Source organism: Myotis daubentonii, chromosome 8 (assembly GCF_963259705.1).
Source record: "Myotis daubentonii chromosome 8, mMyoDau2.1, whole genome shotgun sequence".
NCBI classification, from domain to species: Eukaryota; Metazoa; Chordata; class Mammalia; order Chiroptera; family Vespertilionidae; genus Myotis; species Myotis daubentonii.
The window spans coordinates 46,129,914-46,418,271 of record NC_081847.1 but is presented as its reverse complement, the minus strand read 5'-3'; the positions used below and the strand labels follow the sequence as shown (position 1 = coordinate 46,418,271).

Below are 288,358 nucleotides of genomic sequence, written 5' to 3'. Positions count from 1 at the left end.
AAAGGCTCCTGGGTTTCTTCCTGTTGAAAATCACCTATGCTAACTTGCTTCTCCCCTCCCTCTCGCACCCTGACAGCAAGCAGCAGCGTTTGTGCCGAGGCGAGCTTCGGAAACGTCCAAGCAATTAGAGGCTGTTGGGGCAGTTAGTCTGGTGGAGAACCTAAACGTCGTAAATTCCAGCTCCCAAGTGTTGGGATTATTTTAACTTCAACATCTCTCCAATGGAAAACACGAGCGCCAACCCCGGTGTTGAGAAGACTGAGTCCCAAGAACCGTATCATCTCCTATTTGAATCAGGCTCTCAATTGCATGTGATTTGTCAGCATGAACTAAACATGTTCCAACTTGAACACAAATACTACCTCTACTTTACACAGGAAGTAATCCGCACACACTGTAGTTCTAACTTAGAGAAAAAACGGCCATCATCTTCCAACTGTTTTCAATAAATGAAAAATCTGAATCTAGTGGAAAGTTTTCTGTCCTTTTCACCCTGTAGGGATGTCTGTAGTAGCAAAATGTGGCACTTGTTTTAGGCCAGCCAACAAGCATGTGCTCACACTTACCATGTGTCAGGCATTACAATATCAAATACTTCATTGATAACCTCCAGAGGCACAGAGCGTCCTCTAATTCAGCACACTGCACAACCCGTGGTGTCAGAGTTGAGTCAGTGGACTTGAACCCTATTTTTCCCTGGCTCTCCCTGTATCTCTCTTCCTCAGCATGAAATTTAATATTGAGCCATACATAAATTATATCCTCATCTTACATGGTGACACCCTCTTAGCTTGGGGCAAGTTGCTCTCATAGCTGCTTCAAGTCTCCATTTTCTTATCTTTGAAATGAGGTTAATAACACCTACTTCTTGGGGAGATGGGTGAAATAATTACCCCTGAAATGCTTTGAAGATGAAAATGCCCCATTACTTTTTATGTTCATTGTCTGGCAAAACATGCCAAATTTCCCATTTGCCTTCACCTGTTCTTCAGGAAAACCAAAGATGAAACTTACTAAGAGAGTTTGTATGGTTAATTCTTAGCAAATGAGCCAACATAGTCTATAGTTGCAATCTTCTCCTCTCATAACCAACTTACTGTTTTGAAAATGAATGTCAAGGGGAAAGAAGCCAACATTAATTGTACTCTTTTCCTATGAAAATCTCAGATAACCAAATAGTTCATAACAGTTTTCTCTGTATAGATGTATTCTGGCTAATAAGCAAAGAAATGATGGGACTAGAACATCATTTTACAACCCCTAATAAATGAACTCATCTGGGCTCTGATCATCAATGGCTGATACCATCACAAAAAGAGACACAATTGTGTACATTGTGTACTTTTTTGATGGAAGTTTTACAGCATCACCTTTGATGTAGTCTAACCAAAAAAAAAAAACCAGACCTGAATATAATAAAGCTTGGAGATTTAATTACAAATTTCAGGAAGAATAAGGAATAAGAGAACTTTAAATTATACCATAGAGATTTGATCAGCAAAAATCTCTGGAATACAGAAACCTCTACAGGCATATGACCTATTTTCTTCAACAATTAACCTGCAGAAACCAAAAGAGTTCCAGGGAGAATCTATAAATTCAATGACATTTATGAGATATCAAATGATTCCAATTATAGGGATCATGCTTCACACACATTATAAATAAAAATAATGATGACAAAATCAAGGAGATTTGAACACTAAATTTTGATGATATTAAGAAACTAATGTAATTTTTTCAGGTGTGATTTTAATATCAGGGTTACAATTTTTTAAATCCTCCTCAATCAGAGATATCTACTAATATTTTTACAGATAAAATGAGTGTTTATTATATTTCCTCTACTTCTGAGTATACTGGAAATATATAAAAGTTTAAAAAGAGAGATAACTTAAAAATTTTAAAGAGGAGGAAGCATATAATCTTTTGATACAAGAAGACAGGGAGGCTGCTAGATATAATGAATTAATTTTGAAGACAGACCATATACAGTATTTGACCCCCTATACCTTTTTCTATCTCCCTCCACCCACCCCCCCTTCCCCTCTGGTAATTATCATATTGTCCAGCTTGGGTTTAAAGACTAGCTTCACACTTCTTAGATATGTGAGCTTGGGCCAATTGCTTAGCCTCTCAATGCCTCGGTTTTCTCATCTGTAAGATAGGAATGATAGTACCTATCTCAGGGCTGTTGCAAAAATGAAATGAATTAATACAAGTAAAGTGCTCAAACTTAGCTTATCATATTGTATATGCATGATGAAAGTTGTCATCATTATTTACAGGTTTCAAAAGCAAATCATCCTTGGCCAGTTGCTCAGTGGTTAGAGTATTGGACCTCGACCTGAAGGTTCCCAGGTGCAATTCCCAGTCAAGGGCATGTTCCTAGGCTGCAGGTTTGATCCTTGGCCCCACTCGGGGATCATGCAGGAGGCAACCAATCAATGTGTCTCTCTCACATCTCTCTCTCTCTCTCTCTCTCTCTCTCTCATTCCCTCCCACCACTCCTCCCTTCCTCCCACTCTCTCTAAAGAGCAATAGAAAAAATATCCTCAGGTGAGGATTTAAAAAAAAAAAAGCAAATCAGTTGATGTTCAACATCATTGATTATCAAATATAAATCTATAGGATTTCTAAACTTAAAACAACTGGGCACATTAATGTTGACCAGAATGTAGAGGAACTGACCCTCTCAGACATTGCTCATGGGAAGTAAAATGGAATAGTTACTTTGGAAAGCAATTTGGCCATTTCTTATAAAGAAAAATATACACTCAGCATGTGATCCAGAAATTGTACCCAAGAGAAATGAAAACATATATCCACACAAAGGTTTGTACAAAAATCTTCATAATAGCTTTGTTTATAATAGCAAAAAATAAAAGGAAACAACCCAAATGTCCAGCAACAGATAAGTAAACAAATTTTAGAATATCCATGCAAAGGAATACTACTAGCAATTTATTGTTTTATTATTATTTATCTTTATTATTACAGATGTTAAGCAACTTTTTAGTGGACAATGAAAATGTGCAGCAACATGGATGAAACTCAAAACATACTGAGCTATATACAAAGGTGTGCATATTGCAGTGTTTCATTTGCACAAAACTACGCAAAAGATAAATCAAATCTATAATGACAGAGATCAAGGGTTGCCTGGAACCAAGAGTTGGGGATTGACTAGGAAGAAGCAAAGGGAGCCTTTTGGGGTGATGGAAATATTCCATATATTTATTGAATACATGAGAGTGTGCATTTGTCAAAACTTATACAATTAAAGCTTAAAACTTCACTTAGAGTAAATTTTATTATATGTACACTAGAGGCCTGATGCATGACATTCGTGCACTTAGGAGGGGGGATCCTTCAGCCCAGCCTGTGCCCATTAGCAGTCCGGGAGCCCTCAGGAAATGTCCAACTGATGGCTTAGTCCCGCTCCCGGTGAGCCACAGCCAGACATCCTTAACACTCCCGCCGCTGCGCTCGCCAGCCATCAGCCCAGCTTCTGGCTGAACAGCACTCCCCCTATGGGAGCGCACTGACCACCAGGGGGCAGCTTCTGCATTAAGCGTCTGCCCCCGGTGGTAAGTGCGTGTCATAGCTACTGGTCATTCCTCCATTCAGTCAATTTGCATATTACCCTTTTATTATATAGGACTAGAGGCCCGGTGCACAAAAATTTGTGCACTCAGGGGGGAGGGGGGGGTCTCTCAGCCCGGCCTGTGCCCTCTTGCAGTCTGGGACCCCTCGGGAGATAATGACCTGCTGGCTTAGGCCTGCTCCTGGGTGGCAGAGGGGAGGCCCAATCCCTAGGTACAGCCCCTGGTCGGGCTCAGAGCAGGGCCGATTGGGGAGTTGGGGCACCGCCCCCTGTCATGCACAGAGCAGGGAGATTGGGAGGTTGTGATGCCACCCTCAGTCACGATCAGGGTAGGGCCGATTGGGGGGTTGGGGCACCGTCCCTGTCCCCTGTCACACTCAAGGCAGGGTCAATGGGGAGGTTGCGGAGCCACCCTCGGTCACACACAGAGCAGGGCCAATCAGGGGGTTGGGGCACCGCCCTCTATCACCCACAGAGCAGGGCCGATCAGGGGGTTGGGGCGCCGCCACTCTCACACTCAGGGCAGGGCCGATGGGGAGGTTATGGCTCTACCCCGTCACACACAGAGCAGGGCCCGTGGTGGGGAGGGGTTGGGGAGCTCCCCCCTATCAGGCACAGAGCAGGGCTGATCAGGGGGTTGGGGCGCCTTCCCCTGTCATGAACAGAGCAGGGCGGATAGGGAGGTTGTGGCCCTGCCCCCTATCACACACAGAGCCGCAGGGCAATCAGGGGGTTTGGGCGCTGCCCCCTGTCACGCTTATCCCGGTGCCGGGAGGCCTCATGGCTCCGCTGATCCTGGTGCTGGGAGGCATATTACCCTTTTACTATATAGAATAGAGGCCTGGTGCACGGTTGGGTGCCAGCTGGTTTGCCCTGAAGGGTGTCCTGGATCAGGGTGGGGGTCCCCACTGGGGTGCCTGGCCAGTCTGGGTGAGGGGCTGAGGGCTGTTTTCAGGCTGTGTGTGACTGAAGCTCCCAACTGCTCCTTTTTTTCTTTTTCTTTTTTTTATTCTAGGCCAGCTTTAGCTTGAGGCTTGGCTCCAGCTCTTAGGCCTCCCTGGCTGAAAGTAGGTTTCTGGCCTTTGCTTACAATGTTGCGAATCTGCTGGCTGAAGTCTGGCGGTATTTGTTACAGAGTTTCTTAAACTGCCCGCTCAGAGGCCTGCAGCCGCAGGCGGGGAACGTTGGTTTCCTCCGTCACTGAGGCAAGCAAGCCTCATGTTAGTTGCAAGCTGCCTGGCTGCCGGCCGCCATCTTGGCTGACAGTTAATTTGCATATCTCGCTGATTAGCCAATGAAAAGGGTAGCGGTCGTACACCAATTACCATGTTTCTCTTTTATTAGTGTAGATTATACTTCAATTAAGTGAATTTATAAAAATTCAATCAGCTAACTCAATGGATGTGTGATTCTGTATTGATCCTGAACCAGAAAAAAAGAAGGGGTGAAGGAAGGAAGGAAGGAAGGAAGGAAGGAAGGAAGGAAGGAAGGAAGGAAGGAAGGAAAGGAAGGAAGAAAGGAAGGAAAACAATTTTCTTCTTTAGCTCTATCAGACATTATTAAGTCATTGGGACAACTGGAAAAAATTAAAAAGAGGTCTGTGGATTCAATAACAGTATTATAACAGTGGTAATTCCATGATTTTTATATTTGTACTATGAATATGTAAGAAAATGCCCTTGTTTTGAGAAAATGCATGTTGAAATATTGAGAGATAATGAGGCAGCATGTCTGTAATTATTCTGAAGTGGTAGAGAGAAAGAGAGAGAGCAATCAGATAAAATGGTAACATTTGGAGAATTTGGATAAAGAATACAATGGAATTATTTGTCTTATTATTATAATTTTTATGTAAGTCTGAAAAGTTAAGAAAAAACAACCAACTTGAGCAACTTTAGAGTAGGTAGAATTTTAAAACTTTAGTTGTGACCAGTAATGCAGTTGTATTGGGAACATCAAATCAAATGTGTTAAACCTGAGAATATAGAATATCCAAACCTGATAATATAAAATTTAAATATAGAATAGTCAAATAAGCAGAACTCCATAATTTCTAGAAAGAATTAAGAGGTTCCACCTAGGCAAGAAAAAACCAGGAAGGTCTAGTGATCAGAGTCTGAAGAACTTCAGTGAACAAAAGTGAGGCGTGGCAAACTCAGAGGTTGGTCATTTCCATTCAAATTCTACCTCTGAAGGAATCCAGCTTCCTTCTCCAACCTCCCATCTCTGCTCTTCTTACCCCACAGAAATGTCGAAGGGGAGCTCTGGAGCCTGGCTGTGATTATACAGACGACAGTAACCAAAGCATTGTAATTTTAGGCAGGTCAAGATATCCACTCTTTATAGACTATTTCTGTTTTCTCTTCATTTTCTTATATTTCCAAATGTACTTCAATTAACATATATAGTTTTATAATTTTTAAGACCCCATTGTACAAGTGACAGGAAGGGAAACCAATACTTTTGCCTTTCAAGAGCTATTCTAGATAAAAACTTCTGTATTATAATAATTAATTATGATTTTGATAAAAATAATATCTAAATGTGTTATGAAAAATTTTTAAATCATGTAAAGCTAGAACACAGGCCTACAGTAATCATTTTATGCAGTTGGAAATAAGTTTTTTCAGAATTCTCTGAGACAAATACAAATGATTCTATATTGAATTAGACGCAAAAGTGAAACAAAATCTAGGTCTCGTCTTTTACAGTGCTATGGTTAGAATGTCAAACAGATGTGAAACAATGATGTCATAAATCAATTTTAAGCACATGTAAGAGAGGAGTAGGCAGCTGTAGGTGATTACTCGAAGATCTCAGTATCTCTTCTGATCTAGAACATGTTTGGCAACATCCAAAAATCTCCTTTGTGTAAGCTGTGATTTTAACCTAAGGGGTGTGGTGCCTTTGGATAATCTTAACTATAGCCAAAATGTACAGCAATTTTTAGTGCTAGAAAATATTCAAGTGTGAAAGAAAATCCTAGAATGATGAAGAACACTGTACATTTCAGAATGTCACACAGAAAACTTTGAGTTAACCAGTTGCTATGGGCTGAATATAAATGTCCCCTTCCCCAACGTGTATGTTGCCCAATGGGATGCTATTAGGAGTTGGGGGCTTTGGGAGGTGCTTAGGTCATGAGTGTGGAGCCCTCATGAATAGAATGACTGCTTTATAAAAGAGATCCCACAGAACTCCCTAGCCCCTTCCACCATGTGAAGACACAGTGAAAAGACAGCCATTTATTTATAAACCAGAAAGCAGGCCCTCACCAGACACTGAATCTGCAGGTGCCTTGATCTTGAACTTCCAGACTCCAGAACAGTGAAAATTAACTTTTTGTTATTTATAAGCCTTAAAATCTGATGAAAGTCACCTTACTAGATATTGAACTTGTTTGGAACCCATCACCTTTTCTTCTTTCCTTTTTCTTCCTTTTGGAATGAGAATGTCTATCCTATGCTTATTCATTATATTTTGGAAAGCACATAACTCATCTTATTTCACAGACACAGCTGGAGATAAATTTTATCTCAGGATGAATCATACCTTAAATCTCAGCATATCTGCTTTAGAAGATTATTTATTTATTTATTTATTTATTTATTTATTTATTTATTTATTTTAAAATATATTGTTTTTATTTTTAAATATATTTTTATTGATTTCAGAGAGAAAGGAAGAGGGAGAGAGCGACAGAAACATCATTTATGAGAGAGAACCATTGAATGGCTGCCTCCTGCAAGACTGGGGATCAAGCGTGCAACCCAGGCATATGCCCTGACCGGGAATCCAACCATGACCTCCTGGTTCATAGGTTGATGCTCAACCACTGAGTCACCTCTGTTGGGCTGTTTTAGGTAATATTTAGATGGAACTTTGGACTTTAGAGTTGAGGCTAGAACAAGTTAAGATTTTGGGAGCGATGGGGATGGAATGAATGTAATTTGCATGCATGAATAACATGAATTTTGAGGGACTAGGAGAAGAATAACATGGACTAAATGTTTGTTATTCCCCCAAATTCATATGTGAAAGCTCTCTCTCTCTCTTTTTTCTCTCTCTCTCTTTTTCAGACACAGCAAAAAGGCATCTGCCTAAAAGCCAGGAAGAGAACTTTTACCAGGAACCAAATTGATTACCACCTTATCTTAGATTTTCCAGCCTCCAGAACTGTGAGATACACATTTCTATTGCTTAAATCACCCACTCTATAATAATTTGTTATAGCAGCCCAAGCCAACTAATACAGGTACTAAGACAATTCAGTGGAAGGAAAAAAAATGGTGTTGGGAAAGCTAAATATCCACATGCAAAAGAATAAACTTGAACCCCTACCTCACACCATATACAAAAATTAACTCAAGATGACTCATTGACCTATATATTAGAGTATTAAACTCTTAGGAGAAAACATAGGAGTAAGTCTTTGTGACCTTGGATTAAACAATGGTTTCTTAGAAATGAAGTTAAAACGGCCCTGGTGAGGTCGAGACGGCCTGGTGAGGTTGAAACGGCCCCGGTGAAGCCGAAAGGGCCCCAGTGAGGTCGAGACAGCCCTGGTGAGGCCGAAACGGCCCCGGTGAGGTCGGGACGGCCCCGGTGAGGTTGAAACGGCCCCAGTGAGGTTGGGACAGCCCCGGTGAGGTAGGGATGACCCTAGTGAGGTCGGGAAGGCCCTGGTGAGGTCAAGACAGCCCTGGTGAGAACGAAACGGCGCCGGTGAGATTGGGATGGCTCCAGTGAGGTTGGGACACATAATGGGGACCAGTATAGACTGATGAACAGGGGTAGATGCAGAGGCAGAGCAGCATTGAACAGACTGTCAAACTACAGTGGGAAGCCTGGGAGGGTTTGGGGGGAGGGGGGGTTAAGCGATCAACCGAAGGACTAATATGAATGCATATAAGAATAACCAATGGACACAAGACACTAGGGGGTAGGGGAGGCCGGGGGAATGTCAAGGGGGGGAAAAAGGAGACATATGTAATACTCTTTGTAATACTTCAAGAAATAAAAATTATTTTAAGAAAAAAAAAGAAATGAAGTCAAAGCACAAGCAACAACAACAATAAAAAAATAGATAAATTAGACTTAATCACAATTAAAACTTTTATGATGCAAAAGACAAGAAAGTGAAAAGACAAAAATATGTATATTTACTCCACAGAATGAGAGTAAACATTTGTGAATCAAAAAAAGGACTTGGATCCAAAATATATAAAGAATTCTTCTCTCTCAACAATAAAAATCAAATGATCCATTTTAAATGGGTTAAGGATTTGAATAGATGTCTTTCCAAGGAAGGTATACTAACAGTCAATAAACATATGGAAAAATGCTCAACATAATTAGGGAAATGCAAATAAAAACCACCAGATCCTACTTCACACCCACTAAGATGGAAGTAATTTAAAAAGACAGACAATAACAAGTGTTGAAGATGTAGAGAAATCAGAACCCTTGTGCATTTCTGGTTGGAATGTAAAATGCTACAGCTGCTTTGGAAAACAGTCTGGCAGTTCTTCAAAATGATAAACACATGACCCAGTAATTTTACCCCTCAGCATATGTCCTCCAAAATGAAAACATATGTGTACATAAATGTCCATGGCAGCATTATTCATAATAGCAAAAAATGAAAACAACTCAAATGTCTATTAGTTGATGAATAGATGAATAAAAATGCAGTATAGTCATACCATGGATATTATTGATCCATAAAAGGAAATACAGTACTGATACATGCCACAAAATGGATGAACCTTGAAAACATTATGCTCAGTGAAAGAAGCCAGACACAAAGGATCACATATTGTATGATTCTATGTATATGAATGCCCAGAAAAAGCAAATCTGTAGAGGCAGAATACAGATTAGTGGTTTCCTGGGAAGGGGAGAGGGGAGTTTATGGGGAGTGACAGTTAATAGGTACAGGGTTTATTTTAGGGGTAATGAAAGTGTCTAAAATTGTGTTACTGGACATACTAAAGGGGTCCGTGTAAACACCTTGGGGGATGATTTGTTTTGCAATTACACATTAAATAAGACTTCTCAGTAGCATTTTAGTTATCATTCCTGAATACTCCTAAAAAAAATCTAAAACCTAGAATATTAGTCCCTCTTTTAGACTCAAAGTCTACCTTCAAAATCAAAGTTTTTGTGTTGAGCACTTCCCATTAAAATACCAACGGCATACTTCAGAGATCTAGAACGAACTCTCCAAAAATTCATCTGGAATAAAAAAAGACCCCGAATAGCTGCAGCAATCCTGAAAAAGAACAAACTAGGTGGGATCTCAATACCAGATATCAAGTTGTATTACAAAGCCACTGTTCTCAAAACTGCCTGGTACTGGCACAAGAATAGGCATATAGATCAATGGAATAGAATAGAGACCCCAGAAATCGGCCCGAACCAATATGCTCAATTAATATTTGACAAAGGAGGCAAGAACATACAATGGAGCCAAGATAGTCTCTTCAATAAATGGTGCTGGGAAAATTGGACAGATATATGCAAGAAAATGAAACTAGACCACCAACTTACACCATACACAAAAATAAACTCAAAATGGATAAAGGACTTAAATGTACGACGGGAAACCATAAAAATTCTAGAAGAATCCAAAAGCAACAAAATCTCAGACATATGCCGAAGCAATTTCTTCACTGATACAGCTCCTAGGGCACTTGAAACTAAAGAAAAAATGAACAAATGGGACTACATCAAAATAAAAAGCTTCTGCACAGCAAAAGAAACCATCAACAAAACAACGAGAAAACCCACTGTGTGGGAAAACATATTTGCCAATGACATATCTGATAAGGGCCTAATCTCCAAAATTTATAGGGAACTCATACAACTTAACAAAAGAAAGATAAACAATCCAATCAAAAAATGGGCAAAGGACCTAAATAGACACCTTTCAAAAGAGGACATCCAGAAAGCCAAGAGACATATGAAAACATGCTCAAAGTCACTAATCATCCGAGAGATGCAAATCAAAACAGCAATGAGGTACCATCTCACACCTGTCAGACTGGCTATCATCAACAAATCAACAAACGACAAGTGCTGGAGAGGATGTGGAGAAAAAGGAACACTTGTGCACTGCTGGTGGGAATGCAGACTGGTGCAGCCACTATGGAAGACAGTATGGAGTTTCCTTAAAAAACTGAAAATGGAACTCCCATTTGACCCTGTGATCCCACTTCTAGGAATATATCCCAAGAAACCAGAAACACCAATCAGAAAGGATATATGCACCCCTATGTTCATAGCAGCACAATTCACCATAGCTAAGATCTGGAAACAGCCTAAGTGCCCATCAGTAGATGAATGGATTAGAAAACTGTGGTACATCTACACGATGGAATACTATGCTGCTGTAAAAAGGAAGGAACTCTTACCATTTGCAACGGCATGGATGGAACTGGAGAGCATTATGCTAAGTGAAATAAGCCAGTCAATAAAGGAAAAATACCACATGATCTCACTCATTCATGGACAATAGAGACCATTATAAACTTTTGAACAATAATAGATACAGAGGCAGAGCTGCCTCAAACAGATTGTCAAACTGCAGCGGGAAGGCCGGGGAGGGTTGGGGGGCAGGAGGTAGGGGGGTAAGAGATCAACTAAAGGACTTGTATGCATGCATATAAGCATAACCAATGGACATAAGACACTGGGGGATAGGGGAGGCTAGGGGACTGTCTAGGGCGGGGGGATAAAATGGATACATATGTAATACCCTTTGTAATACTTTAAGCAATAAAAAAAAAAATAAAATAAATAAAAAAGTTTTTGTGTTGAGAAAAATGCACCTAATCAAACCTTATGGATGCAGAAAATCTATGGGATTCCTATATTTAGTTGAAGAGAGCCCCTCCCTTAACACATGAGTTAATAGAGGAATGGGTGGAGCAGCTAATGGCAGTGTCCAAACAGCCCCAGGCTACTGGGAGCTCTCTCCTGGTGAGTTAGCAAGAATCTGCCAAAGTCTAGGCCACGCCCATTAGTCTGGCAGCCTGTGACCTCACAGGGAGGTAGAGAAGACAGATCACTGCTGTGGCCACGCCCCTCCATCAGCCACATTTTGTCTCAGGATGAATCATATCCTAAATCTCACCAAATCTGTTTTAGAGATATTTATTTATTTATTGTGTCAGATCAGACGTGAAACATTGCAAATGAAGGGATGAGAGATTAAGTATTCTCTTTCCATTTTTATATGTGAATTAATGGTCCACTCAGATTCAAAACAACTATTAAACTGAGAGGAACAAGAGACAGCCCTGTTTGGGAGGAACTAATCAACTTTTGTGGAAGGGGTCTACAGTCATAGTAAGTGGAATCACTGGTATATATGAGGTAAATGAGACTTCATTCTTTTTCTCATGACCAAGACTCCTGTAAGTCAGAAACTGACAAGGTTATGTTCGATTGGCTCAGCCTTCATCCCATTACCTGCATATGACCTATCTAAGCTTATAAAATATTAAAAATGCCTTATATAAAAACATTCTAATCATCAGTTCATTTGAATTCCAAAATTGAATCCAAGTTGTTTTTATTTTTTCCATAGCAATTATCTGTGGAAGGAGACAGCAAGATATATTAGGTCTTTGGCCCCAGAATCTAATGCTGGTTCCACCATTCATAAAACATATGTCCTCAGATTAATTGTACAACTTTTCTGAGCCTCAGTTTCTTAATCTATAAAATGGGGATAATTATACCAAACTCATAGAACTGGTGTGAGGCTTAAATGAACACCTTAAATTGTAAGTAAACCCCACTGCCCGTGTGTGCAACCAAATGCCAACTTCGCCCTAGACAGTCAATTGTCTACTAAGGATTCTCCTCGCTCAAGCTACATGTCACAGTTGCCTGGGAGCAGTTAACAAAGACAGTTCCCAAGCTCTACCCTCAGAAATTCAATTGTAATGGATCTGGGGTGGGGCCCAGGCATCAGTATTTTTTAAATGCTCCAGGGCAATTCTACATAGCAACCAGGGTTGAGAATCACTGCGTAGGTGTGTTCTCCAATTGTGATCTAGGAATCAGTTTCAACAGAATCACCAATGTTGATTGTAAAATGAGAATTCTAGGGCAGGGCCTCACCCTATTCCTATTGGGCCAGAATTTCTGGGAGGAGTCCCAGAATCTCCATTTTTTAACACCTTTCCCAGATAATTAGAATCTAAAATTCAAGACCAAGAGAGGGGGGTGTAACTAATGCTTCCTGAATCTGGTTGAAAAGACAGTTATCTGAGCCCCACCTCCAGAAAAGATTATCTTTTTTTATATTTCTTTGAGAGTCTGAAGTTTGCAGCTCACTCATCTAGACTTCCACCAAGTCTATCATTCAGATGTAAATGTATGATAGATGATCCAAAATTTGTATTTAGGATGACATTCCTAAACCAATTTAACTATCACATTTCAACATGAAAGATTATGTAGGAGTCACAGATAGCTATTCAATTAGGAAGGAATGTGAGTTAGTAATATGTTGGGATTCCCCACCTTTCCTCATCTCTTTTGAACTTCTTCCAATCTCTAGTTCAAGGAGAGAAAAGACCTAAATATGTTATATTTATGCAAGAATAATATATTCATTAATATAGCCATTAAAAGTATATCTATATATATAAAAAGCCAGTGTCCCTGACGACCAGGATGGCCAAACAACCAGTCACCATAAGGTGCATTGAGCACCTCTGGGTCCCTCCCCCCACCCACTCCATTCCCCGCCCCCGGGGCAGCTCACTTGGAATATTTCATTTCCCCTCTCTTCACCAGTGAGGTAATGCCAATAAGTATTATTAGATCAGGCAAGTTCTTTTGGTAGCAAGTGACAGAAAAGCAAATTTGCCTAAAACTAAATGAAAAACGGGACAGTATAAGCCCATTTAACGAAGTGGTGGGCAGGGCTGGAATGGACTAGGATTTAAGCCCTTCAGAACTTTTACTCATGAAGCTCATCTCTGCTCTCACTGCCTGTTGGCCTCACCTCCTGCTGCAGGTGGGCTTTCTCCAGGCAGAGGGGACACAGGCCCCAGCTGCTTCAGCCACATGTACTAATATGTCATCACCAGAGAACACAGGCTCTTTCCTGCCAACTCCACTCAGGAAACCCCTAGGGAAGTGTCCTGGCTGTCCTGGCCCAGGGAACAAGTTCATCTCCAGACCAAACTCAGTCTGATATCAACAGAATATATCCTGACCGATCTTTGAATCCAAGTAGTTCATTGCAAAGGGGAACACCCTTCAAATGACCTCTTAGAGACCTTAGAGCAGTTCTCATTTTAATGATTAAGCAATAATTACTTTAATATCAGCAATAAGTCCAATATCTCCAATGATTTTTTTTAATTAATCCTCACCCGGGGATATTTTTCCCATTGTTTTTCAGAGAGAGTGGAAGGAAGGGAGGAAGAGAGGAGGGAGGGAGAGAGAGAGAGGGAAAGAGAGAGAGAGAGAGAGAGAGAGAGAGAGAGAGAGAACCAATCTTTACATTGATTGGTTGACCCTACCCTCCTCTCCTCCAGGGCCAGGGATCAAACCTGCAAGCCAGGTACATGCCCTTGATTGGTAATCAAACCCTCAATCCTTCAGTGGGGAGCTAATGCTCTAACCATTGAGCTTGCCAGCCAGGGATTCATTGATTTTGACTTCATTAATTTGAAATGCATTCTCATGCATACATACTACTGTGATTTTTATTTGCTTAAAAGTTCAAAATAACAGTTTTTATATATATCTACAATAATAAAAGCATAATATGCAAATCAACCGAACGGCTGAACAGCAGCACAACCGTCCAGACAACCTTCCGGGCAAAGCCAGGGCTGCGAAGGCCTACTCTTGTATGAATTACTTGCATTGGGCCTCTAGTTAATATATAATATAGAACTAAAAATCATACCTTTCAAATAATTGACTAATAACCATAAGCATTTTAGTTTATTATATATAACTAGAGGTCCGATGCATGAAATTCATGCAAGGGGCTAGGCCCTCACAGCCCCAGCTGCCTTGGCCCTTGCAGCCCCGGCTTCATCCAGAAGGTCATCCAGAAGGTGGTCTGAACGGTCATTCCGCTGTTCGGCCATTTGGTCGATTTGCATATTACACTTTTATTATTATAGATATTTTAAAAATAATACATTATGTTTCAAGTATTCCATAATTCAGAATTTTTCCTATACAAATTCAAATTTTTCCTAATATTAAACCATTCTCAAATATCCAGAGTCTACTCTTCTCTTGTCCATGCCTTCCTTCCTCTCTCTCACTTCTGTTAAACCTACCCCTCTACTGCTCCCATAGAACGTCTAGCAGAACTCATTTCCTCAGAAGAAAAGATATGTGGCTTTAGGATGTGAATGTGATTGGGTAGGTTCTCTGCCCAAGATCTGGGCACAGTTCCAGGGGGTTTGTTCCAGCAGAGGAACGCCCGAACAGGCCCCTACAAGACAGTCACCAGATTCCAGTTTCTAGAAATGAATGTATTTCTGTTACACACTCAAAAAGAACGCTTCATCAGGGTGTGGGGCAAGCCCTGTCTTTACCAAATCTTGGCTCAACACAGTGAACTCACTTTGAGGAAGGTCAGGGAAGGAATTTTGGGGAACAGTTAAAAAAAAATCACATTTTAGGCTCTCAGTCACCCAGGAATGGGCTCCTGAACTGAAATTTTGAGAAATGAATGCTGAGTACACCACCCCATCACATTCCCTCAGCCTTAGGGGTGGATTTTTATGTGTGATAGGAAATCACACACCTATGTATCTGAAGAAACCAGAAACAGCAAACTGCTTCCATGGGGACCTGTTCTAACTTCCTGTCATCCCTCTGGAGTTTACTGCCAAAGAGTGCCATCGTCACTGCCTCACTCAGACAGCACATTTTTAAAAAATATTTTATTGATTTTTTACAGAGAGGAAGGGAGAGGGATAGAGAGTTAGAAACATCGAAGAGAAAGAAACATCGATCAGCTGCCTCCTGCACATCTCCTACTGGGAATGTGCCCGCAACCAAGGTACATGCCCTTGACCGGAATCGAACCTGGGACCCTTCAGTCCACAGGCCGATGCTCTATCCACTGAGCCAAACCAGTTAGGGCTCAGACAGTACATTTTGAAAAGACACTCAACTTGGCCCACTCAGACACCCTGGGTGTGTTGGGAGGAGGGAGGAGAGTAATATTTATACAAGCTATCACATGCTTTTAATTTATTGCATTTTCAAATGTCTAGGCATTTACTCAAGGTCAAAAAATATGTTTTAATGCCTAAGAAATAAAATAAGCAATCTTATTTCCAATCAAAACAAATAAATTAAAAAGATAATATGAGGTTTTTTTATAACCATGGTATGAATGTAGGTTAAGGTCTGCCTCCTCTGAATTCCTCCCTTCTGCTCCCATGACACTCCCCTGACTCAATTCCAATACCCACCTTCACTCATTCCTGGTGCAAACCTGTGATCCTACTTCCTTCCAGGCCCACTTCTCTGCCCTGATGAGGTTATGTGCCCCTGATTCCCACATCACCTTCATCCACCATCATCCACACCTGGTCACTTTAGACCCTGTTCTCTTGGGAACATAGAGGGTGTCCTATGAGATGTTGCAGGTGACTCCCACCCTCCATATATTTCCCTCATTAACACTTCCTACCAGCCCCAGCATGACCAGAATTAGTGAACAAACATGTTGAAGAGTAAAGCAGAAAGACTGAGAAAGGAGGAGTGTTCGCGCAGACCTGGCTCCCCTAGTCCCACTCCCACTCCAGTGAAATAACAGACCCTCTCCTTTGGGATGGAAAGGAAGTGGGAGCCACACAATCTGCCTGTCCCTTGGCACATCTGGGAGGAGGTGAAATGAGAAGTAAGAGCACATGATAAAGCCACCTTATAAGTTTCCAAATTCAAAATCAGTCAGGGCCTGAGCCTCAAGTTTGGAGGAGACTCAGGAAGACAGCAAGGCCCACACACAGGTTCTCCCCAGGGTTACCAGGTTGGGGCAACCCTACAGGGGGAATAGCAATCTGAGAACATGTAGGCACTGGGACGGGGGAGAGGAGGGCGCCAGAACGTGCTGCCACCACCTCCTCCCAGGGGACTCATGTGGCAGGGATGCAAAACCATCACCTCCTAACATCTCTCCTGGGAAAGGAATAGTGCCCAGAATAATAACCCTGAACATGACTGAGTTTGTTCTGAGTGTGACTAAGTTTTAAATTAGTTACACCCTTCCAGATTACTGAACATGGCTGAGTTGACTTAGAAATAACCAGACTGTTTGCTTTCTCCATATTAATACTAAACTCAGTTAACAAAAGAGACACATTTTGAATGTCCGATTTTTAAAAGTTTGTCACATGGCATGCCTGATTTGCCCTATATCGTCCAACATTTCCTTGTATGCCTGTTCAATCTCCATACATTTCATTTGATCTTTTTCCCCCCAATGACACCACACGCCTTCCAATCTTCTCCAGTGGAAGGTGAGTTCAGTCAGTTCTCCCTCGTGGAAGACTGCTAGGACCAGCCCATTCCTGTCCCAAACATTCCCTCAGACTACTTATTGTACTTAAAATTGCTTATAATTATCTATTTTACTATTTAATTACTTTTATTATTCAGTATTGTGATTATCTCACCAACTGGACTATACAATCCATCTCTCTCTTTTTATTTTTAATTGACTTTGAGAGAGAGAGGAATGCAGAGAAAGAAACTGACGTGAGAGCAAGACATCAATCGGCTGCCTCTTGCACACCCCCCACCAGGGATTGAGTCCACAACCCGACTAGGAATCAAACCAATAATCTTTCAGTGCATGGGAAGACATCCAATCAACTGAGCCACACCGGCCAGGGCGATCCATCCTTTTACTGCATCCATCCTCAGGTGCCTGTCCTATAGTAGGCATTCAATAGAATCTGTAGATACTCTACAGGCAAACTTGCACCTCACAAACTTCACAGATATATACGAGCCTCTCTGGAAGGCAAGGCTGAATCAAATCTAATCACTAACAATATCATGATCTAATCTTCATTGCGAATATAGTTATTTATAGCTGAAGTACATGGGTGGCCCATTCCACTCTATCTCACAGGGCTTCCACTTGGGTGGGACATGCTCCTGCAAAGAAACCCCATCTCCATCTGTTGATGTCTTACCTGACCTTCAAAGTCCAATTTAAAACTTGCAAAATTTTATATCTTATTCATAAAAAAAACTCAGTTCCAGCCTTAGCCGGTTTGGGTCAGTGGATAGTGCATCGGCCTGTGGACCAAAGGGTCCCAGGTTCAATTCCAGTCAAGGGCACATAACTTGGTTGCAGGCTCCTCCCCGGCCCAGGCCCTGTTAGGGGCATGTGCAAGAGGCAACCAATCAATGTGTTTCTCTCACATCAATGTTTCTGTCTTTCCCTCTCCCACTCTCTCTAAAAGATCAATGGAAAAATATTCTCAGGTGAGGATTAACAAAACAAACAAACAAACAAACAAAAATAAAACTCAGTTCCACTTGGGCTAGTTCCACGAGAACTTGAAATTTTTATTTTAGTTTTCCCCATCCTGGCCAGACTTGGACACAAAGTTGACCAATATAGGGAGGGAGAAATTAAGAGTTTCATCAAGATGGAAGCGAAGTCTTGGGAGGGTGGGTGGGATGCTGGTTAAGGTATGGTAACAGGTATGAAGAAATGGAAATCTCTTGCTTAATGAATGCCTTGCAGGGTGGCTTTAATTGCCACTGGTGTTCCATACCCTTCTTACAGCAGCAGCCTATCGACTGCCATTTGACAGGTTTAATTATATCTTTCTCAAACATTGTTTGGAATGTATCACACACCCAAGCCACAGAGTAGAAAGGCATAGACCATATCCTTTGGATTCCTGGTTAAGTGATGAAGCAAGTACCAGTAAGTGAATGACTACAATCCAAAGGGGGGCCAATCACAGGTGGAGCAGTGCTTGGGGTAAACTGAGACCAATGACCTGGTCCGAGGAGCACAGGACATTCTCCAAGTGGAAGAAGGGCTGGGAAGGGAAGGGTGGGCATTAGGGTGGACGGGAAAGAGAAGCGCTAAGACCTCACCTTTCAGAGTGAAAAGACAGTAGATAATGACTAAAGCTAAGAAACTCAAAAGTAGAAATACATCCGTGCTCTTTGGAGAATTTGGAAGTCAATTCTAAAACGACTGGTTCAAAAGAGGGGGCCTCTGGGAAGAGGAAAAATGGAAGGAAAGGGGGGATGATGCTTCCCATAACAAACCATGTAAAACTCTTGGGTTTCTTTGACAAAACCAAAAACTGAAAATAAAAAGGAGAAATATTCATTGAGACCTTACCTCAAAAGTTGCGTGATAAAAAAAAAGAATATCTGCGTGATAGCCATCCTACGGAGATGTCATATTGCTGCGCAATTTCCTATTGTTGAATGTTTAAGTTGTTTCTATTTTTCCCAAATAAAATAGCCACATTGAGCAGCTCCATCCATGGATCTTGGTCTGCATCTCTTGAGGGTAGGTTTCCATTCTGGGGCAGAAGCCAGTGGACTCTGTTAGAAGGGCCATTCCCTTCCATCATAATCCATGACTCCTTCTAATGAGACCCAACTAAAACGCCCTGGACGACAAAGACCTTCAAAATCAATAATAAATGTAATTCGTTTAATTTTATACTTATTTTATTTAGTTAAATTATACATGTTCATTCATTAGTTTAATTTTATATGTGTGTCTTTTGTTTAACCAGCCAACCCTGGCCTCAGACCCCACAAGAAGGGGAAGGAAAGCCAGCCAAGTATATGACCACCAGCGTCAAGGTGTGTCAGCTATTCCTGGGCCCAGGACAAAGCAGCCACCCATCACCTCTGGCCGGAGCCATGGGCCTTGGGTTTGGCTCCTCAGCTGAGGGCTGCAGCCATTCTAAGAGCAGACAGAGACTTGCCAGAACTGGGTGGAGAGACAAAAGGCCATTATCAACTGTCCAACAGGAGCTTGGCATCCAAGCCAGACTTGTGCTTAGATTTTCCTGCTACCATTCCCATAAGTGTAACTCTGGTCCAGAAGGTCTGAGGTTTGAAAGCTCTGGGTACCGAACACCAAACCATTTTCCAAAAGCCCGTACAAAGTTATGCTCCATCAACAATGATTCCAAAAAAAACCATGAACCTCTAGGCTCCTGCAAGCCAACTTATTCATGTTTAATGGTCCTTTTCCAAATGGATTTTATACCATTGTGAGATGGTATGAATTGTAAATTACGAAACAACTAATGACATGTCCCTTGTGTCCCTGTCCTCGCTGTTGGAGTTTCTCTAGTCCCACTCTTTTTAATTAACTCCCACTTGCACCGAGAGGTCATTGAGCACCTGAAATGTTACTGGTTGAATTGGGAGGTGCTACAAGTAGAAAGTACACCCTGGATTTCAAAGGCTTGGTGCAAGAAAGGAATGTAAAATAGCTCACTAATGTTTTTATTGTGATTTAATGTTGAAGTGATATGTCGGATATATTGAGTTAAAGATCCATACTTAAAATAATTTTGCTTGTTTTGTTTTATTTGTTTTAATGTGGCCACTGGGGAATTTGAAATTACATCTGTGGCTCAAACTTGTGCCTTGCATTATTTTTTACTATTATTATTAAGTTGAGAGAAAGAGAGAGAGAGAGAGAGAGAGAGAGAGAGAGAAACATGGATCAGGATCGAACCCACAACCTTTTGATGATGCTCCAACAAACTGAGCCATTCAGCCAGGGCATATTATTATTATTATTACATTATTCTATAGAGAATCATTTTTCTATGAAGAGCTTTATTCTAGAAAGCTGTAGGCCAATATTTACTTCACAGCTGGTTTCCTAATCTGTGTCTCATCTTGCTCCTGCCCTGAGGTTATTACTGCCTCTGACAATTTTCAAGGGGGTGGGGGAAGGACCAAAGATTAACTGCTTGTTTGCCAATCCCAGGGCGGCAGCTGCATTGGTAAAGAACTATAGTTTCTATGATTAGCCAGTAGAGGGTGCCCTTACCACACTTAGGACTGAAAAATACTTCATACTGTGGAATATAGGTTCTTTGTAACATTAATTGATTAACTGGTAGATTGAATGAACTGAGAAAATTAATTACTTCATATTGAGTGGAATAATTTCCTTAAAATTAGCAGATGGACCTGCTTTACTAGCCAAAAAATATTTAAAAGGGAAATAATATTTGAAGTCCTCTTTTAAATTTTTTCCCTATAACTCTTTTAATTAAAATTTAAAAAAATAATTTGAATTCCCCTTTTGTACCATTAGACACTAAAGAATAAAATTTCAAACATTTCTTGATGTAACTAACTACTTTATTTATAAAGGAGCCTTATCTTTTGATATTTAAAATATTTATAACAGCCCTACCTGGTTTGGCTCTGTGGATGGAGCGTCGGCCTGTGGACTAAAGGGTCCTAGGTTCCGTTCCAGTCAAGAGCACATGCCAGGGTTGTGGTCTTGATCCCCAGTAGGAGGTGTGCAGGAAGCAGCCCATCAATGATTCTCTCTCACATTGATGTTTCTATCTCTCTTTTCCTCTCCCTTCCTCTCTGAAATCAATAAAAATATATTAAAAATAAATAAAATAAGATATTTACAACAAAAGGGTGACTTGATAGTCAATATTTAGTGTTCTGTCATAATTAATGTCCTTAATGGCAATTACTCTTCTGAAGCTAATGGTCCCAGGTTCTGCTGCTCTTTGGAAACTTCTAGTAATATGTGTATAACAAATTAGTTTAATTTGATATTGGCATTATTCAGAGTTTTTGCTTGCAAACAGGAAAACCTGACTTTGTCTAATTTAAACCAAGGAGAGGGAATTAATTGAAAGGATGTTAGGACAATGATAGAACTGAAGGGAAGGCCAGAGAATCAAGTTCAGGAATCAAGCAGGAACCAAAGGAGGGCAGAAATCTCCCTCACTCAGCCACCCATATGTCCCTGCCACTCATAGGGCCAGGTTATGGGGTCCAACCAGGCTCTCCCTAAAACTTTGGGCCACTTGCTGAGGATCCAAAAGCTCAGACAAGAACACCCGAGCTGAGGCTGTGAGTTCATGCTCTGTGCTCAGGAGACGCTGCCCACCCCAGCCTCCACACGGAGGGTCCTGCCTCCCTCCTGTACTTGGGCAATCTGGGTGCTGTGGTTGAAGCGTGCCCTCCCAAAATAGACATGTTCAAGTCCTAACCGCCAGTGCTCGTGAATGGGACCTTATTTGGAAATAGGGTCTTTGCAAATGTAACTGAATCAAGATGAGGTCTACAAGAAAAAAAAAATTGTAACTGTGTGTGGTGATGTATGCTAATTATTCTTACTGTGGTGATCATTCCACAGCATATACACAGAGCGAATTATTGTGTTGCACACCTGAAGCTAATATCATGTTATGTGTCAATTATATCTCGAAGAAAATAAAATTAAGATGAAATTCTACTGGATTTGGGTGGGCCCTGAAGCCAAGATGGCTGGTATCCATATAAGAACAGGGAAAATTGTGCCCACAGACTCAGACACAAGAACACAATGTGACAACAGAGATGGAAACTGGAGACATCTGTCTACAGACCCAGGAATGCCAGGATTACAGCAACCAGCAGAAGTGAGGAGAGGCGAGAAAGGATCCCCCTAGAGCAGTGGTTCTCAACCTGTGGGTCGCGACCCCTTTGGGGGTCGAATGACCCTTTCACAGGGGTCGCCTAAGGCCATTGGAAAACACATATATAATTACATATTGTCTTTGTGATTATTCACTATGCTTTAATTATGTTCAATTTGTAACAATGAAAATACATCCTGCATATCAGATATTTACATTACAATTCATAACAGTAGCAAAATTACAGTTATGAGGTAGCAACGAAAATAATTTCATGGTTGGGGGTCACCACAACATGAGGAACTGTATTAAAGGGTCGCGGCATTAGGAAGGCTGAGAACCACTGCCCTAGAGCCTTCAGAGGGAGCGTGGGCCTGCCAGCACCAACTGGGGACATCCAGCCTCCAGACTCTGGGGCTTGACAAGTTTGTGAGGCTTTCACAGCAGCCGCAGGAAACAGAAACACCCGGTCCCCTAAACAAGAAAGGGGGGTTGGGGAGCTAGACCACCAGACACCCCAGACACAATCTTGTGCTATTTGTGTTGATACATTTGACAAGATTTATTTAAAAATATCTTTTTCCAGTCTTTAAATCCATCATGGAAATACTTCAGAAATAACAAAGAATTAGGAAATATACATCTCTACGACATTTGGTCTTAATCACCAAAGTGTGTGAATAAATTCTTATGTAAAATCAATAAACTGTAAAGATAAATATGATACCATCCCATCTGCCATATATACACTTTAACAGCTGATAGCTCAATTGATATTTCTTTCTTTTCAGATTTAACCCATTGGAATTAATAATTATTCAAAGTGTATATACATTTTGGGGGGACACCCTGCATATATACAGAACAGATGGAGAGGTGGTATTCCACATTTCTCAAGGGGCTGCTCCCTCCTAATAACATGGGTTCCCATTGTCACAGTAACCCTTGAAATTAATGTGGTCTAGCCAAGTTCATGCATTCAGTTCAAGACGCCCACTTTTCTTCCCTATGTAAGCCTATGAAAGATGTCCACAGCAGAGGTAAGCTTATGAACTGACTGGGAAATAAGAATGGTCCGTGAAACTTCTCCACAGAAGAATCTGCACAAAGCACAAGGTGGGCAGCGCCCTGCCCCTCGCCTGCCCCCGCCTCCCTCCTGCCACCTCCGCAGTCCTTCCTCTCAGTAACCAGCCCGGCCCAGCCCACAGCAATGTCTTTTTCCTGCAGCACACCCAGCTCACACTGTCTCCCAGGACAGCCACTGATCCTCTCTGCTCCTCTCTAGGCATAGGAATGGATTATACACTCTTTGAGATCAGGGCTCATGCCTTATTCAGGCAGCTACCAGCCAAACCGACAAAGCATTTTTTGGCTTAAAGCAGCAAGAAATTTTGGAGATGACCTACCTCATCCCCTTCCCTGGACAAGAGAACGAAAGACAAGAGCAGCTAATGACCTTCGTAGGATCAAAAAAACAAGGAAACCACTGCATGGCCAGTGTAGAACTGGGGCATTCTGATTAAATCACACAGCGTTTCATCTGAGCCCCTCTCTTAACTCTCTAAGAAGGACCACGAAGCTGGACACACTGCAGATCAATGCTCACTTGTGGACACCAATAGGAAGTCTCAGGTCCAAGAACAGTGAATGGGATAAACTGGTTAATTTGAAGTGGAGTCCAGAATCAAGCATTATAGTGTATAATTTAAAGGGTTTCTAACTTTGCCCCTTATGGTGGTCCCTGTTGGTGCAAATGATGAAGGGAAGGAAGTGGCCGAGGCTGGCAGAAACCTGCATGCTGGTCTGGGTTTGCCTGAGAAAAAGAGGAACCACCCAAGAGTATCCAGATGTGGCAAAAATGCAGAAGTGGGGGGCAGTGGGGATGCCACATGCCAGGGATGGTGCTGAAAAGACGGTAACTGGAAGTAATTGTGGACATGTGATCTAGCCAAGTTCATGCATCCAGTACAAGACACCCGCTTTTCTTCCCTATGTAAGGCTCTGAAGGATGTCCACAGCAGAGACCAACTTATGAACTGATTGGAAAATAAGAATGGAGCCTAAAAAGAACGGGTGAGGACAATGCCACGCTGAAAAGCGACTTCGTCCAGTCCATATTTCTGCCCCTCCAGTTGACATGGGGTCTGCAGAGCTGCCCTGACCACCTTCACAAACCATAGGCATTAAGTGTCAGAGTTAACTGTAAGATCGGAGTAGCAGGCATTGCAAAGGTAACACCCAATACCCTCGGAGAGTCCATTAGTAAGTTTTCCTAAAATTTCAGACCTGATCGCCATCTGCATTACAAAAGATGGCATTATGCTGTGTCTGCCACAGCGATGCCTTAGAAACTGTAGATTGTTATGAAGCCTCTTTTATTTTCCCCGAGGAATAATGCTACACCTTGGCATCAAGTGGTTCATAGGGGTAAAAATAAAAAGCTCCACCCTTTATTGAATGTCCACTATGGGCCAGACATCGTAGTTCACTATCTCTCATCTTTACAGTAACCTTGTAAAGCAGGAATTATTCATCCAGTTTTAAAGATAAAAGTGTTTCAGAGAAGGTAAGTGCCTGTTCTTGGGTCTCATTTCTACATCTCTAATGCTTTCTGCTCTACAGTATTGCCTCGACAATCTGGCATAAAAACAGAAGTTGAAATATACATATCTACTGCATTTGGTACTTAAGCGTCCACAGTAAATTCAAGAAATGTAATTATGCTTTTCTGCAAGGCATTGGTTTAAAGCAGCAAGAGATTTCAGAGGTGCCTTAGCTCATCCCCTGCCCAGATAAGCAAACTAGAGACAAAAGCAGCTAATGACCTTCCTAAGATCCAAAAGCAAGGCAGCTGCACAGCTGGAGGCTAGAACTGGGGTCTTCTGATTAAGTCACACAGCATTTTATCTAAACTCTTCTCTGAACTCTATAAGAAGGGCCATGAAACTGTTGAGTGGGAGAGTCAGGATTAGAACCTGGGACGTCAAGACTCCAAGCCCAGAGAAAGCTCTTCCCACCACATCACAACATGCAGACACAGAGAGTAAGATTACAACATCCCTGTTGGCACTTCTAAAATATATTTGTGTTGTAATGCCCTTTAGTTAGACAATGAATGCACAATGCTGGCCTTTTTCATTCGGGGAAATTTAGAAGGAGCTTGGAAGGTTAGATGCCTTTCACATAATAGTCAACTCAATTTAGATTTGTTAATTGACACATTGTCCACTTGGATCAATTACACGATACTTTACAGTCTGGGGTCTTTGAAGAAAGCCAACTTCTAAATAAGTTAATGTCTCCATCTCTCTCTCGAAGGTATATATTTCCCTTGACCTAAATCTACCCCTTAGGGGCTTTTATAATATCCCTTTCCTGGAATTTCTCACTCGCACAATAAAACCACTTTCTTTGGGGTATTCCTTGCCTTGATGGGGTTAGTATACTTTCTTTCTCTTTTTTTCTTTTTTTTTTTAACAGGGAACTTGAATCTTTTACTTCTACAAAGTTCTACCATTTTAAAAATAGGCCCTAAAATATGAAGAATGAAAGCTGAGCATTTCAGTCTTTTCATGTCTTTATTTATAATTTCCCCAAGCATGATGACAGCTCTTGTTATAGTGTTTTCACTACCTGTGAACACCTGATCATAATGATAGGTGGTGTCCTTAACACCACAATTTGCTGCCTTCTCCATGTGACTTTGATAGACTCAGGTTGGCTCTTGATAAAATTTATTACAAGATTGCTTTTGAGACTGCTGCTAGTTGTCGTTCACACGTTACCAGGCATCTTTTTACATGATAAATGTTTGGGCCAATGCTTTGTTGCACTAGGTTAGGTAAGCCAGGGAGCTCTCCAAGACTATCAGGGTTGGAGGATGGAATTTTCCAATGAAAAATGCAGCTATTTTGCAACTTCAAAAATATAATTGGCCAGAATTTTCCCTTGAGAGTAGTTGCCCTGGCAGTGAATATCCTCTTTTCCCAGCATGACCTTAGGATACAACTTGGTGATGAGATCATTTGGCAACCTTGAGCTTTAATACAGTGAAATTAAATCACTGAATTGGCTGTGGTTTTTAGCCTATCCTTCGTCTTCAAAGGTGTACTTTGGGCCAAGGTTATGAATACACACTTCAGCTTTCAAGACTTCCATTTTGTAATTATAATTTGAATAATATGCACAAAGTAGCACAGAGTGTCTTTACATGAACACATGGGAGTTCCTTCACTGTATCTGAAGTTTCCTCTCTAGATACAAAGCAGCCCCAACCTTTTCCACATAGCCAACATTTCACACCAACTGTTTTTAACCCAAAAGGCATACAGTGGATTTATCATTCATGTTTACAGTGAAAACTGCTTTCTGTTTGTAACTGCTTGATTTTTCCAACTATATTAGAAGTTCTTGGAGGGAATGTGTTTGATTTCTCATTTGGCTACATATAAACTTCAGAGTTAGGGGCTACCTACCTCACAGGAGCTCAATCAGCACCAGTTGGTTACAGGATGGAAAAGCATAACAGGCAAGTTTCAGAGATATTGCAGGTTCAGTTCTAGACCACTGCAATGGAGTGTTGCAATAATGTAAGATGTAATCTTTTTTTTTTGCAGGTGGAAGGTCTTGTTTTCAGTCTGTAAAAAAGACAACTGTGAAATACAATAAAATGAGGTATGCCACCCTGGCTGATTGCTCAGTGGTTAGAGCACCACCCTGCAGACTGAAAGGTCCCAGGTTCAATTTCGGCCAAGGGTACATGCCCGGGTTGTGGGCTCAATCCCCAGTAGAGGGCATTAGGAGGCAGCCAACCAATGATTCTCTCTCATCATTGATGTTCCTATCTCTCCCTTTCCTTTCCTCTTTGAAATCAATAAAAATATATTTAAAAAACAAAAAAAATAAAAACAAGGTATGCTTGTATTGATTAGTTCAAGTATAAGTGTGTCATCAATTCTATTGTGTCTTCTTGGAGTCCCAGAGTTTACATCTATTTACACATATAAATAAAAATTCCATTTCACAGTGGCTGCACCAGTCTGCATTCCTACCAGCAGTGCAGGAGGGTTCCTTTTTCTCCACATCCTTACCAGCACTTGTCATTTGTTGGTTTGTTGATGATAGCCATCCCGACAGCTGTGAGATGGTATCTCCTTGTTGTTTTGAGTTGCATCTCTCGGATGATTAGTGACTTTGAGCATGTCTTCATATGTCTCTTGGCCTTCTGAATGTCCTCTTTTGAAAAGTGTCTACTTAGGTCCTTTGCCCATTTTTTGATTGGGTTGTTTATCTTCCTTTTGTTAAGTTGTATGAGTTCTCTGTCAATTTTGGAGATTAAACCCTTATCTGAAATAGCACTGGCAAATATGTTCTCTCATGCAGTGAGTTTTCTTGTTGTTTTGTTGATGGTTTCTTTTGCTGTGCAGAAGCTTTTCATTTTGATGTAGTCCCATTTGTATGGCGTTTCCTCAAAAAGTGAAAAATGGAACTCCCATTTGACCCAGTAATCCCCATTTGACTCAGTAATCCCAAGAAACCAGAAACACCCATCAGAAAAGATATATGCACCCCTATGTTCATAGGAGCACAATTTACAATAGCTAAGATTTGGAAACAATCTAAGTGCCCATCAGCAGAGGAGTGGATTAAAAAACTGTGGTACATCTACACAATGAATACTACGCCACTATTAAAAATAAGGAACTTTTACCATTTGCAACAGCATGGATGGAACTGGAGGGCATTATGCTAAGTGAAATAAGCCAATTGGAGAAAGATAAATATCACATGATCTCACTCATATGTGGGATATAATGATCAACATAAACTGATGAACAAAAATAGATCCAGAGACAAATGGCAGGGGAGGTGCGGGGAGGGGGGCTGGTTAGAGAGCAACCAAAGGACTTGCATGCATGCTTATTAGTATAACCAATGGACACAGACACTTGGTGGTGGGTGCTTGCCAAGGGTAGGAATGGCTGGGGGGGGGGGGGTCAATTGGGGAAAAAGGAGACATATGTAAAACTTTAGACAATAAAAACAAAATTCCATTCCACGTGCCTTGATTACAAAGTCCAACAAATAGAGTAGGACTGGGAGTATTAAATGTCTTTTCTAGTTAAAAGATTGACCTTCAGTGGCATTGAAACAGCAGATTCCCATGAAACATTTTTTAGGTTCAGCAATTTTTGGTTTTTCATTTCACCATCAAAATATATCATTTTCAATTCTGTTTTTAAATACTAAATAGGGAAACTGATATGTCAAAAGAAGAAAGTTGCCAGCTGATATCCAATCTTAAGGTGGACAGATTGACCTTTTACTCAGGCTCCCAGGTCCTGTCCCCACAACCCTCTCTCCCAGATTCTTAGCCTCATTCGTTACTCAGAAATGTGCTATTGTACCATTCATTAGACATGCAGCTAGTAATTAAATGATGCGTACTACACAAAACTACTACCAACTTTTTTTTTTCTGACACAATAACTTTTTGAAAATGTTTGCAGATGTAAGTCTATGCACCTAAAAGGAAAATATTTGGTTTGAGCAGGAGTGGGGAAAGGTGTTTAAAATTGACTTTTGTAAGTGCATTATCATGTTTCTGGTATCCACAGTCTGGGGGACCATGGGGTTAGGCTGAGGGCAGAGTGCTCATCTTTTTCTTCCATGCTAATGATGTATGTCACATTTGCCTGGAGGTCAACAACAGAAACAGGATGGCTACTTCGGTCAACACACCTTCCATCACATGGCTGGCTGATGGGTCAATTCTCAAATCCCCTTATCAGTCCGGAAGCTCTCAGTAGCTTCAAAGGACTAAAACAAACAGCAATCAGGGAGAAAGGGTTGGCCTCCAGGATTGCTGAGCATGTTCAGAAAGGTATGCTACCGCATATGAAGAACAGGTTTCCTGCTGAGAACAACCTGAGTCATGTCTTTCACATGACCAGCACTGTCAGTGTCGCCTTCCTCATGGTTGTGTTCCAGGTCAGAGCTAGTGATTCAACAAGTGTGTTCCAGGTCAGAGCTAGTGATTCAACAGCCCTTCATATTATGCATTTCCTTCAAGATGGTCTGAGTGAGATGGATTTGGTCCTAGAAGGGCTGGATAGGAGACCCTGTTGCAAACTAAACCCACAAATGCACCTATCAGCCTACTGATTCTTTTCATTATCTGTTAGGGGGTGCATGATATCAGTATGACTTATTATTGCTGATAAAAAATGAGTTTTTTTTATTGTTTTGTTCATTTTCGGCATTTACAACAGCCTGGCACGTGGAGACACTCAATATTTCAATGAACTCTCTATTTACTAGTATGTGTCAGTGTCTTTCACTAAATTGTAAACTCATAAATAGCACCTCAATTATCGTCATAGTTTTTTTGTTTTGTTTTTTGATAACCCTTACCCAAGGACATTTTTTTCCATTGATTTTTTAAAGAGAATGTAAGGGAGGAGAGACAGAGAGAAATACTGATGTGAGAGAGACACATCGACTGGTTGCCTCCCACACACGCCTGGACTGGGGATCGAATCAAGACCTTACAGTTCACAAGCCAACACTCCAATGACTGAGCCAAATTGGTCAGGGCCATTTTCATAGTTTTAATAATGCCTAGTAGACTTGTGTCTAGAGCAGGGGTGGGCAAACTTTTTGACTCGAGGGCCACAATGGGTTCTTAAACTGGACCGGAGGGCCGGAACAAAAGCATGGATGGAGTGTTTGTGTGAACTAATATAAATTCAAAGTAAACATCATTGCATAAAAGGGTACGGTCTTTTTTTTTTTTTAGTTTTATTCATTTCAAACGGGCCAAATCCGGCCCGCAGGCCGTAGTTTGCTCATGGCTGGTCTAGAGGGTATTCTGTGAATGTTTAGGGATTGAATTGAAAGATAAATTGGAACCATGGCTGGTTTGGCTCAGAGATTAGAGCATCACCCATGGACCAAAGGGTCTGGTTCAATTCTTAATCAAGAGCATGTCCCTGGGTTGCAGGTTCGACTCCCAGCCCCAGTTGGGGCATGTGTGGGAGGCAACCAATCAATGTATCTCTCTCACATCAATGTTTCTCTCTCCCCCACCCCTCTCTCTCTGTCTCTCTTCCTACCTGCCTTCCACTCTCTAAAAAAGAAAAAAAAACAATGAAAAAAATACTCAGATGAGGATTAACAAGAAAAAAAGAAGAAAAAGAAAAGTAAATTGGAGTCTGCATCTCCAGGCAAAATCAAGTTTATTTCATAGTCAGTAAGAAAACAAAAACTTATTTTAAGCAACTCAGTTAAATGGTTTAATATTTATTAAGTGTCTATCATACATTAATGCTCTAAAGCAGCGGTTCTCAACCTGTGGGTCCCAATCCCTTTGGGGGTTGAACGACCCTTTCATAGGGGTCGCCTAAGATCATCGGAAAACACATAATTACATATTGTTTTTGTGATTAATCACTATGCTTTAATTATGTTCAATTTGTAACAATGAAATTGGGGGTCACCACAACATGAGGAACTGTATTAAAGGTTCGCGGCATTAGGAAGGTTGAGAACCACTGTTCTAAAGGCTGGAGTCGGTATTTTATCTGTTATTGAAAGGGGACTAAGGGGTGAAAAGCAGCACTGGTGGATAGAGACAAAGAGAGAGGGCTTTGAGCTTTGATGGAAATTTAGTGAAATCATTCTGATGAGAAACCAGAGAAAAAAGTTTTGGGGTGGAAGGAAATTTAATTTGCTTGAAATTTTGGGGAAAACCCCATGGTTTTTTGGAGATCGTTGGAGTTAGTAGTAAAGGCGGGGCATAGGACAGGATGGGCACAGAGATCAAGTTTTGAAGCCATTTCTATGCTGTTGATACTTAAAGCCCAGGAAGAGGATAAGGTAGCAGAGATACAGTAGTAAGGGAGAAGACACATCAGACTTGAGGAAATTCTGCAGGTAGAGAGGATTACGAAAGGGAGACAGTGAAGGAGATAGAAAAGGAATATGGAACATTATACAAGTGTGATTTCTAAAATTGGGTAGTATGACATTATCAAATATTAAGGGGGAGGAAGTGCTTTAATTACTTAGGAGATGGCAGGTGATTGGAAAGAATTGGGAAGTGGGAAATAAAATGAAGTAATTAGACATCTATTTCCTTTCCTTTGAGCTTATGTGGGGGAGGAAGAAAATTTCCTCTGCCCTCAAGGTTCTTCTGACTGGTCTAATAACCAAATAGATATGAGGCCTATTAGCAAGAGAAAATAACCAAATTTAATACATTCATATGTATGGGAACCCTGCATAAATGAGAGAATCAGAGACAACCCCCCCCCCCCCCCAAGTTCAGAGATAGAAAGGGAACATGGATATAGGTGACATTCAGAGCTAGGCGCTTCAGTGGGTAAGAACAGCAGATATTTAGTAGTTTTCCCTGCCTCATAGATAGGTCAAAAGATGTTATTCCTAATAGTTGCTTATTATGGGCCAGGCCCCTAATTCAGCTTCTTCCAGATAGTTAAGGGAAAGACACAGGTTTTTCTTGAGCCTGCGACTAAAGTTGCCTTTAGCTCAATCTTCACACACCAGACACACATCTTGGGGTGGCTTGTTCTGAACCCCCACACTTAACTATGAAAGAGAGAAGAAAAAGAGGATTAGGACTGCCAACAATAGCCCCTCACTTACGTGATCGCATACAAAGCACTTAACTCTCAAGCTATTAAACTTGGTACGTAAACACACCTGAGCTTAATGCAGGCTCCTGAGGGCAGTGGCCATACCTACACTAATACCTCCTGGCCTCTGGAGCCATGGCACTAACCATCTGAAAAATGCCTGCTGGACGATGTGAAGTGTGAGCAATAAATAACACGCACTCGGATCCTAATGCTCGCCAGGCACTGCGCTCTGCGCCGGACCGAGCGCGATAGCATCCTTCGCAACCCCGAGGGGGGCACTACAATCAGCCCATTTACCCAGGAGGCGACAGACTAAGTGAGGCAGGTAAGGGGCCCAAAGTCCACAACCGGGGGGTCTCGGGGCAGGAGGGCATTTCCCAACTCAAAAGCTGCAGAGAGACAGAGCATGCTCCGTGACGTGGCGTGAAAGGAGCCAGAGCCAGTAACCCATCTTAAACTACAAGACTTCCGGAAAAGAAGAAAAGGGAATTAATTGTTCCTGCCAGGTCCCAGGGCCGGAGCCGCAGTGCGCCCGCCCCTAGCTTGACTTCCGCCAAACCTCGGCGGGTTCCCGGGGTGCCTCTGCTAGTCTCGCGATGCCCCAGGCTAAGGCGAGACCTGGGTGACTGAGAAATGGGCCGTGCGCGAGCTGATGACGAAAGCGGAAGTGCTGGGGCCAGAGGCCGGACAAGAGCCCGGAGGGGCCCGGGATTGCGGAAGTTTTGTGAGGAGGGTAAGGGGCTCTCGGGGCTCCGTGTGGTTTCGGAACAAATTCCGGAAGGGAGGCCGCTGCTAGGGGATCCGAGGGTCCCCAACCTGTGCTCGTTTGGGGCTACTCCAGGCGCCACTCGACGTCGCCACTCTTGGTCCCGTGCCCGCGTTCCTCCCCAGGGAACCGCCTCGGGTCTCCGCCATGGCGTCCACCTCGACCAACCTCCAGGTAGGACTTTTCCCACCCGCCCTGGAGGGCTGGAGGCGCGGGGCGGGGGGCGGAGGGCGGGGAAGAGGGAGGAGGAGGGCGGCGCCCAGCCGCCGGTCGGGGCGGCCGGTGCTTTCCGCTCGCTTCCGGGGTCTCCCTCTGGCTTTCGGAGACTCCTGACTGATGCTGAGACTTTCCTTTTCCCTTAACCAGCCGCCTTTGAAGCGAACTGGGCAGCGCTGTGAGCAGACGCTTCAGTCTGTGTCAGAGAGAGTGGGAAGCACGGAGTGTGTGCAAAGCTCTGCGCTGGACCAGTGGAGAGGGGGGCGGTCCTCGTTGGCGCTTGGTTCCTCGGGCTGGTACCGCAGAGCTCTTCCCTTCGAGCTGTCAAATGAATGGAGACGGGGGAACAGACTTGGACTCGGAAGAGTCCGTAGGTTCATTGAGAATATGCGTTTGTGTGCACTCCTCTGTGGCTCCCAGAGTGTAGTGTGTAAGATCAGGGGATGGTTTTGAATTACCTTGTGGCTCCACCTCCCCGCCCCACCGCAGTGAGCATGGTATTTTGTGCACCAATCAAGGAGCCCTAAAATGTTAGACTTCATCGTTAGGCCTCTGTGGAGCGGACATTGAGAACTTTCTGGAAGTGTCTCCCATCCTCAGAATGGATCTGGGGCTTCGGAATGTGACTTGGGCTTGCGGTAGGAATCGATGGGTGCCCTGCGCTGGCTGCTGCGGGGTGGCAAGTGTGGAAGCAGGCTGACCACCGAGGAGACTGGGCACTAGTACTGACAAATGTGATCGTGGGTTTAACCAGGGCCGGAGCTAGGAAGGTGGTCAGATTGTATCCTAAAAGAATTACTAGCACTCCCAAACCACGCAAGACACAGTTAACTTCATTCCGAATTAAAAATGCTAACAGACACAAGGGTGAAGTGGGGCATTCAGCAGGGAAAATCAACATCCTTGATTAAAGGCTTAACATGTGTTGTCAGTACAGTAGCAACATGTGGCTGTTTAAATTTTGCTTAAAGGAAATTTAAAACTCCTCAGTCACACTAACCACAAGTGCACAGACGTGGCTTCTTGTGGTTCCTGTATTGGACGGTGTAGATGCCTGTCCATGAGAGAAGGGTTGGTTTAAAGTCAGGGTACTGTATTTGGAGATAGATTAGTAGATACTGGTTCTAAGCATTTTACTTTAACCAAGGTCAGTGTAGTGCCTAAACGAGGGCTGACCTCGAATGAGGAGACTGCGCCCGTGGTGAGTGGCACAGTGAGTAAAAATGATAGGAGAAGATAATTACAGCCAGAATAAGAAAGAACTTATTTCTGCACATGGCTTAGCCACTGAGCCTTCCTGATACATTTTTATATGACCAGGCACATAACCCACCAGGTGACCACATGCTACAACTCTGAGACCTTTATATTTTGCCTAGTTTACCAAACTTTTGAAAATTTAGCTTTAAGTTCAGGCTAATTGAGCTGTGAAACAGGTAACTTCTACTTTTGTCAATTTGAAAGCATATGACATCTGTTCTTCCTTGCTGCTACAAAACAGGGTGCGTGTGCCCCAATGACGGCCTCTTCTCCCATTTACAGCTTTCATTCTTTCTCTGCAATCTGCTTCAAAATATAATATTCTTACATGTGATTGGTTTGGGGGTTGTTTGAATAATTTTTTCTTATCTGAGTTATATGCTTACTTTTAATATAGTAGAATAATGACCATTTTTTCCCCTTACAGGCTCTTATTTCTGTTGCATACAGTTTTACGACCTAAATTAATCCAGTTGGAATATTTAAATAAACCATGCTTGTTTTTTACGTGTATGTATATTTTTAAAAATTAAAGATAGTTTTTTAATGAAAATTTTACTTTGATATAATTATAGATTCACACTCAGTTGTGAAGAAATAATTCAGAGATCCTGTGTACTCCCTATCCCGTTGCCTCACATGGTAGCATCTTGTAAAATTGTAGTACAGTATCAGAACCAGATGGGCACACCAAGCCATTCCACCAATCGTGTTCAGATTTCCCCATTTTCACTTGTACTAGTGTGTATATGAGTGTGTGTAGAGTTCTGTCAGGTGTAGGTTCAGTTATCCATCACTGCCATCATGATATAGAATAGTTCTATGTATAGGGATCCCTCCTGACCTTTTATAACCACAGCCACCTAACGTCCCCTGTAAACCACCCCCCCCCCTTTCCCTACCATCTCTGTATCAGTAATTCCTTTTTGGCACTGAGTAATACTCCGTGGTAGGGATGTTCCACAGTTTACCATGCAATCATTGACGGATATCTGATACATTCATGTACAAGTTTGTGCATGAACATAGGTCTTCGCTTCTATGGAATAAATGCCCAGTAGTGCAGTTGCTGGTTCATATGGTAGTTGCAAGTTTAGATTTGTTCGAACAAACCAGTTTCCCAGAGTGGTTGTATCATTTTACATCCTACCTGTAGTATATGAGCGGTCAATTTTTCTGTATCCTCGCCACTATTTGATATTATCACTGGTTTTTATCTTAGCCATTCTGATAGATGTGTAGTGACATCTCATTGTGGTTTTAATTTGCATTTCCCTAATGGCTAATGATGTTGAACATCTTTTCTTGTGCTTATATTTGTATATCCTCTTTGGTGAAATGTCTCTTCAGGTCTTGAGCCCATTTTCTCCTTAGATTCTTTTTATAACTGTTGAGTTTTGCGAGTTCTTTATATATTCCACCTCCTGTTTCATAGGTCGATGCTCAACCACTGAGCCACGCTGGTTGGGCCCAAATACTACTCTTTTGCTGGGCATGTGGTTTGCAAATATCTCTCCCAGCCTGTAGCTTGTCCTTTTAACAATCTTTTACAGACCAAAAGGTTTTAAATTTGATGAAAAAAACTTTTTTTTCTTTTATATATTGTGCTTTTGGTGTCAAGTCTAAGAACTAAGATTTTATAGTTTTATATTTTACTAGGGGCCCGGTGCACGAAATTCGTGCACTGGGGGGGGGGGGTGTCCCTCAGCCCAGCCTGCCCCCTCTCACATACTGGGAGCCCTCAGGAATTGACCCCCATCACCCTCCAATCGCAGGATCGGCCCCTTGCCCAGGCCTGACGCCTCTGACAGAGGTGTCAGGCCTGGGCAGGGGGCCCTCATTTCCCCCCATCACTGGTTCTGCCCCCAGCCCAGGCCTGATGCCTCTGGCCCAGGCATCAGGCCTGGACAGGGGACCCCCAGACCCCTCCGATTGCTGGCTCTGACCCTTGCCCAGGCCTGATGCCTCAGCCAGAGGCGTAGACCCCCATCACCCTCCGATCACCTGATCGGCCCCTTGCCCAGGCCTGACGCCTCCGCCAGAGGTGTCAGGCTTGGACAGGGGACCCCCATCTCCCCCCGATCACTGGCTCTGGCCCCCGCCCAGGCCTGAGGCCTCTGGCCCAGGAATCATGCCTGGGCAGGGGACCCCCATCTCCCTCTGATGGCTTGCTCCACCCCCCGCCCAAGCCTGACGCCTCTGACCCAGGCTTCAGGCCTGGGTAAGGGGACCATCATATTCCCCCAATCCCCGGCTCAGCCCCCCGCCCAGGCCTGATGCCTCGGCCAGAGGAGTTGACCCTCATCACCCTCCGATCACCAATCACTGGATCGGCCCCTTGACCAGGCCTGAGGCCTCCGGCAGAGGTGTCAGGCCTGGGCAGGGGACCCCCAGCTCCCCGCGGTTGCAGGCTCCGCCCCTGTCCAGGCCTAACACCTCTGGCTGAGGCGTCCGGCTCGGGCAGCGGGGACCTGCAGCTTCAGCGGCCCCGCGATCGTGGGCTCCGCTTTAGGCCCAGGCAAGGGACCCCTAGCTCCCGGGACTACCAGCTTCGACCGTGCCCAGCTCCCATCGCTGGCTCCACCCCTACTTCCTGCTATCACTGGCCAGGGCGGCAAAGGCGCCTGATTCTCCTATCATGGCTGGGGGGCAGGGCAAAGGCCGCCCCAGGGCCGCCTTTGTCCTGCCCCCCAGCTCTTAGCTCCCCCCTGGGTTTCCGATCACTGTCAGTGGCAGGGGGCTTCTTCCTGCTTTCCCTTTCACCTCCCTGCATTGTGCCTACATATGCAAATTAACCGCCATCTTGTTGGCAGTTAACTGCCAATCATAGTTGGCAGTTAATTTGCATATAGCCCTGATTAGCCAATGAAAAGGGTATCGTCGTATGCCAATTACCATTTTTCTCTTTTATTAGTGTAGATATTTAAGTCCATAATCCATTTTGAGTTAATTTGTATATAAAGTGTGGGGTTTAGGTTGAAGTTTAAGTTCTCTCTCTTTTTGCTTATGGATATTCAGTTGCTCTTATACCATTTATTGAAAATTCTATTTTACTGCCATTTACTTGCTTTTGCATTGTCATTCAGTTGGATGTATTCGTATGAATTTATTTCGGGGAATTTTTTTTAACAAAAAATACTTCAAAAGTAGTCTATGTGCATTATGGACATTTTTAGAAGATGCGGAAGTAGAAAATGAAAAAATTAAAGTCTTATTAGATAAGTTCAGTTAAATTTCCTCCCTATCTTTTCCTGTGCCTTTTTTTCCCTGTTGTTTCAAACAGTTGAACTTGTACTACATGTAAAAATTGTTTCTTTCCAAAAACTTTAATTATAAATATAGTTCATGTTACTAATGTTTCAGGCCTAAGCCGGCAGTCAGACATCCCTCTCGCATTCCAGGGCTCTCACAGTCCCGGACCCCTCGCTCCTTACCACCCACCTGCAGTGGAGGCAGGAGAGGCTCCTGCCACCTTCTCTGTGCTCACCATGAGCCTCGCTTCTGACTGAGTGGTGCTCCCCCTGTGGGAACACACTGACCACCAGAGGGCAGCTCCTCTGTTGACCCTCTGCCCCCTGGTGGTCAATGCTTGTCATAGCGACTTATCGTTCTGCCAGTCATTCTGCTGTTTGGTCAATTTGTATATTAGGGTTTTATTATATAGGATGCTATTGTGATTTAGAAAAAAGATGGATTTGTTTTAAGGTTGTATTTTTTTAAAACAACTTTCCATATGATTATTTACTTCAAACTTACACTCATGCTTTGATTTTGATGGTTTGATTTCAGTGGTGTGATTTTGATGGTATGATTTTGCTTCTCCTCAAACAGAAAGCAATAGATCTTGCTAGCAAAGCAGCCCAGGAAGACAAGGCTGGGAACTATGAGGAAGCCCTTCAACTCTATCAACATGCTGTCCAGTATTTTCTCCACGTAGTTAAATGTAAGGTCATAGTTTGTTTCTTTATTTAAAAACACCAAAAGAACATTTAATCTATTTCATTTATGAACATTACAATACAATGCCAGAAAATTCTAAACTATCAATTTGCAAATATATATACTATAAATACAATATTATATATTTATAAGTATACATGAAATATATAAAATATAATATTAGTTTGCAAATATAAATAAATCCTACTAGTTTTCTAGCATCTAGACAGGTTTTGGGTACTCAGCTAGTAAATCTGCACAACTATTATAGTTGTTACTTTGCATACCTGAACATGTCATATAGTCAGTAGAAATGTTTTTATTTTATTATACCCAATTTGTATAATCTGAACTTCCTCATCTTCTAAGCATCTCTTTGAAAATACTGTTTTTAAAAAGGTTGGGAACCTTTTTTCTTTTCCATGTATTTTTTGAATATTGGGCGTTTCGTATGTGTCAGGCACTGTTCCAGGCATGGGGATCCAGCAGTAATGGAAAAATGGGGAATATCTCCTGCCTTCATGTATCTTAAGTCTAATGCTGAACAAAGGTGAAATAAGATGTTAGAAAAGACATCTTTCTGGTAAAATTCAAGTTATTTCTAAATAAAAAATTTTAGCAATTGGATAATTCAGCATTTTCTTTTGAGTTTCCTATTTAAGTTTTGAGATTTTTCTGTCAAATTAAAGTAAAACTAAAAATGAATTATAACATGCAAAATGTGGGGCCAATCCCATGCACTGCGTATATTGCTGAAGTCTACTTTTCAGGTAGCTCTCACAGAGGCCTGCCCATATGTAGTAAATTACTATGTTGTTGGTACACATAATATAGGGGATTTCTATCACTGTTTATACTCTGAAATAAAGCTTATGTAGACATTAATGGAAATTGTTAATGTTGCTTTATTTCTGTTTGTGTTACTGGTTTTATATGAGACTAGAGGCCCAGTGCACGAAATTCGTGCATGGCGGGGTGGGGGTCCCTCAGCCCAGCCTGCATCCTCTCCCATCTGGGGCTTCTGGCTCCTAACCCACTCACCTGCCTGCCTCCCTGATCGCCCCTAACCACTCTGCATGCCAGCGTGATCGCCCCTTAACTGCCCTCCCCTGCCGGCCTGATCGCCCCTGACAGCCTGTTTGCCCCTAACTGCGCTTCCCTGCCCCCGCCACCGTGGCTTTGTCCGGAAGATGTCTGATCTAATTAGCATATTACTCTTATTAGTATAGATAAGCAGCTTTCAACTATCTATATAAAATGTAAGGGAAGAGAATAGAATATTAAATAATTTCTTACTATCCAATATTAACTTAAAATATTCTAGTGCCTTGCTCAGATCTATTTCTGACTCAAACCCACTGTTGGCCTCTGAACTTGCTGAGAAGGAATAATAAAGATTGACAATCCTTGGTTAGGATGAGCTAAATATAATCTTCCTCCCCCAAAATGGATTTTCATTGTTTAAAAGTATATCTAAGGCCCTGAAAAGTGTTGCAGTGGTTAGAGCATTGGCCCATGGACCAAAGGGTCTCAGATTTTATTCCCAGTCAAGGGCATGTAACTGGGTTGCAGGTTCGGGGCACGTGTGGGAGGCAACCACTCAATGTATCTCACCTAGATGTTAGTCTCTTCTTCTCTCTCTCCCTCCCACTCCCTCCTTCTCTTTCTTCCACTCTCTTGTGTGGCATCTCCCTTGAAAAATTCAGTGGAAAAAATATTCTCGGGTGAGGATTAACCAACATAAAAAAAGTATATCTAAGAGCTTAAAAATATCTGGATGGAACACTAATGGAAAAATCTCTCTCATTTTCCTTTAATAGATGAAGCACAGGGTGATAAAGCCAAGCAAAGTATCAGGGCAAAGTGTACAGAATATCTTGATAGAGCAGAAAAACTAAAGGAATACCTGAAAAAGAAAGAGAAAAAACCACAGAAGCCAGTGAAAGAAGGACAACCGAGCCCAGCTGATGAGAAGGGGTATGCATTTTTTTTTCATTTTCTTTTATTATTTTTTGTACACCCCAGTGACCAGACATTACATAACTTAATATGTGATCATCCCAATAAATCCTGCACCCATCCAGCACCATGCCTAGTTATTACAAATTACTGACTATATTCCCTATGCTGTACTTTACATCCTCATGACTATTCTGTAACAACCAATTTGTACTTCTTAAGCCCTTCACCTTTTTTCAACTAACCCACCTCCCATCTGGCAACCAACAAAAAGTTCTCTGTATCTATGTGTTTTCTGTTCTGCTTGTTCATTTTGTTTGTAGATTCAATTGTTGATAGATATCTACTTTTTGCCATTTTATTGTTTATATTTTTTATCTTCTTTTCTTCTTAAATAAGACCCTTTAACATTTCACATAATACTGGTTTGGTAGTGATGAACTCCTTTAGCTTTTTTTTTTTTTTTTTAATATATTTTATTGATTTTTTACAGAGAGGAAGGGAGAGGGATAGAGAGTTAGAAACATCAATGGGAGAGAAACATTGATCAGCTGCCTCTTGCACACCTCCTACTGGGGATGTGCCCACAACCAAGGTACATGCCCTTGGCCGGAATTGAACCTGGGACCTTTCAGTCCGCAGGCTGATGCTCTATCCACTGAGCAAAACTGGTTAGGGCTAGCTTTTTCTTGTCTAGAAAGCTCTCTCTCTTTCTATTTTAAATGATAGCTTTGTGGGGTAGAGTTATCTTGGTTGTAGGTCATTGCTTTTTACTGTTTTGAATATTTCTTGCAACTTCCTTCTGGCCTGCAAAATTTCTGTTGAGAAATCTACTGACAGTCTTATGGGATCTCCGATGTAGGTAACTAATTGGTTTTCTCTTGTTGCTTTTAAGATTCTCTGTCTTTAACCTTTTGCATTTTAATTACAATGTGTATTAGTGTGGGCCTCTTTGAGTTCATCTTGTTTGGGACTCTCTGCACTTCCTGGACTTGTATATCTGTTTTGAGAAGGGGTGTGTATTCTAGAGTGTTAGATTTTATTCTGTCAATTAACAAGATAAAATTAAATTGTATTTGTGAAATAAATTTCTTTCATTTAAGCTAGGTATGGCAAACAATGGCTTATGGGCCAAGTCTGACCTGCAGCCTGTTTTTATAAATAAAGATTTATTGGAACAGAGCCTTACCCATTCATTTACCTATTGGCTATGGCTGTTTTTGTGCTGTACCAACAAGGTTGAATAATTGCAACAGAAACTTTATGACCATACAAAACCTAAAATATTTACTGTCTGGTCCTTTATAGAGGAAGTTTCCCAACCCCTACTTTACCAAGCTTAGGGACAAGATACCTCAACTGACCCTCCATGACCATTTGGTAGTAAGTAGTAGGAAAAAACATTTGTAAGAATGGTACTCAGTTCTTTACCCTCTGGCCATTATATAACATTGAAGTTTGAAATTATAGGAATGATATGTGAATTAAATTTTTGATTAATAGTATTGACTCTTAGTCTGTACTAACCACATGGACAAAAAGAAAAATGACTCCAATAATGTGAATAATTTTTTGGATATCTTATGTAAAGTTTTTTTTTATATGAATTTGCTTTATATTTGCTTTTATTTTGTCATTGTGAAGAAATCAACACAGCATTATTTATAAACATCTAAATCAGTGGCACACGCCCCACAGAGGGGCAATTTGATTTTTAAGGGGGACATTTCAAGAATGAGTTACTAACAATGAATTTTTTGCATTTTTTTTATGGTTCTAGGGCCTCATATACAGTATATAAATATATATTGTGACATATTTATGCATTTTAGTTTTCTATTAAAGTTTTGAAACTTTATTTGCTATTTTTTCATATCACTTCATATTATTTAATAATTCTTTCCTCAGTACTTCAACTGTTCTTTTCTTCTTTTATGTTTCTCTTTCATGGATGCCATGTTCTTTGGAAGCTTGTTTAGACAAGTTAATGGCCTTTTAGGCTTCCTCCACGTGAATAGGAATTCACTTTTTGAATAAGAATTATATGTCACAGAGTAGGCATCAGGATTTTAGAGATGCTTAGGTGGGGCATGGCCAAAAAATGGTTAGGAACCACTTATCTAAACTCAATTTTGGAATGTCTTCCCAGATGGGAGATGTATCACTAACAGATGTAAAGTTCATTATTCAGTATGTTCGGTGCTGAGCAGTGGGAACATACTCTACCTACATCCTCTGACCGTTCTGTTAATTGGTGCCAGAAGTGGTTCTAGATGACAGCACACTCTTAAGAAGATGAGATTCTGGGGAGGGGTTATTTGCGTTTGAAGGCAGAGGTTCTGGTTAGCTTTAGAGGATATAATACTCGTGGTTCATGGTATGCAGTGGCACAAGCTACTTAGCCAATCCCCTGTGGTCACCAGGAATGGAGAGCCTTGAAGGCAGTGTTTTAGGAGATTGGGGCTACTGCCGTAGGCCAGTTTGAAGGATATGAGCAATATGAGAACTATAGTTAACTAGCTGCTTCAAACTACATGGGAGAGCTTGGACAAAATTATAAGCTCAAGGTGTTCTATTTTCTGTTCAAGACATGGTCAGGGAACCAGGGATTTTTTGTGACACCGAAGAATATTTTACCTTCTGCAGCTAATAGCATTCACATAAAAAATCAGACTCCAACTGATCTTGTGGATTATTGAATGCCAACAGACATTCAATTTCATCAGTTTTCTTATATAAAAGTGGGACATTTATTGGAAGACTGAGTCTCCAAACTTGAAGTGAAACTATTGTGAAGAATTCAGTTAACTTTGAGAGCCTGGACCCCCAACTCTTCTTGAAACTCCCTTGCCAGCAGAAATGCCCTTTCCTCCCTGAGAGTTGAAGCTCTTCTGGTCTTTCTTGAAGATGCTGTAATGTGCTCTGCTGAGATGGCTACCTAGCAAAGGGATGCCAGTTCTGAATTGAACTGCAGGACCTACTTTGGCTAATTTAAGTAAAGGGGATTTAGTATAGTGTATTACCTTACAGAGCCTGGGGGCCAGAGAATCCAGCTTGGGTTCCATACTGCTAGAAGAAATGCCCAGCTCCACCAGGTTCATTCTGACAGAGACCCACTGCTGCCAACTCCCCTGTCAAGCACTTACAGTGCCAGGGAGTGGGGTGTAGCTCCCTCAGCAAAGCCAGTGCTTTCACCCACAGGCGTGCCCTTGCATGCAGACCCCATCTCAGTTGCTTGCTTGCTTGCTTCTTGGAGAAACTTTGGTCTTATGTGGAGCCCTAGCTGCAAGGGAGCCTAGGAAGGGCAGTGCTATCAGTGTAGCCTTTATTGTACCAAGAATGCATGGTAGAAGGAGGTTGGCCTGAGTGTCAAGTGAATCACTTTGCAGTTTCTACCTTGCTCATAGACCCACCATCCTGGGAAAACGAAGGCATTCCTATTTTGGAATAAAACCTGTCAGGTGTTTTATCTGCCTTTATATCTTATATTTGAAAAATGATGTAATATTCTATATTTTGCTTTATTTTTCACTCAACCTTTCAGTAAACCATTTCTGCATTTTTATCAGGATTGCAGTGTATTGTATAATATGCTAATCCCTGTAACTAATTGAACAGACATTATTCTGTTTTCCCTGTTGTGAACAGTGTGGGCATGATTAGCCTTGTAGTCAAATCCTTTAACTCATCTTAAGTTATTTCCTCAGAATAAATTCTTAGTTATGAAATATCTGGGTTGATCTGCTTATTCTTTGGGCTCAGTTCATTTTCATCAGAAGCTTCCTTTATCCTTTGGAAGCCCTAGACTAAGGATTATAGACCTTTGTGCCTTAAATAATGAATAATGATTTTATTTCCTCCTAGTTATGGCTTCTTGTTCTAATGTATAGTTTGCCTGGTTCTGGGTTTTTATTGTTGTTTACAGTTCTTCTGTAATTCATCTTAAATCTTTTGTGGGATGAGGTGTGGGGTATGCATTTATGAATTAGCACATACATAGGTGTGTCATGGGAATTTGGAGCTAGTTCCTGATTTCATTCTGGTCTTTTTGCCCCTTTCCTGTTCATGATTCCATATTGATGGATAATATGCCTGCTTAATAATTTACTTAATATATTCTTAAAAGTAATAAAATAAGCATAAATTTTCATGTGAATGTCTCATTTTGCCACTTATAATATTTCAAGTTAATCTTTTCTTCATTTTTGCCTTATTTTGATAGCAAGCAGTGATCATTTGAATATATTAAATTCTTTTTATTAGGAATGACAGTGATGGGGAAGGAGAATCAGATGATCCTGAAGCAAAGAAACTACAGAATCAACTTCAAGGTTGCTTTAAATTTCATTTTTAAATTTACTGTGTTATTTTTTAAAAACTCAATAGTGAATTGTCTATTTGAATTGCTTCCCCACCCCCCACCCCCACCTTGTATTTAAATAGGTTCAAGAATTGGCTTTGGTTTCTAGTGGTCACATCCTGGTTTTCGTAGGATTTTCTCCTTAAGGTCTCTAATGGGTTGGTGTTTTTTCCATGAAGTAAAAATATTGTTTGGGGTGTTTTTTTTTGCCTGCCTTAAAAAGCCTGTCAGATTTTTTATTTTGTCTTGTTTTTCCCCTGTTAGAGAAGGTAGCATTTAGACTAATAACAGACTACCAAATCTGAGGGTATCAAAATATCCTGTCAGGAACAGAATGAATTAGTACTTACACTTCGCTTTTATTGTTATTGCTGTAGCTTATTTATTGATGATTTATTTCATGTTTCCTACCTGCTCTTCCTCATCTGCCTTTTTTATTCTATTTTAGCACTGCCCTTTATATTTCTTTCTGTCTACTTTTTACCTTCCACACAGAAGAAAACCCTTTCATTCTCCTCAACTATAGTGGCATGATGGAGGGAGCATAGATTTTGGCTCCATTCAGATTTGAATTCCATCCCAGGTCAGCCACTTAAATCTAGAGCAAGTTCCCTAACATCTCAGAGTCTGAGCCCCAGCTCTAAAATAGAAATTAATATTTTTGTTTTAGGGCTAGTAAAAGATTTCTGACAATGTAAAAACTGCCTAATATTATAGTTAACAAGTTCTACGAACTCAGTAAGTGGTAGCTAGCTCTGTGTATAGTCATCTATTTAATTGCTCGCTTCTTTAGTTACTGAGATTGGATTGTTTTTTAATATGTTAATGATGCTTTTTCAGGTTGAATTTTATGTATTTTGTTCATTTGAATCTTGCCAAATAGAATGCATAACTGGGACAGATTTCCATTATATAGGCTCAGTTTGGTTCGTGAATGATGAATAGTCTCTTCATTTTGTAATATTATATCTGTCTCGTCTTGCCAACTCCACTGGGATGTATAGGAGGATACTATAAGGGCAGTACCTTAAAAACACTACAGTTAGTGAGGATATTTTATATGCCTAGAACTTCAATGGTGGATTTAGTCCAAGGACAGAACAAAGTTTCCACTGCCCAGGGCAATGGGGAACACACAGTTCGTACTCAGTAAGTTTGGTTGAGCAACCCAGTGGTCCTGTGCCGAGTGGCCTTATTTCAGTTGTAAGGCAAAAAGCTTTCTTCTATCTGTTCGTGCAGTAAAAATTAAACAACTAATTTTATAATAAGTAGTACAATGAAAAACTGGGTAAATTTATATTATTGGAAACAGTCAAATTATTTGACCTTTTTTTTAATTCTCACCTGAGGCTATTTTTCCATTGATTTTTAGAGAGAATGGAAGAGAGAGGGAAAGACGGAGAGAAATACTGATGTGAAAGACACACATCAATTGGTTGCCTCCTGCACAAGCCCCGACCAGGGCCTAAGTCGAGAAGGAGCCTGCAACCAAGGTACTTGCCCTTGACTGGAATCAAACCCAGGACCCTTTGGTCTATAGGCCGACACTCTATCCACTGAGCCAAACTGGGTATGGCTGACCTTTATTTTCTAATAATCCTTTCCTCTTTTTAATTTTACAAACCATTAAGCAGTGTCTAATAATTAATATTACTTTTATTTAAGTAATCTTTTATCACTAAACATTCCAAAGTCCCCTTTAAACTTTAAGAAAAAATGTATTAGTTAGATGAGAAGATTGAGTACAGCATATTTAGAAAATTCATAGCAAAAACTTTAGTTGACTAATTTTGCTTGCTTACAAAGTAAATTTACTTTTGTTAACTAACATAAATCCTATCTGATGATGTAAATTATTTCCTTATATAGAGTTACTAAACTGAATGGAACATAGAAACGAAAAAGTGAATTGGCTTTCTCAATTCATATTTAGTCTCAACTTTTAGAATGCAAAGAGTGTTTATGGTTTTATTTAATTTTAATCTATAGCTAATGATTTTCATAATTTAGGAAAGTTTCAGAGAATAACTACTCTTAGAATAATAGGTGATATTTTCTAATGAGAAGAAATAACCCATAAAACTAATTTCATAGGTAGCAGTACATTATGTAAGTGGTAGTGTTCTATCATACAATTACACATCACCTTGGAACAAACTGCTTAGTGGTTTGTAGTTGAGCAATTTCTATATACTGGAAAATTGGAAAAGCTTTTGATGAAAGATAAACTAGAAAGTTTTGCCAATAGTTATATTAAAAGATTCTTTTGAATATATGGTTTTTTAATTGTTTGGCTTTTGTTTAGCAAATCTCGGGATACTATTGCAAATCTACAAGAGTACATTTTCTCTCTTGCCTCCATTATACCCTTCCCATCCCTTCTATCCATCTGTCCATCTATCTGTCTGTCTTCAGTTAAATTTGTTAAGTGTATTTTCTTTCTGTGGTTAAAGGAGAGTATTAGATCATCATTTTTTGGGGGTGTTTGGTTAAGAGGAGAAATAGTAAATCAACTCCCATTGAATGAGCACTTTCAGTACTCCTGAATTTGTGCTGTAATGTAATGTTTGGTGCTTTTCCAAGTACTCTAATATTTATTATGTCATTTGACTCTAACACTAACATGTTTGAGTACCTTGGGCGGATGTAGTATTTTTACTTCACAATGAGGAAGCAGTCATAGGAAAGTGAATTATCCCAGGTTGACTGCTCCCTACTCCCAACTGCTTCCTCATCACACTCTTTCAAAAGGTTTTTAATACATCAGTTTTTTCCAGACAATTTTATAATACATTTATTTAACATTGTTATTTCATGTTGTCATCTACATTTGATGAAATAGTCCTCCTTAATTTAAAGATGACATAATTTTTTGTAGGTGCCATTATTATGGAGCGACCTAATGTGAAATGGAGTGATGTTGCTGGTCTTGAAGGAGCCAAAGAAGCACTTAAGGAGGCTGTGATATTGCCTATTAAATTTCCTCATCTTTTTACGGGTGAGATGGCTTTTCAATAATTTTTTTGGATGGTTTTTCAAAACCACATTGATGATTGAAGTAGAGCATAGTGAATTATTGTCACCATGTTATGATTTGTTACCTTAAATAAATTCTAGGGCGGTGTTATACTTTTATACAAAGATATTTATTTCACATACATACACATATGTTTAATATACATACTTTAAAAACAATCGAAATGCCAGCCAGTAGGGCACAGTGTAAGTCGCCAGCACGCAGTGGAATGCTGCACACTCATCAAATAGAGTGAACATCAATATCTAATGAATGTGGGAAGATGTCCACGCATATTAAAAAGATCAAAAGCTAGTTATAAAATATGTGTAGGATGATTCCATGTTTGTTAAATAAATGCATGTGCTAAGAAGTAGGTATAGATGGAGTGATAGATTAAGATGGATGATTTTTACTGTTTTTTGCTTTTTTTTACTTTCATCTGAAATTGTTTGTAATGGACATGTACTAGTTTTATAGGAATATTTCCATTTTTTAAAAAGAGAAGTAAGAAATACTTACCATTTTCAGATGAAGTGTGTATCCCCTAGTGGCAGAGGAGAATGTTGCTAACCCGCCACCTGGGTAAAGTTGAAGTTACAGCTGCAGCAGTGATTGATTTGTCTGTGCCAGACCATTCCTTCTCCTTTTCATGACTGCTAGCCTATGTTTGTGATTTGGCTATACCCATCGTCTGACAGTGACACAGAGGTTTTTTTTTTCTTTTAAAAACAAGCTGGTTTATGTAGAGAGCAAATCTGTGGTGTTGGCCTCAAACTGAATAGGTCTGGACAGTGATGTCGTATAGAGCAGTGATGAAGAGCAAAGAACACCTGTCCACCTGTTGTCCACCTAGCTCGAGGTATGACTTACTACCTAACTTCAGGAATATGAAACTAACAGTATAAAAGTTGGCATCATAATCCTATAAAGGTACAAGTACAGTTGAGTTGACATCATTTTATATTACTTATACCAGTGTTTCTCAAACATGAGTCATTTATGGGGTCATCTTCATGAATTTTTTCATGCACATGTGTCATTAGGTAAAAAATATTTTTCTTTAAATCGCTCACTTTTAGAGCAGATCTTTATTTAAACACAGCATAAATATACGGAGACATGCAGAAACCCGTAAGTGTTCAGCTTCATAAATTTATCACAGAGTAAATACGCCTGCATAATCATCAACTGGATCAAAGAGTACCACCGGTAACCTGGAAGTCCCTCTGCCTCTTTCCTCCCCATTGATAATCACTCTCAACTCTGAACACCATAGATTGTTTTGCCCATTTTTGAACTTTCAAATCATCTCACTTATTTTACTTAGTAACTTTATTTTAAAAGACTGCTTTGTGTTTACTACAAATGGAAAAATTAGTGTTTGTCTAATACACATTAAAAAGATAATCATTTAGCCTGGCCAATGTGGCTCAGTGGTTGAGTGTTCACCCATGAACCAAGAGGTCACTGGTTCGATTCCCAGATAGGGCACATGCCTGGGTTGCAGGCTCGATCCCCAGCAGAGGGCATGCAGGAGGCAACTGATTGATATTCCTCTCTCATTGATTTTTCTATCTCTCTATCCCTCTCCCTTCCTCCCTCTCTAAAATAATAAAAACATTTAAAAAAAATTTTAAGATAATCATTTAAGTAAAAAGTATTTATATATCACCTAAAATCATTTTAAATGCTACCAGTGGTATTTGTACCACACTTAAGGAACACTGACTTATAATTGCAGACATTTAAAATAGGAAAATAGAATTTAAGTAACAGTTGAGGCTTTTGAAAACAATAAACATAACAATATTTAGTTTTTCCAATGGTCATCTGTATATCATTCTTTTGCAAACACTTTGTACCCATCCACAATTTGCTCTTAGCAGTTTTATAATGTATATTTGATATTTTATTTCCAGGTGTATTCTAGCCTGATTTAAGCATCATTGTAATTTCTCATTAGCAAAATTGAGATACAAAGAATTGATTTGTTCACGTTTTATTTTAGGAAAACTAGGGTTTAAGGTAGTGTCCCTTATCATTGCCCAATTATTTGAACAAGGATATGTAACCTGTAATAATAACCTGTGCTTCCTGGTGGGATCAGGGATTGGGCAAAATTTCACAAGGGGTCAACCAAATGTGTTAAGTTTTATTCCTCCAAAGGTCCTAAGTGTTTAAAAGAAAATATTTCCAGCTACTTTTCCCCTGTGGATATAGTTTCTCCAACAATATTTTATTTTATTTAATTGATTGATTTGAGAGAGAAAGAGACATCAATTTGTTGTCCACTTATTTATGCATTCATTGATTCTTGTATGTCCCCTGACCTGGAATCAAACTCACAGACTTGGTGTGTGGGGACAGTGTTCTAACCAAGTGAACTACTTGGCCAGGGCTCTCTGACAATATTCTGATATCAAGCAGTGCATACAGTATTTGTCAGAAATGCCTTTTAACTTAGCTCTTTTTCCACACTAGACTGTGAGCCCGTGGAGGGCAAAGATCCTTTTGCGTTCATAGTTCTCTATCTGCACATTGTGGTTTCTATACATAGTGGTTGAATGAATGAGTGAGCAAGGAAATGAACTTCCTGTTAGAAGGATCGTATTCATGTAAACTCACTTTTGACAAAGTGGTCTCTAAAAAGAGCAAATAAAAAATATTTAAGATTTATCTATGATTTATTTTTTAAAAATTTTATTCTACTGATAGCTTTAGAGTGAAAACTTCCTCACAGCATGGATGGATGTTTCTGGTAACTGAAATCAACAGTCTTGAAATTCTCATGTTATATTTCTTACACAAATTTTAGGCAAGAGAACACCTTGGAGGGGAATCCTCTTATTTGGGCCACCTGGAACAGGAAAGTCCTATTTAGCCAAAGCCGTAGCCACAGAAGCAAACAACTCAACATTCTTTTCAGTACATTCCTCCCACCTTGTTTCCAAGTGGTTAGGTGAAAGTGAAAAGTAAGTAATAAATTGATTTTTAAAAATTTCTTCTTTACCTACTAGTCACTATTTCACTCTATAAAATAATAAATTCTTACATCATTAATAGACATTCAGAGAATTGACATCATATAGGTATTCTTTTCTCTGTCAAACCAGTCCCTACTTTGGAATTTATTTCACAGGAGAAAGAGAACATATATGTATAGTTTAGTAAATTGTAAAGTGGATTATCCAAATGTAGCATTCTTATTTTCTGGACCAAAACATGACTAAGCTTTTTCATTTATAGAGTTCCTATAATATTGTATATTGTTTTGTTTTCCTCTTTTCATTAAGCCATATGTTGTATACTATTTTCCAGAAACTGAAAGCTTTTATTTATTTTTAGGCTAGTTAAGAACTTATTCCAACTTGCCAGAGAGAATAAACCTTCCATTATCTTCATTGATGAAATTGATTCTCTGTGTGGTTCAAGAAGTGAAAATGAAAGCGAGGCTGCACGTAGAATTAAGACGGAGTTCCTAGTTCAAATGCAAGGTGGTGTCACTGATTTCTAAAATAGTTTCTATTTATTCTACAATCATTATTAAAACAGTAATGTAAAACTCAAGCAGAATTTGTTCATTCTAACAGGCTGTTTCATTATGCCGTGTTTCATTCTGTCTTCCATCCAGTTGTAGTCATCTGGTGGGACTTGCTGGTATAAATAATAAAGAGATCTATATATTCCCTTATACCAGAAGCAGTATCAGTAAAAGGAATATGTAGACTTCAAATGAAATCTCTCAAGAAATATTTTGAAAAGAATATTAATAGTATTTGTCCAAAGTCTAGGAGATTTGAGTCTTGGGGATATTTGCATCATATTTTAGTAATTTGATATTTGATTCAATATAGTTTTTTTTCAGAGAGAGACTCTCAGAATGAGGTACTTTGATGTTAATGCATCACATTGTTAACTGGACAGAGACAAGGTTTAACGAACACTAAAACAACAAATTATTAAAAATATTGCCTATTTTGATGCAGGTGTTGGTGTGGACAATGAGGGAATTTTGGTTCTGGGAGCTACAAATATACCCTGGGTTCTGGATTCTGCCATTAGGCGAAGGTATGATGTGACAGTAAATATCTTATATCTAACCAAAGATGTAACAAGTGAGTAAGAATTCCCATTCTGTCCAGTGAGGAATCATTCTGATAGGTTTGCAGAATGTTTTTTAATGTTCTCTAGCCCTGTTGCCTTGGGGAAGGGAGACAGGCATCTGTTTGTTTGCTTTATTTGTTTGCTATATTGAAGATACGAGATTTTCACACACTGGAATCTTTCACATTGGGAAAGATAATACCTAATATTTACCTTTAGTTTTGATTAAGGCACTGATGCTTCAAAAATTTATAAATATAGTTTGATATTCCAGTGAAGAACCGTCATGTAAAACTTTAGCAAAATGACAATAATACAAGTTGAAGAATTATAACTCAGATATATTTTCAGTTAAAAAATATGTCTGTAACTTTTAAATTGCATATGAAACTTGAGCTGCAGGTAAGATATCCACTCTGACAATATTTTACTGCTTCACAATTCCCTGTTTCATTCATTTACTTTTACATGGTAAAAATTATCATTTTAGTTTTTGCCACTCTTATTCCATCCACTTGATGGTTTCCCAGGATGCTAGATTACCACCCTATACCAAGAAAGGAAACGTGCTTGTTATTTTTTTTTTAATATCTTTTGTTGTTGTTAATCCTCATCCAAGGATATTTTTCCATTAACTTTTAGGAAAAGTGAGAGAGAGAGAGGAAAAGGAATTCATGACCTGAAACGTCAATGTGAGAGAAACACATCAACTGGTTGCCTCCTGCATGAGTCCCGACCAGGGCCCAGGCCAAGGAGGTGGGGTGGGGGGGCGGAGGAGAGAGAGAGAGATGTGGGGGGGTGTAACCCTTTGGTCTGCAGGCCAACACTCTATCCACTAAGCCAACTTATTTTTTTTAAAAAATATATTTTATTGATTTTTTACAGAGAGGAAGGGAGAGAGATAGAGAGTTAGAAACATCGATGAGAGAGAAACATCGATCAGCTGCCTCCTGCACATCTCCTACTGGGGATATGCCCGCAACCCAGGTACATGCCCTTGACCGGAATCGAACCTGGGACCTTTCAGTCCGCAGGCCGACGCTCTATCCACTGAGCCAAACCGGTTTCAGCCAACTTGTTATTTTTTAAGATGGCTTAATTCTGGTCCCATCTCTGGAGATAATGACAACTTTTTAGATTCTTTTCATTGCCACAGAACATTATCTAAAGAAAAGAAAAAAACATCTTCACAGACCACTTAAATCTTTCCCCATTGCTTTCTTCCCATCTCCAAATACTGAAATTCTAAGAAGGCCAGCAAAATTATTGTTACTAAAACCTGGTGCTTAATTATGATACAGTAGAATTATTTGTTCTGGATACCCATTATAATAAAGTGGACATTTTGTATAATAAATATGTCTATTCTAAAATATTTTGAGTACGTTTCCAATTTTGAATTTAGAGAATTATTTTGTCATCTCTTGTTTCATGTTGTTAATTATATTAATCTTTTGATCAGCTCAGAGTATAATTCTGTGGGAAACTATAATCTTGGAGGACATGTCATGTCATGAATTCCAGGCATATAAACTCTATGGGCAAGATAACACAAAAATTGTGTGAGAAAGACTAACCAATTCCAGTTGGTTCCCTGGCTATTCTGGTTTTATTTGTTTTGTGTTGCAGGCATTTTACGTTCGTTTAACTTAAATACATGTTTAACTCTAACATATATGGGCCCATTTAACTTATTCAGCTTAACTTTGTACAAATGAGAATATCTAAATATCTTGTTTCTTGAAAATATCCTAATTTTCAATTGAAATGAAATATATATAGTAATACCCTTCATGTAATGTTTTTCATTTTAAGATTTGAGAAACGAATTTATATTCCTCTGCCTGAGGCCCATGCCCGAGCTGCAATGTTTAAACTGCACTTGGGGACCACTCAGAACAGTCTAACAGAAACAGACTTCCGAGATCTCGGGAAGAAAACCGAGGGTTACTCAGGGGCAGACATAAGTGTCATTGTGCGTGACGCACTTATGCAGCCTATTAGAAAAGTACAGTCGGCCACTCATTTTAAAAAGGTAAGGAATTTTTATCTGTCCTTCATATGGTTTTAATTGTGTGTGTGTGTGTGTGTGTGCACTCGTGTGTGTGTACATGTGCATGTTTTTTTATCTTATTTCCTCCCAGTGATCATTGTAAGAAATTTCAAAATACAGAAAAGCATCAAGAAAAAAATAAAATCAAGCAAGATTTATCCCATCACCCAGAGATAATCAATTTTTGTTGTATATTATTCTATTTCATGTTTAATGAAACATGAAATAATAGTATATTTTCAAATTTTCTGATAATGACCTAAATCTAATATTTATTTAATTTATCCAAATAAATATTCTCAATTACTCTTTATTCCAGGTTCGAGGACCTTCCCGAGCTGATCCTGATACCATAGTGGATGATCTCTTAATGCCCTGTTCTCCTGGGGACCCTGGTGCCATTGAGATGACGTGGGTGGACGTCCCTGGGGATAAACTTTTGGAGCCGATTGTTTCCATGGTTTGACATTTTGTTTCATTTTTGGCAAAATCATAAACATTATACTTTGTAATTTGTCAGCTATAAAAATTTTCAGTTATGTAAGATTAGCTAGAAAATGTTAGCATAATCAGGTATGTTTATTTAATACAATCTACTCACTTAAAAAGTTGTAAAAAGTAACTTAAAAGAAGAAATAATCATCTTTAAAATGTTTTCTTAGGCTTTGAGAAAAACCTTAATTATCAATGAATGAGTTATTTTTTAAAAAAACACAGGCTTCTGACCTTACAGGTCTTAGAGTTGGGATATTATTACCAAAATGCTCATATATTGTGTAAATTATTGTCAAGCCTTAACTGAAAAGTAGGGCTGGTGAAAAATTCCCCCCCTGAATCTCACATTTGGTAAAATATCCATAAACCGTAATGTAGGTATCATAATATTCATAGTAGTGTTTTTCTATTTCATTTCTCAAGGCTTTATAGAGAGTTTAAATAATGCAGTGCTAAAAAGAATTCTGAAATAATTTTATTTAAAAAATTACAATTCTATTTATATTGAAGGAGTTAAAATAATTCATAAAGCTTGATTTTATAAGGCATATCATTTCTTAGGGAACTTACTATGATTGAAAAGGTTCATTTGTATGTTTTTTTCTTAATAAACACTCAGTTTTTTTAAATCTTCTGCTTCTGTCACAGATATTCAAAGAGCTTTATGGTAGAATGAACAGTAACTTCCAGGAGAGAAACTTTTACATGATATGTAGACATAAAGATATATGTGAACATATGTATATATATATGTATATAAATATGTGTGTGTACACACACACATATTTGTGTTAATCATAATGTTTATCTGAGAAGTTATTCAGAAACCCTTTTATTGTTTCAGTCCTGGATTTATTTATTAGTCCTGGTTCTTTTCATCATTTTCATACTATTTTACAAGACCCAAAGTGATAGCCTAGAACTTAATTTTTTAACAAATCCCTAATATTAGCCTATTTTTTTACCATTTTAATTTTAAGTAATAGTTAATTCTGTTTTATTGATTTTGATCACATAGTATTCTGTTTCACATAAGTATAAGTGACTGAGACTGCTTTTTTGAGGTTGCACTTGGAAAACCCCCCTCTTGTTAAAGGAAAAAAAAAAAAACAGGGCTGGAAGAGAGATGGGGGCATGTTTTGGAGGGTCCTGATCCTCAGGCTCAGAGGACTGACTACTTCTGGTGGGTAATGAGGATCTATTGAAGGTTGTGATTAGGATAAGGCAAGCAATTGAAAGTGTCTATGCAAAGGAATAACATGGTCAAAGCTGTCCTTTAGAAGAATAAGAGTTTATTGTCAGTAGTTTATGGTATTCAGGTTTGACCTTAGTTGAAAGTCAGTAATTGTGATGACAAAGCATTGATTAAATCTATTACTCACACTCCCCTCTCCTTTCCCTGACAGGGTGATATGTTACGATCACTGTCTAGCACAAAGCCGACAGTCAATGAACATGACTTGCTGAAATTAAAGAAGTTTTCTGAAGACTTTGGCCAAGAAGGCTAAACCAAAGACATGAGGAAGATGTTTACCGTGTGTTCTTTCTGTGGAGGGATTTTTGCCTTTCTTGGATGGCATTCAGGTTAATTCCAGTAAAACACTTTTACCACAGGGAAACAAAGATCTCACTTTGCGTTCCTCTACGTTTTATATGTATTTTTGCTCTGTTACCAATTAAATGCTTTTATTAACAAAAATTATAAAATGATGGGCTTTGAAGAAATGAGTGCTACATGAATGGCAAAATAATAGAAATTACCCAGTAAAAAGAGAATTACAATTGCTTGAGATACAAATTTTTAAAATTGTTATGAATGGTGGTCTTTGTAAGAAAACATTTATCTTTCTTTTTTACTAAAATGAAATAGGGCTTATATCATATTTTTTAAAAATTCTTAAACATCTTTTTCACATTGTAAATTTATTTACCTTATTAAAAATGATAGAATCTTTACTCTCAGGGATGGGTAATAAAACAGCAAAGAGACTGATTGGTCTTGAAAGATTTTGAATTGTGTTCTAGCCAAGGCTCATTAATTTTTTTTTTGATAGGTTGACATTTTTCTTTGTGTAGATTTAAATAATTTCTTTTAAATCTGCAAGCTTTTTAAAAAGTATATATATGTGTTTTTATTGATTTCAGAGAGAGGAAGGGAGGGGTGAGAGAGGAATATCAATGATGAGAATCATCTATTGGCTGCCTCCAGCACACTGCCTACTGGGGATTGAGCCCGCAACTCGGGCATGTGCCCTGACTGGGAATCGAACCATGACCTTCAGGTTCATGGGTCAATGCTCAACCACTGCACCACACTGGCAGGGCAAGCAAACTTTTATATTTAACTAAATAATACCTTTCACTGTGTAATCTCAAGAGAAAGACTTTCTAAATTAGGCATTGTCTTTATCGTGAAGGAGAAAATTGTCTATTTCAATTGTGTCTTTTTGTAGCAAGATTGACCCAAACCAGTAGTAAATAAATATATCCTTTTTAAATAATTCTGCCATAAAATACTGTTATGGGAACCAGTGCTAAAAGGAATTGCCTTCATTTGGATTATGGGAAGTGTCTTAGGTGTGATGTTGGTGTGTCTGTACATACATATATATATAATTTTTAATATAGAGTAGCACGGTTCTTTTACATTTTTTAAGTTCAGGGAACAGTGTGTCCTGGTCCCACATATGTTGTCAGTGTGTGATGCTTCGTGAAGCTTTAGAAATGAGTTGATGTCTCATTCAATAATAAAATACAAATGTGATACTATGTTATTTTAATATTTTCAAATAAAAAATCTGAGGGTGTGTATTACACACTTTAGCATCAACACTAAGTTGTGCCTTGTACATTTGCATTGGCTATACATGCAAAGGATTATTAAGTTAGCTAAAATGAGGTAGATACCTTTATTACTATAAAGCTCTACCTTGCAAATACTATAGAATGACTTGTGTCTTAAAGTATATTTGCACATTTACATATTATGCTAAATGGTTGCCTTAGAATTTTCTGTACAGATTGTTTATGTTGACATTAAATGGAAATCATAGGCCTGAAACATGTTCTTACATGAAGTAAATTGATATAACCTAGTATTGTCTGTATTCTGTGTATGCTTCTTTATTTTGGGGTCTTCTGTATAGGAAGAAATATTATCCACAATGATTAGATACAAAACATAATTTAAAATGACTACATCTGTTTTGAGTCTCTGCTTTCCATTCTTTTGAATCTACACCTAGGAGAACTGCTGGATCATGTGGTAATTCTGTGTTGAACTTTTTGAGGATCCACCAAATTTTTTTCCAAGTGACGGCACCAATTTACATCCCTACCAGGAAACACAAGGGTTCTAATTTCTCCACATACCCACCAACTCTTGTTATTGCTCATTTTTGTTTCATTTTGTTTGTTTGTTTTTTATATTAGCCACCTTAATGGGTGTGATGTATATTTGTCATTTTTTAAATTAGGAAAAAATGTAATCACAATTTATGTAGACCAACAATGAGGGTAATAGCAGTAGGGATGTAACCCCATTACCAACTTCTGCTATTCATTCAGTCATATTAAGAAAGCCTTTTACAATTTTGATGTTTTTCTCATCATGGATTTTTTTTTTGCATTAATTTTAATTTTTTGAAAATATTTTTTATCTTAATTACTGAATTGTTTGGCCTATCCTTAAACTTTGTGCCTGAGTAAGTGCCTCAATCCCTTCACCCTCGTCTCATCCTGCAGTATTTATAGATGAAAGCACAGTTGGAGTTACAAGAAATAAGGTCCCATTTACTTAGCTAAGGCTCTCTTTTTCTAAACCTATCAAATTAGTCACCACACGTTATTTTACTCTCCAGCCTTTGAGCAAAGAGCTTCTGCTGATGGGCAGGGCAGGACTGGTTAGCACAAGTAGCAACAAAGTCATCATCAGGGGTATCCTAAATGATTCTTGACTTACACCGAAAGTAAGCTTTTTTGTAGTTGGGCCTAAAATCTAACCAGGTTTATTTTACCTTTTATGTAAATAAAATGTGAAGAATTTGAGGAAAGTACAAACTACATCTGGATTTTATAATACCTAAGAAGGGAAATTGTCAGGAATGTGTTGGGCAATATGTGTTGTTACAAGTTGGATTCTCCAGGAGCCAACAAAGGTGGAGTCTGGGGTCAGGATGTTCACTACAGATCAACACCTGTGAACAGAAAGGGGAGGGAACAACTGGGCAGAAGAGGAAGTTAATGTAGAGCCTTCCTGTGTAATTTTTACAAGCTTTCCCTAATGTTAACATTTATATAACCATGGTATAATCAAACCAAGAAATTAACGTTAGCACAATCCCATCAACCACACTACTGCTTTATTTTGATTTTAACAATTTTCCCACTAATGTCCTTTTTCTGTTTCAGGAACCAACCCAGGATGGCATTTAGTCATATCTCCTAGTCTCTACTCAGTGATGTTGCCTCAGTCTTTCCTCTCAGGAACTTGAGACACTTTTTTAGTGTTTTATTTATTTTATTTATTTTTGAACGTGAGACACTGGAAGAGTTTTAGCCAGATATTTTGAAGAATGCCCCTCAATTTGGGTTTGTTTGATGTCTTCTCTAATTAGACTAAGGTTGGGAATTTGGGAGAATAACACCATATAAGTGATGTGCCCTACTAGCATATCAAATCAGGGGGACATGATATCAACTTTTTTTTAAAATATATTTTATTGATTTTTTACAGAGAGGAAGGGAGAGAGATAGTTAGAAACATCGATGTGAGAGAAACATCGATCAGCTGCCTCCTGCACATCTCCTGGAGATGTGCCTGCAACCAAGGCACATGCCCTTGACCGGAATCGAACCTGGGACCTTTCAGTCCGCAGGCTGATGCTCTATCCACTGAGCCAAACCGGTTTCGGCAATATCAACATCTTATTCTCAGTGATGTTAATTACCTTCGCTCGTGATTAATAAGGTGTCGCGGGGGGCTGGCTTTCCACAGAAAATTACTATTTTTCCTTTTACACACTGTCCTTCAGAAGCTAGTTGCCAAGGTTTTTTGTTTGTTTGTTTGTTTGTTTTTATATATATATTTTATTGATTTTTTACAGAGAGGAAGGGAGAGAGATAGAGAGTTAGAAACATCGATGAGAGAGAATCATCGATCAGCTGCCTCCTGCACATCTCCCACTGGGGATGTGCCCGCAACCCAGGTACATGCCCTTGACTGGAATCGAACCTGGGACCTCTCAGTCCGCAGGCCAACGCTCTATCCACTGAGCCAAACCGGTTTCGGCAGCCAAGTTTTGCCTTCATGGAAGGAAAAGGAAATTAAGCCTCCCTCCTGGAGGGAGAGAAATGAAGAATTGTGGGTATATGTTAAAATTACACAGTATTTGGTAACTATTTGGGGGAAGATCCACTGAGAGTATGCATTATTCTGTTTCTCCATAATTTTTTACCCACTCACTGTCGTTCTTGCTTATAGCAGCAATTATTATTTGGTGTTCTATGGTGATTTTCAGTTTCTCTCATTCCTTACATTAATAAATGTTACATTTATTAATTTAAATTCTATAAGTAAGAGTTGCCCTTTCCCAGTTGCAAGCCTGTTTTGTTTCGTTTGTGGGTTTTTTTTTTTAACTGAGTTTTACATTATAAGCTAATCTGCGTAAGTAAAGTCTACATTATTATTTTTAATCTTTTTAAACTGTTTTTCATTAATATGTGTGTGAGAGAGAGAGAAAGATGGAGAAACATTGATATGAGAGAAACATCGATTGATTGCCTCCCTTACTCACCCCAACAGGGATCAAACCCACAACCTGGGTATGTTCCCAGACTAGGAATTGAACCAGTGACCCCTTGGTGTATGGGATGGTGCTCAACTGAGCCACATCAGCCAGGGAAATTTTTAATCTTAACTTATGAGATAATACTAATTCAACTGAACTTTTTTGTGTAACACAAAACACTATCCTGAATGTGGCAAATGGTACCTAAGGATGATGATGGATTGATTATGAAAAAATGAACACCAAAATACTTGTACTCATTTTATTTGAAATACGAGTAGTTACCTTGATAGGGAGTTTGTGCCCGACTGTCAATCAATGCATTGCTTCCTCCTTGCATTTTGGTGAAAAATAGGTTTAGTGAAGTAGTAATGTGTGTGGATTCTGCAACGTTTATGACAAATTTGAAATTATTTAATGGCATGATCTTAGCTAGGGCCACTGTGACAAAACACCATAGACTGGGTGACTTGCACAACAGACATTTCTTACAGTTCTGGAGGCTGGAAGTCCACGATCCAGGTGCCAGCAGATTCAGTTTCTGCTGAGAGCTCTGTTTCTGGCTTTCAGAAACTTCCTTCTTGCTACATCTCCACATCTGCCAGTATCTTGATTTTGGACTTTCCAGCCTCCAAAACTGAGAAATTTCTATTGTTTATAAGCCACCCCGTCTATGGTGTTCTGTTACAGCAGCCCAAATGGACTAAGACAATAGCCTTAATACTTCCCTCAAGAAGCGCTCATGGGAAAAACATTTCCTTAATTATTCCATGTTCAATGGGTGAAATACAGATCAGCTGGATATAAAACCTGCTTGGCTCACCATTCTTTCCTTGAGACTCTTATAGATGTATTATTGTTCTCTCACGTTGAATGTTACTGTGGAGAAATCTGAAACTAGCTTTTTGTGAATAAGTGACCTGGTTTTTATTTTGTCCCCCGGACTGACCAAAGTCTTCATGCTTTTAAAATCCAATGTGTTTTTTTTAAAGGTTTCATAGTTTTGCATTTAAGCCCAGGATCCCTCCTCTATTAGGCAGAGTTCCCCAGAGAGACAGAACCAGTTGGAGATACATCATCTTTGGTGATGTTAGAGAAACACTCTAATGGGGAAGGCAGTGCCCAAAAGAGTTTCATAATAAAATGGAACCGGTTTTGCAGGAACATGCTACCAGGAAATGGAAAGAGGTGAACTGTGTTCACAGTAGATAGACTCCAGGGCTGACTTTGGAGCCCCCTGAGGAATTGCTGGGCCTGTAGCGACTTTGGCCACTTGGGCTGTGTCCTATGCATAGCTCTCTATCAAACAAAAGAAGAGCTGTGTGGTTTATGGATGTCAGGTTCAAGGTGAATGAGTGGACAGCACCCAATTTGGAAGGCTGCCACTCTGAAGAAGGTAAAAACAAACCAGCTTAGTTGGCTGGATTACATACTGTTAGTCCCTATGTTTGGGTTTTGAAACAACTGGGCACGAGCTAATGGCCTGGCCATATGGTTAGGTAAAAGGGCGATGAGAAACGGATGCCTGTAGGGGACGTGGCTGTATGGAAATCACTATGGAAACTCAAGGGGTACATTAAAGTAGGGCCTGTTGCTGGTCATCAGAACCTCGTAAAGACTGCAAGGCGATCGGAACCAGCAAGTGGATAGTCTGGTGTGCTCACTTGAGGTGGCCACCTGGGTCATGAAATGAACGGATGTGGGGCTATGGCAATTCAGAGATGGGATGAATCTAGACATAGTCCTCTTGTTCCCTCTGGGTCACCAAATATCAGTAACTTTCCTGTGCCAACAAAAATGGCTCAGAGGCTGAGTGTCAACCTATGAACCAGAAGGTCATGGTTCGATTCCTGGTCAAGGCACATGCCTGGATTGCGGGCTTGATCCCCAGTGTGGGGCCTGCAATAGGCAACCAGTCAATGATTCTCTCTCATCATTGATGTTTCTCTCCCTCCCTCTCCCAAATCAATAAAAATATTATTTTTAAATGACAGAGGCTGCCGATGACTATGGGCAAGATTCCCCAGAGGGAAGGTGTGACACAGAGTTGGCGGCAGACGGATGCTTTTAGCCCTGGAAGGTTACAAGTAGATCTTGACCTGAGTAGACAGATTGGACTGGGTTTTGCATGCCCAGAGGTAGATGCAATGCTCAAAATGCTATAAAAGGCCTGAGCCAGAAGATATTATACCGATTCCGACTGAATTATGTTTCTTCGGACCTAGAAGCACATTTTATAGCCCATAGAGTCCGACAGTGGTCAGAGAGGTAGTAAGCACATGTAATGGACATATGTTGCACATCATCCTCAGAGTAAAGGTCTAATAGAGAATTGAAACAGGCAGTTGAACCGAGGAAGGGAAGATAAACGTCATAGAGCTGACTTACAGGTCTTGTTGAACGTGCACTCACACTCAGCAGGAGGGTCCCCACTAGATTCCTCCACTTTTTGTGGGGAGCTGGAGGAGGAGTAGGGGCGGATCCTAGCATGACTAGTTCTTGTGACTACACTTTCTCCTATCACCTCAACTGTCCTTTTTTTCTACTGTCTTAGATTACAGTGCTGTTATTCATGGTCAAATCCTTAGGGAAATTGAGTTAAGAGCCTCCTACTCCACACTGTCTCCTCCAGATATTAGGCATGTGTTTATTTGTAGGAGAGCTTTGAACAAAGACCAGGCGGTGGCCTGTGTGGTAAAGAATTGGCCTTGCCCAAAGCCAAGGTCCGGCCTTTGTCTTTGGCTTCTGGGAAGTGATGTATGTCCTACCTGATAGAAGTGTCTTTGTTTAGATGAGGGCTAGCCAAACTGGATTTTAAGGTAGGGGCTGGCCATGCCAGAAAGATCGACCATGTCATAAGCTTTGTATCATGCAATATCATTTGACCTGGAGACTGAGTTTAGCCATATGGGCAATCAATCACTCCTACATAAGGAAGCCTCAATAAAAATCTCTCGACACCAGAGGAGTTTGATGCAAATTGTCACACACTAGTGTTGAGAGGGTCACACGTCCTGACTCCGTGGGAGAGGACAACAAAAGCTGTGCAGTTAGAGCCTTCCATACTTTGCCCCATGCACATTTTTCCTTAGCTGACTTTGTCGTAAACCGTTGATCACCATGAATATTACAGTTCTCAGTGAGTTCTGTGAACCCTTCTAGGGACATATCAAAACAGAAGGTGGTTTAGGAATTGCCCAAACTTACAGTTGGTGTCAGAAGTCATCGGGCCTATGCCCTCAATCCCTGTAATTTGGCTAATCCAGGGTAATAAGTGAATAAAGAAGAAAAACTCAGATCCTTTGCTCCTGAGCTCCTTAGTATTCCTAAAAATAACAACAAAAAAGAAAGGCAAGCAATCAAACAAAAATGAGTGCCTTATGCAAGTCAAAATCACAATGAAATGTCACTTCACACCCACTAGGAAGGCTATAATTAAAAAGATGGTAAGTGTTGCTGAGGATATAGGGAAATTGGAATCCTCATACACTGTTGGTGGGAATGTAAAATGGTTCAGCTGCTTTGGCAGTCTGGCAGTTCTGGTGAAACAGTTATAAGACTGTCGATGTGAAAATGGTCAAACGTGTAGACAGTTTTTATAAAAATTCATTTGAGCCAAACAGAGGACAAGCCTGGAAGCCAGATCCCAACACACCAAGATAAATGCTTCCAAGAAATGACAGTCTACAGCTTCTGTGCATTTAGAATTAAAGAAGTAAGCAAGATTATCTGAAGGTGGGAGAAAGCAAGGTGGGGGATTGGGTTACAGCATAGTTAAGGAGATTATGTGTTCTCTTGAGGTCATGCTTTAGAAAGAGGGTCTAAAAATACCATTTCAAAGGTGTGTAAACCTAGGTGCACAGACAGGGCTTGCTTAAGGCAAAGGTAAGCCTTTTACTAAAGAAGTTCTTGGGAGTGACTACCCACCATGACCTGCCCACTTTGGGATTTATGACCAGATCACCCTGTGAGGTTACTTTATGTAGAACCCCTTTTCCGTTCACAAGAGCCAGCAATTACACTTCTAGGTCTATACCCCAGATAAAGGAAAACATGTGTCCTCACAAAAACTTGGTTGTTAAAGTTCACAGCAGCATTATTCACAAAAGCCCCAAAGTGTAGCTTAGCAGTTGAGCATGGAACCAAGAGGTCACAGGTTGGATTCCAGGTCAGGGCACATGCCCTGATGCAGGCTCACCCCCCTGTGGGAAGCGTGGAGGAGGCGGCCTATTGATGATGTTTCTCTTTCTCTCATGGATGTTTCCATCTCTCTATCCTTTTCCCTTCCTCTCTCCCTAAAAATCAATAAAAATATATATTTAAAAACAACAACAACCCCCCCCCCCCAAAAAAAAAAACAACAACAAAACCCTAAAGTAGAAGCAACCTGAATGCCCATCAATTGACTGGATAAATGAAATGTGGTCTGTCCACACAATGGAATACAATTTGTTGATAAAAAACAAAATACTGATACATGATACAACATGGATGGACCTTGAAAACATGCCAAGTGAAAGAAGCTGGACACAACAGGCTACCTGGTGTATGATTCCATTTGTTTATCTGGAATAAGCAGTCCTATGGACACAAAAACTGGTGATTGTCTAACGGGCATTGACTGCTGATGGGAACAGGATATTTTGGGGGTGAGGGAGGTGTAATGAAATGTCCTAAAATTGTGGAGAGGTTGTATAGCTCTGGGTACAGTAAATACATTTATTTTACACTTTAAATCGGGATGTGAATTAGATCACAACCTTTTTATGTAAGTATGTATGTATGTATGTATTTTTAATTTAAACCTTGCTTTGGTAAAAAAAAGATGAACTCAGCTCAACGAAATGGAACCATCTGAGTGACTTCGTAAATGCCATATTCAGATCTTCCCGTTCCTCTGAACAGGGACAATGGGCTGTGACCATTTTCTAGGACCTGCTAAATGGAGGCCGGGATTTCAGAGCTTGATGCCGGGCTTCCTGGCGCCGGCAGGGTCGGGCCCCACAGCCCGAGCCCGGGTGGCTCCTGCCAGGCGGGCCGCGGGGCTGGGCGACACTGGGCGACGTGCCGGAACCCACGCCTAGAGCGGCCCAGCGCCCGGCGCGACACCGGGAAGGTGGGGCACCGGCTCCCCGCGGTCCCAAGAGGCACCCGCCACCCAAACAGCGCGCTCACCGCGCCCGCGCAGAGGCGCTCAGGGGGCGCCGCGGGGACGGGGGAGCGGGGACCGGGGGAGGCTGCGGGCCGGCCTACGCCACGGGCGCCGCGCACCCGGTCCCGCGTCTCCGCTGGTGGCGCCGCCCCGCCGCGGTCGCGCCCTCTGCCGGCTCCGCCTCTTCCCCTCGGCCGCCGCCCGCCCGGGACCCAAACACAGGCGCCTGCAGCGCGGCCGCGCGTGATCCCGGCGCCGCCCGCCCCCGACCCGCCGGCCGAGCGATGATGCTGCTGCTGGTGGGCACCTGCCTCGTGGCGTTCGTGCTGCTGCTCTACATGCTGTCCCCGCTCATCAGCCCCAAGCCCCTCGCCCTGCCCGGCGCGCATGTGGTGGTGAGTGGCCTCCCGGGCTGCGCCGCCACCTCCCGGCCCGCGCGGCCGGCCCGGCCCGCCCCTTCTCCCCACCGCGGGTCCCCTGCCGCCGTGCACCTGGCCATGCACCTGGCGCCGGCCGCGCGGAGGCCCTCGGGGACCGGCCTCGCCGCAGCTGGCTCCTCCCGGTGCTCCGGGGGCTGGAGCCGCTCGGTGACCCCGGCGCATCCCCGGGATGGGGCTGTTTTTGTCCTCAGTTTTCCCGACGAGTCCGTCAACGGAGAGGCTGAGCAACTTTGTCAAGGACACCGTGTTCGGGGGCGGGGTGGGGGGTGGGGTGGGGGGAGAGGCGGGGAAGGGAGTCCCTGCCGCCTGGAGGGGCAGAGGCGCTGGGAGCTGGGAGCTGGCCTGTGCGAGAGGCGGACCGAGCGGTTGCCAAAGGCATCCAGGGGGTGACTCACTTGGGGGAAACTGGCCGAGCCCAGTGGGCCGGCAGCCCTGGCCGGAGGGAGGTGCCGGGACGCTTCTGCCCGGTCTACACTGCTGGTTTCTCTGGCAGCTCAGCCTGGGGTCGGCTGATGGCGGTTCCTGGGCGACCCGGTGCCAGCATCGGAGTCCGATGCACCTGGCGGCCATCTAGGAGTGAAAGGGCGGTGGATGGGTTTGGTTTGTTTCTTACTGGAAGCTCGTGCCTTCCAAGATTCCTCAGGTGTAGCACTTCTTTTAAACTGAGAATGCCACCTTCCCTGGGCCCAGCACCTCGCTTTTTGCGGCGGCTTTGAATTTCCCCACCCCGGGTGCACACTGAGGCGGGAGGTTATGGGTGGGACTAAGCTGGTGGCACAGATCCTCCTGGTGCCCGAGGTGACACACTCGAGCCTCCCCACTGAGCTGTGTGCCATAGGACAGGATGGTCATTTCTTGTCGTGGGCTTTAAATCCGGACCAGCTTCGTGGATGAGAAAAGGTGTTTTCTTTAAGTTCTCTTTTGTAAAACAGTTCGTGAATTTCCAACTCCTGTGCTTCCCTATGTGGAAGATAGATGAGTGTAAATTCTTTGAGAGAGAGCAAGAAAGAGAGAGGAGCAAAACTTTACAGTCATGCCAAATCCTGAAGGTGTCACATCCATCCCCGTGATAACTTCTGCCACCATCGCATGGCTTTAAAGGTTGGATTCTTTCAGAACTTATGCTTGCAGAGCATAACTTGGAAAAAGGGAAAGCCAAATGCATTGATGAAAAATTTGAGTCAGTGTCTCTAAGAGAGTTTCCCTTAACCTTGACTCTGCTCCTTCCGCCCCATGATGCTGCAGGCGGCTGGTGGGTAAGGTGACAGACAAGCCTGGGAGAGACCAAGAGGAATCTCTTACTTTCACTGTCTAGTTTTGATGTGAGGGTGACATGAATAATTCACATCTGTCACCATCTGTCCTCCTTAATGTTATAAGGAGAGCGAAAACATCATTATTTTTCTTGAGATTTGTTAGGACTAGACCAGGTGGTGTTAGGAGAGGGAGCTGGCGTTTGGCATGGTTGTTTATGTGGAAGCATGAACAGACTAGGTCATAATTATTTATTGTTTCTTTTTTTAGAACAATTCTTACATACTAGTGTTATCTCCCTAATTGCAGACATCTTACAGGGTATGTGCTCTTGTACATCAGCTGGTTTTTAAAAAGCTGTTTAATTGACTTGTGTACTGGAAAATCAAGTTTTCCCTTTTTTGGAGATGGCTGGGAGCAACTTTCCTTGTAACACCCTCCCCCCTCTTGCCTTCAATAAGAGGGGTGGGGTGTGACTAAAGTTAGTAACATTTAAATAGAATTTCCAATGAATAGTAAGAGGGAATGATAAAGAAAGGAAATTAAACTTTTATCTTTAGTGTCCCACATCTGGGCTCTGTTTACCAATTGTCAGGCCACTCAGTGCACAGTTACCATTTTTCTCAGCCATCTTGAAGATCTCTCATATTTGCTTATAACTTTCAGAATATTATAGCCTAGAAATGGCTTATTCTTAGGTACCGTCTAAGAATTAGCTGTCTTGCTTGGGGGTTTAGTTTCCCATGAAGCATGACCCAAAAGTTGAAGTCTTACTCTTGTTCTTATGGAAAAATCTTAGAAGTGATCAGGTTGAACAGTTCTTTGTTGTGCGGTAATTTCACACAGCTAGCTTACTTATTACAGTCTAGAAAAAGACAGCAATAATAACAACAGCTAATATCAACATGGCACTTTACAGCATATACATTTTCTCCATAACTTCCGTTCATTCATTGAATAACAAATAGGAAATCTTACTTAAAAGTGTTCTTGTCATTGTATCTTTCATAGGAATAGCACAATACACCATTCTGCAAATGAATGTAGGCAAGTGTTTATTTTGAAACTGCTTATGCTTTGCACTGTGCTAGGAATGAGGGAGGTAAATTGGAGTGGGTACTGGTCCTCAAGGGACTTACAGTCTGGCAGGGGGACTAAGACATGTACGTAAGTAACTGCACAAGATAGAAGTGACGGGTAAAGGATGGAACTGAGTGACAGGAAGAGCTGATTGGAGGAAGTGAAATTGGAGCTGGCCCCTGCAGGGTAGGCAGGATTAAACGTACTCTAATATCTCCCTGTATACCACATTAAGAGTAAAAACACTTTCAGAGTGCATGACTAATTTCCCTTGTGATGAAGTATTTACAACTTTAACTTTAACGTCACATGCTCTTCGAACTTGAGAGAAAGCACATATAACTGACCATGTCTGAAAACGGGTTCAGGTAGGAATATTCCTACTCTGTCTAGATTGGTGCCAGTGAGAGCTTTATATGTATTGCACATGCGCGAGTCAACGTTTATTTTTAAATTGCCACTGCACGTCATATATACCAGCTGGTCGGTCTGAGAGACGTTCGGTCAGAGGGACGTACAGTCGGAGGGACATACTGTTGGTCACTTAGCCGTTTATATATATAGATTAGTTTCAGCTATATAGCATAGTGGTTAGATATTTATATAATTTACCAAGTGATGCCCCAATAATCCTAGTACCCACTAGCACCATACATAGTTATTGCAACATTAGTGACTCTATTCCCTATTCTGTACTTTACATTCCCGTGACTGTTCTGTAACTACCAATCTGTACTTCGCAATTCCTAAACTCTTTTCACCCAGTCCCCCAACCCTCCTCCCAGCTGACAACCATGAGTTTGTTCTCTACATCTTCCAGTGTGTTTCTGTTTTGTTCATTTATATTATTTTATTTTTATATAATGCTCTTTCACATGGTATTTGTCTTTCTCTGTCTAACTTATTTCACTTAGCGACCATCCATGCTGTCACAAATGGGAAGATGTCATTCTTTTTTATGGCTGAGTAATATTCCATTGTATACATGTACCACATCTTTATCCACTCATCTATTGATGGGCACTTAGGGCTAATGTATTATTTATTAGCTAGATTTATAGGACACTTTCCCTCCAGTGAACTCAGGAAAGGGTATAGGTGTGCAGTGTATATATAGTTCAGTGCTGGGGACAATGACAGCAGGCCCTGCTGATGGTACAATCTTCCATGTTTGCACTCATAAAGTCTGGGATGAAGAAGCAACAGTAGCTAAAAATTTAGTTCTTCTGTTGGTTTTTAGAGCCCATCATAATTATTTTAGGTGAACTTTCAACAGAAGGGAAATGCCAGGTGCTAAGAAGACTTTTTTTACTTTTAGGTCACAGGAGGCTCCAGTGGCATTGGAAAGTGCATTGCTATTGAGTGCTACAAACAAGGCGCATTCATAACTCTGGTTGCACGAAATGAGGTAAGTCTTCTAGGTACGTTATTAATAACTCATTCAACTTTAAATTAATCAAAGAGGTTGTACCAAACGTCCTGGTGTCAACACTTGCGCTGGAAATCTCCAGTTTGAGGTACGCCTCCCGAACCACGGTTATTTCTCATATTCAGGGCAGTTTCTTGGTCAAAGCCAGACCAGCTCCACAAATATAGATTTAGTGCCATCAACGATTAGGCAACACCATGGACGCTGCTGATTTTGGGGTGGGAGAGGCCAAGAGGAAGTTAGGCAGTACACCTGGCCACAGGAAGCTTGGAGGGCCCTCTGCTCACTGGGGGTGCCGGCAGGAGCATTGGTGACACTGATAGGATATGTAGATGTTTCTCATTTGCTTATGACGTGATATACATCTCTAGTGAAACCAGACCGCACTGAGGAATCTCACTCCTCCCCAGCAATTGAGCAGAACACCTGTTTTTCTGTGTTCAGTTGATACAAGGTCTGTTGTTCCTGCCAAAGTTGCTCCCATGCCCTGTGAAGCAGTGCCACTCTGTTCACACAAACAGTGGGGGAGTCCCCCTTTCTCCGTGGGGTGGGGGAAGTGACCAGGGTTGTGTTGTCCGCTGCCATGGTTCTGTGCCCGGCACAGTTGGCTCACAGCGGGTGCTCAGACATCGTTGAGTGACGATGGGAAGGGGATGCTAGAGGGGATGGGAATGTCAGTGTGGCGTCGGTGCCTGGGCACTGGGATGCCCCTGTGCAAAGGGAGAGCAGGAGTACCGTGACTGCTCAGATGGGGGTGCACAGGTGAGCAGGCTGCAGTGGGAGTGGCCGGCCATAGGGGCTCTGGGGGACGTTTAAACGTGATGCAGAACTAGGCTTGGACATCCAGTTTCTTTTTAAGATCAAGAAGGGCAGGATAAACATAAGAGGTATACTGCTGACTTCTACAACAGTGCATTTGCTTTGGCATGGATGCACCTTACAGGAGTGGAAACACGACTTCAATAAAAAGGCATTTTGTGAGGTTTAAACATTGCCTGTATTTGACTCGAGGCAGATGGAAAGAGGCGCAGGGAGGCCCGCATTGCATTTTGGGTTCTCAGAAGCTCATTGTGTGGTCCTTGTGTGCCTGGAGGTGAACGAGGAGCAGACGGGCTTTCTGGCCTCCAGAAGTCCTTTATTTGCTGATGAAATATTTTATTCCGATTTTCGCAAAGTTGGGTTGTGCATATATTGATTCGCAGAACAGTATTATTTTATTACAGACACATTCATGTTTAGAAAACAGGTGTGTCTTTCCAAAGGATTGCCTTCCCTTTTGTGCTTTTCTGCTGTCAGGACGTATTTAACCCCTAGAGTGCCGGGGAGCGCGATCGCTCTCCTGTCTTTCGCCAAAAGTGCCAGGAGCCCTATCAAAGCTTTGAAATGGCATCCAGTTCTAAGTCTGCTTTTATTAGTGATGATGATATTGCTAAATATGTCAATGTAGTAAAGGTTTCCTTAAGTTTTTGAATATGTAACTTCATTTACTTGCGATTCATAATTTTTTTCCTAAACTGCTGTAAAATCAGCAAAAATGCCTTGACAATTTTAGCAATCCTAGTTCCTAGGATATTGGTTGGCACTCAAAGGGTTAAATTGCATCTTTTAGAGCAAAGGAAGACACTGTAGACCAGTATTTGTCTTCTTGAAAATGAGTGAAACAAGCAAAATGAGTTATTGGAAGAATTACTGTTCCATGGACAGCTTTGCTGGTCTAAAGAGTAATTGTGAGAGTAGCCAGGCATGGATTTACCTGGTCCATCTAAAAAGTGATTTTTCTATATTTGCTTTTATAGCAGAGGAGGGAAATGTTGGGCGATCTCTCGACATGGAATCACATGTACCCTAATTTCATATCCACATGGTTATTCTTGTTTATATCAAATGTCAGATCAAAACATTGATGAGAACTGATAGGGTGCCCATCAACAATTAATACTGTCTCTTGGGATTTTTGAAGTTCATTTATTTTTCTATTATCGTTCTATACAATGAATTTAAAAACGTGCTATTGCTTAGCCATAGCTTAGCGTATGCTGCAGCTTCTTTTTTTTTGTCGATGGTGGCCCATCCCTGCGCAACATAGGTGCTGTCTTTGTGTTTTCTAGAATTTAATGAGTACTTACACAAATAATTACTTTTTCTCTCCTTTTAAACAAACAAGCAGATGAGTAGACAGTCGCCAGAACTAATAGTTCTTTCTTGCTTTCAGGAGAGGCTGCTGCAGGCAAAGAAAGAAATTGAGAAGCACTGTATTAATGACAAACAGGTAAAACCACTGTCTGCCTGATGCCTTTCCTGTACGAATCAACACAGGTGCATAAAGGGAAAAAAGGGATTCTTCAGTTCTGAATAGTTTACTGGAAGATGTGAGAGTTTTCTAATTAAAATACATACTAGACTGTTGTGAAAAAGGTGAAACTGCTTGAATTGTCTGGAATTTCTGATTATGACAAAAACATATAGATTCTAGCCCTAGCCGGTTTGGCTCAGTGGATAGAGCGTCGGCCTGCGGACTGAAGGATCCCAGGTTCGATTCCAGTCAAGGGCATGTGCCTTGGTTGCAGGCACATCCCCAGTGGGGAGTGTGCAGGAGGCAGCTGAATCGATGTTTCTCTCTCATCGATGTTTCTGGCTCTCTATCCCTCTCCCTTCCTCTCTCTAAAAAATCAATAAAATATATTTAAAAAAACACACAAAAAACATAGACTCTAACACATATACACACACACAAACCATCAAAATAACAAAATGCTTTGCTGGAAAATGATTTTATTTAAATCAACTTGATACCAACACTTAAGGGGAAGGGGGCATTTAAAAATATTTTTGGGCCAAACCGGTTTGGTTCAGTGGATAGAGCGTCGGCCTGCGGACTGAAGGGTCCCAGGTTCGATTCTGGTCAAGGGCATGTACCTTGGTTGCGGGCACATCCCCAATGGGAGGTGTGCAGGAGGCAGCTGGTCGATGTTTCTCTCTCATCGATGTTTCTAACTCTCTATCCCTCTCCCTTCCTCTCTGTAAAAAATCAATAAAATATATTAAAAAAATAAAAAAATAAAAATATTTTTGGGTTATGGAATTGTTTGATAGATAAAATGGAGTATATATATATACACACATATATATATATTTATTAGTATGTATAACTTTTATTAACATTTAAAAAAATGTCACTTGTCTGTGGCATAGGTTTTATTTACTAGTATAGTAAATGATCCAATCCTGCATAAAAAAGCATGTTTAAAAATTAATTCCATGATTCCTGCTCCCTTTTTAAACAGTTGTTTTCTGTGTGATGGTACAGGGATAAAGTCCAGGGCAATCCCTTGAGTCTGGAATATGCCAGGGCACATTTTCGAAGGGGTGTTTCCTTTCCTTAGGAATTTATATCATTTGGATGGAATTTATATCATTCAAACTTTCTGCCTGAAAACCCTGCAGCCATTGGTCTCTTTATTCATCTCTTTGACTTCCCATGTCACAGCTTCATTTCTCACACATGGTTTCTTAGAGCTGGGAGAGATCTTGGTCATTGCGTGCCTGACACCCTTATTGCACAGGTGAGGTCACTGCAGCCTTCCCAGGTTCTGCTCGGAAGTTGATAAAGGGACAGGATTGGAACTCAGCCTTCCCCAGTGCATGCACGTTCTTTCTACCGCCTCGTACCCACACTACACGTGGGTGCATATCATTGATGTACTCACATGCCCACCCACACACATACTCTGTCTGCACCTCAGCATGATGGCCAGTGTCAACACGGGAGAATTCATGGAAAGACTGAGAAACCAAGGACACCTTCCTACTTCTCTCTGCTACCTCCCTGGGAACATAGAAGTTCCTATGTCAGTGACCTAAGCTCTGCTTTGGAAACATTACCCACAAAGGAAAATTAAACAAAAGCTCATTGTTTGTCCCTGTTAGTGTTCTTCATTTCTGTCTCATAAATTTCTATGCAAGTAAGCATGGAATATATGCCTTCTCCCCCTTTTCTCCCTCACTCTGTTCCTTTTCAAAGACTAAATGGACTTGTTTTCCAAAGTAAAGCACAGGCTGAGGCTTCCCGCCCTCCCTCTGGGCTGCGCACCCCCAGGCATGGCTGTTTATACCTGGTGGGCTCCGGGGCTGGGCTCAGTGGCCCCCTTGCTGAGAGAATCCGTTGAGTGGCCAGTCATCCCAGAGGCAGGGATCTCAAGCAAATCTCAGAAGGAACCAGATGTGACTTGGCTCCCTGCTCAGCTCCTGCAGGCCCAGACTGACCCTTGGTCTCCACGATAATGTCCTGTGTCCCGGCCTCCGAGCAGGAGCCCAGGCTGAGGTGGCTTCTGCTAGTAGATATTGTTTACTTATCTCTATTCCACCGGCTGGTATTCAGTCCCAACAGGGCAGTCACAGCTCTGATATTGCTCCAAGGGAAGTCATTCTTTAAACCTATTTGTTAGATTTATTGTTATTCTTTTTAGCAACTTAAGAGATTAACAACCTGAGATGTGATTTATGTATTCTTTAATGTATGTAGTCTTTTTAATAACAACTTGAGGTAGAATTTATGTGCAATAAACCACACCCATTTAAAGGTGTACACACATGTGAAACCACCACCAAGATGCAGAGACAGAACATTTCCAGCACCCCCCAGAGTTGGCCCTCACCCCTGTCTCCCCTCCTGACTGCAGGTGGTCAATGACCTGTTTCTGTTATTGTAGATGAGTAGTGGCATTTCAAGAGGAGCATTTTTTTTCTATTTCCAGCCACATTGAGGTATAATTGACAAATAAAAATTGTATGTATTTAAAGTGTACAACATGATGATTTAACATACGTTTACATTGTGAAATGATACCACGATCAATTAACACATCCAGATTTCACATAGTTATTTTGTGTGTGTGGTGAGAACATTTAAGATCTATTTTTTTAGCAAATGTCAAGTATAAAGTAGTTCAGTATTAATGACAGCCTTTACGTTCTACATTAGATCCACAGAACTTACTCATTTTATAGCTGAAAGTTTGTACCCTTTGACTAACATTTGCATTTGTTTAAAACAGTTGTCTACAGAAACTGCTAAGAAAATTAGACTCTGCTAATTGCGTTGTCAACAGATTTTGAGTTTGCTCGAAACAATTTTCTATAAAAACTGCTAAGAAAATTAGACTCTGCTAATTGCATTGCCAACAGATTTCAAACAGTGCAATTGGTACATCCAAAATTGGACTCCTTATCTTGTGGAAAGAATTGCCTTTAATTAAAAAACAAAACTAAACTAAAAAACCGCCTCCAAAACTTTTAAAAATAGTTTCAGATAACCTGCATAGCTTTAGTCATTACTTTCTCTTTCTAACAGGTGGTGCTTTGTATATCAGTTGACGTATCCCAAGACTATAGCCAAGTGGAGAATGTCATAAAACAAGTAAGAGGCTGAGCTAATTGGAATTAATTCATATGCCTTTTGTTTGGTTCTTACCATTTTGCTGGGTGGTTTGGAATTGGTAAACCTTCCTAAGAGGTCTAATAGTTTTATAGATTTTACTTATTGGCATTGAGTGACTCTTCTTTTGTCTTCCTTAATGTCTTCTCTGATGCATTTTTCCAGGCACAGGAGAAACTGGGCCCAGTGGACATGCTTGTAAACTGTGCAGGAATGTCAATTTCAGGAAAATTTGAAGATCTTGAAGTTAGTACTTTCGAAGTAAGTAAAAATTTGTTTTTTGATCATGGAGATAGCCCATACACTAAAAGCAGAGCAAGGCTGCCCTGGCTAGTTTGGCTCACTGGATAGAGTGTCGGCCTGGGGACTAAAGGGTCCCAGGTTCAATTCCAGTCAAGGGCATGCACCTTGGTTGCAGGCACATCCCCAGTGGGGGGTGTGCAGGAGGCAGTTGATCGATGCTTATCTCTCATCGATGTTTCTAGCTCTCTATCCCTCTCCCTTCCTCGCTGTGAAAAATCAATAAAATATATATATTTAAAGCAGAGCAAGGCTTTACAAATGAAATAGATGAAGTGTGTTCAGATTTCCTGGAAGCCTTGGGAGACTAGAGGGAGGCAACACAAGCTTTTGGTCCCAGTGCCACGACTGTCTAGCCTTAAGGATTCAGACAAGTCTCTCAACCTCGGTTTCCCCAGTTATAAAACAGGAATGGACCCTCCATTCCAACACATCACTGTGATGTATCCCTGAGGTGATAGAGAACCCCTTATAAACCGGGAGATTCTGGATTTTCATGTCAAGTGTTTGTATTTTTAACATAGAAAAAACAAAGAGTTGAGGAGCAAACTCTTTAAGAGTTTTCAAATCAGAATAAAGAGATCATGTGTCATATTTATGATTGCATTTTTAAAACGGGTTTGACATGCAGCCTCTCCTTGTCATTTATTTCAGCCCTAAAGAAATGGACATCAGATCTGAAATCTTTAAGTGGGAAACAGTTTTTTAGTTGACATTGCATCTGCCATCTTTTCTTAATGTTCTATCTAACTTCATCAAAGTCATGGGTTTTGAATGCCTTTGTCTGTGAAGTGAAGTTGCATCTGCTGTAGGAAAGGAGACTGTTGGAGCAGCAGTTTAGATATCTTGCTCCCAGGGGACTGTGGGAAAGCACCATGCACTCTGATTTAAAGTCAAGTTGGGAGAGTCCAGATGTAATATTTGCAGACTGGTGCCTTACCCGGGGCTGGACAGTCTTAAGGCTCTTTTATCAACTAGGTAATGATAGTTGACCATTACACCTTTATCTGTGGGTAATCAAAGGGGGGTTTTAAAGATTATTTCAATAGCAGTGTGAAGAATCAATTGGGGGGAATAGTTGTAATAGTGATCTTGGCATGAAATGATGAGGGAGTTCAGAGGTGGCCAGCACAAGAGGAATAGGGTGTGTGTGTGTGTGTGTGTGTGTGTGTGTGTGTGTGTGTGTAAGATGATATGGAGGGACAGTTAGTGGACTCTGCCTTGACAGTGTAGAGGGTACAGAGGACTGAGGTAGAATAGGTTGCAGGGTTATAATAAATGAAGGCACTGTTGTAAAGCTGGGACCTCAGGAAGCGGGTGTGCCTGCGTGGGGACAGGGGGAGTCAGGATGGTTACGTTTGTGTGTCTGATGGAAGAAGAAGATAACTGAGTGAATGTATTGTGGGGTATGTAACTGTGAGCAAGAGTAAAAGAAACTATGTACACTGCCAGGGGAATGCCTGTATTGGGTATCCATAGTAAGCAGACAGTGAAGCAGGTGAGATGAAGAGAGAAGGAAAATAACAATGCCGTAATATGGAGCTTGTGAAACATAAAAAAATGTACAATTCTAATCTTTTAAAAAAATTCACTTTGCTCTCAACCTTCAGTCTCCCATTCATACTGTTTTCCTCCCTCCCTCCCTCCCTCCCTCCCTCCCTCCCTCCCTCCCTCCCTCCCTTCCTTCCTTCCTTCCTTCCTTCCTTCCTTCCTTCCTTCCTTCCTTCCTTCCTTCTTCCTCTCACCCCTCTCTTTTGTTTGAAAAACAACCCAATCACAATTTGTTGCTTTGCCACACCTGCAGCATCTTTCCACGCTGGCAGCCACCGCATGACTTTGTTGCTCTTTGTCCCGCAGCAGGCACAGCAGAGAGAAAGGTGGACTTTGGCATCAGGCTGCACCAGTCCGAGGTACTGGGTCTGATGGGTTCTAGCCTGACCATTTGCCAGCTGTGTGATCTCAGGCAGATCAGTCTTTCTCTTCCAGTCACAGCTCCCATCTCCATGAAGTGGGTGGGCCGCTCCCTGAGCTGTGAGGACTGAGTAACCTAATCTGTGCGTGGCGCTTAGCCCGTGGTGGCTGCTTACAAATACTAATGTCCTTTCCCAGGTATTCATTCATTCAACCCACAAATGCTCGAGAGAAAGCCTCTCGTGCACCCAGCATTGTTCTGGGTCCTGGGGATGCGTGCTGAGCAAGAAGATAAAGTCTGGGTGAGGTAGCAAGACCCCACAGGAGCAAGCAGATAGCAGTGTGATTTCAGACTGGAGTATGTGCAGTGGGGAAAGGAACGGGCTGAGGGGCTCTGTGAGGTGGTGTGGATGGAGACCCAGCCTGGGGGCTGGGGTCGGAGACCTGGGGAACACGGATAGAGGGACCAGGAAAGAGCCAGTAGCTGCCAGGGCCCCAGGTGGGAGGAGCTTGGCAAACCCAAGGATGGACTGGCAGGCCTGTGTGGCTGGAGCATCCCCAGAGATGGGCAGAGTGGGGCATGGGCCAGGTCTGCTGGGGCCTTGAGGGTTTTAGTCTCAGTTGTCTCAAGAGTTTTAAGTTAGGCTAAGCAGTGGTGGGATCTGCATTTTTAAAGGGTCCCCCGTTGTACAGGGCAACTTTTAGGAGCTTTTGGGGTCACTAAGTGAAGAAATAGTGATGTTGGGAAGTGGATGGAGGTAGAGTACTGGGCAACCACGGAGTGTGGGCTAGCAGGAGGCGGCAACAATTCGGCACAAAGATTCAAGCGGCTGTTAGGGGATGTTGGATGTGAGAACTGGCCTTCTAAAAAGGAAGGACTGTCAACCCAAAACCTGGGGCCTCTATTCCAGTGATTGGGCCCCACACCAGGAGGCCCTCTCTGTCCATAGTCTCCCTACAAAAAGTCCCTTCCTCCCCTGCCTGCCCGGAATGGAGGCAGCAGGGGTCTGTCACCTCCCCAGGCTACTCTGCCCCTCCCATCGGGGGCTCAGTGACTTGCCTTGTTCTGGTCAAAGTAGGGGCTTACCATCAATGAGCCTGGTGAGAACACACACCACCACTTCTGATGCATTTTCTGAAGCTGAGAGTTCATTTTTATTCAAAATAAATTCTATCTCAGTTACTTCTTTTGTTTGGCTTCTTGTTGTTAGTTTAATTTTACTGATGTTCACACGCACATACGATGCCTGTGCACACTACTGCCTGTGTCGTCACAACTCATTGCCAGGGAGAGTGTGCACGCCCTTTGTGACTCCAGGCAGCGGCCGCCTGGAGACCTGCCCCTGGTGTCCTCTGAACTCTGCCCCGGCTGCCTTTTGCCCTTGCTGATTTTGCTTTGTGCCTGTCACTGTAATAAATCTTAGTTACGAGCACAACTCTGTGCAGAGTCACGCGAGGTCTGGTGATTCACAAAACTGGAGGTGGACCTGGGGACCTCCAGCTTACTTCTCTTCATTTTCCCTTTTAATGCCTCTCTTTGTGGTTTTTGGAGCTGTGTCTTGTTTTCTCTACCTGTGGATATTAATGAGAGTTATTTCACAGTTCTGATTAGGATTACATTGACCCCACAGATCCACTTGGGGAGAATTGACATCTTAATAATATTGTCTTTAACCCATGGACATAGTCTATAGATTTTCTTTAATTTCTTTCAGCAAGGTTTTGTAGTTTTCAGTGTTTGGGTCTCACACATCACTTTTCAGTATTTCATATTTTTTGATGTAGTATAAATACTATTTTTTAAAATTTCAGTTTCTGAGTGTTCATTGCTAATGTAGAAAAAGACAGTTGATTTTTTTGGATATTGATCTTACAATCTTGCTGAACTCAGTTAGGAATTCTAGTACTCATTGGATTTTCTACATCAAAGATCATATCATCTGCAACAGTTTTACTTCTAACATTGCCTTCTGGACACCCTTATTGCACTGGTTGGAACTTGTAGCACAGTGGTGAGAGCAGACATTCTTGTCTTGTCCTCAGTCTTAGGAGAAGACATTCAGTCTTGACCATTTAAGTATGATGTTAGCTGTAGTTTTGTTTTTGTGTTTTTGGTAGATGCCCTTTACCAAGTTGAGGACATTTTCTTCTATTCCTAGTTTGTCAAGAGTGGGTTTTTTTGTTTGTTTGTTTGTTTTAATTCTTTATTAGTTAAGGTATTACAAATGTGTCCTTATCCCCCCCTTTAGCCCCCCCCCCCCCACCACCATAGTTTTTATAAGGACTGGATGTTGAATGCTTTTTCTGGATCTATTGGGATGATCATAGAGTTCTTTTTCATTTTGTTAATATGGTGAATTACATTGATTAATTTTCACACGTTAAACCAACCTGGCATTCCTGGGATAAATCCCTCTTGGTTATGATGTCTTATCATTTCTAAGTTCTTGAATATTTTTCTTTTCTTGTAATGTTATTTTCTAGTTTTGGAATAAGGATAATGTTGGCCTTTGAGTAGGGAGTGTTTTCTTCAGTTTTCTGGAAGAATTTGTATAAAGTTGATATCATTCTTCCTTAAGTGTTTGTGAACCATTGAAGCCTGAGGTTTTCTTTGTGGGAAGGTTTATTACTTTAATATATATATGGTTATATATGTATATTCTTTTTGAGTGGCTTTGTTCCTTTCATCTGTGTTGTTGAATTTATTGACACAGTTATTCATCATATTCCATTATTATCTTTTTAATATCCATAGAGTTTATAGTAAGTTACCTCTCTCATTCTTGATAGTAATCATTTGTGTCCTCTCTCTTTCCTGACCAGGATGACTAGAAATTTATCCATTTTATTGATTTTTCTTAATAATCAGCTTTTGGTTTTATTGATTTTTTAAAAATTGTTTTTCTGTTTTCTATTTCACTTACCTCCTCCATTATTTTTATTATTTCCTTTTGTTTTAATTTGCTCTTCTTTTTATAGTTTCCTTAGGTAGAAGCTGAGGTCTAACCAAGGAGCAAAGAAACTAAAATGCAGAATTGTACCACAGAACCCCCAAAAGATTCAAGGCTCAAGGTGTATTTGAGGCCTTTTTCCTTTTCTGATACAGATTTTAAGTACTGTGCATTTCCACCCAGGTCCTGCTTAGCAGCATCACACCAATGTGTGTTTTTTTTTATTCTCTGTTAATCCTCACCCGAGGATTTTTTTTCCATTGATTTTCAGACAAAGTGGAAGAGAGGGGAAGGGAGAGAGAGAAACATTGATGTGAGAGAGACATATCAATTGGTTGCCTCCCACACGCACCCAACTGGGCCGGGGATCAAGCCTGCAACTGAGGTACATGCCCTTGATCGGAATTGAACCTGGGACCCTTCAGTCCATGGGCCGATGCTCTATCCACTGAGCCAAATTGACGAGGGCTGCATCCCACCAATTTTGATCTTGTGTGTTTTCACTTTCATTCAGTTTAAAATATTTTATACTTTCCCTTTTCATTTCTGCCTTGCCCCTTGGGTTATTTAGAAGTGCGTTATTTAGTTTCCAAACATTTGAGTGTTTTTCAGAAATCTGTCTCTTCTTGATTTCCTATTTAATTCCATTGTGGTCAACAGACACACTTTGTTTGACTTGTCTCTTTTCACATTTATTGAGACTTGTCTCATGCCCAGAATATAGTCTATCCTATAGCCATTCTGTGTGCACTTGAAAAGAATGTGTTTTCTGCTGTTTTGGGTGGAATGTTTTACTAGTGTCGATTAGGTCCAGTTGGCTGATAACATTGTTCAAATCTGTATCCTTACTGATTTTTGTGTTTACTTGTTCTATTGAAAAAGGGGTGTTGAAATCTCTGATTATAATTGTGAATATGCCTATCTGACTGTTTTTTTTTAAGCAGACTCTTAGTTGATACTCCTGTTTTTCAGTCCCATGCCCGCCCTTCCTGCTCCCAGAGATACTTGAGCCTTTGGGGGTTCTGTGTTACAATTCCTCTTTTTAGTTTCTTTGCTTTCTGCTCAGCTAGTTATCACTTGTCATTCTGTTCTTCAACTTCCAAACTATTATTGTTATTATTTTCTTTGTTCTTGTGGGTTCTTGCCTTTAAAAAAAATATTTTTTTTACTGAAATTTTAGTGGGGTCTTTGAAGGGAGCTGAGGTTAACACCTGGATTCTGGATTCAGTGTGCCATCTATTTTCAAATACTGTTTCATAGAATATTTATTATTAAAACAATATAATGATATAAAAAGGCATTTGGGGGAAATGGAAATCTGAGCATCCTAACACAATCACATATAATTTTCTGTATTTCCTTATTTGTTTGCTTTTAATTTATCTTTATTGTTGAAAGTATTATAGATGTCCCTTTTCCCCCCAAAGACTCCCCTCCCCCTCATTGCTGCCCCCTCACCACACTATTATCTGTGGGTTAGACATATATGCATATAAGTTCTTTGGTGTATTTCCTTGGTTTTATGTCTGTGCACATGTGCTTGTATTTACTGTTTGAGATAGTTATAGTCAGTGTAAATGCAGTCTGCCCTTGGCTCTTTCTAAACTTACAGAATAAATATTCTCCCTCCTGGTGTTTCTGGTCATTATTTCTAAAAGTTATCTAACATTCTATTGAGTTTTTTCATGATTGACTCAAAGTTCCCCCAGTGAAGTGTTTGGTTTTATATGGTGATAGATCTAATATTTGTACAAGACTTTTTACATAAAAACATTTTAATGTAAGTAGTCTTAGATTTTCAAGTTAAATGTAAGGTTTTTTAGAGTACACAGAATGAGAGGAAATATACTGTTGATACTTATGTAAGATCTTACCCATCACAAATAAGAGCCAACATTTACTGAGTAGTTATTGTGCTAGCACAATAAAAGCAATCATTTTCATCAATAGCTCTTTAAGAAATTAAAATATAAGTACTAGGAGAGTCAAGTGATTCTTCTAGTAGGGGCTGTGCTAGCACCCAACTTACGTTTCCTCTTGTAATCCTTGCAAGCGCTATGAGATAATACTATTTTTAACCCAGCTTTCAGCTGCAGAAATAAGTATAGTGTTTGACTTTCTTACTTATCATCAAGTAGGTAGTAAATGGTAAAGCCCAGTCTTCAAACCATAATCCATGCTGTTAACCACTGTCCTAGGCTCTTTGTGATCTTTCTTTAGCTTGGAACTAACGGGCTCGATATATTTGGAAGCTTACTTCTAAAACTGTTTTTCAAAAAATATTACCTGCAAGGAGAAAACTAGTTTTAACCCATTTTCAGCAAAGTCGTAACTGTGGTCGTGGTGAGAATGCAAGACCAGGTTGAAACAAACTTCAAATAGTAGATCCTGAGCATCATGGTTCATCGACAGGGTCATTTAATCATTCGTTCATTCATCAACTCCACTGAGTTCTCAGGCAGTTGGGCTCCATTGAAGAACTGCAATCTGGGGGGCAGATTGAATTCCCAGGAGTGCAGTCTTGTGTCTTTGACGGTTCTCATTCCTTATGGCCTCTTTGCTCCCTGCAGAAACTGATGAGCATTAACTACCTGGGCAGCGTGTACCCCAGCCGAGCTGTGATCACCACCATGAAGGAGCGCCGGGTGGGCAGGATCGTCTTTTTGGCATCCCAGGCGGGACAGGTGGGACTCTTCGGTTTCACCGCCTACTCTTCGTCCAAGTTCGCCATCAAGGGTTTGGCTGAAGCTCTGCAGATGGAGGTAAATGCTGTATTCGGTTTTATATTTATTTCTTGCAGCTCAGCAAATGCTCTCCTTGTTTGTAGCTTCTTTACACATGTTGTTATATGGAATTACAATTTGTAGATTTGACATTAGTGAAAGAGAATTGGCTCCATGCCTGAATTTTACTGTTAAATGGTTAACATTTTCATTGCATAAAATGATTGTAGTTGTGGTGAGAAAAATGGTCGTTAGGTATTTGCTTGCTTAATTTAATACACAAAATACTCCTAATGTCTTCATTGTATTATTGGTCTAATACTGTAGGAGTATGTGTAACAGGGTTAACCAAATATTTTAGTCTCTAGAGATGTTTCTGTGACAAAAAGATCTGTTCTTTGTAACTGGATACTAAAATCAGCATGTGTTTGAGGGGAGAGCCAAGCTGGCCAGCTCTCAGCTTTTAGATAAATCATTTAGCATGCTCTCAGTTTACTTATCTACAAAATGAGAAGGTTGGACTGAAAAAAAAAATCACTTGGCTCTTCTAGTACTTATATTTTAATTACTTAAAGAGCTATTGATGAAAATGATTGCTTTTCATTTTCACAGTTAAAGGCACATTTTGTGGAATAAGGTGAGTTTAGGGTTAGTATCAGAGTAAGTGCTTGTCATGAGTGACAGACTCACACCTTAGCCATGTGAAGTATACTTCTGCATTCCTGTCACCTGGGAATGCTTAGAAACCTGCACACATGTCTATCTAAGTCACATACTGAAAAAGGCAAAAAAATTTCACTATTGCCATATATGCAGAAATATAACACATCATAATGTTAAAACCCAGAAGAGAATTCATTGTGGCCAACCCTCTCCTAGTAACAGTGTGATTTGAGAATCCCATTTAATGACTTAGATCAAGGGAAGGAAAGTTTTTTTTTGTAATGGGCCAGACAGTAATATTCTAGCTTTCGAGAATTAGGCAGTATCTGTTATAACTACTCAAGTCTCCTTTGATAGCAGGAAAGCAGCCATATGCAATGTGTAAATGAATGGGTGTGGCTGTGTTTCAATAAAACTTTATTTATAAAACTAGGTGAAGGGCCAGATTTGATCATCAGACCAAGCTTGCTGATCCCCGATTTAGAAAATTCCTACAAGAGCCCTTGATGGCATGTGACAGCCACACTGCCTAGATATTGAATGAGCATTATGGTAGATGAGTTGTCCTGTCAGTGACAATCCTGAGGTGCCACTTAGGGACCCATAGACTGTGCTGTTCTCCTCTCAAAGGAACCAGCCCCAAATTTCATTTTCATCAACTTGCTTAATACTCTTAATAGGGCCATACTGACCTATTTCTGATTAAGAGTATTAAGCAAGTTGCCCTAACTGGTTTGGCTCAATGGATAGAGCATCAGCCTATGGACTGAAGGCTCTGGGTTCAATTCCAGTCAAGGGCACATGCTCAGGTTGTGGGCTCAATCCCCAGCAGGGGGCGTGCAGGAGGCAGCTGATCAATGATTTTCTCTCATCATTGATGTTTCTCTCTCTCTCCCTCTCCCTTCTTCTCTGAAATCAATAAAAATATCTTTTTAAAAAAAGAAAAGAATAGGTCATTATGCCCTGGCTGGTTTGGCTCAATGGACAGAGTGCTGGCCCATGGACTGAAGGGTCAAAGGTTCAATTCCAGTCAAGGGTATATACCTCTATTGCAGGCCTGGTCCCCAGTCAGTCAGGGCACATGCCGGAGGCAGCCAATCAATGTGTCTCTCTCACATTGATGTTTCTCTCTCTCTCTCTCTCTCCCTCCCTTCCATTCTCTCTGAAAAATCAATGGAAAAAATATCCTTGGGTGAGGATTAAGAATAACAAAAAAAGAATAGGTCATTATAATATGATTAGCCAAGAGGACATATACGACTGTGAAATTTCAAACAAGAATACTGGCATTCCTTTTGCAATTTTTACTTTGAAAAGTCCCTTTGTGAATCACTATTTTACTCTTATGACAGTTTTGTGAAATATATGAGGCAGATGATGTTACCTTATAGATCAGAAATCTGAGTTTCAAGAAGTTCATGCAGTTGCTCAAAGCCACATGTGACTTTGTACTGAAATAGTAACAAAGACCATGCTTTGGGGTCCGTGTTTGCCTCTGTCCTGCAGCGGAATATGCGTCTATAATTCAGGTCAGAAGTGGCCTGATTCATCTGGCTGGTGGCCTCAGTCCTGGACAGGGGTATTTTGGAAATAACAGATATGCTCATTAGGGCTTTTCATCCCTACATGGTGTCTTGTGGAGCCAATTTCACTAATTTAGGTTTCACGAATTTAGGACAAAGTGTATAATGAGGGCGGCCTGGTTTCACTTCCAGTAGAACGGAGATGTTCATGAAGAAGAGGGACAACATCAGTAGCAGGTGCAGAGTCCCTGCAGCCTCTTTGTGACAAGAGGGATTCACATGCTGCAAGTAGCTGGCCTCCACCTGCCAGTCGGCTTGACTTCTGTCCTTATTTGGACTCCATTAAAAATGTCCTCATGTAAACAGAATCTAAAATGAAGTAGACCTGTACCATGAAGAATAGGTTTTGGGGGAAATAAGTTCAATAATCCACATGTAGAAGTTTATTCATAGTTGAACATGCCTCAAAACAAATATTTCCCTGCAAACTTCCGGTGTTGTGTTTTTGAAACCTGGATAATTGAATCTGTGTGGCCAAGGTGGTGGTGTTTTCTATGAATGAAACAGACCCTATAGAATTGCTCAAATGCTATGCTGCGTACTTTGGATAATCCTTTTTAGTTTAATTCTTAAGTCTTCCCGTCCACTCCACCAAAACTAAGTCAGGCCTTAGAAATGTTTTATGTACAATGAGTAATTTTTGAAAGATTGCTTTGTTGCATTTGTTTATCTTTTTAAAAAATCAGTCTCAGGTACAAATACATCATTTAAAATTTTTTAAAGTTAATTTTTTGGGAAAGCAGAGACCAAATAAAAGAAAACTAGGGATCCTCCTTTCCATCTCTTGTTCTGACCCTACTCAGTCCCTCTGACTCCATCCACTCTTCCCACATTTTGAAACACTGTTTTGAAACACTGTTTTAATTATTTGGGAGCATAGCCATGACCTTGAGTGTGAGAAACACTGCTTTGAAATGCTCTTACATTGGCTTATATGCCACCATTCTTATTGTTGGGGAGACGGTCAGCACAGAAGTGACCACATTTGAATCATAAGCATCAGCCTTTATAGGGGCTAATGACCATATATTGGCTTTTAAAATTTTTTCTTTTTTTATTGAATTTATTGGGGTGACATTGGTTAATAAAATTATATAGGTTTCAAGTGCACAGTTTTATGATACATCATCTATATCGTTGTGTGCTCACCACCCAAAGTCAACTCTTCTTCCATCACCATACATTTGACCCCTTTTTCCCTTTGCTACCCTCCCCCCCTTCTCTCTGGTAACCACCATCCTGTTGTCTGTGTCTATGCATTTTTGTTTGCTTGTTTGTGTGTCTTGCTTGTTGCTTTCAGTTTTATATCCCACATATGTGTTCTCTGGTGTGTGCACAACAGAGGGTAAGGCCATGGGAGACAGTTTTTCAAGTCACTCTCTTAAAAACAAGTGGAAGAGAACTTGCTTGCTCATCAACCTCATCACCTGGCCCAAGTCCAGAGCTCTTTATGAGGTAGCTTGGCCTTGAAGCTACATGCCCTGCCTGCGTGGAGTGAAGGAGCTCTCAGGCCATAGGTGCACCGGAGCCCAAACAACAGAGATGTCACCTCTGCCGTTGCACTTTCCAGGGTGGCTGGCTAGGACCCTCTGTCTGCAGGTTTCTCTGGGCCCTTATAGCTCCTCCCACAGACTTGAGAACTGTGCTCCCAACGGGACCTGGGGAGAAAAGGGCTCTATAAAAAGAAGGACCCTGGGGTGCTCTCGGAGGCTGTTGCATTAGGCAGCCCTGTTGTGTTTATTCAGCATCCTTAAGACACACAGTGGCTGACCTTACTACCAGCTGCCTGCCCACTTCCAACTCATGGGGACCAAACACTGAGCCAGTAGCAAACAAGTCATGGCAGAGATTTTGATGGTGTGAAACATCACCCTTAGAGTCATTAAGAATTAGGTGGAGCAGGGCTTTGGGAAGGGTGTATCCCACCTGACCAGCAGGAGAACTTTCTGGAATTCTTGGGGGGATGTTAATGAGTGGGGAAGTTTAAGTGTGGAGGTATGTTGGTGAGGTCAACAAGCCTAAGAGTGTGTTCATCTACACCAGTGGTTCTCAACCTTCCTAATGCCGCGACCCTTTAATACAGTTCCTCATGTTGTGGTGACCCCCAATTTCATTGTTACAAATTGAACATAATTAAAGCATAGTGATTAATCACAAAAACAATATGTAATTATATATGTGTTTTCCGATGGTCTTAGGCGACCCCTGTGAAAGGGTCGCGACCCACAGGTTGAGAACCGCTGATCTACACCTTCCAGGTTGGGGAGGGAGCTATGAAGAGAAGCTGGAAGGGTTTCTATATGTAAATGAGGGATGAGGCTTTCTGAAGGGGAGGTGCTTGGCTGGGCTGACGGGGATGGAGGGGGTGCATGTAGTTCTAGACCTGCATCTGGGTATTGCTAGAGAAGGGATCTGAGTGACCTCAATATATTTGGTTGATGAAATCAGCAAGAGTTTCAGAAGCAGCATGAAGGAAAACAGATTTGCAGTCTGATGGCGGAGGAGCAGACCGAGGCATGCGGAGGGCAGGACGACCAAGGGGGTCTCCTTTTAGCTTTGTCTGCTTGTCACTGACAGCAGAGGGAGGGAAGAGAGGAAGAAGGAGTGAATGGCCATACCTTGGGACCAGCTGTGTTGTGGAGTGGATGTTAGGACGAGCTTTTTGTCTTTATTTCTAAACATTTCCCGACTCAGTGGGTAGTGGTCCTGCTCTTGCCGAACCACCTGTTGGTCTTGGCCGCCTTTGAGGAAATTAGGGCAGTATTTATTTTGTATGCATGCCTAGCACCCAGTGCAGGCTGGCGAGGTGGGCGTGAAATTACGTCTTGTTTATTGAAGAAACAATGGTTGTTTTTGAAATGCAGGTGAAGCCATATAATGTCTATGTAACCGTCGCCTACCCGCCTGACACAGACACACCTGGGTTTGCAGAAGAAAACAAAACAAAGGTAAGTATGCTAGTCTTATTTAACGCTGGAAAACCCTCTTCTGATTTGTTCTTTTCACATTTTAGCCCACATTTTTATCGGTCAGAAAATTGAGTTCCTTTCAATTTATGTGCTAGCTAGAGAGGCCTCTGAACTTTCTGGAACTTCCATTCCAAATCTTGGACAATGCAGCCATATTTTCAAAAGCCATGAGTTTTGCTAATAATCTTTGAAACCTTATTGAATTAATAAGGTATTTTCTGTATGAAGGAAAGGACGGCCTGTACTTTTAACTAATGAGATGATATTCTTTAAAAACCATATTCTCTCCGTTGAACTTAAAGACCTGGTTGCTGATCCATTGTGTCCCTGTGGAGTTCTAAAGGGCATCTCAGATGTAACATTTCCAAAACGGATCTTTTGATTCCCCCTCATTATTTTCATTTCATTACCAGGCACCCACCTCTCACCCGGCTGCTCAGGTGGAGATGAGATGCCAGCTTGATTCTCCCTCTTGGTTCCACGGTCAGAACATATCCAGAATCTGACCTGATTTTTTTTTCTTTTAACTGCACATGTCATTACCATTCTAGCAGTGGCAGCCACTGATATTTTTGCCTGAACTACTTTACTAGCCATCAAACTGGTCTGCCTGCTTATGTTCATCTCCCTTGGGATCTGTTCTTCATGAAGTCGCTAGTGACCTTCTTAAAACTTAAGTTGGGTCTTGTCACTCTCCTGCTTAAAATTTCCTTGAGAAAAAACAAAAACAAAAAACACCACACACAAAACAAAAGACCAAACACCTCTTGGGTAACACAGTCCGATAGAATGCTCTAGAATGACGGAAATGTTGTATGTTTCACTCTCTAATATGGTAGTCACGTTATGGCTCTTGAGCATCCAAAATGTAGCAAGTGGGATTGAGAAATTGACTTTTAATTTTATTTAATTTTAGCTAATTCAAAGTTAACGTTAAACATTGCATGTTGGCAGTGGCTGTGTACTGGAGAGCGCGGCTCCGGTGGCTCCCACCATGCCTGGAACAGACTCCGAAGGCCTTGATGCTAATACAGGCCCGCAGTGTCTGGACCCGGCCAGCTGGCTGCCACAGCATTTTCTCCTCCTCTTACGTTCAGTTCCGTGAGCTTGCCTGGCCTGCCATCACCTGCTGGCTTCGCTCTTGCTGTCCCTCTGCGTGTTTGAACGGCCGACTCCCTTATTTCTTCCCTTCCCTGTACAGAGGTCGCTTCCCTGCCCTCTGCGTCTCTGCCAGCATCCTCTGGCTTTGTTATTCCTTCGTGGTGCTTGTCACCACTGGGCCTTGGCAGTGTATATAGGACTCTCGGTTTATATAGGATCGTATCCTGAGCTGAATACGATCTTCGCATTTTGTTCAAAGGGCTTCCTCTGTGCCTTGACACCTAGTAGTCACTGAGCAAATGAATAAAGTGGAGAAGAAAGGAATCAGTCAGAACTTACCGCCTTGAACTGGCCTGGCTTGTTTTCTTCCCTTTTCTATTAATGCTTACTGTGAATCTGCACGGCATGAAAATGGCACTTATGCTCCATAGACCGTACATTTGCTAAAAGGTGTTTATGATTTAGAAGCTTTTTTCATTTCTCTACGGCTCTGTCTCTTTTAAAGAATTTATTTCAAAGGAGTAAATGTAAGCCAAATGTCTGTTTTAGAATAAGCAGGGAGTCTGCTAAGCAGATTTGCAGCATTTGCTAAGCAGTCCCTTAGTGTGAAGCCAACGCTGACAGGTGATTTCCCTGTGAAGACTTTATTTTGATGTTAAGTTGGTGTGTTTTTTCCCTCCTCTAAAATGTTGGGCCAACTTCTTGTGGAAAATCAAATCCTGGGATGATCTGTGAGCCCTTTAGGGGGCGCCATAGTGCTTTCAAATCTAATGTGTATCCAGCCACATGTGGTTTTCCCAGCCTGATGGTCTGGAAGAATGAATGAGAATGATGACACCTTCAAAAGGGTCTTTCTCTTAATTCAGTGCTGGCCTTTTATGAAGTGCGGTGCCTTTCTATTTTAAGAATATATATTTTGGTTTTAATTTTAATTCTTTTAAGCCTGTATGATAAGTAAATTTTACAGTTTCATGCATTTTAAGGCTTCAGTTTTGAAACTTATGAAATTCTTCCTTAAAGAATTTTTGAGTGTGTGTGTGCCATAAAGAAGACCACAAAAAAAAGAAAAAAAAGGGTTGGGGGGAAGATCCCATCCACAAAGAACTTAGGAAGTAAATTGTAAATACACAGGTAGCTATAATATATATTAAGGCAGATATGTTCAAAGATGGGAAGAGAAATTATTGCCACTTAAGGGTTCAGGAAAGGCTTTTTGACCTTGGTGATAATTGAGATAGACCTTTAACAAAAGGTTAAGATTTGGGGTTCTGATGCCCTCACCCAGTAACGAGCACACAATATTTTATCTTCCAGTCTCCTCTTTGCCTCCTCTGCAGGTCCTTTGAGAAACAGCTGTGGTGTCGGAGAGAGCTACTGCTGTCTCTGCTAAGGACTTCAGCTCTGCCCAGTGCCAGCCCTCCAGTGGCCTGGGAGAACAGAAAGCAGGTCATAAGAGCGAACTCACTCAGGGCACCCCGTCTAGGCTCTGCACCAATACCACCGGTCAGCTGTCTGGCCAGCAGCGAGGATTCAAGGAGGGGGTGTTTCTGGTCTTGCACCAGTGATTTGTTCTCATTCAAGCTTTGATGGTCTCCATTGGAGCCGAGACCCCCACATCCCACAGAGAGTGTGGCCAGGGCCTCCTTGTCTGGGTTCAGCTACTGGCTCAATTTTACACAATGACCAGGTAGAAACTGACTTAGGATCCAGATGGACCTAATTCTCAAAATAGGAATCTACTCAAAGGTAGAAAATTGGAATTATTTTATAAACCAGGGGAGGTGGCTGTGTAAGAATGACTGATTTTTTAATTAATGGTATTGATGCGTCTATTTTTTCCACTTTAGCCTTTGGAAACCCGTCTTATTTCGGAGACCACGTCTATTTGCACGCCAGAGCAAGTGGCCAAACAGATTGTTAAAGATGCCATAGTAAGTTGTCCTGGTTTTCTTTATTAATAGCTTCTGTGCTTCTGAAAAGATATTTGTCCCAAGGCCTATTTCAGAACATAAGCTATTGTGTCTTTTGGGTCAGTCAGATTCATCACATCTAATATGGGTCTCTGCTTTCCTCCCCTGACCCACATTATCGATTCCATGTTAATAAGTAGGCTTCTGGAAATGAATTATGTATCTTAACCTAAGGACAGACTGACCAGGATGGGTGTCTAGGAGTGTTGATTCTTTAACAAGAAAATGAGGCTTTTCTGTGATGTGTCAACATGTTCCCTACACTGCACATGGCATGCTGCCTTCTTTCTTCTTTCCCACAGGACTTTCAGTTCCAGATTATTTTAGGTATCTTATTGCCAGACTCTTGGGTTTTTCTTTCACCTTCCTGCTTCCCAGAATCCTTTTCCCAAATGTTCGCTAGTAAGAAAGTGCAGCCAGCACTGGGCCATCCCCATTAATCCAGCGGATGTGCATTTGGGCTACTGAGTTTATTTGAACTTAAAAAAAGTGAATCCACAGGCTGATTTGTAGAACAATGCATGTGCTGCAGGCTTTTGACAACGTTCCTGTGACCCCAGTGCCAAAAAACAGCCAATTATTAGGGATGTCTGTAAACCTGAGACCCACACTGAATTTAGGAAATTTGAGGACCACTGGAATGAGATGTGTCAGGACACCATGTCTGGGCCAACCTGAGCAGAATACAGGAAATCTCAAACTCTATTAAAACACCTGCAGACGTTGGGAGAACTTTGCCCTGCTGTGCTCAGAGGCATAGAAAGAGGGCACCGCGGATTCTGTTTTTCCTGCTTATCTTAAGTCAGAGCAAACACACTCCATGTTTTTAATGATCTCAAACACTCTTTGTATCTTGGCAGGATTCATTTCGGCTGGCAGTGTTCAACCTCCTTCCCCTCTTAACCCCTTTACACTCTAACTGGTTGACAACTTCAGAGAATTTTGGTTTACATCGGTTATATTTGCCATATTAGAAGTGGAAACTGTAATTTTTAAAATATTTATTTAGTAATTCATTTAAAATAACCAGTAATAAACCCATTACATTTTGATGTAACATCTTTACAACCATAATTATTTCTCAGAACAAACCTTTGGTGAGATGAGAGACTTTGTTTTATACCTCGGTAGTCTCTTCAGTGTCTGTGTTCTGGAAGACAGCTGGGCTCTCAGAGCTGCTTCTACATTCAATCTGTTGTCATATGTGGTTTTGAATGAAGGATATAAAAATCTGGCCTTACACACATGTGTAGTTAGAAGTGGAGGGGTATTTTATAGGTTTTTCAGATTATGGTGGACATTCTTTTTTAGAATTAAATCCAAACTGGATGAAGTTTCTTTAAAGGTTAGTTGCAGTATGGAATTGGAAACTCGATTAATGAACTTTTTGTTCTCTGTTGCATTAAAACCCATTGGTCTCTGCACTTTGAATGCTTTGTACCCATTCATGATTTGGGAATGTCATGCATTAGTCATTTGGAAAATATGAGTTCCCTGAGTTATCCAAGAAATTACATCCGTTAATGTCGCTGCTGATCTTATAAAAGTTCACATACCGAGAAGCTGACAGTTTAATGGAAAGCTCAGATTTTAGCACTGGCCACAAAAACTACCCGTATCATTAATTTTCCACAAAATATCTTCCAAAGACTGAGCTTGAATAACCACAGGTGGTCTGATGATGGTTCTTTCATGTAAAAATGGTATTCCATGAAAAAAGCAGCAAGTTTCACAACGTAAGCCCTACATTTCAGGGCAGTAGCCCCTCAGGTTTGGCACACAGCTGGGCACATACTTCCCTTTTTGTTACACAGAATATTAAGAAGACATTTCTTCAAGGGTTGAAATTTAATAAGACAGTTCATTTTCCTGCCTTATCAAGGCCATTTTGAAGCAAAACTGACATTTCAACATTTTACAAGATTTTTCAAAATTTCTATTTTCTTTTTGGATTTATTATGGCCAGTGTGTGTGGTGGTGGAGAGACACCACTATTAATATGGTTTCTACTAATGAGGCAGCATTTTGCAAATGTCACTCAGTGGAAAAGGCCATTAACACTCTGGTATTATTATGACAATCATTTTGTCCTCATGGACCCTCCCTGCCACCCCTGCCCGCCCCCCCCCCCCCCCCCCCCCGCCATGGACACCCACGACCCAGGGACTAACCCACATTTTGAGAACCTCCCATCTAGCCTTTCAGTCCCCCTGCTAAGACCACGTTCGTTTCTGAGCTGCAACACGTGGTTTGTTACCCTCTCATCCCACAGAAAGTAAATGGACACACTTGTCTGTACTGACATGTTGAGGTGATTAGTAACTCCTGTTGCCTCTTTCTTTTCTCTTCCTTCTGTTCAGCAAGGGAATTTTAACAGTTCCGTTGGCTCAGATGGGTACATGCTCTCGTCCCTGACCTGCGGAATGTCTCCAGTCACTTCTATTACCGAAGGGCTCCAGCAGGTAAGCTGTGCCTCAGCCAGCAGACAGATGGACAGACAGACAGAGAGACAGCACCTCTTATTAAACCTCAATGAGTAAAGGCTAAATAAAGGAAGACTTGTTAACTTGATCTGAGCATGTGAAAAAATTTTCTTAAAGTATCAACCTTTTCCCTTCCTTTACCAGGGATAAGTCATTGGGAAATACGTTAAAGATTTAACTGGGAGAATTTAGACTGGGAAGAAGTCTTCTGTGCTGGGCACTGCAGATACAGAGAAAACGCTATCTCTGCTGTGGAGGAGTCAGTCTGGGTTCTCTGATCTGAACTGTTTGGAAAATGGAATTCTCTTCTCTCTAGAGTAGTTTAGGAATGGTCTTGCCTGACAGTGTCGGGATATTAGACTGTAACTCCTTTTCTTTTTTTTTAAATATATTTTTATTGATTTCCTAGAGGAAGGGAGAGGGAGAGAGAGATAGAAAGATCACTGATGAGAGGATCATTGATCGGCTGCCTACTGCATGCCCCGCACTGTGGATCAAGCCTGAAGCCAGGGCGTGTGCCCTGACTGGGAATTGAACCATGACCTCTTGGTTCATAGGTCAACACTCAACCACTGAGTCATGCCGGCTGGGCTAGAACTTCTTTTCTGCGTGAGTCAGGCCATAGGCAGCTTAGGGAGATGCAAGTTAAGGATCCAACACAGTCCCCACCCGAACAGATGCTGTAGCTCATTCAAGATGCAAACAGTCAGCTGCTCCCTGACGTGCTCAGTGCTGCATTTGCTGCTGGAGAATCAGGTGTAAACTTACAGTCTGGAGGGAGAACCCAGTAGGCACAGTGATGCTACTACAGTGTAAAGCAAGCATGGAAAAACAACGCCATGGATGATGGCAGGTCGATGGAGGACAAGGAGAGGGTGGGAAGGCAGCCTGGACTGGGGTTGCCCACAACGATGCATAGCTTATAACAAGGGACTAAATTAGGTGCAGTAGACCACGTCCAGATTAAAAGTCTGGGTGACTTAGCTATTGATTTTCCTCATCCTTCTCTTCTCTATAATATACCCACGGTGTTGTGATTCCCTCTCAGACATAGGCACTCTATTAGAAGTAAGCTCTCTGAGGACGTGCTCATGCCCTTGTGTCTTGGAACATTGTCCCCCTCACAGCCCGTGCTGGCACGGAACAGAATGCCTGGGTGGAGCCCACATGTGAATTCTGCTTGTCCTCTGTGGGCCGTCCTGTCCATCCTCCCATGTCTACACAAGTGATGTCAGATCCAAAGCTTCAGCCTGTGTCTGTCCTGAACTCCACTCCTGAATACATTTCTTTTCCCTGGACTGTGTGATGTTACATCTGCATTAGGATCATCATTTTTATGGCTATTTAAATGCTGTTCACAGCCAAGCTATGTAATATATATATAATTAATTTCCCTTTCTTGCATAGCCTTTTGTTTTCCCTGAAACTGTTATGGGTTTTTTTAATCTATGATTTTTATGTGTTTTTAATAATGACAGTCTATCTTTGCTCAGAAATATCAGATACCCTGTTGGTTTCACCTTCTGGAAGGAATTCCTTCTGGAACCTGCCATCAGGACTGGCTGCCCCCATGTCTGCATAACTGACCCCTTCCCCCCTTTATGGTCACCCAGGGAACCCCTCTGCCTGTCTTTTGTATGGGGTCCAGCCTCTTGTATCACATGACTTTGCCTTTCTTTGTTGTCCCCTCATGTTGGCTGTTTACTTCTTCTAGTAGCTTCCTGAAAAAAAGGAGTGTGGGAGGCAAATTGTTTGAGACCTTGTGTATTTGAAAATGTTTCTTTTTGCAGGTTTATGCCTTTCAAGAATTCCGTTTTGAAGAGGTGGTAGTGAGTCTTTTGGAGTAAAAAGTGACAGTTAGCAGATGTGGTTATTTACCATCCTAGCCCTGAAACAGTAATTGTCTTTCTCTAACTGACCATCTTTCCGACTGGGGAGTAAGCTGCCGGAGGCAGGCCTGTGTCTGTTTTCAGCACTTGACCAGGGTGTGGCTTTGTGATCAGAACATACATCTTCAACTGAAAAGCCTTGATTGCAGTTTGGGTATCTGAGATGCTAGACTGAATTTTCCCCAGCTACTGGAACCCCAAAACTACTGGGAAAACCTATTTTGTTCTTTGTTTAATTTGAGTTTGTTAATTGGACATAGAGTCTGTTGTTACTTATCTGGCAGGCCCTGCGTATCCAGTGATGCAGAGCAGACAGCTTCTGTCCTCAGTGTTTACCGACACTTAACAAAGTGTTCATTATTCTTATCCTTGCAGGGGATTAGAAGATGGGGCTCAGAAACTATTTATTAGAGACATATCCTAAAATCTGTTGAAACAAGCTATTGTATTGTACTGTTGGCTGAGCTCACGGGTCTGTCTTTATCTTACAGGTGGTCACCATGGGCCTTTTCCGCATGATCTCTTTGTTTTACCTTGGAAGTTTTGACAACATAATTCGTCGCTGCATGATAGAGAGAGCCAAATATGGAACTGCAGACAAAACTGCCTAACCCTTGGAAAAAGAATATTTTTAAATAATGTGAGCAGCTTGCTCCTGGATGGGACCCAGTGTTTGGCCCATGGACACTTGTGTATGGCTTTTGAATATGTCAGATGGGACCAGCCGACTTTGGCAACCTGACTGCAAGCGAGGGGGTAGAGGTTCAACTCCATGTGATATGATTAAGACTATGCAGACCTGGGGTTGGAGAGCATCTGATTCCCTGGGTGGAGAGGTGATGACCATTGGGAAGTAATAGGTGTGAGCTGGGTGGAGAACAGGATTCCGGAGGTGGCCATTTACATTTTCTCTAGTTATTCTTTTCTCTCCCATGGAGATTGAGTCCAGGAATGCACTTCATGACATGTTAGATGCTGTGAGGACTTTTTAAACCTTCCTGAAAGGCAAGTCATGGGTTTCTAGGGCCTTTTCTTTTTTCCTCTTTAATTTAGTGTATTTTATTCAAGATGAGTTTTACACGTTGCTGGTGAGTCTGGATGCATAATCATGTCCCCGGCTCACCGCACTGTTGCTGTTGGACCCTCGTGGATTCTCTCGCTCTTTGATCCTGTAAAACTCCAAGGGGGATGAGAGAGGGCAGGGAAGGGAAGAGAGGGAGGGGGTAGGCATTTTCCCGTAGGAAAAATAATGCTTTCTTGTCTTTAGATTCAGATGCTTCGGGCGCTTCTCATTTTTCACTCATGGGGAAAGGCAGCTTCCTAAAATGTTTTTCGAAGAGAAATAAAATCTTAGAAGCTTAAACGTTTACAATTTTTTTCACTAGCCATGATGAGTGAAGTTTCATTCCATTGTCGTTTATCCTGCTCATCTCTTCCTTTCCAGTTTTGCTTATACTCCTCTAATATTTTTGTAAAAAAAAAAAAAAAAAGACCTGTTAAAATTTTTTGACTTGACTTTTTGAATTCATTCATGAATTAAAACAAAGAGAAAAACAATGTGTGACATTTGTCTTGTAGTATATATGTAGCTTTTAGGAAAGGCTGGTGATAAATTTCACTCATTAAGGAAAAAAAAAAAGTTGGACAACAAAGCTGATTTGAAGATGCTTGTTTTTGAAATAAATTGTCCACCCCATTCTTTCTGGGACCAGCACCAACCCTGAGGACATTCTCTTGGAAGGACATGTTCAGGAAGCGCCGTCTCCACTCGCACGGTTCAGCTCTGGAAACTCCTGCCCTGTGAGTGCTGTTTCCAGACCACAGGTGTGTTGTGCACTCAGTGGATGTCCACAGTAAGTGCCTATGAGGAGTCTTAGCCAGCGGGACCTGCTGCATCCTGTCATTGTGCTCCTGTGATGAAGGACAGTCACCTTCATCGTGACACCCCCTCCTCGCACAGTCAGTATGCGTGTTCAAAGCACATTCCAGCTCACTTGGGTGAGAACAGACCACTAATTTTGATGGGGAAAGCATTTTTATTATTAAAAAAAACAACACAAAAACTCTACAAAAGATTAAAGACCTAAAAATAAAAGCAAAGCCTTTTTTTTTTTCTCTTGAGATTTTGAATCTCTTGACTTGATTTTTTAAAAGTAAGATGTTTGCCTGGCCAGAGTGGCTCAGTTGGTTGGGCGTTGGCCTGCCCTGTGCACCAAAAAGTTGCTGGTTCGATTCTCAGTCAGGGCACATGCCTGGGTTGTGGGTTTGATTTCTTTCCTCTCTCCAAACATGTCCTCAGGTGAGGATTTTTTTAAAAAGTAACATGTTTAATGGCTCTAATCCATGGGGTCTTATTAATCAAGATGTGAGACGGCAAAGGAATTACTATTTAATGGGTACTATCAAAGACAAAAGGAATTACTATTTAATGGATACGTTGCTTGGGATGATTTCAGTGCAGTTGATGGGGGTTGGTTGACCCCGTGGGGTCGGGAATCTTCCAGTCTTAAGTAGCCATCGTCTGCAAACTGGAGTCATATTGTGCAGACTCTGAAATGGAGTAAGAGCTGGATTTTCCTAATGTGAAGAAAACAGTTATATTCGAATCTGCATTTTTCTCAATTTTCTTCTTTTCTCATAAATGTTCCTCACATGTTGGCACCTTCTGCTGGTCTATGTGGAAATCTAGCCCAAGATGGTACCTCATTTAAGAACAGTAAATAATAGTCATTATTTCAGTATTCATTTCTCAAGGTGTCCTCATAGACAGTACTGTGACCGCAGGGGATCCACTGCCTAGACTGATGTAAGCCCCTGTCTGTGGTGGGAGATGATGTCCCCAACCCAGTGAAGCTCAGGCACAAGAGCAGATGAGTGGAGATCATGATGCCAGGGATGTCACAGGTCCACAGTCCTTACCCAGAAAGCTTTGAAAATGAAGTTGCTTTTCTTATCTTTCTCAATTTGGTCCCATAATTCATTTGATAGTAAAACCTAACGTGAACCGACCTGAGATTGTTATAATTTTTATTCATACCACTTCATGGATTTTGTTAATTTTGCCTAAAGAGTGACCATGGGTTTGATTAAAGGGATTGCCCCATTCTGTGCAAATGTTTCATAACATCCAGCATATGCCCTATTTTACCTGTTCACAATGTGAAGAATTGTGAATTCTGAAACACATATGGCCTGAAGGGATTTGAAAGGACTGTGGACATGTAAGCAGCATCACAGCAAAGGTCTGACTTCACCCAAAACATGAAAATATCACGAAGCAAATTCTATTTTTTAATCTTTTTGGCTCAATTCTTGTACAACTTTTTTTACACAGCCTTTTTTTTTTTTTTTTTTTTTAAGGGATCACACTGACTCAGCGCTTTCTATTGTATCTAGAAGTGGATAAGTCTTACCTGTGGCAGGACTTTAATTATAATTCTGTTGAAATGTTTGTTCTCTCTGACCAGCGGCAGCTCATTATGCGAGTTTCAGTTCTGAAGTGCCTGCCTCTGCTAGGTTGGCTGCAGTTTTATTATAATATTTGCGAGTATATGTATTTTAAAATGTTTAACATCATTCAGCCATAGAAATTCTAAAAATGTGTTCAAGGGCCTTTCATAATTGAAAAAGGTATAAAAAATACTCTTTTTTTTTCCAAACTAAGAAAATACTTATTGGGTAAATTACTGAGGTAGAAAAAGTAATTCCTCTTAGGAAACAAGTTATAGAGGTAAAAGAAGGGCTCTTGGAGCTTGGGAGTGAGGAAGCTAATGGTAAGGTGCCTGGGTGAGGGGTTGGGGGAGAGGAAGGAAAAGGCATGGGCGTGCTCCCTGGAGGGAGAGCACCTTTTTTTTTTTTTTTTACAAAAACAAAAGTCAAGCGAATTGTTCTTTTCTCTATTTTTAAATTTAATTTTTAATTTTCATAGCTGAAAAGAGAAGAAAACAATGTTAATGATGGCCTCTTTACAGTGATAACTCGTGCTGAGTTATAAATCTTTATTTGGTTCTGTTAAACCATATATCAAAGTGAAACTTTGAGAGACTGCTTCCAATACTCAGATGACAAAAGCATTTCGGTAGCAGTTTTGCTTCAATTCAAGATTCAAAGAATTGTATGTCATTGTTATTCTAGAAGAAGGAGAAACTATAGTAATTTTTTTTTTTACTGAACTATATCATTAACAGATTTAATTTTATTACATCATATTCTGTTTTAATCTTGTCTTACTCACTAGAGGACACTTAGATATTCATACTTTTTGACGTAAGATGCTTTGTATCTTTCTTATTTATTTTAGTGCTTACTAACTCAGCTTTAAAAAGTACCTACTAATTATAACCTTCCATTTTCTAGACTAAATCTCTTTTAGTTCAGTGCAGTCATGGAAGATTTGATATTTTGTAGGGAAGATAATAGCCATTTTACAATAGCCAATTTGCTGTCACAACTCTAAATATGTTTTTTATTTCTCTAGTTTTATTTATAAAATCCTCACCTGAGGATATGTTTTTATTGATTTTAGGGGGAGAGAGAGAGAGAAACATTGACCAGTTGCTTCCCACACACACCCTGATAGAACCCGCAATATTTTAGTGTATGGGATGGTGTTTCTCCAACTGAACCACCCGGCCAGGACTCTAGTGACTCAAGAATGCACAGGGCTATTTTGATATATCCAAGATCTTGTATTTGCTATTTTGGAAGTTTTTGTGCCAGAATTGTAACCTAATTTTCATACCTTGTATTTCTGAATCCCAACAAAAAAATAAATGGTGAATTAACTTTGCAGATTTAAAAACTTTGCTAGAAATTTGTGTTTTCGAAGAGACACTTAAGCAAAACACAAACCTCTTCCATAAGGTTTTCTAACCTTGCATTTTAAACACTTGACAAAGCTTGATTTTGATCATTTTTAGGAGGTGATTTTTCAGAGTTAAGTAGTTGATATAATGAGCTCTTGTTTCAAATATGTTGTGTGTTTGTATAACTCCGATATAGGATATATGAGTAAAACTGTAAGAAATGTGGAATTTAGTCAAATTTCTTAAGTAATTATGTGTTAAGTACAAACTACAGGCCTGGTGCACGGAATCGTGCACCGGTGGGGTCCCTTGGCCTGGCCTGTGGGGATCAGTGGACCGCCATGCTGCTGCGGCCTGGCCTTATCCGCCAGCTCATCGGGCTCCAGCCCACTGTCCTCGCCCACTGGGCGCGCAGGGGAAGTGTCCACGAGAGAGACTTGCACCACCACAGCTGTGCTAGCCAGCTGTGAACCCAGCGTCTGGCACCCATCTGTCAGTTGAGTAATGCTTCAGCTGTGGGAGCACACTGACCACCAGGGGTAGCTCCTGCATTGAGCGTCTGTCCCCTGGTGGTCAGTGCACGTCATAGCTACCATCTGGTCATCCAGTCACTTAGGCTTTTATATATACTAGTATAGATAAATTGATTTCCCATACTTTAAACCTTCATATTCCAATATTGAAATATCTCCTAGACTCTGAGGTATAAAATACCGATATGTAAAAGAACATGCCTTCATATTTTCTCAGTCCTTTAATAGAAAAACTTGGGTCACAATGAGAAGAGATTCCTTGGATATCTTGGTTTGCAAACTTCACTTTCTTTAAATTTGAGCAATTTATATACATAAATGGCATACAGTATCCTATCTAATAAAAGAGAAACATGGTAATTGGCGTACAACCGCTACCCTTCCCATTGGCTAATCAGAGCGATATGCAAATTAACTGCCAGCCAAGATGGCGGCCGGTAGCCAGGCAGCTTGAAACTAACATGAGGCTTGCTTGCTTCCGTGACGGAGGACTCCAACGTTCCCCACCTGCCGCTGCAGGCCTCTGAGCTGGCAGTTTGAAACATTGTTACAAATATAGAAGCTAAACAAAACCCCAGAAACCTGCTTCCAGCCAGCCGGGATCTCAGAGCTGGAGTTGAAACAGTATTTCGATTATAGAACCCAAACAAACCAGATACCTGCTTTCAGCAGCGGAGGCCTAAGAGCTGGAGCCAAGCCTCAGAGCTAAAGCTGGCCCAGAATAAAAAAGAAAAAAAGGAGCGGTTGGGAGCTTCAGTCACCCACCAGCCTGAAAACAGCCCTCAGCCCCTCACCCAGACTGGCCAGGCACCCCAGTGGGGACCCCCACCCTGATCCAGGACACCCTTCAGGGCAAACCAGCCGGCCCCCACCCATGCACCAGGCCTCTATCCTATATAGTAAAAGGGTAATATGCCTCCCAGCACCGGGATCAGCAGAGCCGCGAGGCCTCCCGGCACTGGGATCAGCGTGACAGGGGGCAGCGCCCAAACCCCCTGATCGCCCTGCGGCTCTGTGTGTGACAGGGGGTGGGGCCACAACCCCCCAATCGGCCCTACCCTGAGCGTGACTGAGGGTGGCATCTCAACCTCCCAATCCGCCCTGCTCTGTGTATGACAGGGGGCAGCGCCCCAACTCCCCAGTCGGCCCTGCTCTGAGCCCGACCAGGGGCTGCACCTAGGGATTGGGCCTGCCCTCTGCCACCCGGGAGCAGGCCTAAGCCAGCAGGTCGTTATCTTCCGAGGGGTCCCAGACTCTGAGAGGGCACAGGCCAGGCTGAGGGACCCCTCCTTCCCCCCCAAGTGCACAAATTTTTGTGCACCGGGCCTCTAGTCACTTCTATAATTTTTATTTTTGGACCTTTAAAAAGAAGAAAAAAAATGTCTTCTGTTCCACTTCTAAATCTCAGATTTTATAAATTCCATTTTCTCTCATTCATATATATTTGTTGAGTGGCTACAATGAGCTCAGTATCCGGGCACAGGGGGATATAACTCTGCACAAACCATGTGTCCCTCCCTCTGCGATGACATTTCTTGCTACTTTCCCTCCCCTCTGAGGGCTTTTACAAGTCTTCCTGGAGAAAGAGGACCACTCCCCGTTCTTGCTTTGGCTTGGGGCTTCTGAAATGTATGCCACAAATACTGAGTACCATGCACTATTTTAGGCTTGGGATGCTCAAAGGAAAAAGGGTTGCTGCTCTCAAATGGTGTATAATCTAGAGGAAAAAATATGCCAGAAATTAACATTGTGGACTGGACATTAGTTATGATTAAGATGTAAATACCTAATGTTGAAAACATAATCAGTACCAGTCACTGTTGTGAGCACTTGACGTTGAACTCATTCAAATCATACTTTAACTTTCTGAGTACTTTGTCCAGGGGCGGGCAACCTTTTTGTGAGTGCATGCCAAAACCAGCAAAATTTCTGATTCAAAATTCTTCTGCATGCCAACCCTAATTTTTTGAGAACATGTTACGCCTACTTGATATCTCTTAAGGTGTATGTATGTGAAGAACCTTGAAGAAATAATAAAATTCATTCGAGCAACAAAAACACAGTATATGATGATGAAAAATACATTTATTTTTTAATGTATACATGTACACTGATAGTCCGACAGAAAACTTTATTACTCTGTTTGATATTATCAGTGGGACTTTTGCTGCTGCATCACTGATGACAGAGATTTTACATCAGGTTTATATTTCGTGACCTTCAGAGATATGCACGAGCTACTACTTTCATCCGTCAGGCTACTCCTATTACAAGACTTAACAATTCATCACTGAGAACAAAGATTCACAATTGTAAATGGAAGATTATAAGAGAGGGTTTCGTATGCCAGCAAAAATTACTGGCGTGCCATGTTTGGCACGTGTGCCAGGGGTTGCCCACTCCTGACTTAGTCCCTCCTTCTTCCAGAGGGATATATTCTAAGACACCCAAGGAGATGTCTGAGACCTCAGATAGTACCGCATCCTATAGATACTATGGTTTTCCTATACCATATGATTGAGTTGAAGTTATAGATTAGGCACAGTAAGAAATTAAAAACAATAACTAGTAATATAATAGAACAATTATAATAATCTGCTGCTATAAAAGTTATGTGAGTGTGGCATTACTGAATAAAATTAGGGTGACGACCACAAGCACTGCAACACCAGGACTGCTGATCTGATAAGATGGCTACTGCTCTGACCGGTTTGGCTCAGTGGATAGAGCATCAGCCTGCTGACTGAAGGGTCCCAGGTTCGATTCCGGTCAAGGGCATGTACCTTGGTTGTGGGCACATCCCCAGTAGGGGCTGTGCAGGAGGCAGCTGATCGATGTTTCTCTCTCATCGATGTTTCTAACCCTCTATCCCTCTCCCTTCCTCTCTGTAAAAAATCAATAATAAATAAATAAATATATATATATATTGTTTAAAGATGGCTACTAAGTGACTAATGGGTGGGGAGCGTCCACCTCCCAGGTGGAACATAGCGGGATGGTGAGAGAGTTCATGATGATACTCAGAACAGTGCACAATTTAAAACTTAGGAATAGCTTACTTCTGGAATTTTCCATTTAATATTTTTGGCCTCGTTTGACTGTGTGTAAGTGAAACTGAGGATGCGGTGCATGGGGCTACTGCAGTACCATTTATATCCCTGTGTTATAAATGAGGGCACAAGAACTCGCTTAAGGTCACACCTATTAAGAGATAGAGTGAGGATTCAAATCCCTTTTTTCTGACTTCTAAGTTCCCATCCTCTGTACAAAATCTCTTCTAGTGGTACAAGTGAAATCAGGCTCCCCAAGAAAGTCAGGGATGATCTTCCAGGGGAGATGAAACTTGAGGAATGAGTATGAATTTGCCATGAGGTTGGGTGTATTTCAGGGAGATAAGAGGTGCAGAGGCAAAAGACGTGAGAGATCTTGGCATATTCCAGAAAGTACACAAAGGTAATATAGCTGCAAGAAGAAAGAAAAGTGGAAGGGTGCCCAGGTGGGGGCTTGGGCCACATTATGCAAAGGAGCTGAGATTTTAGTCTCTGAACAACTTTAAGCAGAAACATGAAATGGCCATGTTTCAGCTTTAGAAAGATCATGGTTCCCTCTTGAAATTCAAAGTTTGCTGAGTCCTTGGGCCTTCAAAGGTATCATATTGGATGCATATTGTGGGTTCAGTGGTGTGCCCTCAAAACATGTTGATGTCCTAACCCCCAGTACCTGCAGATATGGCCTTATTTGGAAATAGGGTCTTTACAGAAATAACCAGGTTAAGATGAGTTTATTAGGGTCCTAATCTACAATGACTGGCGAGCTTACAATAGGGGAAAGAGACACACAGGCAGAACGCCCTGTGGCCACAGAGGCAGAGACAAGTGATGCAGCCACAAGCCAAGGTCTGCCAGACACCACCAGAAGCTGGAAGAGGCAAGGAAGGCCTTTCCCCTGGAGCTTAGGAGGCAACATGGCCCTGCCCACACCTTGATTTTGGATTCTAGGCCTCCAGAACTGTGGGAGAATATATTTCTGTTTTAAGCCCCCAGTTTGTGGTATTTTGTCATGCCAGCCTTAGGAATCAAACACAGTAAGTACCCTTGTTCATCAGGAATTAATATCTGGGAGATACTGTGCTCTGTGCCTACTAGCAAAGAGAATAACATTTGTTTTTTGCACATTAAGAATGTAAATTATTTGTTAACCCCCTCACTTCCATGGTGTTTCATGTTCGGTTCTGTTAGTGCAGTTTCAATCCGATGAGAGGAGTAGGCATTTGAAAAGTATACGTTTCTTCTCTTTTATTTCACTTTAAAAGCAGTCATTAAGTTGAAAGGAAAAAATTACCACGAGTAATTTCCGGTGCTTTCCTTTGTAAACCAAAAGTAAGCAACATTTGCCTGCTATGAAACTTGCACAAAGGATGATTGATCTGCTGTTCGTTGCCTAGTTTCAAAGGTTGTTGCTTAATTATTGTAAACATATTTTGAGGTTTAGGACCCATTATAAATTAGCCAGGTGGGTTTCTAGGTTAAACCAGAGCTCATTAGTTTAGATTTGGCAAGGGTTTCTTGATGATGACAAGGATGGTTTGAGAGCACGGAGCAGACAACTCAGACATGATCACCCTTACAGCAGAAGACACGGGAGCATAGGTGAATTGGGAAGAATATTACTGTTAGTATTTATATTGGTAATTAATTAGTAACATTATTACATAATTTTTGCCAGCAAAGCATGCAAACTATCTGAAACTGTTGCACTATTTAACATAAGAATTTATAATGTATAAAATACTATGCCAACTATATTTCAATAAACCTGGAAACAATAATTTAGGAGATACTCGAAATTAGAAATTACTGTTTTGGATTGTTTATCTAGGTCTGTGAAATGTTATTTTTTAAGCAGTTTATTTTTTCCTTTGTGAAGACTATGTGGACTACTTGATTTTACTCTCTCCAGTCAGTTTGTTTTGTGTATGGATTTATTTTTATTTCCATTTGCCTGAATGGTTTGGGGGTTATGCTTTATATTTTAGCTCTTTCATCTTACCTATTAGTTGTACATTTCCTCTCAGTTAACGCTGTCTTTCTATCCTCATTTTAAGTAAAAAGTTTAATAGTTGGGAAGATTTTATGCATACCTATATTAAATATTAGTATAGAATTTCCAAATTAGACTAGTTCTTTTTGAATTTCATAAACCTTGGAAATATTTATATTGGTGATGGATGAAGAAACTTTCTGAATGATATTGTTAAACATCAACCAGTAGGTGGCGAAGACTGGCAATAAAAAGCTTTTTGTTTGGCAGACGAGAATAAAGAAGGAAAACACAGGCCTTTCAGACTCTGGATACAGTCTCCTCTCCCTGTGTCTTGTTCTTTTCTCTTCCTGGTGCTACCGTCCTTCTAGAACCCAGCCAGGCAAAGCTGGCAAAAGGCTCATCCATTGGCTCTTAAAAGTGGAAGACATCTTGGGAAATGAAAAGTCCGTAGGTTGTTGGAAGGTCTCCATCACAGATCTCAGAATCAAACCCAGGACTCCTGAGTCAGGCCAATGGTCCCTCTGCCACCTCATCAATGCCCAAAGACAAAGAGTTAATGCACACATTTCTGAGGAATACTTGACCTCACTCTTTAAAGTGGAGTCTAAAACACTTGGCATCCAAATGGAGGAAGGGTTTCACTCTCCATTCAAAGTCACAGGGAATATAACCCTCAGTTGAGGACTGTCATGCAAACCCATCCTGAGAATGCTTGGTTATGGTCAGTATGCCACCCAAGGAATCAGGTTGGGGACATCTGTAGTGAGGCTCTATGCAGCAAAGGAGGGAAGAATAAGGAAACTTCTTTCTCTGGGAATGGGGTTATGTTTCGTTCTGGCTGCTCCTTTGCAGAAGTACAATCTCTTTTCCAGCTCCGTCCTCTCATTTCCTCAACTCACATGCTGGGTCTCAGAAGCATCAAGGCTTTCAATTCCTCTTAAGTAATTCTGGAGCTTTACAACAAGGTTCTGAGAAGATCCCCAAACCAAAATGCTGTGGCATTTGGTGGGTTTCTACTAGTTCTGTGGGAATGTATGTCTCGGGTCCACCTATACCCAGTGTTCATCTCATTGCCATCAGAAGACAGCAGAGCATCTTCCTTCCCTCTTGCCTGGACATGAAATTTGGAGCAGGCACCCATTTTCCGGCATGTTGGCTGATTGGGAATGATAAAGAAAGGAACATAATTTGCTGTGCTTGTATTTTGCTTAGGAATAAATGCTTTGATTTTAGACCAGGAAGAAGACAAAATAAAGATAGTGTCTGAACAAATTCGTACAAAGTGCAGCGCTTATTTGTCATGTTTCTATGACCACATTAATCCAGTGTCCCTACATACGTGTACTTGAGCCCTAATAAGTAAGCTGCTGTGCTTTTAGTAAACGTTTTTCTCCCCTTCGGAGCTTAATTTGTCAGTCTCTTTGAGATAAAAATAGTTAAGCACGTGCAACGTGATGGCCGTCTTGGGCTTTTCTCCAAGGGGCTATTCATGCTGATGAATTTAAAAATGTGTGTGCTTGTGTGTACATATATGTGCATGTGGAGCTAACTTAAGGTGTGGCCATCTGGGATTGGCTGCTAGGCGACCGTGGAGGCCTTTAGAAACCCACCCAACCTGGTGTTGATTGAGACTGTGGGCCTGAAAGTCACTAGACGTTCTCAGAGCCCAGCCCTAACCCTGGGCTGAATTTGTCCGGAGCAGAGGGGAACCATTTCTAAACCCCTGATGTCCTCCACTGGCCCCTCCGCCAGTCTGCAGAGAACTGTCTGGCCTTGGTCATGGATGGTGTCTCCAGAGTGTGTTCTGCGGGTATACCTAGGAAGCAACTTGAAAATAAACAAGACTCTAATGAAAGTGCAGCGACGCCTCTCTTTACCGGAGGGCAGCGCTGAGGTCCCTGTGCTGGAGGTCAGATCGGCCACCAGCGCTGGTAACAAGATGGGTGTACACAGCTCGCTACACGGCTGGGGAGGGTCGCGGCGATCCCCCCCGCGCCTTCCCAGCACGGTTTTCTTGGCGCACCCACCCACCCAGCCGCCGGCCCGCGTGCAATTCCCGGGGCGCCCCGGCCCCTCGCGGGCCCCGAGCGCGCCGCAGGCCGGAGGAGGCCCTCGCACACCCACCGCGCCGTGGCCGCGCGGGAGGCCTGCGCCGCCCGCGCCACCCACCGGCCGGGCGGAGCGGGAGGAGCGGGCCCGGAGGGCGGGCGGGGGCCGTCTCAGGCGCGCCCTCCCCGGCAGTGGCCCAGCGCGCCGTGTGTCCCCGGAGGAGCGCGCCGCTCCCGGCCCGACCGCGGTTCCTTTAACCCTGGAAAGGGAGCGGGGCGGAGGGGGCGGCGGGGCCGCTCAGAGGAGGGCTCTTTCTTTCTTCTTTTTTTGAATGAACCGTGACGTACTACAGGAAACCAGTCGGTTCGAGCGGAGAATGAAGTAAGAGGCCAGCCCCCCCCCCCCCACGCCCGCCCCCGTCTTCCCCGCCCCCTCCCCCTCTCGCCCGCGCCGCCGGCCCGCCCTCCCGCCCGCCGCTCTCGGTTTCCCCGCCGATCCGCCGCCGCCGCCTCTTGCCAGCGAAGGTGCCGGGCGCCGGGCCCTCCCCGCCGGCGCGGCCGTCATCACCCCGAGCGGGCGCGCGGCAGGAGCGCGGGGAGACGGCCGCCGCCAGCGCCGCCGCGCAGGAGCAGGAGGAGGAGAAAGGGTGCGCAGCCCGGAGGCGGGGTGCGCCGGTGGGTGCAGCGGAAGAGGGGGTCCAGGGGGGAGAACTTCTTAGCAGTCATCCTTTTTAGGAAAAGAGGGAAAAAATAAAACCCTCCCCCACCATCTCCTTCTCCCCACCCCTCGCCGCACCACACACAGCGCGGGCTTCTCGGCTCTGCACCGGCGGGCCGGGCGCGTCCTGCCTTCATTTATCCAGCAGCTTTTCGGAAAATGCATTTGCCGTTCGGAGTTTAATCAGAAGCGGATTCCTGCGCCTGGGTGTACCCGGCGCGTCCACCGGCCCCTGATCCCTGTCTCTCCCCGGGGGAGGCTTGAAGCGGTCCCGCGGACAGGGGTCCATGTCTGTGCCCGCGCATGTGTGCGCGCGTGTATATTGCCGAGAGGGGGGAAATCACAGGACTTATGCAAATACTGGACTGAAAATTGTAATTCATCTGCCGCCGCCGCTGCCTTCCCCCACCCCCGCCCCCCCTCTCGTGCTCTTGAGATCTCCAGTTGGGATTCTTACGGACTGACATTTCTGTGAAGGAGAAGTCTGAGAATCCATCTGCCAGTTCTGCTCATTTACACCACTCCCCCACCTCCAGGTTCATTTGCAAGTTTCATAGCAGCTATCGCCGGGAGTTCTGAAGATCGATGGGGTCTTTGCCTTACGCATTTGTTTTGTCTTCACAAAAAAGGAAACTTGACAGAAGATCATGCCGTCCTTAAAGAATACAAGTAAGTTCTTGGCGCAGGAAATTGGTTTAATGTAACTTTTAATAGAAACATTTGAGATTTTAACTTTAAGTGTATTCGACTAAGTTTAATTTGCAGTTTAATTAACATTCTTTTTAGCCGTGTGGTTGTAGTGTGTATAGCCCTGCTTTTATCCAGTGTAAGAAAAATGCACCTGATTTTGACTTATCAGTGTTTCGGATTTTTTTTTTTAACCTTTCAGGATCACGGAGGAAGTAGACTGATATTGACAATAATTAATAATAATGTGCCTCATGAAATAAAGATCCGAAAGGAATTGAAATAAAAATTTCCTGCACCTCATGCCAAGAGGGAAACACCAGAATCAAATGTTCCGCGTGACTGAAGACACCCCCTCATCCAAGAATGCACAGCACATCCAATAAAATAGCTGGATTATAACTATTCTTCTTTTTTTCGGGGACGTGGGGCGGGGGCGGGAGCGAGAGGTGCTACTGGTACCCGGCTGCTTTTCTCTGCTTTTCCTCGGGGGAAGGATGGCGCACGCTGGGAGAACAGGGTATGATAACCGGGAGATAGTGATGAAGTACATCCACTATAAGCTGTCTCAGAGGGGCTACGAATGGGATGCCGGAGACGCGGGCGCCGCGCCCCCAGGGGCCACCCCGGCGTCGGGCATCTTCTCCTCCCAGCCCGGGCGCCCCCCAGCGCCCGCCAGGACCTCGCCGCCGCCTCCAGCCGCCCCCGCGGCCGCCGGGGGGCCAGCGCTCAGCCCCGTGCCACCTGTGGTCCACCTGACCCTGCGACAGGCGGGCGATGACTTCTCCCGTCGCTACCGCCGCGATTTCGCAGAGATGTCCAGCCAGCTGCACCTGACGCCCTTCACCGCGAGGGGACGCTTTGCCACGGTGGTGGAGGAGCTCTTCAGGGATGGAGTGAACTGGGGAAGGATTGTGGCCTTCTTTGAGTTCGGTGGAGTCATGTGTGTGGAGAGCGTCAACCGGGAGATGTCGCCCCTGGTGGACAACATCGCCCTGTGGATGACAGAGTACCTGAACCGGCACCTGCACACCTGGATCCAGGATAACGGAGGCTGGGTAGGTGCATGTCTTGTTGAATGTGTCTGGGATGGAAGTCTCAGGTCTGAGACATGGTGGTTGGAGTGTGGGTGGGCTCCTGGGCCAAGGACTGGCTGACGAGCCAGTGAAAAACACCACGTTTGTTGCTTCCCACCCTCTTCCCCTGTACAAAACTTGCGGTGCCAAGCCTACTGTGATCGTCCCTTCCTACCCAAAGTGTTTCCCTTACTGGCCAGCTGTTGTGGTTCAAAGATTCAGCATTTCCTATCCAGTAAGATCTTGGGATAAATGGAATCCCTCCAGGGTTCCTCAAACTGGGGGTCCAAGGATACCCAGCACCACAATTACCTGGCCTGCCTAGCTGGTTGAGATGGGAGACCCCAGATTGGGTTGTGGCAATCTGCAGCCTATACAGACTCCCCTGGGGGTTTCCTCTTTGTACTAAAATTTGAGAACCACCCAATTAGGAGAACAGACTGCACCAGAGGACCAAAGGGCAAGCCTTATCTGATTCACTGGGTAAAATCTACCCAAAGAGGAAAACCAATGCAGCCCCTATCCCTGGGAAGCTTAGCTGTGTTTGTGAAGAGGTAAGCTGAACTTCCAAAAGGCCAGTGGGCGTGACCGAATGACTTGAAAAAACGTTCAGCTGTGGATGCTTTACTTTGTCTCATCAGTGACAGAATTTGCATTGGCTTCGAACTCTGTGTTCTACTTCTATACCTGGTGTGCAGTTTTAAAGTTTGCTGGGATTTTAATATCTTTTAGTTCCCACCACCTAGAATCCACATCGCTTGGTTCCTCTACTGAGCCAACGTGCGTCTACAGTGTTTGCATGAAGCATAGAATTGATTCTGAATTCTCTCATGCTCTGACTTTAGTCCAAGTGATCGATGCCTGTAGTTTTGAAGAACATCTGTGAGATGATTGTTTTTTTCTGGTACAGTGTTAGATAGAGCTATCATGTTACCATAAAGTTCTTTTTGTGTGTGTAATTTTTTATTTTTGGGGGGCGGTGGCGAAGGAGAAGAATTGCAAGTGAGAGCTACACCTTCCATCTAAAATTACTAATTTATGAAAAAGCAAAAAGGAGGAATAATTCTTGTTTGATTTTTTTTCGGCCTTTTTGTTTTAATCTGAAGAATTACCTTTGAAAAAGGAATCAATACAGTGCTTCCTTTTATAGTCCCTGGGGAGAATTACTAATGTTATTGTTTTATAGGACCTAACAGGAGCAAAAAGCCTAGAAATGATTACCAGTGGATCTGATTTCAAGAAGCATGTTACGTATTTTACTACAGTTTGCATAGTGTGCTATTAAGGGGCCAAAAAGAGAAAAGGCCAAGAAAAGTCTATGGCTGACATGAACATCTGATCCTACTTGGCCAAAGTTGACAAAATACTGATGACACTTTTTATTGTTTAAAAGTAAAATCGACTAAAATGATCCCTGCATTTAAATCTCTACAGCTTAAATGCTCCTTGTAAATTTTTTTTTTTAAGGTTCTATATTATTAGATCTTCAGTAATTCTGGAAGAATTCACCAAAGGGTGGAAAGAATATTTTTGTTAACTGTTTGATTAAGTAGGTGGTTTGATTTTTAACCACCATAATCAAGGAGCTAGGGACTCTCAGATCCAAAAGGATCATTTTAGGCTGAAGATAAACTGACTTAACAGCTTTTCTAATTCATATTTTTTATGAACAATAAAATATCTAAAAATGTTCTTTCTAGTCAAAAGAAAGTCAAGGTGGTAACTGTCATCTATCGAGTAATTTAATAAAAAGATGGGAAACAGAGACATATGGTTATGATTGAAATTAAGATAGAACCTTGATCTTTGTTGTTGAGTTGTCGTAATCTCATGCTCTTTTTAAGTGAAGGCTCACTTTTCCTCCAGTTAGAATAGAGTTTTTGTTGTAGAGCCCATCTTTGTGGTCAACAGGTATCTGAGGTTAATAAATGTAGAGGCTATATTTTATGATGCCAAACCACAACGACATACCATAGAAAATGATAACTTTTTTTTGACAAAACCTCTTATAGTAAGAATAAATCAGAGAGAAGCACAGATGGCTGATGATAAAATTTGTAGTTTTCAGAACAACATATAGGTGGGTGTAGGAAAACAAAGGAATTTGGCAAAAAGTATATGTCAGGAAATGCAACCATAAGTGGACACATTGGAATAAAGTGGTGCAGATGATTTACCCATCCTTTCAAATGTGCGTTCTTAATCTAAATTTTTGTTTTAGGCATCTGGCCTACAGACAGATTTTCCTCCAAATTTGCATCTGTCAGGGTTCCGTCTCTAATAATATGTTGCATTTTACAGAGAAAAGTACTCTTAATAACGATAATAAAGTTTCAGAAGAGAGCTGGCACATTCTTTTGACATTTGACTGTGACTTGCACTGGATCCAGGACTCAGTGGATCAGCTTGTCTACTGAATATATACTAATGGGGGCTTCAGACTCGAAGTCACTGCTTTTTGTTGCTGCTGCTGCTGATTCGAAGTCAGAACCTCTTGAGGCCGAGAAAACTGTTCTCATTCCATGTTCCATAACTTGGAGGAAGCAGGGCCTTGGAATGAGAGTTGGTTGAGAGATGGCCCCAGAATCCTCAAATTAAAGACTAAAGAAGAAGTTGGGTGCAGAGTGGGTCATTGCTTTATTCCCAAGTCTGAATAAGGCATTGTGTTGCATCCAGAGAGGGGCAGGACAGAGGGAGCAGAGCGACAGCAGCAGTTCTAGGGAATGTCTAAGGCCCTGCTGGTCATAGTGTGGTTCACAGACCAGCAGCATGGGCTTTGCAGAGATTCAGCAGCTCAGGTCCCACCCCAGAGCTGCGGAGTCAGAATATGGGGTTCACGTGATCTACAGGTGTTTGTGCACACAGTGACGTTAGAAATGCTGGCTATCATCATCTACCATTCCTGGGGATACCTCTTGCAAAGATTGACAGTCTTGGTTGTATCCTCCAGTGTCCCGGTCCAGTGGCTTCACAGGTGTATAGTATTACCTAGAGTACTGAGTATTTCCCAGATGTCCACTAGACTGATCTAACCCTTGGGAGAAATAGGTTGAAATGAAAGAGATAGGAGATAAATTATGTATGATAAGCTTGGTCTTCTCCAAGACGTTTTTCATGGTAGCTACGCAGTTTGTATTGGCATCGCCCATGAAAGTAAGATAGCTTTTCTGCTCCAATGAAAGGCAGGAGAGTTCGCTCTTTTAATGGCTGCATTAGTTATATTTGTATCCCCTTGTAACACAGTTTAAACTCTGTAGATGGGTTTAGGGGCTCTTGCAAGCAAAGGGTTGAGATACAAAAGTTGATGGTGAATGAAAATTGATAGCACCCTCCAAACTGAGAAATGTGATATTTAGATTCATGTCTTAGCAGAGAGTGGGATGTGGACCACTGAAAGAATGAGATGGCTTAACAGGAGACTGGCTTCATTCTGTTGCTGAGATGGTGGCGCGCCTTGCTTTTTCTTTTCTTCTTTTTTAAAAAAATGCCTTTTGGTCTTTGTGGTTTAGGAAAACAGAAACTTACTTCTCCACATCCAGTAGAGGTAGCTTCCTTCTTATTAGTTGGTCAACAAGCAGTTTCTCTTTTCTGTATCTATTCCATGTCTACAAAAACATTTGATTAACTGGAAAGCAATGCTGTTCTCTGCCTGTGTACAAAATACATGAAAAAGCATCAGTTTTCCAAAGGCTGAGTATCAGCGGCTAATGGCCAATTTTGGCAGCAAAATGATAAGATTAAAAATAGCCTGAAGATGATCCAGTCTTAAGTGATATATTTAATGGTGAACTTTCCTTGGGAAAGTGCATCTTTCTGCCTCCTAAGAACCACATGACCCCTTTCAATAACTCATTTTGTATGGGGGGAAAAGTACATTATTGCTCCTAGAGTTTGCAGTCATGTGCTCTTGAGTAATTATATTTCTGGACCTTTGTAAAATTTGATAGTTCACTCAGTTCTCTTTTCTGTTTTAGGGCCTTGGTTGCTATTTCGTGTCCGTTAAAAACATGGCTTTCTTTGACGCCTCCTGTTACTTTTAGCTGTGCTTTCTAGTGAGAGCTGATTGATCTTTTCAGCAATCCTTGATCAAGCTGGTACATTTCAGATTGCTTCAATGTCATTAGGCCGCACTGCACACCAGGAAACAGAAAGCCACAGATATATATTTTCAAGCCAACACTTACAGTTTTTCCTTTTCTCTACTCCCAGTCCTAGTCAGTTTTTTGGAGGAAAGATTAACCACTCACAAAGCAGGTGTGTGGGTGTTTTATTAAGAGTGGCCTTTCCCACTCAGCACACCCCACACCCATTTCTGAGGTCCCTCATGGTGTCTTTGCTATAGTTTAGCAAAGCAGGATTTCAGCGGCAGTGCATTCGTGCTGGAAAAACACTGTCTTCGTAGAGTATAGGCAGAAAGCCACCCCCTCCCCCCTTCAAGATATATTGTATTTGAGGTTCAAAGGTTCTGTTAAACCTTTTTAAGGTAATCTAATATCACCTTATTCAGGTATAGTAGTAACCTCGAAAGCTGGTCACTCTTTCCCCAGCTCCATACAGAGACCACTCAGTGAACTCACTTCACTGTGAAGCTTCTCTTTTTTCCCTCTTGGTTTGATTCAAACAAAATTAGTATTTGATGTCTAAATGGAATTGACTATGAAAATCAGCCAGGGACTGAGACAGTTATTCCAGACATGATCACAAGTGTTCTAAGTGCCCTGGTTAGCTTGTAGGCACAAGAAGGAAAGCTTTACCCATTTCCTGGGTGACGTCACAGGCTAGTGCTAGGTGATGGGCATGATCCTAGACTTTAGAGAGCAAAGAAGAAAACTAAGTATATGTTATTTTGGATACACATCAATCTTTGTCTAAGAGAGTAATTTCTAACTATATGGCTGTTCAAGTGTGCATTATGCCTGATTTAAATAGGAGAAGGAATGTAGATACATTTTGAAATTCTGTATAACACAATCCTAAGCTTAAGAGAACTGAAAGGAAGGGGGAGTTCCCTTGTTAAATATTTACCCATTAACGCTCTTTTTACACATTAAGGAGACTTAATAAATACTAGTCTGCTGTTCTTAAAGCATTTCATTAGTTCTTTTAAGTAAAAGACAATCAAGGCTCTGATTAGGATGATTAGAATAGCTTCATTTGAAGAACTGTCTTCTTTAAACCATTCTTGCATGCAGAAAAGTACAAGTTGATTTTGAACCAGAAAGAGGCTTCTTGCTTTGGAAGAAGAAAAAAGAAAAAAGCTTTTGTTTTGTTTTGCTTTTAGGTTATAGTACTGTTCTGTTTATAAGAGGCTCCTCTTTCAAAATGCTATTTGCAGAAATTCCCAGTTTTCCGTAACATGTCCCTAAAGAGCAGGTGTTCACCATCTAACTTCTTGACCTCATGGTCCTCTCTCTTTATTTTTTAAAAAATATACTTTTATTGATTTCAGAGAGGAAGGGAGAGGGAGAGAGAGATAGAAACATCAACGATGAGAGAGAATCATTGACTGGCTGCCTCCTGCACGTCCCACATTGGGGATCTAGCTTGCAACCCAGGCATGTGCCCTGACCGAAAATCAGTCTGTGACCTCCTCATTCATAGGTTGAAGCTCAACCACTGAGCTAAGGCCAGCAGGCATGGTCCTCTCTTTTTAAATGGAAATTGTAAAAACTTTTGAAATTACAACAAAGCCATTTGCATTTTTAAAAGTATTTTTGTGGGTTGCCTCTTTTTCTGATCTATGCTCAATTCTCTAGTGCTAACATTATTTCTCTGCTCTTTAATCACCAAAAGATAAAGCCAGCTGTCCTTCAGTGAGAATGATGGTTGAGGGATTATTTCTATCTCTCTAAAGCCATTTGGGCTTTCTCATACGGACCTCACCCCATCTCCCTTGACTGTCCCACCACACAGAGATCTCCTAGGTGTGGTTCCTTGTTACATCTCAACACATGAAAGGTAGGCTTCACCTGAAGAAAGAGCATTATGCATGGAAACCCGCAAGAGGCAGCACAAAAAGGGGTCTCACCAAAGCTAGAATTAATCCCCGCTCCAATCTTACTAGAGGTAGTAGACAAGGGAAATTTCTGTCCACAGAGACGATGCGTCCCCTCCAGAGGCCATAAATTCCAACTCTATGCAGGGAAAAGCTAGAATCCGCTGGTGGAATTTTTCCTTGCTCTGATCTCTGCCATGTGAGATAAGTTTTGACTTACTAACTCAACTAAAATAGCCTATATTAAAGACACTTCCCCAAACACCCTCTTCAGCATGTGAGAAAGGGACTCTCCCTGCCATGCTGGGGTGGCCATTTGTAGCAATATGCTAAGAGCCACTTGGGTGGCTTGCTTGCGTGACCGACGGATTCTACAGAAGGTTCACTGTAGAAGCTACCTCTCTGACAGGCTGCACACGGAGTACACACTTCGCAGGGAAACCCTTCATTTGGAAAAATGGTATTTCCATGCTTCTGGTTTTGCCTTCAGAATGTCAGGAATAGAGCCATATTTCATTTGTAGTTAATATCCAGGTCACCAACTCTCTGGGCTTTACCATAATAATAGAGACATTTATGACTGACTTCATTCTCCTCTTGACACTGTCTTCTGAAAATAACCCAAGACCCACTGTGTCGAGTGAAGCTTCAAATTTTCAGGAGAGATTTTTACCATTGAAACCAACACCCGTTGTGACAGTTCCAATTACTATATTTCTTTATTTTTTTAATTCATTAATTTGAGAGAGAGAGAGAGAGAGAGAGAGAGAGAGAGAGAACATTGATTTGTTGTTGCATTTATTTATGCATTTATTGGTTGATTCTTATATGTGCCCTGACCGGGGATTGAACCTCATCAAAACCTTGGTGTATTGGGATGATGCTCTAACCAGCTGAACTACCTGGCCAGGACTCTATATATCTCTTTTCTTAGGCTTCATAAGAGAATGGAGAGTTAATACTTGGAGCACCGAACAAGGGACCGATGTTGCCAATTGAGTTTTCTTGACTTTTTCCAACTCTTCTTAAGCAATACTAAGATTTCTTCTTCTTTATAACATGATGAATGTTATTTCTATGTATTAACTATGAAATTGAATTGTAGCCAAACATTCCACTCAGCTGCATTAGAATGTTCTAAGAGAATATGGGACAAGTATTTAGTGCTGTTCATTCAATGCCTATTTGCGACATATATTACCTTCTTACCATTAGGATAGGAATAAAATTAATTACGAATTATATCATCAGCTTTAGATATTGATTTTTTTTATCTCTTTGGAAAAAAAGAAAGTTCATAAAGGATGCCAGTTGGCACTTCTGAATCTAAAATTTTAGGACTGTCTTCAAGCCATTTCCATGATGAATTCTGGCCAGCATATAACTATAAGTCCAATGAGGTAGAGCCACTTATTAATATTAACATGACAGTATAAGAAGAAAACAATTTGAAGAAGTCTTAATTAAGGAAAATGAGCAAAACTTAACCCTGAGGTCTTAGTCACCAGGGCAATGATGGAAATGGAAAGAGTTGTACAAATATTATTTGAGATAGCATGCACATTAACTTTTTTTTTTTTCCTGAAAAACCATTTATTGAGAACCTACTATGTGCAAAGCTCTATGCCAGGAGTTTTAGTTGAGTAGCATCCTCCATTTGTGGAGGGCTGGACTTCCTCATATGATAAAATATTTCTCCTATTACATTTATCTTGGCACCTAGCATAATCAGTAGTGGTGCACACATTGATTGTTTATTGAATTAATGAATTAATAATGATTATTTTAGAGGCATTTGGGGCATTTAACTCATCCTAACCCAAATGATATTTTCCCGCTCCCCTTATTATAGTGTGTGTGTTCCAAATGTCCCATCCCACAGACCTGTTAATATTTAATAGAAATGAAAAAAGAAAAAATACCTACTAACTCTTTCGATTTCACCCTTCATCATTGAATTGAAAAAGTATGTCATTTATAGCTGAAGAGAAATCGTCTAGATTTTGCTTTATATTAAGCATTCAACTTTTATTAGTCCTTAATGCTAACGTTAGACACCAGCCTGTTCATTGTCACATTATATCTTGTTTACACAAAGAATACATACATACAATCTTTATACATGTGCAGCAGTGCTCTCAGGCTTCATATCTCATATCTTCATGTTTCATATCTCAGGCCCTATCCAGACTGGGAAAGTCTTGGCATCTGAGATTATTCATCACCTTATTATTAAAGAAATCAGGGCTTGTCCAAGGGCTCTATATATCCCAGTGCAAACAAGGTGGGCTTTTCCTCTGGTCCTGAAGTTCAAATATGAAAGAACTACAGCATGAGAATCATGGGACTAAATGGTCCTCCAGTTCCTATGAAAACACGCAGCCAATTGGAGGTGGAAGTCAGTCCAGTCCAGTGTTCCCAGAGGTGAGAGAACCTAGGATTTCACTTCCCCAGACATTGACCAGCAAGAGGACCACCAGGGATATCATAGATAAAACCACTGGCCAGGGAGCTTCAGGCCAAGTCCTCTGTTCTCATTGATGCGAGCATCACAGCCTCTCGGTGGTTTTACCAACTGGTGGAATTTGTATTTTGAGAGTCCTCATTCCCTGGCATGAAGCAAACTCAAAGCATTATTATTCACCATTTGTCATCTGTTTGAGAAAGATGGTATGATTTGTTTACTTGTAATGAAGCTTGACCGTACCGCTCTAGGGACTTTTTAAAAAGAGGGATGTGTCAGCTTACAGATTTGTCCCATGAATGAAACCACAAGCAAATTTTCTCTTCTCCCCCATCCTCCCTTCCTCCCCATCATTTCTTCAGTGACCATCTGCGCGATATGTTACCATTGCCAGGCCGTCTTCAAGTGGCTTATCTAGGAGTGAATTCAGAAACTTCAAATTATAAAGGACACCCAGATAATTGGCCTGTTTTCCAAAGTATCTGTCCCCTGTGCTGCTGCCAGATTCCTTCTTAATGAACACATCCAGTGACAGTGGGATTTTTGAGCTTGTCCATATCCGTGAGAAAATGAGCTTTCCTGCTTTGTAACAGCTTGCGGCTCTGGGAAAAAAAAATGACAGCCATTGCACAAGTTTCCTTTGAATGTAGTTTTCTTTCCCATAAATGATACTTTGAGAATACACTTAAGGGGTTATTAGTTTTCTATTTCATGCTTGGCCTGTGTGTGAGAATAACACAGGCTGTCACTGCAGATTGGGAGCTAAACACGCTTTGTCTGGTTAATGTGAGCATTTAATATTTAGCTCAATTAAAAATTAACTGATGAAAGTACATGTCAAATGGAATTTGAAAATACCTTTTGGAAGAACTATCAAAAGGGCATGACCAATGAGTAAATTAGTGGTTTGAAAATGTGGGGACTTTGGGGAAATTTAATAGGAGTTGAGATGCTTCTTTGCTTTCAAACATCTTTACCTGTTTGGCTCAGCACAAAATTAAAAAGGATGCCCTCCTCCTTCTTTAGGACCCACTTGCATCTCTGTTTTCCGAAGGATAATTGTTTTGGGTGGACTTGATCATACATTTAAAGCAGACAGAATAGGAGATCAGTTATTCATTTATCCCCCACTTTTCTTGTTTTTTAAAGTGTGCTGTAGGCCAGACCCTGGGTCAGTGGGAAGTGGGAACGGGTTAGATGTGGCTTACAATCTGGGGCATGAGGACCATTAAGCAGCAGGTACAGTTAAGCAAGGGTAGAGCTGGGAGAGAAGAAATGCAACCACGGTAAGGTATTTGTTAGAGTCAAGGAAGTCTTCCCAGGAAAGGGGGTTGAAGGATGAGCTGCAATTAGCCTAGAGGAGTAGGAAGGAGGACCAGAGTGTGGCCAGAGTGTGAGAACAAAGGCCAGAGGCGAGAGAGCAGGTGGTGAGCTGCAGGGATTGAGGGCCGCCGGCCTGGCCTGAGTGAGGAGGCCAGATCACAAAGATGGTCTGGAGATGTACTGCCATGGAGGGCTGTGCTCCAGAAAGGTCATTCTGGGTCCACTTCATCCAGTTAATGAGACTGGGGAGAGATTCCTGACAGATAGGAGGTCAGCTCAGTAAGACTTGGGGCCTGACCTAGAGGATTGGAGTGGGGACAGCAAGAAATCGATAGCTTTGGGCAATGATTACAACCAGAGTAGAGGGATTTGGGGGAAGACCTAGTGATTGATCGAATGCTTCAAAACATTGCTCATTTCTTCTTCAATGTCAGTAATCTTCTTCTACAATCCTTTTGAAATGTGGTCCTTATTATGGTTATATGTGAGGGGGTTTTATCCTTATTTCCCATTCTCTTAAATTAACACTGCCTGGTTGAAAAACTTTATTTTGTTAGAATTCATATTAATAAATCCTCATTAACAACCAGTTAATAAAAGTGTATTTGAAGAATAAATTCAATTATGAAAAGCAGTGTTCATAGAATTTTCCTCCAGGTGAAAATTTTGCAACAATGATTTCTTGCCCTCATGGAGGATTTTAAAGTTTCCAAAGAAATTTCATATCTACTGGCCTATTTGATTTTCAGAACAAACCCTAGGCAAGGCAGCTATTATATTCCCACTTGTCTCTGCCTTCCTCTCCCCACACCTTTATTGTTATTTGTTTATCTCCTCCTCCCCCCCCGCACCCCCCCACCAAGAGAAAACTTTGCCTAACAAAGCTATGCGAGAGCCAGTAGTCAAGAAGAGCTGGTATTCATTCCCAGGCTGGAGTCTGTAGATATTTTTTTTACACTGTGCTGCCTGTCGGGGTGTGTTATCACAAGGACACCAGATTCCTCCATAGAAACTCCATAGATTACCAAGTATATCTAATCTTAAAAAATGTATCATCCCCTGCGTTTTATCTAAAAATTTTCAGAAAATTAAAATGTAGTCTTTTCTTTCAGGTTAGTTTTCCTTCTTTGATTTAGCTTTTGAAGTGTGTCTTATGTTTACCGCAGAGGGGCCCACACCTGCTTGTCATTTCATCCCCACACATTCACTCAAGAGCCCATGGGTGTGCATGTGAGGTGGGCAGTGGACTTGACCGTGTAATGCCTCCTTAGAGGACAGCAGTGTGATGGATGTGAGCGTTCTCTAAAACTCCACGTGGGAGCTCTGGAAAACAGCCCCTTTCAACAGGGGAAAGGTAGAATTATAAGAACATAGATGATGGTTGGCATCTAATTAGCAACCCATATTTTCAATGATTTTAAATTGATTTTTATAGATAGGAAATGGGGAGGAAAACATCGACGAGAGGGGAAACATCGATCGTCTGCCTCCTGCACACCCTCACGGGGGATCAAACCCGTAACCAAGGCATGTGCCCTGACTGGGGATCAAGCCGGCAACCTCTTGGTGCATGGGTCGGTGCTCAACCATTGAGCCACAGAGGCCGGGCTTTTATTGACTTTTAAGATTGGGCTTCTCTCTAGGTAACCAACATAAATTTGGCTAGCGAAGTGCCTATTGAATTTAGAAAAGGGGGAAGCTCCATCAGTAGGATTTCTAGAGTCTAAAGGTCATGTGGCTATGTGAGTAGGTTGAATCGCTTTTTTAAATTAACAGCTGAAAACATAGTGTCCCACCTTAAAATTCATATATGTATTAATATAATGCAGCCTACACATTAGTTTAAAATGGGTTACTATGCACAGTATAGAATTAAAGACCTACTATTTTTGGCTAAAATGTTTGGAGCACTTTTCCTTGTTCCCTATAGATCCTGTCATTTTCCCCAATTTTCATTAATCACGACATTGGTCATTGGCGACAGTCACTGAGAGTCCGGAGGAAGGAAGGAAACTAGCATGTTTGAACCCCAATATGTGCCAGACTCTGGGTGTAACACTGTTATGGACAGAAGATTATTTAACCCTGATAACCTCTCCTGAAGGTAGGAAGTGGAATTATAGATGAGGAAACAGAGGTTCTGCAAAGTCAAGTAACTTGGTCTCGGAAGTTTTTTAGGCAACCAGAGTGGTAACTGATGTCCTCTGCAACTTAAAGAAATCTTTAAACATTTAAAACAGAAACCTATCAAAATATATAACAATTTCAGGCACATAACTTTGGGGTCTCTTTAGAAAGCCAATTAGCTATCTTTGTTTTGGGGAGTAGGAGGTGGATTTTTAAAAGCTTTCCTAGTTTAAACGAAGAGAGAGAAACACTGTTTCTGTCTCTCTCCTCTTTGGCTCCCAAGCGTCTGCATAAATAGCCTTTGAAAAATAAGTAGTAAAAATTGCTTCATACCAAGACCAGACACCTGGTTCAGAAGCTCTCTAGGGGTCAGTGTGTGTGTGTGTGTGTGTGTGTGTGTGTGTGTGTTGGAAGAAGAGATCCACAGGGCGCTCCTGGTTCCAGAGAAATGATCTCACTGTCCAATTGTAACAAGCCTCCTGCCTTAATCAGAAGGTGGGAAAGTCTGCGGTTTTACCTGGGGTGTGATCCTCAGCCTTGGCCGTTCTTATTTTAGGCATGACCTCCGTGTTTTTTTCCCGAGTCCAGAAGTGGAATGACATGTTACTCAAGTTCACAAGATGATGAGTATCTGTTTTTATATTTGGCTGTAAATTTTATTCTACTCGTAAACAAACCCACCTTCAGCAACACGGGCATACCAGGGGAGAGTTATTTCCATCCCCTCGGTTTAATTTGGATACGTTTGGCTTAGAACAGCACAGTGTTTCCATAATAACATTTCCACAGGATGCTGCTCTGTTGATTCGCAGGGCTCAGGGAGTTTCACCATGGGCCAGGAAACTACTTTCTTAAAGAAACTTAAACATGAACTTCTGACAAGATAGGAAAGTCTTGCGAGGCTCCTTATGAAACCTCTCTCTCTCTCTTTTTCTGCTTCCTCATTAATTTAGGTATCTCTCTGTGCCATTACACAGGTATGGATTGAATATTTAACGAATTTGAAGTTCATGTGCTGAATAAGGAACTCAAATTCAGAAGAAAAAACTATTTTAAGGGCTTTGTTTAATAAAGTATGTATAAATAAAAATAAATCAATTAAACACTTCTCCCAGGCACAAGATGTTATGACTTTTAGAGTAGAACTTCATGGTATTTCGTAAGGAAGCAAAAAAGGAAGGGAAATTATTATTCAGGCAGAGGGACAATAGTAACCTTTCATTAAGCGAGACAGAGTTCAGCACCAGGTTCCCCAAACTCTGGGCTCTGCGTTAGTGGAACAGAACACGCCCCCAGCCATTTCCTCTCTCTTTTATGGATCAGACTGCTTTAAAAATGTTGGTTCAATAGAATCTGAAATGTCTAATTTATACTCTATAACTCAACAGTATACTATTTAAAAGGCTGCTTTATGTATTTTTAGAAATCCTTAAAGTCCTAATGACTTCAGATAATTAGGATCTTTGTTCTTGAAGGGCTTTAGATGGGACCCCTTGGTTATAGGGTCTGATCTCAGGACAGGAGGGAAGGTGTGGATTCTGCGCCCAGGATTCAGTGCCCAGGACTGGCTCAGTGGTTTCCAGTGCAAAGAGAAGAAAGCACCGACCCTTCTCTGCCCCATTTCTCCCTGAGAGTATTTATCATGTCCACGTGGAAGCGAAGAGCACCCGCCTGTCACCTGTATTGTAATTTCTGAAGAAAAGGCCTTTATGGCTGCAGAGTCCATGAACACCTTGCAGACCTCTGTTTAGCAGTTGTGATGGAACTAGGAAGTAATTTCAGCCCCTGCTCTGCAGAGAGATGTCACAAAAGTTCACATGCGAAAGGTCACACTGATTACTCATAAGAGCTTGCACATCATTCTTAACAGGTTTGCTTTTTAAAAAGACTATATATATATATTAGTAAATACATATAACATAAAGTTTACCCTGTTAGCTATTTTTAATTGCACTATTCAGTGGCATTCAGCACATTCACATAGTTGTGCAACCATGACCACCATCTACCTCCAGAATTTCTTCATCACCCCACACTGAAGCTCTGTGCCCATTAAACAGTAACTCCCCATTCTCTCCTTCTCCCAGCCCCTGGTAATCACTATTCTACTTTTTGTCTTTCTGAATATGACTTCTCTCTGTGCCTCATATAAGTGGAATCATACAGTATTTATCCTTTGTGTCTGGCTTATTTCACTGAGCATAATGTCCTCAAGGGTTATCCATGTTGTAGCATGTTTAGAATTTCATTTCTTTTAAGGATGAATAATTTTAAGGATGAATATATAGTTTCTCTTAAGATTGGTTATCATATTTTTCCAGTCAGTGGAAACACTAAATATAATAATCTGGTACTGCGTTGGTAACAGAAGCCTGCAAATTATTAGAAAAGTTATGGGGTGAGTCTAATTGTAAGAAAGAAGAGAGAAATGCTATTAAAACTGGTTCGAGAACTAAGAAACACAGCTGTCGGAGGCTCACTGCTGTGGGGCAGACAGTAATGGAGATGTCACCAGCCCGTGAGGTCATCCCTGGCTTGTGGCACGGGACCATCTTCCTTAGTCCTAATGATGCTGCTGGGTCTTCAAGATGGGGTGACTTTCCAGAGGAAGAGTTGAAGAGTTCAGGGAGGCAGAGTTATCGTTTCAGAAATATCTCCATTCCAAATGCTTAAAATTTTTAAAAAGGTTCGGCTTCAGTCATCTGAAAAATCCACTTATGTGAAATGATTCATTCCAGAATATAGTGAAAGAGAAGAAGCAAAGCAATCACAGTGTAGAAAGTGAAATAAAACAGAGGCTAAATGACTTGGAATGGCACCTGTTTACCTGTTCTATTTCTTTCCCTCCCTCACTTCTTTTTCGAGTAGAGAATTCACAGGAACGTGACTCTGTCACTATGGATGTTGTTATTTCTGGGGGAGTTTTTGCTGTATCGCTGCATCTAAATGACCCTCCCTGTGCAGGGCTGCATTGTTCGCATATTTAGAATAGCAGGCCTCTCCAGCTGTGGGATGCGTAGGGGCTGCCCTGCACCCCCCTAACTCTGAACATCTGCCTCATGGCTTCAATCCGAAACTTTGGTACAAGAAAAATGTGCTCATGTGTTCCTTCAGCAATCCCTGTACCTGCAGGGTTTCCTGGACGTGTTCTCTGGCATTGCAGAGGGCAGCCTCCTGGGGACACACATACACACACAAACAGAAATACTGCAACCCAGTGAGTTTTTCCTGAGGAAGTGAAGAGTGGCTTCCCACTTGGCCTGAGTCGAGACGGATAAGTAGGAGGCTCCCCCATGGAGAGTGGGAAAGGGTGCCATGTGCAAATAAACAGTGTAATAGGGTCTGACAAGAATGATACCAAGGTCAGTGCAACCAGAATATAGGGGGTATGGTGTAGAAAAGAATGAGGTGAAGCTGGGGGCTTAGCTGAAGCTGACTCCCCAGGGTCCTGTGTGTCTCCTCAAGGAACTTAGATTTGATCTTTCCTGCAGTAGAGAGCAGTTAAGCTGTCCAGCAGGGTAGTGATTTTTGTTTGTTGGCTGAGAGGGCAGCAGGAGGCTAGATGGGGCAGGTGTCCATCTTGGGATGGGCTGAGCAGCTGCACCTGGGCACCTGCCCCACTGGGGTGGCATGACTGGGAAGGGCGTTTCAATGGTAGAATCAGTAAAGTTGTTCACTGGAGTTGAGGAATATGGACATGATGGAATCATGACTTGGTCCTTAGTGCTTAGCACAGTGCAAGCACATAGTAGGTGCCCAATAAATGTTGACTGATTGACTGAATGCATGGATAGTCATTTTGCTATACTTCTGCATGAGTTATGGGTGGTGCTGGCAGCATTTGAGGAGCACTGAGGCTCTCCTGGTGGTAAAGCAGATGTTCATACAGATGTTCATAGGTGTGCGCTGTGTGCCAGATACTGTCTAAACATTCTGTCTACATTGATGCATTTGTGTCTTACAGCAGTCCCGGGAGGTTGGCACCGTTTTACTATCTTTCAGATGAGGTTTGGAGACGTGACTGGTTATAGCTGCTTCGGTGGTTGAGCTGGGATTTGAACCCAGGCATCTGCAGGGTACTTGGTGCTCTTAGTCACAGTACTCTGTCACCTGTCTTCTTCTGGAGCTTGCAGGAAGCCGCTTCGATCGAGGCCCCAGAAGCAATGACTCGGGCAGATATGAGCAGCGGCAGGATGCAGAAAAGCCTGTTTAGGAAACCATTTATCTGACGTAGACATACCATCTAAGATGACCTCGGAGGAATAACAATGGCCATAATAACAGCACCGCAGTCTTTACCCTGGCATAAGAAACCTGTTTTGTAATGAAAATGGAATTTTTCTGGGAAATAGTCCTAGAAAGAGATAGGCAGTTGAGATAAATTAACAAAATGTAAGCTGTAGCACGTCATGTTCTCTGTGTTTTTTCTTCCACCCTCACCTTCTCTGTTGTGTCCTTTACTTTGTGCACTTGCCATCTGTAGATTGGGCCACTGGGTCACAAAGGAAGAGAGAGATGTGTGTGCACCCAGAGGCAGATGCACTTCACCTTGGGTCTGCCCCTCGACATACCTGGCTGGCTAGGAGAAGGGTCCTTTAGGGTAAGCATTGCATTTGGGGTGGAGGCCTGTGGCTTTCTGGAATGAAGGGTGGTGAGTTGGTTTCCCAGGTGGCCCACGGGCCGGCATTGAGCTCCAAGGTGTTCAGGTGTGTGTGCCGTCATGGATCATTACAGCCCAACCAAAGCTGTGTTTTCATGTCACAGGTCAGAGTCATATAAAATAAACTCTTGTCATAACAAAGGATGTGGCCGCCAGATTACATCTGAGTTTGCCCCTGAGGACTCTGATTTTCATGTCAGTGTGGGGAAGGGATTCCATTTTTATGCTGATTCTAATTGGGGGTCTGTCTTGCTCTACCCCCCTCATAAATGGTGATAAATAGTGGTGGCCATAGCAGCGAGGAAGGAGAAAGAGTGAGGCCTGGAAACCCAGCCAAGATCTTTTGGCTCCAATTTTATGCAAATTCGCTGAACAGCATGCAGATGATTTCACAGTAGTACGGGGACCCAGGGACAAGTGCTCATCTGTTTCCAGCAGCCTCCCTGGGCTTTCGACAGTGGCCATTATTGAGGCCAGGACAAGTCCACAGTGAGGCAGGTTAAAGATGGTTTGGTGAGGAATGGTCACTCCATCAGCAGGCGCCACGCTTAGAATTTCATCATGACCAGAAGCTTGCCTTTCAGCAGCCTGCCAGTCAAGACTTCTATGTTTTGAGAACAAAAAAAGGTCAACAGAGAGAGAGAGACCTGATGTTTTTCTCAGTTTTTTGTTCCTCCTCTTGTCCCAAAGATGTTTCATGGTACAAGGCTATCTCCGTACACCTAAGCATCCCACACATATTGATTGGGCATTGACTCATTATAGGGCTCTGTGCTAGGCACGGAAGAAGGGCTCATGCATCATCCATACACTGTGTCTAAAATCTGTACTGTCCAGTATGGTAGCCACTAGCCCGTGTGGCTATGGGGCACATGATATATGGCTAGTCCAGTGGACTATGATTGAAATGTAAAATACACACCAGGTTTCAAAGACTTAGTATAAAAAGATGAATGCAAATATTTTATTAGTAATTTTTGTTAATTGCATGTGGAAATGATATTTTCAATATATTGGTTTAAATAAAATAAATGCGGCCACCTGGAAACTTAAACTTACATGTGTGACTCACATGATATTTCTGTTGGGCAGCACTGGTTTAGACTGCTAACCATTTTTTTGCACTGTGGTCACCTTTTTATTCCCATATTTAGATATAATAAGAGGGTAGAAAGATCTTTCTTTTTTGCATAGATGGGGTAGAGTTAAGACAGCTTCATGGCATCGTGTCATTCACTTCCAGGTTCTTGTTGATGCTGTTGTTGGTCCGGTGAGGTAGACAGGGAAGGGCTGGCCACATATGTGCAGGTGAGTATGCTGAGGTAATAGAAGGGAGCTTGCCCACCTGCTCTATGGGTTAGAGCCGGGAGTAGAATTTCAGAGTTTTGACTTCTAGTCCACTTCTGTTAGAAATATACTAATAATTACCCATGGAAATATTTGTTTGTGTTTTTGTACCAAAAGATAATAGGACAAAGTCCTCTTTAGAAGTAAATATTTATATGTGTTTATGTATTAAATGGACACAAGCATGTCCTGCAGCTGGCTAATGTGACACATTCACCAAAAACTGTAGCTGATTTTCAACGAAAAGGTTTGACTCACGTTGAAATTTTAGAACCATCAGGTCAAGGTCAGGCTTGGGTGGTAGGCATGTTGCCATGACAAGGATGTTTCTTCTGTTGGGAGTCAGTTATTGTCATGTAAAAATTCTTGGCATCATGAAGCAAGGTTGGTGGATCTCACCTGTCAGAAAGGCCTGGGATTGAGGTTAGTCCCCCACTGGGTGGACGGATGAGGCAGGTACCCTGGACCAAAGAGGCAAGGGATCAGATCCAGGAAGTCAGCACTGAGTTGTTTTATTTACAACACTTCTAACACCAGAGGTGCTACACCAACAGCCAGTTCTCCAACTCTCTGCCTATCAATGGGGTGTCCTGTAATTTAATTCGATTTTGACACTAACTACCTGGCATTAGCGTCAGACCCCACAATTGAAGGGCTCAGCCCTACAACACTGCCCCCACTTTAGAAACCAGTCAGAAGTCTGGGCCACTCATACTTCTGACTGACCCGCTATAAATCTCAGGTTTCCATGACCCCCTCCTCATGTTAGAATGGTTCACAGGACCCAGGAAAATGCTGTACTTACTATGACTGGTTTGTTATAAAGGATACAACTCAGAAATAGCAAAATGGAAGAGGTGCACAGGGCAAGGTATGGAAGAAAGGTATGGAACTCATTATCTTCTCATCATCTTGACCTGTTCACCCGTAGTTCAGGGGTTTTAATGGAGGTTTCATAAGGTAGGCACAATTGATCAAGACACTGGCCAATGATGATCAAGACTCCAGTCCCTCATCTCTCCCTGGAGGTAGGGAGGTGGGGTGTGGGGCCGAAAGTTCCAACCCTCCCATCATGCCTTGGTCTTTCTAGTGACCAGCCCCCATCCCGAAGCTAACTAGGGATGCAGGCCACCAGTCATCTCATTAGCATACAGAAGACGCCCATCACTCTGGAGTGTCCAACAGTCCTAGAAGATCTTATGTTAGAAACTGGGAACCAAGACCAAATATAACAAAAAATGCTCCTCTCACCCCTGACACTCAGGAAATGACAAGCGTTTTAGGAGCTCTGTGCCAACAACCAGAGATGAGAACCAGATATATATGTCTTATTATATCCTAATGTTACACCCAATATGGACAGAGGATGGGGAGCTACTCTTCTAGGGAAGAAGAGAGAAGCTGTCAAGGTCAAGAATAGGAGTTGGGCATGGCAGGTGAGATCAGCATAGTATTGTGGGCACTTAGGTCAAGGGCTTGATTTGTATCCTTCTAGCTCTCCCAGGAATTTGCTGCTTGGTGCACATCACACACCTCTGAGCCTCAGTGTCTTCATCTGCAAACAAAGGAGTTGGGTTAGGGCAGTCTCTCATGAGAACAAATTTGTGATTCTATGAGTTTTGAAGGCCACAGAGTTAGCAAGAATAGTATTACCTAGCTATCGGTGACAGCACAGGAATTTGGTTCTTACTGCTGTCCTTTCTTCTAATATACTTGGGGGCAGTGAGATTCATGGTAAATACCATCATTGGTCTGGACCGTTCAGTCGGCCCTGGTTGAGACAGGAGCTGGGTCTAGGATTACCTTACAGCTGAGCCAATACACAGGTATTGTAGTATAATATCTAAACACATTTAGACTTGGTCTTTCTTGGCTCTCTCTGCTCTCCCTATCCCTATACTTCCTTGTTATAATTATGTCTTGTTTTATATTTTGAGAGACTAATGTTATGCAGGCAGTAATTCCCCCACATTGATCATATCTTTTGTATATCACTGCTGTCCCCGATTATTTTCTCTGCCTTATTCTTCCTAAAAATTAAAAAGCCATAGATGAGTGATATACAATTTTAACTACTTTTCCTTTGTAAAGTCTGTATTTTTATTTCTTTGAGTGGGTGTGGGAGAGACAGAAGTGCTCAGATCTTGAGATAGCTTTGTGTTTTGTAGAGAAACACCCAGGAACACATTCATTCCCCCACGAAGGGATGCAGCCACCTCTTCAGCCTCATTATACCTTGCTGAGCTCTGAGAAACCTGGCATCGTTTCTGTTGGAATGAAAAGATTGGCAGAGCTGCCCTAGACAATAGTACTGTAAAACACTGTGGCAGAAGGTTTGGTCTACATACCAAGGCAGCCGGAGCATTAATTGCATTCTCTGAGATCAGGAAAAAGGTGCCAAGTTATTTTCTTCATGTTTTAAGAATGACAGGCTTTTGCTCTGCCAACTCATAGCATCGTGGCATCACATGGAAAGGAGATGCTAGATCTGAAAAAAAAGTGTAGAAGTGAGAAGTGAAGATGTCTGGTAGGCAGCTTGTTCTTAACACAGATCTAAGGACGAGCTGTTTCATCATTGGTACCTGTAGATGACCAGGAGCAGGTGAGGAAGTGTATCCATACATGTGCATGTTCTGTCAAAGCATTTTTCATTTTGAAATAGTACTTTAAATTTTGGAATGGGACTTTTCAAGTTGCCGGCTACAGTGTGATCCCATTTTCCTTGGTGTGTGGACTAGAGAAAAGGCGGTAATTGCTGTATGTACTTATTCTCCCCTTGGCCGTGAAAAAATACACACTCATGACTATTCCACATATCCAGGGTCCTCCAGACATGTCATGCAGCCATGCTATCCCCTGTTGTCCGACTGTCCCATGCAGTCTTTCCTTTGAGCCTATTGTTCCTTCCCTGGGAATACACTCCCTTCACAACCCACCCTCACACACACCACCCTAACACATGCACATTTCTTCCTGGTCACTCTCATCTCTGAACCTGGGGAGGACATTTCATCAAGAACTGCTTGTGATGACTTCACTAGGTTGGGCGGATTGTGCCTGAAGCAGGTGTTTGCCTGTGTGTTGGGGGTTTTCCTGGGCTGAACATTGTTATTCGGTGTAGCACCTCACCCTCCCTTCACAGCCCCCAAAAAAGAGAAGTACAAACATGGCTCGTGTTCAGGGTTTGAGTATGTTTTGGTTTAAAATGTTCAGTGGATCAGAGAGCATTTCATTCCGGGCAGTGCCCCTGGAGAAGTGTTTCGATTTCATGTGATAAAACCTCCTGTCCCATTCCCTCATATGGGGTGGGTGGTTGGGAGAGCAGCTGCCGAGAGCCTGGCTTGTCCCTGCAGGAAGGAGGGCTGGGTCCACCAGGACCTGGGGTCATCCGATGCACATGTCCTGTTCACACGTGGTTTAGAGCCCAGCGTGACCTTCTGGGCTTTCCCCGTCAGAGCGCACCTCCAACCCAGGTGAGGCTCCAGCAGCCATGAGGTTGTGGTACAAGAACTATCACTGATCTTACCTGTCGCCTGCCACAGGAGAAAGATGCGCAGATCATGAAAATCTGTCCTTAGGCCTGGTTTCCCACGGCACGCAGCAGAGTTCACTTTGCTCTCCTTGCGTGTGGTTAGAGAGCGCTTCGCTCACTCTGAAACCTCCTGCAGCAGAAGCCTTTGCTGACGGTCCCTCCTCCCACCTACACACACACACCTGTTGCACCCACAGAATCAAAGAGAACTGTGAGCCTCTCCTCAGTGTCCTATCTTGGGGCTGAAGAACCATTCAGTTAAGATGTCGCTTGGTGAAAATCGTCTTTCGTGGCCTTCTGTCAAAGACCGTTCATCTGCTGCTGGTTTACAGGGCAACTGCCTGGGGCCACACAGTAACCCTCCCCTCAGTGTGAGCCCCACGCTTTAGTGTCGGAAGGCAACTCCCAACCTAGGAGTGTGAGTGTGAGTGCAACACAGAAAGTCTGGGTTCGTTATTAAGTATATTGCACAATTCAGAAGGAAAGCCTTTCTAAAATGTTGTATCTTGTTTCAGTGTTCACCGTAGTGTATTAGCTTGCCGTTCTTTTGTATCTAGGATGACCATAAAATTTATCATCCGGGCTGGGAGACTTGTGAGAGTGAAAAGTGGTGTTCCTAATTATTCCACGGGGCCAGCAGGGTAAACAAGATGGTCCCAGGCAAGCTGGCCCCTATGGTAGTAATCTGGACAGATCTTTCTTATCTTTTTAGGGATTGGGCATGATCATGATTAATTTTTGGTTTCGTACTGGGTCCTCGCATTTTTGTGAAAAAACAAATAAGCTTTTTGTAGGTGCCTGTGTCATTATAAACCACTCTCCAAACACATGCCCTGGAACCACTCTAATCGCCCTGTCTAGTCTTTCCTTAGGTCTTAGCCAGACCCTGCGTTTCCACCCGCACGATGCACCCACATTGCACTTTCTCACTGCACTGCTCTCCGTGAGCTCTGCACTGATTTAAAATGTCTTCCAGCCTTCTGGACTCTAACCGAACTTCCTTCCCATGGGATTCTTCTCTTTTAGAAATTCATTTTTTTGTTTAGGAGTCTAAGAATAGGATGAAGAGATATTAGCTAGATTCTGCATCTGTCTTAGTAAGGTTGCCTTCTATCTTTCCTACATGAGAAAGAAATGCATCTAAATGTCCTTTCAGCATTTAAAAAAAATTGTTGAAAAAAAATACCCGTGACTACCTTGTTTGATAGCGTGACTGAAGGGTTTCAAATGAACTGAGTTAGTCAGAGGTTCTTTGCTCACCTCTGTGCTGCAGACTGTGCTCTTTCCAGGGCTGTCACCGGTTGGAATAGGCTTCTCTGGTTTCAATTGCAAACGCCAAAGAGGGTGGGAGCTCTGTCTGTTTTACTGTCTGTAAGTGATGCCCGGGCAGGGCTGTGGACACCTAGTGAGTCTTGGTTTCCATGCGAGCAATGATCTGTTGAAGAGCCTCTGGCTGTAGGTGACAATAGCTGTCCACGTTCCCATCAACACCGTCTTACGAGTCTTTGATAAGAAGAGTGATGACTTTTTTGAAAAATGTAGAATGATTTTTTTTTTACCACCATGAACTTCCAGTCCAAGTAATAATTATACATATTGGGGATTATTTAGAGAGTCTTTCAACAAATAAAGAAGAATGGAAACCAAGAATGTGATACTGGAAGAAAATCAGCTTCATCTTACGAAGGAACTCTTGAAAACCGTATCCACTTGTTGCTTTTGTGGCACTTTTCAATCTGCAGCTAAATTAGGCCACAGGAAAAGGACAGCGGCCATCAAAGAGGCAGTGGAGTGGGCAGGGTTCTTTCTCTTTGTGGAAAACTGCTGTGGGTGCTGAGGGTAGAAGTCAGGCTTTGGTTCCACGCAAAGGTGGGAAGGTTTGGTCTTGAGACGCCGTCTCTCTTCTGTGGAGGAGTTCGCAGCTGTGGTGCTGCCTTATCAACATCTCCGAGGCGTTTGAAATGTGTTGATAAAGACCTGGGAAGGAGAGACGGGCGGGATGAGGGTGTGAGTAAGAAAGAAACATTCATCCTACACGGTGCTCATATCTCTTCTTGTTTTTGTAGCTGTGGTGACTGAAGGTTAAACGAGCTAGGTTATTCGTTTCCATTGCCTTCTACCAAATAGAAGTATTTATATGAGTCCTCCATTATTTTATTCCCACTGAGTGAAACTTGAGTTAAGCCTGGGAGAGGAGAACTGTCTGAAACAATAGGTGTATTCCCTCTTCTCGCCTGTGTTCGTTCTCTCTCTCTCTCTCTCTCTCTCTCTCTCTCTCTCTCTCTCCTGTGGAATTCCAAAAAGTTGAGCTCCCCTTCTTATAAATGAGGTGTTTTCTTTACTTCAAGTTAAAAACCAGCTTTAGGCATTCTCTTTTGCTTTGAAAAACATGTCCTGGGGGAATATGTTGAGTAAATGGTTTGGAGGGCCCTTTAATACTTACTGTTTACTCTCCTCCATCCTCACAGCCTCAATATCACCTATATGCAGCTGATTCTCAAATGGGTATTTCTACAAACTCCTGTCCTGCTTCTATACTATCCCATCTTTCCACCTGGATTTCCTGCTGGCAGCTCAAATGTAACATACAATCAAAATATTTAATTCAGGACTAAACTCATTATCCCTCCAAAACTTTCCTTGGACTCAACAGTGTCTCTTCACATCCCCACCATTCTCCTGATCACCCCGGCTCAAAACTCAGGATGCATTTTTACTGTTTCTGCTCACTCCCTATGCAGGGAGACAAGAGCCCTGTCATTTCTCCATTCTTTCCTAATCTTGCTGCCACCACCCTTGCTAATTCTTGCCTAGGTGATTTCAGTAACTAACTCCAGTTTCTCCTCGCTCCAGTTTACCTATGCTTTGTAACAGATTTGATTAAAATTCTTCCCTGGTTAAAAAGAAAAAAAGAAAAAGGCTTATCCTCCCTTGTAAGACAAAGGAGCCTAATGCTCAAGTTCCTCTCTGGCTGAGAATTTTCAGTGTCCAGTGGTCCCTGCTACTCCTTAGCAAGATTTATTATTCCTTAAACCCATCTTGTCTTCTCTGCTCTGGGATATCCCGCCTCCTCAGCCCCCCACCCCCCATGCTGTTTTTGCATAGAATGCTCTGCTTCTGTCCAAGGTTTGCAAAATTCTTCATCCCTTAAGGCTCAGACCTCCTGGATGAAGGTGTCCCTGTTGGGTGCCCCCACTGACCTCTAAATCTCTACCACCCTTTCTGCCTTTTATGTGCCTCCCTTCCAAGCTTCCTGGCATGCTCTCTGATATTGTGTTGGTTGGTATATACATGTTTGCTACCCTTTTTTCCTTCCTTTCCTAAGTTATAAATGTGTTGAGGCCCAGAACCATGTCTTCTGCATTTGTATATCCACCACCATGCCTGAAAATGGTCTGGCATTAGTTAAGTGCTCAATGATATTTGCCGAATGAATGAATGAATGAAGTATAGTGGCTTTGCCATCTCTCACTTTGACTTGTTCATGTCTCTCCTAGATTCATTCATTCATTCATTCATTCATTCATTCAACAATTACACATGGAAAGCCTGCTACAGTGCTAAACATTGGATACATCATTGAACAAAGCAAAGATCTTTTCTTTAAGGCACTTATATTCTAGCTTCTACCTAAGATTCACAACTTTGCCTTCACCCTACTCAGCTCTTGAAAAAACAGGAAGCAGTTATTTTAAATGTCCTTAACTTTATATTTTGTTATTCTGTGACTAAACGTTACAGCCAAAAGCACTATGCCTTCTAGTTGGCTTGTAACTTTGAGGATCTGGTTTTTAACATTGGTTACATATCCCAGGGGCTGTGAGGGTGTTGAGTACTTCTTTCCCCTGCCTGACTGTTACATCAAATCATTTTGCAAATTGCTCTGAAATAGTGACAAAAGTCTCCTTGATTCCTGTCTGCAGCACTGACACTTTTTCTAGGCTGCTGTCGGTCGACTAGTAGTAAGTCTATGCTCCTCTTCCTTTGGTTATTTGCTACCTGAGATAAAACAAAAGCACAAACAAACCAGCAGTAAATTACATCCTGGCATCAGTAAGAATGGAAAACAACTGGTTTTCAACGTTTGGTCTGTATGTTATGGATAAGGAAGAACAAACTTGGTTGTATTGATACATGAACATATGGTCGTGTTAATGGCAAGCACATTAATGAAGCATGTGCCTGAACTCTTTACTGGATCAGTAGCCTTCTTTACTTGTGATTTTCAATGACTGTTGGTCACACGCACACAAACCCAGAATGTTCTCCCGTGCCATCTTCATGTAGGACTCCACAGCCACGAGTTCTTTTTTATTGTAGCTGCAGTGAAACAGTATTTGGGAAAAGATACTGCTTTCCATGCCAAAACCTAACCATTTTGTTTTCAAATTCCTGAAATCTAAAAAAAGAAATCTTGGTGACATAAATGTTCCAAATTCAAAATATCCAAAAGTGAACTCATCAACTTCCTCCCTGAGCCGGCTGTTCCATGCCTGTTCTGTCTGGTTAATGATATCACCATCCACCCAGACAGAGCCCAAACCCTGAAATCATTTTGAACTCAGTTTTCTCATCTGTGAGACAGAACTTTTCTGGATGATCTCTTAAGAGCCTTTCCAACTCTAAAAATCCATAGTCTACCTTCTGTGATTCCTTCTTCACACATATTCCCCACACATCTGAATCTCATCTCTGAAATTTCTCTCACCTAGGTCCCCTTCTTTCTTTTTCTTCAATATTACTACTGCTGTAACTCAACTTCTCCTTACTTCTTAACTATTCTATAATCTCTCAGCCAGTCTTCCTGTCATTTTTTTGAAATTTATTTTTAAATTGACATACAGTAAAAGTCACTTACTGTTTACCGTTTGGCGAGTTTTGACAAATGTTTAGAAACATAACTGTGGGGAAACAGGGGACTTGGTTGGAAAGTCTGTAAGGCGGAATCTCCAAAAGGCCAAAAGCCTCTAGGGCAGCGGTTCTCAACCTGTGGGTCGCGACCCCTTTGGCAGTCGAACGACCCTTTCACAGGGGTCGCCTAAGACCATCCTGCATATCAGATATTTACATTATGATTCATAACAGTAGCAACAGAGTTATGAAGTAGCAACGAAAATTTTATGGTTGGGTCACAACATGAGGAACTGTATTTAAAGGGCCAGAAGGTTGAGAACCACTGCTCTAGGGGGATTTTGCCAAAGGCAGCAGCCCCTGCCTTGACTTTTCCAAACAAGTCTGAGCCCCCAGGTGTTTTACTGGAATCTCTATGTTTAGTCTTTAGACCCGACCTCGTAGAAGCATGTGTCTTCTCAAGGATGCTTACCCTGTTGATAGTATCTAATACTTGATTTTAGTTCAGGCTGTTGTTACAATAAAAGCCTAAAAAGGGAGGCTGTTTGGTTGCTATAGTGAAGCTGTCCCTTAGTCCTCTCTTTCACAGAAACATGTGTCAGAGTACTCCATTCATTGGTCGCTCAGGGTCTGCTGGTCAGTCCCGGCACATAACCACCACTGTAATCAGGACACAAAAACAGTTTCTAGCTCCTGGAAACCTCTGACTCTTCTCCACCCATGGTGAAGATATGTCTTTTAATTGGTCTCCTTTTCTTTGAGCACCAGTTCCCAACCCTTCCATTCTCTTTGTCAGTGCCCTAATATCTACCTGTTCTAATCCCTTACTTTCTCTGAGCTTCCATTTCCTTGTTAGTATATGGCTGGGCAAGACTATGAAATTATTAGCCTAAAGAATTCTAATACTTTCTAAGAAGGGTGGTTCCTGAAGAGGACCCTTTGCCTTGCTAATTTGAATGATTGATGGGGAAACCAGAGAAGCAGTAAGTTGCAGTGAATGAGAAATGGTGCCCTGGAACTATTGGGGTAGGAGAGAAAGAAGAGAGGGAGAGAGAACAGCCACCACTAGGAAGAAAGAATTGGGGGAAGAGGGTGTTTGCAGAGGAGGCTTAGGAGGAGAGTAGCTGTAGAAGGTACCCTCAGGAACCCTGCATTAGAGACTTGCATTCCTTCACCCCCCTTAGAGCTGGAGAGGGTTATTTTTGAATGGGTCTCCACATTGAAAAGGGGTCAGGAGACCCAGATCCACAGTGGGAACAATAACCTCTACTCAATGGTGTTATCACGAAGGTTTCACGAGGCACGCTGTGCTGGCAGAGTTTGGGACATGGTTACCTTCTTCCCGTGGTTCTGTGCCATCTCCAACCTCTCCTTTAACATTCCATCCCTTACTCCCAAATTGCCTCAAATCCTAATCTTTTTCCCCCAGCAAAGAAAGTAAGGGTTTAGTTTTAGGAAGTGGCCCATGCCTGGAGACAGGTGAGCTAATGCTGGAAGACCTGCTCCCCAGTGGCTTCCAGGGGACGGGTTCTAAAGGGGAAGAATCATAATCATGGTGACTTGAGGAGTTGGAGCCCAGTGAGGGCTGTGGCCTCTACTGATTGGTCAGTGCTAGGATGGGGGGAGTTGATCAGTGCATCTGGGCCTGATGTCAGCCAAATATTCACTCTTTAACTTGGTATTCAGGGACCTCTGGGCTGGCACCAAGCTCACCTCTCTCTCTGTCCTCTCCACTTCCTGACCCCTCTCTGCTCCCTCTGCCCCCATCTTGGGCTCCAGCTGTGTTCAACTCTGCTCTGTTGAATCCTGTTTCCCCTTCCATCAGAATCAACCTCTCCGTTGTTTACATTCGCTTTCTGTTTATATAAAGCACAATAGGTTTGTACCATAATTATTCATCTATGTCTCTGGCATACCCTGGGAGCTGTGTAAAAGGTTCTCAATTCTTATCTGGTTAAATGAAATTAATTCCTTAGTCATGACAGAAGGCATGGTCTTCTACATTGTGCTCTTACTTTTATATCAGGTAGCCTGCCTGCTATGGGGCGGGTTTTTCTCTTCCAGGTTCCTGTTCTCAAACAGCTGTCATATGGATCGAGCTCCTCAGGTGACCCTTTTTAAGACACAGTCCAGATATACCCAGAGTAGATGGGCGTCCCTTCCCCAACAAAGCCAGGCTCCCCACTGCCCCTGCACCACTCCACATACCCGTCAAATACTTTGCGTGCTGTCAGATTTACATTGTCAGAGAAGACAGGGACCATAAGGATGTACTTGCTCAATAAAGCTCAGTGAGCTCACTTCCAGTATCTTCCTCCAAACCTAGGCTGAGATGCAGCCTCCCCTGCCCCCAGATTGGCCTTCCCCATGAACCCTCACCACCTTCACATCCTGATCCCTGCCCTGCACGATGAGTCTGTTTCCAGATCCAAGCTCAGAACTCTGTCCCTGTGTAAGAGCCACAGCACATGGCTGGTGTGGGTTCAGTCTGTGGCCCACATAAGTCTCAAGAATACTTCTTGCCCGCTGGCATGGCTCAGTGGTTGAGCATCAACCTATGAGCTAGGAGGTCACAATTTAATTCCCGGTCAGGGCACATGCCTGGGTTGTGAGCTCAATCCCCAATGTGGAGTGTGTGGGAGGCAACCATTCAATGATTCTTTCTCATCATTGATGTTTCTATCTCTCTCTCCCTCTCTGAACTCAATAAAAAATATGTTAAAAAAGAATACTTCAGTCCAGCACCTCACCATCAATCCCCCTCCCCGTCTTGTATTTGCATGTGTACCCCCTCCCCCAGATTGTGGCGAGGGTGATACCTCCTTGCCCTGCTACACATAAAGCTGTGCATCCTAGGGGCCATGTCAGGAGACTCACAAGGGCCCTGCCACCCCGGGGCTCGGTTCCTGAGGTCAGCTGGAGAGAGAGCACAGCAAGGACAGGGCCCCACCGACGTTTCTCTTCCCACCAGCCCATCTCCAGGGCAGTGGTCTCCAGCAGCGAGCTACAACCCTCACTCCTTGCCAGGGGAGCAGAGTACACACAGCTCCTGGAGGAGTGAAAGGTTCCCTTAGTGGTATTGGTTTTTCCATTTGTAAAGAATCCTCAGTCTGGCCTCTGCCCTCCAGCTGCTGCCCATGTGCCCTCCTGGGCCCCGTGGGTGGTGTCGCTGCAGGTGAGCAGGCTGGTCAGCACTGAGAGAGCGAGGTGGGAGCCTGGCTTGTGGGACCCCTGCTCCTCTGCAGCCAGTTGCCAGCAATACCTTTTCCCCCTTTCCTGGTGTCTACACTCACTGGAGTGGAGCCAGGTAGGAGCCAGCCTTGTGGCCTTCCCGAGTCTCATAGTCTGGAGCTAGAGCTGCCTACGCCTGACTTGGGGCCAGGAGAGGATGGTTTTGAGTAAAACCCCACATTTCTCCCGTCCTCATCCCAGAATTCACTGCAACCAAAAATTTCGTCAAGATGTCCCCAGGCTGCTTGACAATAAGATACCCCACCTACTAGGGTAGCAGAGATCTCTGCTCTGAAATTTTATGCTCTTGAGTCAAGGATGTGAAGGTACCTTTCTTGGACTTAAACTTTCAAAATAATGAACTCGTTCAAAGTCTCCATTGAGTGTTGGGAGCCTGGCATGTAACCACTGCAGAACCTGCGTGTGGCCAGGCCCCTGGTCCTCCCACTGGAGCAGCTGGCCCTGGGCCTCCTGGCAAAAGCCCCCTGTTGAGCATGACCCTTGTGAAGAGTCTGGGCACCTTCGGGACAACTCAGATCCTGGGCATATTTACTTCTGGGGTCCCCAAGTAGGGGAGACTGTGATCAGTGTGACATTTGGGTCCCTGCAGGATTCTTTGTTTGGGGGATTCTTAGGCTTCCCAGTAGGGAGGGGCCCGTGGCTGACGGTCAGGCTCCTTCCCTTTCTAGGAGCACCTGTACCCTCAACTCAGCCCTGACCTCATTCATCTCCCTCACAGCCTCAGTGAGCACCGCGCCCACAGGCGGCCCCCAAGGCCCTTACCTTAAAAAGGAATAGGGGCATCTTGATCAACTTTTTGGTTGCTATAGACTGTTTCTGTCTCCACAAAATTCATATGTTAAATCCTAACCACCACCACCACCCTCCCTTCATCCCAGCCATGTGATGGTATCAGGAGGTGGGGCCTATGGGAAGTCATTAGGTCATGAAGGTGGAGCCCTCATGAATGAGGTTAGTACCTTTGTAACAGAGCTCCAGGGGTGAAGACAACGAGAAAGGCTGTCTGGGAACCCAGATATCAAACCTGTGACCTTGGACTCCCCAGCCTCAGAGCTGTGACAAAGTGCTGTTGTTTATAAGCCACCCAACCTTTGAGATTCTGTTCCAGCAGCCGAGCAGACTATAACACAGGGGTTCTCGACTCCGGCCGAACATTGAAATCACCCAAGGAACATTGAAAAGTCCCAGTGCCCAGGCCATATCTCAGACCAATTTAATCAGAACATATGGGAGTGGAGGGTGGAACTCGGAATTAAAGCTCCCCAGGTGCTCCCCGGCCAAGGCTGCCAACATCGCATTTCCGAGCATTCAGCGGCACATCGGTACCCCTTTTGTTGTCCTGCTGCGGTGACGGGACAAAAGCTGGATTCTGGTTGCCCAGAAAAGTAGGGCTTCTTTTCTCTCACTGCAGAGCCTGGAGTCAGATTTTCCATTGGAGTAGGAAACAAAGGCCAAGTTTATTTTAGAAGCTCTTGATCTACCTAGAACTAGGAAGTGTAAAGACTCCCGTGGGAGCAGTTTATTCTCACATTTGAATGCGTCTTTGCTTCCTCGGAACCAAGCCTTATGGTTTGACCCATTACCAAAGGAGCCCTAGACTTCCTAGGAATAGGATTGAACGGGAAAATCTGGGGCCGTGCATTGGGTGACTGGGACAGTGATTGAAACACTTTTTTCCCCTCTCACCATGCAGTGAAAAGTGACGGGGAGACCACAAGTTTTGGTAAATGGCACCCTTGTCTGTGGTGTTTCTGGGTTGGGATGCGCATCTTACCAGCAGGAGATTATTCCTGGCTGGTCCTATCCAGGGATTATTTGTTTAAAACTTAAAAAGAAGAAGAGCAGGTCAGTACATTTGTACCCAGTTAGCCACGCAAACATTTTTAGGCTAAGAAAATAAACAACGAAGTTGGTGGTTTGTTTTATTACGAAACAGGTCGCGTTGCACAGGCAGGAGTCTAACTCCCAGACTGGAAAAGGTTAATTATTCTGGTCAAGGAAGACTAAAGACTCGAAAAGCTCTACTGTTGGTTGAATGTCACTGAAATCAGAAAGAGATCAGTTTGATAGCTAGCGGACCAAAGACCTCTAGCAGTGACACGGAATGTTTTTAATTCGGAGAGATGGGCTTTTCAGAACTCTGCAAATTACATTTGTTTTGGCATTTGGTGTTTTTGTTGTCATATTTATTGCCTTTAGTTCTTAGTGGGAGTAGTTTTCTGCTCCTAATTACCCAAAGGCAAGAAAAAAAGAACTGGAATTAAAAAAAATGGGGAGGGGAAATATGTCTTGAAAGTTTCATTAATTGCAAAATGAAATTAAATAGAGCGTTCAATAAAAGTACTTCTCAGAACCGATGGAGGATTTCTCAGAAAGAGCCCATTAAAGCTGGATCCTCTAAAGCAGTGGAAATCCCAGGAACAAAAGCCAAATGCCTGGGAATTGAGTTTCAGAAGAATTTTTGAATTGGTGCAGCTCGGTAATTTACAAAACGGAATGGAATCATTGACTGTTCTAAAATCTGCTCAGCTAAAATGGCATAATACATTTAGATTACATGCACCATGCACGTTCAACTCTTGCTGTTATTGTATGTTTTACTGCCATTTATTAAGCATTTTTCTGTGAGCCAGGGCCTGTGTTTTGACATTCATGATCTTACTTTTGATGATTACAAAGATTCAGTGCCTTTCGTGGGAGTCATTAGTAGATTATGGAAGGGACATAATGCCGACTCGGTGTTTCTTTAGTGACATTTGAAATGTTATTTAGATATATGCTGAAGCTGACCTTGAAAATAAAATTCCATTCCATTCACATGCTTTACAAATTGGACCTCCATTCGGGAGGGAAAAGGAAAAGTTAATGAAGGAAGTCAAGTTTCTTATTCCTTAAATCATGGGCTAACGTGGGTGTTTGGGACTACCATTTCCAAGGTCACAGTAGGCTGTTGCATGCCTATCTGGGTTTCTGGAGATTGGAAGCAATTTTGATAAACTTTTGATCCTTTGGCAAATGAGGCAAATAACTACTAGTTGCAGTTCATAGATTGGAATTTCAGCTTAAAGATAATCAGAATTTCACCTTAAACTTCATCAAAGAGTGACCCGTAGCTTAACTTACTTAATTATACATGTCAAGAACTTGGGAGAACAGTCCTATGTGAAATGAATTGTCAGGTACTATTAATGCACTTTTAATCAACTCTAATCTTTAATTTACCTGCTCAGCATTAAGCTCATCTTACCTAATGAGGGCTGTGGACTACATCAAACGACAAATAGCATACTTAGTTAATATTGATAGGAAATCTGATACTATTAATTACTGCTATGGACTAATTTGAGTTCACTCTTTGCCATTAGACATTCTTGTTGGTATTTATGTTGAAAAATGAAATAGCTTAGGGAAATTGTTAACTGACTGTTGCATAGGGTGATAAAAAAAATTACAACTCCCAACAGCCAGATAAACAACGCTGACCTATGGTGGATGTACTGTCTTCGTTCTTCTGAGTGTTAATATGAACCTCTCTGGTTTGTGGATGTGCCTTACAGTAACAATTGCTGTCATTTATTTACTTTTATTTGAAGATAGTTTTAAAAATTGTGGTAGTTTTAAAAATTATGTGATATATATTTATATATATATATATATTTTACTATTTTAACCATTTTTAAATGTACAGTTTAATCACATTAAGTATATTCACATTGTTGTGCAGTCATCATAATCCTCTATCTCCAGAACCTTTTTCATTTTCCCAAACAGACACTCTGTACCTATCAGACACGAAGTCGCCAGGCTTCCCTCCCCAGCCCCTGGCAACTGCCATTCTACTTTCTGTCTCTGTGAATTTGACTATTCTAGGGACCTCTTTTAAGTGGAATCCTATTTGTGGCTGGCTTATTTCACTCAGCATAATGCCTTCAAGGTTGATCCATGTTATAGTGCCCAAATTTCCTTTGTAAAGCTGACTAATGTTCCATTGCATGTATATACTGTTTGGGTTCATTCCAAACAGTGGAGTTGTTGTAGATGTAATGCCAATTGGTTTTCCAAAATGGTTGGATGAATTTACACTCCCACCAGGTGTGCATGAGAGTTCTTGGTATTTTGCATAAACTCCAAACTTAGGCTTTTTAGTCTTTTTATTTTAGCCATTCCAATGTGTTCATAATGCTATCACATTGAGGGTTTTGTTTTTATTTGCATTTCTCTCATTACCAATTACTGATTACTATTGCTTTTTATATATTTAATGAACTTCCTCTTTTGTGACGTGCCCATTCAAGTTTCTTGCCCATTTTTCAACTGTATTGCCTATCTTTTCCTTTTGGAGTTGTAGAAATTCGTATCTCCCAGACTGAAATCTTCACTCGTCATATGTGTTGCAGATATCTCCACCTCCTCTGTGACTTGCCTTTTCACTCTCTTAATGGCAAGAGGTTCTTAATTTTAATGTAGCCTTATTTATCACTCTTCATTTATGGTTAGTGCTTATCGTGTCCTGCTTAAAAAATCTCTCCTATCCCAAAGTCATGAAGATTTTCTCGAATATTAACTTCTGAGAGTCTTACTGTTTTGCCTTTCACATTGACATTTATATATTGCACCTGGAATTGACTTACATGAATGTTAAGTTTTATTTTTTCTCATGTGGATGTCCAATCAACTTGGCCCAGTTTACTGGGGGAAAAAACTTTTTCCTAATATCCTGCAGTTAGAATTTTCAAGAAGTAGGTTCTGAATATGAGGGGTCTGATTATGAGCTCTCTATTCTATCCCCTTGGTCTGTTTGCCTACACCTGTGCCTGTGACACTTGGTTTTACTTTTTATAGCTGTAGAGGTCTTGACATCCAGTGGAATAAGTTCTTTGCCTCACTTTCTTTTCTTGAGGTGTATCCTGGCTATAGTTGGCATTTGGGCTTCCCTTTTGGGTCAGTTGATCAAGTTCCACAAAAATACCTTGTCCTGAAAAAATGGGTATGTAGTAGAACCAGTCACCATCCTCCTCTCCAATGGCTCCTTTCCCTGTTACTGCTCTCTCACCAGGCAAGGGGGCAGCGTGAGAAATACAATGGGTGGGAGAAAGGGCACACTTTCCAGCAGCGGTTATGGGAGGACTTGCTGGTTCCCAGGGAAGCTGAGTCCTTTAGGATCAAACTTCAAGTTGTCTGTTTGCTGCTCTGTTTGTCAGCAAATGTTAATAGTGCCTTTTATGTGTTGGGCATACTTCCTGGTGCTAGGGAACAAGACCGACAATTCCTTGGTCTCATAGAGCTTAACTCTAGCAGCAGAGAAAGTCAATAAACAATTAAATATAAAATTTAATGTTGAGAAAACAAACAAAAAACTTATAAACATACTAGACAACTCTGGGGAAGACAATAGTCGCTACCAGACGGGAAGGGAGGTAGGGGGAGGTAGAAATGGGTTAAGGTGGGGGAGGGTGTCAAATATATGTTGACAGAAAGGGACCTGACTTTGGATTGTGGGCACACAATGCAATATACAGATGAAATTATACAATTGAAACTGATATAATCTTATTAACCAATGTCACTCCAATACATTTAATAAAATTAATTTAAAAATGTAATGTTGGGATGGCAAATTCCATAGAAAGATAAAAGAGGGAAAGGGGACAGTGAAAGGGAAGGAAGAGGTGCCGTGTGGAGTCTTAGAGACAGGAGCAGAAGCTGGGCTGTTTTACAGGCTAGCAGAGAGGGAGGGGAAACATTCCTTTTACTCTCCTGCAACAAAATCTGTAGAAAATACAACCTACCTACCCACATCATTACAAATCATCGCTATAATGCCTTAACTGTCCTGTAAAGAAAAATACTGCAAAAGGAGAGCCAGTTATAATAGAGTGAGTATATGAACATACCAGTGTTGGTCCTGGCAGTCAGCGATATGGTCATGTTTTGCACCCCCAGGTACGATTGCTGGGGACATGGCCACGAAGAAGGCAGATGGCTGCGGATGTGTTATATTGGCGACTTGATGACAGTCAGTCGCACCTTTAGTGATGTGGCAGTTCTGAAGGGGTGACTGCTTAGCAGTGTTTACACCAAGCAAAATTCATCATTCCCTGTTGAGTTCCTAGGAATTTGATGTTTATGATAATCGCAGAGGAAATGCTTTGCGTTGACCTATAAATGGTGTAAAATTTTTCACCTGAAGGAATGCCAGTGGGCTTTGGATAGTCATGGGGGACCTGGGACATTTCTCAATTATGCTGGACCATCCCATGCATTTCAGGTTGTCCACCCTCTAAATGCCACTAATGACCCCCCAGTTATCTCGTGATTACCCAAATGGTCCCTGAGTTTTCCTCCAGTGCCCCGGGGCAGTCCTGTTCCCATCGAGAACGTCAGTGGGCCTCCGTGGACTCCAGCAGAGAGTCTGGATTTTGTTTTGTGTGCGATGGGTAGCCAGTGGACAGTGATGATTGGAATGAAATGGGACTGAGGTTTTTGTGTCTCTCAGCCAGGACTGTTCCCCAGAGAGAGCTGCAGAGGTGCTGAGCTGACAGTCCTGCTCGCCAAGTAGCCTGTCCAGTCACCCCTCGAAGGGCCTCTGTGAGCATCTCAGCAGAACCATGCTGCCCACTGCAGCGTGGCACCCCTATGGTGCCCTTTGCACCCCAAACTGTTTACAAGAGCAGGTGCAGGCTGTCACCCAGACAGGTTTCAGCAGCGTCACTCCCCCACCCTATACTCACCCCTAATCTGTTCTTACTTCCCTTCCTACAGTAAATAACAGATCCAAGCAGAGTGGTCACAAGTAGCTTTGTACTTGAACTTCACACCGGGTTGTTTTGCCAGGCAGCCTCTCCCTCGGAGCCAGCCTCTGGCGCACGCCCACCCCTCGTGGGTATGGCGCCATCTGCTCTGGGGTTTGCTTTGGGCCCGCGATCACAGGAACATTTTCTGTAACTCCAATGCCAAACAATAGATAGATAATTGGATAAAGCCTAAACTGGAAACTGCAAACAATAAAGAAGAAAAACGCCACATAATGGAGTGGGCACACTACTGGAGTTGGGCTGTTTACACTTGAAACTACTTAAGCAAGTCCTTTATTTTCCAACAACAACGAAACTACTTTAGTGGTGGAACTCCTGCCGCTCTCAGAGTTTGCTTAAGAGAAGGACTGGGGCTCGATCACGCTTTGCCCCAGAACGGAAAGACAGGCCCAAGTTCTCTACCATCCCGTGGCCCCCGAGGGGTTCAAGGTTGTCCAGGAGGGGACAGTATGGGCGGTGTCACTTGTAACCTGTTGTTCCTGGGAGCATGAGTTGCAGGAGTGAAAGGTATTATTGATGTGTGTGTGTTTTTCTTGTTTTTGTGTTTTTTAAAAAATATTTTTAAATTGATTTTTAGAGAGGGAGGAAAGGAGAGGGATAGAGAGATAGAAACATTGATGAGAGAGAAACTCATCAATTGAATGCCTCTGACTACTGGGGATGGAGCCCTCAACCTGAGCATGTGCTCTGACTGGGAATCAAAAAAGTGACCTATTGGTTCATGGGTTGATGCTCAATCACTGAGCCACACCAGCTGGGCAATGTTGTGTGTCTTTTAATGGCATCTAACATTATTTAGCGTAGTCTCAATAACTCAGTGGTCTACAGTTCACCCAAACTTTGGCCATCAAAAACTGTTTCCAGATTTCTGGACATAAAAGGATATTGGCGTGAAGTATTGAATGTGTATACTATAGTAGCCAAATAAATGCTTCCCCAGGGACCACACATGGAATTATGAAGGCAGAATCTATCTGTTCTTAAGTGTGTTGAACTAAGGTTTGCATCCTAGAATGTAAAAATAGCAGGACTGTATTCTTTACGTACCTCTAGGGCATAGCCGGACTTACAATTTTCTGTTTGAAAAATTAAGCTTTTATTTAGATTTATTAAACAGGTTGACAAATACCTAGATTCAGCCAAGTGCCTGAAAGGCTCTTCTTTTGGAGGAAGGTGGGGCTTGTGGCAGGCTCCTCCCACAGTGCCTTTGCTGCTGTGCGGCAGGTTGAAGAAAACTTTATTGCTTCAAAAATAAGGGTGGGAGGAATTCAAATATTGACCTTTGTGGATATCCAGTGTGGGGAAGTGTTATTTCAAGTACCTTTACAAAAGTTCAGCTCCCATGGTAGATGGGCCTTGATCAAGGTAGATCAGGATCTCAGAAACCAGGGTATGGAATTCTAGGCATGAAGGAATGATCCAAATTTGGCCAAATCAGAAGGCAGAGGACATACCTTTTCATCTTACCTGATCTTGAGGGAGATGAGAAAATAAGAATCAGAACTTCAGGAATGGGGACTGAGGGAGTAAAGTATGCAAATGGCGTTCTCTAGATCCCTTCTTGAAAAAAAAAAAAAAAAGAAGTCCAGAGAGTCTCCAAAATTGTGAGGAGGCCTTTTCCTCCTGACAAATTTTCTTTCTTTTTGAGAAAAGGGATTTTTGATTATCACCTCAATAATCTTAGTTCATCCTTTTATCTTCTTACTATTCATTTGATGTGAGATGCTTATAAAACTGAGAAACAGAAAGCATCTTACCAGGAAGGTCTATAAAAGAGCTCATCTTTGTTCAATACCATCTCCTGCTGGGTCCAGAAAACACAATGTAGACAGAGCTTAAGAGAGATGAGTCAGGCAGAGCTTTGGGGGAGTCAGTTAGAGAGGGTGGCCACAGCCTTTGATCATAAACCATGGACAGTTAGAGCTGAAAGGAAGCTCAGAGTCACCTTGTTCAACTCCCTCATTTCATAGATAAGAAAAATAAGGTCTAGAGAGAGAGAGAGACAGAGACTTCCAGAGGTTGAACAGCTAATTGGTGGCTGAGCTAAGAATCTAAGAGCAGAGTTTTACGGAGGGACTGTCTGGATTTTTTCAGATAGGCTCACATACCTGACACTGAGAGAACAGAAAAGACCTGAAGGATTTTTTAATTTTTATAACCAAAGGCTGTTTTAATTCTGTATCAATGTCAATTTACTTTGGTTTGCTTTTGACCTTCACCACCGCTGCTCGTAGGCATAAACTGTAGTTGTTCATTTGCTTTCCTTGACCTCTTTGTGAAGGACTGTCTTTTTAAGGAATTGGTAGGGTTTAGAAGGGAGAGTGTTTGTTGCACATTGTACCTGTACTCTGTGGTCAATGAGAATGGCCTTGGAAGTTCTTAGTAGGTTAACTCGATGCAAAACCGGGGCTCCGGTCTGCAAAGATTGCATGTTGCATCCTCCATGTGCATTGGTTGTTTGGTTTTGTGGAAAACCATTCTGGCACTGGCATCAGCCTTACTCCTCATGCATCCAATTTATACTCTGCTTTTTGTCTATAAAATTTGCCGGGTAAAAAGGACTATCCTCCTTTTATGGAAAATGGACTTGATTTTTCTCTCTATACTATATAGCATTATGAAAATGTTGCTGCATTACCAAACCCTGCTGAAAGGTTAGGAAGCTTATTTTTATTTGATCCCAGTCTTCCCTGTGATTTGAGACTAGGTTGTAAACAAGCCATCAGGCAAAGGAGCTACCAAGAGATGTATAACAGAAGCAGCCTCAGAAATAGAAATTGAATTTATAGGCAGTGAGATGGAGTAATTAGTTTTTATATTAAAAATATCCTCAAACCAGAGGAGTCTGTTGTCTCAGAGAATGGAATTGAGTTTGGATCCCAGTACTTCAAATATTAGTTCGGTGGAAACTGTCTGCTTTGTATAAAATGTATATATAAATCTGTTGTGTACCGGTATAAATACATAATATGTATATTCCTCTCAAACACTTGAATTAAAGTGTCAGTTTAAGTCCAAAAATTTAGAGTGCACAAATTGTTTGTATTTATAAGTCTTAGTCTTAAATGTCATTGATATAGCTAAGGATAATCTGATTAGCCCACTATCTGCCTTCCCCCCCCCTTTGAGCTGTTATTTGCAGTTCCAAAATCAATCAAACCAAAAACATTTCTGCTTTTTGCAAGGAGACAAGAACTGTATCTGAGGTTTTCTCCAGCATGTATGTTTTTTTTAAATCCAGCTGTTGTTCACTGCAGACTGTACATTTAAAACACAATACATGTATAAAACAACCAAAGACACAAGACTATGAAGTGTTGGTTGATGTTAACTATGTGTAAGTTCAATGTACCTTCTGTAGCGACAGTGTTTTAGCCACTGGTCGCTGTCCTTCTGAGTTGGCAGACACCAGATCATGAACTGATTTTTTTTGCAGGGTTGCATCACCCCTTTGGGAGGGCATCCTGTCTGAAATGTGCTGTCTCCCAGCCTGAGTCAGTGGGGATGGAGAGAAATAGTACCTGTTAGCTGTGCTGAAGTCTCCCACGTGTGGGGGCAGTCACTGGTTCTTTGCTGAGTGTTCAGCTAATGAAACTGCCACAGCTCCTGGCAAACTTGTTTCCTAGAGAAAAGTTGGTAAAAATGGGTTGAACTTGAAGTCAAGAGGAGATGATGCTTTCCTCTGCACTTGAGCAGCAAGAAGTCAGAAGCACCACCCACTGGGTCCCTGCTCTGTGGGTCCCAGGAGGGTTTCCTCAACTCTGAGATCTTTGTCCCTTTCTCTGCCTCCTGTCATAAATCTGTTTCAAAGGGAAGAAAAGAGAAGGTTGTTAAAGCATAAACCTCCAGGTCAGATCTCATTACATCAAACACCACGATGATGTCCAAAACCTTTTGTTGAACTGCAATGCTAGATTGGTTTGAAATAACTGAGCCATTCATGGCCTGGGGATAGGAAATCTTTCTGTTGTAAAAAGGTGGCTGGTTGGTCAGTATGTGGGAGCGTTTTCGTATGTGAAAGTGGAATATCATTTGCCTTGTGGGGACCGAGCAAGCAGCAACACCCGATGGGCCTAAAAACTAGAGAAAGTGGGATAGGGGATCGCATCCCTATTTTTAGAGCACTTTTCATTCAGGTAGGATTTCTTCCGGGGCTTGCAGTTTTCAGTGTCAGATCAAGTTTTCTTTCTGACACCCCAATACCGCATATGCTTGTTTGCCATCTGTTCATTTCCATTGCAAACTGCTCTTAACACAATGTTACTCAGTGTTAATTAGAACATGTGTCTCTCTGTCATTCATCTGGGGAAGGGGTTAATGATGATTTATGTCCCTTTAATTGGTTTTCCTCCAAACTGTTATATGTCATTTATTATTTTATAGGAATGGAAAGAGAAAGAGCACCTCATTTTTATTCTTTATAGCTTTAATCATATAGCTCTTTTAAAAAATCAGTCTTGGCCTCAATGTTTCGGTGTTTAAAATATGTGCTCCTTCCGTTCATGTTAAGCAGCAATACATATGAGTGTGTATTTATTGCTTTGCAGTGAACAATTCATTATTATTTACACTTGTTAATTTATTTCTGAATAGGTAACATGTTCACAGGACTCAAAACTCAAGCTATATATGTGTGTATATTCATTTCTGCCTTTTTATACAGAGGGAGGCAAACATGTTCTGCACATGTGCTTCTCACTTAAATACATTTTGGAATTCAGTGCATGTCAATGCTAGGAGCCAGCTTTCTCTTTCTTTGTTAAGGCTACATTGGATCAAAGTACTATGACTGATTAACTAGACCCTTATTAATAGATATTTAGGCTGTTTCTCATTTTTCTGGGGCAGACAGTGATGCAGGGAATAGAATGTATTACATTATTTTGTGCGTCTACAGCAAAGAAATCCTAGAAACAGAATTGCTGCCACCCAGAGTGAGCGTGCCTGTCATTGTGACTGATTCTGTCAAACTGCCCTTTAGAAGTTACAGCCTCCCAGCAGCGTGAATAGTCAGCAGCCTATTTTTTTTTTTCATTTGTGAAAATAACAGCTGAAAAAGCTATCTCGGTTTCTGGTTTAATTTGTCCTTTCTCTTATTTTGAGTGGTGTTGGGTATAGTGAACAATTTAAAGTGAAATTTCTTAGCCACCACGGTCAGGCGACATATATATTTCAAATGTAGAAGCCTATTTCTCCACTTCCCCCTCAAAACACCAGTAAATGATATCTGGTGTCTAGTAAATTAGATATCTAATTTCCATATTGCTGTGTTATTAACAGTACATATGCTATAACTGTTGGAAGATACCTAATATTCTTCTTTATGTAATTACCAAAAGCATATTGCTGAAATCAAATTTCAACGGAAAATTTTAAGAATAATGTATTTCAAACTAATCTAATTCGGCTTCGGTTTGTGAGGGTACATTACACGATATCTTTTAAGATACAATATTTTAAGTCAATTAAGCTCTGACATATGTTGCTTTTTACTAAAAGTACCCAGATTCTAGGCAAATCACATTTTGAAAGACATGATGAAAAAAATGCTTTTTTTAAAAGATAAAAAATGGCTATCTCCTCCTTGATATTTTCCTTTGTGCTGAGCTTGGGGTGAAAACCCCCCTGACTGTGATGGCAGTTGCCTTGCTATCATAACTGAATTCAGCTAGCCGCTCCCGTGACCTCTGAGAGAGGGAAGTCAGGAGTGTTATTAGCGTTAGGTCTGCTGGTCCATGCTTCTCCCTTGTTCTCTCACAAGTCACATAAATCTCTACAAATAGGAAAAGACATTGTCTATTTCTTGGTAGGCTGAACTTTCTATTTTCTATTTTTAAAGGGTAAGCCAATTGTTTACACGGTTACAGACTGAATAATAATTCCATGGTGTGAAAACCATTTACCCCCCTATGGGTCCCAGCCATGGATTCTCCAGGCCATGAAAAGAGGTGGCTTCTTTGGCAAGTAGGACATTTCAAAACTGAGCACCTGCTGTGTTATCATAGTAGGGGTTTCCCTTTGGGATAACTTTGTGAATAATAAATGGGAATATTTCTATTGCCCAGTTAGGAAGTCAAGCAGTCTTCAAAAATGAAGTTGCCTCACTCTGGCCAGTTTTTCTCAGTGGTTAGAGTATTGGTCCATGGACTGAAGGGTCTCGGGTTCGATTCCTGGTCAAGGTCATGTATCTTGGTTGCAGGCTCAATCCCCAGCCCCTGACCAGGGTACTTGCAGGAGGCAACCAATCGATGTATCTCTTCTCTCTCTCTCTCTCTCTCTCTCTCGCTCTCTCTCTCTCTCTCTCTCTCTCTCTCTCTCTCTCCCCCCTCCTCGTACCTCCCATTCACTCTCTCTAAAAAAGAAATCCTTGGGTGAGGATTTTTAAAAAAATTCAAGTTACCTTGAATGTTTAATGGCAGTTTTGAATTGTTGAAATATTCCTGTCATGAAACCAATTTCAGTCATCCCTCAAATCTGGACTCATAAAACTTTAGAGCCAGGAGGAGATTGGAGGTGACCCAGCAGCAAATCCAAGTTTTACAGGTAAGGAAGCCAAAAGTGAGAGTTTAGGATCATCTCTGTGCGTAACAGAATTGGCGCTCTTGAATCCAGGCCCCAGACTTCATTCACCTGGCTGAATTGTTCCAGAAATCTTGCTTAAACATGATATGTTGTGTTTTTTATTTTACTAGAAAAATGCATGCTCTTTGAGAAGTCAGCTCTAAGGTCGCTTGGCAAAACCCTCAGTAGGTGGACTGTTAGGGGGGAGGATGATTTTGCTGAACGCCCATGGCTGGAGAGAACCACAGGCTGCCCTTTCTAAGAAAAGCCTAGAGAGTGCACATGTTAAGACAGGTACAGGGAAAATAAGGTCTTCAGGGATTCTCCCTGTGTTGTGGGCATGCATCTACAGGGCAGGGACAACTTTCTGTGACTTCTGCTATGTGTGAAGAGGCAAGCCAAAGGAGAGCAATGTCAACTGCTGGTCATTTGCACCAGTTCAAATCTCCAATTTAGAGTACGGGGAAAACAGCTCAATGGGTAGCTCAGGTCTTGTGGGAGATGCACCCAAAGCCTGAGAGGAGCTAGCTTATGTAGACAGAAGTCCCTGCCCCTGGTCCCTGAATTCGTCAGAATAGAGCCACTCTGATTGGTCGAAGCTGCACAGCTCCACTAGGATGGGGAAAGCCTCAGTCCTATTGGTTGAAATAGGACTCCAGGACTCCTTCATAAGGACAGGCTCAGGTGGCAGAAACAGTGAGGAGGCCGGCAGGTTAGCGCATCTCTGCGGAAGTCCAGTTTGTGTGAGAGGCCCCTGTGCAGAAATGGCTGCTAAGCTCTGTTTGTTTGTTTTTTGTATTTTGTTTGTCTGTTTGCTTGTGTTTTTTTGTGTGTGTGTTTTTTTCCATTTGAGCCCAGTTAGCCATCAGGGTTCACAGCAGGAATATAGGGGAAAAAAGTAAAATCATCACCACTAATAAGCTAGTACTGTTCATAAATGGATTGCTTTATGTGAAGCATTTAAGGAAACCTCTTATGAGGACTATTATTATGTGTTTAGGAAGAAAGAAATACAGGGGGAAGAAAGAAAAAGAGAGAGAAGCAGAAGTAAGAGGGGAGAAAGAAGGAGAAAGGGAGCGTGGGTCTTACCTGCATCACAGGTAATGTACCTTCTCAGAAGTCTCTTACTTGGACCAAAGGGACCATTGCCATTTTGTGGCAGCTGCCTTAGCCATAGTCCAGAGCTCTTAAGTGTTAAAAATGTGTCTGGTACCTCCCAAAGCTGTATTCCCAAAGCCAGTCCTTCATCTGAAGTTCCGACACCTATAGCTAACTGAGGATTATCTATGACACACTCGAACCTCAACAAATATAGGACTTAACCTGCCATCTTACCTCCTCCCCAGCCAGTTCCTTTGTCTGAACTCCTTATTTCATTGAGTTGCATCACAGTCCTCAAAATTGGCCAAGTCATAACTATGGCAATTATCCCTGGTTCCATCTCCCCCCTCACCCCACCCCTTCCCGGTCAACAAGCCCCACACATTCCACCTCGGTGTTGTCGATCGATTCCCTCCCCTTGTACTTACTGCCGCTTCTTAGTTCACAGCCTCATCATTTCTCCTTGAGCTGCTGTAACAATCCCCAAGTGGCCTCTCTGCCACCCAGTTTTTGCCTCTCTCCAACTGTCTTCCAAACAGTAGCAAATGACTCTTTCTAGGAAAGCCTGTTCAACCATGGGATCCCCCTGCCTGAAATGCTCCATTTGCAGCCGTCCTCCCACAGAGAAGCTGTCCCGACTGGCCCGTGCTTGCTCCTTTAGCCATGTCTCTTGCAGGCCCATCCTCATAAGCTACACCTGTTTCCTTGGGGGCTTCAGTGCTTTTCCTACCCCTGACCTTTGCATGTGCTATTATTCCTTCTAAGCACCCCATTCTGCTTCCCTTTTCCTTGCTGATTTTTCTGATCGCAGTTTCGATGGTACTTTTCAGAGACATCATCCCCGACCAACCAAGTAAACTTAGTTTAACAAATACATGCATACTTTTACAGAGTGCCAGGCGCTAGGCTAAGGGCTTTGCATGTATTCATTCATTGCTCCCCAAAACTTCAGCAGGAGGGAAGGGTTATCCCCATTTTAGGGATGAGGAAACTGAGACCTTGTTTGAGTGGTGCTGTACCTTGCCCAAGGTCACACTGCTGTGAGTAGGGGAGACCCCTCTGCAATCTATGTTCTAGCTAACCCCTCAGCTGGGCTGGTTTCCTGGAGGAGGGAGCGCCTGGATGCTCTTTTTGTAGCTTCTCTTGCTGACCCGCTGGCTGCAAGGCTGAGCCAGAGAAGCTTTGGCCACTGTTTGGCATCTTGTTGTCTGGGGCTTATATCTATACATATACTAGTATGTGTGTCTATATATGCAATTTGAATGTGTATATGTGGAATATATAATTTGTATGTGGCATATATCTATGCATATGTTTTCTATGTGTGTATATGTAATCTATTAAAAATAAATTATATATACTCATATACATATATATGTATAAGTACACATATATAAATGTATATAAATTTATTTTTTGAGTAGGTAATATAAGGATATATTATTTAGATTCAAAAGACCCAGGTTAGGCAGTTTTTCTCCCAACCTTGCATCTCCCCCATTTTTCTCTGGAAGCTACTGGTGCTGCCAGTCTCTTGTATATCTTCCCAGGGGCTACATATAAATATATAAGTAAACACGGTACCATTAGTTCTTACATTTGTGGTAATATATTCTGCTTGCCATTTTTAATTTGCTTTGTTTGCTTAGAAGTATTCCTTGGGGCTTGTTCCATATCAATACATGAAGAGCTTCCTCTTCTCTTTTGTGGCTAAATAATAGGCCATTCCAGGGAGATGCCATAATTTATTTAAATCGGTCTCCTTTTGTTGGGTATTTAAATTGTTTTCCAACTTTTGCTAGTACAAACATTGCTACAAAGATTGGCTTCCTACAATCATCATTTTGCACACATAAGAGTTTTATCTGCAGGATAAAATTCTGGAATTGGAATTTGGGGTCAGAGGCTAAGTACATTTATAATTTTGATGGATAGTGCCAGATTGTCTTCAGAGCGGATGTATCCATTTATTTTCTCATTAGTAATTTATGAGAGCGCCTCTGTTCTCATACCCTCACCAGAGCGTTACGAGAAAACGTTTTGATGTTCACCAATCCTAATACGTTTAGTCTGACTCTTATGTGAGTCAAGTTTAGTATCTTTTAATGTGTTTGTGAACTATTCTGATTTTTCTTTTATATTAGCTGACCAGTCCACTTGGCTTTGTTGGATCTTATTGATTTATAGGCATTCCTTATGTATTAATGAAATGAGTCTTTTGTCTATGATTTATGTTCCAAATAGTTCTCTACTTTGTCATTTATCTTTGTTTATGGTTTTCCCCCCCAAGTAGAATATTTTTATTTTCATGTAATCACATTTATCAGTTTTATTCCTTTACAGCCTGTGGGGTTTGAGTCATAATGCGATGGGCCTGCCCTTATGCCTAGATTATAAAATCCTCCTCCATGTGCATGTGTGTGGGTGTGAAGTTGTTTCAGAGAGAATCTGTAGAGTGGAAGAGCTTGGAAAACAGATTCTGGAGTCAGACCGACCTCACTTTTAGCCCTGGCTTCATCTCTATCCGAGTTCTGTAATCTTGGATGAAGTGTTTAAATGGATTATTAGTATCTTTATCGTAGGGTTACTAGGAAGATCAAATGGGACACCATAGGGAAGTGTCTTGTGTTTAATTACCTATGGCTGCCTTTATTGTTTTATTATTCCTCTACATATGCAATAATAGTTGCATGAGGACAGAAGCCCATTCTTCTCTTTCATTTGCATTCCTCTTGCCATCATGCTCCGCCCCTCCCAGCCTTCTCCCACCTTAGCAGAGGCTCTTCTGAAAGCACATGAGCGGTCACTTTGATTGCTTCACTGATAACGTGGATTTGAGAGGGAGACGCCCGGAGTTTTGGCTGGAGACACCTGGAGGGCCACATGTTCTCCAGAATCCTTATCTGCCACGCATCCATCCTTCTAGCTCCTCAAGGACCCTGGTACTTTGCAGGACCTTGAAGTTTTGTTTCTGTCCCTGGGTCATCAGTGAGAGTTTGTATTCTTCCTTTTGACTGCTGCGCAGCCCCCTGCCCTTAGGATCCCCTTGCCTCCCTCCGTGCCTTCCACTCCATGGACATTCTTCCTCTGCCACCTCATCTCTTGTTGTTGAATCTCTGTGGGCCGACGCCTTTCCTGGTTCTCATTCACATCCAAGGGGACTTGAAACAGAGTAGTGTAGTCCACGCAGCAAATGTTGTAAATACTGTGGCCAGATGAGTGGGAGAAGTGAGGGGCATGGGGTGTAGGTATTGATGGTAAGAGCTGTAAGTCACTTGACTAGATCTCCATTCCCATCGACCACATACAAAGGAGGATAATACAATTTTCAGTAGATAATCACCTTGAAAATTTCCATGATGTCAGCTTGTTAACATTGACTCAATTTTACTTGTCATAGATGTTAACTTCTTAAGAATGTTTAATAATATGCAGGCTGTTCAAAGGTACCAGTAGTTTGGTGTCAGATTTGGGAGTTTGGCCTGAATTTCCTGACTTTCATCTCTCACTCCCTTTAATCCTCCTTTGCCTCTTTAAGTATTTCCTTTGTATCTTCAATGTTAGCAGTGGCCCCTTGACATTCCAGTGGTAGGAAATGCATCGAAGCAGTCAGATCTCCTATTCAATTTTGCCACTAACCTTGCCATCAATAAAATAATGCTTGGAGCACAAGTGTCTTTACAGTGGAGTGGATCAAATGTCAATCACAGCTGGTCTGAAGCGTGCGCAGTCAGTGAGTTTAAGGGCAAGGGCAAAGGACAGATTATGAGAGAAAAAGAACAGGGAAAATAATACATCTAACTATTTTGTTCAATTTGACAGGAGCCCTACCGAGGGACATGTGGTATAGGGGACACAAAGATGAGTCAGTCACAGTCCCTGCACTCAGAGGCAGGGCCCACTGCGTGCTGAGCACCTGACTTCCATTTTTACATTTGATATTTGCAGCAATCCCATCAGAGGGGCATCTTTATTCCAGTTTTATGCATAAGGGAGTTGAGTTGAAGAGAAGTTGAGCAATATGACGTTGGTCCCATAGTGATCGAGGAGCTGGGGTCAAGTTGGTGAACCTGGTTTCAAAGCCCAGGCTCCTTGGCCAAATTGCATCACCTTCCAGGAACTAACTCCAGCCAAGGGGATTGGGTGACTGTTTGCCGTGGGAAAGTAACTCTAATGACATCAAAGTAAGAGGAACATATGGATTCCCCTTGAGTTTTCTTCTGGTCGGGGTTTTGGTTCTGAGTTATCGTGCAGTGAATGTTCAGGAGAGAAAGGTCGCTCCCCAGCCGGCCTGCTCCCCCAGCCCCCACCTTGATAAAAGAAGTCTCCTTACCACCTGACTTGCCTGCAGGTAACAAAACAGGTTTCTAAAATATGTAATAAAGAAGCACTGCTTGTTCCTTTCTGGCAGCAATCCCAGGGGAAGCAAAACTACCTGGTCTGCTTGGAACCCTAGGCCTAAGAGGTTAATTTAAAAAATGCTTGAGGTTCCTGCATTCCCATGATATGTTGCCAGAATATTCTGTAGCTTTAAAACTCTCAGCCCTCTTTCCCCCCTCACCCATACCCATGCCATGTGTCCGGGGCCAGAGCCTCTCACCATTTACACTGGGGTGCCCCGAAATGCTGACATTCACAGCAGGCGTACAGCTTTCTTGGAAGAATTTCATCCTGTCTGTGAAAGATTTCACTTATCTCCTCTCTTGCTTCCAAAAGGAGCTTCTTTACCCCAACTTGAAATCTTGCTGTATTCCTAAGTGTTTTGGAAACAAAATGTGCAGAGGGAGAATTCCTGCTTTGTGAATATTGGATCACTTTGTTCCCTGGCACAACAAGCTCTCCTTTGTATTACACATCTGAGAACAGAAGTTCTAAATAACATTTTTATACTCCCTGTTGATGTGAGTTCTTTATTTGGGGACAATACGGTCAGGTTCTGATATGCTTTTCCCTTCCTCAGGGTCAAGGATGCTGCTGACCCACAGCCTGGAATTGCGCTGTGAAGGGGGAGGAGCGGGTACCTACCCCCTGGGACTTTCTTATTGGGTGTCTCCTGTCTCCAGTGAGTGTCCCATGTCATGGTGGGATGGCCAAGTGGTCAGCAAAGGCACGTAATGAGCTGGCCTGACGGTGAGCTGAGTGCTTGAGCTAACCAGCTACAAAGAGACCAGATGGGCAGACAGACCAAAATAGCCTCTTATCCACCTCCTTCCTGGAAATGCAGAAGGGCTGCCCTGGAGGTCTAAGAAGGCCAAATTTGGTCAAAAAACCCCGCACTTACTATGAACAGGACACTGAGCTGTGACCCTGGCGTGAGTTTCCTACCTCCAGTGTTTTATTTTCACCGCCCACCCCAGTTGCACATCCTAACTGGTAAGACACCCTTCACCTTCAGGCTCCTCGGATCCTCCTCCTGTATGTTGTGCTCGTACAGAGTATGTGTACTTTTTCAAAATGAGTATGTATGCTCTCATCTTTAGGCAAACCCCATATTACAAAAATCCCGTTTTGTATGGCAAAGTGGGACATTCTAATTTATTTTTCAGATAATGTATCACCACATTTCTCAAAGGGCATAAACAGCATAATAAAAATATGATTTCCTCCTCAAGTATGTTTATGTGTCTGCGTAAGTTTCAAAGCTCTCCCTTTGTCTCAGTCATTGGACAAATGCACGTTGAGTTGTCTTGCGTGAGGCCCGGCTGCCCTGCGTGGCTCATACCAGGAGCACGTGGGCTCTGGTGTTCAACAATTCCTTTGGGTCAGACATCCGTTTCTTCCTCCTCGTTTCTTCAGTGAAAATGTATTTCGTGCTTCCTGTGGGCCAAGCTCTGTGCTGGTTCGCTCTGTGTCTGCCTTGTCCCTGATGGGAACGGCTGGAATGGGGGTGCTGTGGTCTCCCTTGGAGGCAGGGGCACTGTTGGGTGCTGGGTGCAGCCAGGAGAGCTCCTCGGAAGCCGATGCGCCACAGGAGGCCCGAGAGCCTCTGGCGCTGGGGTGCATTGGATCATTTCCTAAGTGGATGAGCATTCTGCTTCTCCTACTTAACCTTTTCTTGCGCACTAAAATGGGAAACGGACTCTCCAAACAGACAAGCTCAAGTGATAATAAAAAATACCCTCCAGTAGACAGCCTGACAGGACCTGCATTAGGGAGTTAATGTTTGGATAAGAAGCCCCTCAAGGGGGCTGGAGCCCTTCTCTGGACCTTAATTGATTTTTGTGTTCATTCTGCTCTCTTAATTCTTTGTAGAAAAGTGATTATTCGGGCAAAGTGACTTTACATGTTGTAGGCGCCGTATTATGTAATACCGTTCTTATCAAAAGATCATTTCTGCTTGTTTTGCCTTTTTTTCCCCCCCGATCCAGCTCATGTTTATTTTTCTTTTTCATTTTATTTCTTCTTGTTTATACAGTTATTGTTCCTCATATTCTTCCCATTTGGTCCATCCCCATCTTCGTCTGCCAGGAGAATGGGAGGAGATGGGGACACTTGATCCAGGCTTCCCCCCCCCCCCCCCCGCCTTTAAAATCAATTAGAAATAGCCACCTTTTCCCTAGTGAGTTTGTTATATAATGTGGATGGAGCCTCATTAGTTCTAAATCTGACCCCTAAGGAGCTGGGTCATGTTCATTCTTAGGGACTGAGCGACTGTCATCTGGATGTCCTATTGGGGTCTACTCCTGCTGGCCAAGGTGAGCCCGGCTCAGGAATGTGTCTGCTTCGTACAGACATGCCCTGTCATGGCAGAAAGTTCTACAGAATAGTAGCTACTAAAATCTCTTCTTGGTAAAATGGGTTTGTGAAGCTGTCATCATGTTCCTCTTAATTTACATCATAAACCCAGGACTTGGAAATCGACAGGGTATTGGCCTGCTTTCAGTGACATTGCTAGGAAACTCAGCCTGTGTCCTCAGATGATACATGGCTGTGTGTGTGCGTGTGCGTGCATGTGTGTGTATGTGCGGAATGAGGAAAGTGAGATAGTCCATTGTTATGTACTAGCAAAGACAGGTTAGGCTTACAGCGTAACCCGAATGATAGAATGTGTTTACAGCAGCATTAATATGACTAAGAACTAAGCAGATGAGAAGTAGCCAGGTGTGATCAAAGCACATCTAATAGATCAGGTTTTTGGAACATCTGAGTCTAAGGGTTTGATCTTCATCACAGTGTGTTGAGAGGTGATGCTTTAAAGCAAGAAAGGAGAAGAGACCAACTATGGAGAACAGTACCCGAAACAAGTGGAAAGCAGATGCGTGCACTTGAAGGTATCAGTGCTAGGTGCATGCATAGCCCCTTCCCTCTGCGGGGCTGGAGGGAGAGCTCTATGAGAGCTCACATCATGAAAACGGAGCCATTCTATGCATTGTGTCCAATATAGATGCCACATGCAGTGGCTCTGTGGGTTGTGACTTGTTTTCTCATGGGAAGCCCATCCTGGCTCATCTTGGCATCTGCAACCCAGAAGGGAAGACTTGCAGAGTGTGGATGTGTGATAGCCTAGTGGGTAGGGAAAGTACCCCCCCTGGGTGGCTGGGAGATGTTACTCATGGAAACCAAAGGCTGGGCTGATGGTAAAAGCAAACTGTTTCCCTTTGGACAGTGTATTAACTGCAATTAGGATGTTGCTCCTGATAAAACACCGCCCCTTTGCTCCTCCTCCTGCGTGTTCATCCATGTGATAGCTGTAAGACATCTCATTGTTTCCAGCCAACAAATGGCAAAGTGCTCCCCAGCTGCCCTTAGGTAGCTGCGTGCAGATAGACCTGTGCAGAGGCCCCGTGCCCACACAAGCATGTTTGTCCTCTGCGTCCTCTTCCTCTCTCGCAGGGCATGCTAGGAACACTGACACGCCTCCTGCTCTTTCCACTAAGGGGGCTGGTGCTCTCGCTCTAGGTCCCACAGTCATCAATAGGCCTGTTCATGGGGGAGGTGACAACACAGCTTGTCACAGCAGTACAGGCTGCTGGGTTCAATGTGAGCTTTCTTCTTAGAGTGAGCAAAGGGCATGGGACTTCTTAGGGCCGGGACACTCACAACCCACAGCACAGATCGAAGATCCTTGATCCAGGCCACAGGGGAGCACTGAACATTGCTTTTGTGGGTTAAATACAATTTGATGAGCACACATTTGTGACGAAGGCCTGTTGTGAGGTTTTCCTGATAGTGCATAACCTCATCACTGAAATCTTTGTCAGGCATTGTTTTGCATGATAATCTACAAAGGAAGCTAGTGACAAGCTCTCTGATGTTCTCTCTGTTTTTGTTAGAGTTGATTCTTCATCACCCTAGTCAATAGGGAAAATTACCATCATCGATGATACAAACCCACAGAAAGTCCCAAAATACTTTGTGTTTGATTTCGAGATGTGCACAGCAGGCGTGTGAGCACATTCAGACACCGCCTCCTGGCTCCCTCCCTCCCTGCTCGGCTCCAGCCCTCCCTGAAGACAGCTGGGAACCGTGTCCAGGGAGTGTCCACTGGAGGGTGGGGACCAGGCCAGGGGGACATGGAGAAATCTGACCGGGACATCCCAGTGATATTTTATCTATACATTTTTAAGATCAAAGGAACACCAGTGTGGTTTAAAAATCAAAGAGTCCGGAAGGCATTTATTAATAAAATATAATGGCCTCCGTATTCTCCTCTCCTCCCTCAGACCCACTTCCCACAGGCAATATCCTTTGCACCCTCCCACCCTTTTTTAAAGTTCTTTTGGTGATTGCCTTCCTATCTTTAAATGATATATGTATACCATTCATACTAGTGTCTGCAAACTGGGGGGCTTAAAGCAGTAGAATGTATTCTCTCCCACAGCCCTGGAGCCTAGAAGTCCCAAATCCAGGTGTGGGCGGGACCACGCTGCCTGTGAAGGCTCTGGGGAAGGACCCTGCCTGGTCTCTTCCACTTCTGGTGGTGGCCATCCATCCTTGGCCCTTAGCTCACAACTGTGGCTCTCCCGTCTGTCTCTGTCGCCACAAACCGTTCTCTCTCTGTGTCTGTTGTCACATGGTGTTTCCTCCTCTTATGAGGACACCATTCATTGGATGAGAGGCCACCCCAATGACCCTATTTATCCATAAAGGTCAAATTCACAGGAACCAGGGGGATGCAACTCAACCCATCACCCCACTCTTTCCCAATTTGTACGCATTTGGCTTTGTTGAGTTCCTTTTAGGCTAGATGAGGGTTCTCTCCATTATTCAGCCCCATCTCTCCCCTGAGCTGCTGCTCTCCATGGTATGTGTCACCTTTCCTAGCCCCTCCCCTTAAAGGGCATTGCTTACATTTCAAACAGATTTTTGCAGCTTCATTTCTTATTCTATTAACCATAGAGAGCATCACTTAATTACTTATTGAAAAAATGAAAACATGAGCTCTTCTGACTCCCTCCCTCTGCCACCTCCTAGTGTCTGTCAACTAGTGCCAAGGTTGATAACACCTGGGTTCCTTTGGGTTGGTTGCATGGTTAAATCCTCTGCCATCTGTCCTCAGATGTAGAACCGATATTTGTCTACAGCTTCCATAGAGGGCATCTACAGGTGGCAAACCCGTCAACAGTGTTTTCATTCTTTATTATGATGATGATGTCTGCTGGATTATATTGCCTTTGTATGCCCTGTGGGTTTTAATTAAAATGCTTTGTACCATATGAAGAAGGACAATGCATTGTATGTTTGTATAGTACATTTTGTGTTTGACTTCAGATGGCAGCACACTTTTCTAGCTCAGTTTGGAAATCCCTTTTATTAGTACAGCCTTTGAAATCCTTCTGCATTACATATTGAAATGGAGCTTTGTGTCTTACTAGGATTAACTATTTGATCACATGAAAAAATACCCGCGTGGGTCTCTGTTCTTTATGAGTAGTTAACAGCAGGTGACTCATTCTCAGGCAGTGCTCGTCAAACTTATGTTTGTTTTTTCTTTTAATTTAAGGGCCAACATAGAGATGTTAACTTCTTACTTTGCCACATTGAGATATTAGAAATTACCTACTATTTACTCTCACTGGTGAAATAAAGAACATTGAGGAGGAGAGGGGTGAATAGGGGGAAATGGGAGATATCTGTAATACTATCAACAATAAAAAATATATTTTGAAAAAGAACATCGAACACTAAAAACTAGGAAGGACATAACCTCAGAATAAATTACACTGTATGTTTTAAAATTGAATGAATTTCATCTTAAAGGAACTTCACTATCTTCTCTAACTTTTCCCCTTTTGGGTAGACTGGTGAAAACAGTCTGGAGGAAGGTTTCCTGGGTCAGCCCTGTCCAGTGGACATGTATTTGGTTTTAATGGATGTTGAGCACAACGGTTAATTATGCCACTTATATTGTGGCTGATTAAGTGGATTCATTAGAGCCTGGGATGGAAGATGCTCAAGACCAGGGGCAGGCCCTGTGTGGAGTGGAAAGGTTTATTAGCCTTTTTTTGTGGCCCCTAGCTATAATAGACCCCATCCCCCAACTATGTACCCCTACTCCAGGCTAACTAGCCAGTTCACAAATTCGGGGTATTGGGCAGGAGAGAAATTTAAGATTCATCATCTTTGCATATGTAGCCCCTGATTAAGTCACCGCTTAACCCTGTGTTAATATCTTAAAGTTAAATAATGTGGTCACAAAACAGTACCTGCCCATTATATTCTGCCATATATATATTCTGTACCTGAGGTACGGGGAAAACTGGCAAACTTAGCATTCAACAGATGCAGGATGGCAGCATTTTTTTTTACAGAATTCTCAAACTAAATTTAAAACAGAATGAGATGAGTGACTGTATTTGTCCCATCAAATATACTTGATTAATTAACCATCTGGTTAATTTATTCATCTCCTTAAGGAACTTGCAGATTGGGATATTGCCGTTACCAAGTTTTATTATGTTCCTTTGCTACATTCAATGGAATTTAGGCTTCAGAATGTTAATGTTTTAATATGACATTTTGTGAAATTACCCCCAAACAAAAACAGAATTAATTCCTTGCCCTTTTTTTTTTGTAAGAAATATCGGTGTGTGTGTCCGTAACCAACCACAGACGGTGTTAATGGATGATCACGTAGAGCACACCCACTGTCCTAGGACCATGTGGTTTAAAACATCCATTGGGCCTCTTCATACTACCCCTGAGAGGTCCTTAGACTTTGTTTTCCCGCTTTTTTTATGCAAGGGGAATCCAAGGCTAAGAAGCGGGCAGCCCAAGTTTACTCAGCAAGTGAGTTGCAAAGTGAGAAAAGGAAGTCAGTTTCTTAGAGCCACGTCGCCTATCCTGGCTAGTAAGTGGCGTCTCTCTGGATCCACATTCTCGACTTTCAGGATTCACACGAGGCCACGTCAGGTTTTGAAGAACTGAATGGTGCAATGAGTCAAACCTGGCTTTCCGATTAGAAGCACAGAGAGTTGTGTCCCTCGAGGTCTCTGTGCTCCAAGCCGTGGAGGTAGATGGCTGTTGTGCTCCTGGGCACAGTCCAGTTTCGGTGGAGGAGGAAGAGGCTCGGAACCCACAGCATTGCGGAGTTTGCTCTGTTTATTAGAAGTCATGCTCTGGATGGAGCTGTCCACAGTGCCACCCCGTTTCATTGGTGACGCATAACATGAGACCCAGAAAAGTCCCGGCTCTCATTTCTGGAGCTGGAAAAGGCGCTGGCCTTATACTGCTCTAGCTTTGCATCATTTAGCTATGTTGGACCTCAGCTGAGTTACCAGTAAAATGGGGGAAATGATCTTGACTGCCAAATGCAGGGGATCAGACCTTCCCAGTGCTTGACTCTTCTAGGTGCTCTTCCAAGGAATCAGACTTGCAACCCTAGGCTCCTTAGGTCTATGCACTTCACAGCGGGGGTCCCTACCTTGGGCCAGATCCAGGTCCAGGCAGGGCCCGTGTTCTCTAGCTTGACATCCCACCCCTTCTCCACTCATCTCTGTCCTGGTTCCCCTTGACCTGCGGAAGACCTCTTGCCTTGCTGTCTTTTTGTTCCCATCCAGTGGTTTTTGCTCTGATACAGGGAGTGTGCCCCTCCTGTGCCATCAGGATGGTGCCGGTGGCAGCCCTCTCGAAGATCCAATCTTCACTCGAGTTGAAATCTAACGCTCAGTGTGATGTATAAGAACAGCACAGCTCAAAGGTCAGACTGCCACAGACTGCATGTGTTCCAGGCCCCGTACTTGGGATATATGCATTAATTGATAATATAAGCAGTCACGTTGAACTTTAAAAAAATCTGGCGTCGATAATCATGGTGCCCATGGGGAGGAGTACTCACAAGGAAGATGGAATTCAGTTGGAGCACATTTTGGTTTTTGTTCGGTCATGTTGTACATGGTAATTGTTATAAAACAGAAAAACACCAGGCATCCCTTTAACTCCCAAACAAACATTCTAAGTAGTCGGGAGTCTGCTGTACATAAAAGGAAGCTTTCTCTCACGCCGAAGCTTGCCAAACAAATTGTGAGTCCGAAAAGTAAAGCCCAGAGAAAGAATAACTTCAGCTATCCGTGGGTGGAAAATAAACAGTCACTTTATATGCATTTCATGAACGTCAAAGACACAGGTGGGAAACGAATCCTCCCAGATAAGAAAGAAGTGCTTACTCGTGTGGAAAAAAAGCAAACATCCAGCCGTTTTTGGAGCCGTGCAAGTCCAGACAGTTTCTTTCCCTTTTTTTTTTTTTTCTGGTTAGCTGCTCATAGCCACAAATATGTATATTATTTCCTTCTTGCCCACAATTATACTAAGAATCATCTTTCTAATATACTGGGGAATCCCAAATAAAAATCTCATTTTCCTAAAAAACAGACAAGTCTTTAACTCCAGCAATTAAATTATTCGTATCTGGAATGTGAAAGAAAGAATCCTAGAGGTCTCTAATGTCCACCTCAGATAGTTTTCTTCCCCAATTGACACTATAAATGGATCATGTGCTGAAGGAGGGGTTCACCCTGGCCACTGATGTTTTGAAATAGCCCACAGACAGCTCCTGGGGAGGTCTCTCTGGTTCTGCGCTCCAGTGGCAGAATCACAGACTATTTTAACCCTTTTCTGAGTGTTGAAATATTTTCTTATATGGGAACCTGCTATTAACTGCCTTGACCATCCTCTTATCCAAACGTGTCAGAATAGTAAACCCAGTGAACTTTCTAATCGGTCAGCAGAATGTCAGGTCTTAGCAGCATGGACCCAAAGCAGGCTTCTGGATTCAGACTTTATCTCTGCCCTTTCCTCCCTGGTTCTCGATGCTTCCTTTTGCTCATCTGCAAAGTGCATATTACAAAGCACCTTCCTTATAAGTGTTGTCGCGAGTTAACATGAACCAAGTTCTTAGAACAGTACCTGGAATGCACTACAGACTCTGTAAGCGGCCGCTATTATTTTGGAAAACGAGGAGGAAATTCAGACTGTTCATTGCAGGAATCATTCCATTCGCCGTTAAAATGGGTTTTTGTTTATGGAGGTGGTATCTGTTGTCTGTACATTCACTTTAAAAAAATCAGATCTGGAATAGCAGGTGCTAGGAAGCTAATTATTTGCCTTTTCTGCTTCCTTCTTAATTTCTGCTGCTACTTATTCTGTCGCAGGTATAGATTTGATGGCTTTTTCTCTGCAGAACCTGTGCAGAGCTGACCCTGTCAGTTTACTTGGATATGGGAGGAATTGAAAGACTATTTCTTTTAAAAATTTTTTAAAAATATATATACTTTTTTTTATTTTAGAGAGAAAGGGAGAGGGATGGAGAGAGAGATAGAAACATCAATGATGAGAGAGATTCACTGACTGGCTGCCTCCTGCATGCCCCACACTGGGGATCAATCCTGCAACCCGGGCATATGCCCCGACCAGGAATCAAACAATGACCTGCTGGTTCATAGGTCGATGCTTAACCACTGAGCCACATGGCAAATGCTATTTCTTATAGGAACTCCTCCACTAAGACATGAGGACGTATGCAGAAAGGGAGCAAATAAAGGAGGTTTGGGATGTTCATGAAGCAAGTGAGCCCGTCAAGTAGCAGTTGTCAGTTCATTTGAAAGTAAATTTCTGTTGATAAACCATAACACTGATGATCAAGGTTTAATAAACTCTCTTTCCTTGTGAACTTTCATGTCATTGTATCTAATAATCTTAGTGGACAAAGATGTTATTGATTTTTTTGAAGTATTAGGAAAATTGGCATTACTCCGATTTCAGGAAAAAAAAAGTTGGTAGACATAAATTCACCCTTGTAACTTGTTTTTGCTTTTAATTTCCAGATGGGGTAAACCTGTTGCTAAAATTCACTACCTAACACTGACTAAAAAATGACGTTCAAATATAAAATGACATTTAAATATAGAATGGCATCCTTGGTCATTCTTTCTCTTCAGGCTACACAATCATGGTTGACTTTTAAATACTAACGTTAAAAATATCCCCTTCTGCCCTAACTGGTTTGGCTCAGTGGATAGAGCGTCGGCCTGCGGACTGAAAGGTCCCAGGTTCGATTCCTGTCAAGGGCATGTACCTTGGTTGCGGGCACATCCCCAGTGGGGAGTGTGCAGGAGGCAGCTGATCGATGTTTCTCTCTCATCGATGTTTCTAACTCTCTATCCCTCTCCCTTCCTCTCTGTAAAAAATCAATAAAATATATTTAAAAAAAAAAATATATCCCCTTCTGCCAATATTGAAAGTCTATGGTATCCAAGCTGGATTGCACATTAATTATTTTAAAGAGCACTATAAATCTTCCCAAACAAGGTGGTTTTTTGTTTTCAATTGATTGCTCATGGAGTTGTGACTACTATTACTTGTTGTTGGTTTATTGTTGTCATTTTTAATATTTTAATATTTTACTTGGATGTGTGGACCACATGTTGCTTCAGAAATTCTTCAAAAGACAGTTAATCTACCAGTAAGTTGATTAAATCACTTAACTAATGTTCAAAATACCTCAAAAATTAAAGGGGTTTGAATTTTTAAATTTGAATTTAAATAAATATGAGATGAATATGAAAAAGAACACTCTCAGAGCTCATCAGTTGATTAAGTCTGGAGAAAATTTTTTTTTTCTATTAGGACTACAGCAATTTTAGATAGTATATGGGTTTTTTTATATAAAATGAAAATATACCACTCACCACCATCATCATCATATTAACTGGACTTGTGCCCATCACAGATTTTGTGAACCATAACCAAGTGAATCGACACTTGAAAGAAGCCAATAAATTCTAACATTAAATGATCATATTATTTGTGATATTCAATAAAACCAGAATTTTGTTCTCATTACTTGATTAACTTGATTCAACTTTCATTAATTAAAAATCTTCACTTCATTACCAGTGAATTAAAAAATGCCCTATCTTCTTTATATTCACAGATGATAGAAGATTTTGATAGAAAACAAAGGCTTGCTTTATGTGTGTCCTTGCAGCCTTAGCTGCAAGAGTCTCTGCCTCTAATTTCAGATATGCAAATTCCTGGTTTAATATGTAATTCAACGTGCTTTTATTGAGGGCCACTTTGTGGAAGGAGTTTCATATACTAGCAGGAGTATGTGTTTTGGAGTCAAACTATTCTTGGCTCAAATCCTGGCTCGGCTACTTGCTTACTGTGTGGCCTTGAGCTTCCTCATCTTTCAAATACCAACCCACGGAGTTGTGTAAGAATTAAGTGAGAGGATGGGGGTGCAAGTGCATGGCCGTCAGTGGGCGTTCAAGTGGCTTCTCTTCTCATCCTGTCCCTTCTCTTGCCCACTGGGGACCCACTGCTATAACCCCTGTCTACAGTGTGGGTGGGGAGACAGAGCATAGGAGCTTGAAAACACCCTTGCCATTAGGGAGCCAAATGTATTGTATTGTGACATCCGAGGCCAGTCCCTTCAATGAGGGGGCTTTGGTTAACAATTCTGTTAAATTCAGGGTTGACCTTTACTTTGTCATTATCTCTAAGAGCACTTCCAGATCTGATATTCTGAGAGTCTGTGATATTATGAAGCAATAAGTTAAAGAATAAGAAACTAATAATAGGGTGTTATGTGGGCAGTACCGACCACAATTACATAGCATGAAGAAAGAATGAATTGGACTTAAAAGGACAGAGTACATATGATTAGCCATGTATCAGAAATTACTCTAAGGTAGCTTCCCTGACTATGTCCTCTACCAAACACTAGTTCCTTAGGATGCTGATAGGTATTCATTGATAAAAAATTTCTGAAATCACTTGGGGAATGCTAACTTCAACAGGTTTCTTTCTTGCAGGCCTTCTCAGAATCTCACCTACGCTCATATGCATTACGATTCCGGAGTGGGGGGACCTAATTGTATGAAGCATTTCCCGAGTGTATTTCATCATGGAATCAGAATTATGTTGCACCCAAGTAACATCTTGCCGGGATAATATTTCCTGGGGGTTATTTTGCAAATATGCTGCCCTGTAGATTTAAACCGGGACTATGGTACAATATGGACGCCATGGAGTCAACCCACTGAAGGTGTTGGGCGCCGACTACTTGTAAGGCCCTGTAAAGCCAGAGATGAATGACAGCAGTCATTGCAACAAGTCTGCCCACGAGGCTTCGTGTGGGGCGTTGTCTGTGCGACTAAGAACAGGGATGCCCAGGGAGACGACATCCGGCAGCATCAGCTGGGGCAGTATCCTGTGGTGAAGAGAGCTGGTTTCTGCCCTGGATGTTTTTTTGTTGTTTTTGGTTTTTTTTCTTCTTCTCTCTCACAAGCTCTTATCATGCTATTTGCATCCTGTTCACCTCAGAGAAATTTTGAAGGTGATACACACATGCAGGGCCCACCATCAGGTGGTTGGAGTGAAACCAGCTAGATCTTTCATCCAGGAGGAGATTTTACAAAATTGACTGAGCTTGAGCTCTGAGGACATCGTTTCCCCACCCCAGCTCTACAGTCAAAATATAACCTAAGGAGAGGAGCCTAAAACAACACACCACACACGTAGGCACCCCGCTTCTTTATGAGGGGCATGATAGTGAAGTGCTGGTTGAACCTGCTGGCGGAATCTATATTTGAATTTCTTATTGATGAAATATGAGCAGGTTTTGCTTAGGGCAGATACGATGGGGACGAACCTTTCTCCTCATCAGTCAGATCTGTGCGCTGTTGCACCGCTGGCTTTTTCCGCCTGTGAGGCCTTAGGAAACGTTTTGGCAGGTTGTGCCGTTATTTTGCTCATGTTGCGAGTAGCATTTCTCTGACCTTTTGTTATTTACTGAAACAGTCCGGCCTGTTTTCTTTTAAGAGAAGCGTGAAATGAAGGGGAGTCAGGGAGCACGGCTGACTTTGGTATCAGAAGACTCACTTCAGGCTGCTTGGCTCCGAGTATAACTTTCAGAGTCAGGGGGTCACTGGCGTCCTTGTTCTTATTCCGGGGATTTTAAGAGGTCTTTTGGGGGAGTTTCCCCCCCACCTCCCTAACGCAGATACATGTAAGGTTAGCATTTTATTTGAAACATTTCTCCACATCTAAAAGCATAGCCCACTAAGAATTTCCTTCTGATGTCTGGTGGGTTGTCCGAAGCCCCGCCTCTTTTGAACGGTGATGTGACTTGTTTCGGGGAAGACAGACCCCATTTCAGGGCTGACCTTTACTGTAGGATTATTTCTAAGAACACTTCCAGACCTGACCTTCTGGGAGTCCATGGTACCATGAAGCAATGAGTTCAAGAATAGGTCAGTAGACTGTTAGGTCTCAGCAGCCTGGAGGCGAGGTCTAGTCTGGTGACTTGGTGGAAAGGGCAGCCCTCACTCTGACCTCTCACAGCCCTTGTGAAACCACAAGGTGAAGGTGATGACATCATTCCACTCCCTGTCAGCTTCACACAGGGGCTTTTTCTTCCCTCTGCTTACCTGTGTCTGCCATACCTGTCTCCCTGGTGCTTTTCTGCCTCTGTGCTTATAGAGGACTCCCATTCATTGCAGGATGACTTGGAAGTACTACCAAGATCCCATTACATCTTTGGAGATGAGGAAATGGGCATGTGTATTTGGATGTCAACGTTTGTTCCTATCTTCCCAGCTATCTACTTACCTGCTGGTCTTTCTACCTCAGAAAATTCAATAAGAATTAGGCCTTTTCATTGGGATTCTCATAACTCTTGCTAGCATTAAAGACACCACTCAAATTTTTATCGTGTGTGTTGCCTTAGCCAAACATAAGACGATCTTGACACACTTGTCATCTCGTAATGATCTGCATCATTTCATGGTGATCTATGTGTTTGAGAATTGCCTAGTCTGATAACAGGCCATTGCTTTGGACATGTTTCACTCATCTCTTCAGTCATTCAGTCAACAAACACTGCACTGTCCTCAATGTTGGGGACATACTGGTCAGCAGGGACGAGCTGCTCATGGAGCTCATATGTGAATGCAGAGGCACAGATGATAAATAAGTAAGCCAGGAAGTAAGGTGATGTCTGCTAACTGGGGAAGAGGCATAGGAATTGCAACAGGAGTGTCATAGGAGATGTTGCTTTGCTCCCAGATTTATAAGATGAGGAGAAGCCATGAGAGGTGATTTTGGGGATGATTTTTGGTGAGCAAAATCTGCCACCAGGATACAGAACTATTTCATCACCATCAGGAAACTCCCCGGTCCCCTGGCACCTTCGTGGATGAGAAATAGCCACACCTGTCATCCTGCTTCTCATCTAGATCATATTCTGTTTGATAGTGCAGTTGGATACGTGTCTTAAATCTACTGCTTGGTTTGGCTGCCATGGAGTGTGTAACTGACTTACAATGAAGATCCTTAGTCTGACTTGTTTGAGGAACATCCCCAAGCCCAGAACAAAGACATGCAGGTGTGAATAAAGAGCTCTGACCTCATCATGGGAACCCAGCAGTTGATACCCAGTTGATTTAAGAGGCTAATAATACCAGTCATGTGACCTCAGTATTTCCTTCTTAGGAAAACCAAACACTGTCTGTTGCCACTACCTTCAGGGACTTAATCTAAAAATGTATTTTTATTGATTTCAGAGAGAAAGAGAGAGGGAGAGAGAGCTAGAAACATCAGTGATGAGAGAGAATCATTGATTGGCTGCCTCCTGCATGCCCCCTACTGGGGATCAAGCCCGCAACCCGGGCATGTGCCTTGATCTGAATCGAACCTGGGACCCTTCAGTCCACAGGTTGACGCTCTGTCCACTGAGCCAAACTGGCTAGGGCTGGGGACTTAATCTACATGGGACTTTTATTACAATACTTCTTGAAGATGGCCGAGGAAGAAAACACCTCGGTGATAGGTGGACAGATTACCCGATGAGTGGGTGCATGCATACCTTATAGAAAGGAGAACAAATGATAGAAAAATGCCCCTGTGTGTGTGGAGGGAAGAAACCTTTAGGACGTGCAGTGAGCAGGAAGAACTTGAGGTGCAAGTAAAAGGGAAACAGCTATAAACAGATTGAGAGAGACAGCGGGTTTAAGGAAAAACATCTGCCTGCGGCATCTGACATCCAAAAGCTGCATCTGGGGCCCAGGATCGGTCTTGTAATGCTTAAAAAAGGAATGCGAAGGGGCCCAAAGCAGGCTCTGAAAGTTTTCTTTCCTCGCGATTTTCTGTTCGTTGTGCCCAGAATGCTGCCAGGGACTGATGAAATAAACGCAGAGGGTCCCGTTCCTTGACGCTGAAGTAGCATTCCGTAGACGCTAACTTTAGAATGGCTGATTTAAAAGGCATTTTGTTGGTATTGTTCCAGACACATGGGTTCAGATGAGCCCATTAACTTTGCTCCACGAAACCTCTGGAAATCTTGAGGCGGACTCTTCAAAGATTATGTATTTTGAGTAGCAGTTTTTGGTATTAAAGAAGCTGGAAACCAGAAGGAAGGAGCAGATAATGGTCTCATGAAGTCTCAGAAGTGATGTAGGCATCTTTGTTGAGATCGGTTCAACTTAAAATGTGTTGAATAAGTCTCTTGATTTGTGCATTATTTTTTCTCGTGAGTCATTTTTCAGGTTTGTATCCTGTAGGTACAAGGCTAAAGAAAATGGAGATCAGGTATTCTCTGTGGGGATGCTGACACATGTGTACTTCACAGTTAGTGATTTTTCCCTTGAAGCGCATAAATGATCCAATCCATGTTCCCTGAAGACTGAGGTGGAGGAAGTGGTCCTAAATGATTGTAGACAGCCTTTCTGGAAATTTTACTCTCTAGCTTTATACTTTTCTTTCATTGTCTATTCTTCTTTTTAACTCCTGTCTTTATTTTTATACGGCTTACCCCAACCCAAGATTTCAATAAGATTCTTATGCTCTATTGCCACTTGTTTTAAGCCACTTGGAAGTTTATCAAATATGAATTAAATTGGTGTCAATCATATCGCTTCATGTACACGGTGCCTGTTTGCTAGGGCTATTCTGAACAACGAGGAGGAGGGAATGTTGCAATGAGGAGTGGCTGATGATAAGGGATTGTGACAAGGCAAAGGGGAGGAAATTCAATAAACAGAAAAGAGGGACTGAGGATGGTTGGGCACTAGAGTGATCACCTGCTCTTAGCGCTCAGAATCTGTGGCATCTCCATGTCCCACTGTCCAGCCCTGACACATGATGGGCTGTTTCACCTCCACATTTGTGGAGATAAATTGGGCCACAGACAGTATGTACTCTGATTTCCAGATTTCTCCACAATGCATGTATGCTAGCCCTGTGTTAAAAATGAGGACAGGTTACATTGAAGTCTGATGATTTGCATCAAGTCCTATAGGTTGAATGTGGTAGATCTGAACTCTTGCCTTTTGATTACCCAATGGTACCTTCAATGGTTTCTTGTTTTCTTAAGGCACAGAAGCCTTCTTGCTTTTTTGTACCTCGTCACAGTGCTGAGGAGAAGTTGCCAAATTGGAAATGCTCAAACTTCATTTTTTACCTTTTTTGCAAGAAATCTCTAGAACTCTTGCATGACTCCCTGGGGATGACTGACGCAGTTTGAAGATCTCCACCTAAGACTAGCTCATCTGTATATCGTTTGCTGTGCATTTCCTCATACCTGAAAGGACAAGTTAAATTTTCCCAAATCAATCAATTAACCTTAGGACTTTGCATCCTTTGTGTTTTCACCACAATTCAAATCTAACCCCCTTTTTAAAAAACTGTAGTTTAAACAAAAGGTAGCCTGATAGTGAGGGGACCAGTAATGATGGGCGGGGCACTCTTTAATCAGCTCAGGGTGACAGGCTGGGACATCTTGTTTTCATCAAATTCTCGTAGCTGCCCTTTACTTCTCTGTGTGTTTGCTGGGCTTTTGAGATTCTGTTGTGCTTTCTGTAGCTGGATGTTTTCCAAAGGGTCATCAAGAGAGAGGAGTACCCCACTCTGCATGAATAACCTTTGGAAAGAACTTAAAGTCAGAGACCAAATGATCTGGTAGACAGCATTGTGAGGTGGGAGTGGGGCGTTCATTCCCTCTTTCCAGGAAAGGGCCCCAGCCCAAAAACCTTTCTTCCCCCAGCTCTGAGATCTTGTATCAAGTGTATTTAATAATGATGATGTAAATGGCAAAATGACTATCCTCATTTTTGAGGATAAGAATTGTTCCTTTTAAAGGAATATGATGTACAAAATAAGTGACTGTGACATACACTTAGAGTAATCGCTAATTTCTGTATGTGTTTTTCTGTTGTGAGTGTGTGTGTTAGTGAATTCATTCATGTGGAGTTCAAAAGAAACCCTCTTGAATGTTTACATACTCTGCACTTTATCTAATTATTGAAAAGCACAGGTGCCATATGAAAATTTAGAGAATATACTGAGATTTATGGCAAAAATAAACACCATAGATCAAGGGTCAGAAAACTATGGCCTGTGGACCAAATCTGCCTTGTCACTTATATTTGTAAGTAAAGTTTTATTGCAACACAGCCCTGCCCATTTGTTTATGGATTGTCTATGGCTGTTTTCCGATTACAACAGCAGAGTTGAGGCGTTATGATAAAGACTGTATACCTTAAAATATTTACTATCCAGATCTTTACTCAGAAGTTTCCGACCCCTGTCCTAGATGTCTCCATAATATTTATTTACTCACTCATTTATTTATTCTTTTAATAGCACTCTGGGGAATATCAAGTTGAATAAAGCAGTTCCTAGTGTCCAAGAACTTAGAACATAACAGAGACAAGTCATGTGCTCACATTGCCACCTGGCCTGCAACACATATTCCAGACGAGAAAGAACTGACTTGCTGTGCAGAAATGGCAAAGGCCCTTGAAAAAGGGGAGGATTTGGGTTAAGCAAAAGGATATCACTTTCATAACTGTGGCTCACGGTGATTTCCCCGTGGGAACTTCATGAGAAATGAGAGTCATTTCCTTCATGGAATTTTATAAATTGTAGTACCCAAAGGGTGGAAGTGATTGAGGATATTACTTAGCATCCAAATTTCTTTATCTGGAAGCTTATTTCCCCTGTAACTATAGGGATAATCATATTTCTAGAAAAATTTTAAAGGTTTGAAGGAAGGCTTCCTACTTCAGGGTGGGAAAGACAGGGGATTCCTTTGCTTTTTATAGACTGTTCACTGAACAGAGTGATATTAAATATTGTGGATGGGAAAAAAAGTGCTTGAAGGAAAGTAACCTCACAGGATGATCAGATCATAAATTCCGAATTGGGCAGGTCATAGTGTAACTTTTTTAGTAAAAGGTATATCTTTGCCTCGAGCAGGTTCTGGCCATTGTTTCTGTGCATGTTCACGCACTTGAAATGCCTCTTTTTCAGACCCCTCCTTCTAGAGCAGTGGTTCTCAACCTTCCTAATGCCACGACCCTTTAATACAGTTCCTCACGTTGTGGTGACCCCCAATTTCATTGTTACAAATTGAACATAATTAAAGCATAGTGATTAATCACAAAAACAATATGTAATTATATATGTGTTTTCCGACGGTCTTAGGTGACACCCCTGTGAAAGGGTCATTCAACCCCAAAGGGGTCGCGACCCACAGGTTGAGAATCGCTGTTCTAGAGCGTGACCACCCTCAAAAGAACACATAATCTTGCCAACTATCCTGTAATCTAATTCCTGCTTTGTTTTTCTCTGCCACCTTCATGTAGTCTTCTTACATCCCCTCCTTAATTTCAAATGCATAAAAGAAACTGCAAAATTGTTATTCTCAGGAGCATTTGGGATCTTGCTCCTCGGCATATGTCGTCAGTTTGGCTCAAATAAACTCTCACACAGGGTTGGATGTTTCTTATGTCGACAATGGTCGAGGTCTCAAAAAAGGAATCTGGACAGGAAACCCCTCAAATATCAGCTGGATTAAAAACAAGGTAAAATTACAGCACCCCAGACATGAAGAAGCACGGCTCAGTGACAGTTCTAGCTCTTTCCTTTCCAGAATGCTGCAGTGTACAAGTGTGCATGGAGCTTTTAGTAAAGGTTCAGGTCAAATGTCACCTCCCCCTGGGGCGAGTCCATGCAGGAAGCCTTCTGGAATCCTCCAGTTGGGATTCATGTCCACCTAGTTGCTCATGACCTGCTGGAGGGCAGGGCCCATGCCCTTTGGATTTCTGTATCGCCCATAGCGCCTTCTTCATTATTTGTGTTTTCTAAATATCCCTTGAAGTAACAAGGAATGGATGCAGGTGGATACTGTGCATTGAAAGTCTAGGTGGCTAGTTTTGGTAAAGACCCCTCAGATTTTCAGGTTTGTCTAAAAATGAAACAAGTGAGACTCTTTTCATTCTCCTCCCATCAGAGGATCAAAAGTGTTGGCCAAATTCCAGCCGTCCCTTCTCTATCTTCCTAATGATAACATGCCGGAGCCAATGCAGCTTAGTTTGGTTTTAGAAAATGGCCTTGTGATGTTTTACCCACTGAAAGTGTAATATTTTGACTGATAAAGTGCCTGTGTTTGGCGAGAAAGCTATCAAAAGAAAATAAGATTGGACCCTCCCCCACAGGTCATTTTCCTATCTTAGGAAGCACAAAGCCCAAATATTTCACAGTTTCGCCCTCTGAGTAGGAGAGGCCTGGAAGTGAGCTACCGACTGTGTGTGCCCCGGGGCTCCAGCCTCCTGTTAGGAAGAAGCCCAAACCAGCCTGTTTTCAAATGCTTCCTCACTGCTGTGCTTTCACAATCGTCTGGGGCTGCCCCAGAGGGAGACTCCATGAGGGAGATGTGTCCTGGAAGCTCACCTTTCTCGTCCCCTTCCCTCCCTCTGCCCGAAGAGGAAAACCCAGCCCTTGTGCATGAAAAATGCACTTTTTACTGACAAATAGGTGGAGTCCCTGCATACACGTGTGTGCTGTATTCCATCAAAACTGTCTCCATAAACACAACCTCCGCTGTCTCCTTCCAGCCCCACGTGTATTTATGAATGAGATTGCTTCATCCTTGTCTTTTCATGCCAGTAGCAGGGAAGTGAGAGAGCATCGCCCCTAACATGGGGAAAGGACATTGCGAATGTGTCCATTTGCAGCAGCCGGGCCGTCACCAGCAGACAGAATTCCACACTGTGCCCTGCCGCCAGGCCCCATCCCCACAGGATTTTTCCCGAGTTTCTCATTTACGAGGATCCCTTTGGAAGGCCCGGGAACCCTTAGGTGCGATGAAGTGAGCAACTGTGCTGTGTGTTTGCACTGGAGGCTCTGGACCCTGCGGTTCAGTCCTCTTGGAAGTGTTCAGTGGCAGGAATCCACTCCGTTTCTGCCCACATCACTGCATTCCTGGGATGCCTTTCACAGGCCTTCACTGGATCATCTGACAGCCGCCTGTGAGGTCAATGAACTTTATACATAATTAAACATTCGCAGTTAGGAGAATTCATTTTGTTCCTCCCTGAGAAGCGGAGAGAGAGTACATGTTCTGTTGCCCTCCGTGACCGGAGAAAACGTACGTGGAGTAATCAGGCGAGTTTCACATGATTTAATGCTGAACCGGGGAAGAAAGTGATTGCATCCTCTGCTGGGCCTCACGGAACAGTCACCACCCACACTGTTTATTCAGACTCGGATCCTGGCCATTTGGGGTTTAAGCCAGAAGAATGGCGGGGCGGGGGGGGGGAGGGGGGGGCGGCGTAGGAAGGAATCCATCCCTGGAACGAACGCTTTTGAAACTCTGTATTCTTGATGAAATGTGGCCAAGGATTCTTTTAAAAATCAATTTAAAATCAATTACTGGGATCATATTTTCATTTACAACGGATTGTTAGCAACAGCTAATTTTCTGCGTTTCCAACCAGCTTTGGAGTTGAGGCTGGAATAGGAACAGGGGCGTGTTTTGCCTGGGTATCTGATGCTACCAGCAAACTATGTGTGGGTAATTGGGCAACTCTGACCTTTGACCAGCTTTGCATAGAACAACAAGGAAAGGTGTGAGGAGGCAGGAATCCGGTGAAAACAAGCTGGTGGGGCCACAGTAAGGGGAAGAAAATGTGCAGGAGGCATACAGTATAATATGGAGAAGAGCAGAAGAACGCTAGAGGCAGGACCGATGCCTGGAGGATAGGCACCAGGTCCGTCTGTCTGTGTTCGGGATTGCAAAAAATCATCTCAGATATGAGAGCTTGTGTAGGGCTTTTAAAGATCTCCAGAGCAGATTCCAGAACCTCCTTGGTTACCCACCCTATTATTCGGCAATTCCGACTGGCAGGAAGTTCTTATGCGCAGCCTACACTATGCATGGAGTGCTGTTTTTGGGGAATACGTTATCGATCAGGACCGCCCCAGCTCCCCGCACTGTGTATTACTCCCAGGGTGGGATGGAGCATGGTACTTGTTTAGTTAAATCTACAATCACGTTGACCTTGGTGCCTAACAGTCAGAGGACCCCAAAAGTGGGAACGGTGCTGGGGAGTGGGGCAGAGGAGTAGCATTTATTTCAATGTCCAGGTACCAGGTGTGAGGACTAAGCATTTTGTGTATGTCACCAGGGGGAAAGAATGTAGCTGTGACACGTCCAGGGGCTGAACCTCAAACCACATGTCGATACAAAATGCCGATGCGCCTCTTGGGTTTTAAAAGAGAAAAGAAACCTGAAAAAGAACAGAAAGGAAATAGATCCTAGAATTTTCAGTGGCCTTGAGATCATCATCCACCTCCTCAGATTTCAATAAAAAGATCTAAACACCAGAGTGTGTGAGGGACCGACCCCAGGCTGGATCACAGGTCCCATGCCCCCCCAGCAGCCTGTCCCTCCTTCATAGAAGGCTGTGTTCTGCAGGCAAAGTGATGCTGGAAGTGAGGTCGCTTTTCTCACTTCCTCCGGCCACTTCTTCCTCCTCAGCAGGTGCACAGTGAATAGTCAACTCCTCCGCGAGTAAGTGACAGCTTCATTGAGAAGCGGTCAGATGACCCGGGCAGCCTGGCTTCTTCCCTTTTTATCCAGTTATGTCATTGCTCTTCCTCAGCTGCGGTTTGCACCAGAAGGGAAGAGGTTGTCTCCACCCCTCCACCCCCGCCTCCCCTAAGTTGCATCAAGTTCCCATTTCCTGTTACAAAAATTACTGAATGAGAGGGGCGAGTATCACAATCCCATGATGAGACTGTAAGCCCTCGGACAATAAACCATGTGCCCAAGTGCCTGCACCTCCCTCACCTCCATCTTGTCAAGTGATAGTAATACCTCTTGCCCTACCTGCCTTGGGGGCTCCGAAAAACAAATGGTGGTATCCACTGACATTTTAAAAATGTGCAAAATGCAGTGACTTTTTAATCATGAAATAGTTCAAGGAAATATAAGGAATAAGGTAGCAAGCCCATGTGTGTCCTACATCATCTTGTCACGTCTTTATGCCATGTTTGCTTCAGATCTTTGCACCCCAGGTCCATTGCCCCTTCTCCAAGCTTCATAGCATCAGTTTAAATTTGATGCTTGTTCTTACCATGCATGGATTTCATAGTATCCATCGATAATATGTGCTATATTTGAAAATGTTTTAAAACATCATCTTCATAATGTCATTGGGTTTGTGTTCTACATTTTATATGTAAGATATATCTGTACACTGGTTCATCCATGTTCCGTGCTATGTAGTATTCTATCAAGTAAAAGACAGTGAAGTTGTCTTCTAACTTTTTGACAATACGGACAATGCTACAACATGCACATGTTCTTTGCACACATGTGGCCTGCTACTCACCTAGGCTCTATGGTCTAGCCTAGTGGTCGGCAAACTGCGGCTCGCAAGCCACATGCGGCTCTTTGGCCCCTTGAGTGTGGCTCTTCCACAAAATACCGACTTCTGCGCATGGGCCACGAGGTTTCAATCGCACTGTACGTGCGTGCCCGCACGTGGTATTTTGTGGAAGAACCACACTCAAGGGCCCAAAGAGCCGCATGTGGCTCGCGAACCGTGGTTTGCCAACCACTGGTCTAGCCTATTGTTTCTGTGCTACAAACCTATTAGCATGTCACTGTACGAAAAAAAATGAGAGCCCTGGTCAGTGTTGCTCAGTGATTAGAGCATCAGCCAGCACACCGAAGTCATGGGTTTGATTCCCGGTCAATGGCACGCACCTGGGTTGCAAGTTCGATCCCTGCCCCAGTCCGGGTGCATGCAGGAAGCAACCAATTGATGTCTCTACTCTCTCTCTCTTCCCCTGGCTCCCTTCCACTCTCTCTAAAAAATAGAAAAAATATCCTTGGGTGAGAATTAACAAACAAACATAAACCCAACATGAGATAAATCAAGCGCTAGAGAAAATGATGTAATGAAGAGATGAGGTAAACATGAGAAGTATCAGGCTCCTGCTGGTGTTACACGGCATACTGTTTTCCAGCAAAGTTTTTTTTATATATAAGTAGGAAGAATACACTCTAAAATATTGATTAAATAGTATAGTGTCGTAAATACATAAACAAGTATTTATTAATATCATCAAGTGTTATGTACTCTTCATAATTATGTGCACTGTACCTTTACACAACTAGCAGGGCAGTAGGTTTGTTTATACTTACATCACTACAAACACGTGAGTAATGTGTTGTGCTATGACATTACTATGGTTACGATGTCACTAGGCAATAGGAATTTTTCAGCTCCATTATACTATGTGGTCTGCCATTGACCGAAACATCATTGTGCAGTGCATGAACATATTGCTAGAATCTAGCTTTAGACTGAATTTATGAAAATACATTCAGGAGTTTTTGTATCTTTTTCTATTTTTGTGTGTCAATTTGGTAACATTTTTCTAGGAGATTTTCCATAGCATCTGTTTTTAGATTTATTGCTTTAGAGAACAGAATACTCATACTTAAAAACCAAACAAAACCCTTTACTATATTCATAGTTATGGCCCTTTTTCATGCCTAATGGTGTTTATTTGTGCTTTCTTTTATTTCTCCTTTTCATTCTTGTTGAATATCTACTTAATTTTTTAGTTTTTTGAAAGATTCAACCTTTATTTTGTTCCTACTCTATATCGTTTCTTTGTTTTTATCTTACTGATTTGTTGTTAACTTTATTATCTATTTGTGGGAAAAGATATTTTCTGTTGTCTTTGAGTTTACTTTATTGCTCTTTATGTTCTTAATTTAACATTTTTCTTGTTTTCTGATATTGTATTTAATGCTAAACATTTCTTCTACTGAAATCTAGGGTTTTAATTATTGTTCAGTTCTAAATGCTTTGTTACTTTCATTTTGATTTCATATTAACATCTTAGTGTGCTTTTGAAATTTCAAAATATAACGGGTTTTAGCTTTGTTATCGATTTCAACTTATATTGTCTTTTGGTCGATGAATGTGGTCTAAATGTTAGTAGTTCTTTGGAAATTGTTGAGACTTGCTCTGTGGCTTAGAAACTGATCAATTTCTATAAACATTTCATGTGTATTCTTTATTTATTGGGTAGAGGATTCTCTTTTCATATCAATTAGATGAAGTTTATAATATGCATTATTTAAATCTATTTTTTGTCATATTATTTTAGCTTGCTCTATTGATTTCTTAGAGCTGTGTATTAAAATCTTTCACTATAGTTTTTGAATTTGTTACTTTCATATAATTAAATATATATATGTATACACACACACATATATATATTTGACACTTTATTGGTAGAAATACAGAATGATTCTTGGTGAAAGTATCTTTTTCTCATTAAGCAATGATCCTTTTTATCCCCCCAATACTTTTGGCTATAAAGTCTATTTTATTAGACTCGTTCATTCAGTTAAAACAAATATTTATTGAACATTTATTACTTATAGGGACACATTATTTGAATACATTATTTTATGTTTATCCTTGCTGTGACATGTTTTAGGCTTCTTTCTTTAAGCACCAGGAATTGTACAAAATTCAATCTGAGGACTTCTTTTAACAGATTAGTTGAAGCCATTTACATTTATTATGATTAGTCATATGTTTGGAATTCATTAGGAATCCAAATGTTTTACATATGCCATCCTTTCTCTGTACTTACATTTTTCTTCTTATTCTGTGTTCTGTTAGATTACTTGAGTTTTCCTGCTGATTTCGCTTTTCCTTCCTTGTGCCTACTCTTTGCTTCTGTGGTACAGACCCCCTGGCCATGGCCACACTCAGGGTACAACCTGAAGCCCTAAAGCCCAGGTGAATGTCTTCGGTGAAGAGCTGTGTAAAAGACAGAGAACCTGGTGGGGAGCTATTTCCCCAAGAAGTTTTCTGAGTTGGATGCTTTTAAAGGAGCTAGATCTCAATGAAGCCAACCTGAGCAACTTGAAGTCCTGGTACCTGACCCACCCCAGGAGAAAGAGAAGGAGGAGCGGAAGAAACAGAAAAAGGAAGACGAGGATGAAAAGACAAAAGGGAAAGATGAAGGCACAGGTCCTCCTGGTGGCCCACTGAATGGCAAGGAGATCATGGTCCTCTGGCAGCACCTGCAGCTAGGACCAGCGATATCATTGAGCAGTCACCCTAGTCACCACATGGCTGCAGCTCCAGTTACCTCGTATTGAGGATGGGAACAATATTGGAGGGACTCTCCAGGTGAATGTTTGAGCTGATGACCAGCCTTCACACCAAGCTGGAAGGCTTCCACACTCAAATCTGCAAGGATTCCCCTGAGCGGGGCCATGTAGCCAAGCCACCCCATGTGCGCAATTATCAAAAGCTGGTGTGCAAGCTGGATGAGGCAGAGGTTCCAGGACCTTGGCCGATGGCCATGTATATCTGCAACACTTGTGCTGTGGTGTATGACATCATCCTGAAGAACCCTGAGAAGCTCAGAATCCCAGGGGAGAAACAAAAGGAATGATATATTGAGAACTGTCTCTCATTCAGTGATGGGTTCTACAGGTCCTTCTTGCCTCTTCCCAGGGACTCCAGACTTTCCTCCACCTTCTTCCTGCTAAGGTTTCTCCCTCACCTTACCTCCCAGGCACAACAAATATAGTCATACTGTTTAAAAATCTATTACTGTTTTCTACTTGCTTTGCAACGTATGTTTTGTCCTGTTATTGTAGCTGTTACCCTTAATTCTTAAAAATTATATTTGAATAACAAAGTCCAAAATTAAGTTTATCTGTTCTCTGTTTGCTACCCAAATAAAATAATGCAGACTCCTTAAAACACTTTACCCTAGTTTTTCTCTCTTGAGATGACACTATTGAATATTTTATCATCCATCATTTTGTTTCTTTTTTGTTCCCATACAATTTTTTTTCTTACAAATCTACATTTTTAAATGTTTCAAAATAGATGTCATTTCATTTGCATTGTGGTTGAGAGTATGAAATCAGGAACCAAACTGGCTACCTTTGAATCCCGTTTTAGTTGTAAATCACTTAGAATGGTGCTGCTGTGCAGTCAAGTACAGGGTAAGCCCCCAATCAATGTTATGATGTGGCTTCTTGGGTTCTGCTCCTCCCTTCTTAGTTCAGGTTCCTTCTTACAGAAGTGCATCCTTGAGTAGTTATTTCATCAAGGATTTGGGAGTCTTAAATGATTTCTCTCTGTCTCCATCTGAAAATATCTTTAATTCACCCTCAGTGTTGAGTAATCATTTTCTAGGTATAGAATTTTACCTAGATATTTTTTTTCGTGGGCATTTGAAAGTATTATTTCATTGCCTTTTGATGCCTATTATGAGGTATTGTTAGTGTCAGTCTGTCATTCATTTAGAGATATATATGATTTTTCTAATTACTTTAAATATTTTTTCTTTGTTTTTGTCTTTGATGATCTGTAGTTTCACCACCGTCTTGTTTGGGATTCAGTATGCCTCTTGAATCTAAGGATTCCCAGTATTCATCAATTCTGAAAAATTCTCAGTCGTAGTCTCTGAACATTGTCTCTCCCTGGATCTCTTTATTTTGTCTTCCTCAGTCCTCTGTTATATGTATAGTAGATCTTGTGATTCTCTCCTTCCTATCTCTTAACCTTCATATCACCCATGTCTCTATTTTTCTGTGGTCTATTTTTTTTCTTGATTTCTCTTATCCTTTTCATTCATAACCCTCTAAGGTGATCATATGCAAAGTGTTTCTCCAAGTTCTTCATATAAATACATGTACATGTATATTCATAGTAATTAAATAACAGTGTCTTATTTGCAAAAAAAAAAAATCAAACATACCATATGTATTACTTTACAACTTGTCTTTCTCTTTTAATAGTACATTAAGGATATCCTTCAAGATAAGTAGATGTAGGATGTGAGGGCGATCTGGCTGCGACATCTGTCACCCCATTGATCGCCCGGGTTGATTTGGCTGATCTGGCTGGCTAGGCAGGTGTCCCCCTCCTCCCTCACCGATCCATGTGCGACCCTCCCGTCCCTCCCGAAGCTGCGCGCTCGGTCGAAGAGGACGACCCCCCCCCCCCCCCCCGGCCCCGAGGAGAGGACGGGTCTTCGGTCAAGGGTATACGAGTAGCTGCGCTCCCCTGCTAGAACCTCCAAACAAGCTCTCAAGATAAGTAGATGTCAATTTAACTTATTTTTTTAAAAAATAGCTAAGTAAATTCCATGGTATGGCTGTCCTATAATTTATTCAGCCATATTGGTGAACATTTAGGTTATTTTCAGTTTTGGGTCTCTACAAACACTGCAGACAAAAACATCCTTGTACATATTTACTTGTGTGCTGGTTTCTTAATTTCTGTGGGAACAAATTCTATCCACCCTACCTCCTCAGTCCCACTTCCCAAAGAAATCACTTTTTATAGTTTAGCTTTTTCTTTTGGCATATATACATCTCTCCATTTCTAAATAATGTGCATGCTGTTATCTTTTGTTTCATCAATTTTATTCATGATGTCTTAACTTCCTATTAAAATAGATAAAGATTTAGTTTTCTTATATAACTATATCCACTGCTTCCACTCCCCCTTTTGCCCAATATAATTTTATTGCAATTTTTGGTTACATCAGTTGTTAGTATTTTCCCTATTTTGCCTATGTAAATTGTATGAACAGCTGAACTTTTTATTTTTATGAAGTTAATATCAGTCTTATTTCTCATCTCCTTAGTGTTCTTTGGACTTCCACAGATTTCCCCTGTATCTTTTATAGGCTCACTGTGCTCTTTCCACAAGGCGGATGGCATCTGTAACCTGTTCGTTCGACCACTCTTTTCTTGGTGATATCCCTCCTGGAGACTTCCATTTTCTTTTCATCTGGACTTTTCTCTAGGCCTGGTGCACACCTGTCATGTTGGGATTTCTAGAACTTTCCTTTGCCTTTCTTCTGAGGTGGATCTCCTTTCTTGATTTACTCCACTGTTTGAGGGAGCACAGTCTCCAACAGTCTATCAGAGTGAAAGCCTGAGGCAGTGGTGGCCTTCACTATGTCCTTCTCTATTTAAAAAAAAATTTTTTTATTGAGTTCAGAGTGGAAGGGAGAGGGAGAGAGATAGAAACATCAATGATGAGAACGAATCATTGATTGGCTGCCTCCTGCACACCCCCATTGGGGATTGAGCTTGCAACCCGGGCATGTGCCCTGATCGGGAATCTAACCGTGATCTCCTGGTTCAGAGGTCGACGCTCAGCTACTGAGCCACACCAGCCAGGCTTGTCCCTTCCGGAAGGACTGGTCTGTGTGCCTGGGGTCCGGTTGTCAGTTCACTTCACCACATCATCCCTCTGCTCTAGTCCTGTGTAGGATCACATACAATTCCCTCTTTTTGTCACTCACTCACTTTTGTGGCTCTCAGCTTTCAGTAGCCTAGGAAAAATGGATCCATGAGAAATGCATGCACACTGAGTATCCATAGAGGTCTTTATCCTCTCTTCTCACTTGATGCCTTGCACGAAGAAAATCTAGGTCAAAAACAATTTTCTTCAGAAGTTTGAAGACATTGCTCTATTTTATGCTATCTTCCAGCATTGCTGTTAGAAGGCTAAAAATTCTTCTTGATATTTTGTATCTGACCTTCTTTTTTCTTTCTTTCTCCCTGGAACTTGTAGAATCTTTTTTTTCCCCTGCCAGGATTCTAAATTTCATGGCAATTTTTTCGTGTGTCTGTTTTCATCTATAGTACTGAGCAATCGTTATGTTCTTTCAGTCAGCCGATATTTGCTTTTCTCTGTTAGTGTCAGTTTTTCTTTCCAGAACTCCTATTGTTTGGGTGTTGTAATTTCTAGACCAGTCCTCTAATTTCCTTGTATTTTCTCTCCTGTTTCCCACCTCTTTAATCTTTTCTGGCAATTGAAGAAATCTTCAACTTTAATTTCCAACCTGTTTATTGAGTTTTCATTTGTTATCATCTTAATTTTCTTCTTTTCATCTATAAATAGTTTTGTTTTGTTTTACAAAGCATTCTGTTCTGTTTTCATGTGTGTGACATTTTCTTCGCTTTCTGAAAAATAAATGTTATTCTCTTGAAATTTTCTTCTCCCTTCGTGATCTGTTTCCTCATGCTGCCTTTTTCTTTGTTTTGGGCCCTGTCTTTTCTGTAGAGACCTTCCTTGCATGTCTGCTAATCCTTGGCTGTCTTCTCATACTTAAGAGTGAAGAACTAATAAGCTTATTGAAAGCACTGAGGATGTGTGAGGGGCTTGTCGACTTCGAGCATTGCTGTAGAATAATATGTTCATGCCATTTGTTGGGGAACTCTTCATGTCAACTCCAAAAGCCTCCCACTGGGGAACCTGGAGATTCTCCAGAGAACACTCATCCAAACTCTCCCCTGGAGGGTGAAGGGTCTGTGTGTCCCAGTGCTGAGAGCTGAGGTGAGGAATAAGACTGGAGGGGTCAGCATTCAGTATGCAATATTCTATTTGTTTGGTGTATGACATCTCTCAATCCAAGAACCCTGTCTCCAGAGTCCAAACCTCTGGTTTTGCCAGTTGGGATAGAAGCTGCTGCCCAGTGGGGTGACGTTATGGAGGAGACATGGGGTCTAGGGATATAACTGGTTCTTGATTTGAGGAAATCAACCAAAATGTAACATAAGAGTTCCATTTTTACTTGGAACTCTTATGTTACATTTTGGTTGATTTCCTCAAATCTATTTTTCCAGTTCTATCTTTGTGTTACTCTGTTGTCTCACTTTTCCACTGTGCTAATTTCAGGAGTTTTATTTTGTTCTTGTTCAAATCTACTTTTATTTTTTATCTTTTTAGTTCTTAGGATTGTAATTTTTAAAAATGTTCCTTTGTGACTGTCCCTCTTGGTACTTTATTCCCCTGTGTGCATGTGCATGTGCATGTGCATGTGTATGTGTATGTGCATGTGCTTGCACACAGTGTGTGTTTTGGCAAGTTCATCTTCACAGAGATTTATTTTCTATGGGAATCTTGTGAGTCCTGACTTGTTGAAATTATTTCTACATAGTGGCCACATATTTGTTGTATCTGGGGATCTAAGGAGTTTCAATGATCCTAGAATTGTGTTTTTGTTCACTTCTTGTCATGGAACACCCACACCCAAATACACAAATAGTGTAAATTCTGATCCTACAGCTGAATGTGGCTCTTGTTTAGATTTTGTATCCTGAGCTTTGCATATAAGGCAATTTGCTGCTCTTCATCTCTGAGCCAGCGGGCAGAGTATTTTTAGTCCTCTTTTCAAGGGTAGGGTGACTTTTTAAGGCTTTGAGATTTCTGAAAGGGGTTCAGTTCCGCCCTCTCCCCACACCCCTCATGCATATCTGTTCAGGGCATTAGAATGTCATCACCACCCTCCGATCCCCAGGGGCATTTTTTAGGTCTGAACTCCCTCGGGTACCATGGAATCAATATTTGGTCAAAGCTCTGCCTTCAGTTTTACCTTTCCTCCTGAGGCCCATGCCTCTCTCCTTCCCTTCCTAGCTTAGCTCGGTGATGTTGTCTTAAGCATTTTACATCTTTGTAGTGAAGAGACTCGTAGGATCAGCCCCATGTTTGCCGTTCTGCTGGAGATGAACCCTTACATCCACTGCTGAGCTAAGCCAAGAACATGCTAAACCAGACCTGGATGTGAATGTAAAGGGTTGGGGATTGGCAGAGATGAAAGGTTCTCAGAGATCACTTCACCCAGCATTGAATATAAGGAAACTGAGGCTCATCACTGATGAAGCCACTTGCCTACAGACATGTGGCCCATTAGTGAAAATCTGGGGTTAGAGCTCAAAACATGGCCCCTTTTTTCTCACCATGTCACAGGGTTGAGCGCTGTCACCTGGCAGCTAGCACCTGTCTGGTTGTAAGACACCTCGACCTGGTGACTGTTGTGCCTTCAGTCCCTGCGAGATTTGGGGAAAGCCACACAGACCATTTGTGTTTGTTTTGTCTTATTTTTATCTTCTGGAATCTAAAGCAATAATGCTCGTAGAATCACTTAAGTGGTGTTTATTCCTAGCTCAGTGTTCTTTGTTTTCTATTTTCATTTTTTCAAAGAAAAATATCTTTCCCTCTTCTTTCTTTGTTTTCCTTCCTTTAAGGCTCAGTGGAGGCTCCATGATTTTCCAGAAAGCTTCCCTGAAGCCTGAGCCCATAGAGGGTTTTCTCCTTCTTTAACTCCCTTTGAAACGGTCACCGAACCACGACACTGGCCCCGTGTTAGGAAGGGAGCTGACCCTGTTTAATGATTGAATGTGTAAGTGCTTTAGCTCCCCGGCTACACTGTAAGTGCCAGTTTGCAGAAGCCATGCTGATGCCATCTAGACCATTTCCCAAAGTGTTTTTCTTGATTAATTGATGAGGAAACAACTTAGAGGAAATATGTTCTCTGAGATAGAGCCTGGGCTTGGTGTCAGGAAGCCTGGATTCTGCCACGTTTCTCAGCCTCTGCTCCCTGGTGGATTTGAGCACAGGGCCTTCCCTTGCATGGATGGGCCGTGGAGTCGGACACTACCCCTGGATAGACTGGTCATGTAATTTATCACTCAGACCGGGGCAGTTATGAGAGTGAAGAGGGCACTATTAATAATGTGGCAGGGACAACAGGTGTAAACCGGGACTCTCCCTGACAAGCCAGGACATGTGGTCACCTTATGTCATACATCACCTTGAGCTCTTCAGAAAAATTTGCACAGCTGTTATTCAAATACCAACCTTTAAACAAAAAAAGTTATCATCTCTTCCAAAAGTTTTCATCCACCAGCAATCAAAAGTTTAGTTATCCCAGACATTTGAGTTTTCTTGGCTATTCCCATGGTTTTAAATGCTCATGATAACTGAAGTTAAAGTAAATTATGAGGTTGGGAGTTAGTACTGCTAAGAGGCGAACACCTTTATTTTCCACATTAACCTGGAGGGAAGGCACGGCCCTGATTTCCAGAGCCTGGGCCTTCTTTTCTTGGTGCTTTCTGAAACAGGGATCTTGCTGCTAGGATGTCCAGTAACGAAGGGAAGATCTGGGAATGATTGCTGATCCACGAGACTGGACGCCTTCATATAATGCTGTGTTTGGTGGCTTAGCATAATCAGGTGAGGTAGGTCTTTAAAAGGATGCATTCTAAGCACACGCTCACGAGCTGGCTTCCTTCTGCAGCTCCTAGCAGAGTTGTCTGTACCTATTAGACATATAAATGTTTGTTGGAAGACGATGGTTGCTAGTAAATTCACTTACCAGTGCTAGTAAACTTCAGTTCAGCTTATGCTTAGGGAGTGCTACAGTGGTTGGGGCATGATGTTGGAATGCAAAGAGGAGCAGATAGGATCTCTACCCTCCAGGATTTTATGATCTAGAGGCAGCGTCAGAGCTGTAAACAATAAAAATCTGACAAATGCAGAAGAAAGAACAATCAGTTTTGACAGGGAAGGGGGGTAGTTCGCTGGCATTTGAGCAAGCTTCGAAAAGTAGGATTTCATTCTAGGACAGAGGTGGGAGGAGGCCTCTGTACACAGTGGGAACCTGCTCAAAAAACCCTCTAACAAATGCTTGGTGTGTTTGGGGAACCAGAAGTCCTGTGTGTTTGGAAGATAAGCTTCAATAGGTGATGGATGGGAAAGGAGGAAGTCTTTTAATGTCAAACTAGGCAACTCGAGTTATATTGTGTAGACAACAGGGATCACATGAAGTTTTGGGTGTGTACAGTGATACCAACCGACTCACGTGTTAGAAGATACTCGCACAGCAGGAGGCCAACTGTGAAGAGGATATGAAGACAGAGGGATAAAAAGGAGGAGCCAGACATGAGATGCAGGATTGGCAGTTGCTTGGAGGAAAGTTGAGGAGGAAGGAAGAACCAAACACAACACCAAGAAGCTGAGTAAATGGTGACACCACGAAAAGAAAGCAGGAGAACAGAATTCAATGGGCAGGAAAGTTTTTTTTTACCTCATCTTATCACAAGGGCCACTCTTGATATCTAGGGAGGTGTGTGAAGAGATTGAGTGAAAAATTTGAGGGGGAAATACCTTGAACAGTGCTTTGCCTAAAGTAGGTGTTCAATAAACACTAAATTGAGAGAAGGAAGAAAAGAAAGGGAGTGAGCAGCTTTTGCTCTGACCACACTGTTCCATGACAGGGGGAGATTGTTAGGGTTTTAGGGGATCAGGTGGAAGTCATTCACTGGGGCTATTTCTGCCAACAAACTTGCTAATTATTTCATGTTAATCACATGCACAAGTCAGGAGAGGACCCAGAAAGAATGAAAGGCCAGAATTTGTTGTTGTCAGACAGAGGAGAGTTTTGAGCCAAGCTTGGAGGAAGACAGAATCGGGGCGATGAAGAGGCCATACTGAGTCAGGGGGCCTAGCTGTGGAGAAGGAAAGCGGGCAGGAGCAGCGTATAGGGAACAAGAGGGACGCCGATGACCTTGGACATAGATTTGCCGTGGAGAAATGTCCTGAGAGGCGAAGGGGGGCATCTGGAGGAGGGTGTTGCTTACTTTCTGACAAGCATATCCTGAAACTCTATCAGGAGAACCCTGTTTCCAACCCAGTTCCTCCTGAAGTTTTTCTGACCTTTGTGTGATTAAGAAACCAAGTCATGATGACTCTTTCTGAGAAGCCATTTCAGGAAAACACTCAATAAATCCTTTTGTTGGAGGTACTGGCCAGTACTTTGTCTTACAAAATGCCTTTTGCTTGCTTTGCCTAAGTCTTTGATTATTGGGTAAACATCTCAGTTTCGTGATTACGTGGTGTTTAGATGGCAATGCATGAATTGCATTACTAAAATTGTTTGCCTTCAGTTGCATTACATCTGCTCCAGGAATGCCAGAACACATAAACACAGCTTATTTAGTAAACTACCTCCGTTGGAGCCTCTGAGAGGGGGGAGGTGTAAAATCTGGCAGTTGGCATCCCATCCCATCTTGAACCAGACTCTTGAAGCCGGGAAGGTCTTTGGAAGCGTCTGTGCCCCCCTCTGTCAGCACAGAGCCACCCATCCTCTTCCTGAATACTTCTAATGAAGGGGAGTTCTCAGAATGCGACAGCTTTCAGGAAAAGGCAAACCACAATTAAATAGAAACATTTCATTTCTCCTAACATTGATCATAACCTTGCTCTGTTGACTGCAGTAGAAAATGAATGCAAGCCAGAAGTTACCTGGGAATGTTTTTCTTTGATCTGCAAAATCCCAGTGGGGTTGTGTGTGTGTTTGTGTGTGTGTGTGTGTGATTCAATGCTTGTCAAGGATGTATCTCCTTTTTGTGTGGAGGAAAGTTTTTTTTTTACCTCATTTATCACATAATTTCTCTTCATCTTCAGTGGTTTCCACTGCTTTTGTCTTTCTCCTTGAGTGCTGCAGCTTTCCCGAACATGGCTTCCAAGAGGTGGCTGCATTTGGAGGCTTGATAGTGAAAACGGGCCAGTTTCTCAAACAATTACAGCTCTCTGTAATCTTGGTGTCAAATCAACTGACTTTGACATTTATAAACCTTACAAGGGCCACTGAGAGTTAGCAACTCTTCTTCAGCAATGTTTCACTCACTCATTCCTTTAGTTAGCGAACATCTGCGGTCCACCCATTCCTTCCATTTCTACCAGGTCCTCCTTGTTTGGGGCCATTGTCAACTCCCATTGACACCATTGCTTCACAAATGGTTTTTAATCTCCTAAAATGCCACCTTGATGACTACCCCTTCCCACTGAGGAGCCTTCATGGCATAGTTTTTAAGATAATACTTTTGTTCTGATTACAAAAACAAGGTTTTGTTTTGGTGTTTTTTTTTGCATAACATCTGGAAAATAGAGAAAATAAAATAGAAGAGGGGGGTAGTGGGAAGTGGAGGATGGTTAGGGGGAATAAATGGTGATGGACGAAGACTTGACTTAGGGTGGTGAACACACAATGCAGCGTACAGATGATGTCTAGTAGAATTGTGCACCAAAAACCTGTACAATTTTATTAACACCCATAAATTTAATGAAAAGGCACCAAAAAAAAAAGAAAGAAAGAAGAAATCATTCATAATTCACCACCAGAAAGAAAAGCCCAGCCTGTTGTTAATGAATTGGTATACAGCCTGCAAGTCGTCTGCCCGTCCCTGCCCGTCCCTGCCTGTCCCTGCCGGGTACTGAGAACCTCCCCACTTTGGTCCCAGCCTGGCTTTACAAGTCCAGTCTCTCTGCTTGCTTTCTCTCTGGGACCTGGAATGCCTTTCATAGGGCTTTTCATCTTTCCCCCTCAGTGAATTTTTTTCTAATTATAGAAATAATACATGTGGTTGTAAATATTTTAAAAATACATATCAGGAATAAAGTGAAAATTATGTTTAAAAACATCTCAACACCCTGAAATAAAAACCATTGACATTTTGTAGACCATCCTGTCATCATCTGTTTATATACATGTGCCTAAGTAAACACACATGATTTCCGATAAGTGAGATCATAGTGTCCATGTGGTTTTTATGGTTGACATGTTCTTTCATTTTCACTTATTTCTTTCCTCCTGCTCCCTTCTTTCCCTCCACCCTAATCCCTCTCCCCGTGATGCCAGTGTTATCAACCTTGCATACCCTTCCATGCTTAATACACATTCAAATAATTGTATCAAACATTTAGATACATAGATATAGATACAGCTATTCACATAGATGTGTTTTGTCATTGTTTTATAAACAATTAGACCATAGGTCCCTGTCTGCATCTTGCTTTTTTCTCACTTGGTGATTCATTGTTGAAATTCCTGCATTTTCCTTTTCATGCCTGTGTACTATTTCTTGCGTGATTAGCATAGCTTATTACATGATTTTACTATAAACAATAGTGAATATCCTGAATATCCCTCTGCTCATGTGGGCATGAGGTGGCTTGATCAATGGTGGTATTTTTAAATTTGAATAGATATTACAAGATTGTGGGGACAGCAATTTCTGTACTCACCAGCAGTGTATAAAAGAACCTTTCTTGGTGTCCTGCTTTGTGGCTGTGGCATTGTCATAGCCAAGGACCAGTGGTTCTAGATTATAGGGGAGCATGGGAGCAGGTCCTTTTGAAAATCCCAAACTTCAAGAGAGAGATATGGGGCCATAATTAGACCATCATGGTTATATAACACACACGCGCGCGCGCGCGCGCGCGCGTGCGCGCGCGCACACACACACACACACACACACACACACTAGTATATAGTATATATGATAATTCATTAAGAGGAGATCATGCTTTGCTAGAGTTGGGTTCTGGGGAAGTAGTATTTATAGAAATGAACCCTTAGCCTGAAGTGTTACTTTATTTTTAGGATGATTTTTTTTTTTTTTTACCTGACATTATTTGGTTAGCATGGCAGCCAGAAATTTCCCTTTTGGCTTTAATTTGCTTCTTTACAGTTTTTGTCAGAACTCAGTAAAACACATCACACACAACCTCTGAACATTTGAGTCAACCTTGAAACTACGCAAATGGATGGATGTCAAGATGAGATCTGACTGAGAGTTCCCATGAGCATGGTTTATGCTTTAGATGCTTTTAAAATACCTGTTGATATGGAGTTCAAAGTTCGGGAACATGTGGAAGGATTGGATCTTGCACACCATCTCCTGATGCAGGGGTGTTTGTCTCACCCCGTCTCCTCTGAGATGGCAGCACAGTCCCATTCCCTAAGTCTCAGACCCTCTGGGGCTTTCTGCCTGCATCCTGGCTGCCAATATCTGCTACCGCTTGTTGTCATTCTCGCTTTCTCTCTTCTTTATCCCTTCTGCCCCTCCCTTTCATTTCTCCATATTACTCAGCTATCCGCCAAGGGGCTTGCTTGCCTTTGGAGCCATTGAGATTGCATTGTGGGGCCAGCAAGCCCATCTCCGGTGCTATAATGTGTGCAATCTCAAGGTCGTTGGCCTATCTTAGCTATTTTTAAACAAATATTTTTTTTATTGATTTCAGAGAAGAAGGGAAAGGCAGAGAGAGATAGAAACATAAATGATGAGAGAGAATCATCGATTGGCTGCCTCCTGCATGCCCCACACTGGGGATTGAGCCTGCAACCTGGGCATGTGCCCTGACCGGGAATTGAACCGTGACCTAGGTCAATGCTCAACCACTGAGCCATGCCGGCTGGACCGGCTTAGCTATTTTCGTCCCTAATTTTCCTGTTGATAGGCTCTCCACTGGACAGACATGCTTCTCCCGGGACCCCCTCTAATTTTTTTTATCTGACATCATGTTGGGACCTTGAGTCCCCGAGAACCTGAGGCTTCCCTGTACTTGGAAATGGAAATGGATTGCGTCTCTGAGAGCTCTGACGGCCTGCTCTCCTAAGAAATGCTGGCTGTGCTGTCCACCAAGGAAAGAACCTCTTGGTTATTATGGGTTGTCAGAGCTGTATGGAGAGCAAGTGAGGTCATCTGGAATATAGTTTCATCATTTTTCAATATATCCTCAATGTCAGGGAAAGTCATGGGTAGGATCCTGGCCTTAACTCCTTGAATTCTGAACTGCCTCACATTTGTGGATCAGGCAGAGCCTAAACATTGTTTGATACAGTTCGTGTGTGGTTTAATATGTACAACTTGTCTGAACGCAGTAGCTCTGTGGTTTACCTTTTACTGAGAACTGCTTTTATTTTTTTTCCCTTTTCTAAGAAAACACTAGTTTCCTAAACTAAAGCCTTTCTCGTGAGTTCATCGGCAGTGAGGGGTGTTGTGTGAGGACCTGTTGGTGATAATAACATCAAACAATCGCCCGATTCAGGTGACTTTAACACAAGTCATATTGACTAAAATAGTATTAAACATGTGACGCTGGCGTGTGATATTTGAATATTTGCCAAGGAAAGCACCCCAGCCGCGGTGACTCGCTGTAAGAGTGAGAGATTGGCCTGTTTTACTGTTTTGACATATTTTTATTTAAGAATCTGAAACCAACCTTTACAGTTTGGGGAGGGAGTGTAACATATACAGTCAGCATGGATCTGTTTACGTGCTTTTTCTTTTCACTGCCTGTAAGAATTCAGGCCGCTTAGTCCTACTCAAGAGCAATGTACAAATGAGGGGACGTGGATCTTAACAGGTCTGAAATTCCCATATGTTGTTTCTCTCTCACAGCCCCTTCCTGCAATTCCTTTCCATACTTTTTCATCCATATAAGGCGGGGGTCCTCAAACTACGGCCCGCGGGCCACATGCAAATACAAATATTGTATTTGTTCCCGTTTTGTTTTTTTACTTCAAAATAAGATATGTGCGGTGTGCATACGAATTTGTTCATAGTTTTTTTTTTTTTTTTTAAACTATAGTCCGGCCCTCCAACGGTCTGAGGGACAGTGAACTGGCCCCCTGTTTAAAAAGTTTGAGGACCCCTGATATAAGGTAATGACATATATTTGATAAACTTTGGAATCCAGATACGTACCTGGGTCCCAGGTGTGGCTCATGGCCACTTATTACCAGGAGAGTCATTTGTCTAGCCTGGCTTTTCTAATCCCCAAAACGGGACACCCTACTTCACGTGGCCATTCCAAGCGTCTCACTGTCCTTCCTTTCTTCCTTTCTTTTGGAATAACTCAGAATTTTCAAAACCATTAAGTGCACTATTTTTAGGGCCACTTAGGAGTTGTCCCTAACAATAGAGAGCAACTAGAAATGCCATATTCTACCAGTGTATTCATTAAAATCCCCCCCCCCCCACCCAAAGCAAACAGATTACATTTCTGGTAAAACTTGATTGCATTGGGATAAAACTTGTGGGAGGACAGGATAGTCACAGGAGCACCCCCTGGTTTTCATGATCAGAGAGCTTCCCCCGGTGCCGCTGTCAGAGGGGTCTTGGCATAGCGGGCTCTGTTGAGTGGGCCATTAGCTGTGTAAAGGCAGAGATGACAAACAAGTGAGAACCAGGCCAGAAGCCACGCTGTGAAGTGCCTATTTCACCGTACATGTCTGAGGGACTCAAGTAAGGCCAGACACTCTAAAATACAACGTAGAAAGTGCTCCATCAAAGGGAATTGAAGTTAAAGGTTAACAGTGACCACTTAAAAAACAGAGATGGCTTAAAACTGGAAATAAAGGATGCCACACAGAGATTCCTGTGGGCATGAGTCAAGATGCAGGTTTGAGTCAAAAGAAAACAAGAGCAGTCACTCTCGAGAGGCAGTTTTCTGAAAGCTTTGGAAAGACTCGAAGAAAGGGGTCACAAAATGACGAAGGGACACAGGGAGAACAGAGCAACGTTTGAGCATAAAACTTGATATTTGGGGCCAGGTGAATGAAGTCAAGAGAGGGTTGGAGATTGGGAACTGGGTCAGAAACAATGAGATCACGGATGAGACGGAGCCTGTGGGCTCTGAGCAGTGACAGGAGGGGCCAAATCTTCAAAGATTTGTGGGAAGCCACGGATTTCTTTAGTGGATTCCAGCAGAAGTGAATGGCAAGAAAATAAAAAACTTGACCCGCTGTATGAATGGCATGGTGTGTGTGTGGCGGGGAGGGAGGGGGGGATGAACTGAAAGGAAAATAGAAGCCTTATGGGCAAGATAAGCTCATTCGGAGACATATGACTGAACTGAAACCCAGATAAAATAATTATCTTGTAATCCCGTGTCTTTCTTTAGGAGTTCGGTTTCTTTGTAATTCATTCACAAAAGAGCAATAGGCATTTCAATGAATATATTTGCTCATAGAATTGTGGCTGGAAACTAATTGCTGATGAGGATGTTATAAATTAAGGAAGTTTTAAGCAGACATACTTGGAATGCATGACTTGGGAATGAAATTTTAAGCCAGCAATCAGATAATAAAGACTCGGTGCTAATCTTACAGTGACTATTTTGTAAGGAATAAAAGATTATTCTTCCTTGGGCCTGAAGCCTTCCCCTGCTAAGGCCTCCACAAACCACCTCTCCCTCTTGTCTCGTTGGAGTAATCCAGGCCCTTCCAGGGATCCCCAGCCTTCTAGTTCTAGAACCTTCACCGCCTACAAGTGTACATAAGTCTCTGAAATCCTGGGGGGGAAATTGACTTTAATTCTGCTGCTCCTTTGGACGGCCTTCACGTCTCCTCCCCATGTTTTTAAGCTTCTTAAAAGCTGGTGATCTCTCTCTAACCCGCTTCTTCACGCCCCTCCCTCCCCTACCCCGCCAGGGGCCTTCTGTTTCTGTCGTCTAATAAAACAGCTGTTTTATAGGGGATTACACACCAATTTCCGAGGACCTCCAGAGCCATGCTGTTTTCCTCTTCTGTAGCAGTTGGAACCCGGGGCAACATCTCTCTTTAAATACTAGGCCTTCTCGCTTCTATTACACAAGCCTGATTCTGCCTCTGATCTTGCCAACCAGCCCAGCTCTGTCCAACTCACCAGCTTTTCTTTGTGCTCCCACTGGGGTCAGTCCAGACGTCTGTCCCCACACAAGCCTAATACTCATCTATCTCTTTTCTCTCTCCTGGGGATCTCATCGACTTCCTCTAAACCTTTTTTACTTGTATGCAGGTTGTTCCAAAGCCCTCAACTCCATACCTGAGAGCTCTCTTATTTCCATCGCATATTCCCAACTCCCTGCTGGTCACATCCATGTGATAATCCACCACCAGGTTGAACTTGGCTCTGCCTCTTCCTCCCCCAAACCAAGCCCTCCTAGAATCTGGTAATGTGGACACCTCATCCTGGTTCCCATATCTCAGTCACGTTGGGTTCCATCTTCTCTTTTTTTTTCTTTTTTAAAATAGCTTTTTAAAATTGATTTGAGAGAGAGAGAGAGAGAGAGAGAGAGAGAGAGAGAGAGAGAGAGAGATTGATTTGTTGTTTCACTTATTTATGCTCTCATTGGTTGATTCTTGTATGTGCTCTGACTAGGGAATGAACCTACAACCTTGGCATATGGGGACAATGCTCTAACCAACTGAGCTACCCACCCAGGGCTTACTTTTTTCTATATCCAAACATAAATACCTCATTTTCTTCCACTGAAATTCTGTGCTCCTGATGCAATAGACGGGCAAGTGAAATAGATGGCCAGTCTACTAAATTCTTACTTGATCTGTGTAGTCAGAAGAATTCTAAACCAAGTGAACATAAGCTTAACTTGGATCACAAAGACAGAGAGTCATGGACCCTCAATCAATTCCCAGACCTGAGTCAATTTACAGACCCAAAACACATTGAATGAGGGGAAGACCGGGTCCCCTTGAGGGAGGACCCTGCTACACTGTTGATAAACTTTGGAATTGGAAATGGATTGCATTTATGCTATTAATCTTTCTCCCAGCCTTTCACCAGGGTGATGGACACTGGGGAAGAGGAAACAGACCTCTCAGGGATTACTGGACTGAACTGACACTAATTCCAAGACCAAACGTCACTGTGAGCCCCCAGGCAGAGCAGGGACTGATGGAGGTTTTCTGGAGGTTTAGCTCCACTGTGGGTCCATTCCCTCGACACTCTGTGCAAGCCGATGGGGCTGGCCGTGACCTGCTGCTGGGGCCTCCTGGGGGCTGCTGTCCTCCCTCTGCGACCTTTGTATTCCCTGGTCCCAGTTCTCAGGAAGCGGCTGGCCTGCCCAAGTCCGTTCATTCAAATGCTCCACAAAGACCCTCCCCGCTCCCCAGCCTCCTTGGCTGCAAGTCTTCAACCCATTTCTCTATCCTGTACCCTCCTCACCCCGAGACAGAGTCCCCCGAAATGGCATGCTTTCCTTCTCCTCGACTTTGCCTTTACTCACGCTGTTTCCTGCGCCTGGTATTTGTTTTTGGCTCCCTTCTCTGGAGTTGCATGGTGCCTGTTTTTAGCACAAATATACATTGTCCCCTTGTAAAACCATATTTCTCCACTTCAGCTCTGAACAGCCAGGGAAATGAGCAGAAAAGCGTGGGTGGATTAATTCACCGGTCTTGGGGGAAAAGAGGGGTCCTTCGAGGAGTGGGCTGTTAACAATCTTCATAAACAAAAGGTAGCCTTGTTTGCACTGGTTCTTCCGAGTCAGCATTTTGTAAACCTGCCCAAGGTGAAAGTGAGTGCTTTGTGTTAAAAAAAAATCATATGGGGAGCAGAGAAACAAGAACTGCTCACTTTGTTTAATGGGTGAGTCTATTCCACGACAGGTGGCCTCTCAACTTGCACAAATAAGGCAGAATTGCCTGGCGGATGCCCGTTGGCAGAGCAGAAGGCATAATGGCCCAGTGGCGGGACCAGGAGCAGGTGGGGATATTGACTTAGATCTTCAGTTCTCCTTGTAGAGAATCCCTCTAAGCAAGTACCTTCGCTTCGTGTGAAATAAACTGCCAGTGTCTACGAATATCTTTTTTTTTTTTTAAGGTAATTCCCATGTCAGTTTCTCCTTTTTCCAAAGTTGAGGTTAGAATAGCCGGACAGTATCAAGGAAGTTTGTGCAAGTTTGAATATTTCAAGTTTCCTTTCAGACTGGTATTCAAAGTTTCCAGATCTCACAGTCGAACTTAAATTGAAAATGTGATAAATCCCGGGGACTTGTTTCACACTAAATAGGGCAACATCACCCTGGTGGTGTGTGCAGACGCTATGTCCAGGCAGAGCTCCTGTGACTGGTCACCCGCCCAGCTCTCTGGTGACCCCGCAGGCGGGAGCCCTCACTGTGACCCTTGGCTTTCAGATCTTGTCATTCTCCCATAGCATTAGCCCCTCACCATCTGAATTCTCCTTTGATGTGTGTGGTGTGGTTCTGCCACTGTTTTCTCCCCACTTCTCTGAGGACTGCATTTCCATGTCCCCTACAAACAATCAGAAAGCATTTATGTAGCACCTACTGGGTGCTCAGTTGCATGGATCTACACAAAGATGAATTGGACAGGCCCTGCCCTTTAGCGACCCTGCCTCCCCCCATGCTGACATCATCGCCTCTCCACGCCTCTCCCTCCTCCACCGTCATGCTGAGCCCTCAGAGCTGGGATGGCCATCCGAGAGGAGGTCCCTGAGCCATTCATTTGTCCTCTTCTCCTCTAGCCCTTGCTTCTTCAAAAAGGCTATTTTTCTTCATGGCTTCAATGATAAAACTATATCCCAAGTCCTAGTTTCTTATCTGTCTAGTACTCAATTTCCTCTTGTTTTCTCCAAAATTCAACATGTCCTGTGAGTGAACCAACCAGCTCCCAGTGAGCGCACTCTGCCTCTGACAGGAGTGGTGCCATTTTCCTTTTCTTCCGGGTCATCTTCCCCTTTCTTCTCTGTGTCCAGGAATCAGCATTCAGGCTTCCTCCACCTGCTCACGGATTCCCTCCTCCACCATTCACACTGTCTCCATTCTACCTGGTCCTGATGGCTGCACACCTGCCTTGCCCTTCAGTGAGCTCTGCAGATCCAAGCCAATATTCTCTTCTTTAAATCCCATCTTATGGATGTCCCCCTTGCTAAGCGGCACAGGTGATATCTTACTCTTTTATCTTTCTGAGTTAGCATCTAACCCAGCTCTGCACATAGAAGGCACATAGCCAATGCTTATTGATCTGTTGTGGCAAAAGCATGCCTAGATTTTACATTGTCAACCTCAGCTTTCCTCCTACCTTTCTTTCCCTTGCAGAACCTCCCAATGTTGACCTCGGCAGTGACAGAGGCTCCCACTGCCATAGCTATTGGGGGGTAGGAGAGCAGCATTGCAGAGAACAGTGCAGCAGATAAAAAAAACATGTGAAATGAAATCTGGGGGAAGGTAAGGAATAGGAATGACTTGATATGGGAGAGACTAAGATGGTGGGAGCTTATAGAGGGGAGATGCCCTGCCTCTGTTGAGACAATTGTGTCCACACCCTTAGTTTCAACCCTTACTCATACATGTCCTTTAATAATAAGTACTTTACCTCCTACCTCGTCATCGCCCATGGTGTTGTGTTCATGGAGCCCCGACAGAGTGCCAAGGCTGTGATGCTGCCCAGTGGCTCAGTACAGGATGCGCAAGGGTTGGGATGGCTCTGAACACTGGCCCAGCCCATCCTGGAGCAGTGGTTCTCAACCTGTGGGTCGCGACCCCTTTGGGGGTCGAACGACCCTTTCACAGGGGTCGCCTAAGACCGTCGGAAAACACATATATAATTACATATTGTTTTTGTGATTAATCACCATGCTTTAATTATATTCAATTTGTAACAATGAAAATACATCCTGCATATCAGATATTTACATTATGATTCATAGCAGTAGCAAAATTACAGTTATGAAGTAGCAACGAAAATAATTTTATGGTTGGGGGTCACCACAACATGAGGAACTGTATTAAAGGGTCGCAGCATTAGGAAGGTTGAGAACCACTGTCCTGGAGGGAGGGATGAGGACACAGTTATGGAGGTGACCCAGACTTCTTCCTCGAAGAGATTACACTTCCCCAGGGATCAGACCTGGAGACAGTGAACTATAATAGAAGGGGAAGCGGGTGGGGCACAGTGAGAAGGGTGCAGGTTCAAAGTAAGTGAGGATTTCCAGCGAGAATTGTCAAACCCCGAAATGGGTTACAGAGAAAGCTGTGGTCTCCTCTTTCGTAGAAATGCTGAAGTCACAACAGAAAAAGTACACCATGGCCTGAGTGCCGAGTTCTTCGGGGCCCTGAGGGCCGGACGGGGAGCATCCAGCTCTCCATTCCCACAGCCCCGCTTATCTGGATCCCCAGCCTACTTTGCAGAGTTACTTTGCTACAGGCTGTTGGTTACTCAACTACAGAAGTGAAATTTGTTACTTATGAGAAATAATAAAAGATCTTTCTTTTTCTAGACTTCCTCTAGTCAAATGGGTGTTGTTGTTGTCTTTCTAAATGGGGGTTTGCTTAGCTTTTTTCCCCTTTCGTGGCATTCAAATTTAGCTTTTGTATGTGCTGTGCCCAGCAGATCTAAGTATATATGTGAGAGACGCAAGACCTAACTCATACTAAATGCTTACCATTTCCCTCAAAGATGGTGTGTGGAGTGTGTGAACAGATGGAAGAAGTTAGGCTGTTGAAGATTTCATATAACTCACCAGCATTAACAATGGAGACATTTAGTGGTGTCAGAGTGTTATTTATTTCTTTGACTCAACAACCATTTCTTCATTGAGTACTTACTGTACCTGCACTATGCTTATCAGTTGCAGAAGGCCCAAAAAAATGCATGAGATGTGGTCTCTGCTTGCAGAGCACTTACAATCTATCAGGGGAAGTAAAAGGTGTGTGCAAATAACCATACACATTGCAAAGGAAGGATTATTTGTGTTCAAAGGAAGACAATTAGGAAGGATGGCATCATGGTAGGATGATAATAATCAATGTGAAATTCTTATTTAAGCTTTGTCATTTCTATCTTGGCTTAGCCTGGTTTTTCACTTTTTAAATAAATTATTATTTCTGAATAGGTAATATATTCACATGGTTTATATACTGAAACAATTTAGAAAGATATATATTGATAATTCTCACTTCCACCTGTGTCCCCATCTATCCAATTCACTACCCCATTATCCATTGAAACAAGTGACTATGTATGTTAATTTCTTGAGTATATATCCAGTGTCTCTTCATACTATATATATAGAGTAGTATACTGCCTTTTGTTTAATATATATATATATATAAATATATATATATATATATACATACAAATATATATATATATATATATATATATATATATATATACACACATACAAATATATATACACACACACAAAAGGCAGTATACTACTCGTCTTGCTCTTCACTTGGCCTATTAATTTGACACTTTATCTCGGAGACCTTAGCATGGGAGTCCATAGAGTGCATCCTTTTTCTTTCTTCAGAGGTAGGATACTATGTTTATCTATTGTTGCACAACAAACTGCTTCATATGTTAGAGGCTTAAGCAACAGTGATTTTATTTATTCACACGCCTGGGTTGAGCTCTTTGGATGGGGTCAGCTGAATCGTTTTCCATGGATTTACTCATGAATGATGCCACTTGATAGCTTGGCTGCGGCCAGGTGACCCACCATGGCGCCATTCACTTATCAGTTGTAGATTCTGGCTGCTAGCTGGAATTTGTATCTCCAGGAGACTAGCCCAAGCTTCCTCACATGGTGACTGGATTCCAAAAGCAGACAGGGTTTATGCCCTGATCCTGAAGGGCAATGGAGCCTCTGCTTGCATCACGTTGGCTAATGTTTCATAACTAAATTGGGTCACAAGGAGTCAGTGTGGGAAGCACCTCCACGAGGGCGTGAGCCATTCATCAGCGGTCACTACATAACTATCTTCTACACATTAACTACCCTGTTGATGGCCACCTGGTTATTTCCAGTCTTTTGCTATTACAGACAATGTCTCAATGGACAACCTTGTTCAGTAGTCAGTTCACTTGTGAGCAGGATAAATGACCGGAAGTGTGCTGCTGGGGCAAAGGGTAAATGCTTTTAAAATGATCTATCTCGTCTATTTCTGTGGTGCCACTTCTCTGGTTATTTTAAGCTTGTGTTCTTCTGTCACTTGTGTAGGAGCTTTGAAAATGTGTAAGTAGTTTAGATAAGAAATGCAACTAAACTGAATTCATTAGAAACTTATCCCTAAAATAACCAAAAGACAAAATACTAGAAATCAAATAATTTTGAATAAAGTGACATGCATCATTTTGAATAAATATGTCTATTATAGAAATCCTTACATTTCTATTGTGTTTATAGCATAGAAACAGTTTATGTATAGTGTGTCACTTAATTCTCACAACAGTTTTATACATTGAAGGTATATTGGCCCCACTTTATTTATATATGTAAAGTGTGTGTGTGTGTGTGTGTATGTGTATTTTTTAAGACTTAGAAAGTTTCATAACTTTTCCCAACTAGCAGGTTAGAGCCAGATGTGCACCCAGTCTGTGACAACAAACTGGACCTCTTTCCATAACTACATTTCATTAGTAGGGACTGTGTCTTACATCTTAGCTTCAAATGACATTAATTTGCTCTGCTTGCTAGTTGCCACATTCAGACAGCACAATCCCATGTGATATCTTCTCAGGAGGCTCTTTTTTAACCATTAGGAATAGTTCATTTATTTCTAAATACTTGCGGCACGTCCCTCAAGTTTTATCTTGTTCTTTGTGTGACATCGCTGTTCAAGTTGAGAGCTCTGTTTCCTGATCTCAGTCACTAGTAAATCTTGAAAGAGGGATTCTCTTGATGCTCTAGGCTTGCTTTCAGTGCTTGGGAAAGAGGAGTTATTTTTAAATAAAACCATGTCTTGGTCCCCCTGCAGTGGACATGGAAGGCAGACTGTTGTTTTTTCATTCACACTCAGACATTGTCATACGGGCTTGGTCACGGCAAAGTGGGCCCGCGGACACACCACCCGCTTCCCTGAAGCGTGATTGATTAGCAAAGCTGTTCTGCCCAAGGGCAACCTGTTTGCCTGAGCCCGCATGGTGACAGGGCCGACATGCACAGATTTTAAAACAAGTTTCTCATCCCTGGGCTGCAGGCTGCTGGCCAGGACGCTTGTTCTTGAGGGAGGAGGGAGGATCCACTTTGGGGAGCAAGGATCAGGAATCACCCCGCCTTCTAGAATCCCCCAATCTGGCAGCGCAGGCCCATGTAGCCCTTGGAGAGAGAGCTCCTGATGGTGTTGGTGCCATGAAATCCAGGCTGTGGAGGAAGTGGGGAGCCAGGTGAATGTGGGGATGCTGGGCCCCGCCTGTGCAGATCAGAGTGGGCCCATTTGACTGAAAATCTCTCAACATCAAAGAGAGGCATATGTTTAAAGAAAGACAGAAATTTGATGCCTAGTCAACATAACCTATGATGGACATTTGGAAACATGGTCAAGCAATGATACTGTAAAGAGGATGAGGTCGCAACCATATCTTTGCATGTTTTGCTCCTTCGTGGCATCAAGCGGGGTGTCTTTCATAGAGTAAAATCCACATAAACTTGTTGACCCAAAGTGCTAAGGCTGAAACCTGAGAAACCATCTTATCCAGACCTGACCATTTTAGAGATCAGTAAACTGAGACACAGGAAGGTTAGGGAAGTTGGGGAAGTGGCCTCAGGTTGTTTTCCTGGTTAGCGACACAATCAGGTCTTCGAAATCTTAGTAAAGTTCATCGCCATAGAATTGTGCTGCCAACATTAAGTGAATGAATGAATAATGAACTTCCTTTTGAAAGAAGCTTATTTCAAAAAACCACTCATTTAGAGAAGTCACACAGAATCACCCACTTTCTTTGCTATAAATCTCAGGAGATCACCCAGCTACCCTGTGTTGGGGTGGAGGGGAAAGCGGGATTTATAAAGATGAATTATGATTAGTATCTTTTGAAAGACTTTCAGGAATCTGGGCTTCAAGACACTTTGGCCATCTTGTGGAAAGTCTTAAGTGTCAGCCTTGGATGAAAAAAAAAAAAAGGACTTTTCTTATTTGTATACATTCAAGGTCAAGGTGCAGATAGCCTGGTTGGGAAAGTCAGACCAAGTCCTAGAGGCTTCCCTTCCCTCTGTGACTTGGATATCAGAGCACACTGAGGAGGGGGTCTGCACCTTTCCCTCGCTGCTCCCAAGCACTGCCTGCTCACCGTCCACTGCACGTGACAGGTGCCTGACTTATTCTCAACACCCTGCTGAGGGGGCTCAGGACTCAGCAGGTGCAGCCCCTTGGTGTGAATGCCACCCCCTCCCTTCACAGCTTAATTTTCCATCCATCACGTGGCCCACTGTCAGGTCTTTCTCCTCTTTGGTTCTTGACTATCTTGCCACCTGGGATGGTAGGAAGAAACTTGCCAGTCCTTTCACAGGTCTTTAACCACATCTGTTGTCCTGTGTAAGTTTTGACACCTGACAACATTGTCTAGACTCTTACTCTCCTCGCAAGGTGTACGGGGGAAACCATGATGTCCCTTTTTGGATATAAGTCAGTTTTTGTGTGGCCAGCCACAGAGAACATTTTAGGAGCCCATTTATCAGTATCTACAACAGTGCCTCATATTTGGTTTCCTGTGTTGTAAAGAAAAACCTGCAAATAACTAAAAGTAGGGATTCCAATGAAATGTGGGTTCTCTTCACTATATCGGGTGTGGGAGGCTGTGTAGCTCTAAGAATACCGGTAGTGGTATCTACCTACATTCTAAGAACTGAGCGGGAGGCGAAGTCTGTGCAGAATTAAATCACCATGTCACATCTGCGAGGCCCTGCAGGGCGAAGGCAAAAATAAACCCAAACAAACAACCCGGGAGCATGGCTGAGACAGTGAGGTGTGTGCCTCTCGAGTAGTGAAGGTTTTGAATTGGTCCTTGAAAATGTCATTGGAGACCTATTTGCTTGAAAAGATGCTTCGCGTCTTTTTGATGTTGTTGTTAGTGTTTTGGTTTTGGTTCTACTACCGTATTTACCCCATGTGTGGTTGGAAATGTCTGAATTTTCTGGATAAAAAAGTGAGGGAAGGTAAGACTCTGCCACCCACGTCATAGGATAGGTGGGCCAAACCTGGATAGGGATGTGTGTGTGTATACATGTGTGTCTGTGCCTACGTGTATGTACCTGTATGTGTGTATGTGTCTATCTGTGTGTGCCTATGTGTGTATGGGTCTATCCATGTATGCCTGTGTCTATGTGTATGTGCACATGTGCCTGAGTGTGTCTATCTGTGTGTGTGCATCTGCAGCTGCGTGTGTACCTACCTGTGTGTATCGGTACATGCATCTGTGTGTGTCTCTGCCTATCCGTGTGTGTCTTGGTGTGTGCATGGGCGTTCTTCAGTGCCTGTGTTTGTGCGTGGGTTGGCGCGGCGCAGGTACACCTCATTGCCAAGTGGAGCCTTCCTTCAGCATCTCAGCTCTCCTTTCCTTAACCTGAAACTACTTTGCTTTGTTGTTAAAGCAAACATAACTGCTTTCTTACCAAATAAAGACCGAATAACCTGAAGAGCTCAAATAAAATCCACTTTCGACCCAATATTAAAAAACATAGGAATTTTCTGCGGAGAAAATCCCATAGCAGACCGAAGAAGACAGGCAAATTTAACTGGAGTCTTTTGCCTGTTTGTACTTCGTTTCTACCCCCTGCCCCCACTTGCCAACAGGAGAATGCCTCTCTCCAACTACACATTTCACCTCTCCGTATCTGCTGATTATGGTTTTTATTTGAAATTAAAGTATTTGGTGATGATTGGAGGAGGATGGGAATGAGAGGTTGAATATGACATTATCTTATGAAAGCTCTCCTCCCTTCTCCCCTTTCCTTCTCCCTTCTCCCGGCAGCTGCCCCTCACCTCCCAGTCACTGTTCCTCTCAGGCAGCCCCCTCCCCCAGAAATGTCACAGAAAACGCAGGCACAGGTGGGCAGGCCATTGCATCCTGTACCGGCCCAGCAGGACAGACAGCGGCAGACCATGGTGACAGAAACAGCCACTAGGTAGAGAGCCCTCACCACATGCCAGACAACAGGCTAAGTGCTTGTCTTGCACTCACTGTCTCAGTCCTGAAAACCACTGGCAGGTAGGAACCCTTTCCTCATCCCCAGGGCAGGAAGCCGAAGCTCAGAGGGAGTGAATGATAGGTTAACAGTGGCACAGCGCTGAAGGGACAGGGGGCGGGGCTTGAGCCCAGGTTGGAGTCACCTGCCATGCCCTTGGCCACTGCAGCCTCCCTAAAAGCCCAGCTCTTCGAACCCAAGACACTGTAAAATCAATTTCAACCAAAGGCGTTTGGCAGCCACGTGCCACTAAGCCATAATTACCTGACCCATTTCAGGAAACTTTTTCTCATCTGTATTTTAATCATCCTATTTTTTGTTCCAAGGAATCGAAAGACACAATAATTATGTTGTTGTTTTTTTTGTGTGTGTTTTTTTTTTGCCACTTCTGATTGTGAGGTGCAGGCTGAGAGATGGAGTTTATATCTAAAATATTGGGATTTATGTGAATAATTACATGTATAATGTTAATGGTTAAGAGGAAAAGAAGGTTGCAATGTGCAATTTAAGAAATCCAAGAAACGGAGTAAATGCTAGCCCAGAGGAATCCATTGCTATAATGCTTCTGGAACTGCGTTGGTATCTTATCCTGTTTGATAAGGCCCCTTAGTTCTTTCTTGCTGCCCGAGTTAACTAAGCATCTTAACTGCAAGCAATGCTCAGCTCTCATTAATTTTCCACATTGGGCTTTGATCTTTTCATTTCAAGGCCCCCAAAACCCTATAGAGAGAGCCGGATCACGGTGTAGACCCTCCCTATACCTTTCCATCAGGAGACCGGTTTTCGAAACTAAATGACGAAGTTCCAATGAAACATCCCCCTACTTCCTTTATCAATAGTTAATTAGTATTGACTCTTTTTGGGGCCCAATCCCATTTCAGAATGAACTTTTTCCATAACTGAATCTTTGAAAGTATGTATTTGAAATATCTTTAAGCCTCAGAGAATAGCTTTGAAACAAGTTACACATTGATTTCCTCTTACCCTGAATTATTTCTCGCCTAATTTTCCTGAAACATTCTTTGTGGTTCATTGAATACAAAAAACAAACTATATACCGGGTTGAGTAGAAGGTATGGGGACATGGGAAACACTGTATTTGTTCTCAAGGAGCCTACGTCTTATTGAGAAACTAAGATACTTCAAAAAATAGCCATAAGGTAAAACAGAAAATTGTCAAGTGCTATAATTTTAATGTTGATTATTACATACCTAAAAGCTGGTTAAATTACAGTTTTATTGAATGCTAACGAATTATTACTCCCCTCCTGCACGGAATTTTTAAAACTTCTAACTTTCTCTGGCTTATAATTACGGTGGCCACATTTTCCATACCCAAAATTAAGACACGTGGGCTGACAAAGGATTCTTGTACCACTTCTAGGTATGAGACCACCCATAGTTAGATTTTTTTTTCTTTTTAAAAGCAGGATTTTTTTTTTTTTAAGGCCGGCTCTATAAAAAAAGAGGTTTGTTAAATAGATGCATTTTTAGACTTTTCATTAAAAACCTACCATGCAAACAGTATTTTATTTTGTTTCTGAATCAACATGTTATATCCTAACGCATGATTTTATAGCCTGAGGGTATGTGTTAGCCTATTCATAAAAACATACTGCTGGATAGAGTAATAATACCTGCCATTATCCAGGTGTAATAAAAAGGTCCCAAGTGGTCTGCTCCAGGCCTTTAATTTTCCTTTTGAAGATAAAGCTCCTTATTCCACTTCCAAGGTTCAAGGTTTTTGAACCTTGCAAATGATTACCATTGGGGCATGCCAGATGTGAACTATCATGAGCAGTAGTTCTTGAAAAAAAAAAAAAAAAGGATGGAGTGACTTTTTTTTTCCTTATTTACTCCCCCTGTTATCATCTGCGGTTTCTATACATGTCATGTCACAGCAGCAAGGCCATGGGGCCACCATGGTCCACGCATGGGATTTTTCAAATTGTAGAGATAAACTAGGCTCTTGTTGGACATTTGAGCATGATGAAACCAAGGCCTACTTGACCATACATTAAATGACTTGCCCAAAACTATACAGCTTATTGGTGGCAGAGCCATTTCCTGATCCTCAGTTTTCTGACTGAGATGGGTTTCTTTGTCCTAGCATATTTTCTTCTGTGCTGGGGTCTCTCTGATTAATTCCCAACTGCTCAGATATTGAGGCAGCCCTAGCCCTGGAGAGGTGAGGACTGGAGAGGTGCCCGTTTAGGCTGACCCTCAGCTAGCCTGAAGTTGAGTTAAAGGAATGTCTTATATATGCTGGTTCCTACTATCATGGGGATCATTGATTTCCTGCTGGTCCTAGAACCTTTGGGACCAGAATTTTCTCATTAATGCTTTATTTGAGGTGGAAGTATCATATATATAGTTGAACCATTGTACTTATGATTTTGATAATTTATTTTGTAAGTTGGCTGCAGTTGCAAGTTGATTATCTGAATGCACTCTCAGAATATACCCCTTCCATCAAAAACATATCAGACAATTCAGCTCTCGAGATAATTCACCTTCAGATTCACCCTTATGTCACTATAACCTCCCATTCATCTATTCAGTGACTATTTATTGAGCACCTACTATAATCAGCTACTTTTCTAGGTGCTGAAGATACAGTTGTGAACAGATAAAAATTCCAGCTGTTTTGCTTATATGCCATTGGATGGTGTTAATAAATGTACCAAAAAAAAAATGAAAACTCTTAGTTTGCTAAAAATATTGGATATTGTAAGAAGTAGAAAGCTAAAGGAAAGTGAATTGATGTTTATTGATGCAACTTTGCCATGTGCTGTGTTGAGTGTATCATCTTATTTAATTATCACAACAACCCTATGAAAGATGAATATGATGATCTTTATCGTTTACAGACGAGGAAACAAGGTTTAGGAATGTATCTTGTTCTTACACAATGGAGTACTACTCAGCTGAAAAAAAAAAAAGAGGAAATCTTATCCTTTGAGACAGCATGGATGGCCCTGGAGAGCATTATGTTAAGTGAAATAAGTCAGTCAGAGAAAGACAAGTACCATATGATATCACTCGTATGTATAATCTAATGAACAAAATAAACTAACAAGTAAAATGGAAACGGACTTATGGATAGAGAGCAGACTGACAGCTGCCCGAAGGGAGGTGGTTTGTGGGCTGGGTGAAAAGGATGAAGGTATTAAAGCAAAAAACAAGCAAATTCATAGACACAGACAACAGCATGATGGTTATCGGAGGGAAAGGGGGATGGGAGAAGGTAGAAGATTTTATAAGGGGGGATAAATGGTGATAGAAGGAGACTTGACTTGGGGTAGTAAACACACAATACAATAATCAAATGATATATTTTAGAATTGTACACCTGAAACCTGTCTAATTTTATTAGCCAATGTCACTCCAATATATTCATTTTTTAAAAAAGAATGTATCTTGCTCAAGGTCATGCTAGTAAGGAAAGAAGTCTACGTAGGTTTTTTTCAATACCGCGCTAGATGCTATCAGTTCCTGTTGAGCCGTGTACTTGATGTACCATGTATTTGATGTGTGGTCATCACTACCATGGAAAAATAAGCTGAGAAACCTTAGGGCACATTTTTGCCAATGTTAATAATAAATATCAGGTAATGTCATGTCATTGGACTCTTTGAAATGACATTTAAAATGTAGCTATTCAGTCCATGGTCCCTGTGCCATTTATGCCAATTTATTTAACTTTCTGAAGAGAAGTAATCACTGTAGGACGCTCTACTTTCATAACAAGCATCTTCCATGGAACCTTCACCCGGATTAGCTGTTTGATGACCACAATAACACGTGCTTCTCAGATAACACATGACCTTTCATGCGGGGGCTCGGCCCTTAGTAGTTGACTTTCTAAAAATAGGTCTTTAATGGTTGAGTATCAAATTTGCCTCGGGTGCTGATATTCAGGAGTTTTCCTCTTCATATCATGAAACATGCCCACGTATGGCTGCAGAATTGACTAACCCTGTTTCCTTGAGGAAATGCATTAAGAATTCAGAGATAGTTCCCTGTATTCTTGTCCCCAAAAGTGGTTGACAGGAGAAGTATGGAATCTGCCAGGGCTTGGGGGCCCAAGCCCACATCTAAGCACAGAGAGTAGACTGGGGCAGTATTTCTGGGGAGGAGCAAGATGCTGGATTAAGTCTGGGGGCTGGGGCAGGGTCAAGGGAGAAGGTCTTTTACTGACTTTGGTCTTGCTGATGTAATGACATGTGTGATGCAGTGGTATCACACCTGATGTTATTCCAGGAACCCATGCCATCTGCACTTCCCAGAGCCCCACTGATACAGTGAAGGGCATCGGGAGATGAGTACACTTCAGCTGTCTCTTCTCCCCCCTCACTTTGGTCATCTCTCTAGTTTGGGCTCTTTGCAGAGGGTTTGTGTTCAGTTTGCCTCATCACCCCCAATACTTCCTGTCACTCTTCAGATAATATCCAAACCCCTCCGTCTGATGTAGTCTTCCACCGCCTGATCCTCTCACAGTTCAAGCCTCCTCTCTTACCACTTGCCCATTGCTCACAGGCCACGTGGGCTGAATTCCTGATCCTCCAACATAGCAAGCTTGTCCCCTCCTGGGGCCTTGTGCTACCTGTGACCTCTGCTTGGATTGCACTCCTCCTAATTATCGCAGGGCCACTCCTTTTTGCCTTTCAAGTCTCTGATTGGTCAGTGATTAATTCATCACATACCACAGCCTGTCCTAAGGGGACCCAAATGCACGGCTCTTTTAAGCTTTGCAAACACAAATGGAAAGCTTCACTAAATGGTTTCATGCCACAGTATGTTCTCTGTGATTCTCTAATTTAGACTTTAGTCCAATTTATACTTTAAAATGTTTTCTAAAAGTTTTGCAAAAGATTCATACTTTTAAAACTCAGTGTATATTTTCTACCCAAATTAATAAGGTTCCACCCCATAGTACAAAGCCATATTCCAGAGAGTATCAGTGTGCTAAAGCCTTCTTACTCTCTGACATCGACTTCGGAATCCCCTCTTGGTGCCTCAGAAACCATCAGGGCGTCTCCTGAACTGCAAGGTCAGTTTCACTTCTTCACTGAGCAGCTCCTCTGCACAGAGACTCACAGTGAGTAATTCCACAGAACCCCGCCTCTGGCATTTCAAGTCTGATGTGTTTCACACACACATAAAATGCACTTTTTCATTTGAGTAGGTTATTGACACTATTGAACAGAGATGACCTGTTCCTGAATACACTGGAACTTCACGAAAATTTTTCTGGCTAAGAAGTGGAATTCAGTCAAGATAGGCCTGCCATAGACAGAGCAAGGGGATTTACCGTGTAGAGACTAAAGTAAAGGTTCTGGAAGTGGCTTCATTTGCTGGGGCAGCCCCTGGCTTCCAGGGGAGGGAGATGGGGGGAGGGAGAGCTGCGAGGGGGCCTTCCTCCCTTGCAGGGGCCAGGCGATGGTTGTGGCTCTGCCGTCTCCAGGTGAGACATGGACTCCGGTAGGTGGAGGCTTAAGTCCCACAGCACTGTTGGTGTCTGGCTTCTGATACTTTAGGAAACATGGCTTTGTACTTGGGGGTGTAACCTTATTAATGTGGGGAGGAAATGTAGATCAAGTTGAAAAAGTTTTAGAAAAAATGTAAAATATAAATTAGGGGCTCCCTCTATATCAGCAAATCACAGGGACTATACTGTGGCATAAAGCCATTGGCCAAGGTTTGCAGTCCAGGCCAGTTACTTCTAATTCAGTGATGTAGCTGTTAACTGGGCATCTTTATTAAGGGTGGATTTAACAGTTATGTTGAATTCTGACAAGGGGGGATGATGTGAAATAGCTGTTTGGGGTTTTTTGGTTGTTTTTTGTGTGTATACTTTTTGGGGAGGGGGCATCTGTTCTTTTGCTCAGTTTCACAGGAGGGAAGTACAGAGTAAGAACTTTTGATGGTGAAATCAGTGGTGAGTAATATGGTAAATGCCACTTTATCTTAAGTATAGTAAATTCTTCAGTTAGCTAGAAGAAAAGGGAGGGGTTCCCGTTAATTCAACATTCTGTTTAACCTGGAGGTCTAGAGGTACCAACAGACTGCTCTCTCTTACCTATTTCCATAGAATTCAAGTACAACAAAACATACCGAACACCAAATCTATACCAGACACGTGTATGCCTCTTTTAATGATTCAAAAGATATTCAAGAACCTCACCAAGCCTCAGTGTCATTAAGAAGAACATCAGTTATCTCGGAAGTGGCCGTTAGTAGGGATTGGGGGCGGATAGAAGGCTGGCCTGTAACTGCTGGCTGAAAGCTGCACTTGATTTCCTGGGGGGGTTGCAGGGGAGGGGGGAGGACGGGCAGAGAAGATGGGGGAGGGGGAGGGGTTGATATCATCTCCACTGTTCATCAGAGGTGAAGGCCAGTTGTTATTTTCCCAGGTCTCATCAAGCAATCTGTGAGGTTTTTATGGGCTTATAAATACTCACAAATACACAGACCCTGAAGTGAGATAAGGTCTGTAAAGTATCTAGTGCTGAGCCTAACAGAGAGAAATCTTGAGTACATGCAAAGTCAGTTCAATGAGTTTAACTCTGATTGGTGTGGCTTATAGTTGCTTTTTCCTTTGGTGGCTGGGGGGGAGGGGGTGTCGGGGAGCTCTTCCTTTGTCTCCTTTTTGGCTGGAGAACTCTGTATACCGATGTGAGGACAGGCAGGAACTTTCTTACCCCCAACATTGTTTATATTTTTATGAGAAGCATCTGCAGATGAGAACTATGAGAAATGATCATGAATTAAGGATAAATATTTAGATCAGTTACTATTATACCTTCTTCTCTGGGACAAGTCTAGAAAGAGAATTAGGAGAAGCAAGTGTGTAAAAAGGAGGATATATTCTAATAAACATTTTGGAAGATAATTTGACCTTAATTTTGAAAATTACATACCCTTTGACATGGCAGTTTCTTTTTTTTGGGGGGGGGGGTGGTTCCCTACATATATGTAAGGACATCCATTGTAGCATTATTTATTTTATTTTTTCAGTAAAAGCAAAAAGAACAAACAAACCACACAACAAACAACCTGGGGGAGGGAGAAATAGCTGTGTAGGGGTCAGGCTAAATAATGGTAAATTGACATTATGAAATAAAACGCATTTGATAAAGAACACGACATATATATGGACTCACTTAGGAAGACACCTGAGATTACTGTAGTCAAAAAGTTGAAGTCTCATAAATGAAAAAAAAAAAATTAGATACACATATGTATGCATGTATACGCATAGCATTTTCTGGAAGGATATACAATATACTGTTTTGTTAATATAATTTCATAATTATAAGTACTATAAATTAAAATTAATAATTGTGACAAAATAAGATTAGTTGACATAAACATATTTTTATAGTAAAATGGGTATTATAAAAATTACTTAAAAGTCTGCTCTTTTTATGTTAAGTATTTTCTAGTTGCAATCTAATTTGCTTATTCAGACCTGTATGCACATCACCTGTACCAGGGGTGAGGAACCTTTTTTCTGCCAAGGGTCATTTGGATATTTATAACATCATTCACTTAATATAATTCACTTAATATAAATTTATGTTGCTATGAAAAAAAAAAAGCGCTCCTATATTTATTGAATTTCGAGTCCGGCCTGCATTTGCCTTGGCAGGGCCAGACTAAATGATTTTGAGGACCTTATATGGCCCTTGGGCCAGATGATCCCCAACCCTGACATATGCAATTACACTTCTGTCCAACTTAGGGGTATTCATAGTTTCCAAATTGATGCTTTTACCATTTCTCCAACAGTGTTGAAGATGATGGTGACCACACTAGCCAGGACTTATTGAACCCCCACTATGTGCTAAGCACTTGTATTTTCTCTAAATCTCACAAATCCTAAAAAGATGATGAGGAAATGGAGGCTCTTCCAACTTAAGTAACTTGCCAAAGTCATAGAGCCAGGAGGTTTGGGAGCCAGCACCCAAACTGGTCTAACTCCAAAGATCGTGCTGTTTCCATATGTCCTTGCCTAAGATACGGTGCTGGTGGAATGAATTCTCAGAGTCTGTTCTGCTGCTGCAGCAGAGAATTTTGAAAAGAGCTATAACAGAAAACATGCTTTAATTGTTTGCTATTATTCCTGCTTTCTAGCACATTCCACTCACCAATGTTATTTTTTGTCCTGTGCTTCACATCTGTCTGAACTTTGAACATAGACTTATGCAGCTAATGGAAACTTCCCAAGCCCATTTGGTTCTGCTGATATTTCTACACTGTGAACACCAGCCCTGTGTTAGCAGGGCCAAGTGGCGTATGCCACCCAAAAACTGCTCCAGCCTTCAGGGTTGGGCCTGATTTCAGATGAGAACGCTATAGCATTGTTTATGTTCTTGAAATAAAGAACAAAGAAAAGTAAAAGGGCAAAATCTGCTTTTGAATTTTTATTAATTGAACTCATTTTAGGCTTGGCCTAGTTTCGATTTAAGAGGTTACCACAGTTCCGGAGAGGGCACCCTGGGTGGCCAGGGAGGAGTAACAGTGACAGTCATAGGAAGGCCCTTCCACGCCCAGATCCCATCTGGCTCTCCTGCCTTCCTTCACCCAGTCTTCATTCAATTCTTTCCTGCGACCCGGTCTTTATCTGAAGGCGATCCTGGATTTTCAGCCCAGTAAGGTGTGTAGGGTGGGCCTATGGAGCAATGGCCACAAAATAGGCATCCCACCCAGCACGAGGAAAGGCTTTTTGGAGGAAATGGTAACTACTAGTAAACTGAGTCCTGAAGGCAAGTAATAGAGGCGCCCAGTTACTTAGGAAGAGAGAATCGAATATGCAGAAACGCAGGGGTAAAAGAAGACTCCAGGCATCTGCACAGTTCTGAGACTCCTCGTCTCTGACCCTCTCTCTTGAATGAGGCTATTTTACTACAGATTAGTCCTTGACCTTCATCACATCAGCATGACTAGGGCACAAAAACATTCCTTGAATAAGTGACTTTGTTTTAGACACTCCTCCAACACCATGACTGATACGGTGGGTATTTATGACTCTCTAATCTCCAGTATCTGGCCATACCTGTCCCATCTTCCTGCATTCACGCTGGCCGATGACACACCTGGGCAAGGTGAAACTTTAAGGACTCGTGTAGAATGACATGATAACTGCTGGTTTCTATAAAGGGACTGTTGGTCTAGTATCTTTTTTTGCAAAAACAGGGAAATGCTTAAGGCTGGGGAAGGATGAGGTTTCTGTTTTCAATAACGAAGATGGATATTCAAGTGAGGGGAGGACAAAAGAAAACAGAACACCCAGCCTGAGGCTAGGCATTGGGCTATTTTTATTTGTCACTGACGAAATATCAAATAACAACTCTTTCTTCTTTCTCTGTATGCATGCATCACGAAGGCTTGCTTCTAAATAGTATGTCCTATCAACTCCTGAACGTGCATAATTTAGTCTCCAGCTTGTGTGTGCCTTAGTTTGGACTGTCATCTATCCTCCAGGCAGTCAAGGAAGCCTTGCCATGGAGTTCCTTTCCTTACTCTATTTCATCATCTAAGTTTGTTTTTTGCCGATGAATATGAAAAGGCAAAAACCAAATTTGGAAATTCATGAGTACCAGTGCACGAATCAACCTGAAAAAAATAAGAATATGTACGATGAACTTCAGAAAGTCAACTGAATAAAACAAGACAATTGTACTTATAGTTTTAAAACACAGACAATAGTGAGGTGAAGGCCTGGGAAGGCGGCAGGAGCAGAGTGGAGGGGGTCAATGGGGAAAAAAAGGGTACATCTGTAATCCTTTCAACAATAAAGATACATAAAAAAAAAAGAAGTTGGACTGGTCATAGGCTAAGGAAAAAATAAAGTAAAATGACATCTATTTTGGCTCAAAGGCAGTCATTAATGGCATTGGAAAGAAAGGATAAAAATTTATGTATGGTTAATATTCAGGGACAAAAATGGTCATATCAGATGCAAAATGAATTTATCTAAAAGAAGTAGTAAAATGCTATCCTTTAAATGTCAATGAATTTCCACTAATTATAAATTAAGGGCAGTCAGTAAGTCACTTAGATAAAAAATGGTAGTTGAGAACCGAGGATCCTGTAGTAAATATCAAGCGTGGTGGTAGGGTGCACTGGTCACATGGGTATAATAAAGGTAATAAATCAACAGAAGTAGAGCAATGATGAAATGTGTGTAAAGCACTTTGAACTCCACAGAAGTAAGCAAAGTATAAATAGATAGCATGCTCGGGCAGAGAGAAATCAAGTGCTATTTTGCACACGGCCGGTGGTAATTTATTGTTTGGATGCTCCAGTTGAGTCCCTGTTTACATGGTGCTGTAAGTTAACTGAGACAAAAATAGTCAGTACACATCACTGTCTTGACTAGATGACTGAGTGATCAGCAGAAACTGTACCAAATGACCGCTCCCCAACATGCAAGAGATTTATAATATTTTATACATATTCATCCTAAAAACCCAGGCTGCTTTGACAATTCTGTCTGGTCATAAATATGGTTCAAAGATAAGACGGTGTGGCGTACATAATGGGAAAAGGCAGTAAATTGCTTAACATTCCAAACTCAGGGTGCAGGTTGCCTGGATTCAAGTCCCAGCTCTGTGTTGTCCTTGGGCAAGTTACTTAACCTCCCTGTGCCTTGTTTTACTTACCAGTCAGTGGGGTAAATAATAATACCCACTTCACAGAGTTGTTGTGAAAGCAAAATGAGTTAATACCATAAAGCATTTAGATAGTGCCTGATGCAGAGAGTATAAAGTCTCTTCATACCTTAGCTCATCCTTCCCCTTCTGCGTGAATACTTTCTTGTGACCTTTTCTTAGGTAGGCACTTTGTTCCCACCCTGCCTAGTCTTGCCTGCACCTTGTGAGGTTTCAGTCAAGCCTTGGAACCCAAGACTCTTTGACTTCAAGACCCATCCTTTTATCATGACACTAAGCTGCTTTTCCTTAGAAAATCTTTCAGAAGGCCTTTTCAGATGTACTCCACCCAATTCTGGCTCATTCCTTCATGAATCTGGGGTATATTTTTATTTGTGATGTTGAATATATCCGATTATTTCAAGTCCTTTGTCCTTTGAGAGCAGGTGTCTTACAACTTCTGGTCAACCTTTGACTGGCTTTCAGTCTGATTACATCAGAATCAGGCATGGCTGACGGATTCAATAGATCTAAATTGATGTCAACAACCCACCCTGGCTGGCGTGGCTCAGTTATTAGAGTGTCAGCCCATGAACTGAAGAACATGTTCCTGAGTTGCAGGTTTCCCGCCCTGATTGGGGAGCATATAGGAGGCAACCAATTGATATGTCTCTCTCACATGAATGCTTCTTAATCTGTCTTCCCCTCCTCCCTTACACGCTCTCTAAAATCAATAGAAAAAATATCCTTCAGTGAGGAATTAACAATAACAGCTACTAAAACAACAAAAAACACCCCCCAAAACAAAATTTCATATCAACAGTGAAGCTCGCCCTGTAGCTAAGAAGTGAAGGAGGTGCCCCCTGTTCCTAACACCATGACAGTCATGCACAGCCCCCAGGCCCTGTCAAACTCAGCCCATTTCTGAACCTATAGAGTTCACTCAAGAAGAAGTATAGAAATGCAGTAAGTGGCCATGGAAGACTTTTCAGTTGGGCTGCCACTAGGGAAGGACTAAGCATGACCCCCAAGGGACTTTCTGACTTCACCCCGATCCAGGGTCTGGACCTCATCACTGAACCTTATAGACTTGCTTTGTCCACCCCCAAGGACAGATCCATTTCGTAGGGGCTGACTCTCATTGACAGTCCACTAGACAGGTGTTCAAACCAGAATGCCAGGGTATTCATTTGCAACTAGACATGTGTGCTTTCCTGCCCTAGCCTTTGCTTTTTCTGTGGGCTGATTTTTTTTCTGGGAAACCAGGTGGGCTTCAGATGAAGGTTGGTGAGCACAGAATCTGAATAAAGGAAGTTAGGAGACTGGGTTGATGTCGAGTAATGGCTCCACGATGGTGCCACACACTCACTCCTACGATTGTTTCGGTTAGTTGGCCCGGTTGGTGTGGGCAATGCCAGTGTTGACCTCCCCAGCTCACTGACCACAATTGACAAGTCTCTGTTCAAATTGTGGTTAAGCATTGCAGGATTGGATCTGTCAGGTTGTGGTTAAACATTGCAGGATTGGATCCATTGTTGCTTTAAGATGCCTCTTTCTTTTCTGCTCTGGCCACCACATGTCTGCACGTGTGTGGACCTGGAGACAGTGTGTGTTGGTGGGGCAGGGGCACATTGCAGGCTGTGTACAATGTGGAGTGGAGTGTTGGGGCTCCAGGGCAGCCGCCTTCAGAAGAAGCTGAAAGTCCGGCAACAGGCAATGAGTGCAGTTATTTTTACTAAAAATAAATTACATGGCCGAATGTACACAGAGATAGGAAGAAGAGAGCAAAGGGATTCTTTCCAAGCACATGTTTACTGCTCCAACTGCCTGATTACGGATGTCCATACCGAGTTCTCAGACACATTTTTCAGGCCTCCACAGCCATGTAGAGGGCGATGTCATGACGTCCCCTTCCTAAGCTCCTGCCACACCTGTAACCATTGTAATGCCACCTCTGGTCTTCAGTCACCTTTCTCAGGGTAGCTTTAATTCTTGATGTCTTTGAGACTCCTCTCATTTAGTAGCTGCTTCAGCTCTCCCAGGTCCCCACAGACAGCTGAGCTGGCGGCCAAGTGTGGGGCCCCCCTCTGCAGCTGTCTCTCATGAGGAGCAGCTGTCCCAGCCAAGCGAGGGAAGCCTCTGTCCCTGACCATCTCTGAGCCCCACACCCCTTGTGGCTATGGCTCAGCTAACGTGCAGCCTCTTGGGACATAGGGCGTGCCCCACAACACCAGCCTCTATAGCAGCCCCATTGAGCTCACCTGGGAGCTGAAGGAGCCGACACCCCACCTCTGCTCTTCTTCTCTTCCTCGATCCTGGCCCACAGCCCAGGAGAGGGCTGTCCAGAGGGGCTGTTTCCAGCCTCCCTGGGGGCCTGCACGCGGGAGGTGCGGCATCTCGCTCTGCTAGCAGATCTGACTCCTTGAGGAAAGTCGTGTTTGTTATCCTTCCCCAGCATTTCCTGCTTGTGGCAAGCAGTGGGTTGAAGCCCCACTTTCAATATTACGTGCTTTTGCTCATTCATGGTTGACCTGTGTGCTCCAGCTTTGTGCCACGTGCTGCGGATACAACGCATGCTTTCTGCAGGGGTACCACGACTTCTGTGTCCAGTCTGCTCATCCTGCGTGGGCTGCAGTCTGTATTTACATGGAATCCTTGGCCATGCCTTGTTCTTGTCCTCAGGCTAGCGCCCACGGATGGAACAGGGGGTGTGTTACAGGCTGAAACGTGAGGCGTGCTGCTGCCTTCCTTAAGGAGACTGTGCAGAGCAGGGCTGTGTAACGTTCTGTCCTACACAGGGTGTTTGTGTGAGGGCTAGACCGGGAGCTGGTTTGCAGAAGGGGCTGACGAAGCCTGGTTTATGGTTTACCTTGTGGGGTTGATCTCATGGGGAGCCGAGTTTGCGCAGCTACTCCTTGTTTCAGGCTATTTCTCTGCAGGGAGACTCTTGTGTTACCTGTCCTTGGACGTCCCCTGGTCCCAAGGGACCAACATGTGTTTTCCCAGAGTCCCTCTTTGGAGACCAGCCAAGGCACCCTTTGCCCTTTTGAATGCTGGATTCTCCACACCATGTGCTCGGGTTTCTTCTCGGCCAATGTGGCTGGAGCATCACCGGAGGCTGTCCCAGTGGTCAGCCTTCTCTTCAACCAGGGCATGTCCAGGTGGGTTTCCGGGTTCTGCAGGTGTGTCTGGCTGGTTCAGTCTGAGTTACATGTTAGAACCCCCCAGGAATATTTAAAAATCCAGATGCCCAGGTTCCATACTGAACAAGTTCCATCCGATTCTCTATGGGTGGGCCGCAGGACTCCCTGAAGGAGTCACCATGTTGGTAAGACTGAGAGTAACTGGTCTATGGGAAAGGAGAGAGGGTCAGGGCAAAGCAAGATAGGAAGAGAGAATGATCGGAAGAAGAGAAGAAAGGACAAGCTGCCCAGGTGTGGTGGAGAATGGTGGTACCTCCAGCACGTGCATGTAGCCCTGGGATGTGAGCGTGAGGAATCGCAGGAGAGCTGAATCCACTTGTGGTATTTTGCATCTAGTCTTTACCTCACACAAACTGCTTAGCAGCTGTGCACCCCCACACCTAGAGTTCCCTTCAACCTCTCTGAGCTGCTGGGTCCTCATCCACGATAAAGGAAGGTTCAATCCCATCTGCAGGTGGGGATATAGATTTGATGGAATGATGGTGAAGTTGGGCCTGGGCCAGGCATTCTGCAAACCTGACCAACATTTCCCATCCATTTTTTCTCTCAGCTCACCTGAAAGGCAGTGGTTCTGAAATGTTGGCTTAGGAAGGCAAATAAAAAGGACTGAGGCCCGGGCTCCTGGAAGGGCCCAGCATCTGTATTTTCACCAAGATTAGTTGCTTGCCTTTCACCTCCTGGTTTCCTGAACTTTCTAATGATTTCATTGAACTTCTACCCCACCCCAACATAGAAGAGAGGGGTGTGTGAGGCGTGTTGGGCTAGGCAGGCTCACAGAGGGGTAATTTTGGTGAGGTTACACCTTTCATTTACAAGTCAAACTGAGCTCAGCTCTAAAACTGGCATCCTCCAAATTAGTAACTGCCAGCCAACAAGGCGAAAACTTTTTTCGGTTCTGACTGGAGTGGCAGAGATGAGTTATTTCACACCCTTTTTATCCGTGATCTCCCTGAGAGCATCTCATTTCGATCATCAGCTCTGGGAGTCAAAGTGAAACAAAGCACCCTCTCAGTGTTAATATTTATTTGTAAAGTGTGAGAAGCCCCTTGGCCTACAGTGTATCACGGGGTCTGTGAATTGACAAGTTTCCATGGGTAGTGTGAGAACGTCGGTCTGTGGGAGCCTACAGGGACCCTTGGTGGATTCACTGCTTATTGTTTTTGTTGTAACTATAATAGGAAAAAGGATGTGTCTGCCCACAGGAGCAGCTACTGTAGGGGCTTTACTCCAAGGACCCAGGAGCTCAGAGGTGCTGCAGCCCTGTTGCTAGAAGTGGGGGTGGGGGTCTATGAGGTATAGATGGGTGACCTACCTACTCTCCCATGTAGCATTTGGGAGGGAGAGTTCTCACCCTAGCCTACCCACTCAAATGGCTGGCAGCAAATCCTTCACGTTGCCCCGGGTGGTCTGGGAAAGTGGAAAACACCATGGAGACGGCCTGGACTCCGGGGAGGGCAGACAGCCCGCCTCCGCCCCTCTCTTTCCAGGGGAGTAAATGCTGCTCAGGAGCCCCAAGTGCAAGGGACCCGACAAGTGGCTCATTACCAAGGGGAGAGGGCATTCCTGCTGCAGGTTTTGCTGAAGGATAAGAATTCCTAGCAACACCAAGGGCTCTGTTTTATGGCAGGCTTTTCTTTTTTCCTTCCTTCCTTCCTTCCTTCCTTCCTTCCTTCCTTCCTTCCTTCCTTCCTTCCTTCCTTCCTTCCTCCCTCCCTCCCTCCCTCTCTCCCTCCCTCCCCCTCTTTCTCTCTTTCTCTCTTTCTTTCTTTCTTTCTTTCTTTCTTTCTTTCTTTCTTTCTTTCTTTCTTTCTTTCCTTCTTTCCTTCTTTCTTTTCTTTCTTTTCTTCCTTTTCTTCCTTTTCTTTCCTTTCTTTCTTTCTTTCTTTCTTTCTTTCTTTCTTTCTTTCTTTCTTTCTTTCTTTCTTTCTTTCTTTCTTTCCTTCCTTCCTTCCTTCCTTCCTTCCTTCCTTCCTTCCTTCCTTCCTTCCTTCCTTCCTTCCTTTTCTTCTCCTTTGCTCTGCACAGTTTGGCCAGGGTGCTGGTGTTTGATTCAGAAAAGCAACTTTATACATGACATCTAACTTCATTTTACTGAAACTCATTTTCCATAACCTGTCAGTGGTTAATGAAATATCTGCCAGGAGTCTTTAGAAGATTTGGAAAGGAGAAGAAGGGCAAAGGGGAAAGGAAGGAAGGAATGTTGCAGAAATACAAGTTTTTTCGATCATGTGAAAAATTGTGCTTAATTGATAAATGACTAGCATAGATTGCCACAGGCTCATTTAGCAGGGACCCTGGAGTTCCTTCAGGAATGAAGGGGGTTATGCAACATCTATCAAAGTACCTTGTTGACGTGTGTCAAAATACAGAAATTTCACTGAGGAAACAGAAAGCCAAATGAATGAACAGAAAACACTGGCCTCAGAGGCTATTGAGCATCTACTAGGTGCCAGGTTCTGCTTGAAGCATTGTGTTTCATCTTCACAGGGACCCTAACCAGTGAGTTATAGGTATTCTGTATGTCTTAGGAGGATGAGACAAACATCTTGAAAAATCTCTTGACTTGAGCAAGTAAGGAGTATTCCTTCAATGTCAGTGTCATCCAGAGAATGGTACTATCCAGACCGGGTAACGATCATTCCCCTTGCTAGGATGTGCTCCCCCTCTAAAGTCAAGTTGGGCCCCCCCCCCCCGCATGTGGCTCTCTGGGACACAAACCCACGGGATTAGAACTGCTTTGGTATCACCCATCTTCCCTTATCTTTACAAGTGACCCCGGGAGAGAACACGTGAAGGGTTCCTGTGTAGAGCAGGCATGGTCACTTCCAAAGATGTGGAACCAGATGAGAGACTTGAAGGCCTTGGAGATCCTTCTGGAAAGCCAGGGGATGGAGGGAGGATCTTCTATGTCTGAGAATCGGGCAAAGCTGCCAACCAGGCAGCTTTCTTACAGCCTCCTCCTGGCTCTCTCGCCTTTTCTGCCCATACCTTGAGAATGCTATACTTTTTCTGTCCCCCCACTCCAGCCACTTTGCTGAGCACCTCCAGCTCTCAGGAAGTGTTCAGCGGCGGGTGGACTATTCATTCTCGCTCTCCACTGCAGAATCTTTGTGTATCAGGGCAGGAAAGTGCGTAAAAACAGCTGCTCGCTCGGCACCCATGCTGTGCTCAGGAAACTGCTCCCAGGTTCCCAGGCAGGCTTGAGCATGGGCACAGAGAGCAAGCAAGACTGTCCTCGCTGCTTTATTTTACTATGATTTTTAAAATTGTGGGCTTGTGATTTCCATTACTTTTAATTGAGTCAAGTCCCATGACTTTTTGTGATCCTCAAATCCACCATAAATGTGCTGCCTCTGACTTTTCCCCCTCCTCGAACCCCTCTCCCTTCTGTGCCTGGGAACCTGCCCTTTAAATTGGACATGGCTCGGATTTTAATCTCTCCTCAAAGGCACAGTGACAATTTCACAATAAAGCAGGGAGGTTGGTTGGGGGGAGGGAGTTTTGTTTTCTGCTCCCATTAAGAGAGCAACTGTTCTCTCTTTGTCCCGTGGGGCCAGCTCTTGGCACCAGCTTGGGGAGACCTCTAACTTGGTGTTGCAACATCCATCCGACCCAAGTGAGTCCGGGCTCCTTGAAGGTGAACTGCAGCTGTTTGGATAAAATTCTAAAATCTTGTTTGTGAGATTCTCAGCCCTTGTTTTACAGTCGCTCTTCCTGGCAGACACACCAGGAAGTTTTACTTTCCCAGGGTCCCAGGCAGGTAATTGTGTTCCCAAATTGCATGTTAATCTCTGATGGAATGGACATTCTCGCTCTGAGAACCTTCGCCCACATCTATAAACCGTTCGTATTCGCCTCATGCGTCGGAGAGGCCAACAACCCAGAGGCCCGATTACAGAGTGTCCTTTCCTCCCTCCCTCCCCATGCATTTCCACCTCGGCTTATAGTTTCGGGCCCATTTACATTTCTAAACAACAGTCTCAGCCTTTTCGTCTCTTGGAATCTTGAAACGTTTTTTCCTACTGAGCGGCTGGCCATGTCCAGGTGGTGGGTGTTCTCCTGAGCATTGGCTGAATCCGCTACTCAGTGCCATTTTTAAGCCAAGTAGCATAGACTGTGACTTGTGGGAGTTAATGCCACCAAGCTCTCTCGTGGCCCTCATCTTGTGTTGGTTTATCATGAGACCCTTTGCTCAGAATAGAATCTCAGAGACCCCCCAGAAGCTCTCCAGAGGCCCCAATTCTATCCTTGCACCTACAGCACATCAGGACTGTGAGCTTAGGGAAGTGACTGGAGGCCAAAATTGCTGAGAGGTGTGCAGATGCTACGCACCTGTGCAGGCTGGCTTCGTGGCGCTTTCTTTGGAGGATTGAATGTCCTGGAGGTAGAGACTGTACTGGGGGAACCCACACCCAGCCCTTTCCTGGTGAATCATCAGTCTGCAGGCAGGTCGGTGTGGAAGCTCGACTTCCCAGACCCGTCCTGTGACCTTGCTCCTTCGGCCTCTCTGAGAGCCCACCCTCACTTCTTACCCAAGGGTTCCGGGCTCTGTTTCCCGCAGGTCCTTGAAAATGTAAAAGTTGAAATACTTGAAGGGGAAAATCTAACTTTTTGTAACGTCTTAATTATTCATCATCAAATATCCGACTGGAGGAGTGGTGATCCAATTTAAAGCATGAGCAGAGAGTCAGTCCAAGGCAGCCAACTGACTCCTGGAGAGGTGGAGGAGGATGAGTGTGGGGAGGAGGGCCTCTTGGGCGATGCGAAGTTTTCCAGCCTCCTGGGATGGGCTTTCTAGAAAGCAGTGACAGGGGAGAAAGGGCCCTCAGGCTGAGCGGACAGCATGAGGATGGGAGGCCGAGGGTGGGCATTCAGAGAAATGCAGGGGGACCCTCTGACATATTATCATGGAGGGGACAGTACCTGCAATCAGAGGCCCGGGGTCAGGTTTTGTTTGTAAGTGTTCTCTGCCCAGGTCTTCATTTTGTGGAGAAGCATCTCAGTCCAGTGAATTGGATGAGAGATACCAAGGTCTGGCTGGATGTTTGGCCCTGCCCTTAGGAAAGGCGTGCTTGGTACATTCTTCCCGAGGGGTTCCGAATGAACTAAAATCTGAGTGCCCACATTCTCACTCACTCATTCTCTAATTCATTCATTATTCCCCTCATTCACTCACTCATTTGGTCAACAAACATTTCCCAAGCAAGGACTTTTGCTCTGGGTACCACTAGACAGACAAACTATCATGAGCCAACAGCAGGAAGGTTTTAGAACCCTGGTCCCGTCTGTGCCCTACCACCCACACTGGCCTCCTGGGCCTCCCTCTTCATGCCCACTGGGTCTCCAGTGTCAGAAACATGTGGAGAGAGGACGAGACACAGATGGTTTTCAGGCCGGGTTTCAACATTATGAAGAATACTGATTAGTCTGCAGGTGATTTTGTCACAAGTTCTTAAAATACTCGTTTCCAGTCCCACCTCTGGCATGATAAAGTACTATCCTGTCCATAGGCCATGCAGACTGCTGACCAGAGCAAACTGAAACACCCATGTGGGAAAGGACAGAACCGAGTGACAGAGGCAGTAGGTGGAGCTGAGATCACTTTTAGGTTTACCTTTGTTTGAAATGCCATCCACAACTTTCACCCACTTGCCCGTCTCCCCAAGTCAACTTCCTCCGAGTTATCCCAAGTCAGATCTCTGGTGGGAGTGCCTCCCCGTCTCAGGCTTTGGGGATTCCAGTGGAGCTGGTGCTTCTGACTCCACATCCATCTGAGAGGTGCAAGTCCCACAGAAAGCTCGAGAGTGGAGGTCACCTGTCCCGCAGGCTCTAAAAATGTGTCTGAACAGATTGCCTCGTTGAGTGGTCCCAGTGGCTTCACTGTGCCATGTGGCATGGGGCCCCAGGCAACGTAGGCTGCCGGAGAACATTTTTGGTCACTTGTGTAGTGGCAGGAGGCTGGAGCAGGGCTCAGACCTGAATTTGAATCTCATCTCTACCATGGACCAGCCACTTCTTAACTTCTCTGAACTTGGGTTTCTTCATCTTCGAGTTTCTTCTTAAGCCGATTGGTAAAACAGGCTTAGCACCAGCAGGGAGCTCAGATGAACTAACCAGGGCTGGAACTCACCTGGGTGCCCCGCGCAGCTCTGCCAGCGTTTAGAGCTGGCTGCAGTCTGTTCTGATTGTCCACGCCAGGCTGCTTGTTCAATATTTTGAGTATGGCTCCTGGAGATAATTTATTTAAAAGAGTTTTTAGACAATACAAAATACCCTTATGTAGTTCAACTATAGGTTGCCACTTCCACGTCTAGCTAACCATATATTCCCTACGTACATTTTTCTTATTAGTTAACACATTAACAATCTTCAAATTGGAGCCTAAATCTTTTTTTGTTTGTTTTGTGTGTGTTTTTGGTAATCCTCACCTGAGGATATTTTTCCATTGAGTTTTAGAAAGAATGAAAGGGAGGGGGAGAGACAGAGAGAAACATCGGTGTGAGAGAGACACACTGATTGGTTGCCTCCCACATGGAGCCTATATCTTTTGAGGCTCAAGACAGGAGAGTTACTGCAACATTTAGGTTCAAACATTTCTATCCAGTACTTTTTCATGAGTGGTATTAGTTTGGCTCCCCCAGGATCCAGGGAATGAACTGTATCTGAACCTTACAAGGTGACTCATGTCGACCTTTGAAATGAAGATTATAATTTGAGGAAGTTGCCTTTTGACAAAGTATGGTAGACTTATATCGAATGTCAAGATCCCCCTTAACTTTGATTTGTGGCTCAGCATGACGTCTCAGGTGAAATGGCAGACCATAAACATCTTTAGAAGGGGTTATTATAGTTCATAGTAACAGGGTTTGCTGTATAATAACAGGAAAAATTATTACATGGGCATATATTAATTCATTTCTAAGCTTAACTTGATACAAAGACTACTTTTTCATTTCTCACTTGTACTGGGTGGTGATGTACTTTATTATTTCAATTTGTTTTTCCACATTTATTTAGAGCAACTGAAATAGGAAAAGTACTACACAGGTCCTGAAATCCACTTCCTCTATTCGTTTTCTGTGCTCTGGTCCAGGTCTGATGAATATAACTTTTGAACATGTCATTTATTTTTATTTTTATATGTCCCTTTCGAAACACCAGAGGAAAATATTTTTAACTTAACTAAGAAAACAAACATGTTTAAACAAATAACACCCAAACTGTTGAGGTAGAGTCGATATTTTTGGTGTTTGCGTATTTTAACAGTGAGCCAGGAAGATATACACTGAAACAGAATTTTTTCTTCATGTGCCAATTTCTTTCAGTAATAAAACAGAGAACAACTGATCACAACTTTTATATTGGAATTAAACTTTTCTTTTGAGAAGCAGTTTGAACCACCCCCCCCCCCCAGTTTTTAATTACTACTTATAGACATCCTATGCAGAGCCAGTGGAAATGCAGGTAATAGTGCAAATGAAGAAAAAGATGAGCTAGAAGAGGAATGAATGCTTCATTTCCATTATCTCAAGTCATCATAAAGAGGTGACTTCTCAAAAAAAAAAAGTCATTCATGTACTATAAAACTAGACCTTTCTGCCTTCATAACCTCATAGGAGGGTTTTTTAATTTTTAGATGCAATTGATGGTTTAAAAACTCATCGCTTCCCATTTGATCCCTACTCTTAGAGCATGATCCTTGACACCTCAAACATCCAGCGTGAGAAAATAATTATATTTTTTATTAAAAGGCAAGCCATGGCCAGTTAGCTCAGTAGGTGAGAGCATCATACTTATACACCAAGGTTGCTGGTTTAATCCTCGCTTAGGGCACATACAAGAAACAACCAATGAATGCATAAATAAGTAGAGCAACAAATTTCTCTCTCTCTCTCTCTCTCTCTTTTCCTCACTCTCTCTAAAAATAACTCAATAATTTTTGTAAAAAATGCAAGATTCATCTCACCATCTTTAATGTCTGCATTGCTCCTATTCAACTACCAGATGAACGTGGGTTAATATTCATGAGTGATAAACAGAATTCACTGTGTGAGTAAATGAATGAAAGGACGAATAAATTACTTAGGGAGGTGCCTCATCTATCTTTAGAAATTGTTCATTCATTCATCGAGCTGTAACTACATAGACACGAATGGGTCCAGTGCTCTGCCTTATGGGGGTCAGTGCCTATATGTGTTATCTCAACTATAGGTTAGAGTTAAAATCTCTATTCTATTCATTGTATTTATTTTGTTGATCTCCTATAAGTTGAAGCATGTATATTGGACTCACTTTCTTTCAAAAGGTTTTCCAGTCTCATCTTACCCATTGCGATGCCTAGCTCTTTTCTGAATGCACTTAACTAGACTGGTACAAGAATAAATGACGTTATCAGTCTGTTGGTTGTTGTCATTAACATCCCTTCTCATCTCATGATTATAAGTGCTTTTCTCTTGCAAGCCTTCTGAACCCTGCTGGGCCCCCAGTTGCTAAGCATTTTCATTACACTTGATCTGAATTTATCAGGATCTCTTGACCTTCCTAACCCTGGCAGTGAATCAGGCTCATTCACACCCTGCTTGTAGAAATGCATAGTAGACACTGTGCAATCTATCAGCAGGCTCTTTAAATCCTTTCATTTCCTAAAAGGTTAAAAGGCCAGAGCTTTGACATTAAGGTGGTCTCTTTTATTAACCCATTAAGCTGGCACGGGACTGAAACTTAGAAAGTATACAGTAAACTCTAGCCATGGGCAGAGTGGTCAACACACATCTCATGTGGCTCTGAATACCTAGGCAAAACATGGTTTTAAAATTTATACAAAAAAGTTCACTTTGAATTCAAAACAGAAGACATTAATTTTAACAGTGAGAAAATTTCACAGAAATTCAGTTTATAATATTATAATTTTATCAACATTATCTCAAGATTAAATTAGTCCTTTTCTGAGGTTCTCAACAAAAGTCTATCTACCAAGAATTCCTAATGAAAGGGTTGTCCTCTCTGATGGTAAGTTTTTGGAAGAAGGCGCTAGAATGCTATATTTCTCTTCCAACAGCAACATGTGAGACAGGCATCCGTGGGAGCACAGTGACCTTCTGTGATTAGCTTGTTATCATTGTACCTATGTTTCCTGATGTGTAAAATAGAAGTATTGGAAATGAAGGTTTCAAAAGGTACAGAGGGCTCCAAGATCTGAAGATTTCAGGACAGTGAAGGAGAGGAAAGAACTCCACAATGGGGCCCAACTTACTGGTAATATATGGGTGCACAACTCTGCATCTCCAAACACCAAAGATAGCAGAGAGGAAGCAAAATGTAAAGTGGAATTCTGCAAGGATAAGTTAAGGTCATCTAAATAAATAATTCAAATATAATTTGTTACAAATAAAAATGGGGCCCAGGTGCCCAAGGTATTCATTGCTGGTGCTATGTGTAGATACTATGCACCACACTCTGCTGTGTTATTGTATCCTGTTGAAAACCCATCTTCCTAGATGCTGCCTCTTCTGCTTGGTGTTAATTAGCTCCACGATTTATTCATTCCTAATAATAATGATAGTAGCTAACAGTCCATGTCTGGCACTGCTTTAAGCATGTTCCATACACTAACTCATTTAAACCTAATGAGATAGGTACTGTCATTACCCCCACTTTGCAGATGAAGAAACTGAGGCACAGAGACAATTAGCACCTTGCTCAAGATTAGGCAGTGGTAATTGGCTGAGCCAGGATGCTTTTAGTCATCACGTCAGGCTTCCTCTTCAGTACTGATCACTGATTATAACCATAATACACCTATTGATTTTATTAGTTTGGTTGTTATAATTGCAAAGAAAACATTGAAAAGTGTAAAAGATTATGAACAGATCACCTCTGATCCCCAAAATAGGATTGAAATTGCCTTGTTGATGGTCACTGTAGCTACCTCTCAAAATGCATTTAGAAAACAAAGCCTGGTTGCTTCTGACAGCCCCAAAGAAGTCCTCTGTGGAAACAGTTATGGAATGAATGGCAGCAGATCATATTGGGGGCCTCCTGTAGACCTGTGGAGCCCTGGTCAGACTTGCAGCATCAGGGACGGGAGCTTCTCCAAGAAAGTGAGAATCAGCTCTGGATTCAATGTGATTAGACCAATCAGCAGCTCTTTTCAAAGACAGTTAAGACCCAAGATAAAGAAAGACTCATGACCATGGGCTCTGTCTGTAGGACGTGGTGACGTTGATGTTTAGCTGTTGAGCGTAGCTGGCACTTTGGTTTGGATTCCAGTAGAGCAAGGGCACTAACCATCAGTTAACAGTGTTTCTATATACCACCCTCAGCTTACCTTTCCTTTTCTCATGGACACACGGATCACCTAAAAAGCCCTGACATTTGGGACGACGTTATACCTAATAGAAGATGAGGGGACCTTTGGAATTTTGTGCTAGAGGCCAGATTTACCAATGAACAGAGCAGTCTGCCCTTCCCTCCATCTGGAAACAGATCAGAAGCTTTAGGGCATTAGAAAATGCAAGCTACATAACAAATGCTAACTTCAAGCATCGCATGGATTTCTGGCTCTTGATGTCAGCTATGGATGATTATAACCCTGCTGTGACTCTCCGTGCAGAGTTGGCAGTCTCTATTAGAACTGCAGCCAGCTGCAACGGTGACCTCTAAGATTATGGAAATGCGCCCTCCAAGGCTGCCATTCCTCACTCCAGCTTTTGGTCTGGGCAGCCGGTCCCAGTATTCAAAAGGTAGCAGTTGCTCATGGTCCAAGGGGACTTATGGGTTCTTGGCGATTAGTGAAACAAGGATGTATGGGAGCCCTTGAAAAGTCCTCTAGTCGGCCTCACTGCTTTCGGGCAGGAACACCCAGCCATCCCAGCCAATGAGAACAATACTGTTTTTAAAGACCTCCAAAGAAGTTACTCACACCCCCTTTGTCAGCTTTCACTTTGGCAGAATGATCTTTGGTGGCTAGGCTGTCCCTGCAGCAAGAAGAGGAACCTGCCTTAGAAAGTTATGTGGTTTAAAATGTTCTAGATAGACAGATGAGATGATGATAGATAGATGATAGGTAGATGACAGATAGATGGTATAGATGAATAGATGTTAGAGAGAATATGAATAGGTGACTGAGAGACAGCTAAACCCCTAGCAATGAGACATATGAGGAACATTTATTATGGAATCATTTGCCAGAGGAGTCCTCTAAAACCTATTGCAAACAGATGCCACCTTTTATCGCATGGCCATAGCATTTTCCACATACTTCCACCATAGCACCTTACCATGTTGCATTAGAACTTGTTAGCTGTTGGTCTCCCTGGCTGAAGTGAGCTCCATAAGGCAGGAATCCTATCTTATTCTACTGTGTGGTCTCAGCCTGATGCCGTCACCCAAGGTGTCAGTTCCTCAGTGGCTTCTTTTCAGGTTGTGCAACCAAACAGTATGAGGGAGATTAGGGCAGAGCGGTCCCCCAGCTTCCTGGACCAGTTGAATTGAGCTGCTGGGCAGGGTGGTGGGACAGGAGCAGCTGTTTGCTTAGGATGTAGCTAGAGGGATAAACACAGAAGTTGCCTGGGACTCTCTAGTCAGGGAGGTTTGAGGCTTGGGGCCTGGGGACAAAACAGTCCCAGAACAATGCAGATAGAGCCAGAGACAAGAGCAGAGAGGGACAGACTCACAGACAGACAGTTAAACCAAATGCTGTTCATCCAAACCACAACATTTCTCTCATTGCTCACCAGCCCCGTGCTCCTGCTTCCTCCCAGGGGTGTAAATTCCTCACGAGTGGGGGTTGCAATTTGTTCATCTGGGTTTGCTCAGGGGCTTGCGGAGCCTGCACAGGGCCTGGCCTCGGCTCTCAGTAATGGTCTTGAGTCTGAACTGAATTGATAATTTCCCAATATATTGTCAAGCTTTTCTTGACAATATATTCAAGGGCTACCTAGGTTTTGATGACTTTGAACATTATGAAGTTGTCTCCCTTAAATATAACTGTGCTTTCTTGACACAGCTTAAGTCCATTTCCTCTCCACTGGTTTAAAAGGCTTGGGATGGTTTTTCAGCCATTCAGGAAGAAGGAATGCTGTGTATAAAGCCTGGATTCAATAAAACCAGATTTTTAAAAACAGCTCTTAGCATCTTCTACTACAGACACTGGTCTGGGCAGGGCTTTTTATTTTATTGAATCCAGCTGAATAGCTTGACTACATTAATAATGGGGCTTCATTTCCAACCACTGCCTCCCAGTCTTTTCCCTTAAAAGCCTTATGGTACTTAAGTGACTGCTAATAGATGAATAATTGCTGGTGGCATCATTTCCGGCCATGATTTGACCACCAGGATGAGGTTTTTCTTCTTGTACTTAATCTGGAATTCTCTGGCATGCTGTGTGTGGGCCTGCAAGATCCTATCTAAAAGATGGTCAACAAATCTAAGTGCAGCTATGATTTGGGTTCTATTTAGTTTCTTTAAATTGATAAATTAAAGATTTGGGTGTGTACTAACATTGGGCTAAAGGGAATCCAACCTCAAGGTTGCCCCAAGGTTCAAACCTGGTATTTCTGTGGAGCATGGGTAGTGTCATTTTGCAGGTTCTTAAGGATGAACTGGCAGCTTTTATCCCCTAAACTTCAAAAAAGATGCTATTTATTTTGCTCCCACACAGCCATGTTCCTTTTTAAAATTTCCCTGGAAGATGACATCTATCAGTTCTCTTTACATTGCACTTGAGTGATGATGGTTCTAACTCTACATAACTGACAAGGTATCCGTGTAGAGTACAGATAGTTAAAACCACACCTGTTGACAGGAATATAGCACCTAAGAGCACAGACTGGAGCCACACTGGCTTGTGTTTGAGTGCAGCTTGGCCATTCTCTCGCTATGTGACTTTGGACTAGTTACCTGCTCTGCTGTCTCCCCCTGTGTGAAGTGGGGGTAATAATAGTATCTCCTCCGTTGGGTCAGTATGAAGTTCAAATAAATTGATGTTTGTTAAATGCTTACATCAATGCTTGTACACAGTGCTATGTAAATGCCTGCTCTTGCCTGTGTTTGTCATTTTGTTGAATGTTCAGTACATTTATTCCTGCATTTGTCATTTTGTTGAATATTCAATGCATTTATTCCTCTCCACATAGCCTCCAACTAGGATGAATAGTAAAATTTATCTTTCAGCTGACATGCAATCTGATTTAACAGAGGGCTAAAAGTTAGAAAGAACTTGCATATTACACTTTTTGGCAAAAACAATTTTTTTTTTTCATTTTGCAAGCTCGATTCACCCATTACTGTGGGGCTAGGTACTGTGAGGATATACAGGAGTAAACTGACGAAATCTGACTATCACATGCCAAATAACAAAATAAAACTGGAGAACAGACATAATGAAGTATAAGAGAAGTTTAGGAGACATGGTTGTTAAGACCACTTGAATGGTCAGATAAGGCCTCATGGAAGGTCTTCAGGTGGCATGAGCTAAGTTGGAGGATTGCGATAAGACTCAGGTGGTGAGACAAGAAGATGCCATGAGGTTGAAGAGATGGAGAGTGATGAGAGTGGAGTGGGGAGGGGATTCGGAAGAAATGGGTGAAACTCCGGGGTGGGAATGACTCAGCTTATTGGAGGGGCAGTGAAGACACCAGCCGTAGCCAAGGATAAATTGCGCAGTTACCATAGACAATACTAGGAAATAAAGTGAGACAGGTGAGAGTATGGAGGTCTTCACTAAAAAGGCAAGCGAGTTTTTAGATTTGGTTGAATAGAAAAAAGGAAGTGAGAAGGAGGTAGGAAACGCTATCTAGAAGGCTCAGCAGCTGTCACCCAACTGTGTCCTTCCTGCACTGATGGTGTCCTTGCTGGCTGTGTCCATTGTCCAGTGATGGAGAAATAAAGACGGTTGGAGAAATAAAAAACATGTTCATATATGTCAATTAGCAAGTCAAACCACAGCAGATCCCAGGAATGTTCTTCTGTCTTAGAAATGAAGAAATAGTGGTTTGCGTGATATGTGTGAATGTGTTCTTTACTTTTTGGGTCTAAATATCTACTGAGCAGAAAGAGAACTTGGAATCATTTTTGTTTATATGGATACTCATTGTATTATATTTTTAAGGCTTTTTCTTAGAGCTTCTTGATAATCTACTAATACAAAATAAATGTATTAGGTCATTTGCCTGTCTCATTCCTCCTCAGGTCTCTCTTATTTTCTCTTGTCGGATGATGTTTGTTGCCTCTAGTGAGCCCACTCCAGTTTGAGTAAGGAGCAGGCAGTCCCCAGCAGCTCATCCGTATCATGGTTCAGTCCCTGTGAAGTGAAGGAGGTAAACAGCACGTGGGAGGGGGGAAATCTGTGTTCTAAGAACTGCTTTGGTTTACACATCTATAGATACACTCAACCAGCACTGTGGGTCACATGTACCGGCTGGGGAAGCTGAGCATGAGTCACTTTTAAATTACTCATAGCGAAAGAAATATGCTCTAAAAGCCGGCACCATTGGCTTACACATGGAGCCGGGGGAGTGAGCAGGCAGCCTCATAAAGCACTCGGCCTCCCGTGACAGCTGGCGAGCAGGGTGTGTGTGGTGGGAAGAAGGGGTCCCGGACCTGCGAGTTCTTGGCTGTGCTTTGTGTTTGGAGGTGAGACTCTCTGTCAATGGGAACCCCTGCCCCAGGGCACTGGGTGCTCGGGATAAATTTTCCATCTAACCAATTTCTCTTACAGTCTCAGTTTGGCACTAGAACTCTTTTTTTTTTTTTAATATATTTTATTGATTCTTTACAGAGAGGAAGGGAGAGGGATAGAGAGTTAGAAACATCGATGAGAGAGAAACATCGACCAGCTGCCTCCTGCACACCCCCCACTGGGGATGGGCCTGCAACCAAGGTTCATGCCCTTGACTGGAATCGAACCCGGGACCCTTCAGTCTGCAGGCCGTCGCTCTATCCACTGAGCCAAACTGGTCAGGGCGGCACTAGAACTCTTGATTAAGGCCTCCAATGGCACAGTAGTGGTGCAGACCAACCCATCTGAGCCTGAAATATGGAGAAGTATGCCAGTTCAACCAAAGGTCAGGTAGGAGGGAACCAAGGAGAGAGGTCTAAGAGTCTCATGGAGCCTGAACTTCAGCTGAGCCTTGAAGGGCATAGTTCGTCATGAAGGAAAAGGAATTCCATCCCAGGCAAGATGGAGAAACCACCTGAACAAGAAGGAAGTATAAATGGCAAAGTCTGCACCTTCATTTTATCCACTGGGAGTCTAAATTATTTTGACAGAAGAAACATATATATATAACAGACAAGAGGACAATCACAAGGAAGCCCAAGGCACTGCTTACCAAATTGGTCCAAAGGAGGGATTTTACCAAATGCAAATGAACAAAGAACAATACATGTGACTCAAAATATCCGTTATGCTCTTAATTTGAGAGGGTGTGAGGCAGGGAAGTGACCTTTGAAAGGTTTTAAAGTTGTAAACTTTTGCAACCACATTGTTTTGATTGCTGGGAGACTTAAGAAAGGATTACCTCAGGGTACCATTTTGGAAAAGTGATGTTTTTTAAAAAAATACTACTTCCTGCACAATATTTTGGGACTTTAGCTTTTTATTCTGTTTTTGCTTTGAAGACACACAATTCAAACGTCCATGAAGTAGCTTAATCTTTCATAAGAAACTCACGCCCAAAAGCGTAGAGGTGCCGGCTCCTGATCCATCTGGTCTTCCAGTCTTGATCCTTTTGCCAGAATTACTGTTCACTGGACCAGGGGTGTCCCCACCCCTAGCCCCAAAGGAAGTGCATTTGGCCTTGGCCTTCCTCCCAGCCCTGCCCCTCCCGCCTTTGACAGGCCTCTGGGGCAACATTTTGCCAAAGTGGAGACATTGTCCCTCAACCGTAATGTGCGACTGTGGGCCAGACATTCCCTGAAGGTCTCCTCTGAAATTTGGGAAACAGGAAATGTTAAGAAAATTTCTAATTTGCCTGGTCATGTGAACTCCTCTTTCGATGTTGCAACAGAATTTGGAAAGCGGTGCTCTGAGCTGTGGTTGTACCCTCCTCATGGGAGAACATTTGCTCCTTTGAGAATATGGTAGATTTGACTATCCAGACCAACTTCCCTCTTTCTAAACCCTGCCTGATGCCTAAAGCACAAAACCAGAAAAGAAACCCATCGGTCTCAGCTCCATAGTCAAGTGCCAGCAGGGCTGCCGAGAGGGGCCCATGTGCCTGTCCCTGAAAAGGCCCTTGGCATGTAATTAAAGCGCCCATCCCTGCAGACACGTCTGTGCAGGCGCGGGCCCCGTCTCCACAGCCTTCACTACCTGTGTTTGTAGTGGATGATTGATGATTAGGCTCTTTGCCCACACATTTGGCTTTGATAATCTCCACGCAAAGACGTTCAGATGCCAATAATTTAAAAACAAAGTGGCTTCGAGCGATCTTTCTGGGAGGGTGAAAATGCCCCCTATTTTGATGGGGGTGTGAGCTCCAGGGGTATATGCTTTGGTGAATATCCATCCAACTATACCCAGGAAACGTTCATTTTGCAGTATGTAAATGTTACCTTCATGAGAATTTTTTAAAACAATAAAGTGGCTGGAGTTTGGCAAAAATAAAGAGTAGACGTGCTGTAAATGGCCCCATTAAAGAGGATTTAGAAACTTTTGAGTTGGCCAGCAGAAACTAAGAAATACATGTGGGCAGTCCCCACCGCACGGGGAAATCTTTGCAAGGTGGGCAGATTCAGCCCCGTTTATAGAAACGACAGCTGGTTATATGCACGCGTCTGTGTTTTTGTAGGTGTTTTTTTTCTTTTCATCTTTATGTCCATTTTTGTGTGGCTCATTTCCCTATTCAATTGGATTTTGTCTTCTATTTCCTGAACACAACTCCCCCCACAGAACCTAATATCTAGGCCTGTAAAAAGTGAATGCCCAATATATGTCCACTCATCCCCTAAGATGGAGTGCTGCCCCTCAGTCTGGAACATTCTATTGAAATTAGCCAGTGCATGTTGGCCCTCAAGGCATATGTAAAAATGGAAAGTGAAAAGAGAAACATCCATACTTACACTAGTACTGAGAAAATTCCCAGCTAGCTTTGCTTCTAAAAAGCTCATTTCAGAAATTTTACTTTGGAAAAAATGATTTTTGCCCAAGGAGAAAAATAAAACATGTGCTTCATAAGTAGTGATAATTATTTTAAAGGAAGAAAACTGAATTCATGATTGTGTCTGAATGTGGGCGGATGCGGGCAAAGGTACCATTGCTTGTTCTCTCTCTGTCTCCCCTCCTCCTCGTGGCAAATCAGAAGAACAGGTGTGGAAATTCCCACAAATTATACTGTGTCAGTTTCCATGTTTGTATAGAGTTTCGTGTTTTTTGGTGACAAGTTACTCTTTTATTTCATCATCTCATCTTGAAACTAGAGAGGAAGGGAATGGAAGGGTGAATTGCTAATAGCAGAGGCTTCTGGAAATTCCCCTTTTATGGTACATGAGTCTTCTTAAGAATAGTTCTTTTCAGTTGTGTTTTTGTGATTTTGGTGAAAATCTCTCTGCCCAGCCACACCTCTGGTGGCCTTAAGCATGTGCCCCCCTCTCTTTCGGGTGTGGGGTTAGAGAGGATGGGATGGAGGATGACTTGATTCACACTGTCTGGGTTAAAAGAGCTCAATATAGCAATTTTTGTAAAAAGTAACCGGATCCTAAATCTATATCCACATGATTTTAAATAATTAAGTTATAAAAGATAAACTGGCGACTCTCTCATGACCTAGTGACTCACCTCTGCCTGAATGGTGAGTAGACAGACAGCTCTATAAACGTCTTATTGGCATTTTGCGTGTTAAAGTCCATGATCAGTTTGTTACAGCCTGGCTAAATTGAAGCCGACCAACCTGTTTTAAGTTGATGTAATGCAGGATTATTTTAAAGCAAAAAGTTTTTTCCCCCACACAGCTTTAGGAATGCCTCATGAGAGATGGACGTAGGCCTTGGATGCTGGTGTTGGTACAGGATTGTGTCCGATGTGCCCCAGGTGGCAGGGCAGTGCGGCTCCAGCAGGCAGAAGGGCTGCCTGGAGGAAGGTAGATCTTTGCTGATCTTGGGACTGGCTGCTGGCTGCCTGGGGGACTCTGAGGGCCCAGCGTAGACTGGTGGTTGGAATGTGGGAGAGTGTGTGACAGCCAGTCCCGTGGCTGGGTGATGGGGGACTATGCTAATTAGTGGAGTCCCTCCTAGGGTCAGGTCACTCCGAGGCCAGGTAAAGGTATCAGGTTATTTTGTGGATGGCGGAGGGAGGCAGTGGCTAAATGCCTTCACTGCAAGCTGCTCTCTTGGCTGTTACTTATTAATTGCACCTCAAGGCACCACTCGGTTAGTCTAGAACAATACTCCCCAACATCCTCCCCCTGCGCCCTGCAGCATGGGAAACATCGGGGCCCTCCTACCTGGGACAGCCTTTCTCCCAGGCCTCTGGGACCCCAGATTCCAGGCCAGGTGGGTTCAGACCCAGTCAGAGCCTTTCTTATGAAATGTCTTGACTTTTGAGTTTCTTTTCTTGCCACATTGTGCCCTGAATATGTTTGTTTTCTTTCTAATTTTGGCTTAAAAAAAAAAAAAAAGAATGAGTGGGTACAGTGTAAAAGTTTTTTCATGTCCACGTTGGAAACTCCCTAGTCATCCTGAAACCGGACAGGTGCCTGTTTGCTTCTCTGTCAATAAACAGTGCCTGTGGCCTGGAAGCAAAGCACGATCGTCGCCTTGCCGCCAGCCTGGCCCGCTAGGAGTCAAGCCTGCCTCTCCCCATCGTTCTTTGACCTTCTGATAGAGACCACATAGTGTTCTCTTCACGGTATTGTGATAGCACATGGTGTATAAACACAGGTGTGACCTTTACAGTGTGTACAGCATTACAGTTGTAATACGTGAGAGAAGATAAAGCCAGCTGGAGTTTAAGGTTAATGCTGAAAACAGCTGATACTCATTTTCACTGAAAACAATGCCACAGAGCCAGGCTAGGTGCCCCTTTAGAGGACTATGTCCTGTTCCCTCTTGGATGGTTTTTAGGAAACAGTTCCAAGCGAAGGGTTTCTGTGAAATAAGCTATCACTTGAGGTGCAGGCATGCGTGGTGACTCTCTATGGATGCCCTCCCGGGGGCGTGTTCCTAAAGTCTGTCTCGGTGGAAGGTAGCCGTGGGAACTTTGCTTGGAACAAGGCATCATGGAGTGCCTGGTCCTGGCTTCCATGCCGGCTCTCATTTCGCTTAGCCAGGACTCCGTTTCGTCACTTAAAAAAAGAAAGGGACTTTGACCCGATTCCTTCAGTTTCGTGCATTCTGGTTTTTCTGAATAGACGCTCAGCTTGGGAACCTAACCCCATTTGGGTACTTAATTCCTCAGGAAAAAAAATAAAATTGTCAGACCCACAATTACCTTAATTGTTTATTTGTGCAAAGGCTTTCTTACTTAGCTCTAGGACTTGCTGTCTAAATTTGAAAGGGGGGTGACCCCAGATTCCTGTTCACATGAGTAGCCATGGTGTTTTCTTGCTGAGCACCAGCAGGGGGCGGGGGGTGGGGGGATGGAGGAGAAACTGAGGAGAGGAGAGGGAGAAGAGAGTCTCCGAGGTGTACACCTCCAACCTCAGACCTGCCCTTTGGAAATAGGGACTCTGGGCGTAGAGGCCCCTTGGGGTCACAGAGCCCACACTGGTTTGCCGTTACTGAGCTGAGAGGGGCCTGCAATTCCCGGGCCTCCACGGGAAGCCTCTGTTTGTGTTCCTGTGAATGTCAAGTGGGCGGGCAGGTGGACGCAGCATTCTCGCAGTGCCCAGGTGAGGACAAGATGGGGAAGTACACCCGTGGGCACTTGGGGTGGGCCTCCCGGTATTCCCAGGCAGGGCTTCTCAGAGAGGGGCGAGTGTGCCTCTTGGGGGACAGCTGGCGAGGTCTGGAGACATCTGCTAGTGGATAGAGGCCAGGGATGCTGCTAAACATCCTTCTTTGCCCTCCCCCACAAAGAATTATCAGGCCCAAAATATCAACTGATAAAAGTCCTACAGCCTAGTCACATTTTGTAAAAGAAAAGCACTGGGCTGATGTGAATGGGAAAAGTTATTTGCTATCTCGCCACCCCTACTTCCAAGGGGCAATTCACTGCCACTTGCTGCTGAACGAAGCTTTGTGTTAACTCTTGCTCATCTTCACTCTTTGCCCCTCCCTTTTTCTCTTCTCAACAAACCTTATGACTGTTACTGTGCATTAGTCAGCGCTAAAATGATTTCTGGCCTTACATCTCACCTTGCTCACACCAGTGGTCCACACTTGAGTCCTAGGAGACAGAGGATGAGCCTCAGACCTGCAAAGAGAAATGGGTGCTCAGGGGACAATGTGACAATCCGTCTTCCCCCTCTCCGCCACCTGCCCCCATTGCTTCATTTCTCTGTCCCTTCCTCACCTGTGGCCCTTCCCTCTTCTATCTCCAGCCACCATCTGCGCTTCCCTCTCTGCACCAACAGGGGGCAGCAGAGAGCAGCAGACGAGTCTAAAAGCAATGCAGCCAAGCTCTGAACCACCCCCTCACCTAGCGCCCTGTCTCTCCTCCCAGCAGGCTGACTCTCAGAGACCCTCCTCTTCTACCAGTCTCTATCCCCACACTCACAGCCCCCCAAAGAGCCTTCCCCACTCAGTGCACCCCACGTTCCACGTTGACCTGGTTATGGGTCGAGTTTGGCCTCTCGACTAATCTAATATTATTGACTTGCTGGATGTTTCTCAACCTTTCAAGTGAGGATATTGTCCATCCCTTGAGGCACGAGCTATACTCTGGCCTGCTGTTTCTCCCACGCCCAGTACAGTGCCTTTCAGAGTCTGTACCTAGCTCAGGTCTGCTGATTGATGGAGAGGACATGACCATCTGCTGCCTGCCCCCTGCACCCTCTCCGAGGGGCACCATCTTGGCATTCTCATCCCAGCCTTTGCAGCCAATGCTATCATTCTCTTATCCTTATAGATGAGTAAACTAAGACTCAGAGGCATTAGATGTCTCTGCCAAAGTCTTAAAGGTATGAAGCAGTAAACTTGAAACTCTAACTCCTTTCTAGACTCTTCTACACACCCTATTTCTGCCCCAGTCCAGACAGTCCCGAGACTCTTCAACCAATGTGTAATGAGCCCATCTTCCTTGAGCATAGCACCATATTTAAGGATTATGCTGTTTGAATACTTTTAATTTTATTCACTTATTTATTCATTCTGCAAACACACAGCTTTTACCAGGTGGCAGGCAATGTGAGACCCTGGGAAGACAGAAATGGGTAACACTCAGGTGCTGCCCTCGAGGAGGAGACAGACATGTAGCAGAGAGTTCAGTAGTGAGCAGGGATGGGGCAGGATAAGAAGTGGGCGTGCTGGCGAAGTGATGGGGATTGGTCAAGAAAAGCTTCATGGAGGAGTGATGTGTGAGCAGAGTCTTGAGAGGCATGAGAGTGTGCTGTGAGTAGGGGTCAGCTAGAAGTATAAGGTTTGGGGCTGATGCTGCCAGTAGTTACATGGAGTTGAAGGTATGAGGTGGGCATGGGGAGTGGTGAGGTTGGAGTCAGTTCCCGCTGTGGATGATGGGGAGCCAGTCAGGGCATTGGAGCAAATAGGACAGAATGGCTTTCTGTTTGAAGAGGAACCCCTAGCAGCAATGTGGAGGGAGCACCGTGAAGGAAGGTCAGGAGCCATGCAGTGGGGCTATGAAGCTGGCATTAGTGTCTGGAAAGAGGAGCCATCCATATGGTAGAGATGACAATGATGGTGTGTCAGTGGGGAGGGAAGAGGGAGACATAGAGGATCACTTTTCTGTGTTTCTGCCTGAGACTGGGCTCTTAGAGGCAGGCGCGAGGAAAGTTTAATGAGTTCCCTTTGGGGTATATTGGGATTTGAGGTACCTGATGAATATATGGGTATACTTGGTTCCAAACTGGGGTTGAAGGCATATTTGAGAAGCATCACCCTAAAGGACCTTAGCAAGACTGTAGCTGCACTTAAGGAAGGATGTGAGATCTCTACAGCTTGGGGAACAGCCATTTCCAGAAATCTGTCTCTCTTGGTGGAATAGTATTGTATTATCTTTGACCCTAAACTACCTACCCGGGGTCGATAGGAATGGCTCAGAGTTGGCAGGTTTAAGTAGGTGATGAATACGTGATTGTTATCCTTTCTGTACCTTTGAGAGTTTATGAATATCCCCAGGATCCACCTTCAGGCTTCTTCTTTCCAGGGTTACACCTGAGTTTAAATATCATTGTCTTACAGAAGGTACTCTCCCCTCTCTATCAGCTGTCTGTCTTTCTTTGGACCTGCCATTGGCTTTTGAAATAGCCATCTCTGCACAGGGCATTCCAGGTGGGGACCTGATGGCTTAGTACAGGCTCAGATATTCTTCCTGTTGGATTGGAAATCCCTTCCTTATGAGGATCAGGCTGGCCTTTCTGCACTGAGGTCTGAAAGAAATGGCTTCTGCTAATTCCAGAACTCTTTTTCTAGGCTTGTAGCTGATAGCTTAAAGGTATCAAGTCTAGTTTGAATTATTTTTTTTTAGAACTTACCTTGACTAATGGTGTTAAGAAATTAGATTCTAAAATTAAAACCTGCAAACCCTGCAAAAAGAGCTTCACCAGCTTAAAAGTTTTCACACTACTGTTTTCATATGTGCATTTCCTATCACTCCTTGTAATAAAAAGGTCCCAGGAAAGGGAAATTGAGATCTCTGACAGTTAAATGGAAAGTTGAGAGACGAATGAAAGGGAACCACAATTACTAAATGTCAGTCCCTGTGCTACACACAGAAGTCATTTATTCTAATGACAACTCAAGAATAGTCTTATTTTCCATGTTTTATGAATCAAGAAATTGGCTGAGTTTAAAAAATCATCTAACATGAGTTGGATTTAAGCATTCCAGGTAAAGAAAGAAAACAGGTAACTAACTCACCCAACTCATTGACACAGCTAGTCAATTGCAGAATCAAGGTTCAAGTCCAGTTCTGCCTCATCCTAGGTCTGTGCCCTTGCTCCTGGAGGATGGGAAGTGGATGTGCACAGTCAGAGGCTGAGTGAGGTATTTTCTCAGGTGAGAGAAGGCAGGCCATGGATTTTCCTGCAAGTGAATTGGGTACCATCTGAAATCTGAGCTGAAGTTACATGGGTGTGATAGCTCTTGTATTCTCTGCTGAAGGAGCCAATGTCAAATAGGTAGGACATCTAAGATTGAAGACATGGTGAGTCATTATCACCTGACCAGCCCACCATCCTGTGGATAGTCTGCAAATTTCACCAAACCCAAGTAATTGCATCTGTCAGTAAGGATGGAACCTCTAGGATAGGCACATGAGTTATCCTCTTTGTTTTTTTGTTGATGGTGGTGTTTTTGTTGTTGCTTAGCCTCCTGGGAATACTGTGCACTTTACTCTTTAGTAGTGAGAACATTTAGGAGTAGCACTCTGTAATTGTTTGCTTGGTTAGTTTGCAAAAGCCCTGTGTATGAATGTTAGAAGGTTAAAGAATAGATTCGGTCATCACAATCCCTCTGCCTTCACTTGACGGTAACATCCCAGGCATTTGGACCAACTTTGGGGGAAAGTGTTTACAAACTAATGAAAAGAATCTTCTACTTGAGAATTTTCTTGGAAGAGATATGTTTTTAAAATTTCAAGTACCTAGCATTGGGTACACAAGGTGTTGCCAAGTGGTGGTTCTGCTTAGTGAATAATGACCACATCAAAACCCCAGGCTCAGTACAAGCGCCCCATTTCTGCTCCCAAAGCATTTACATTGGTTTGGTGTCAAATGCATGTTTCTGAACACTGTTTTCTCTTAGTTATATAAACAAACTCCTTGATGTCTATTTATAACTATTTGTTAGTGACTCCCTTGAGCGATATGGAGCAGCTAGAACATGAGGGGAATGTTTTGCAGGTTGGCTGTTGAGCAAAGGCTGTCTGTTTGGATCAGGGTTTCAATACATCCTACCCAAGCCCCTACTTGAAGTTCTGATTTAGTATTTCTCAGATTGTCATCCAAAGCTGTCCTGCCAGCTGCTGCAGATTATATACATAGAGAGCAGCTACTAAGCTTGTTACTTCCCCAGGAGGAGCCTGGCCTTGAGAATTAGCCGACGGGCCCATTGAACTCTGTTTTCTAGCTCGTTTATTCAAGGGTTCAATGCACCACTGAAAACTTTCACATAATAGAAAGCCAGTGTTTGAGGGGCATTTGGTTTCAACTTGCTTATGTTTGAACATTTATATTTATAATAGTGCTAATCTCTAAGGGACTCAAATCACATTAAGAGCTTTATCTAAGGTTGCCAAGGAAATTAGCATGTATCCACATGACTGGGAACGATGAGAAGTTGGGTTGGGTCTACAGAAATTTAATAAGCTCTGACTTTCATTTCAATGATCTTTTCCATGAGATTTTTATTGTGAAACCCACTCGACAGGCATGCCCCATGCACACATCTCCTCCTCCACCCCCCAGCCTGCGCTGTCACCCTCGACCCCACACCCACACCCACTACGGCCTCCTCTCCTGCACAAACTGACCTGTTCTGTCTTGTCCTTCTCAGAACTCTTGTGGCCCATGTGTCCGTGTCACACAGTCTGCCACTTAGGCTGTTCCCTCTTGTGTTGCCCCCTCCTGGCTTCCCACAGACTTGCCTCCAACTAGAGGCAGAGGAATGATTGCAATTTTCTGGAGTCCACCCTGGAGGTGAGGTCATGCTCATCACATAAATGATGCCCAATAAATAATGCAGATGGAGGGTACCTCAGTTAGGGGGCAGAATGGTATGGTGGGAGGGAGATGGGCACAGGGGAAAGTTCTGGGAAGGGAATTTTGGGGGGAAATCTGCACAGATTAATCTGACCAGCCTATAAGGCTAATTTATAGAAAAAGCACAAGAAGGGGAAAACTCCCTCTGAGCAATTAGAGAGATGAAAGAGAAGCTGGGAGTGCCCCTAATTGCATTACAGAAGAGGAAACCAAGATGACTTACCAACTCATTTGTTGAAGCTTAAAAGGATGCTCTGTGGAGCCAGGATGAAAAGAGGCCCCAGTTGGCTCGTCAGTGGAGATTCAGCTTCATCCTCTGAGGAGCGTTCCTATCAAACTAGAGAAATAGGGCAGGAGTCGCCTAGGGTGGAGGAAAGTCCGTCCCTACACTCTAAACCCAAATAACCCCTTCCTTAGCATCAGGTTTTATGTTGCAATCAACATTCCCAGAACTTCTACTGCCAGTTCTCCAAAGTGTGTGTTTGCTAAGCATCAGCATTTTGAGGAATCCCGATCTAAATCTTCGTCTTTGCCCTCCTCTGACTCCTGGAGTATCAGACTAAAACAGCTCATAGAAGGCTGCGCAGAGTCTTGTTCTAGAGTTTGTGTCCAGCTGTGGGGTACAGAGACGCGTTATGGAAACAAAAACAAATGCCAAGACAAAGTGGGGATGGCAAATTAACAGGGGTAAGAGAAGGAAAAAAAAAAGAGTAGTATACATAGCAATAAAAGAAGAAAAAGTTTTTCAATGCCCAATAGACAGAAAAGTGGTTTTCCTGGTTTTCTTTGGGCCCCACTGGGCTCACCACTGTTGCTGAAGGTGAGGGCAGAATGCTTCTGCAGAATCCACTCCTGCAAAGGTGATGCTGAAGGAAGAAGAGAGAAATCTCCGCAATCTTTCTACCAGATCTTTCATTTTCAGGCTGACACTAGCAAAGTGTGTGTGGCGGGGGTGGGGTAGGGGAGGGAAGGGGGAAATAATATCTGGACAAAGAAAGGCTCTCTCCCCAAATCTGTCAGCTTTAGGTCAGGAGAACCTTTTCTGTGGAGCGCAGGATATAGTTTAGCATTGTGTCTGATTCCAAACAAAAACTAGATAAACTGTTAGAAATCAGTATTATTAGTGGCATTGCGTCTCTTCCTCACTCTCACCCACTGCCAGGCCACTATAATAACAGTGTTGTTTTTCACGCTTGAAAGGAAAATAGGCGATTCCATCAAGAAAAGGCTTTTACAGGGAGGCTGTGTTATTGCATTATTATTTGGACTCTCACTCTAAACATATGAATGATTCTGGTTTCTTTTAAAATGGGCTCAGGGTGGTGGAGTTAAATCTCTCTGGGCTAGAACAGTGACTCAGTCAGAAACAAGTCAAAACCCCCTAATGTCAGCCTAACATTTACGATATAAATGAGCTTATTTTTCCCCCCTCATAGTTTAAACTTCTTCTAAGAGACAGAGCTGTTAGAAATAGGCAAGTCACCGCTATCTTCAAGCTTAGGGCACCCTAGCTCTGTGAATCCCTTTTAGCTGGGAACCGTGTGATAGTAAGGAAAGGCAAGATATTTGATGTCAGAATTCTGGGTTTAAATCCTGGTCTGCCATCCATTAACCATCTGTGCTTGGAATAGTTACCTATTGTTGGTCACCTGTAAAGTGGGGGTGACCGCAGCCATTACTTACCTGGTGTTGTGAGGGTCAAACCAGTCGATAAAAATGGAAGCTCTGTATCAACTATAGTATGCCATGGGAATATTTGCTTTCATTGACAAAGGTACCTTTATAATCAGGGGAAAGAGAAGACTCTTGTTTCATCCTCAATATAGTTTGCTATTTATTTAGCATCGTTTTTGGTGTCCTACTGCTTTCCAGGCAGCAGACCAGAGACCAGGAGGATCCATTGCCACTTCCTAGTATTATTCTGCATTAGTGTGAGGTTTACTCCTTACCCAGCATCAAATGATCTTTTTTTGGCTTTTAAAAATAAGGATAAAAGCCCAAGAGCCAGAAAGATGAAAGATTAAGTTAATTTTTTTAGAATAACAAATCTTTTCATATATTCTTCTCTCATTTATATGGTGCTGGTAATTTTTAAAATTAGATTTTCCTCTGGGCATTTCATACTAAAAATGATGAAGTTCCTTGTTCCATGTAATTGCATTTCTTTTGATTTTCTTTTATTATGACTTGCATATCACTGACACTTTTTTCCTGGAATGTTAAAAGTATACATCATCCAGCTAAAAGGAAAAAATACTGTCTTAATAAAAATGTAAGAGAGAAAGAGAGAGATATAAAGTGGATATTCCTCTCTTTTGGTTCCAAACAAGGCAAAGTCCTCATTCCTGATTCTTTGTACATGCCAAGGTTGATGTCATGGATCCAGACCAGTTTTGAGTTATCTGAAATGAAAAAAAAGAAAAGAAAAAGAAAAAGGCAGTTCAACAATCTTCTGAAGCTTGAAAAACAAATTTTTCACAGTCTGATAACCTGAAAATGACTGAACGGATTTTCTCTGTAATTTCCAGAGAGGGTGGGGGTGGGGATAAGAAAATACTCTGGGAAAAGACTTAAGGATGGAAAGTTTGAGTTCGAGGGGGTCCAAGAAGTGCTGGAGGCTCCAAAAAGGAATAACATGGTGATTCTGAGTAACATGTGATTCTATTATCTGAAAGCCATAGCATTCCTTTGATTGGTGTATTAACTTATCATTGAAACTTACCACTAATGATGATTATGAGTGGTAAGTAGGGCACATCCAAGGAAGGTACCTCTTAATTTTTCATAAAATCATCTTAATTTTTCATAAAATCATTGAAATATGCTTTTATTCTTTTTGAACCGCAGTCCAAACTGGCTGTTGCGTGGATTCGATAGTTGGGACTTTTGGAAGCCTGCCTGGGGTTCTCGTCTCCAGTGCCTTGAAGGTTTGGGCGCTTTTCTTTTGATGTCTAGACTATCAACCACATTCCTGGCTTCCCTACTAGGGCAGTTACTTCCAGGTTCCCTCTTATAAAACCAGCTCTAGTGTTCAAATCTCCGTTTGCACCCAGAATAGCAGGAATGACAACTCTGAGGCTTTCAGTGAGAACCCAAATGCCCTGGTGGCCGGTTTCTTCCAGGCTCCCAATTTCTTAACCCTTTTCATCCTTCCTGCTTCTAATGCACAAACACAAAACAAAGTCCCAGGATCTACAAGTTAGGTAACCTTAGATCCGGAAAGAGCTTTCAGAGGACACGTGGGCCTTCTCCTCTTGTTACAAATGAGGCTCTTGGAACCTGGAGAGGTGACTCCCTTGAGACAGGAGTAGTCGGCACCTAGATGCCACAGTCTGGCCACTGATGTGACAAGGACAGAAGAACAGACAGACAAACACAGGTGTCAGTCGGGGACGGCATGATGAGCTCTGAGCCAGGGCACAGCTCTGCTCCAACTCCTGCTTGGAGAGGGTCTGTTCCATCGTCAAACATTAAAACTCGGAACTCTTACTTTCTTATTGAAAGCCCTTTTAGATTTGATGGCAATGACATTATAATATTTTAAAATTTAAAATTACCCTTTATAAAATTACCCTTTTCAATTGATGGACCAATTTAGTAAAACTTACCTATTCAAATCTGTAATCCATCAACCATGAACTTATGCCCAGGGTCAGATAGCTCTCAAAAAACCTCCAGGTGCATGTGGAATAACCCTAATATTGTTTCTGCAGTTTTTCGAGTTGTTTTAGAGGTTCAGGATTGCCTCTGAAGACATGTAAATGATGTTTCAGGCTTAGGCAGAAATGAAAGGCACATGAAGTTGTAAGACTTAAGAATTTCAAGGACGTGGCAGAGGTGAAAACTCACCTCGGGAACATGAAGTTTAGACGTTTTCAGCTGCTCATTTGTCCAACACACACCACTGTCCACTTGTCCCATCACTGTGTCAGAGGTGTTTCACCTGCAAGGGCTTGTAGAGCAAGCCCGTGGCAGACCTCAAGCAGATAGCAAGCTTCCTGACCTCGCACCCTCTCCTGCAGGTTTCAGGACCAGCCCAGATTCTCCCATCAGCATCCACGACCAGGGTCCTGTCACCAGGACAAGGTTCCTGGAAGGTCCATGCAGCCGTGGCCAAGGCCTTGCTGTGACTGCAGAGGCCTCAGCTGTTCACTGAGCCATCTCAGAGGGCAGGCATCACCGTCTTCCAGAAAACTCTCCTGGAGCAGGGCAAACAGAGGGAGACCAAGAACAAAACCAGATCTGGAGATTAAACTTCAGCTGATAAATGCAAGACAAGGAGAGAACAGGAAAGCAAAGAAAAAGACAAAAGAGAAAGACAGAAAAAGAATTTCAGGGGGAAAGGGATTTGGGATATAAGAGAGGCATCCTGTGTGCGTTACAGTGGGGTCGGGACACCAGGGAGGTCCCTGAGGACTGGCTCAGGTCCAGCCTTCTCTATCAGCCCCCTGCACCCCTGCCCTGTAAACCAACTGGGCAGGATGGAAGGGGTGACTGCCTTCCCTTGTCTTTGATGCCGCATTTTGGAGGCACTGCCCTGAACCCATTCTCTCTCAGCTGCAATTTCTGAACTGTTTAAGGAGAGTGTTCCTGACTTGTTTGGCCTGTAATGCAGTAAGAACTTGCCCCCACACACTTGCAGCCTTCCAGAAACACGGAACATTAAAGGATTAAATACCCAGCGAGCAGATGGCTTATTGTAAAATGCTCTGTGGGCAGGTTCCTAGGAATTGAAAGACCCCCAGCTTTGTTAAGTGATGAAAATTTTCCAAAGTTAAGTCAGCAGAGAAAACTGTCACGAGTCCTGAGACGGAGCCGCTGGTGCCTGCGGGAGGAGGACCGTGGGATGCTGGCCAGGCGGCAGGCTGTTGAGCAGGGTAGGGAGTGTGGGTGGCTCTCCCCGCGGTGGGGAAGCTGCTTCTGTTCCGGCCAGGGCCACAGTTGCTTTTGAGTCATCAGGAACCATTGAGTGGAGCCATTGGACAGATCGAAATCCAATTGTCCCTGGAGAGGTTCTTGGTTCACCTGTTTTAATATTCTGAAGAGACCTCAGGTTGGCTTGTTTTTGTGAACAAAAGGAAGTTTTGTTCTTCTTGACATCCCAGAATTCCCTGGGAAGCAGCCCATAAATAGGAGGGCTTTTCCTGAATCCCGTGCAAGGAATTGTTCATGTCTCTATCTGTGTGGCACTGTTAAATACTCTTGAGGTGGCGAGTGTAGTGTCGCTCAGCAGGGCCAAACCACAGGCTGAGGATCCCAGGTGCCCTGTGTGTGTGTGGCGGGGGGAGGGGAGGCTGGGGGGTCCTTGTGACTGGTGCTTTCTCTGTGATCCTGCTCGCTCTGCCTGCATACACAAGGACCCATCACAAAAGGGCCCCAACCCCCACTTGATTCCACGCTCTAAAATGCCATCCCCACTTTTCTGTCCTCATGCAAAGCCCTTCAGGCTCAGCCACTTCTAACCTTCTGTCCCCTCCAGTCCATCTTCAAGACTCCCCATGCATTTACTGGGCCTTCCCTGTCACTCTCAGGACTTCCTCTTTAACCTCTCATTTATCGCTTGTCTCTCCAAGACCTAGACCTGTCTCCAACGGGAGAAGTGAAGTATAATTGAAAAAGTGCATGCCTAGGAGCTCATAGAGTCAGATCTCGGCTTTGCCCCTATGAGCTGTGTGATGTTGGGCAAGCTATGGAACCTCTCTGACCCCAGTCTTTTCTGTATGTGGGATCTGACACAACAGTTAGTTCTCTCTCCTCATCCCAGAAGTAGATACTAAATAAATACTTTGATAAGTGATTTAACTGTGGTTGGATGACTTGATTCAGACATGTCCAAAGGAGGGATCAAAGCAAGAGCAACCATGGACACACTCATAAAAGGCGGTGCTAGCAACAGCCATCCAAAGTTTGCACCAATTTTATTATGAAAAGCATGTTGCACATGGATCCATGATTCATGTAGGTGGCCAAGGAGTTCCCACAGTGGAAACAACAATTTGCTAGACCCAAAGTCCATCCTGAAGGCTTCACGAGCCCAAACTGGAGTTTCTTCTTATGACCTTAGGGGCGAACGATATTTCCACGAGACAGTGCATCTCTGAGTTGTCCCACTGGAGGAGTGTTTGTTGAGTCCTTGATTTGGGTGAGGCACTGTGGTTGGGTCCAAGGAGCTTGCTGTCATACAGATGCCGTGGTCGCCTGCGTTTCCCCTGAGTGCTGAGTGCAGCGCTGTGCACAGAACAGGTGCAGTACATGTTTGCATCATGAATTCAATGTGAGCTGACCCTCTCTAAGGTGTCAGTGATGGCAGGAGCTGTAAGACCAATCCTATAGGTGAGGGCACTGACGTAGACCTGCTGGGTCCACCTATGAAGTTTGGGCCCTGCTCCTTGCATGAGGGTAGTCAGGGTAGTAAGGCCCCAGAGGGTGGTTCAGGCCCCATTGGGGACCAGCTGGCAAATAATTGAGGACTTTCTGCAGGCAGAGCTCACAGGCTCCGCAAATGTGTCTGAGCAGTCGCCTTGGAAGTCGAGCTCCCAGGGCACAGCTTCTCTCCTTGTAAGTGCCCACTGCCGGCAACTCTGGCAGGCCTTGTTCAGAGCACACATGTCTTTCTCTAACCTTGTTGATGGTCAATGTCCAGAGCAGGCTCGCTTCACTGTAAGGGAGTGTCCTTGTACCCGGTCAGCCGGCTGTCAATTGTCCTCCTGGAGGTTGTGCTGCTGGAAGATGTTTCAGCCCCTCGTTCACTTGAGGCTCATCCATGAATGCTTTCAGCATCTGTCTCTCTTTGTGTCTGTCTCTCTGTCTGTTTCTCTAGCTCTTTCTGTATCTCTCTGTCTCTGTGAGTCTCTCCATGTCTCCCTGTCTGTCTTCCTCTCTCTGTCTTTCTCCTTTTCTCCCTTTCTCTGTGTCTCTCTGAGTCTCTCTCCATGTCTCTCTGTCTCACTGTCTGTCTCCTCATTCCCTGAGGCTCATCCATGAATGCTTTCAGGATCTCCAGCTCTGTGTGCGTGCTTGTGTGCATAGCCCTGCACTGTTCTGGCAGCAGAGCTTACACACTGCCACAAGTCCTTCACAGCACATCTCCATTCAGACGAGAGGCCACACCTCACACCTGCATCCATGTGTTCACGAGTCGGAATCCAGAGCCACGGTGCTGACCTTGCTGGGCCCCCACAGCTGCTGCCCTTGACAGAGACTGCATGTCCCTTGTGCTGGAGGGGTCTGCTCTCCTCCTGGACACAGGAAGACCATCTCCTGTGGAAGGAAGAGGGTTGTCACAGAGCCAAGCGGTGCGCCTTGACATGCATCTGTTTCTGTTCATGTTGAGTCTTTCCAGGTGAACTGAGCTAAATCATAAACTACAAAGTGAAAGCAGATTTTTCTTAGGACGCCCATCTGGAGCCCACTGAGCGAGCTCCCCAGAGCGCTCAGCCCTGGTCCCCGCAGCGCAGCCCGCACACTTGCGCTTCTCTTTGGGCGGGTCGGTCCATGTTTGGGCAGCCTGGGGGATCACCTCGGTCATGTTGACGGGCACACAGCGATTTTTGGGTTGCAGAATTGGGGAGCTGGGAACAGGGTAAAGCTCGTTATATCTTGGGATGCTTTTGAGCATGGTGTTAGCAGCCTGGGAGTTTTAAACAGTGTCTGTGGCTTATTTACTGAACACTGAGAATGCCTCGACCGGCACCATCAGGGGGCAAATCTGGTGGTGGGCAGATGTCTGGGCATGTCATCAAGGCAAGGGCCCTGAGGCCAGCGCTATTCTAAGATTCCAGAAAAGACATCCGTGCTGATTTCTCAGCCCGTCCTAACACAAGTGTCAGAGCAGGCATGGCTGGAGGCTGGTGGTGCCCGCGAGGTACTGCCATCCCAAACTCCCTCTGCTTGGCTCTTGTCACTCTGACGTCCCCCACTCCAGGTCTGAGGCCACTTTCAGCAGGTTCATATTAGGAAATGCGGGTTCTTTGTATTCCCCCCACCACCACTACCCACCTCAGTCAACACTTGCTGATTTAAACAAGTGAGAATCAGACATTTGGCCCCCAACTCCGGCCCTCCGCGTTTAATAAATGAAAGACCCTCTGCCCCTCCTGATGACAGTGATTAGGCCAAGCCGCAGAACTTAGCAAGCATCTGCTTTCATTTCCCATTTTTGGCGTATCTTCATGAATTAACTCTTGCAGCAGCAGGGAGAGGGGTAAGCACCTTGGCCGTGCCACCACAGCCCACGTGGCAGGCACAGTGGAGCGCTGCATGCATGCTTGGCCCCAGCTGTGACCTATAGGGAGGCGCGCAGGGATGAAGGTCATACTCAAGTACTCTGAGGCAGGTGCGGACACTGGCGGGGAGGGGGCAGGGAGGGGAGCTACACCTGTGGCTCCAGAACCAAGAAAGAACAGTCGGTGGATAAAATCCAAACCCGAATCTGCCCATGGAATCCGGTGCCCACTCCAGATGTGGGGAGTCCTGTCTGATTCTGAGGAGAAGCAGAGCGTCCCACCTGCTCCCGAAGCTGTGCCGAGCCACACTGACGTCACCAGCTCTGATTATCACTGGCGTGAGGGGCAGAGGACTCTGTGGGACAAATGCCTGGATTGTGGTCATAAAAGCAAAGAGATGGGAAGCACACGGGTGTGTCAGAGGGCACGGGAGCATGGCCTCCTTGCTGCAGAGAGGACAGCCTCTCTGAGGCCTAGAGGATGAAGTGCACAGCAAGAGGACAGACCATGTGTGGATTTGAGGGACAGGAGGATCTTAGAGGCCAGAGGAGGCAGAGGCAGTTCCCACAGAGACCAGTCAGTCATCTGCAGTAGTTGGGGTGACAGTCTCTGGCATGCATCTGCAGATCATAAATCACATCCTAGGAGATGCAGGAGAAAAGATGGAGAATAGGTCATTATCTGTGGGAGCTCAGGATGGCAGATTGGAGAGAGGATCCTTGGACTGAGCTGCCCATAAAGCATTCAGATGAAGGAACTTGAAGGCCTGGGAGATAGAGTGAGTTGGTTGCCCAGATTGGCACCCAGCCTTCCTAACTTCTCATCCAGAACAGTGTTCACCCACTATGCCACCTCCTACATTTTAAAAAGTCCATTAAAAGGAGGATAAGAATTGTACAAACTTTCTAACCAAAGGAGCCCCATCTCCACACAGGTGAGCAAGAATTACAGAACCTCTGAGTCCTTCTGTAGAATGCCATGTGCTGTCAAAATAGGTTAGCTCCCTTCTTTGTGTAATGTGGGAAATGTAATTGGGGTTTTTTTAATAACTGACATACCATAAAATTCCATTTAAAGTGATTGGTTTTTAGTATTTCACAAGGTTTTACAATTATCATTATTATCTATTTCCAGAACTTTTTAAAAATCACTATTTTCCTCTCCCCCTAACCCCTGGCAATCAGTAAATCACTTCTGTTCTTATGGATTTGCTTATTTTGGAAATTATATATGATGGCATCATACAATGGCTTCTCTCACTGAGCATAATGTTTTCAAGGTTCATCCATGTGATATGAGTTCTTCATTCCTTTTTATTCCCCCCATTCCTTTTTATGGCTGAATAACATTCCATTGTATGGATACACCACATTTTGTTTATCTCTTCATTAGTTGATGACATTGACATAGTTTCCACTTTGCTTGTGTACAAGTTTTTGTGTGAACATATTTCAGTTACCTTGGTTGTATATCTAGAAGTGGCATTGCTGGATTGTATGGTAACTTCAAATTTTTGAGAAACCACCACTGTTTTCCACAATGGCTGCACCATTTTCTATTTCCTCCAGATGAGTGTGGGGTCTCCAGTTTCTCTTGCTCCTCACCAACACTTGTTTTTGTCTTTTTTACATGATAGCCATGCTAGTGGGTGTGAAGTAATATCTCATCGTGGTTTTGGTTTGTGTCTTCCTAATGACTAATGATGTTGAGTGTCTTTTCTTGAGCTTATTGGCCATTTGTGTATCTTATTTGGGGGGTTAAATGTCCATTCAAATCTTTGTCTGTATTTTAATTGGGCTACTGGTCATTTTATAATTGAGATGTAATAATTACACTTTCTTTACTCCATATACTTTCATGCCAACACAATATCATTTAGTGGTATTTTCCCAAAAACAGTGAAAACAGCGTAAGCCCGGAGCAAGGAAAGGCCAAGTGCCAGCAACTGCAGGACACTCAGAGGCTTCTAGCCCAAAGAAGGTAGTGGAATGAGGAAGGGTAGGAAGGAAAATGGAGAAACTTTCTTTTAAAGCCAAACGCTCAAGGCAGGTCACTGAGGCCTCTGTGCTTGTGAGATCCAGCAGAAGGCACCCTTAAAATGAGGTCAAGTGCCTGGGTCTTTTCTCTCCTCCACAGAGTCCTGCATGATAAATGCACCCCCTTGCCCCCCCTCCCCACCCCCTCTCCACACACAGTGTTTTGAATGTATTGAGAAAGCTGCTGTGAATGCAGGAGAATATTGCCCAGCAGTTCTTAGAGGGCAGGGCCTGGGTCTCCTCAGCTCCTTATAAACGTATTTGGTTCCTGAATGAAGAAGCGACCGGAAGATGAGATTTCAAGGTTTAGTGTAGATATGGTCTATTATATGAACATGATGAATCAAATAGCACAAGTGTTAACATATTTTTAGCACATTTTGCTATAGATGCATTGTGTCACCCATTTTTACCTTTGGTCTATTTTTTAAAATCCTCACCATAGGATGTATTGATTTTAGAGAGAGAGGAAGGGAGAGGGAGAGAAACATTGATCGTTTGCCTCTTGTATCCACCCCAACTGGGGATGGAACCCACCACCTGAGTATGTGTCCTGACCTGGAATCAAACCCATGACTCCAGCTAACTGAGCCAGGGCTCCACCTATGGTCTTTGAAGTACTGGGTTGTTGGCACCTCCTGGCAAGAGGGAACTAAGCCCACAGGTGGCTGAGTACCTTCTCCCTGCAGTATGTGCGTGGCTAGTAGAGCAGGGAATTTGACTCTGGTCTTCCCTCCAGAGAGCACCTCCTACCCTGGCCTGGAAGGCAGTTAGACTCACAGCATCTCCGTGATCCTACCTGGGAGCGGGCTCAACTCTCTGCCAGCAGGTGGACAAGGCAAGCAGCCTTTGACCCAGCTCCTTGCCTTCAGAGTCCCCAGAGCATCAGACTCCTTTGCAAATTATTTTCAGATTGTGCCCTGCTCAGGAAAAGAAGGAACCAACTAGGCTTCTCATTTGGGGCCCTCCCTAGTTCCTGAGGGCCCCTGCCTAATTTGCATCCTCAGCTCAATTTGCATCACAAAATGCACCCAAATGTCCCTGGACTTAACTGCGGTAGGCGGGCAAGTTTTGTTTTTTGTTTTGTTTGGGTTTTTCATCTCCTGCCATTTCTCTAGCAGGTTTCTGGTTACATCCAGATGACACATAGATTAAGTTTCATTTCATGTCGTTAGCCGGTGATTCAACTAGCCCAACTGCCTGGGCCAAGACCGTCCAGGACCCAGCCCCATTCGCTGGAGATGGCTTCTTCCGGGTGGCCTTGCGAGCCTGGTGGCCCAGTCACCACACTTCTGCAGGCGGGCAGCTGGGTGTCCTTCAGTTGTATGCTCGAGGGTTGTTGTTTCCTCCTTTCCTTTTCCCCCAAACCTGGAGTCAATATTTTGGGAGTCAGGGGGGCGGGGTGAGAGGAAGAGCAGGGGACAGAAGCTTGCCACTGCCGCAGCGGCTCTGATCTGCAGGAATCCTCAGGACTCATTCAGCACAAAGCGGCTGCAGAGGAAATCCTGCCCAGCCAATGATAAGCGGGAAATGGAGTCACTTCCTCACCAGCTGCTTTATTCAGGCAGAAAGAGTCCTCACTTCCTCGCGTGTGCTCTTCTGGCCACCACTCATAGCAGCAGGGCTGCTGGCTTCCCCTTTTAATCCCAGGCATGTTAGTGTCTGGGGAATTGCAGCTTCCTGGGATTCAAGGGGAACTCTCCTCTCCTCTGAAGTGTGTGTGCCTCGCTTCCCTCCTTCCCTCACTTCCTTCTTTCTCTTTCTCCCCTCTCACCTGGCAGGTGCCTGTCCTTAGGCTCTGGGGACTGGAGCCGGCACAGACAGCATTGGGAATGAGCCTCACACCCCTGAGTAGCATGCAGGACTAGTTACATGTGTTCCCAAGGACATCCAGAAGCAGCTCAGGACCTCCATCACCTCCCTGTCCTATGAGCATTTTACCTCCAGGCAGCATTTTCCAAGGGTGTCCTCAAAACCCAGCAGGAATCTCCCTGACAGAGGGAGAGATGGCCCAATGAGTTTAGAAAATGCCTTTGGCGACTCACAGGCATTCAACTAGGGTGTTATTCAACATATGTAGCAACCAATGAGGCACAGACACTGACTAATCAAATTTGATGCTGACCATTAGCATTAGCTGAACATCAGCCCCTCATAGGGAGACTAGAGTCTGCTGCAAAAAAAGCCCTGGATTTTGTTTAAGCCTGTCACCACTTATTTGTCCTTTGCACACACCTCCCTTTAAAAATGATTATCTAGTAAGATATGTTTGGGAAACCTGTTCTATAGTAAAAGATATCAGTTTATTTCATGTCCACAGACATTTGCTGAGTGCCTAATATGTGACAGACACGTGCTCCAGGGATCTGACAATAAACAAAATGTGGCTCCTGCACCTCCAGGTGCTAACCGAGAAAGGACAGACTTGTGAACAGATGCTCTTCAGATAATACAGTGAGCAGGGAGCAGCCCAGGATTATTTAATTCAACCTGGGGGCTTGGAGAAAGTTGCCTGCGTAAAATGATTGCACTGAATCCCTGAGTGAACAGAAGTCAATTTACAGGTGACAGAAGTCGAGCAGGCGAGCTAGGCTTAGGCCAGAGCACTGGGAGATGTGGATGGCATGGTAAAGGATTTGGACTGACACATGGAGGTGACAGCTTTGATTCCGACTGGATAACCCTGGTTGCTCTATGGAGGGGGTATTGAACGGCAGGCCACAGACTGAAGGCAGAGAGATCAGATGGGGAATCATAGCAGAAGTGCTGGGGAGAGAAGGTAACGGGGATGGAGAAATCAGTGGTGCATACACTGCCCTGTCCAGTCCCCTTGCCCTTCACTTCAGTGCTATCTAGCTGACCTCTAGATACAGGAGGTACAGCCTCTGCATCTCTTTCCCAATGGCTTTCTCTAGCCTCTAGAGCCCACTTTGCCTGTGCACATGACGGGCCATAACTGCTGGGGTATTGATGCCTCCATAGGAGCAAACCTCAGCCAATGAGTGCAAGAGATTGGTGTGTAAATACCCCAGCTCCCTGGCCCCTTAGTGGAATAACAAATGGTGCATTTTCTGCACTGGCCCCCAGGTTTCTCAGCGGGATTAAGTTCCAGTTACCAGCGCAGCAACTTGCTAGGTAAGGTAATTCATGGCTACGTTCCTTCCAGACCCCCTACTAGTGGTTCCTGAGATCATCTCCCAAATAACCTGATTACACTCAAGTCTTTGTCTTAGGGTCTGCTTCGGGAGGAGTCCCACCCAAGATGATGGGATTTCCCATTGAATGAATGGTGGGGGAGGGATGAGAAAGAGGAAAATGTCTAGAAGTCTCTCAGGGTATAGGTTTACTTAACAGCATGGACACTTTGAAGATAGGAAGGGAGACAACTTACTGGAGGAGGCGATGATAACTCCAGTTTTGGACTGGCTGCATGGTAATTCCGGTGGGACCTCTTAGAAAGTGACTGGGATTGGAATCTGGTAGTTAGAGGATCAAGTGGGGTTGCATATGAAGATGTCAGAGACACCATCATGGGATGGTATCTACGACCATGAGGGTGAAGAAGATTGGCCAAAGGAAGAGAAGGCTGTCCAGACAAGCCCGGGAGATGGAGCACCTATCAGGGCAGGCAGAGGAGGAGGTGCCCATGGAGGGGAAACTCTCCAAGACCGCTGGGAGCCCATCCAGTGTGTAAAGCACCCAGTGAGATACGTGCGAAGAGCATCCAGTGAATATAACCATGCGGAGGATATGTCTGGTCTCTGGGTGGTGGTTTCAGAGGCACAATGGAGGAAGAAGCCAGACTGGGTGGATTGAAATGAAGGTGGGAAGACAGCCGAGAAGGTGGGTTAGCAACTTGTCCAAGACGGCAAAGAGAGAGAAGATAACGGTCAGGATGGAACACAGCATCAGCAGTCACTCTGAGGAAATCTGAATTTACTTTTTTTTGGTCAGTGGATAAATACCCCCAACTCCCTTGTCCTTCAAGGATTAACTCAGAAGCGTGTGTTCTCTAGTGAGGAAATCTGAATGTTTGTATGCCAAGGATAAAAGAGACCAAAGGAAGGGTGAGGTTGAAATTGCTGTTGAAAGCAGGAACAATTGATGGAGGAAGGTTCCAGAAGCAATGGGAGACTGTGGGCTGTAGGTGCAGGGTACAAAGGGTCGGGGAAGGGCAGACAGCAATGTAAGCTGATGAGTGCTCCAGGATAGGAAGCTGCGATAATTCCCACCCAATGGCCCCGAGTTTCTCAGAGGAGAAAGAGGTGACAGCAGTTGCTAAACAGCGAGGAGAATATGTGAGAAAAGTGGTGGCTGTTTGGAATAATCATGAAAAGGAACAGGGAAAGCATCTGAGCAAGGGTAAGGGTATGCTAAGTGGTTTCAAGAACTCACTGAGTTTGGAGGCCCTGAATTCAGAGTCACATTGGTCTGCATGGTTGGGTGACTTCCTTCGGCAACACTTGAAGGCCAGAGGAGGCTGCTATGGGATGGGGTCCAGGCTGGAGCACAAAGGAAGGTCAGGATGGGAGGAAGCACGTTGAGGGAAGCAAGGAGGAGGCACCAGGGAGAGAGAAGAACCCACGGCTTGTAGATGTTCTAACCCAGTAAGCACAGGCGGCCTCTCCTCTCCCCTCCACCTCACATCGGCCTATCGGTACCCGCTGTAAGTAACTCACTTGACCTGTCTAGATTTCATTTGCCTCACCTATTGGAAAAGAGCTAATATCTTTCTTGGGCATTATTATACCGATCTGGGAGATCTGAACTTACCTGGAGGGTCCTTGCAGCCAAAGTTTTGTGTGACTAGGGCGCATCCTTGCCTTTTTTTTTCTTTCCCTAATTCTCAGATTGTTATGAGAGAGGTGATTCCCATGGAGACAAAATGATAAAGCCATGAGAAATGGAAAATACCCAGGGCACTTGATAGCAGTGTTTGATTTCCTGTTGGCACCATCTGATTTTCTTTTTACTTCCCTCTTACCACCGACAGGTGTGCTCTGGGCAGGATACAAAATGGCAGCACACCTGCGTTTTGGTCAGTTCAGAGGTGCACACAGAGGCAGCATCTCTCTGCATCGTACGCTCTTTAGGTCAAGATGGCTCTCTCCCCCTGGGGCTCTCCATGGTCATATAATGCCTGTATCCACAGTCAGCTCAGAGGCTGTGGGATGAAGCCGAGTGTCTCAGGTGTTTATAGCCAACTGAGCCATATTAAATTTCCCCACCGTCTAAGGAGAGCCGCGAACCCACACCGAGCCAGGGCCCTGAACTTGCAGACGCTGGTTTGGCTGTTACCTGTGTCACTCAGTCTTAAGTTGGGAGCATCTTTCCTTGCCAGTGGATCTAGGGCACACGTTCCAATGGCTGAACCGTATTCCATCCTATGGATGTGCCGTAAGTTCTTTACCCAGTCATGTTTTCACACATTTAAGTTGTTTTCAGGTTTTAACTATTATAAACAATCAGAGCATTTTATTAATTACTTTTTTCAAGATAAATAACCAGAAGGGGAATTACTAACAAAAGGACAGTATTTTTAAAGTTTTTGATACTCATTGCCAAATACGTAAAGGTCTCTCCGTTGATCTGTCCTCAGGGAGGAGAAGTTGTGTAAGAGCACCTGGCCCCCACCCTCACCCCCACCCCGCTGGTTTCAGCAGAACTCAGCATTGCTCATCTGATTCGTTTGTCTTTAAATCTCATTTTATTTGGAATCAGGTTTAAGTGAAACTTTTTTGAAGAGGAAAAGGAAGATATTGGAGGGTGGGCTGGCTCCAGGGAGGTATGCGTGTAGGGGTGGCGAGGACGGGGGGTTAGAGAGGGAGAGAAGGGGGTGACAGTGGCCCCAGGCCTGGTCCCATTGCAGGAGAGACAAGGACACTTTTGCTGTTGACTCCCTCCCCCCAGCTTAGGAGCCTGAGCCTGGTCTGTTCTGATCCACACACCCCCTGGCTCACTTTCCGCCCTGCAGCACGGGTTTGGGGGTGGGAGTGGGGCCTTCCTGTCCGGTTGATGCCGGCCTAGGATGGAATTCAGACTCAGACCACCTGCAACCTCCGAGTTTGAGGTTTGTGGAGATGCTGCCTGTGAAAGAGTGACTAGAGCTGGGGCACTGCCTGTCTCCTCTGTGATGTGAGGGTCAGCAAAAGGAGAAAGGACCCCCCCTTGGGACCTGCTCTTCGCACTCCTGAAATTGGGCAGAGCCCTTGCTAGTCCTGGCATGAGCCAGGCTGGCAGTGCCTCCAAATACATAGACTGGGGTTTGGTCTGAGTCACATGACAATAGCCCAGGTTTTCTTTTTCCCACTTTGTTGCTTCTAATACATAAAATGAGCATGTGTTTATTTAATACAGCTTTCAGACTTAAACAAATAATGACAGACTGTTCAAACAGACTTCGGAAATCGCCCTAATCAGGATGTTTGGAAAAGCAAGAAGACTGTAGGAAAGGAGCTTTTAGGACCTTCAGTCCTGAGCCCAGAGGGTCCGCTTGGCACTTTGGAACACAGATGGTAAAAGCTCAGAGGCCCGATTCAACCTCGGGGGGGTTAATGATGCCTCAGCCCACAACCTAACTTACCAATAGATGAGGAAGTACAGATGGGCATTGTAATTTCACTTCCTGTCTTCCACCGGAACACATCACGTGTGCATTTTAATTCACAATTTCTGTAGACATCACCAGGCATCTTTAGAGGGAGCTTATGAAGTGTGCTGTGAAAACCTGCCCTTCCCTCCTTCCCCTCGGTGGACCCTCTGGAGGGAGGGGCAGGTTCAGGACGCCTGCAGCAGGTTTCAAGGGAGCAGACTAGAGAACAAGTTAATGTTGCCACTAGTTCACGTTCTGGGCCACGTTGACAAATGGCTTTGAATCACCTACGTTAATCTTCACAATAACCAATTTTATGGGTGAAGTAAATGAGGCTCAGGATTGGGTAATTTGTTCAAGGTCATGAGCAATAAAATGTCAAGGCTGGGATTTCACCCAGACCTTCTCTCCAAGTCCAGAGCTGTTCCCAGGCCCCTGGGGGCTGCATCAGCGCCTCTGCTCTCGGTCTTTGGGTCAAGAGATGCTGTGTTAGCTCATCCCCCCCAGATGTGCATTTTCTTTGTAATGCACATCAGCAATGGCCCATTAGGAGCACAGTGCCAGGAGAGGAAGGGGTATTTAGACATGCATTTCTTCTGCCCCTGGGACTGTGCACCAGGCAGATGAGGAGGGAATGCCAGCCCATGTGTCCCTGCTTTCTCCACTTTCCCAGGATGGCTTCTTGTCCAGAAAGGTCAGACGGCCAGAGTCTTAGTCCGTTTCATAGTCAGCCACTATGACTATAGACAACTCCAACTGGTAACTAAAGAAATGTGGAGTCCAGCCACGGACCTTCTTTCCTACTGCCAGTGCTCCGAGGGCGTCCTTTGGCTGGGCTGTTGGGGGTTCCAGCTTGCCCACCCCTCAGGGAGGGCTCCCAGATGTTCCCGGCTGTGTCTGTGGGACCTGAGGCTGCACTTTGCAAGGGGCAATTTCTCCTGCCTGTAAATATGTCCCGACCCCTTTCTGCCCCATTTATCCCTGATTATATATAGGGAAGGTATGTGTCTTGACAAGCAATCATGATTTTTCTCAGCTTTGTGCTAAGAGCACTAAGCACATACAGTGGAGCCTTGACTTACCAGTGTCCTGACTAACGAGTTTTCTGAGATACCAGCTGTCTCTCCTCCGATTTTTTGCATTGAGTTGATAGAGTAATTTGAGTTAATGAGCTCCTTAACGAGCTCGGTCTCGGAACGAATTAAACTCGTAAGTCAAGGCCCCACTGTATTTCATTATCTGTTAGAGCAGGGGTGGGGAACCTTTTTTTTCTGCCAAGGGCCATTTAGATATTTATAACATCATTCGTGGGCCCTACAAAATTATCAACTTAAACATTAGCCTGCTGTATTTGGTCAAACTTCTATTGAACTCCCCACCTAATGGCTTGGCAGGGCCAGGCCAAATGATTTCTGGGGCCTTATAAGGCCCTCGGGCCGGACATTCCCCACCCCTGTGTTAGAGCCTGGCTCTGTGAAGGCTCAATTTTGGAACATTTTAACAATAGATTTACAAAGGAGAAAACCCTTGCGCCCTCTCCTGGTACAAATTAATCTAGTACATCTGAGGTCCCGATCTCCCACTTGCTGGCTCACCAACTGATCTTGTGCTGTTGACACACTAGATAGACCGTTGGGTCTTCTGTGGTCCATGATCACAAAGGTTCTTTAAAACCTTTCTGCACAGGCCACCCTGTGCATCATGGGATGTTGAGCAGTATCGCTGGCCTCTGCCCACAGATGACCTCACCCCAAACCATGACTACCAAAAATATTTCCAGATACTGCCCAACGTCACCTGTGGGGCAAGATCACCCTCAAGACCAGTGAGAACTGCTGCCCTAACCCCTTCTGTGCCTTTTGTAAAAGGTGTTACTGGTCCCAGGGCAACCAGTGAGAGGGTGGGGATGACACCACAGAAACCTTTTGTGACTTTAATAAGCAAATTAAAAAATATATTTTTATTGGTTTTAGAGAGAGAGAAAGGGGAAGGGATATAGAGAAACATCAACGATAAGAGAGAATCATTGATCCACTGCCTCCTGGGGATTGGGCACAAAACCTGGCATGTGCCCTGACCAGGAATTGACCCATGATCTCCCTGCTGGCACCGTTCAGTAAGCAAGTTTGATGGCTGGTCAAGCGTGTTCACCTGCTAGGAATTTGTCTAAATACACACACACTACACACATACACACACAACCCCCACATCTGAACAAGTACATAAAAATTTATGTAAGAGATGTAGCATAATATTGTTTAGTAAACGTTTAAAACAACCCAAATAAAGAATTGGTTCAAGAAAGTACAGCATAATATATGGAATACTATGCAGTCATGAAAAACAATTGTGTAAATCTTTATTTAGTAATGTGAGAAGTTCCCCTAATGTCTTAAACTCTCACCTCCAAGACTACTCCAAGATTCCCAGCGGTGGTTGTATTTAGAAGGCACACTTTCAAACAGGCAGAGTAAGCATCTGGATGACGTATTAGGTCAAGCATGTCAAACTTGCCCCCCGCGGGCCGTGTGCCTTGTTTATTGGGTGCATGTTAGCCTTTGAGTTTGACATACTTGTACTAGGTTAAAGAGAATTCAAACCAGTGAATGGATTCAGAAAACTTGAATCATTCATTGAACATTTATTAAGCACCTACATGTACAAGACCATGCACAGCACTGGGAGACAATGATACCTGGTCCCTTTACTGCAGTATTTGCCCCAAACAGACAAAAACACTGTGAAGGTTGTCAGAACGTCCTCTGCACAGCCATGTCAGAAGTTTCCACGTGTTACTGTCTCCCATAATGAAATCATGCGCTCCCATTCCAGGTTGTTGAAATGCCTAAATAAATCACACCATGTGAAAAAGCATTTCATTTACTGAGTTATATATTTAGATAGATTTACAGAGTTGTCCAAATAATAATTGGGTCCAAATGTGGAACCTAATCTTCCCCAACAAATCCAAGGAACGAGCTAAGACAACCCAGAGACCTTTGCTACAAACACTGCAGGCCTGGCTTCTAAGCAGCGGTACGAAGGGAAGCCAGGAGCCATCTTTGCCCAGGGACCTGTGTGTCCAATGACACAATCTGACCATAAATGACCACATGCTTGTAAAGTTCACAACTTGAGTTAAATGCAAAGTTGTGGTCATCCAGTCTGGCCATCCCTCCCTCGCCGCCCCCCCCCCCCCCCCCCCCGGAGAAACCCAAGGATAGCTTTCTTTCCCAGAGAGCACCCTGTCCTTGACCTCAGAAGCTAGGCCTGCAACCAGCGGAGGCCGCCCTGCTGTGTCCACCACATCAGCCTCCCGGGCAGACCAAGCACTCACCGAACTGTTGTTAGGGCATCAGCAGAATAAAGGGCACTGGTTGGATCTGGGTTCAAATACTGGCCCTACTGTTGACTAGACAAATCCTTTACCCTCTGTGATTCTCAGGGTTTTTCCACCTACAGAACAGGAATAAACAAAACGACTCCATAACTTTGGCATGAAGAATAAATAAAGTAATGCATGTTAGGCATTCATTACAAGTGCCTGGCATATAGCAAGCATTCAATAAAGGAGTGTTGTCATAGTCATGGGGTTTTATTATACCTATGAATGGCCATGCTCATGAAAATTGCAAAGCCTCCCAGATTTGTAACCGCTTTTTCTGTTTTATTTTCCCCCTTTGAACTTACCAGTCTCTAACATACTTATATCATACATTAATTTTGTTTATTGTCCATCCCACTCGACTAGATAAAAGCTTTGTGAGGCAGGAACTTTCAACCTATGTCATTCACTGCTGTTTCTCTAGGGTGTCTGGCACATAAATAGGATCTCAATAAATAATTCTTGAATGAAAATGAAAAGAATGGGTCCGCTCTCCGTCTCTAATACCCTCTCTTTTTCTTCCCTCCTCTCTCCCCTGCAGGACGCCTTTGTGGAACTGTATGGCCCCAACATGCGGCCTCTGTTCGATTTCTCCTGGCTCTCTCTGAAGGCACTGCTCAGCCTGGCCCTGGTGGGAGCTTGCATCACCCTGGGTGCCTATCTGGGTCACAAGTGAAGGCAACAGGCCTGCCCCAAACAAATATGCAAAAGGTTCATGAAAGCAGTAGAAATATATGCATTGTTGGGATGTACCATGAAACGGAGCTATGGTCTCTTAAAAACAAGCAAACAACAAAAACAGCTTTCAGGCTCCACGTCGAATCAGCTATTTACTGCCAAAGGGAAATACCATTTATTTTTTACATTATGGAGAAAAAGATTTATTTATTTAGGACAGTCCCATGGAGCACCCTGTCCTTGGAAAGCCTACTACCAGTCATTGCCAAGCTCCACCGGTGTGGCTCCACCTGGATCTCCTGTGCCTATAAACGGATTCGCTTTCCATGTTAGTGGCCGGGCTGACTCACCATCTGAAGGGCAAACTGATGGAGAACGTGACTGTTCCAGAAGCCGGCCTGCTGGCTGCTGGAGGTTTGGAAGAAGGTGTTCATTTTCCTTGCATGGATTTGCCCCCGGGGCCTGTGATATTCATAGAGGGAGGTGCTTGGAGGGAAGTGCATTCTTTTTCGGCCAGAAGAACCTACACTTTGCATATGGCTCACATGGTACATGCCTGGTTGGCAGAAAAAAAAAAAATGGGAACTTCAGATGGACTTGGTATCCGCCAAGATTTCCACACCGAAGGACAGCGGTAGGAAAAATGCCCTTAAACCTTAGGAAAGTATTTTTTTAAGCTACCAATTGTGCCGAGAAGCATTTTAGCAATTTCTACAAAATCATCCAGTACCTTAAGCCCTGATGTGTATATTCTTATATTTTGGATACGCTCCCTCTCCAAAAACTGGCTCTGTGCGTGAAACAGAATCCTTGGGAATGCGAGGAAGTGGACGTCTCGGCGACTCCTTCGGCATCAGGAAGGCTGCCGTTACAGAAGCATCAGGCCGCCACAAGTGCCTGCCTTTCCGCAAGAGGCCGCGGTTGGAAGTCCCGCTTGGTCCTGGTTGGGAGGCCTCATCCTGGAACCGAGCCTGGGCACTCGCTGGCCTGCTCCATGGATTTCAAACAGAGGCCTGTGGTCTCCCGGCATCTGGAAGCTGAGGAGTCAGAATTCCACTGTCAGGAACGAAGAGCAGGCTGGGGCCTGGTACACCGGGGCCCTCCAGGTATGCCCTTTTCCATGTCGAGTGTGGAGCCTGGAGCCTGGGAACCAACGCTCCTAAGATGTTTGTCACTGTGCAGGGAAGGAAACAGAGGCACTCTGCCCTTCCTAGCAGGGGGAGGTGGTGAAGGCTGGAGCGCCCCCACGGAAATGGAGCAGCAAAGAAAGGAGGCACGTGCGCGTGCAGTGTGGCCGCTGCGCATGCATGCGAGTTGGCTGCGCGGCCACCCACCCGTCTGAGCAGTTTAGAGCAAGGCTTTACATGACTTAGGGGAGGGTCATAAATCCTGAAGGAAGCCCTGGGATGAGGTGTCATGGATTAATTGACCCAGGTCTGTGGAGTTGCGATGTAAAACATTATCTTGTCATTGTAGTTTGGTTTTATTTGAAAACCTGACAGAGGGGGGGAAAAGTTCAGGTGTGGAATGTGGAGTTTATCTGTACCTCCTGGGCATTAAAAGGAAAAAAAAAATAGTGGTGGACAGCTCTAGAGAAGTAGTGAAAGAAGTGATCTTCAGCTGATAAACTAGGAAATATGTCAAGTTTAGAGAGCCTGAGACACACGTGGAATAACTGTGGCATTATTGCATTATATACCATTTATCTGTATTAACTTTGGAATGTACTATGTTCAATGTTTAATGCTGTGGTTAATATTTCAAAAGCTGCTTTTAAAAAAAAATACATGCATCTCAGCATTTTTAAAAATTGTATTTAGTTATGGCCTCTACATTCTTTGTTAGCAAAAATGATCGTTTTTCCATTTGAGAATTTTGTCTCTTAATTGTTTAAAAGCATTTCTGAGAAGATGAGCTAAGTCCCAGGTCTCAGCTACTGGAGAAACCCTGGAGCACGCCGGCCACGGAGTTGTGTGCACTTCCATGACCACATAATTGTTTATTGCAAGGTACATACCTGTTGTCCCTTTGCCCTTGATCCTTGAGGGTTTATTTGTCCCTGGACAAATCAGAATTTTCAACTCACATTATTTAGGCTTGCATACATGTTTGGTTAAACCCATGAGGTTCACTCAGTTGAAAATCGAGATGGGAAGTGACCAGGGGATTAAATTCTGGCTCCGATGGTTTGACCTTTCGAGAGTTGCTTTCCATGGCCTGTTTCCACACAGACTCATCCAGCTCCCTCCTTCCGCAGGGCCCTTTCCCTGGCTGTCCTTCAGGTTTTTCCTGACATGCGGTGGCACTTACGCCCCATGCCCCACACCGAGAAAGCAGGAAACCCCATGGTATGAAGCCAGACCTCCCTGGCGGGCCTCAGGGAATGGGACGGTCAGACCTTTGAATGATTCTAATTGTTAAGAGAAATATTATTTTATGAAAGGTTTACATTGTCAAAAGTGATAAATATGGAATATCAAATCCTGTGCTGCTATCCTGCCAAGATCATCTTAATGGAGTCAGTTTGCAGTACACTCCAAGTGGCGACAGCCTCCAAGCTGCTTTAGAGTAACAATGAAGAACATGGACGTTTTTAATATAGAGTCTGTTTGTGTTTTATTGTTGTTTTTGTTATTGTTCAAACTGGGATTTGCAGAATATTCAAAAAAATGTATATATATATTAAAAAAAAAAAAAAAAACCTCCCAGGGGTTGGCTTCTGGCTGGTTTCCTTTGCTGTGGGGTTTTGTTATCTGGTTTTGATGGTGAACGTGCCCAGCTGCCTGCCCCCAGAACTGTACAGTATTGTGGCTGCACTCACTCTAAAAGTAGTTATGTTGCATTTTTCTTGTTGTTAAAAACATGTTAGAAGCAACGAATGTATATAAAAGCTTCAACTAGTCATTTTTTCTTCTCCTTTTTTTATTGTCTCAATTATTTTGTGATCAGACAACCAGAGGACCATTCCTACTTATTTCTTGTTGAGAAGAGGTTCACACCCGAATACATGGTGCATATGTTGGCCAGGGTCAAGGTTAGCTAGAACACACGCACTTCCCCAATGGGGGTCAAGGGCACTAAACAGAACCACAGAAGAAAATCACTGAAGAACCTCTGCGGTCCTCCCAAGCCCCAGTGCACAAGCACTCCGAAAGAGAGATCAAAACAGTCAACATGTACTATAGCAGACAGTTCATCTGAGTTTGTACAGTGGCTGAAAAATCTTGTATGTTTTAAGATTTGGGTTAAAGTCACATTTCGAATTTAGGAAGCACCTTTGAATATTCCAACAAACAAACAAAAACATATTCTGCCCCAGCCCACTTATCTCTGCATATTCAGATATGACGTTTATTTCTTTAGTAAGTATTTATTGCTTATCATTGAAAGATCTAGTCCTGGCCCAGTGTGGGAAATTAGGAAGCGATTATAAATCAAGAGGAGTTATAATAATCAGGATGAAACAAATAAGGCAGTCCCCACACATGTCTGGCTTTCATATTAAGGTTCTACTAATTGAACAGAATTGCAAGTCATCTAACATGTAATTAAACTTATGCTAAAATGACTACAAATGCGAACTTAAATTCTCATTTCAATTGTACTTCTAAGGCAGTGGTTGTTTTTATCCTTTCTTATCACTAATAGTTAGTAATGTACACCTGCTCTATCAGAAAGAAACAGGAAGGGCTTGAAATACAAGCCATGCTAAGGAAATTAGGGAGTCAGTTGAAATTCTATTCTGATCTTATTCTTTGGTGTCTTTTGCTTCCCAGACAAATGCGGTTGCACACTTTTTAAAAAATACAATTCTACATTGTCAGGCTTATGAAGGTTCCAACCAGAACTTTATTGTTATTCAATTTGGATCTTCCAGAGATTTTTTTTTTAATTATTATGGGACAAAGGACATTTGTTGCAGGGGTGGGAGGGAGGAATTTTCAAAAGAGCAAAACATTCCCAAGATTGGATTAGAGCGTGGAGGTTTAAGAAGAGCCAGGACTGTGAGGTATGAAATGGAAATGAGTGTGACCTTTTGCTAGAGGTCAATGTCATATCTCCATGAAGGAACTTACAAAACAAGCAAGAAACATTTTAAAGTTCTGTGATAATGGTTAGATTCTAGAGACATCAGAACAACTCAAAATCCAGCTCTGTACAGCAGTGCATAAGGACCAAAACTCTTAAATATTTGCCCGCAATGGCATATATTTCAAGCCTGGGTATGTCTAATGGCTACTTAAACAATAAATTTGCAGTTTTAAACAATAGGATATTTAATAAAAACCTTCTGGTTGGTAGGAACATCTGTTTCTAAGTATTATGCACAATACAGAAAGAAAATAAAAACAAAAAAATGTAAAACTCAATTGAGCAAGTGGTAATACAGGTCTATTGTCTTTAACCCAAAAAATCATTCTGTTCCATGTCTGTGCTCATAGGACAGACCTTGGACGACCACAAAATATGCATCCCACTGGACACAAAGAAACCCAGATGGAGTATGAATGGTATTGCACCAATTCGTCATGCTACCCCAGAAAAATAATTTAAAGCCAATTTCCTGTTGATGATAGTTTGTTTTGGGTACCAATGTAAGCCTAGCAAACAAAAACACCTGTGCAAGACAGAAAGCCTTCATCAAAAGATCCTGGGACTGTTACCAAATGTGACTGTGATGTAGATACTTGGTAATGCCATATACCTAAACCTTTTGGCGACTCTGCAGTGGGCCTTCCAAGCTAGCTCATTTTATTAAGTTTTTCCCTCTGGGGCACCATTTGAAGGAGTGATAGCCAATCAAATTTCTCTCGGGGAAGTGTTAGTGGTTGTGTTTAATATACTGTCTTCTTAAGTTTTCAACCAAGCTTTGCTTTTGTTTTGAGATTATTTTTGTCTGAAATAAAATAAGTGTATAAAAAGTTTTTTTGTATTGAAAGCTTTTGTTATCAAAATTCCACTTTGACCTTCCATGACTGCTTTTAAGATGAATACTTTTTAGGGGTGGCTGCTATCCTGTAACACTTCACACACACGCACACACACACACAAACATGGTAAGCATATTTTAGATGGTTAAGATAGAGTAAGTCTCTAGTTGATCAGCATTAATGAAAGGGCCTTTTTTGTGTTATCAGAAAAATCCACCTTGCTATTAAACTTTCCTTGTCTTTTCAGTTACTATTGTGAAGAAAAATAAAGTACAGTGTGAGATATTGGTTGTGCCCTAGAATTGTTTATAATGTGGTGACAAGACTTTGCTCTGCCATTCATCGTCATTAAACAAGACTTTAAAAAGCCCCTTAACAAGCCAGTAGAACCACCAGAAACCTCATGCTAACGAAGCCCCAGGGGACCTGGCTATGGATTGCCTTACAGGTGAAACCAGTAAGAAGGCAGCCCTTCTGTTTCCTGGTTACTAAACCTCCAGGTTAGTTAGATCCAAGATGGACTAGGCTTGGGTTCTGCTCCCAAAGAGAGCCATTGCTGTTATTGTGTGTGCTTGTCCACACCAAGTGGCGATCCCAGCCTTTACCTGCAATCTTATATAATAAAAGAGAAACATGCAAATTGACCATACCTTTGCTACACCCACAAGATACACCCACCAGCCAATCAGGAGCAAGTATGCAAATAAACCCAACCAAGATGGCGGCAGCCATGGAGCTGGAGCAAACAGGAGGCTTGGGTTGCCCCTGGCGATGGAGGAAGCCAAGCAGCCCTGGCTGGCTGTGGGCTCTGCTCAAGGCTACAAAGTTTCAATTATAGAAGATAAATAAATCCCAGATACCTGCTTCCAGCCGCTGTGGCCTCCGCTCAAGGAGGGTCTGGGAGCCTGGGTTTCCTGGGGCCTTGGCCAGCTGGAAAACAGCCATCAGCCCCTCACCCAGGCTGGCCAGACACCCCAGTGGGGACCCCCACACTGAAGGGGGTGTGGCCAGCATGCAAACAGCCCTCAGCCCCTCACCCAGGATGGCCACACCCCCATGGAGTGAGGGTCCCTGTTGGGGGGCTTGGCCAGCCTGCAAGCAGTCATCAGCCCCTCACCCAGGCTGGCCAGGCACCCCAATGGGGACTCCCACCTGAAGGGGGTGTGGCCAGCCTGCAAACAGCCATTGGCCCCTCACCCAGGCTGGCCATGCCCCCCCAACGGGGACCCCCACCTTGAAGGGGGTGTGGCCAGCCTGCAAACCACCACAGGCCCCTTGCCCAGGCTGCCCTATGCCCCAAGGGAAGCCCCACCCTGATCCGGGACACCCTTCAGAGCAAACCAGTTGGCCCTCACCTGTGCACCAGGCCTCTATCTATACTAATAAAAGAGTAATATGCTAATTAGACTGGGAGACCTTCTGGATGTTCTTCTGGACAAAGCCATGGTGGCGGGGCCGAGGTATAGGCGGTTAGAGGCCAAGAGGGGAGGGCAGTTGTGGGTGATCAGGCTGGTGGGGGGCAGGGCCGTTGGGGGTAAGCAGACCAGCAGGGGGGCCAGTTGGGGGCAAGCAGGCCATCAGTGGGGGTCAGTTGGAGGTGATAAGGACAGCGGGGGGTGGGGCAGTTTGGAGTGAGCAGGCCAGCAGTGGGGTAGTTGGGGGTGAGCAGGCCAGTGGGGAGGTAAGGTGAGGGCGAGCAGGCCAGCAGGGGGGGCAGTTGGGGGTGATCAGGCTGGCGGGGGGGGCATTTGAGGACAAGCAGGCCGGCAGCGGGGGGCAGTTGGGGGTGAGCAGCCCGGCAGGCAGAGTGTTTAGGGGCAATCAGGCAGGCAGGCAGGCAGGTGAGCGGTTAGAAGCCAGCAGTCCCGGATTGTGAGAGGGATCTCCAACTGCCGGTTAAGGCCCTATCCCTGTAAACCAGCAGTAGGACATCCTTCAAGGGGTCCCAGATTGGAGAGGGTGCAGGCCGGGCTGAGGAACACCCCCTCCCCCGTGCATAAATTTCGTGCACCAGGCCACTAGTCCATAAGATAAAAGATTGTATAAAAGGGAGAGAAACAAGCTGAAAGTTCTGTTTTGAAAAGAGCATTTTAAGATAACCAAAGCAGTGATTTGCTTTGGAGAGAAAAAACAAAACAAAAACTAACCCTGTGTTTCCCCCTGGAATGTATACCCCAAGCATCAACCCTCAAGTATCTTCCTTTCAACTCTATTAAAACTCTGGCCCTGGACAGTGTTGCTCAGTGGTTGGAACATTGGCCACACACCAAAGGATTTCAGCTTCCATTCCCCGTCAAGGACATATACCTGGGCTGCCGGTTATCTTTGCCCTGGTCAGAACTCATGAGAGAGGCAACCAATTAATGAGTTTCTCTCACATAAATGTTTCTTTCTTTCTCTTTTCTCCCCTCCCACTCTCCCTCCCTTCCACTTTCTATAAAAATCAATGGAACAAAACATCCTTAGCTCTGTCAGTGGATAGAGTGCAGACTGAAGGGTCCTGGGTTTGATTCCGGTCAAGGGCACATGCCCAGGTTGCCGGCTTGATCCCCACTCGGGGGCGTGCAGGAGGCAGCCGATCAATGATTCTCTCTCATTGATGTTTCTATCTCTCCCTCCCTCTCCCTTCCTCTCTGAAATCAATAAAAATATATTTTAAAAAGAAAAAGAAAAAATATCCTCAGGTGAGGATTAACAGAAAAATAAAAGAGGACTCTGATAGTAACACCCATGTGTGGAACATCTGCTGGATGCCAACACAGAATACACACTTACTTCCTTGGATGGTAGGCATAGGCTTCTCCTACTTTGTAGGAGAAAACTGAGATGTAGAGAAGTGAAACAATATGCCCACAGTCTCAAACATTACAAGTTACAGGAGGCAGGATCTGAGCCAAGATCTGGCGAACGAAGCTCACAGAGCAATCAGTGGTCTTCAAAAGGCTGCACAGGGAGCCTTGCGGCACAGCCTTTCCAAGGGATAATCAGGTGTGTAAAGGAGCTATCAACAAGAGCCTAGTGCGCATGCACTGCAAGCTTGGGGGCCTAAAGAGCAGGTACTAGGGAATCATGGCTTTTCATACTTCATATGTTTGAGTTTGGGGGTGGTTAGTATGCATCCCTGGTGGATTCTGAGCCCTTGATGATGAAAAATTATTCTAGGGTGAATTTTCTTTATTGCACATGTCTACTGTCCAACTTCAAGATTTTTGGCCTTGTTCTGTTGTTATCCCTGAAAAACAACTTAGTATCTTATTAGAAACTAGAGGCCCGGTACATGAAATTCGTGCGTGGGTAGGGTCCTTAGGCCTGGCTGGTGATCAGGGCCGATTGGGGCCTTCCAGCTGCCAGCCAGGGCCTCCCTTCACCAGCTGTTGGCTGCTGGCCAGGGCCTTCCTTCGTTTGCACTATCCCCTGGTAGTCAGCGCATGTCATAGAGAGCGATCAAACTCCCGGTCTCCCGGTCAAACTCCCGAGGGGACACTTTGCATATTAGGCTTTTATAGATATAGATAGATAAGAGGAGGCTAGTTTAAACTGGTTCTGTGGTTATAGAAGTATTTACACTAAGAATATGAGCAAAACCTGTAAGGCAGAGATTTTTTTTTTTTAAGTCCCCCACCTTCCCCTTTTTTTCTCCCACTGAGCTAATTTACCTTCACATTCCTGGGCATTGCCCTTGAGTATTAAAATCCTCAAGTTACCCAAAGTTCTGATTTGAATCCGTAGGAGGGGGAACTAATGCTGTTGCAAACCATTTTTCCCATTCCTTGCTTTCAACAAAGTTGAAAGAGTATCTAGTCATGACAGCTGGCAGATATGTTATTTTAAATGTGATTTCAGAATATAACTCAGAAGTCCAAAGAGTTGAGTAATATTACTATAACAAACTCCTTCCACTCCCATGTACTTATGTGAACAACGCTCCTCAGAGCTTACATTTTAAAAACAAAAAACAAGAACAGACTTGATGGTGAACCCTAGCTCTCCCTAGTCATTTCTATTTATGGATACATGTTCTTGGAGAGTTGGAATAAACCAGCCCCATTTATTTAATTAAGAGGTGTATTTCCAATAAAATTTAAAATTTATGTTTAATAATTATTTATCAAAATGTGTAATATATTTGTACATTTTTGTCAATCAAGTAATAATAAAAGTTGTGACAACTCAACCCAGAAAAAAAAAGTCAAGCCTTATGGTCACAAAAATTTATTGACTTACTTTTGTTTTAGAAAATTATCAGAGTTTAGTTTTAAGCTTTCAGTTGTAAGAAATATTATATTAGGATAAAATGGAGGGTAGAAATATGAATTTGATGGGCAAAAAGGAAAATTTAAACTTTTAGGTGTCAAAAAAAAACACTTTTATTCCTATTGTGTTCATGTAGGTGATGCTGAATATAAAATCATTATGGTAATCATCTATAATTAAAAGCGATGTAGCAAATTTATTTTAAAGTGTCAATTGTTACAATACTTTCTCAGATAAAGTTGTTATTAGTAAGAAAAAAAATTCTGTTTCAAACTGGCGATTCAGGAATTCTCTCTTGGAACAGATCTCTAGAGAAAAAAGAAATGGTGCCACAACCAAAGAATAGCCAAAGTTTGATTGATGGATGAGTTTTAAGATAGCTGAGTGAGAAACCCTAACTTCTTAGGATTTCTTAATCCCCTGAAAGTCTATTCGGAAATTACTCGGGCATTTTATCAAGAATCATAATTACTTCATAGAAGGAACTATAAATTGCATCATAAAAATAAATTCCTGCCACCGACAGTTTGGGAACAATTTTTTCTTTCATACTACTAACAATGCATTGGAAATTAAATCCTTTGCAACTATTTACATTTAAATTTTAAACATCAAATGTCAACGTAATCTTTCTTTAGGGGCAACTTTTCAGAAGACTCCTGCCCCGTTATGCCCCTCTCAGCATGCCTCTGGACTTCACTGGAAGGTCCAAAGTGGATGGGGGTGAAGGCTGGAGCGGTGAGGGGCAATGGGAGGAGCAGAAGATACACTGTCTCCCCAAGGACCTAGCCGGACTTTTGTATTGCACTAAATCTTTCTGTCAGCATCAAGAAAGCAGGTAATTGGGTAACAATAATTGTAATAATTACTCATTCCGGGACCAAAAGAGTAAATAACTAAAGCCTTGGGGCCACACAAATGCATTTGAATGCGTAAGCTTATTTTGTTATAAAAAACACAAGAGATTGTACTGGCTGGCATGGCTCAGTGGTTAGAATGTGGGCCGGCGAACTCAAGGGTAGTGGGTTTGATTCTGATCAAGGGCACGTACCTGGGTTGCAGGTTCCTGCCTCGTTGGGGTGCATGTGGGAGGCAACCAATTGATGTGGCTCTCTCACACTGATGTGTCTCTCTTCCCCACCGTTCCACTCTCTTTAAAAAATCAATGGAGAGACTATCCTACAGTGAGGATTTAACAAAACATTAAAATAATAATAAAAAAGAGACTATGAAATTTTAAATGTATTATTTTTGTTGCAAAATTTATGTTAAAATTCCTTTTTTTTTCCTTTTGGTTTTGTATTATTAAAAAAACCCTGCAGCCCATTGTCCACCTTATCCTACTTGTCATCTGTCTGTCTATGTGTTTTGGGTTGCATGCTCCTATATCATCCTTAATATATGCTGCTGAAATATGTGAGCCCACGTTCATATGAAAGGCATGCCCAAAAGCAATGAGGCCCGTTTTTTTCTTCTCTCTTTTCTCATCCCCTGGAGAAGAACTCTCCCTGACTTGGCTTTAATTATAGACTCCCTTCAGGGTCTCCTACAGTTCCTTAGATCCAGAATAAGGATCCCTGAGGGTGACTTTCAAAACCTTTGAACGGCCTGAGACAAGTCAGCCTGCCACCATTTTATGGATGCTGGTTGAAAACATGAGATTCCTGGATCAGAGACAACAACTCACGGCAATTGCAGCATTTTTGGAGCCAGATCCCCAAGCCCCAGTTCCCATGTGAAGAGGATCTGCTGACATCTGCCCACAAAGTGGGTTGTGATATAGGAGAGGAACTGAGCTCAAGAGTTTAGAAAACTAGAATCTCGATAATGAGCAGTAAGCACGTCTGCCATTTTCTGTGAAAGAAGATACCATGTGTGCCTTCCAAGGCTGTAAGCAAATCTGTGTTTCACTCTGGAGGGACACCTTACCTCTGCCTCCCAAAGCTGTTCGCTATATATCATGCCTGGAAAGACAGACTGGAACCAAGAACATGACCAGAAACATGAGTGACCCATGAAGATGGTCTCCCAGCACAGAGCAAGTCTACCCCTGCTACAGGTCAGGCCCTTGCATGCAAAGACAGCAAAAACATATTCCTGTAAGCTTAGCTCCTTGAAGCTGAATGTCCTGGCCACAATTCTCAGCCCTACACCATCCTAGTTCCTCCATTTGTATACACCCTATGTATCAACATCCTTAAAAAGGGATTATAGCAAATGTGATTACGGTTTCTTAGCTAAGAGCTGACTTGATGCTGCTGATCATCAAAGATAACCTTGAGTCCTCTTTTCAGCTACCTGCTGTCCATGGGCAATGGGATATTTACTATCATTTCAACACATCAACCAAATCTAAGTTATGATCTACTCCCAACATTAGGTCTTTCCCTAGCGTCCCCTTTTCTATCAGTGGTACCACCATTTCCTCAGTTTTCCAAGTTAAACACCTTGGGCACATCATTCCCACTCAAAGCTCTTTTTTTTTTTTTAATATATTTTATTGATTTTTTACAGAGAGGAAGGGAGAGAGATAGAGAGTTAGAAACATCGATGAGAGAGAGAAACATCGATCAGCTGCCTCCTGCACATCTCCTACTGGGGATGTGCCCACAACCAAGGTACATGCCCTTGACCGGAATCGAACCTGGGACCTTTCAGTCCGCAGGCCGACGCTCTATCCACTGAGCCAAACCGGTTTCGGCAAAGCTCTTTTTTTTTTTTTTAAATATATTTTATTGACTTTTTACAGAGAGGAAGAAGGGAGAGAGATAGAGAGTTAGAAACATCGATGAGAGAGAAACATCGATCAGCTGCCTCCTGCACATCTCCTACTGGGGATATGCCCGCAACCCAGGTACATGCCCTTGACCGGAATCGAACCTGGGACCTTTCAGTCCGCAAGCCGACGCTCTATCCACTGAGCCAAACCGGTTTCGGCCAAAGCTCTTTATAGGTTGATCATTTGCTGAGCTTCACTCTGAGGACAGGTGTGGAGCTGGGCTCTAGGTGTTAGGAATTATCAAGGCCCAGTCTTTAGCCTCTGGAACTCTTATTCTAGTGCAGCGGTTCTCAACCTGTGGGTCGCGACCCCTTCACAGGGGTTGCCTAAAACCATCGGAAAACACCTATATAATTGCATATTGTTTTTGTGATTAATCACTATGCTTTAATTATGTTCAATTTGTAACAATGAAAATACATCCTGCATATCAGATATTTACATTACTATTCATAACAGTTTCAAAATTACAGTTATGAAGTAGCAACGAAAATAATTTTATGATTGGGGATCACCACAACATGAGGAACTGTATTAAAGGGTCGCGGCATTAGGAAGGTTGAGAACCACTGTTCTAGTGCCTTCCCTGTTTTCTGTTCTTTAAATATTTTTCAAGTCCCATTGCACCTGCAGAACCAGCTCAAAATGGTCCTATCTTGTTTAATGAGATAGTGAGTTGCTCTTCAGAGACAACAAACCAATACTGCAAGTCATGCAGCCGGCGCATTCGCAGAAGAGAGGACTTTGACCTCCAGCTGCACCCGAAAACAAACCCTCTTTCTCCCTCACCCCACACACATGTGGAACCAAACCGGGACGTAACCGGAACCGCAACAACAGAACCCTTTCAGAAACCAAAGGTTCTTTGTCCAGGAAGATCTGGTGTTGATGCCCTGTTACATAAATGACCAAGTTTCAAGGTCCTCCGATTAAAACTCACCCCATTTCTGCATACCTGTTCCCCCAGCCCCTTAAAATCCCTTGGCCTGTTCCAGCAAGCAAGATGGATCTGAAGCATCACCAGGTCTCTCATCCTCTTTGTTGGCACCTTCTCCATCAGTAAACCTTTCCTTACTCCAAACCCTGACGTTCTGAGTTTTGGCCTTTCAAAGCATTGGGCACACGGACTTTGGTTGGGAAACACCATTTAATGGGCTGTTTGTTTTCCTTAGTTATCTTTAGCATCAATCAGGAGTAATTGACCACTTACACTACTAAACGTTTTCCAGAATGGGCAGGTTCCCACAGACAAACCATAAGCATTTCTCTCTCTAGCCAACCCTTGAACCTTTTTGTTTGAAACAACCGACTCAGATGCAACGTAGCTCCGAATTTTTCTCTGTGTTCTTTGTCTGTTTTTCCAAGGTTCTGAGCCCACTTCATCTCATAGCCCTGCAGGCGGGTGGAAGCAGACACTGCAAAGACTGTGAGTCAAACTCAGCAGCAAGTGGGCCGGGGGGCTTTGATCTTCTCTCCCAAGGGGGACATCATCTCCTGTGTCCATGTGGAAATCCTCAGCTGGGGGACAGAAGAAAGAGAAGGAGGAATAAAATATTTATAGGAAAATTATTTCTCACAAGCAAGCATTTGTTCTAAAAAGCTTTTAGAAACATAATTATTTTCCTCCTCCTTGAGCTTTTCTGTTTTTAATATGAAACACTTTCAAGTCCCCTGCTTCGATTTCCAGGAAGCAATAATCCACTTTGCCTGGGGGGAGTTTAGGAAAGAAACTAGGCTTCAGAACTTAAAAATATTTCCATTGAAATCGCCACATGGGACTCTTGCTGCTTCTTGAATGTCTTGCAAATAAGGGCCCCATTCCCAAGGGCAGGGTGGACCAGCCTTCTGAGAGCAGAGTCTCTGTCCTGTTTGAGGCAGTGATAGCCTCCCGGCCTCACTTTCCTTCACCTCCCCAGTGACTGTTTCATCCAAAGGGGAAACCTCTGGACCAGCCCTGTCCAATAGAAATAAAATGTGAGCCCCAAATGTGAGTCACCTATTAAAAATTAAAAATAATACATGAAATTCATTTTAATAATATATTTTATTTAATTTATATAAAATTATTGAGGTAGTATCTTTTTTTTATAGGAAGTCTTTTAAATTGGTGCAGAATTGATAGTTGGAGCATATTTCAGTTCAAATGAACCACATTTCAAATGCCCAATGGCCATGTGTGGCTAGTGGCTGGTGGCTACCATGTTGGTTGCACAGCTCTAGACTCTGTATCTCGATATTTTACAGCTCACACACAAACAATATGTCTGTAAAATAAATGTCTTCCTCTGCCTGCCTTCATGCCCCCCCCACCCTCCCCGCCACACACACTAATTAACATGCTACAGCTGCAAAGCATTTTTCCCTCCTTCTCCCTCAACTCCTCTTTTTCAGACTTTCCCTAAAGAGTTCTTACTTTTGAAACATTGGCTGTCAGTTGAAAGGAGCAACAAAATTGTATTGTGTTCAATGAAAGTATTGGGAACCCTGTTGATGGGTGTTGAATACTTGATATCAAAAGATCTGGGTTCATGTCCTGACTGAGTAGCTCAGTTGGTTAGAGCGTCGTCCCCATACGCCAAAGTTTCCGGTTCAATCCCTGCTCCGGGCACATACAAGAAGCAACCAATGAATTTATAAATAAATGCAACAACAAATTCATGTCTCCCTCCCTTCCTCCCTCCCTCTCTCCCTCCCTTCCTCCTACCCTCCCTCTTTCTCAATTTTAAGAAAAGATTGGGATTCAAATCCCAGCTTGCTAAAAGTATGAGCTTAGGTGTCTCACCAGCTAAATGGGTACACTGTCTGTCCCACCAGCCTCCTGGGATAGGGGTGTGAGGATATCAAAATGGTGAGCGTCAAGCTGGTATAGCGCCGTATAAAATGGGGAATCACAATATTTATTTATTTATTTATTATTTTTGTGTGTATGGGTTTTTTGTTTTTGTTTTTAATTCTCACCTGAGGATATTTTCCCATTGATTTTTAGAGAGAGTGGAAGAGAGAGGGAAAGACAGAGAGAAATATTGATGTGAGAGAGACTCATCGATTGGTTGCCTCCTGCACACACCCCAACCAAGGCCCAGTTTGGGGAGGAGCCTGCAACTGAGGTATGTGCTTTTGACTGGAATCAAATCCAGGACCCTTCCATCCACAGGCCAATGCTCTATCCACTGAGCCAAACCGGCTAGGGCAAAATCACATTATTTATTGCTACAAACCATTAAAAGCTGTGCAGCCACAGAAATAATAACCCACAATATCTACAAACACAGAGTAAGGATTTAAATTAAAAAACTGAATTAAAGAAGCAAATTCCTATAATTAACCACAATGTCAACAATTTTCTTAACCATTACCAAACCTTGACTTTTTATTTTTGTATACAGAGAGAGAGAGAGAGAGGGAAATGATCCCCCAGAATAATAATCAACTGTGGTCCTTGGAGCCAGGTACATATCATGAGAATCTATCTTGATAATACCTGTCATAAACTTAGTAGCAAGCTTGACAATGACACTGCAGAGAGCATTGCACATAGACCTTATTTTCAAAGACCAACAATTTGAGATGTCTACAGAGAGTTCCTGCAATATCCCTACCCCATAACCACCTGGATATTTCCTTGCCCTGATAGCTTTTCGATTAGCTACGTTAGCTTCTAACATTCCCTGTGACACCACTTAAAACTTACCTTCTCATTGTTTTCTGTAAAATGAGATCTATGTGCAGGGGATTAGGGAAATATGTTGTCTTCATTTCTAAATTGTCCTCTCCCGAGTGTTAGTTAAAAACGAAATTCCAATCTGGGGCTTTTCCCATTTGCCTTCACTAATTACTTTCTTTATGTTCTACCCAGTGGTATCAGAACTAATTCAAGTTCTAACAGAACTCAGTCACTATTTCATCACACTCATCCCCTACTCCTGGGGAAGCCATGTACATGCCACAAAGGCAGAAACCAAGAGAGGTCTTGGGCTTCATGTGGCCACAGTCATCGTCACTCTGATCTGATCACATGACTGAATCTGTCCATGGCCAGGTGCGGAGAGCACATTCTCACACTAAAATCCACTCTGGCCACGTGTGGTGTGTGGAAATGAATGAATACCAACCAAATGAGAACAAACAAAGGCTATTTATTCAGAGCTTGCTTTTTATAGCAAGGAGTCAGCACCATCGCTTACGTTTGGCTGAGACTCAAAGGCAGGCAGAAGAGAGGAAAAGCTTTGCAGAGAGAAAAAGGAAGGCTTCGGGTGTGCCCCGATTTGGGGCTGTTGGACTGGGGAAGCCATAGGAGGGCCAACTAGACATGAGACATCCTAGGTGATGGGTTGGGGAGCATATTTTTCTGGTTGATCCTAAGTTGGAAGTGGGGACAAAGATCAGGGAAGCTGTCAGTTATTAATCGAACCCTGGCCATCCTGGGCTGATTTGGTTTCAGCGGTTCTTGTTTGGTTTCCTAAATTGTTACTAGAGATAGAGGTCTGACTTCTTATGGTCTAATTTATAGAGAGCAGGCTGATTTCCTGGGCTAGTTATTGTGGATAATGGGTTGGTTTCCTGAGCTGGTTGCTGTGGATTACAGCTCAGAGTTCAATTTTTAGGTATGGTCTGGCCCTTGTCCATTTGTATAGTCAGTCTCTCGGGCGCAAAATAGAGCTGGTGAGGATGGCAGGAACCTAGAAGGGATCCACATGAGTGATCAGGAAGTTACCAAGTGAAGTCACCAGAGTTATGCAACACCCTGGCAGCCGCCAGCCATTTGTTAATGACATCCTCTGTGTCCTTCTCACCCACTTCACAGCCACAGAGCTTGCTGACAATTTTCCAGCCTTCACTGCTGCATTATCTGAGAGCGTGCCTTAAGCGCACCTGCAATCCTGTGGACACCGCCAAGAATACAGCTGTGAGGAGCTGGAATGCGGGACTTCTTGGGTCCCCCAAAGCTTTCTGAGATAAAGGCCTCGGGAGCATCTTCTTGGGTTCCGATAATTCTAAAATACTTCACCAGAGTGTCTTTGGAAGAGCTGCATCCATTTCCAACCACCCCAAGTTTGCTTTAGTGCAGCGTAATGGGTGGGTTTTAAGTCAGAGTTGGGATCCAACCCGGGATCTAATAATGCAATTTTTTAAAAAACATGATAAAACCATCTACCACTTACCTGGCTGACACTGTGTTATGTGCTGTAGACTTGTCCTATTTAACCTATCACAGGAGCCCTATCAGGTGGGTATCATTATTGTTGAATTTTTATAAGTCCCACTGGGCTAACACCAGTGTCAGCTTCTAGAGCAGCAGTTCTCAACCTGTGGGTCGCGACCTTTTTGGGGGTTGAACAACCCTTTCACAGGGGTTGCCTAAATACATCCTGCATATCAGATATTTACATTACAATTCATAACAGTAGCAAAATTACAGTTATGAAGTAGCAACGAAAATAATTTTATGGTGGGGGTCACCACAACATGAGGAACTGTATTAAAGGGTCGCGGCATTAGGAAGGTTGAGAACCACTGTTCTAGAGGCTGCCCATGTTCCCTGGTTCTCTTCCTATCACCCCTGCAGTCTTTACTTCCATCATCACATCCCCTCTCTCATTCTCACTCTCACGCCTGTATCTCTCTCTTAAGAACTTTGGGGTGACATTGAGCCCACCGAGACAATCCAGGAGAGTTTCCTATCTCAAGATCATTAACTTAATCAATGTGCAAAGCCCATTTTACCATTTAAGGTGACACATTCACCGGTTCCAGCGATTAGGACATGGACATCTTTGGGGGACCATATTCAACTTGCCACAATAGATTAAAAAGACTGAGGTTCAGAGAAATTCGTTTTCACAAAGCCTCATAGCTCATCGTCTTGGAGCTGAGGTTTGAGTTTTCTAACTTTCTCAGACTATCCTTTCTGAGTTCACCAGAATGCCCATGAGGCCAAAATCAGCACAGTGTGCTATGTGTAAAGTAGAACCTGTAGTCCCGCTCTCCTCCAGGCACACTGGTCCTCATTGCCATCAGCCAGTGCCATCAGCTCCTAGCCATCCTCACATCCTGATCCAGGAACTCTAGAGACCATCGTCTGTGGGGACAAGTTCTTTAAAACTCAGCCTTCACTTCCACAACCACAGCTCAGCAGTTTTCCTTGGTTTCATTTCATCTTGCTTCCTGTCTATCTTCTATGCAACACCACACTCCTTCTCTGGACCACTTAAAATTCTTTCCTAGCTCTGTCCTCAAAGTCTACAAGGAAAAAGCCTTCCTTACAGCTCTCTCTTCCTCCATTTCCTTCCTAAAATAGGTCAAGGGTTAGGAAAAAAAATCTGGTTTAACCAATTATTATTTCCAAGAAATGTGAGTAAACCAGCACCTGGATGGTCAGGGTGCTATAGACTAGAGGGCTCATTTCGGGCATGGCACAGCACATCTTCAGATTGAGTCCAGGTGGGAGAAGGTCTCACCTGGAGAGGAGGAAGGTACTCTTGGCACTGCCACCAAGGTCTCACCTTCTGCCCCACCTCAGCACTTCCTGGAAAACTCAGTGAGCCCTTGCTCAGCCGTACAAGGCAGAATTACAAAAGAGAGCAGAATACTACTGTTGGGTTCGCTAATTTTCAGACCTTCTGGGCTCTGGCCCTTACTTGGCCCGACCTATTTGATGTCTGCCCCATACCTCATCTGGTCTTTCTCACCTTGGTCTCTTGTTTTTTGAGTCCTTACACGTTGGTTTATTATTCTGGAATACACCTTTGAATCATGGAATTCACTTGAAGCACTGGCCAGAACTTCTTCCACTGCCCCAATTCTCAGTGTCTGTTCAGTGAAATCACATCCATGGGGACACGGGCCTTTCATAGTGTCTTCTTCAACAAGTCAAGGCCCCAGAGTCAGAGAAACACAACCCACTGTGCCAAGAGGAGATGCTCCATTGCTTTCTTTTATTTCTTTATTGTAAGTGCTCAGAAGCACATAAGGAGAGGTATTCATTATAACAAGGAGATTAATAAAGATCATGGTGAGCCCAGATTCTTTGTTATCTTCTCTCTATATCATGGTTCAGTTAAGCATTGGAATAATTGCAGATCAATTTCATTTAATTAATAACTTAAAACAATCACCCAGAATTTCCTTTGATCTCTATGGAGACAAATTGTATACAAGGAAGCCTAGCTGGAAAGGTGGCTCTCAGATGACATTTCTGGGCCCTTTCTCTGGGAGGAGCTTTCTCTCTCTCTCTCTCTTTTCTAAATTTAATCCTCTCCTGAGGATATGTTTTATTGATTTTTCACAAAGGGGGTTGGGAAGAGAGAGAGAGAGAGAGAAACATCAGTGTGAGAGAGAAACTTTGATCAGTTGCCTCCCATATGTGCCCCAACCAGGGATTGAACATGAAACCTAGGTATGTGCCGTGACTGGGAATCAAACCCACAATCTTTGGTGTGTGGGATGACACTCCAACCAACTGAGCCACCTGGCCAGGGCTCTCTATTTTTATTAGTATATATT

The 288,358-nt window shown here is 43.1% G+C and overlaps 3 protein-coding genes and 1 pseudogene across 15 annotated transcripts; all 4 read left to right on the top strand.

Annotated features, from left to right (window-relative positions):
- Positions 1–32,586: 32,586 nt before the first annotated feature.
- VPS4B (vacuolar protein sorting 4 homolog B) lies at positions 32,587–57,207 on the top strand. Of its 2 annotated transcripts, XM_059706288.1 has the most exons (11): positions 32,588–32,874; positions 38,008–38,119; positions 39,936–40,092; positions 44,338–44,405; positions 47,313–47,432; positions 50,269–50,425; positions 50,799–50,947; positions 51,440–51,521; positions 53,373–53,592; positions 53,930–54,070; positions 55,512–57,207. In XM_059706288.1, the coding sequence occupies exons 1-11, from the start codon at positions 32,848–32,850 to the stop codon at positions 55,611–55,613; spliced, it is 1,335 nt and encodes a 444-aa protein (XP_059562271.1). In that variant the 5' UTR covers positions 32,588–32,847; the 3' UTR covers positions 55,614–57,207. The 2 variants fall into 2 exon arrangements, with proteins under 2 accessions (XP_059562272.1, XP_059562271.1); XM_059706289.1 differs by lacking the exon at positions 47,313–47,432 and having other exon boundaries at positions 32,587–32,874.
- An 8,011-nt stretch (positions 57,208–65,218) lies between these two features.
- On the top strand, positions 65,219–96,783 carry KDSR (3-ketodihydrosphingosine reductase). Of its 3 annotated transcripts, XM_059706286.1 has the most exons (11): positions 65,224–65,441; positions 69,139–69,228; positions 71,462–71,518; positions 74,600–74,665; positions 74,849–74,944; positions 82,416–82,607; positions 87,679–87,762; positions 90,732–90,815; positions 93,215–93,316; positions 95,718–95,866; positions 96,494–96,783. In XM_059706286.1, the coding sequence occupies exons 1-10, from the start codon at positions 65,331–65,333 to the stop codon at positions 95,835–95,837; spliced, it is 1,002 nt and encodes a 333-aa protein (XP_059562269.1). In that variant the 5' UTR covers positions 65,224–65,330; the 3' UTR covers positions 95,838–95,866; positions 96,494–96,783. The 3 variants fall into 3 exon arrangements, with proteins under 3 accessions (XP_059562270.1, XP_059562269.1, XP_059562268.1); XM_059706285.1 differs by having other exon boundaries at positions 95,718–96,783; XM_059706287.1 differs by lacking the exon at positions 87,679–87,762 and having other exon boundaries at positions 65,219–65,441; positions 95,718–96,783.
- Positions 96,784–107,790: 11,007 nt separating this feature from the next.
- BCL2 (BCL2 apoptosis regulator) lies at positions 107,791–273,815 on the top strand. 10 transcript variants are annotated; one of them, XM_059706274.1, is made up of 4 exons: positions 107,791–108,037; positions 108,910–109,042; positions 109,263–110,118; positions 178,555–179,162. In XM_059706274.1, the coding sequence occupies exons 3-4, from the start codon at positions 109,558–109,560 to the stop codon at positions 178,741–178,743; spliced, it is 750 nt and encodes a 249-aa protein (XP_059562257.1). In that variant the 5' UTR covers positions 107,791–108,037; positions 108,910–109,042; positions 109,263–109,557; the 3' UTR covers positions 178,744–179,162. The 10 variants fall into 10 exon arrangements, with proteins under 10 accessions (XP_059562257.1, XP_059562261.1, XP_059562264.1 ...); XM_059706278.1 differs by lacking the exon at positions 178,555–179,162 and adding an exon at positions 203,788–203,943 and having other exon boundaries at positions 107,792–108,037; XM_059706281.1 differs by lacking the exon at positions 178,555–179,162 and adding an exon at positions 122,999–123,102 and having other exon boundaries at positions 107,794–108,037.
- LOC132240297 (proteasome activator complex subunit 1-like) lies at positions 183,679–184,640 on the top strand (annotated as a pseudogene).
- Positions 273,816–288,358: the final 14,543 nt, after the last annotated feature.

Bases quoted from the DNA above. Each gene is read 5' to 3' on its own strand.
- VPS4B (XM_059706288.1), top strand. From the start codon at position 32,848: ATGGCGTCCACCTCGACCAACCTCCAG. The intron at 32,875-38,007 runs GTAGGACTTTTC...CTCCTCAAACAG, and splicing joins CCACCTCGACCAACCTCCAG to AAAGCAATAGATCTTGCTAG. The intron at 38,120-39,935 runs GTAAGGTCATAG...TTCCTTTAATAG, and splicing joins TTTTCTCCACGTAGTTAAAT to ATGAAGCACAGGGTGATAAA.
- KDSR (XM_059706286.1), top strand. From the start codon at position 65,331: ATGATGCTGCTGCTGGTGGGCACCTGCCTCGTGGCGTTCGTGCTGCTG. The intron at 69,229-71,461 runs GTAAGTCTTCTA...TCTTGCTTTCAG, and splicing joins CTCTGGTTGCACGAAATGAG to GAGAGGCTGCTGCAGGCAAA. The intron at 74,666-74,848 runs GTAAGAGGCTGA...GCATTTTTCCAG, and splicing joins TGGAGAATGTCATAAAACAA to GCACAGGAGAAACTGGGCCC.
- BCL2 (XM_059706274.1), top strand. From the start codon at position 109,558: ATGGCGCACGCTGGGAGAACAGGGTATGATAACCGGGAGATAGTGATG. The intron at 110,119-178,554 runs GTAGGTGCATGT...TCATGCCAGTAG, and splicing joins TCCAGGATAACGGAGGCTGG to CAGGGAAGTGAGAGAGCATC.